General features: G+C 35.0%; 19 protein-coding genes, 2 long non-coding RNA genes and 1 pseudogene across 41 annotated transcripts; 9 read left to right on the top strand and 13 right to left on the bottom strand.

Annotated features, from left to right (window-relative positions):
* Positions 1-7325: 7325 nt before the first annotated feature.
* LOC140822882 (UV-B-induced protein At3g17800, chloroplastic-like) lies at positions 7326-10011 on the bottom strand. The gene is made up of 4 exons (XM_073183829.1): positions 9862-10011; positions 9583-9741; positions 8456-8748; positions 7326-8345 (listed from the first exon to the last, which is right to left on the bottom strand). Exons 2-4 carry the CDS (start codon positions 9721-9723, stop codon positions 7526-7528), a joined length of 1254 nt encoding a protein of 417 aa, XP_073039930.1. The 5' UTR covers positions 9724-9741; positions 9862-10011; the 3' UTR covers positions 7326-7525.
* A 12594-nt stretch (positions 10012-22605) lies between these two features.
* LOC140822881 (probable linoleate 9S-lipoxygenase 5) lies at positions 22606-28265 on the top strand. Its single transcript, XM_073183828.1, is given in 10 exon segments — positions 22606-22920; positions 24763-25061; positions 25257-25497; positions 25625-25960; positions 26041-26126; positions 26274-26381; positions 26479-26562; positions 26564-26784; positions 26885-27148; positions 27375-28265. Coding segments are annotated over 10 exon segments (2592 nt in total). The 5' UTR covers positions 22606-22724; the 3' UTR covers positions 28132-28265.
* Positions 28266-29598: 1333 nt separating this feature from the next.
* LOC140824556 (protein VACUOLELESS GAMETOPHYTES-like) lies at positions 29599-30693 on the top strand. The gene has a single exon (XM_073186133.1). It carries the CDS (start codon positions 29691-29693, stop codon positions 30609-30611), a length of 921 nt encoding a protein of 306 aa, XP_073042234.1. The 5' UTR covers positions 29599-29690; the 3' UTR covers positions 30612-30693.
* A 10854-nt stretch (positions 30694-41547) lies between these two features.
* LOC140822880 (mitochondrial phosphate carrier protein 3, mitochondrial-like) lies at positions 41548-48036 on the top strand. The gene is made up of 6 exons (XM_073183827.1): positions 41548-42030; positions 46374-46735; positions 47070-47113; positions 47222-47436; positions 47517-47641; positions 47798-48036. Exons 1-6 carry the CDS (start codon positions 41704-41706, stop codon positions 47838-47840), a joined length of 1116 nt encoding a protein of 371 aa, XP_073039928.1. The 5' UTR covers positions 41548-41703; the 3' UTR covers positions 47841-48036.
* Positions 48037-51199: 3163 nt separating this feature from the next.
* On the bottom strand, positions 51200-55452 carry LOC140822879 (long chain base biosynthesis protein 2a-like). Its single transcript, XM_073183826.1, has 12 exons — positions 55021-55452; positions 54852-54917; positions 54488-54576; positions 54099-54244; positions 53886-54010; positions 53714-53807; positions 53458-53621; positions 52968-53129; positions 52169-52295; positions 51891-52057; positions 51635-51742; positions 51200-51491 (listed from the first exon to the last, which is right to left on the bottom strand). Exons 1-12 carry the CDS (start codon positions 55144-55146, stop codon positions 51396-51398), a joined length of 1470 nt encoding a protein of 489 aa, XP_073039927.1. The 5' UTR covers positions 55147-55452; the 3' UTR covers positions 51200-51395.
* Positions 55453-68633: 13181 nt separating this feature from the next.
* On the bottom strand, positions 68634-69668 carry LOC140824555 (CASP-like protein 1F1). Its single transcript, XM_073186132.1, has 3 exons — positions 69347-69668; positions 69110-69233; positions 68634-69027 (listed from the first exon to the last, which is right to left on the bottom strand). The coding sequence occupies exons 1-3, from the start codon at positions 69529-69531 to the stop codon at positions 68806-68808; spliced, it is 531 nt and encodes a 176-aa protein (XP_073042233.1). The 5' UTR covers positions 69532-69668; the 3' UTR covers positions 68634-68805.
* Positions 69669-74826: 5158 nt separating this feature from the next.
* On the top strand, positions 74827-82388 carry LOC140822877 (uncharacterized). 13 transcript variants are annotated; one of them, XM_073183825.1, is made up of 6 exons: positions 74827-75047; positions 75146-75275; positions 80904-81422; positions 81505-81531; positions 81856-81954; positions 82032-82388. In XM_073183825.1, the coding sequence occupies exons 1-6, from the start codon at positions 74910-74912 to the stop codon at positions 82046-82048; spliced, it is 930 nt and encodes a 309-aa protein (XP_073039926.1). In that variant the 5' UTR covers positions 74827-74909; the 3' UTR covers positions 82049-82388. The 13 variants fall into 13 exon arrangements, with proteins under 13 accessions (XP_073039926.1, XP_073039917.1, XP_073039915.1 ...); XM_073183816.1 differs by having other exon boundaries at positions 74832-75047; positions 75149-75275; positions 80907-81422; positions 81505-81575; XM_073183814.1 differs by having other exon boundaries at positions 74832-75047; positions 75149-75275; positions 81505-81575.
* A 3261-nt stretch (positions 82389-85649) lies between these two features.
* Positions 85650-86246, bottom strand: LOC140824057 (uncharacterized). The gene has a single exon (XM_073185658.1). The coding sequence runs from the start codon at positions 86244-86246 to the stop codon at positions 85650-85652; it is 597 nt and encodes a 198-aa protein (XP_073041759.1).
* A 672-nt stretch (positions 86247-86918) lies between these two features.
* LOC140824554 (uncharacterized) lies at positions 86919-87833 on the bottom strand. The gene is made up of 2 exons (XM_073186131.1): positions 87309-87833; positions 86919-87210 (listed from the first exon to the last, which is right to left on the bottom strand). The coding sequence occupies exons 1-2, from the start codon at positions 87826-87828 to the stop codon at positions 87182-87184; spliced, it is 549 nt and encodes a 182-aa protein (XP_073042232.1). The 5' UTR covers positions 87829-87833; the 3' UTR covers positions 86919-87181.
* A 5784-nt stretch (positions 87834-93617) lies between these two features.
* LOC140822876 (ubiquitin-conjugating enzyme E2 27-like) lies at positions 93618-96724 on the top strand. The gene is made up of 5 exons (XM_073183811.1): positions 93618-93918; positions 95364-95412; positions 95931-96090; positions 96207-96296; positions 96487-96724. Exons 1-5 carry the CDS (start codon positions 93738-93740, stop codon positions 96592-96594), a joined length of 588 nt encoding a protein of 195 aa, XP_073039912.1. The 5' UTR covers positions 93618-93737; the 3' UTR covers positions 96595-96724.
* Positions 96725-96913: 189 nt separating this feature from the next.
* Positions 96914-99495, bottom strand: LOC140822875 (probable pectinesterase 8). Its single transcript, XM_073183810.1, has 5 exons — positions 99060-99495; positions 98793-98964; positions 98509-98715; positions 97358-97617; positions 96914-97218 (listed from the first exon to the last, which is right to left on the bottom strand). Exons 1-5 carry the CDS (start codon positions 99458-99460, stop codon positions 97065-97067), a joined length of 1194 nt encoding a protein of 397 aa, XP_073039911.1. The 5' UTR covers positions 99461-99495; the 3' UTR covers positions 96914-97064.
* A 4220-nt stretch (positions 99496-103715) lies between these two features.
* On the top strand, positions 103716-118471 carry LOC140822874 (uncharacterized). Of its 6 annotated transcripts, none has more exons than XM_073183803.1 (7): positions 103716-103912; positions 105730-105807; positions 106057-106213; positions 106538-106584; positions 107434-109118; positions 110053-110245; positions 117808-118471. In XM_073183803.1, the coding sequence occupies exons 5-7, from the start codon at positions 107518-107520 to the stop codon at positions 118018-118020; spliced, it is 2007 nt and encodes a 668-aa protein (XP_073039904.1). In that variant the 5' UTR covers positions 103716-103912; positions 105730-105807; positions 106057-106213; positions 106538-106584; positions 107434-107517; the 3' UTR covers positions 118021-118471. The 6 variants fall into 6 exon arrangements, with proteins under 6 accessions (XP_073039904.1, XP_073039907.1, XP_073039909.1 ...); XM_073183806.1 differs by lacking the exon at positions 105730-105807 and adding an exon at positions 104103-104209; XM_073183808.1 differs by lacking the exon at positions 105730-105807.
* A 370-nt stretch (positions 118472-118841) lies between these two features.
* LOC140822873 (ATP-dependent Clp protease ATP-binding subunit ClpA homolog CD4B, chloroplastic-like) lies at positions 118842-125456 on the bottom strand. Of its 2 annotated transcripts, none has more exons than XM_073183801.1 (10): positions 125220-125456; positions 123450-124035; positions 123112-123227; positions 122919-123041; positions 122651-122836; positions 121668-121883; positions 121049-121266; positions 120735-120810; positions 120573-120662; positions 118842-120449 (listed from the first exon to the last, which is right to left on the bottom strand). In XM_073183801.1, exons 2-10 carry the CDS (start codon positions 124015-124017, stop codon positions 119268-119270), a joined length of 2775 nt encoding a protein of 924 aa, XP_073039902.1. In that variant the 5' UTR covers positions 124018-124035; positions 125220-125456; the 3' UTR covers positions 118842-119267. The 2 variants fall into 2 exon arrangements, with proteins under 2 accessions (XP_073039902.1, XP_073039903.1); XM_073183802.1 differs by lacking the exon at positions 125220-125456 and adding an exon at positions 125073-125195.
* Positions 125457-129251: 3795 nt separating this feature from the next.
* LOC140824553 (uncharacterized) lies at positions 129252-129617 on the bottom strand. The gene is made up of 2 exons (XR_012116375.1): positions 129364-129617; positions 129252-129284 (listed from the first exon to the last, which is right to left on the bottom strand). It is a non-coding gene; the product is annotated as an uncharacterized lncRNA (long non-coding RNA).
* Positions 129618-141978: 12361 nt separating this feature from the next.
* Positions 141979-145145, top strand: LOC140822871 (transcription factor ICE1-like). The gene is made up of 4 exons (XM_073183800.1): positions 141979-143293; positions 144103-144339; positions 144538-144708; positions 144789-145145. The coding sequence occupies exons 1-4, from the start codon at positions 142139-142141 to the stop codon at positions 144870-144872; spliced, it is 1647 nt and encodes a 548-aa protein (XP_073039901.1). The 5' UTR covers positions 141979-142138; the 3' UTR covers positions 144873-145145.
* Positions 145146-171385: 26240 nt separating this feature from the next.
* Positions 171386-183769, bottom strand: LOC140822870 (probable alpha-mannosidase At5g13980). Of its 3 annotated transcripts, XM_073183797.1 has the most exons (29): positions 183455-183769; positions 183159-183242; positions 182990-183078; positions 182657-182831; positions 182339-182458; positions 182111-182197; positions 181957-182028; positions 181628-181741; positions 181267-181367; positions 181076-181169; positions 180811-180978; positions 180648-180734; positions 180321-180386; positions 180195-180251; positions 179732-179951; positions 179500-179639; positions 179272-179337; positions 179130-179189; positions 178971-179042; positions 178594-178641; positions 178383-178502; positions 178153-178218; positions 177443-177555; positions 177218-177302; positions 176921-177031; positions 172453-172545; positions 172280-172327; positions 172098-172166; positions 171386-172000 (listed from the first exon to the last, which is right to left on the bottom strand). In XM_073183797.1, the coding sequence occupies exons 1-29, from the start codon at positions 183659-183661 to the stop codon at positions 171785-171787; spliced, it is 3048 nt and encodes a 1015-aa protein (XP_073039898.1). In that variant the 5' UTR covers positions 183662-183769; the 3' UTR covers positions 171386-171784. The 3 variants fall into 3 exon arrangements, with proteins under 3 accessions (XP_073039898.1, XP_073039899.1, XP_073039900.1); XM_073183798.1 differs by lacking the exon at positions 183455-183769 and having other exon boundaries at positions 183022-183078; XM_073183799.1 differs by lacking the exons at positions 183159-183242; positions 183455-183769 and having other exon boundaries at positions 182982-183073.
* Positions 183770-184714: 945 nt separating this feature from the next.
* LOC140824055 (uncharacterized) lies at positions 184715-185489 on the bottom strand. The gene is made up of 2 exons (XM_073185657.1): positions 185159-185489; positions 184715-184890 (listed from the first exon to the last, which is right to left on the bottom strand). Exons 1-2 carry the CDS (start codon positions 185487-185489, stop codon positions 184715-184717), a joined length of 507 nt encoding a protein of 168 aa, XP_073041758.1.
* Positions 185490-204027: 18538 nt separating this feature from the next.
* Positions 204028-205757, top strand: LOC140824552 (ethylene-responsive transcription factor ERF114-like). Its single transcript, XM_073186129.1, has 2 exons — positions 204028-204418; positions 204895-205757. Exons 1-2 carry the CDS (start codon positions 204262-204264, stop codon positions 205536-205538), a joined length of 801 nt encoding a protein of 266 aa, XP_073042230.1. The 5' UTR covers positions 204028-204261; the 3' UTR covers positions 205539-205757.
* A 5920-nt stretch (positions 205758-211677) lies between these two features.
* LOC140822869 (E3 ubiquitin-protein ligase SPL2-like) lies at positions 211678-215191 on the bottom strand. Its single transcript, XM_073183796.1, has 6 exons — positions 214713-215191; positions 213882-213983; positions 213490-213654; positions 213271-213392; positions 212606-212725; positions 211678-212180 (listed from the first exon to the last, which is right to left on the bottom strand). The coding sequence occupies exons 1-6, from the start codon at positions 215112-215114 to the stop codon at positions 211892-211894; spliced, it is 1200 nt and encodes a 399-aa protein (XP_073039897.1). The 5' UTR covers positions 215115-215191; the 3' UTR covers positions 211678-211891.
* Positions 215192-216019: 828 nt separating this feature from the next.
* LOC140822868 (probable disease resistance protein At4g27220) lies at positions 216020-220850 on the bottom strand. The gene is made up of 4 exons (XM_073183795.1): positions 217161-220850; positions 216524-217021; positions 216283-216354; positions 216020-216183 (listed from the first exon to the last, which is right to left on the bottom strand). The coding sequence occupies exons 1-3, from the start codon at positions 220476-220478 to the stop codon at positions 216301-216303; spliced, it is 3870 nt and encodes a 1289-aa protein (XP_073039896.1). The 5' UTR covers positions 220479-220850; the 3' UTR covers positions 216020-216183; positions 216283-216300.
* A 5946-nt stretch (positions 220851-226796) lies between these two features.
* LOC140824551 (uncharacterized) lies at positions 226797-228638 on the top strand. The gene is made up of 6 exons (XR_012116374.1): positions 226797-226922; positions 227000-227081; positions 227179-227296; positions 227548-227905; positions 227961-228207; positions 228497-228638. It is a non-coding gene; the product is annotated as an uncharacterized lncRNA (long non-coding RNA).
* A 7254-nt stretch (positions 228639-235892) lies between these two features.
* LOC140822867 (NAP1-related protein 2-like) lies at positions 235893-240475 on the bottom strand (annotated as a pseudogene).
* Between the last annotated feature and the right edge of the window lie 6266 nt (positions 240476-246741).

Here is a 246741-nt window from a genome sequence, read left to right as displayed (position 1 = left end):
TCTACCACTTTATAGGGGCCCTCCCACTTTGGGTCAAGTTTTCGACTGAACGCAAAATATCAGCTTTTCTCATCACAAGGTCTCATACTTGGAAGGATCTTGGATTTACTCGGTCATTATAAACCTTAGCCATGCGTGCCCCCCTGTATCCTTTCTGCCCGGACGGATGTTTCTTCTCGCAATTTGTCGATTAAATCCAAGGAGGCTCGAAGGGCCTGATCGTTCTCAAGCTATTTGTACTGTTTCACCCTCAATGAAGTTTCTCCTATCTCAGCGGGGGCTACAGCTTCAACACCGTAAGCTAGATTGAAAGGTGATTCCCCTGTCGATGTGCGCGGTGTAGTTCGGTACACCCACAATGCGCTCGGAAATTCTTCCACCCAGTTTCCTTTAGCGTTGCCGAGACGGGTCTTCAGATGCTGCAAGATAGTTCGGTTAGTTACCTCTGTTTGCCCATCGGCTTGTGGTTTGCCGATCGACGTAAATAGTTGCTTGATAGAGAGACCCTGACACCACTCCTTTAGTCTTGCTCCAAAGAACTGAGTGCCGTTGTTCGAGATCAGAGCTCGGGGAATCCCACACCTGCACACTATGTTTTTCCACAGAAAACCTATGACGTCTTTCTCCGAAATTTTCGCCAATGGCTCTGCCTCGACCCACTTCGTGAAATAATCTACGGCAACTATGAGAAATTTTCTCTGCCCAATAGCTGGGGAGAAAGGTCCTACCAGGTCTATTCCCCCACTGGGCAAAGGGTAGGGGGCTTCCAAGTGGTTGTAACAACGTCGCGGGTTGGTGATGGAGATTGGCGTGCTCTTGGCAAGATCGACACCGCTTAACCAATTCCATGGCATCTTTCCTCATGGTTGGCCAAAAGTAACCTTGTCGTAAGGTTTTGGCAGCCAATGCTTTCCCTCCAAAGTAGTTTCCACATATTCCTTCGTGGATCTCACGAAGAACGTAGTTTGCCTTGCTAGAAGTGAGACACTTCAGGAATGGCTGAGAGTAACCTCGTTTATAAAGCTCTCCATCTATAATTGTGAATCGCGCAGCTCTTATCCTTAGCTTACGTGCAGCGGCGGGATCTTGAGGGAGATCGTCACGCATTAGATAGTTAACAATTTCTTCTTTCCAACTTGGTTCTTCCCTCTCTACACAAAATATGTTGCAGCCAGCCTTCTCAGCCTCCTCCTTACTGATTGACAGGAAAGTTATCGTTCTGTTGTCTATGTTAGTCCAGGAACTGGCTATCTTGGCCAGAAGGTCTGCCACTTCATTTTTTGCCCTGGGCAATTGTTTTATCCCGTAGCTCTCCAGTAGAGCGAGTGATTCGTTAACTCAAGTCACATATTGGTCCAGTTTTTCTTCTTTGGCTTCGTAAGTTCCATTGAGTTGGTTAACGACTAGCTGAGAATCACTGTGCACCACCAGACTTCTTGCTCCAGCCGACAGAGCCAACTTAATTCCTGCTATGAGGCCTCATACTCGGCCTCAATATTTGACGCGGAGAATTGAAATTTAATGGAATACATCAATTTATCACCTTGAGGGCTTTCTAGCAATACCCCTGCTCCGCTCCCGTTCGAAGTTGATGATCCATCAACATGGACCACCCAAGTTGGAATGGATCTTTCTGCCTCATTAGTTGTCATTTCAACAAGAAAATCTGTGAGAACTTGTGCTTTAATAGCTGGACGAGATTTAAACTCAAGTCCGAATTCGCTCAGCTCAACGGCCCACTTAACCATTTGGCCCGACGCCTCTGGACTAGATAACACTTGCTTTAGAGGGTGATTAGTGAGTGCCACCACTTGGTGACATAGTAAATATGGGCGTAGTTTTCTTGCTGCAATTACTAAGGCAAGCGCTAATTTCTCGATGTTGGTGTATCGGAGCTCGGATCCATGTAAGGTTCGATTGATGTAATACACATGTTTATGCTCTCTTTTTTCATTCAGCACGAGCACAACACTAACCGCTTCAGGTGAGACCACCAAATAAAGCATCAGTGTATCCCCAAAGCGGGGTTTTTCTAGGAGTGGCGGTGTAGCGCCCTTACCCGAGCCACTACTAAACAGACTAATAAACATGCAACATTAAACTTAATAACCACAATTAAACAGCGGAAACCAAATACTTAATCATCTTACAACCCAAACGAAAACAAAACAATAACAGCAGTCTTAAATATTAATACAACCATAACAAAAACAAAACATAACCCTGAACGAGAAAACGATAAACCACAGAAAACCTCCACTGGATCACCACCGAAAACCCAACTGCTCTAGCCACTGCTCTGGTCGTCCGAACCGTCCAACCTAAGACCTGCCCCGTGGAATGGGGTGCCCAAGATGAAAACAAGGACGTGAGCGAAAATCGCCCAATACGAGAATGTACGAGTATACAAACTGATATGATGCATGCGAAATGCAATTTGCTCGGATATCAAAGATCAAGTCAAGAATCTCATGCTCAGTCTAGAGACGCCTGAGTGTGTAGTCTCTGATCTGCCCTAGGCATGTTTTGGCTTCCACACTCATCATCAAGACGTGGACCTGCAATGTCCAGGTCATCAGAGCCCGCGGGTCCCGTCGGACACTGTAGCTCTCGATGCCCCATCGTCCACAAAACAGAATAGGGCTGAGAGGCCCCAACAAACGAGGTATATCATAAAAGATATCAGGCTCAACATGATATGTCATGCATAATATGCTAAAGCAGTAAAACATGTATCAATGCAACAGATAAATATACAGCATATAAGTGTGTATACTACGCTTGGATATCTCAGTCAGTACATCACGTACCTCACTAAAAAAATCTGACAGAAAGCTCTGAACCTAGACAATACTAACATAATGAAATCACTAACAAACCAGATCAAACATGCTACAAAGATCTCCCTAATGATCTTTAAATCACTGTCTAAGGATTTAGGATTATACCTGCGTCCGTCGTCAGCCCGCTGATGATGTCTCGATCTCAGTTCACCGACCCCTCCTCGAGTCGATACTAGCTCCGAAACTTCCCGACACCAAAGTGCCCTAGAAACTGGCTAGAAAACCTAAGGTACGACTAGAACTCTCTCTGAAGAATGCAGTGAAGGAAACAAAAGAATCGGCTTCTATTTATAGGCTGCATCCGGACTATTTCAAAAAATCCGAACCAATCTATCTACCACGTGTCAGAATCTCATTGGTCTAGTTGGATTTCTCGAGATAATGTAATCCGAAGTAGGTCGGGTTATCCATTTAAAATTCGGTGGATACCAACAGCTTAATCCCGAATTATCAATTACTTAATAATACTTAATTAACAACTCATTAATTATGTCTTAATTAATACTTCATTCAAAACAAATATTCGGGTCATTACAGGCGGTGTAGTCAAATATTTATTTAAGTCTTCGAATGCTTGCTGACATTCTTCTGTCAACTTGAATCGCTTTCCTTGCCTTAGAATTTTGAAGAAAGGCAAGCCTTTGTCTGTAGGTCTAGATATGAAACGGTTCAAAGCAGCCATCCTTCCAGTTAATTCTTGTACTCCTTTTACGCTCCGCGGGGGAGTCATGCTTAAGATCGTCCTTTATCTTTTCGGGGTTTGCCTCTACTCCTCTTTGCGAAACCATGAATCCAAGGAACTTGCCACCTCGTACACCAAAAGAACATTTTTCTGGATTTAGCTTAATGCAATATTTACGTAATATTTCAAAGCATTCTTCCAGGTCCTCCACATGCTAGATCGCTCGGACACTTTTTACAAGCATGTCGTCTATGTACACCTCCATGTTCTTCCCAATCAAATTTTCAAACATCTTGTTCACCATATGTTGCTCCCGCGTTCTTGAGTCCGAATGGCATTACCTCATAGCAATAGATCCTCGATCAGTGATGAAACTAGCTTTTTCTTGATTATCTGGAGCTAATTCTATCTGATTGTACCCTTGGTAGGCATCCAGGAAGCTGAGCAATTCGCAACCCGCAGTCGAGTCGACCGACAAATCGATCCGAGGCAATGAGAAAAGATCTTTAGGGCATGCCTTGTTTAAATCAGTGAAGTCTATGCAAAGACGCCATTTCCCTCCAGCTTTTGGCACCAACACAACATTTGCTAACCATTCTGGGTACGAAACAGGCCTGATGTACTTGGTCTTTATGAGCTTTCCCACCTCATCAATTATATGTTTATTTTTATCTGGGCCAAACTATCTCTTTTTCTGCTTAATCGGTTTTATCTGTGGATCCACATTAAGATGATGAAGTGCGTATTCCGGAGGTATCCCTGGTAATGGCTCGCCATCCCAAGCAAATGTATCGACGTTGTGCTGCAGAAAAGTTGTCAAAGTGTTCTCCACTTCTATCGGCAGATCTGACCCAATCCTGAGGGGTTTTCTTTGATCACCGGGAACTATTTCGACACATTTGAGAGATTCTGTTGCGGTCATCCTTTCTCTATCATTTGACTCTCCATCCACGAGATGTATTCCCTTTTCATTTGAAATTTGTTCAAGTTTTTGTTTCTTTCCCTTCAAAGAATCTATGTCGGGTCCCTGTCTTCTTCGAGTCTCCACTGCTATATCCGACCGCCTCTCATGTACCTTATAGAGTCGGGAATTTCAACTTCATGTGGTATGTGGATGCAATGACACGAAACAGATTGAGGCTTGGACGGCCAAGTATCACGTTGTAAGCCGAGGGGGCTTTCACTACTAAGAACTTCACCATTTTCGTGCTCCGCCTCGGGTAAGATCCCAAGGATATGGGTAGAGCGATTTCACCTAGTGCTTCAACTACTTCTCCGGCAAAACCGACGAGAGGAGTATTCACTCGCATTAATTGTGCATTACTCAGACCCAACTTTTGGAATGCCCCATGAAAATGATATCTGCAGAGCTTCCTGAAGTCCACCAATATTTTCTTTATCCAAAAGTTAGAAATCGTGGCGGAAATGATTAAGACGTCATTGTGTTCCCCCCGAGAGGCTTCCAAGTCCTCTTCTCCAAAAAATACTTCTTCATCTTTCTTCGATATCTCGTTAATCGACTGAGTTACGGTTAAACATGAGGAATTTTGATCACGTCTGGCTGCTCGTGAGAGATTTTTCCTTGCATTGTTGGAATCACCACAGGCGGGCCCCCCGGTGACAACAGAGACTATGCCTTTAGTGGGCATGTTCTCCTCTCTCTGCTCGGGTTTTTTGCCCCTCTCGATCCTCTCTCGCTGCTGCTCGCTTGGGCGGTTGTCATCAGGACGCTTGTTGCCTTTCTGATGACTGCGGAATCTATCCACATAGTCACCTAAATATCCTCGTTTGATCAACTTTTCTATCTCAGCCCGAAGGCTGAAACAATCTTCAGTGGAATGACCTTTATCTTTGTGGAACCGACAGTATTTGTCAGATCTTTGACGCTTAGGATTTTCTTTCATCGGGCGTGGGGGTTGCAGTAAACCCTGCTGCTCTGCTACTACCAGTATGTCTGACAGGTGTGCCTTTAAAGAGTGTACTGGAGTCTTGGACTTTGGGCCGTTCGTTTTTCCTCTCTCTTTGTCCCTTCCGTTCTCTCATCTTCCCTTCTTATTTTCCCTAAGTATCGTGGTTCGATGGCCTCTTCAATGCGTATATGTTTTTCGACTCTTTCTAACAATTCCTCCAGAGTGCTTGGGGGCTTTCCAACTATAGATTCCTTGAATTTTCGATAGCGGAGGTTCTGCTGCATTATTCCGCTAACAGGTCATGGTTAACATGGGGAACCTCATGCACAGCTTGCGTGAACCGTTGTACATATTCGCTCAGGCATTCCCCTTCCTTCTGAATTATCGTAAATAAATAAGCTGCTGTTTTTGGGTATTTCTTGTTGATAGAGAACTGATGGAGAAAACGCTGAGTTAGTTGCTCCAAGCTATCTATGGTTCCTGGAGGGATCTTGTTGAACCAAGTAAGCGCACGACCAGATAGCGTAGTTCGGAAGATTTTGCAATAAGCGGCTTCACTAATATCGTATAAATCTGCCTTCGCATAGAATTTGTCGAGATGATCTTGTGGGTCACCCATTCCCTCGTACTCTGGAAAGTTGGGCATTTTCACTCCCACTGGTACCGATTCGGCTAAGATGGCAGTGGTAAAAGGGACTGCGCCGAGCAAGGTAAAACGGCCAATCTGCTGTCTTGCTCATTCAAAGTGTGGGATCCTCGTGCGCAAGTGTGGAGCGAGATAGTTTCTCTTCGTGGAGGAGGGCGATGTGTACGGCCATCTGATTCATCTTCATTGCACGTTTCATCATTGCGCCTTGCCGTTTTTTTGGGGTCGTTGGGAGTTGTTTCGCCAGTATTAGTACGTGGATGATGTGCGAGTATCTGGGCCACTACTCCAGCTGCTGCGCGAGTGGCTGTCTCTTCGATCATGGCCTTCAGTGCTTCTTGGGTGATGAGCATCTCTGACTGCGAAGGAATAATAGGCGGGTGTCCCTCACCCTTGACGTTGCAAGAGGTGTGCGAGCGAGTGTGCATCCTCGAGTGACGAAGTGACTGTTTTCCCAACAACGGCGCCAAGCTGATGCAGCTAAAATAAATGAGTCACGTAGACTGGATGGTAAACGGATCTACGTAGACAATACACAGTTAATTTGCGGGGACGTCACCTGCATCACGAACACTCGTCAAATGGGCGTCGGGAGGGTTCCTGACGTAAACGCTCCGACGCTCAAGTCAGTTAGCTGTTCAAAGAAAATTCAGAGAACAAGAGAAATTTTATAAAAATGAGAGCATACCTTGAATTGTGTGGGAGTTCCTCAAATTATAGATTTTTAGGAGTGCTTAATATGCTTGGACTTTCGCAAGCACAATCCAAAATTTTGGGCCTAGATACTGTTAAATCTAAAAAAATAACTAATTGAACTAAGCTTATTAAATTGGGCTTATTCTTATTAATCCAACAAATAACTAATCGAGTTGGATTAAATAATTATATTGAGCCTTGTACCCATCAATTGTGAATATCGATAGAGTTGACACGTCTCAGAGATAAAAGTAAGACACTATTTAAAGGTGTATATAAAAGTGAACATTTTTCTTTACATACAAGATCTATATTTTACGTCCACTGAAAAAATACGAGCCTCGTATATATTTGATAACTGTAGGAACAATGTCCTAAGAATAACATCTTATTGACCACAATTTGATCAAAAACACCGTTCGATCATGGAGTATTAACTGTACTTAAGCTTGAGCAAGCTAGATTACACAAGATGAGCAGGAACTGCTAGTTTTCCTACAAACGAGATGGACGCGCAGCGTGGCGTAAATTATTGAGAGGAAACGTGATACATTAATTGCCATTCAGTTATATAGATAGTTCAAGTGAGTCTAACATGACATCAACACTAACATTATATAGAAATCAAAACACCCGTGTCACTCACTATATACAGATCACTTGGAGAAAGAGCACCCAATCACGGATTTTATTCGTCAATGACGTTTCCGTTGGAATGCTCATATTCCCAAGCAAAGAGAACACATGCCTAGTTTGCAACAAAATGGTACCTCATATCGACGTAGCTCTCAACGTCCCACATGAAGGAACCGAAGGTCACAGCCTCCAGAACGAGTCTTTTCAGACCACCGAAGCTAATCTTGATCTGTTCATCTTTGGAAGAATCAATGGTTCCTTCAGGAGTGATAACTATCTCAGGTCTACCAAACAATGCTTCGGTGTGTTTCTCTATTATGCTAATAGCTTCTTTAGATCTAATGGTTGCATATCTCTGAAGTGTATCCCCATCAAACGACATGACATAAGCTCTTAATCTTGATGGCTTTGCTCCATTGAAGTTTCCAGCGCCAATACCACCAGTCCATGATGAAACTTCCGGGTGGGATTGAGCATTTCCGAAAGCCTTTTCACTGCTTTCAGTACCAGGTCTCGTCTCGTCATCTATGACATGTTGGATATTGGTCCCTCCATCATCGATACCCTGTGGTAGGATTTTAATTGTTTTCTCCAGCTGAAATCTCTGGTCTATTCTTTTTAGAAAATATCCATACATAACCGATGCAGCATAAACCTGCCCAACTCTTAGTTTGCTTATTTGAGCCATTGAGTTGGAATCACCAGGTCGATTTCCAAGAATCAGAGCCAAATGATATTGAATCATCTCATAAGCTTCAGGGGAGTGGAGATGCTCAAACTTCTCCTCTTGGCTGGTCAAAGGGTTTGGTGGTGATGGTGCTATAGCAGGAACCAAATGCACATTAGCATCCATAAATTTCTGTACCATCAACGCATACAATATCTCTTCCAAGGCCTTTTTCCTTTCATTGGATTTGACCTCCGCAATTCTCCTGAAATTAGAATCATTTAAAATTTTCGACCCATCATAAGCTTTCAATAGAAGCAGACATAAAATTACAAGTTAAAGTAGTTTAATTACTGCATAAGCACAAATACTAACCTGTGCAAAACTAGTTCTGTACCAGATGCAGATGACCCTTCCTTCCCTTTCTCGGCATCACGGTCAGACTGAAGCTGTTCAAGCTGTTGTTCGACTGCAGCAGGGACAAGGTGCGGATGACTTATTAAAATCTGTGAAAGAAATTGACCAATTGGTGACTCAAGTTGAAGTGGAGCGATAGGAGACGCAGCGCTATCAGAATTTGATTTCATAGATGCCCTGACTGCACTGCGCTTCCTGCTAAAAACCAATTTTCTGATGCCAAAGTTCGAAATAGAAATCGACTTCCCTTGCTGCAACACACAAAGCAAATATGACTTAAATTATATAATAATGGAAAAAAATAAGAAAAAACCAACAGTAGAGGTGTGGCTAAAGCTTGAAAATATTTCAGATTGTATGTATATATACATAAAGCCAGAGGGTATGTCTTCTTCGTCCATGAAAATAAAACCAAACATTACACTCATTTTCATTTCTTTCATCCACGACAAATTTTCGTTCCCTTTTACGTCTCCGAAACATTATTGCCAATGTCAATTTAATTGTAACCACCATATTCATATCACGGCATAACATCTATCATAAAAACTTTCCAACAAATGATTTTAGAAACATCAATGACAAACCAAGTTACCCGAGCCTTTTAGGCTCAGAAAAGAGAGTTGCCCAAGTAAAATTATGACATGCCACAGGTCAAAGTCAAACTTCGATTTATAGACAATAAAATAAAATAAAAATCTGAACTCATTCTAAGCATGCCCCATCACGAGCAATCAAGGAATCCTAAACATCGTTGTCTGTCACTGGTTTTCCAAAAGTAACAAAACATGATAATTTTTAACATTAGTTTCAAGATATAATCTATGCTCTCGATAATAATAAATAAAAAGATGCAAAGTTCTAACAAAAACACGTATTTAACAATCCAAGCAATCAATTATGGCTAACTAAACAATACAAAAACCAGATTAAGAACACAAAGTAATTCCAAGACTCAATCTTTTAGTAAGAATACAAAACTCTATCAACTCACCATAGATTTCTCGAGATATTTTCTTAGGAAAAGGCCTAAAAAATTGGATTCAGAAGTAATACCGATAGAACCAACAAGACCAAAAAAATACCTGGATCGAAGCGTTGGAGAATGGAGCTCTGAACGCAACCCGCATAAAACCCGTGCTAGTATACCCAGATCGAGCAACCCAGTCAGGAGGCAAATGGGAAACATTAGCTAAAGAAGACTGAAAAGCCGCCACGGTTTCCATCAACACCGCCTCCCTCCACTGTTGCAAAAAAGGAAACAAATTAAACCCCTACAAAAGATGAACAAAGATCCGCAGAAAATAAACGAAAATTCAAAAAAACAAGAACATAATCAATTATTATCTGCTACAGTTTTTTACCTGACCGAAAAAAATCACGAATCGGGGAAGTCAGTGTTTGGATTCGCGAAGAAAAAAAACACAGTAAATTTGATGATTAATGGAATCAACGTTCGCTTCTAGTTTGTCGAAACAGAGTCGGCCATTGATATAAGATTTTATTATGTAGAAGTCTCCGAAGCAAAAGACCCTTTGTTTCACTTAATTTACGAAATGCCCAATTTAGTTTTTGATGATTGTTTTATAAAATAAATAGTACGTGAACAGCATGGATGTAAATAAACCAAACAGTTTGCGAGCTATTCGAAGCTCAGCTCGATAAAAAACTCGTTTGAGTTTGTTTGTTAATCATATCAAACCAAGCCCAAGCTCGATTTTGAGCTCTAAAATTTATCAAACCAAGCTCAAGCTTAAGGATATTCGGCTCGTGAGCTCGCAAACATGTTTGATAATAGGCTCGCGAGTTCGAGCTCGAGCTCGGCTCGTTTAGGTGGCTCGCAAACATGATTTTGGAATGTTCAATAATATACTTATTTATGTTTTTTTTTAGCTCTTAATTGTGCCGTTTTGGTTATTTATGAATGAATTTACATTTTTATGTCTGATTTAAAATTAGTTTATAGATATATTTAATTTTTAATAAGCTCGATTCAAACTCAAACTCGAGCTTAATTCTATGCTTATCGAGCTCGAAAACGAGACGAGCTCTAGTCAGGCTTGTTAAACATGTTAAACGAGCTATTAATTAATCAAACTCGAGTCTGGCTTGATTAACATGCTAAACGAGCTTTTAACGAGCCGAGCTCGAGCCTGGCTTGATTAACATTCTAAACGAGCTTTTAACGAGCCGTGCTCGAGCTTTTAACGAGTTAAAAGCTCAGTAATTTCAATACAAACCAAGCTCGAGCCTGATAATAGAAGCTCGAATCGAGCTCGAGCTCGAGCCTCAAACAGTTTTAAACAAACCAAGCTCCAGCCTGATACTGTTTGGTTTGGTTTGGTTTGGTTTGGTTTGGATCGTTTACATCCCTAGTGAACGGTCTAACAGATCAATTTTGTGAAACAGATATTTTATATGGTCATCCACGAAAAGATATTACTTTTTATGGTAAATATATTAATTTTTATTTTAAATATGAACAAAATTAATCTGTGTCACGAATAAAGATACGTGAGACCGTCTTATGAAAGACCTTTTCAATAAATAAATCGAATATGTACTCGAAATATTGACATCATACAATTAAATATTTTAATATATTGATAAAATTTATTATATTTATTATTCATAATTTTTCTCTCATTTTCTCTAATTTTCAACTTACCAACAAAATAATAAAAAAATACAAAAACTATTAATGTATAACATAATTATAAAAGATTTTATATCTACATTTTTAAATTTCATTCAAGTTAAAATTAATTATATATGATTAAAAATTAATAATATTTCAGTTAAAAATTGGGAGTTCTATTTTACATATTTTGATTTTAGGTTAGGTCAATTAACAGGACTAGATATATAAATTTAGTTTGATATAATAAAATCGGACCAAATTTATTTACTAAACAGACCGCAAGTTTCACTAATAAATAGTAAATATAGATAAGTCATCCCCACCTACATTTCGGGTGAATTAAATATGAGTAGGTAGATATTCTCACGAATATTTATCTATAAGACGGGTCAACCATACCGATATTCACAATAAAAAATAATACTCTTAGCATAAAAAATAATACTTCTTCATAGATGACCCAAATAAGAGATCTGTCTCACAAAATACGACCCGTGAAACCGTCTCACACAAGTTTTTGTCATTAAATATTTAGTTTTCAATTCTTATTTCATTTGGTTTATTATTTATTTAATTTATTGTTATATTTTAGTTTTTTAAAAATTATATGCTAAGCATAAACATGTGATAATAATTTTATCTAAATAAGTAATATATATACATATTCTTCCAACTATTATTTAATTATTATATTCTAATAGATATGATTATATTAACTCAGTTTTGATACGTTGAATAATCACCATGTATATTTTTATGTGTTTCATCACATGAAATTCTTATGTATTTCATCACATCAAATAAGAAAGTGTGTGTGGTGTGTGCGGTTAATACTGCAATATATCAAACCATATATGAACTTATCTTAAATCGTTATCATCAAAATAATAAACATAACATTAACCAATAAAATTACAAGACACACTAATATATTGACAAGTAAATTGAATATATATGTTTATAAAACGGTCTCACATATATATATTCGTAAAACGGGCTAACTCGATCCATATTTAGAGTAAAAAATAATATATTGACATATAAAATAATATTTTTATGAGTTTGATCGAGTAAGATATCAATATCACAAAATTTACCTTTCAGACAGTCTCATATAAATTTTTGTACAAATTTTATAATATACTCTAAAATAATCTGTATAAAATTAAAACTTTACACTAAATCTATAAACACTGAAAAATGCTGTCTTAATGAAGTTTAAAATATGGGGATTTTTCAAAAATATAAATGATAGATTGTTTAACTTAAAAATAGAAATTATTATATAATTAAGTTAAAAAGGTTTGAAATCTTTGTGTCTGGAGACCTTTCCTAGTTAGAGACAATGAACGAGGCTGCGTGTCTTGTTTTAGTTGGTAACTTGCTTGTGGCCCTTTCTCCTCCTTTGGCTCAAAGAAAATCTAGACCAAAAAAATGCCAATATTTCTTTTTGTATATTTATTACTTTGTTTTTGTTTGGCTAAAATTTAATTTATTTGCATAAATAAAAGAACAAAAAACATGTGTGGGCAATTGCTTCCGATTTAGATGACAATTGATAGAAGTAAACATTCAATATACATTTTTTTTAATTTATTGATTTGCTTGGATAAATAAGATTCAAGTTGAATTTAAATCTGTTTTATATCAAAGTTTAGCGTTTTTAATTGTTATTTGAGTGGATCTCATGTGAGACCGTCTCACGGATCATAATCTGTGAGACGGGTCAACCCTACCCATATTCACAATAAAAAGTAACTCTTAGCATACAAAATAATATTTTTTCATGGGTGACCCAAATAAGAGATCCGTCTCACAAATACGACCCGTGAGATCGTCTCACACAAATTTTTGCCTTGTTATTTTGATGGACTTCAAATACATCCAATATGAATATCATCTGAAATTTTATCTATATATATATATACACACACTAAAGAGGTGGGACTTCTCCCAAATTTGGGACATGTGATACCACACTTGACCAAGTAATCATATATTCATATCACAAGTAGATATGATTCATATATGAAGTTAAAAGTAATATTTTAAGTATAAAAAATAATATTTTTTCATAGTTCAAATCAATCTCATAAAATTAACTCGTGATATGATCTCATACAGAGGTGAGCATTCGAATGGTTCGGTCACTAATCGAACCGGACCTAAGTTTTTTTATAACTTAACGGGCCCATTTTTTTCCTAGAAGTAGATAAAAACGAACTAAATTAAAATCAGTTAACCTTTTTTTTTTTTAAATTAAACGTAGAACGACACACACGTGGAAGGAAAAAACAGAACGACACAACTCAATTTAAGCTGATTTTGAAAAAAATAAAGACTTTTTCTGTGCATGTCCAAAGGAAACTCTGTGCGTGCATATTGATATATTTAGATACAAAATCAAAAGTAATGAAGTGATTCGATTATCGAACTCGTGAAGAAATGATATTAGTTAGCCAACCTAGTCAGGGTCGAACTTTCTGAAAGTCCAAGCAAGTTATCGTCTCTGGGCCCAGCCCAAGAAGGGGCCCAATATTTTTTTGTATGATATATACTATAACTATATACTATATTATTAGGTTTGAGACATTCAGAGTAACTAATTTTTGGTGTTATGATCTGTTTTAAAAATTATATATATTAATAAAATGTTAAAAGTGAAATGCAGTCACATGTAGTTAAACGGACAGAGTTTTAGTTTCTTAGTATTAGTAATCAAGTTGTAGGTTTCATTCCTACTTAGGTATTTTTTTATTCATTTCTTTTATCTATTTATTTTTTTAATTTATATATCAAAATTGCAGTGTAGTCTTTTACTATTCTTATTATTATATTTTGATCTCATTTAAATATAAACCAAAAGAATTATAAAAAAATATTGTACAAACATGCAAGGTGTGCGTCGGTACACTAGTATGTGTTAAAAATGTATTCTAATATTAAGTAAAAAGACTCTCTGACTTATCTTCTCCAGTTCACTTTCTCTGCTAAGATAAATATTTTCATTATTTTTCTTACTCATTAAAAAAGAGTGATTTTTTTTTTTCTTGTTTTAATCACTATAATTTATGAATTTTGTTAAATTTTATTGTTTTGTATTTGTCGATTAAGAATGGTTGGTGTATTTTTAGGTTATTATTTTATTTTTAATACATAATTTATTTTGTTTTCGGTTGTTTGATTGAAAAATTTGAGAATTATTAATTTTTAATAACTTGCAAGTATAACAAAATGAAACTGAAAATGATTCGTAAATATCGATATGGTTATTAAAGAGAAAAATGAAACAAAGGAAAGTAATATTAACTCAAAGCCAAGCCGTTGATATTCACAAATATTTTAAATGAGGTAATTGTGTTTTGAGTGGGTCTCATGTGAGACCCACTCACGGATACTAATCTGTGAGACGGGTCAACATTGTCGATATTCACAATAAAAAGTAATACTCCTAGCATAAAAATTAATATTTTTTATAGATAATCCAAATAAGAGATCCGTCCGACAAATACGACTCGTGAGACCGTCTCACACAAGTTTTTGTCTTGTGTTGTTGACTGAGAAAGAAATGATGCGACAACTAAATTATATTATTTGATAAATATTTTCACATCTAAAAAACTAGACGAATAATGTTTGTGTAATTATCTCAAATACCTGTTAATTTGTTATTGAGTAATATATGTATTATTTTATATATTTATTATTTATGAACCTAACCTTTACTTTTATTTACGATAACAATGTTATATTTTACTTTCGTCACATGCATGGCACTTGTAGGCCATTACTTTGTGTACATATTTCATTTATTTGACTCAAATGGATAAACATGGATATGCACCCAACCCACGCCTAAACCCGGCCAACCTGAGCCTGTCATGGCGTACATATTATCATAATAATGTAACTCAAATATTTTAAAACGTACAATAAATTAAATTCTACATTTCGATTGTTCTACCCAGCAGAGACAATATTTGCAATTCAATAATGTCGATCTCAATAATTGTACTCCTTACAATCAATCAATGAGAATCAAATTCGTGATCTTGACTCCGATACCAATGTAGACCAATCGATTGTCGCATTACCAAAAACTATAGTTAATGATAACTATACAACTCAAATATTTTAAGTCATTACAACAACTCAAACGTCATATTTCGATCGCTTTATACCCAACAAAAACAATTATTACAATTTAGCACACGCGCACGTACAACACACGTAATGCAATGATCTACTCACAAGTCATGACATATAGCATGTATCGTGTGTGTCCAAACTATTATTTGCCACACGAACTACAAAAGAGATGTCTCTCATCTCTAAACTTTTTTCTTGCTCTCTTCGCCTCCCTATATTTTTATCTTATAACTCAATAAGGATATATCACCCTTATGATACAAGTAATAAATATATTTCAAATATCTAAAATATCATTTATAAATAATTAGGCTCCACGTATATATTAACCCCGACACGTAATGCGTACAAAATAGAGTGAGTCTCATGTGAGACCGTCTCACGGATCATAATCCGTGAGACGAGTCAACCCTACTCATATTCACAATAAAAGTAATACTTTTAGCATAAAAAGTAATACTTTTTCATGGGTGACCCAAATAAGAGATCCGTCTCAAAAATACTGTAGTAGCCCGAATTCCAAATTGGGTAATTAACGGAATATTGGTGATTAAGAAGGTTTAATGTGTAATTTTGACCGAGTCATGATCGGACGGACCGAAGATGGTTCGGAAGCACCGAAGAGTTCGTAAGGTCCGAAGTGAGTTCGGTGGATCCGATCATTAGGTGTCAAGAGTTGATCGACACGTGGGAGTTCGGAAGGTCCGAAGTGTAGGTTCGGTGGATCCGATCATGAGGTGTCAAGAGCAGCTGGACACGTGCATGTTCGGACGGTCCGAAGTGTATGATCGGAGGATCCGATCATGAGCTGTCAAGAGCCAATGGACACGTAGCGTTCGGACGTTCCGAAGTGGTGTTCGGAGGATCCGAACATGGCCTATAATAGTGGTCGGATTTCCTCATTTTGACTCGCCAATTCAGAGATTCCATAGCATTTCAGTCGTTTCTGACAGGTTCTAGTCGTGTTCCGAGATTTGGGCACTAGCGGGGAGCTGCTGGTCTTGTAGCAGAGCTGTGCTCTAGTTGGGAGCTAGCGGCATCAGCGGGCTAGCGACGGACGAAGGTAACCCTAAACCTTTGGTAGTACTAGGGAGTGCTGGTTTTGCTAGTCTAGCATGGTAATATTGTTCATTGGGTGCTTTTGATGCGTAGGCTTGTGCTAGACCTGATTAGCGGTATTGCGTAAGGCTAGGCTTGCTGTGATAGAGGTACGAAAGTACTATCCGAGATATCCTGGTTGAGTATACATTCTTATATGTGTTGCATGATTATGTGGTGCATTGATATATGTCATATGATGCATGCTATTATGTCACGTTTATTACTGCACGTTGCATTTCATGTTGAGCCGTATTCTCCTTCGAGATAGCCTTTGCTGTTGAGCTGTATCTCTTTCGAGATAAGCTATATCTTGGGGCCGCTCAGCCCTGTCTTGTGGACGCATGGACACCGAGAGTACACAGTGGCCGACGGGTCGGGAGGGCTTCGGTGGTCCGGGACATTTTAGGTCCACGTCTGTCTTGTAGTGGATGCAGTGACCCAGAGGTTGGACCGCGCGGCACTATCCACTTGGCGCCTCTAGACTGAGCATTGTTGAGATCCTTTTGTGATTCCTGTTTCTTGACTACCCTGGTATCATATCATAGCATGTGCATTTCATATAGGTTTGTATACTCATACTTTTGTACTGGGCGTTCTTATCGCTCACGTCCTCGGTTTTGTTTATTCTTGGACACCCCATTCCCTCGGGGCAGGCCTCAGGTTGGACAGCTCAGGAGGAGCAGGAGGAGGACGTGAGTATCTGGTTGGTTTAGTTTATCGGTATTGTTTTGATTCGATATGGTTGTATTGGATATTTTATTTTGAGTTGTTCTAGACTTCGATTGGGTTGTATATCTATCATTTGTGGTATTTTCCGCTGTTATCTCTGATTATTGTTAATTAAGTTAGTTGCATGCTTAGTTTTTTTGACTAGTAGGTGATTCTGGAACGGGTCACTACAAATACGACCCGTGAGACCGTTTCACACAAGTTTTTGCCTACAAAATATAATGGTACACAACTCAATATACCAACCGAATCAGTTTTTCAAATCTAGAAAATTAATCTCCATTTTCGATGTATGAATGGTCGTTTTTGAACTCACCATTAATATATATTTTGATTTTTGAAGCCACTTTGAAGAGACGTATGAGTCTCCTCTCCTTCATTAATGTATTTAAAGTAAAATAATTTTAATAAAATAATATAATCGCTTCATATCGTTGGATCATATATATATGTTAAAATGTTGAAAGAATATTATATCGAGTTCTCAGTGAGACGTCGCACGATCTCATCGTGAGAGGGCAACCCCGCCTATTCACATAAAAAGTAATAACTTAGCATATCAGTACTGGTTTCCAAATAAGATCGTCTCACAAATTGACCGTGAGACCGCCTCACACAGTTTTGTTATTATTTACTATGTCAGAATTTGGAATATAGTGAAACAAATGCAGAGTATTTTGATATAAAATTTGAACTAAAAATACAAAGTATATTTACTTATTTAGATTACTATTAATAGTAAATAAATAAAAATAAGGTTATCCCCCCTATCGATTACTTTAATTGTGGCATGTTATTTTGTACGTAACTATTATTTTCCAATCGAGATGGTTAATTCCTATCAACAAATATTCTAGTTTTTCAGGCTTCGTACAGTTTTTGAATAATATTATAGTCATGATATAATATCATGATTGATATTAACGACCCATCATATTTAGGCGAGCCTGTGCATTGAACCTTTACCCTTGTTCACGAAATAATATAAAAAGTGAAAATTTGTATGCTTCAATTTGAAAATGGCTGAATATATAATTTATACATGGCACCGTTTCGTACCAGATATATCATCGAAAATATATTTATTTTATTCGAGTTTAATAATATATATAGCTCTATTATCTGTATATTTCGATTTATTATCTCTTTAGACACCTTTTGTCTTGTGGAATGTGTCGATGAAATATATAAATTGAAAGATAAAAGACGTCGTAGTTCTTTTTAACTCAAATTATAGTAAAACTTGAGTCAAACACGAGATGATTGATGCGATGACGGAGTCATAATTTTATTTCTATCCAAGTTAGAATTTTCTAAATCATCTTTTTTTTTATGAGTTGAGTTGGAATCCTTTTTTAAAATAAATTGGCCATCGCTATTGACATAAAATTAAACTCAAAAACTACAATGAGATTGTGTGATCACATGTCAGTTTTGTTGGACGAAATTCATATCTAACTCAACCCACGAAAACATATTTATATTTTATGTCAAAATTATTACTTTTTCACTCTATGTACAGCTATTTACTATGCACACGCGATGCGTGTGTGTACAATCTTTTTTTTTTTATCATTATCGATGAACTAAAGTGAAATTTGACAAATTATGGAGGGACTAAATTGATATTTGAATTTTTGAAATTAAAAAAAAATAAAAATAAAAATAAAAATATGTGTTGAGTTTTTTTTATAAAAAAGAGTGCAATATTAATATCATATAAGGGTAAAGTTGGAAGAAAAAGTTGGTGTACTTCCTAAGTGGTTATTATCACGTCCTCAACTTTAATAAAATATTAGTTATTCTGCACACGCGATGCGTGTGTATACTGTCTTTTTTTTTTGTATCATTGTCAATGGACTAAAGTGAAATTTGACAAATTATAAAGGGATTAAATCGATATTTGAATTTTTGAAATAAAAAAAAATAAATTTGTGTCGAAATTAAAAAGAAAAAAGAAAAAAGAAAAGTGAATATTAGTATCATATAAAGGTGAATTGAAAAAAAATAAAATTGGTGTCCTTCTTAGGTAGTTACTATCATGTCCTCAACCTTAATAAAATGAAATAAATATATAATAGATATATAGGATAGACTAGTTAGAAATATAGATCCTTGAAACCGTGTCACATATTAAATCTCAAATTATATATAATTTTTTTTCTTTAATGTCCATCCCTTCAATTTGCATGCATTGTATTAGACTTGGCGTGCCGCGTACTCGAATGACCTGACTCTATTCCACGTCAAACCACGCATCTAAGTTGAAGATGAAGGTGCCCTTGACTTGACCATTTCATTATTATTATGGATAAATTTAATAATTTTCCAAATATATCATAAATAAAAGGTTTTTCCTAAATAAAATAAAATAAATATAATATAATATTAGAATAAACAAATAAAAAGGCTCTATGATCTGATATAATATTTATTTCGAATTTGTATTTTCTGATTACCTAATTGACCAACGAAATAATTATTTCTTTGCGATATCTTATCAAAATTGGACAATGTTAAATAAGATTAATTTTTCGGTTGCATAGAGATAATTAAATAAGCTTATATAAATCTCTACCACCAAATAAAATAATTTTTTTAGAATTTTATTTCTCTTGGATTTAGTAATATATATACAAAAAAATATGAAGTTGAAAAGATAATATATATCGAAGCATTACATTTGCACATTTTCTTCTTTGAATATCAACTAATTCTAAATATATAGATATTATAATCATTAATAATAAAACCAATAATATTGCAAATAACGTATCGATCAAAAGGAAAAAAAGATCATTATTTCACTTTGACTATATATATATAGTCATAAAAGATCTAATCATGTGTGCTATATAATATATACATATATATATATATATATATATATATATATATATATATAAATATATATATATAAATATATATATACATATATGTCAATAGATCTTTTATGAGACTGTTTCATGGATTTTTATCCGTGCGATGGGTCAATACAGTCCATATTTACAAACTTGAGTTGGTCTCATATGAGACTGTCTCACGGTTCTTAATATGTGAGACGAGTCAACCCTACTCATATTCACAATAAAAAGTAGTACTCTTAGCATAAAAAATAGAGTGGGTCTCATGTGAGACCGTCTCACGGATCTTAATCTATGAGACGGATCAACCCTACCCATATTCACGATAAAAGTAATACTCTTAGCATAAAAAGTAATATTTTCATGGATGATCCAAATAAGAGATCCGTCTCACAAATACGATCCGTGAGACCGTTTTACACAGTTTTAGCCTAAAAAATAATATTTTTTCATGATGACCCAAATAAGAGATCTGTCTCACAAATACGACCCGTTAGACCGTCTCACACAAATATTTGCCTACAAACTTATGACACCAAAAATAATATTTTTTAATGAATAACACAAATAGGAGACTTGTATCTCAAAATTAACTTGTGAGACCCTCTCAGAAAAGTTTTTGTGTATATAGTAAAAACTAATACTTTTGATAAAATGTATTATTTTTTCATATGACGAGTTGAATCGAAAATCGTATAAAAAAATTTACCGTGAAACAGACTCATAAGAATTTTTGTGACAAAATTTCTTGCATAAACAAGGAATCTTTTTACCTCTTGGTCTTTTGTTGTTAATCTTTTTTTCTCAAATTTAATCATTCTTATTTTTCTATATATTAATTGTTCATCGATCGTCTCCTTTCGAAAACAAAAAATCGATTAAAGTCGTACTTTCGATCGCAACAAGTTGCAAATTATTAGTGCGATACTGTGAAGATGATTGTCGAGGAGCAATATTGTTCTTGTCGATAGAGTGATCAAACCGCAACTATTAGATTAGTGAACGATATTTGGTTACAGTATTATGTCACAACTGTATTTTTTGAAATAATTATTTTTACGAAATTATTCCAGGATTATCTTTGTCCACGTATAGTTTTGCGCAGGTTTAAGTCAATTAATCCCAATCATAATCAAACTGCGTACTTTTCAATTGGACCATGTTTTACCAAAAAAATTATTAAAATAAACTTAACACGCTTAGTTTTAATATTGAACTTTTAATGACTAATTAATTTTCTAAGATGATTTATTCGTCGTGTTGACATAATTTCGCGAAAATCAAACATTTCATAAAATTTTATGATTTATTATCTTTCTTACATAATTATTAATACATTAAATATGATATACGTAATACGTCTTCTGGTAATTGTGAAAATCTAATTTTATTCAATAATCTAATCTCACTAACTTCACGTGTTAGAAATTAGGAGAGCGCCCGGACATATGATCTTGATTTCCATAATAATCATAGGATCGAACGTTGGTCATTATATTTTACATAAAAAAAATAATGGCGGATGATAATTCTGTAATTCAATTTTTTTTAAAATCATAAATAAATACGAACATTGTATATGTTTTGATTTAAAAAGATAATATTATTGAAGGGCACTTAAGAAAAAGTTATTAATATTTTGACATGAAAGTTTTGTCGCAGAAATAAGTATTGCTTTTTTTTTTTAAAAAATCGTGATAAAAACTTTAATTTATGATTTTTTTATTTAAATTATTTTGATCAATTTTTTATAACAGTGATTTTCGGTGAAATAATTATTTAACTAAGTCATATTCATACATGAAATGGATTCCAAACAAAATAAAATAAAACATTCATTTTTCCCATGTAGTAAGAACTATACTATATATAATATTTGAGATATAATAGAGACATAATAGTTTACTCTCCTTATTTCTATTTTTCCCAATGAAAAATTCTAAACGAATATTAAAAACAAAAAAAAAACAAAAAATAAATTCTATTTTAATTTTTTAATATCAAAATTTTGTAACAAGAGTAGCTACGTATAAAAGAAATCTAATGGAATGCAAACAACGTGTATTACATGAATGAGCTAATATATATAATTGAAAAAATATCTTGTTACAAGGCAACAACTTGTGTGAGACGGTCTTACGGATCGTATTTTGTGATACAGATCTCTTATTTGGGTCATCCATGAAAAAATATTACTTTTTATTGTGAATATCGGTATAGCTGACACGTCTCACAGATAAATATTCGTGAGACCGTCTCACAAGAGACCTACTCCTTATTACAATTAAATCTTGAACTCGATATTGATCGAAACCCGAAAGTCATCCCACGTGATCAACGAATAAACCATCGGTCCGCCAAGTGATATTCTTTTTTAAGTACAAATGAGAAGGAAAGATTGGAACCCTAATCTAGAAACCGAACAGTAAGAAACCCGGTCCCCTCCCCCGAGTAATGTTCAAGGCGAAAATAATTGACAAAACAAATACAGAACAGTGAAAATTTCTGGTACGCCAAATTTGAACAAGACCCAGTAAAATGCTGACACCTTCCATTTCCAAGCTCCCTACGCTTTTTTGGCGAGTGGATTAATGCATATAAATATAAGCACCCCGAGCTACTCCAATATCACATTCTTTTGCAAATTCTTGAATCATATATCTCTCAAGTTTATCGATAATATTCTCAAATTATTAGGTTTTGATATTTATTTTTTAAAAAATTATCCACTGATATATAAAAAATGGGTATTTTAAATTTGTTGATCGTGGAAAATGAACTAGAGAAACAACAGAAGAAGAAGAAGATACAAGGGAAAGTAGTGTTGATGAAAAAGAATGTGTTGGATTTCGTAGATTTCAGTGGTTCGATTGTTGATAGAGTTGATGAATTGCTTGGGAAAAAAGTATCTCTGCAGCTCATTAGTTCTACTCACTCAGGTATATTTATTCATTCATTCATTCGTTGTTTTATTGTCTTTTAGTACTAATAATACTTTTGGTTCTTCTTCCATTTTTTGGTCGGGAAGGGTTGTTAATTATATTTTACTCGATCTTGAACTCGAGATTTCGTTTCAAACTTTATCTTCTTGGTTTTTTATAATATATTACCTTGAATATGTATGTTAAAACCAAATTTAATTTCACAAAAACTCCATGTGAGATGACATAATGAGTCAATTTTGTGAAACATGTACTCTATATTAGTTACTCACGAAAAAATATTACTTTTTATATCAAATGTATTAATTTTATGGTAAATATAGACATGATTGATCCGTCTCACGAATAAAGATATGTGAGACCGTCTTATGAAAGACCTACTCATTTGATTTTGGTGCCAATAATATTGATATCCAAGCCAAAGGAGTAAATATATAATGTTACCTTAGATTTTTTAGATAATTGATTTTATATTTATTATTCTAAGTTAAATTCAAAATTTATAATAGATTCGAGACACATATAAGATGATATTACTTCAAATATATCATTCAACTCCTTTTCCTAATTAAATTCATTCGTTTCAAATCAAATTTTTTCCATCTAAATGCGACCCAGTTTTACCTTACTTGCACACATATTATACTTATCTTTGTAATTTATTTATTTATTTTTATTTTGGTGACATTAATTATAAATTTCCATCCTCCTTTGAAGTCTTTTTAATTTCCTACCAAACCCATAATAAATGACTTAAGAATAAGTCTTTCACAAGACGGTTGTGAGACGGGTCAATCATGTTTATATTTACAATAAAAATTAATATATTTGACATAAAAAATAATATTTTTTTCATGAGTGACTTATATAAAATATCTGTTTTAAAAAATTGATCCGTGAGACCGTCTCACTGGAGTTTTTACGATGACTTAAATGCTCATTGGCCGATTATAGCAAGTAAATAGTAAAATAACATCGAGTCTCGTACTAAAAGGAAGAATGACATATCTATTGTTTCATAACGAGATTGACGTACAAAGTTATAACAACTCTACTCATTAACCATTTTATATATTATTGTCTCGTCGAAATTTCGCGTGCTTGTATAATTTTTTTAAATTATTTATTTATTATTCAAATTTTTATCATTATTTTAATTTATATTCGGAAATCGATGATAATACTATAGTTATGAAATTTTAATGTGATAAAAATTATTTTATGATTTAGCGTATATCGTATATGTACGCGGTATATAATACGTCGGAAATTATAATACGTAGAAAAATTAAAAATATTGAGAAAGTTTCGGGGCTTTCACTATCAATGACGTTGGTGAAATGGAAAAAACTGGCATTTCCAGTAATATTATTAATTCACATACGTACTCTGCAATATTTTTACTACTTTTAATAAAATTATATGTTTTTTTTCTCTCTATTATATAATTTTTATCCTTGACCATTTCAGATAGGACCCGACCAAAGTTATAGAATTTTTTAAGAAATAAAACACTTGCTCCAAAAATCCACCTGAGTATTCAATAAAAGCCAATTTTTGAGTACTTTTTTTATATGTGAAACTAAAATTTAGAGAGTATATTAAATTCAGAACTTTAGATAGATTTTTTTTGGGTAAAAAATTCATGATTAAATAGAATAAAAATTTATCTAGGATGATTTTTTGGTTAATTTCATGATTATGGTTTTTCTATAAATATAAAAAAATTAGATTATTAGCGATATGGTTATTTTGTGGTCATTCCATAATAGCATGGACGATTATTCTTCATCTCTCATCTGTTATATATGAACTCATAAAACACTTGCCATATTGCAGATCATAATCATGAATTGAAAGGGAAGTTGGGTGCCGCGGCGCACTTGGAAAATTGGATCACGAATATCACGTCTCCGACGCCACAGGATTCGACATTCGACGTCAAGTTCGACTGGGACGGAGAAGAGTTTGGCAGGCCAGGGGCATTTATCATCAACAATTTTCATCACACTGAGTTTTACCTAAAGACACTTACTCTAGACCATGTCCCTGGACATGGAACTATCCACTTTGTTTGCAACTCTTGGGTTTACCCAGCTCACAAATACAAAACACCCCGTGTTTTCTTCTCCAATCAGGTATATATCCCATGATTACTTTTTTTGGGATCACATGCATGCAATATTGCATCAGTTTTGCATCATTTGTTAGTCGAAAATCGCAGTTTTTTTTAATGATCGAATTTCTCGAATTATATATATATATATACATACTTTTGTGTGTTGCTTGTATTTGGTAAATGCATGTTAATTAGTTTACATATTCTTGTTCAGAGCTATCTTCCTGGGGAAACACCAGCATCACTAGAACATTACAGGAAACAAGAGCTATTGACCTTGAGGGGAGATGGAAGTGGTGAACTCCAGGAATGGGACAGGGTATATGATTATGCCTACTACAATGACTTGGGTGATGCAGACAGGGGTCAAGATTACGCTAGACCGGTTCTCGGGGGATCCTCCGAATATCCGTACCCTCGGAGGGGAAGAACAGGCAGGCCTCCTGCAAACACAGGTTAATTACCCATCATTTAATTGATATTATAAAAATTTTACTTGACCTGTGACATAGTTTCTGATACAGCGACAATCACAATATTTCTTGAAGTTGGCATTAATTTAAGATCTTTTCTTGATGGCAGATCCTAGTTCCGAGAGCAGGATCCCATTGCTAGCTAGCTTGAGCATATACGTTCCGAGGGACGAGCGGTTCGGTCACTTGAAGATGTCTGATTTTCTTGCTCATGGGCTGAAATCCATTTCACAGGTGCTTCTACCCGAGTTGACAAATATACCCGACAGCGTGCATAACGAGTTCGATAGCTTCGAGGATGTTCTTGACCTGTACGAAGGTGGAATCAAGCTGCCAAAGGACCCTCTGCTAAATGATACTAACAACCACTTGGAGTTTCTCAAGGAGTTTCTGCCCACCGACGGCGAGGGACTCTTCAAATTTCCAATGCCGCAGGTGATCAAAGGTACGGTATTCAAATATTTACTCAGAAAATTGGTCACTAAGTTGTCATGTTTTTAATTTTCGTCACCTAACTTGTCACAGAGGATAAATGGGCATGGAGAACGGATGAAGAATTTGCAAGAGAAATGCTGGCAGGAGTCAATCCTGTCATAATCACTCGTCTCACGGTAATTTGTTACCTTAAACTAATCACTCCATTTCAATAAATTTTCGTATATATCAGTGTGTAATAATATTTTCTCCGTATGAAATTGATTAAAAAAAAATTAATCTTTGCTCTCTATATTTCAACGAAATTTTTTTTATGTTTGCAGGAGTTTCCTCCCACGAGCAAGCTGGACCCAAAAGTCTACGGGGATCAAACGAGTAAAATAACACCAGATCATATTCGTGATCAATTAGATGGGCTCAGTATCGATCAGGTAATATTCAAATAGATGGAAATTGAGTCTAGTGAATCTATTTGTTTGTATTCATGGAAAAAAAAGTATGATGAATTTTGTGTAATATCACAAACAGGCAGTCCAGGCAAACAGATTGTACATCCTGAATCACCACGACTCTCTCATGCCGTATATAAGGCGGATCAACATGACCACGACTGAAAACGTATGCCACGAGAACTCTACTTTTCTTACAAAGCGACGGGCGTTTGAGGCCGTTGGCGATTGAGCTGAGCTTACCACATCCTGATGGTGACCAGTTTGGTGCCATTAGCAAAGTATGCACTCCAGCTAAAGATGGTGTCCAAAGTTCCATTTGGCAATTGGCCAGAGCCTATGTCACAGTTAATGACTCCGGAGTCCATGAGCTCATCAGCCACTGGTAATATACAATCTTTGATGAAAAATTAACAAATGAAAAATATATTTTTTTAATATTTTTTGATGTGAAGTAATTTGTTCTCCTATATATTTATATACAGGTTACATACACATGCTGTGATCGAGCCATTTGTTATTGCTGCAAATAGGCAGCTAAGTGTGCTTCATCCCATCTACAAGCTTCTGCATCCTCACTTCCGTGACACCATGAACATCAACGCTTTCGCGAGACAAATCTTGATCAATGCCGGTGGAATCGTTGAAACCACTGTTTTCCCAGCCAAGTATGCTATGGAGATGTCTTCTGTGCTTTACAAGGATTGGGTTTTCCCCGATCAAGCCCTTCCAGTTGACCTAGTGAACAGGTGAGTGTAAAGTAATCGACAGCTTATTATTTTATTATACTACTCTAATCGAGCGTGAACATATATAGTTTTTAATACATTTTTGAGCCGTTTGAGAATTAAATTCGAGCTCAAAATAAATCTCTAAGCTTGACAAAATTTACGCTTAAAATCGTTTCATTTCGAGCTAGCTTCAAGACAGGTTTTCGATTCTTTACATGACATGAACACTTGCATTTACCTGCAGAGGAATGGCAGTGGAAGACACAGATTCACCACTCGGCATTCGTTTATTACTCGAAGACTATCCATATGCCGTGGATGGACTCAAAATCTGGTCAGCCATAGAATCATGGGTTGAGGAATACTGCAACTTGTACTACGAATCAGACGACGCTATTCGGAAAGACACCGAGTTACAATCATGGTGGAAGGAGGTGAGGGAAGAGGGACACGGCGACAAGAAAAGCGAGCCCTGGTGGCCTAAAATGGAGACTCGAAAGGAGCTTGTAGACTCATGCACCACCATCATATGGTTGGCATCCGCCCTTCACGCGGCCACAAATTTCGGTCAGTACCCGTATTCCGGTTACCTCCCTAACCGGCCTACCATAAGTCGACGTTTCATGCCCGAGCCGGGAAGCCCCGAATACGATGAACTGTGCTCCAACCCTGACAAGGTATTCTTGAGAACGGTCACGGCTCGGCTTGAGACATTGCTCGGTATCGCGATCATCGAAATTTTGTCGAGGCATTCCTCGGATGAGATCTATCTTGGACAGAGAGACAACCCCGAATGGACGGAAGATGCACGAGCTCTCGAAGCTTTCGCGAAATTCGGCAACAAGTTAACTCAAATAGAGAAGCAAATCATAGAAATGAATGAAGATGAGAGATGGAAGAATAGGGTTGGACCTGTGAACATGCCATACACTTTACTCTACCCTACAAGTAGTGAAACCGGAATTACTGGCAAAGGGATTCCCAATAGTGTGGCGATTTGAAAGTTAGTCTACTTTCAAATTTATTTGTAAGATTGTTGATAACTGCATTATTGTATTTATTTTTTTGTAACTTCATCACTTGTATCTATATCATTTAAACAATAAAATGAATGTAATAATATTCAATTTGATAATGTTATGATATGTTATTTAATATCGAAGGGTCGGGCATGATAGTAACTATCTAGGAAGAACACCAATTTTTTCTTTTAACTTTACCTTATATGATAATATTAATATTACACTTTTTTTGTTTCTTGTTTTTTTTTTTAAGTTCAACACACACTTTTATTTTATTTTTTTATTTAAAAAATTCAAATATCAATTTAATCCTTCCATAATTTGTCAAATTTCACTTTAGTCCATCGATAACAATAAAAAAGATTGTATCCACACGTATCGCATATACAGAATAACTAATATATGTGTGTGTGTGGATCAATGGATGCTCTCACAAAAGTTCTTACATATCTATATGTTGCCATTAGTTGTGTTACGAGTTGGACCTATAAGTAATTTTAATAGAATAATATGTATATTTGAATAAATTTTTCATTGATAATTTCTAAATATTGTGAAATTTCTTAATTTACTAAGGTCAAACGTTATGTAGCTCCACTTATTATTTCTCAGCTTTGTGAAATTTCTCAATGGTAATTTGATTAAGAAAAACTGCAACATTAGTCTCATATATTTATTTTTCGATTTTAGTCTTTTATATTAATAAATTTTCTCTTGATCCCCTGTCTTGGTTTTTTTTACCATCATGATCATTTTTCTTATGTGGAACTGATGTGACATCTATTATGATGCCTACCTATTTTGACATGACACTGATGTGTATAATATAATATTAATACTCCGATAAAAAATTACTGAAAATCCCAAAAATAAAAACCCAAAAATAAAAATACATGACTAAGAATCTGTCAAAGGGTTTGTTATTGGATAAGAAACCGGCCCATGTTTGCTTGCTTCATTTGTGCAAAACATATATGTTGGTCTCACTGATATAATTTGAGATAATAACTATAAAAATAAAAAATAAATTGGACATCAAGATTTACGTACGTAGAAAACTCTTAAAAATTATTAGGATAAACATTGCGAGATAGATGAAAAAATTTTTACTGTAATATTTTATGATATACAGCTCACTCACTGTATATGTGTTTATAAAGATAACACACACTCTTTTGGTACAGAAGAACATATAACTTAAAAATATTATAGAATTAAGCACTCAAATACTAATATATGAGAGAAAACTCGAAAAAAAGATGAATAATTGTGTCTCTATTTATAAGATGTTAAACAGCGTGCATTAATGGAATTGCGTGTGAAATTTCCCCGATCAACCGTCTGCTTCCAACTTTAAAATTTGACAGCATACACATTTTAGTGCATTTCATGGAAAACACGTTTTTTGCCTTACAAAATTTTTTTAAAAAAAATTAAAAAATACAAAGTGGTATAGTTGGATGTCATTCAGAAACATAATTGCTCGCGAGCTGAACATTCGTGTATAAAGTCAACCCTTTCTCTACCTCTTACTGGAAATGGGGAGAGTGACCCACCAAACCACGGCGGCGCCACCACCTTCTTTACCGATCAAACACTTCAGCCACCCCCATGACCTCCATCCACTCCCATCCAACTACCCACAAAATCTCGCCGGCCTTTGTTCAGCCTGCAAACTTCCATCCAGCGGGATGATGTACACATGCCCACCCTGCAACTTCATCCTCCACCAATCATGTGCTCAGCTCCCGAAGCTCATCACCCACCCCGCCCACGGCGGCTGCAACCTCTCCCTCATCACAAAGTCCTCCTATCCCGGAGGTTTATTCAGCTGCGACGCCTGTAGCCGCTTTGGAGACGGCTGGAGCTACCACTGCAGCCACTGCAGTTATGATCTCCATGTCCGCTGTTCTATCAAGCCACTCAAGATCAGACACCGAGCCCATCCCTGCGATCTCAATCTCACGTTTCAAACTCCTTACGCTAATTCCAAGGGATTCTCGTGCGATATTTGTCGCTTGATCGGGGAGAAGCAGTGGCTATACCGATGTGATTCATGCCAGTTTGATGTTCATATGGACTGTACGGCATCTCAGCTGCAGATTCTGCAGCACCACCACGCGCTACCAAGTTCAAATACTTCTCATTATCATAGTCAACTGATGCACAGCGCAAGTACCGGTGGGATCCCCAGTCACCATGGGTTTAACCAGTTCCAGGGCCCAGTAAATCCGGGTGGATTCAATGGACCTGTTCCGTCAAATCAACACTTGATGCAGAACAATCAGCAGCCGATTGGAGGTGGTTTTGGAAGCAATTTGTTGATGGCTGCGATGGGTGGAGTGGTGGAAGGGGTGATGCAGCAGGTGGCGGTGACTGCCGTTCAAGAAGTCATCGGTGCGGGTGATGTTGGAGGCGGCGATGCCGGAGCCTCGTCCGGTGATGTATCTTCATATTAATTTGGAATTCTTGTGTTGGTACTGTTTTCGTTATTCTTTATGTATGTTTTAAGGATTTTCGAGGCAAAATAATGATTTTTATTTTTAAAATTTTCAGTAAAAACTATGGTTTTGATCATAGAAAAAAAAAAAAAGAACTCTTTCGTTCATCAATATAAATGTTCATTTTTCAGCAAGTGTTCTATTATATACGTTCCAACTTTTCATGTACTCTCTTTTTTATTTAGGATTGGAAAAATGTTTTTTTTTCCCATTACCTTCTTTAATTTTGAGTTTCGGAAATTTTGGTTTTAGTGCCGTAGTTTTTAAATTTCGATTATTTTGATTTAATTATTAGTGTGACACTAAAAAATGTGAACATATTATAAAAAATACTGACATGATATTAAAAATTGTTGATTTATCATACATGAGATCATTAATTATATCAAAATAATAGACAATAGGTGTTATGACAACATTGGGCTGTGTGTGGTGACTCACGTACCTCTCTCATTTTTGCTTAGAGCATCCACAATTAGGGATGATAATGAGTCGGGGCAGGGACGGGTTTACCATTACCATCTCCATCCCGAATTTTATCCCCACCCCATCCCCGTCCTGATCCCCGTTTTTTCGGGTTCGGGGAATCCCCAAATCTGAAACTTCGGGGATCAACTTCCCATCCCCGTCCCCATCCCCGTTTCAAAAATATTAATATGTCAAGACGATGATGAATTCAGATATTTTCTCAAACCAAAAATTATTATTATATATTATTAGTAGAGATAATATTAATATTATCTCTACTAATAATGGCAAAAATTGAGAAAATTTTGGGAAAAATAAAATAAAAATTCTTCAACATTTCTGAAATTTCAATAATCAAACCTTTCCTTACCCAAAAAATATCTTTTGTTGGGAGATGTATTAAGATCTTGAGCCAACTTCCCCCAACAAAATCTAAACCGAGCTGAGGTGTTCAAGAAACCAACCCAAAAATTCATTTCCAATATGGAGCTCTATGCTTCGATTTCACCTGTTTCAGGATCGATTCGGATAACGGAAACCGAAGAAAATTTGTTCAAATTTTTTATTAGTTTATATATATTCTGGTTGATTGTTCGGAAAGTCGCCGTACGTATAGCTTTTTCGGCACAAAACTACCAAGTTTCTCATTTCATAAAATCAAAATCTGGTGTAAATCGACTTATTATTTGAAAAATTTTGTATTAAAGAATTTGAGCTCAGTAAGAGACAAATTCACGGTGAAGATTTCAGCCACGCGTGGCTATCGGAGCTACCACACGGGCCGACACACCGGTGCGTGAAGCTCACGCACTGCCTCGATTTGTCGTTCTCGACGGCCTTCATCAATTTTCAATTTGTTTTCAATAATATATATATATATATATATATATATATATATATATATATATATATATATATTGCATCATATATTCTGCATTTCGCATTTTATCGACAATATAATTCCGCATATTTGAATTTCTAGAATTATTGGCTCATGACTGTTACCGATCGACTATTGATTGAATGAATAAATAACTGAATGAATGACCGAAGCCCTGGACAACAATATATGTACTAGATTGCTATTCCACTAGACAACATAGTTTGTTCCTTTTATGTGAGTCCAACGAACAACATATTTAATCTAGGTACGTGGTTTATCTGAATAACATGAATTCGGTTTAGAAACGTGAGTTCACCTTGGTTTGTAAATGATCGATTGTATGGATACAACTTAAATTGAGGGGAAAAGTTCTATGCTAGATATTGGTGGGAACCACCTCTTTAGCCCACGATATGACTTAAGAGTCCTGAATAATCACGCAGTTCACTTGTCGTGACGTTTTGTTGCGTTACATGACTACTGATACATATAATTTCATATTGAATTATTGCACTAATAAATCAGTATTTGACTTTTATAAATATATAAGCAGTTTATTATCTAATTAAGTCTTTAATGATTTAAATTCTAATTTTTTCTATTTATTGTAATTTCCAAATATATGAATACGGGACTCCGAATAGAAAGAGAATCATGGAATGTGGAATGTAGGCCTAACAAGATTGTAATCGTATATTTTCCTATGAGTCAACATCATACAAATTATATTAGAATCTTGGTTATTGTAAAACTCAAATATTATATACGTTTCTGTTACTATAATTATAAAACAATAACGATATTTCAAGTCCGCGTCGTAAACGTATTTCTTGAGGAGTAGGTCTCTTGTGAGAGGGTTAACTCTACCGATATTCACAATAAAAAATAATACTCTTAGCATAAAAAATAATATTTTTTCATTGATGTCCTAAATAAGATATCCGTCTAAAAAATACAACTCATGAAACCGTCTCACATAAGTTTTTGTCATTCTTGAGTAAATGCTGGGAACTTGAATACTAAACTTTACATTGCTTTAATAAATAAACTAATTTTTTAATTTATTCTTCCAAATATAAATTAAATATTTTAAATATTTCATTGCCTCTTTGTTCTCATTTATACTACCAACATAAATTTTATTGACAGGACACACACATAAAAGGAATTATTATAAATGTAAAGATTATTATCATTATTATAAATGTAAAGATTATTATTATTATATTATATAATTGTTTGGAATGAACAACATATATGAATTTAGTTCTAACGTGACTCGAATACTCGATGTATTTATACAAATTGTTTTTTGTAAATTTGTTTTTTCACACACCAAATAAATTATGAATGCGACAATATGATTAATTGTTAATTTGTAGTATTAAATTACTCTTATTCCGATGAAGTATATCATAATCATCTACTCGTAAAATAAAAAGTCTTAAATAATATTTCAATATATAGTTGGATCATATTTTTCGACATTCTTTAGGAATTTATATAATTGCCTGCACGATCTTATAATAAGTCAACCCTTGCACTACCTTCTGGCGGAAATGGGGACAAACCACGGCGGTGCCACCACCTTCTTCACCGATCAAACCCTTGAGCCACCCCATGCACTCCATCCAGTCTCATCCAACTACCCACAAAATTATTAACACTCTTTATTTCTGTCAGAAGGACCAAAAGAAAGTTTCAGCAGTTGCATAATTTTCTTCTTGTCTCTCATCCTCTTCAAGTAATCAACGAACTTCTTAGTAATAAATGAGATCGACTCCTCAATGATATCAAATTCATTTGCTTCCTGAATTAGATTGTTGAAGGAGTCATCAATAGCTTACAATGCAATGACTTTCCCCTTATCTCTTCTTTGTAGATCTAAATTCATTTTAAATGTCCTGAGGGAGCTTATCAAACCTTCGAGATTCAATGTAAATATATCCTTTGACTCATCAATGGCACATATGTTTATGTTAAACAATTTCAGAAGGGATCTCAGTACCTTGCTGACAAGCCTTTTGTAACGTACCGTACTTTTTAACTACTTTAAATTTGCGGAAAAATAAAAATTTTCTTAAATAAGTAAAAATTATCAAACATATCGTTAATAAATATTTGCTAGTCTAAAATATTTTGAATAAAACAACTACAAGCAATTGCGACAAGTAAAGGTTTAAACATTGAAAACACCACTCCTGAAAATCATAGTGATTGAACATGCATAAATCATAGTGATTGAATATGAGTGTCGGCAGTACTTTCCGACAGCAGTTCGAGTGCAAAAGCTGTCAGAATTTGAAAGCTTGGTTCAAGAACCAAACATGAGTGTGGTGGAGTATTCATCTAAGTTTCACTCATTGGGAACTTACTCCCCAACCATCATGGGAGACGAGGCCTTGAAGATGCATCGCTTCAAGAAGGGATTGAACAGCCGTATTCAATCTGTCCTTGCCATTATCGAGCCCAATAGTTTTGATGAATTGATGGGAGCCGCCATCAGGGCTGAGAATGACATCAAGAGGCGTGAAGACGAGAACAAACTCAAACGTCCTCAGCCAAGCCAGTACCAATCGGGCCAGCAATTCAAGAGGCCTATGTTTTCAAGTAACCAATTCACCAGTGATCCAGCTAAAGGAACCACTTCTTCTCCAATAAGCAAAGAGGGAGTCAAGTGCCAAAATTGTCGATTCAATCATACTGGTGAATGCCGTAAGAATTCTGGATCTTGTTTCCGTTGTGGAAAGATGGGCCACCGCATTGCTCAATGTCCTTTTCCAGATCCAAGAGATGGTCCAGCGGGCGGAACAACTCCAAACAAGCCTAGGGAGAACAAACCAAATGCTCGAGTCTATGCTATCACTCAACAAGAGGCTGACATCTCGAATGATGTCGTAGCCGGTACCATTCTAATCGATAATATACCTGCTTATGTGTTATTTGATTGTGGTGCTACGCATTCATTCATGTCTAAGAGATTTGTCAAGAAGTTAGGAGCTAAGCCTGATAACTTAGAAGAACCATATAGAGTAGCCACTCCTGCAAATCGAATTTTAGAAACTCGCACTCTATATCGGGATATTAGTGTTCTCATAGAAGATCAGAATTTCAAGGCAAACCTGATTCAACTAAACATGGTGGAATTCAACGTAATTCTTGGAATGGATTGGTTAGCCAAGAATCATGCCTTAGTAGACTGTCATGGAAAGACGGTAACCATCCAAACTCCACACCAAGAGAAACTTTTATTCCATGGCAAGACCAAAGAACGAAAGACTCTTCTTTCTGCTTCTCAAACTTGGACAGCCATGAAAAGTGGAGAAGAAGTTTACCTAGCTATGTTAAGCGAGGTAAAGAAAGAAACCACACTTACGCTTGAAGAGATTCTAGTAGTACAAGAATTTCCGGATGTCTTTCCTGAAGAACTCCCTGGCGAACTTCCCGATCGCGAAGTGGAATTTGAGATTAACTTAATGCCCAATGCTACACCAATCTCAAAAGCACCATACCGTATGGCTCCAGCAGAGTTGAAAGAACTCAAAGAGCAACTTCAAGAGTTGTTGAACAAGAAGCAAATCCGACCAAGCGCATCTCCGTGGGGAGCTCCTGTCCTATTTGTAAAGAAGAAGGACGGAAGTATGAGGATGCGTATCGATTACAGAGAGCTGAACAAGATCAAAATTAAAAACATGTATCCGCTTCCAAGAATTGATGACTTGTTTGACCAACTCAAAGGAGCTTCAGTCTTTTCCAAGCTCGACTTAAGGTCAGGCTACCACCAATTGAAGGTCAAATCAGATGATATTCCAAAGACAGCCTTCAGAACAAGGTACGGACAATATGAGTTCACAGTGATGCCGTTCGGATTAACAAACGCTCCGGCAGTATTCATGGATATGATGAACAGAGTATTTAAACCATTTCTTGAAAAGTTTTTTGTAGTATTCATCGACGACATTCTAGTATATTCGTCAAGTGAAGAAGACCACAAAGAACATCTTCGTCTCACCATCCAGAAGCTGAGAGAAAAGGAACTATACGCCAAGTTCAAGAAATGCGAATTCTGGCTAGAGAGCGTCGCATTCTTGGGACACATAATATCAGCAGCAGGAGTCTCTGTGGACCCAAAGAAAGTAGAGGCAATCTCAGATTGGCCCAGACCAACGAATGCGACCGAAATTCGAAGTTTCTTGGGACTAGCAAGCTATTACCGAAAATTTGTTGAAGGATTTTCCTCAATAGCCATACCTCTCACCAAGCTCACACAGAAGAACTCTAAGTTTCAATGGAGTGAAAAATGTGAGCAAAGCTTCGAGACTTTGAAGAAGAAGCTTACATCTGCGCCAGTGTTGGTATTGCCGACTGAAGGTAAAGACTTCACCATCTACAGTGATGCATCTAAAGGAGGTTTAGGATGTGTACTCATGCAAGAGGGAAGCGTGATTGCATACGCATCAAGGCAGTTGAAGCCGTATGAACAAAATTACCCAACGCATGACCTCGAACTAGCTGCAGTAGTATTCGCACTAAAGATTTGGAGACATTATCTTTATGGAGCCAAGTGTGAGATTTTCACCGATCACCAAAGTCTTAAATATTTGTTCACTCAAAGGAACTAAATATGAGACAAAGACGGTGGATTGAACTCATAAAGGATAACGACTTGACGATAAGCTACCATCCAGACAAAGTCAACAAGATAGCAGATGCTTTAAGTCGAAAGAATATGAGTAAGGTAATCCTGACATCACTTTCAGCACAACCTTGTCTTCGAGAGACAATCAAGATAAGCCAAGATAGAGATTCCGCTTTGGTAAAACTGAAAGAGCAAGCCAAAGAAGGAAAATCACCAGATTTCGAGACGGACAACAAAGAATCTTGTGGATGAAAGGACGGTTATGTGTACCAGACATCGATAACCTCCGACAAGAAGTAATGTCTGAAGCACATAAGTCAAAATTTTCAGTTCATCCTGGCAGTACCAAAATGTACAGAGACTTGAAGAAAAATTTCTGGTGGAGTGGAATGAAGAGGGACGTGGCAACATTCGTTTCTAAATGTCACGTGTGCCAACAAGTCAAAGCAGAGCACCAGAAACCTGGTGGACTTCTTCAACCCTTAGAAATCCCGGAATGGAAATGGGAACATATTTCCATGGATTTTGTAGTTGGGTTACCCAAGTCTAGACAAAGTCATGATGGAATATGGGTAATCGTAGATAGACTCACAAAATCTGCGCATTTCTTACCCGTACGTACGAACTATAATCTGTACAAGCTAGCAACCTTGTACATGAAAGAGATCGTGCGATTATATTGAGTACCAGCTAGCATACTATCAGACAGAGATCCTAGATTTACATCTCGATTTTGGAAGAGCTTTCAACAAGCTATGGGAACTAAGGTTACTCTTAGTACGGCTTATCACCCTCAAACCGACGGCCAAACTAAGAGGACCATTCAAACTCTAGAAGATATGCTGAGAGCATGTGCTCTAGACTTCAGTGGTAATTGGAGCGAACATCTGTCCTTAATCGAATTTGCGTACAATAATAGTTACCACAGTAGTACTGGAATGACACCATACGAAGCTCTGTATGGACGAAAGTTTCGATCACCACTGTATTGGGATGAAGTAGGGGAAAAAGCCATCGTTGGACCCGAACTGATCCAAGAAACAGTGGATAAAGTTGCGATGATCAAAGAGAGACTAAAAGCTGCACAAGATCGACAGAAAAGCTGGGCGGACATGAAAAGAAGGCCCGTGGATTTTGAAGTTGGAGAGAAGGCATATGTGAAAGTGTCACCCATGAAGGGTGTAATTCGATTCAATAAGGCTGAGAAACTGAATCCCAGATACGTCGGACCATTTGAAATTCTTGAGAAAGTGGGAACACTTGCTTATGGACTAGCACTTCCACCTGACATGTCAAGATTTCACAATGTATTCCACGTCTCGCAGCTGAGGAGATATATTTCTGATCCAAGTCACATTTTGGAAGCTGGACCACTTCTGGTTGAGAGCAATCTAAATGAAGAGCTGAAATTTGAAGAAATTCCGATTCGAATTGTCGATCACAAAGACCAAGTACTGAGGCGACGAACTATTCCATATGTCAGGGTACAATGGTCCAACCACGTCGAAAGAGAAGCTACTTGGGAGTTGGAAGAACAGATGCGAAATATTCGCGTGAAATATAAACTCAAGAAAACATTTTAACGTGCATCAAATAAACATAAATAATTAAAATAATGCAATTTCATGATTCATGCATCTCTAAAATCATTTTAAACTTAAATAATTAATTTAAAAAATTAAATAAATGCACGGTTTTTACGCATACTGATTTTGGGCTCTACACCTTTCATTAGACAAAGTATCACTGTGAGAACCCGAATTTCCAGCAAAAGCATTTCAGTAAGCAATGCAAAATTTCCAGCCGAAGATATTATTCAGAAGCTGGTATTTTTCCAGCAGACATGTATTTCCCAGCAGCAGCAGCAGAAGAGTGAGAAAGCAGCAGCAGCAGAAGAGCGAGGAAGCAGCAGACTTTTACGAATTCAGCTTAGACTTGTAACTGAAGCATTTAACACGAAATAAAGATTGTTAATGTCAGATTATGACCCTTAATTGGGAGGCTAACAGTCAGAAGTTCACCTATAAATATCACCCTCAAACATCTGAATTGGTTTACCAAAATATTGAGTTATCACTTGAAATTGAAACCTGTTTAATGATTTCTGATTTAAAGCAAAATACTCTTGATTTCTGATATCTGATTTTGAAGCACTGAAACTTAGTGAACTAATGGTAGGAATATATATTCTGAAAATTACTGATTACTGATTACTGGCCTCACCCCTTAGAGGAGAGAACATATAGGGGACTGATATCAGTTTAGCCATGAAATTCACGAACGTGCTCAGTGCTGATTTGATAAACTTCTGATTTCCGATTACTGAATACTGAATACTGATTTCTGACCACTGAATACTGATTTCTGTTATGAAAACAAGAATTTCTGTATATTTTCGTATTACTGTTCTATATGAAAATGATTTCGAAAACTGAGAGTTATTCCCGCCCCCGCTTACTGAGTGACAACCATATCACTCACCCACCAAAACATCTCAGATAAGAACGATGAAGAAAGGCTAGAAGAAGAGGAGCAGATCCAGTTCTGGGGCTGGTGAAGAAGATTGTTAATTCTCAGTTTTATTTATGTTGTTTTCCGCTGCGTCTGTAAGACATTGTGATGTCTGGTTTGTTTTACATTTCCGCTGTAAAACATTAATTATTCGAGTTTGTATCAGACATTGAAATATTCAGTATTTATGAATAAAAGACTGGTTTCTGAATTTCGTACTTCTGAGACTTGTTGTTTTCGAATGTAAATTTGAGAGCAACGCCGGTGTCAACCAACCCCCGTCCCGGGGCGTGACAATCACCAAGACTAAAAGCTTCATTAGCTGTGTCCCAAAGTCTTCGATCATATTGAAAAATGGTCTCATTTTCTTCCATCCTAAGGCTCTCAAATTTGGAGGTCAGCATCCTCAGTTTAGTTCTACGAACACTTTCTGATTCTTCACAGTGTCTTTGGAAAATGTCCCAAGCATCTTTGACAGATATGCAGTTGGTAATAAAGCTGAACATGTTGACATCAACAGATGTGAAGATGGCATTGAGTGGCTTTTTGAGTTGAAATTTGATGTCTGAACCTCATAATTAGACCATGCACTCTCAGTCCTCAGATATTAACTCGGCTGTCACCATCAGCATCAACAATTCTAGGTGGTGACCAACAGTCTAGAACACGATAACATGATCTTTCCTCGATGGATTTTATGTACATCCTCATTTTGATTTTACAAAATGCATAATTCGATCCATCCAAGACCAATGATCTAAAGGAAACACTTGAAGCAAATGCTTTCATTGAGCTATCATTATATTTCATGTAAAAACAACAGTAAACCATAATCAATCACTTAATATATCAAGAGTTATCTCTGATACCACTTCAAAGGAAGTTGTTGATCATAAACGAACAGGAAATAAATTAAATTGTGTATATCAGAAGTTAGTTTTGTACTCGGGTGTTGTCAAAACCAGCACACAACATGTAGCAGAAATTAATTATTGACACACAAGTATAAATTTAATAAATAGATATCAGATTTAACTTATGCACAAGTACAAATACTTGTGCAAAGGCTCATAGCAAAAAATTAATAGAAAAATATATAAATCGTTTACATCAAAATAATACTAGTGAGAATAACAAAACTAAATTCCTTGACACTCTAAGGAATTAAAAATGTATCAAAAACTCAATGTAAATACTAGATGCATTAAACCAAAATAATCGTATTGCTTAAATCAGACGAAGCCACTCTTCACGCAACCTTTCACACAGTGTTGTTCTTGAGCGTCATCAACACCAATCAGCAACACGGTATATGTGAATCAATCACACAAATTCTTCAACATAAAAATCTTTAACTCTGAACTTTGTGTAGGTTCAGAGAAAAACTCCAGCAGCTCTCGTGTCTGCAAAAGTGATCGTCTTTCTTCTCCCAATATTATATATATATAGATCTCCATATATTGACCTCATTATCTTTCCATAAAAATAAATCCTACAAACATGGAAACAATAGTTTATTAGAAGTAAGACTCTATTCAAATCTAAGATTATATATCTTATGGATAAATAACAAAAACAAATCACGTATGATAAATACAAAGAATAAATTGATTTTGAGGGTTCAGCCGTTGTAACTCTTGGGAATGGACAGCAAAGAGACCGAAGAGGAAGCAATCAAAGATCAACATGATGTGATGTGTGCAAGAAACCAAACCACACTCGAGAAACATGTTGAAAAATCAATGGGAAGAAAATTGCATGAATATTATAATAATAATAATAATAATAATAATAATAATAATAATAATAATAATTTAATTAAAGTTAACTCGAATAAATATGAAATATGTAGAATTATTCAATTCAAACCCGTGTCGAAAAAGAAAGCATATGAAATTAAATAAGAGATTAACAAAATGGCTTTGTCGAACATACAATTCAGCAAAACCAATGTTCAATTAATCTGAAAGCAATCTTCTAGATTTTATAAAATCTCCCTGGATACGAATATCGAGTCGATGTCGAGCTCAAAAATTAATACTCAAATCAAGTCGAGCTTGAATTCGAGTATTTCAATTTTTTTTCGAGCTGAGCTCGGGCTTGAGTATCTGATATTCATATCACGGATGAGTAAGTCTCATGCGAGATGATTCGAAAGATTTATATTCGTGAGACGGTTCGACCCGTTCTATATTTAGAGCGAAATGGAATATTTTTGGCACAAGAAGTGAGTACATATTTGTTTTATAAAATTGTTATGTAAGATAATTATATATAAGTTTTTTCTCATAAATATAAATATGTAAAATCGAATATATTTTTCATGAAAAGTCCAAATAAATGAGTTTATGTTAATAGAACAAGCGTAAGCGAGGGAAGGACCAACGAACAATTTTGTTTGAAACGCCGCCATTTCCGACCAATTCCAATTTCCTCGGACCTTTAAACGTCCTCTCATCAATTCTTGCCAAATTCATTTTCATCACACTAAAAATCCATTCTTTCCTTCTTCCAACTAAAGCAAATCGTTTCAAGAAAAGTTTCGAAAAATGGGCTTCTCTGAAAAATCACCAACGCAGTCTTTGATCCCAGGTTTCCTTTACTCTTCTTCGATTACATCGAAGAGATATGTGAATTTGGAGCAGAGTCTGGTGCCGGCCGGTGTCAGTTATACATCTGTGCAGTCTGATTCGGCGGCAGCGCCGCCATCAATGGCTGGGATCAAGCAGAACTTTGTGATCCCGGCGCCGACGGAGAGCAGGATAGAGATGTTCTCGCCGGCTTTCTACGCAGCTTGCACAGCCGGAGGAATCTTGAGCTGTGGCCTTACTCATACGGCTGTCACCCCTCTTGATCTTGTCAAGTGCAATATGCAGGTTATATAGACACACACTGACACACACATATAGATAATATTAGGGGTGAGAAATCATACCGAAATACCGATATACCGAAAAACCGTACCGAAAAAAATACCGAACTTATCGAAAAATCGGTATACCGAAAATTGATACCGTACCGAAATTTTCGATATCAGTATCGGTATGAAATATTTTTATTTTCGGTATTTCGGTATATACCGAAATATCGAAAATAATTTATTATTATTATTATTTTTTAAATTTAAGTTCGGTATACGGAAAAAATGTCAGTATACCGATAATATTTTCGGTATACCAACAAAATTTTCGGTGTCGGTACGGTACCGGTATGAACTTTTTCCATACCGAAAATTCGGTATTTTCGGTATACCGAATTTTCGGTATCGGTATCGGTATGGAAAAATTCCATACCGATATTTTCGGTACGGTATACGGTACCATAGTTCGGTACGGTATACCGTACCGTACCCACCCCTAGATAATATAGATATGTGTATTTATATGATTCAGGCGTTCTCGCATTATTATAATTTTTCTACAAAATTTAAATGTTCTTTTGTATTAAACTAGCGTAACGTACTTGTGTTGCATATAATATTAATTATATTACAAAAATTAAAAAATTAATTTTTTAAAAAATAATTTGAATCATTTTGTTATTTATCTGGTGTTAATTTCTTATCATATTAGACGATGTATAATAATTTATATAACTTACTTTTATAATTGTTTTCCAAATTAAAATTCAAGCAGTTGATTTTATATTATATAATAAATTGTAATTAACACAATATATAGAACAAAATAAACTTAAACAAATTTTTAAAAAAATTATATATTCAAACACCACGTATAAAGCATAATAACCTAAAAAATCAATCAAATTATGGATTTTATCAATGTATAAATTATAATCTACAAAAACGAAGCATACTAAAGACAAATAATTATCAATTTAAATTCACCGTGACTAACTCATAAAAACAATATTTAAACAAATGAAATAGTAATATTGATAGTAAAATATAACTCATAATATTTAATTTAGCATCTTAAAGAATTTTTTACTTTTTATTTTTACAATTCTATATCATAGATAATAATTCTATATATTGATCTTTCATAGACTAACATTGATGACTATTACTTTCTTATTAAATAAATTTTAAAATAACAAATAAATCAACACATGTAAAGAAATGCACATTCAAATAAGATTATATGGAAAATTTTAAATAAACTCATATAATAATTATTAAATATAGATTTTAAACTACTGATATGATTTTCATCATTAAAATTTGAAATATAACAAAAGAAATAAACTTTCATAAAAAAATGTTATTTTTGCCTATAACATATATATTCATTATAGATGATTTTTTCATATTTTTTTGAAATATATTATCTTTTAAAATAAAAAATAAACCTTTTACTTTCAGTTCAAAAAATTCATAAAATATGTTAGTTATTCTACTATTGCACATATAATTATGAATTTTTCATATATCTTTTTGTGATACTATAATTTATTACTTAATTAGAAATTGCACTAAAAATATAATTACAAAATTTAAATAAAATCATTGGGAAAAATGTAGAGAGAAATTAAAAGGATAAAACATTTAAATGTAGTATAAAGATGAGTTATTTGATAAAATTAATATAGGAGTTACATTCTATTCTTCAAGTGTGTATAGAAGGTTAATTTTGTCATTGCACAATTGGAAAACAATATTATATATATATATATATATATATATATATATATATATATATATATATATATATATATATATATATATATATATATATATATATATATATATACTAGGAATGATCACGTGCGATGCACGTGGGTGATTAATAATGAAAATTATAATAACGAGATTTAGATAATTTTTAAAATCGTTTGAATAAAATCTTGTTTACGAGTATTTATTAATCTAAATATATCAAAACACAATAAATAAAAATACACCATGACAATAAATCAAATATATTCACTTATTTATATAACAATTTTCAATTTGCATGATTATAATTTAATGACAGCTCTATCAAATTAACAAAGATATTTTTCATCCAAATATCATTCACAATGAAAAACAATAAAAATAAAATTAAGAGAATAATAAATTTTACTAAAACCAAAATTGTAATGTATTTAAATGGAGTGCATATAGTGATTGTCAAATAAAATTCTCTTAATTAACTAAATTATCATAACAATGTTAAAATAAAACCCCTAAACTTGTTATTAAGTTAAATATCAATTGTGTTTTTGCTAACTTTTAACTCCTTGCGAATTTTGTTTAACTTTTTTTTAGAAAAGATATTATACATCAACTCAAATATTTTAAACGGTATAATATCTCAATTGTCATGATCGATCAATGTATCTAATAAGGACAATTATTGCACTCCAACAATATCAATAAATACATTAACTGCAATATATGAGAATCGATCTCATGACTTTGACTCTGATATATACCAATTGTAAGATTATGCATTTGTCGTTTTACCATAAGTTATAACTGGGGTAACGATGCAACATTAACTAAAATCTTTTAAAATCGTAAAACAACTAAAACGTCACATTTGGATTGTTATACCTTACATAAACAATTATTGCACCTAACAAATATGATATAGTTTTATTTTACATTCTAGAAATCATTTTTCTAAATCAAATTTATTCTCAAATATCAAATAATTTCATCGAAAACAAAGTAGTTTTAATTACTAATGATATTTTAAACACAAATATTAATTGTTAGGGTGACCACTCTATGTCATCACATATGCTTCATTAAGTTGTAATCTTATTAATAATGCACAATGAATTGGTAAACATAACTTAGTTAATTTAATAAGTGAGTAATATTAAATAACAATTTTGTTATTTTGAAGCGTGAAAAATAATTTTTATATATATAAATTCATCATATATAATGATAAATTAATTAATATGTAGAAAGATAAAAAAATGTTTTTTATGTAAGTAATTTCATCATATATAATTAGAAATTAATTAATAGGTTGAAAAGAACAAACAAGATAACGAATCAATATATTATATATGATGATTTCGTAATAGAATAATGCTAATATAATCATACTTTGTATTATGTTTAGAGCGCAATTAAAAATTGATAAAAAAATATATAATAATAGAAACTTTCAATTGAAAAAAATTATTATCTAAAATATTATCATAATACATAATGAATCATAAATGAAATCACTAAATTATTTAGTAACTATTTATTTAATTATTACTTAAATAAATTTATAAAATAAAAGAAAAGATAAGATATAAATATTATATATTCATTAGCAACCATGAAGAAATACACTAATTTTAGTAACAAATTATAATTAACAACAAAGAAAAATTATGGATAAATTGATAAATTCAATATGTATTAATATCCAAAGGCATTTAAGATAGACAATAAATTATAAAAGAACCCATCAAAAAAATTATTGATTTAATTTGCTACATTAAATTAATAAGGGTATATTGAAAAATTCACAATTAGAAGTCATATATTTATATGTATGTATGTTAGATATAGATATATATATATTCGAGCTTCAGTTTCACCACTAAATGGAATTCCTGGCACCTCAGCAATTCTTTCATGTTTTAGTTCCGAAAATGAGTTGTTAATTTTTTTTTTTTTTTTAACTTTTATCGATACTACAATGTAGTAATCATTTGATATGATTGTGGCTCGAGTTAGAGATTTTTTCATGTTTAAATGCAATCTGAGCAGGATAGAATTAATTCTTTTTTTCCTTCTATTCATTTGCTGGAATTTTACATGTTACTTGGGAATCAATTGGGGAAAAGAGAAAAGAAAAGCATTATCATCATCAAATAGATTAAGAGGGTGTTTGTTTAAAAACTTCTTTAGATATTTAATGCAGCATCTGAGATTTTTCTATATCCTATAACTGCCTGTGATACATTTTAAATCAAAATGTGATATTTGGGTCGTACAATTTAAGGTTCTGGTTTTTCGGGTTTAAAATAAGATGATCCATTTCAATTTGAAGATTATATCTTTTTGCTATGTTCAAATATAATCCAATATTGTTAAATTTGGACAGCACAATGATCTAAATGACAGGGTTCTGATTCAGAATTCAAAAGATAATATTGTGATATATTATAGTGGGACGTGCATAGTTTTTTTGGTATGGGAACTTATAAGCTACTGCTATTTTTTTTTTTTGGGGAGCCTACTTTCATACATAGATTTCTAGTTTGTGATTCGAAAGATGATTCTTTCTTATATGTTCAAATGTCTTCTTTTGCTCCTTAGATTGATCCGGTCAAGTACAAAAGCATTTCCTCCGGTTTTGGAATTCTACTGAAGGAGCAAGGAATCAGAGGTATTTTCAAGGGTTGGGCACCAACCCTGCTCGGATACAGCGTTCAGGGAGCATGCAAGTTCGGTTTCTATGAATATTTCAAGAAGTATTACTCAGATATCGCTGGTCCTGAATATGCTGCCAAGTACAAGACATTGATCTACCTTGCAGGATCTGCATCTGCTGAAGTAATTGCTGGTGTTGCTCTCTGTCCCTTTGAGGCGGTAAAAGTTAGAGTTCAAACTCAACCCGGATTCGCTAGAGGTTTATCTGATGGATTCCCAAAATTTATCAAAGCTGAAGGAGCTTTAGGGTATGGATGAAACTCGATCTTTTTTCATACTATTTTTCCTCTATCATTGTTAGACGATTTTGAATGCATAAACAGTTGGCTAGAAAGTGTTCTATTAAACGGGGGATTTTCAACTATTATTTTAGTAAAAAGCAGAAGCAGCTTTGTGTTTAAATACAGGGAAAAGTAGCCGTAAAAACTACATTTAAAAGCTTCCTGATTTTAAATGTTTAATCGCAACCAAACATAAGTTTTTAAAGAAAATTCATTTTTTTTTATACAGTTTCTCCATCCAAAGATACTCTACTCGCTGATATTATGAGTCAATTATGATGAATGGTTCTCTTTTCTGCAGGCTCTACAAAGGGATTGTTCCACTCTGGGGACGACAGATTCCATGTAAGTTCAATGATCTCCACCATTTTAGAGTTTTTTTTTCATAAAACAAACACTTCTTAGGCTGAGTAATTTGATTGAATATTGATCATACTGGGATCAATATTGTAGATACAATGATGAAATTTTCGACATTTGAGAATATTGTGGAAGCTATTTACAAATATTCCATTCCGACTTCTAAGGATCAGTGCAGCAAAAGCCTGCAACTAGGTATTAGTTTCGCTGGTGGGTACCTGGCCGGAGTACTCTGTGCTGTTGTTTCGCACCCTGCTGATAATCTCGTCTCTTTCCTCAACAATGCCAAAGGAGCAACAGTGGGCGATGTAAGTATCGATGACAACTTAAAAATTGTGTGTTATTGACAGCTAAATTTCATCGTCAGTGTTTTTCTCTATCTCCACAGGCCGTGAATAAGCTCGGTTTATGGGGTCTATGCACTCGTGGTCTGCCTCTACGTATTGTCATGATCGGCACTCTCACGGGAGCGCAGTGGGTCATTTACGATGCATTCAAAGTTTTTGTTGGGCTGTAAGTTTATGCTACCGTTGATGTTACATCTTTTGTTGCACTAATTGGTGATTGACAGTCATGTCGAAAGGCGGAGTTACCCCTGGTGTAAGAGAAGATGAGCTCTGATATATATCTTGGCCAAAGTTTTCACCGTGGAATCTTTTCTTCTTGCAGGCCTACTACTGGTGGTGGAAGTCCGGCTCCTGCACACAAGTGAGATGAAAGCAACGAAATGTTTTCTCAACTGTAGAGCTACAGATGGGGTTTGATTAAGTACTATTTTTACGAAGTCGTATATGTTCGAATCTTCTAGGAAATTTTGCAGGCATTGTTGATTCATTTTGATTATTACAATAATTGTAACAAGCTAGCTCGACTCGAACTTCACCATTTTGAGATCGTGGAGATTATGAAATTGTTGATGGTGGTTAATAAAAACCTACCTCATCAGAGAAATCTTTGTCTGCTTGCAGGATAGGTTTTAAGACAAGTACAGACATATGTAACGTATTATACCTCCTAGAATAAAATTTGCATTTGCGTTAGGAAAAAAAGGGCTGTCTTGCATTAATGCAGCTGTATAAGCATTGCCTAGTTGGGGGGTAAAAAAAATTCACCACAAAAACTAAGCAATCAGACCTGCTGGAACCGATACCAAAACTGATTGGCTACTTGTGTTCAGCTGTGTAGTACCCCAAACTGCTTCCTCTCCAGGCTGCTCCGCGGCTGCTGATAATCCGACTTTGAGCGGGTGGCCCAAATTTTGGCTTAGTGGTGTTCTCTAGATGGTTTGAGAAAGGCTTTGCAGGTCCATTCATGGACGAACGACCATGTCAGGTCCTTTCAAGCTCAAATTACTTTTTTCATGTTTTAACCAATCAATTTTGAAGTCTATCCTCAATAGTATCAAAGATCACTCTAGCAAACACATGTCGTACTTCTTTCAAACTTCCCAATGCTAGTTCCTCATAATCGATCTTACTTACTACCAAGATTTTTGACGCATTCAAAAAATCTTGCAAACCCTTGGATACAATGCCAGAGAAAAGAACACCTGCACAGATAAAAGAAAATGGTAATGAGGAATTTCATCGAGTTGAACAAATGAAAGGTGCACAGACCTACGTGACCAACTAAATAGTTCAGCATCATGCGTTTGGTTTTCCAGGGCATAGCTTTTCAATCATATGTGAATGAGAAGTTGGAAACATGCCATGACTTAGTATTTTGATATATTTATTTTGATATCTAAAAGAATTAGTCTTTTCCACATGCAACACATCATTTCCACAATTAAATTTGAACTGAATAGCATGAACCCATAAAAAAGTTGTGAAAAGAAGAATTAGAGACTCCCGCGTGTGTTCAAACAAACAAACAAACAAACAAACAAAAATGCGCTGAGCTTATGAGGGGCCAAAGGCATAAAATCCTTACAAGATCCGAGAATGGAGCTTTGGGATATTTAGCCATAGCCTGGGAGACAAAACACTCATCAGTCTAACAGAAACCCCCAAGCTCATAACGTCATCTAGTAGTTCATCCGAAAGTTCCAGTAATTCATGAAAGTTAATATCACTATTAAGAACAGCAACAATGGCCATACATACTGAATCATATAATTAATCACAAAGAACAGTAACAATGGCCATACTGAATCATAGTTAATCATTAATCGAATACCAAACTCAATAAACAACTACGAATAAAATGATACTAGCAACAATTAAGGTCAATTTAACACCACCTTTTTCACTCTCTAGATCATCGAATGCTTCAATTATCGCCGCATATCTAAAGAAAGTAAAATTAAGCGTAGAAATTAATTTACAAGAACTCAAGACTGATTAAAGTGGCATCCCAATTTGGGGTTTATGATTTCATAAAATTTGAAATTAAAATTATTTCGGTTTTATCAAGTAAAGATAAATGCGACTCTAAAATCCTCTGGGTTTATGTACAATATTCGCATATTCAATATGCGTTTACTTAAATTTGAGAACTAAATTTTCAATGGGTTTATAATATATTATATATAACAACAACAATAATAATAACAATAAAAATTTAATGAATTTAGCGTGAAATACAAAATAATCCTTGGACTTGGAATATTCCTTTGATTTAAATTTTGCTTGGATTCTTTGAGTTTGGGTTAGACACCATTGCTAAAGATGAAGATATATGTCTAATTATTCTTATTGGCCATTTAAAATAATGCTTCGAAGTTTAAAACAAAAATTTTCTATAATTCAATAATTCCCATTTTATTTATAGTTCGAAATTAAATTTAAATTTATTTTCCATAAGAACAAATATTATTATTTGCTTTGAAAAGTACGAAATTAAATCCGACATTATGAATTTTTCAAAAGTCCAGTTGCTACATCCCTAAAAATATAGGCATTTTTGGCAAATTATGATGTCGGTAAAGTGATCTTTGTGTCATTAGACTTGAATACCCAAATTAAACTTATTGTGATATGATTGATAGGGATGTAAACGAACCAAACTGTTTGTGAGCTATTCGAAGCTCGATTCGATAAAAGCTCGTTTGAGCTCGTTTAATAAGGCTCGTTAAGATAAACAAACCAAACTCAAGCTTTACAACGGCTCGTTAGCTCGTGAACATGTTCGTTGATAAGTTCATAAGTAATCTTTTAGATGAAAAAATAATAGTTTTGATTTATTGATTATGCATATTATTTATGAAATATATAAAAAAATCTATTAAATTTATTTATTATAATAAATTTACAAATTTTAATAAAAATAATATATTTTTCTTTAAATATATAATTTACTTTTTAATTAATTTAATGAAAATTTAAATGTATAATTCATATTTATTAAGCTTGTTTAGACTCGATAAAGGTTTGAATAAGCTCGTGAGCCATGCATATATTCGTTAAATAAAGCTCGAGCTCGGCTCGATTATAAACGAACCAAGCTCAAACATTCAAGAGTTCGGCTTGACTCGACTCGATTACATCCCTACTGATTGATATATGGTCAAGTTTATCAATAGTTTACGTGTGTACTAGTTTACACAAATTAATATTACTTGTTGAATAGGTCTCTTGTGAGACGGATCAACACTACCGATATTCACAATAAAATATAATACTCTTAACATAAAAAGTAGTATTTTTTCATGAATGACCCAAATAAGATTTTTGTCTTACAAAATACGACCTGTGAGACCGTCTCACACAAGTTTTTGTCATACTTGTTTACACAAGCATCCTAATTTCTTGTCAATCAAATGACGATCACTGGTTCCAAAACAACTCAATAACCAGTAATTTGATCTCATCCACTTAGAGAATTAGGACATAAGTCACCTAAAATGTCTTTCAAAATTAACATTACCTGAAGAAACCAAGTCTTGTGAACCATATGGATCTCATGAACTACATCAGGAAACGAACGCTTGGGTTGCAAAAGTGAGAAATTCCAAAATATATTTTAGAACTAGTATTTGATTATCTTTTTAAGAAAAACTTAACAGAGTCAATAGTTATGAGTGATGGATCATATTCCAGGCATGCAACCTCTGTGTTGTGAAACAAAAAGTTACTTGTGGAAATGCAGGGTGATATTAGATTTTAAAAACAAAAACACATATTTATGGATTCAGATATAAATAATGTGTTGCAGTCACAAGAAATGCAGTATGCTACTCACTGTACAGAAAACAAACAAAATTTCAGAAGACAGTGCTGAATCTCCTTATGGAGACGAGACAACGATCTCCAAGAAGTCATAAATTTCACTCCAGCTTAATCCTGCCACCTTCCAATGGCTGTTTCGTAGGCTCGGTAGGAAAGTATTTTATGCCAACAAGGTCACCTACACTGCTGATAACCTGATACGAATTCAAAAAGAAAAGTGAGTTTTAACGGTGCTTCATGGGGAAAAAAGAATTATTTATATACTAGTCTTTCGTCAATGCTATTCTCGTTTTTAGTCCTCTGTTGCATGTTGACAATAATTTATTAAGATCCTGACCTCTAAAGCTTTAACAAGGTCTTCCTTTGAATGAGCAGCAGAGATGCAAATGCGTGCACGGGCCAACAATAAAGGAGTAGCAGGAAAAGCAACCGTGACCACAGCCACCTGCATAGCATAATCACACGTTCAAGCAATCTTAATGTGAAATAGTGTGAAACGACCAAACAAAACAAAATTAAGCTCGATGGACTGTTAGTCAACTGAAAATAAACAACACTGTGGGAGAGGAGGGGAGGGGGTTAGAAATGCTTACATTCCGTTTGAGGCACTCTCGTGAAAAAGCAGGAATTTTTGCTGGGTTATAGAGCATTATGGGCATTACGGGGGAATCATTATCTCCAAGAACTTCAAAACCCATTTTCTGCAACTCTGACCTGAAAAAGTTGCTGTTCTCACGTATTTTTGCCAGTTTCTGAGCCCCTGCCAGAAGAAAATGCACCAGGTGTAAGCAAAAAACACTTGAAAGAGCACGCTAGATGCCAATGACACAGCATGGTTTTACAAGTAACTTGGCAGCAAACAAAATTCCACCTCTGCTTGAACCATCTTCTCCAAGAATAACTTTAATGGAAGAAATAATTTGCTGTGCAGCTGGTGGTGATATTGATGTTGCATAAAGATGAGCAGGGCATGTGTATTTCAAGTAATCGATAAGTTCCTGAAGAAAGTGTTATCATATGTTATAGTGAAACATAGAGAAAAGGTGAAGCAAAATCATAGTTCTCTATGATATTAATCCAAACATGTGAGAAAGTATTGGTTTTTACTCCATCTTTATCAAGCTACTAAAATATTTATAAATTCACATGCACGTTATAGCAATACATGAATTTCTTTCTCTAGGGTGAACCCTACAAGGCAATTAATAGATCAATTCGAAATGAGATCTACCATTTGACTTTTCGCTTGCAAGCATAGTGATTTAAAAAAAAAAATTAGAAACTATGAGTAATTGCTAGCAACGATGGATCAATATGAGCAAAGTGTTCCCACATAGTTTAGGTGAAAGTTGTTTGTCTTAAAATAACCCTATTTGAAGAATACAGTCGGAGTAAATTCTGAGCCACATTCCATGTTGCCTTATTAGAGTCATAAACCAATTTTTTTCTTCCATGCACACTTACAAGGTAATCAATCACGTAAGTAAAAAATGTCATTTCAGCAAATTCAATATAAATCATGCATAATAATAGAAACTCAAAATAAAATGAATAAAAGTTGTTTCCCAATACTAATTCACACTGCAATTTATCACGGTGTAATATTCTTTTTGCTTGTAGATAAAGACATATTTATAACCACATACAAAAACAGTACTCATGAAACAAACCTTAGATCCCGCTATATAACCACCACATGACCCAAATGATTTTGTGAAAGTTCCCATCATAATGTCCACGTCTGCCGTGTCAACTCCCAATAGTTCACAGACACCCCTCCCGGTTTTTCCAACAGCACCAATGCTGTGAGCCTCATCCAGATAAACATATGCCTGTCGTGAAAGGGAAATTAGATGGCACAAGAGAGGAAATACTAAAAACCATAAAATTAAATTGCATAAATTGGCACTCTGCATCATAACTCATATTTCTTTCTTTTCGTTTCGCTTTTTTTTTTTGAAAAAAATAGGAACACCTGACGAGTTATACAAGGTCAGAATTTTCATAAATAGGCTAATTCAAAACAATATGCCAAACAACTATCAACCATCAAGACTAATGTAAGCAAAATGTATTAATCACTTCTATGCAAGTTACAAAATATACCAGAAGAATAAGATAAGAAAGAATATGAGAGAGGATATATAGCATGAAATCTACCTTGTACTTCTTACATATGGACACAATTTCGGGGAGCTTGCACAGTTCCCCTTCCATGCTGTAGATTCCCTCCACCACAACAATTATCTTCTTCCAAGGTCTGTGTGTTCTGGGCTGTCCATCTGCAATTTGTTCCCTCAAAACCTTCTCCAGATGAGATGGAGCTACAGAAAAGTAACATTTAACTGTTTAAGATTAACTATTTCATCATTTATCATGATATTTAGCTATACAAAAGAAGAAAAAATTAACTAACTGTTATGCTGAAAGACTCGAACAGTTGCCCCAGATCCCCGTGCGCCATTAACTATAGAGTTATGGTTCAATGAATCGCTGATAATCAAACCTCCCTGCAAACAACTGAAAGTTAGAACAATGCACAACTGAAAAGGATCAAAGTCAATATCAGTCCTGTTAACTGCTGATACCTTCCCAATTAGTACAGGAAGAATGGCAGAATTAGTCACATAACCCATGCCAAAAACTATGGCAGCTGGCTTTCCTATGAAATTTGCTACACGGTCCTCCAATTCAGTATGCAATCTGGTTGTACCTGGTTACAAAGTTTATCAAATCTATAGTCAAAATTTGCAGGACATGTCCGAGAATAGGGTATAGATATGACAAACAAACACATTTACCTCCATCAGCCCGGGAACTACAGGTGCTCGGGAAAAAATATTTCAGAGACTCAATTACCCGAGGTGTGCAGTATTCATCTGCTGCAGCAAATCCCAGATAGTTATATGACCCCAAGTTTAGGCACCTAGTAGATCTTGTAGTTCGCCTGCATTAAATGCCATTAAATGAGGATTTTATTTCCAATTACAGAGGCTCTAAAGATGAGAAACCTTGTTTCTGAAAAAAAAAATTGCATATGCTTTAGAATGATGCATGGTCACTCAAAACCAGAAGCTTAAGTTCTAGGATTCAAAGGAATTAATATTATGTTTCCCCACAATTAACACCGGCTAATCATGTCAAAATATCAGGAAGATGCAAATTCACAAAATATGTAGCGGACACTTACTGCAGAGTTTTATTATTGTCCCTGGAGACACGCTCCACCACATCAAACCAAGCATCAGGAGGGCTTGATATTGGTCTGTTAAAGCAATCCTGCACCAATTATCATGTGAACCACATGTTTCTTTATTGAAAAAGAAAAGGATGAGGAATTTCAGCAAGTCCCAAAATGATTAATCTTGGTGTTTAGTCACATTTAAGATACATGAAACTATTTTCTTGATTACTTTTGGTGTTTAGTCATATTTAAGAAAGTATAACTGACAATTCAGGAACCCCAAACACAGATCAGGCCAAAACTAATCGAAACATTCCAACAAAAAAGAAAAGCAGCTTCAGATAATAAAGCTGAAACTTTAAAAAAAAACCTGAATCCGTAAATACAGCCGCCGAATGTAGAAATCCTCAAGCCCCAAACAGATTGGCGCATAACCCTTCCACGACAATGAAACAAATGATCTCACAACACAACTCAACCACACACACACACACCATTCGTAAGAAAGTGGATACAACGCTTAGATAAGAAAAGGTCACCTGAAGGCTGCTTTGAGACAACCGATCCACAATCTTCCGGAAAAAATCGCGCAACTGGCCGAAAGCGAAAAGGAGGCCGTAGCTGAAATAGGTGGTCAAAGCGGTGACGTAGGGGATGGTGATCATCTTCGAATCGATGGCGGCGATCAGACGAGCACAGAATCGGAGCCTGAGATCCGCGGGGAGAGAGAGGAGTATGGAGAGTGGTCCGAGAAGGGGAATGGGTCTCAGATTGACCAATCACCTCAATGTTCCAATGGGGCACTCACCAGGATGGAATAATCTGCGCTGTACTGTAGGATATGAAAATTCCATACGCGGTGGATTATGATCCTTGGATCTATTGTCCCCGTTCGAAGGATGATGCAGCCGGGTCCGCCATCCTGCAGCCGATGGCTCATGCTAAGATCAAGCTCAAATTTTTATAGGAGCTCAGACGATATTCGCACGTGAAATGTAATTTTGACTATATATAAAATCACCGAATTAGGTTTGGATCTATGAATTAGGTGTCTTTATTTTATTATTATTATTACATTTCACACTACTTTAACCAACATCAACCAAACTAATCATTAAAATAATTTCATTTAATGTATATAACATGTGTTTTATCATTATATTATTATTATTATTATTCTCAAAATTTAAAACTTAAGATTTTATATTTAAAAATTACGTGAAATTTTTTTTTGATAGTAAAACTTTTACGTTTGAAGTTTGAGATTTTCATTTCTATTATTTTTATTTTTGTGGTAGAATCATATGAAATGTAAAAAATCAATATTTTAAAATTTAATTATTATAAGAAATTCTATGTTCTACCCATTTATAAACGCTAATAAAATTGGTGTAGCTATTTTTAAATGCTATACATGTATATATTATTTAGTGACAGGAAGTAAATCTCCCGGAGTAGGATAGAATTGTCCTGAAATGAGAATGTCTTATAGACTTCCTTGTGGGCTTGAAATTTGTGGGGGGCCGTTTTGGCCTTTATGAAGCTTTAATTGTAAACCCAACTCTAGATAATTTAAGATACATAACAACCAATCAACTATGTTGGAGTGATTTCTTCCCGATCTAATTTTGTGTCTAGGTTTTTATTTGTTTTTGGAAAGTATCACTAGAAGACTTCGGAATATATCAATAATTTTGTGTCTAGATCTTCTCGATCTTATTCTCTTTAGAATGTATCATTAGAAGAATTTGAATTATACAACATCTTTTACAAATCATTTTGACTTAGAACTAATTATTTTCTTAACTAAAACTCTTAGCACACTCTCGATTGTAGATTTCAATCTCACAATCTGCTTAATGGTTAACGGCTGTTATGTTAAGACTACAAACATAAATTACATAATCTTGGCAAAAACTTGTGTGAGACGGTCTCACGGGTCGTATTTTGTGAGACGGATCTTTATTTGGATAATCCATGAAAAAGTATTACTTTTTATGCTAAGAGTATTACTTTTTATTGTGAATATAGGTAGGGTTGACCCGTCTCACGGATTGTGATCCGTGAGACGGTCTCACATGAGACCTACTCCATAATCTTTCACGTCTTTGCACGAAGACTATCACTCAACTAACTTTTGAAATTCATATCTCTTTGTTTATGTGAGTGGTTATGTGTGTGAGAAAAGTGATCTATTACATTGTACATACTATCAAATTTATCCTTTCATATAAGGAGAAAAGCTCTTGCCAAGCTAATATATCTTATTAGAATCCTTTTTTTTGGGTTTGCTCTAATTTCAGCTATTTTTCCTTCATATAGGTTGCCTACACTTTGAAACTCCATCAAAAGCTTGTATTTGATCTTCAAAATGTTGTGTTTCTAAACTCCAAGATTGATATGAACGTTTGAAATAAGAATACGACTGTTTGGAAAATTTTTATCAGGTTATGACATTGAAATTATCATTTTTTTACTTTCGGGACACTTTTTGATATCAAGCCATTTTTTTTTGTTCATCGATTCGTCGTTATTGTTCATCAAGTCGTTCCATGTCTAGCAAGAAAAAGTCCAGCGACAAAGTCTAGCCACCGCTTTCTCTTGATAATAACTATTGATTCGTCGATTTTTGGAAAAATGATGAACATAAAAGTTGTAGTCTTTCTCTTAACTTTCAATATAATCAAGAGTCACTCAACTTTGAGTTTGCATGATAAAGATATACTTGAAATACAATAACTGTTCAAAAAAAAAATCCCGCTATAAAGCAATAAATTGTGTTGTCAGTCTCATGATTATAGAATCGATTTTGATTCGTTGATTTTTTGGCAAAGTGATAAACATGGAAATTGTAGTTCTTTCTCTAGATTTCCAGAAAATCGCTAAATTTCGAGTTCATATGAAAGCGATATGCTCGAAATACTGGCACTGCTCATGTATATTCGGCAGCTGTATCCGTGTTGCTGAACCAACTAATTTCTCGTGATTTATCAGCTTTTCATATTTGATTCAGACTTTGACAGTGATAGATGATTTGTAGATAATTGTATTAGCTTCTAACTCATGTTGACTCATAAAATTACAATAATCTGACTAAGAGATATGACCAAAATAACATCACTGCTCAAGTCTAGTAGTTTGCTAATCCGTGATTTTCTGCTTATATCAAAGCGAGTTTTATGTCAATCCATTTTTCCCATTGTTCATTTCGATCATTGAACTATGTTATACTCCAGCTCGCAAAAGTCTAGTTGTTTCCTAAATTCGAGTTTAAATTTAAATTGTAGGTAGCAACTTCACACTTGAGTAAATATGTTATAAACACAATAACAATTTTTGTTATCATCATAGTCAAGATTATTAGAGTTTCCACAACATAAACAATCCCAAATAATCATATGAAAACTAATTAAATATTTTACAAGTTTATTTAACATGAGTATGTATATTGTAAGACGGTGACACAGACACTCACACATATAAATATATATGTGAGACGAGACGACCCGACCCATGCCTACAGTAAAATTATTTTTTTTTTATAGAGGTGTTCATTCAAACTGAACCAAACCAAACCGAATTTCACCAAAAATCCGGAATGAATTTCATGGTTCGATTCGGTTAAAAACTAAAATATTTTCAATTTTTTGTTTTAACTTAATTTTTATTTTTTTAGTTTTTATTTATTTATTGATAACTACAAATAAAATATTATTTTAAAACTAAAAAAAATTTAAAAATAAAAAAAATGATTTTCAATTTTGTTTGGTTTTTGGGTCAAACCGAATTTTTAGTTAGGGCAGTTAAACGAACCGTGAACATCTATTCTCTATACAAACAATAATAATTTTTCATAAGTCGGGTCAAGTGGGATCAGATATCCGTCTGAAAAAATCATTTTGTGAGACAACTTCACTTTAAATTGTTATGTTCGACTGTCTCATAAGAGTTTATATGATTAACATATGCAATTTCAAGAGCATAAGTAGAAAAATGCAAATCACGAAGATAAATAGCAAAGAAAATGCAATTTTTTTTACTATAAATGGGAAATCTGATGCATTTGTAATTGCTATAAAACATTATTGTTGCCCATAAAACTGATGCCTTGGAGAATCTTAGAATTTTTTATTTGTTTGTTTAGAAAAGAATCCGTCGAAGTTTTTCTCGTAGAAAATAACAAAAATGGTGGCGTAAACAACTATTATTCCTTCCAACTGCCAACTCTTTTGAGCTTACCACAGACGAAATCGTCGAACCAACACCCCCACAATAATAATATCATTTATTACTACTTATTTGTATGCATCCTATAAAAAAATTTTTTGTTATAATATGATTAACAAATTTGATTTACATAAAAAAAAATAATTTGTTATAATATGATTAACCAATTTGATTTACAAATTGGACCGCTTATTTGCGGAAACACTCAACATCATTAACTGTTTACAACAACAAAAAAATAGCAATAATTGGATTAGGAATCCCATTTTAAGAAGACTGTTCTAGGTTGCCATGTCTCAAGCACGACTTGCCTATTTCTACAACAATTTAAGGCCTTTTTTAACTAATTTCTACAACAATTTAAGGCCTTTTTTAACTAATTTTCATTGGGTTTTAAGTCAATCTATTACAGGGGAAAAAACAAAAAGAACTAACATAAGAAAAACAAAAACACAAAAAAATAATAATAATTATATAGCCAACAAATATCATTCAACAAAAATATAGTAGAATTAACACTATAGCCAAAAATTATTTATATATATATGTGTTAATTTAATCGGATATTTGAGTCGGGTGTGATTAAGATTATATAAGATACGTCTTCATCCTCATACTCGATACAATTTATTAATCGGATAAAAAATATTATTCATACTCTTCTTCATTCAGGTCTGGAATCGGATTCTCCATTGGGTTCGAAAGAAACTCATCCCTAAATTCAATTGAATTTCAAATCCCCTAGTTAAACAATTTCGAAATAATTATTGTATATTTCAAATACATAAATATAAATATCATTACAAATTCATTAATCAAATATTAAACTAATCAAATATCTTCTTTCAAATAAGATAAATCAATTCACAGACAATGTAAAATTATTCAAGTATTCTATAAGGTAGATTTTATGTCACACCAATCAGGTGAACCCACACCAGATGAATTATGCAAATCCACCGCGTGTGATACATCCAGTGGATGATATAATCTCTTCACATAAATGTGTTAAATCAACTCTGCATATTAAAAATGTGAATCCAAAATCTTTTACATTTAAATTATGAATTTTATATTGTGGTTATCACAAAATTATTGTGAGACAGTCTCAAAAATCAGCTTTATGAAACAGACATTTAACTCGACCCGACTCATAAAAAATTATTATTTTTATATCAACTATGTTATTTTTTACTACGATTATATACTTAATCGAGTTATCGTCTCAAAGCCACCACCATCATATATCAAATAGTAAGAAATCTTATAGAATGAGTTCGATTAAAAAGATGTTATAAATTCATTTTATTTTGTTATTACTTAAATGGGAAATATGGTAAGGATTATTAAAATATTTGAATCCAAATATCATATATAAAAGTGTAGTACAGGCATACACAAGTAATTCCCGATTTGGTTAGTGATGTTTAAGCAACTCTCAATTTAGTGATTTTTTTTTCAATGTCTTTATTCAGTCTCTCTTGTTTATAAATTTTTTCATGTTCAGTCTTTATTCCAATTTTAACTTTGTTTTCTATTTTCAGTTACTATTTTTAGACCCGAGTAAGTGAAATTGTTATATTTATCGAGCTGTCCAAAAGCATAATGCTACACAAAATTTACAGCCTATATATCATAAATCTTTTATGGCACATCATTCTTCTGTATAATAAATTAAACATTTTACATCTTTGACTGGAGTGTCGTCGTGTCGTATCCATCGAGTTTTAGAGACTGCTCCTCACAGCCTAATCACGTAGTCACGACAAATGGTTCCTAAAGTAGGTCCCTTCAACAAGACTTAGCACAACCTTGTATAGTTTCCTACCTCATAGTGTGCGACAAATAAGTTTAATTTTGAAAATAATACATGAGAGAGACATTGCTTTGGTTCTTTTATTCTAACATACATAATATTATTACATAGGAATCTACTGTAAAGTATGGGAAACTTGTTTAGCTACCTATCGTAGATGGAAATACCGTACACCTAAACTAGAAAGAAAAACATTACAAATTTATTTGAAAGAAAATTAAAAAAATAGTCGATGACTTCAACTTCCTTATGCCTTGTTTTTATAGAAGTCTATCTGGATCTATAACTCATACTTTAAAACTTGTATATAACTTTTGAATTATTCTTTGCCAGTTGGAGCTGACATTGTCTTGTAGCGAGTGGTGGGGTGGTATATTCTTCCACTAGCTAATGTCCAATATTCTATTAATTAGTGGATATGTCTTATTGTGGTGGTGAGTCACATCTGGGAATCTTTTGCTTTGAAGTCCTCGGACAAATTGTTTTTTTTATCCCTCACCACTTGGTCATATCTCTGCAAGATACTTTCGGTCAGTTCTTGGTTGAAAGCCTTTACCAAATTCTAACACTTTTTTGTTTGGGCATTCTAGTCAGATCCACATGAGCCATGTTAAAGAATTTTCGACGGTTTTTTTTTTATCCCTGGCAACTTATTGTTCCACAAAAGATTTCTTTTCTTCTCAAATATATCTTCTACAAAAGTTGTATTTTTTCCTGTCATAGAATTTAATAAAAAAGATCCATTTACAAAATTTTGATAATTAAATAGAAATTTGACTTTGTCCATCTCTGTAATACAGACTCATAGACTACATGCTCTTCTAGTAGAGATGTCATCTTCAGTGAATAAAGCAACAAGAGGTGTTTCTTCTGTTGGAGGTCTTTGATAAATTTCTGAATATTTATATATGTCCTCCTTAGCTTGATAAAATGAAGATTTCATGTGAGCCTTTTACAGCTGGTTATGGTGTTATACTGAAAAGGTATAGCTCCAGAATATCTCTTTTGTACAAATAATCGTTGTTTGCTCAGTTTCACGAACAACTTCATGGATCCACTTTGGTATTGGTGATATTTATGAGAATTTGGCTAATGTAGTATAAACCGAGACTAGAGCCCCAAATTTATGTGATACCTTGACTTCATTGGGATATGAATTTGATTTTATCCATACCCTTAGAAAATTTCTTCCTATATCAACTCGGATTGTGGATCGGTTGAGACATATTTCTTATTTTCAATTTCTACACGTTCTGTTGATATACCTGAAATAAGAAATATAAGCTCGTTAGTACCCACCTTAGATTTACCCTGTCGATTTGAGGTATAAGGTTGATCTCTCCATCTTCAATCCCCGAGGTAAAGGTTGACTTGAAAGATCGAGATAAGAATCCAAAGCTTCGACTTGTCTCTTGGGTCGACTCATATAATAATGATCCTGACTTAGCACTTGTTCTAGGGATACTTGAATCTCATGCTCCAGCTATAGATATTTTTACTCGAAAACTCTTATTTTAAGAAGCTAGTGGTTTCTCAATTGCTTGAAGGATCGACTTTTGTAATATAGACTATAGCTGAGTATAAGCTTGTGAATAGCATGTGATTCGATCAGAAACAATGCTCTTATAAACTTGTTGTAGCCTATCCGCAACTTTTGCATTTAGGATAAGCTTTATGAAATCGGTTTGAAGTATTTCAAATTGTTCCCTAAAATAGCCTCTATATTTTCATGATGACAAAAACGATAGCATTGTACATCTCTTGTTAAGAAATCTTCAAAAATATTTTCATTAAATTTAATAATGACAATATCAAAAATTATAATTTTGACATAAAATATAACGTCTTAGTAATCTAGATTTCTTGTGTTTAGATTCGCCTAATGAATCGAAATATTCAAGTATGGTTTGGGAAGAGATTATGGAAGTTCTCAAATGAACGGAATTATAATCTACTTTCATTAAGTGATACTATTTTTCAAGAAAACTTTTAATGTGTAGTATCAACTTTTAAAGTAAATTTCTTTGCAAGTAAAAATAAGTGTCATTTTTCAAAATCTATTTTGCTGCATTAAATTCATTTTCGTTGATATGTCATCATATGACTTCTGCATCTAAGAATAGTCCACTGCAATACCTGCATGATTGTTCTTCTTCTTGTGGGAGCTTTGTAAGAAGCTCTGCCCTCGAATTATAACCGATATCTATATATAATACGAGATCATCCTCATCTTGAGTAAAATCCATTTTTGAATATTTTTTTAAATATCATTTAGATGACTAAGTCTCTTAGTGTGTTCTTCTATCCATATAAATCTTGAATTTTTTCAGTAATGGACTAAAACTTTCATTGTTTTGTTAGGTTCTTAATGAACATTTCAGAAAAGTTAACAACTCATAAGAAACTTTGAAGTTATTTATTCTCTTTTAGTTCATCTAAAAAATTCCGTACCTTTGCAATGATTGTCTTATTTACATATAGGACTAGTCATTTTTTACAAAACTTAGAGAAAACATTTAAATGTTTAATATATTCTTTATATTTTTAGATGTTATTAAAAAATCGTCAATATAAACAAATATAAAATTAAAATAATCTTTTAATAGATTATTCATTTTTCTTTGAAATATCTTGGGTGCATTAGCCAAACTCATCGGTAGTACATCTCAAATATTGTAATCTTGCGGTGTTGAGAAATCTGTGAATTTTTTGTTTTTTTCCTTCACCCGAATCTGATAAAATGAAAAATTTACGATCAAATTTAGATAAATTTTTGTATTACATAAAAAATTGATTAAATGATTCATATAAGGTATGAAATTCACATCAAACTTCAGAATTTAATCAACTCTTGATAACTAATAACTAATCTAGTTTGTTCCTTTTGATTTCATCGTAATTTCTTACCAGAAATCCTGAACTGTTGTATGTTATATTTTTGCTTTGATTAAACCAATGTTTAAATGTTCCTTGATAATAATATGCATATCATTCGATCATTTATGTTCAAGGGATAGGTTTACATATGACGAACTCATATTCATTGCCTTCCTTTATTTTAATGCTGACTTGGATTTGATTTCCGTTCTATCATGCCAAAGGATCTTCATTGTAATTTTCTTTGATAATTTTCTTAATATCTTCAAATGATACTTTTGTATCAAACTCTACATCCTTGTGGTTAGGGGTGTTCATCGGTTGATACGGTTCGGTTTTTAGTTTTTTATTTCGGTTTTCGTTTTATAAATATATACTCCGATATCCGAACCTTTTTTCTTTGGTTTGGTTCGTTTTCTACCGAAATGGTTCGGTTATTTCGGTCGGTAATTTCGATTTTAAAATTAATAAGATAAATATATTATAAAATATAATATGTTATCTTTTTATATGATTTCTTAGAAAACATTTAAATATAAAATCTAAATGAATTACATAAACAACAATCAACTAAATATTATTCAAAATAATTCATCATTAATATGATATCTTCTAAAAAATATATAATAAAAACAAAATTTCGGTTTTATCGGTTGGTTCGGTTTTGACATATATGGTTGTTTGACATATATAATCCGAAACCGAACCAAATAAATTTCGGTTTTAACATTTATATTCGAATTATAATTCGGTTTTCGGTTCGATTCAGTGTTCGATTTTTTCGATTTTATCCGAAATTTGAACACCCCTACTTGTGGTGTAAAGCTATCTTGAGAAATTTTCTTTCTTCTTATTGGAGGTTTTGATACGCTCTTAATTGGAGGATTGTTTTCCCAAACCATCTAGAATATTTCTTTTTTGGGTTTAGAAGTTTACATTTATCATCACGCTTGCTGCAAAAATAGACTAAAATTTTTTCTTAAAATTATTCTCTTAGTCTCTGGATTATTACTTTATGATCACATGTTGTTGTGAATACTAATCTTCTAGTATCATTTTCTTGTGTATAAGATTTAAACATTCGTAAGAAATTGTTTCCTAACAAAATTTCAGCTATTGTGTCCTGAAAATAAATCAGTGGTATTTTCATATTATACCTAGGTATCTGTCCAGAACCTCCGATTAATTTTTGTTTTTATTTTATCCATTTACAGAAGATCAAGATTAGTTTGGAAAAATTCTCGTCAAGCAAATTGAAGTAATTCTTCTTCCAATTTTTTTTGGAAAAATTAATCTTTTTGCTCTACATATTTACGCCCCTGAATAAATGTAAGCAACAAAATATTCCGCCTTATATTATTCATATAACATTGCTACTGGGATGCATATCGAGAATGGGCTCATGGTAGTTGGATTTTCCACATTCTATCATCTACCATGAATTCTATTGCATTCTCTAGATGTTTCTAAGGTTTGTATTCCTCGAAAAATTCTAGTCCAAGAACCAATTGATCTGGTCTTTTCTTGTAATTCTTTTGATATAAACTTCTAATTCACCGATGTTTATCAGTCCTTGGTAATTCTTTATCATATGTTGTTCCAAATAGTATATAGTATTATAAAGAAATTGATTTATTTGCCTTGTAATATCAAATATTATTTCTACGTCTCTCCATCCTTCTAGACATCTAAGATTCTTATTGTTGAAAAACTTTTGAGTACATGTTGGGCTTCCTGGACAAGTGTTTTTACCCATATGTGACTTGTGATTCTATCTCCTTGAAAAGATAGTCTTCTTGGTACCAGTCTAAGATTTTGATTTCTTTGCGGAATTGGTTTGTCTCGGATATGGATATTTGTTTCATGTATTAAAATGAACTCAATTATCGCTGGATAAATTGTCAGAGCAATTTTTCCAATTATTTCTAATATTTCAATAAAATCATTTTTAATGACAATTTTGAATTTTTGTACTAGACATAGCGTATAAAATTGATAGGTAATAAAATATGTTCTATTTCCTTATTTCATTAGCCATTTTTCTTTGAAGTTTTAATGCAACGTCAAAGCTCTGATACAAATCTCTATGTGTTAGGTTGTAGGTAATTTTTGGATAAATTACTCCTACAATTTAAAATGCCCATAGATTTTCTGAGATAGTTCCTGGTATTGAATCTTGAAGATTACATATTCTTTATCGCATATAGCAATGTCGATATGTGAATCTATCTCTTCTTTAAAAGTTGATTTTATTATAATTTGAATGGCACCAAAGTGAATCTAGGACATAGTTTGTGCTATTTCTACTCCGAGTTTTTGAATTCCTCGTTTGTTATTTAGAAGGAATTAATTACATCTCTATTTGGTTTTTTTTGTAAGTTCCATTAGGATTGTCATTTTCCTTATGAAACTTATATATTAAATGTATTTTCTGTTTTTAGGTCAATATTTCATAAGTACTTTTCTACTTTTCTTATAGAGAATCTTTGATATCTTTGAAGATAAGATTTTCTCTCACGATCTTGGATTATTTTATGAGGTGTAGTTGTCTTGAAAAAGAAACTAAACAAATCTTCATATGTTTCGTATCGAAACATTTCATCTTTAGTCAGATTCTGATTATGTTCCATCAGATTCTCCCTAACGCATGACTTTTTATTCTTCATATATACTTTCGTCCGAGCCAATATCCTCAAATTGTTATACTTGAACAAAATCTTCGAAATAAACTTATTCGTCAACATCCGGAGTTGGCTCAAAGCGTTTTATTCCCTTCCTAGCATTTTTTGGACAGTTTGACAAATGTGATATCTAGCTCCACATGTCCAAAAATTACAATTTTTAAAACTTTCATTAGCTCAGATGTGAGCTCTTCTGAAAGTTTTTTTTGTAGGTATATGTCTCGTGCTTCGAAATGAGTTCGATTCTTGGGATGACATCCTACTTCTTGATAATATACTTCTTTTCCTAGGTTTGTAAGATCTGGAATTTTTTATAGACCATAATGTTCTTGGTTTCCAAGAACCACCTCTACTTCTTTCAATTATGGCATAAGGATGATATCTAAATATCTTCTTTTTTTTCTTTGTGACTTACTTCCAATGATCATTAGAAGATAATTTTATTTACTACATAAATAAGTACGTTTATTAATTCTTTTTAATCTTTTATAATTTTTTTGTAATGTTATTATATGAAATTATTCTACCAATTTTCTTTTAAGAAAAAAGGCTAAACTAACTTGAGTATCTGAATTTCCATGGACGTATTCTCTTATTAGTATTTTTTGGCAGCGATTTGGAATTTTAGCAAAGAAAAATTGAATTGCTATATTTTTCCAACACCTGAATTACATATATATATTTAACGAATAACATAATGTATTCATCTACTAAACATATGTCATGTAATTCAAGACTATACAAAACTTAAATTTATATTTTTTTCTTCTACGTATCTTGATTGTTGAAACAATCTACCTCTATAAATTGTGTTTTAAATAGGGTAATCATTCATTCTGCTATCTCGCCAAGAAATTCTCCGGCTAGGATCAACTCTTTGGTTTCTACCGAAGTCAGGTTCCAACAAATTTTAACAAATCTCATAATACTCATTTCTAAAAATTTAATGAATCCTTCTATGTTGAGATTAAGTATTCCTTATGTGATTCTCAAAGCTGATGTCCAATCATCTACGAAATATACTTTGTTTTTTAAATTCAATACAACAAGGATAAGTACAACCCCATAAGGATGTGTTGATTCCAAAATAGATTTCCCATAGGGTATTTGGTGCAAAAGAATTTGACTTCTCATTGACCCGATTCCCGCTATGTGTGCTTTTCCACCAACCTGAAAATCATTTCGGGGTCCTCCCATATTTGTGTTATAGGATCTCACACTTTCTCTAAGTGGTTATTGTATTCTACTAACTAAGGGTTGTTCACCACTTAAGTTGTGTTCATTCTAATATTTACAAGCTTAAGATTTGCAAAAGACTCTGCGAGATCTTTTAGATCATCCAGATCAATCCTATATATAGTTGCCATCAGATTATTGTTTTTCTGAGATAATTTTGTTGAGATTGGTCGTTTTATCGCCGTCGGTTAAATGTTTTTGTATCACTTTGGTCTTCCCTCTTTGATGTTATAAAAGTTCAATACCAAAAGATGGTGGTAACCTTCTTTATGAGATTTTTTTAACTAAAACTGAGTTGTTATTCTAATATTTGAATTCTTATTTGAATATTCTTTAATGTTCCAAGAACTTTTTTCTTGTTTTTCAATGATTTATTCAATTTAACGTGGTACATAGTATAGTTGATTATATAATTTTGTTTTATCTTTTGGATTTCTCTAAAGTATTGGAATAAGTCTTGTAATATTCCAATGTATTGGAATAAATCTTGTAAATATTTAATCTCGAATCTAGGTTCAGATCTATAATTTTTGAGCAAATCTCCTCCTCAAATATTTAATTACACATTAATAATAATTTTGGATGTTTCGAGTAATTTTTGCCTAGGTTCTGATACAATTTTTTGGTCCAGTAAAATAAGTCCTTAATAAAATATAATCTAGGGTAATTTGGGTATATTTTGAAAATATTTATGCTTGAGGACCATTTTGAACAAATTTTTTGAAACATAAGAGACTAATGAACCATATACTGACTGTACGTCGGAGTGGTCATGTCTGAGACTTTTCCAACACTTTATTGACATTTTTTTCTTGTTGAGTGTGTGTAAATCATCTGACCCGAGCTCATCCCATCAGACTAGGCAAAGCCCATCCCACCAGACCAGGCCACTCGGGCTCGTCCCATCAGGCCAGGCCCATCCCACCATGCCAGACCAGGTCATCCACGCTCATCCCATCAGACCAGGCCAAGCCCATTCCATCAGACCAGATCATCCGGGCTCGTTCAATTAGGCCAGGCCCATGCCAGACCAGGTCACCCGCACTCATCCCATCAGGCCAGGCCAAGCCCATTCCACTAGACCAGGCCACCCGAGCTCATCTCATCTGACTAATCTAGAGTCACCCCGTCAGATCAAAAATCTTTATAAAGAAAGTACAATTCTGTGTTCAGTAGATTGCACACCAAGCTCATTTAATTACCCCAACAGTATATCAATATATTCTAAAATATGCGTAAATTTTTTTAAGTGTCTTATAACAACATATACATATAGGCGCCGATCCATATGTATAGTCGTCTCTTTCACACAGTATCATAAAACCATCAACTCTATTATACGACCTCGTGTGCACAACGAAGACACAACCAGACACACCACAAGAAGTTCAACTTCCACATCACAACATAAAAAATAAAAGGAAGAAAAAGGAAAAAAATATTCCCACATTTTGTGTTTTCATCTTCTTCTTCGTCTTCCTCGGCGATCAAACTTGTATCTGACGCGATTTGTTCGCAGAAATTATGGTAAGAACCATGTAGAATAAGACGCTAGCATAAGAAAGCATGGTTGCGGCCGAGCCTCTGTTGCAGAACGGAGGGAAATGATCACACAATGGCAACCAACCCGCCTGGCTGACTCCGTATTTCCCCACGAAACCGATCGCTGTGGCCGCCGCGCAGCCCGCCATCAATAAAAGAGTAATAATCTGTGGAAAAAAGTTCCACCAAATTTAATGTGGGGTTATCATTCTTATTCGCAAAATGATTTATAGTTGATTATATATTCACCAGATCGTGAATGAACATGGCGAAGTAACTCGTCGAATTTATCGCTGTGTAGCGGAAGATGGAAGCGAGAAAGAGAGACACGACGGAGAATGCGCAAGCTATGAGATTCGCGTACGCAAAGAACCTGAAAACAAAACAGTGGTGTACGTACGTAATCAAATCAAATTACCCATAAAAGTACAGAAGTTAATCGACCGAAACTCCTGTAAATAAAAAATGCCTTAAACAAGATCTCACTTGAAAGCGGAACAGTAGCTGTAACTGGCAGTAACCCAGATGCCGTAAACCAGAGCATTTTGCTTGTTTGTGAGCATCATCCATGCAGCGGCCAAGGACGCTGCAAAAGCCAGAACTCTGAGGGAAATCTGCGTCAAAAAGAAGAATTTGTGGGTTTTCAGAGGTGGGCTAACAGTTCCTGCCATTACTTACGAGGGTTTCTTGAATCTTTCGTGGCTTGAGAGCAGAAAATTGGAAATGGGCGATACAATAAGTGAAAATGGCGGAGGGTTTGGGGTTATTTATATCGGGAAGAGGGTTAAGTTCGTGAAGAATTGTTCAAGATCGAGAAAAAAAGGTGGTTTCGGAATTGAATAGGATTGATTAAGTGTCAGTGGCAAGCCCAGCAAGACGGTAGAGAGATTAATGCAGAGATTTACTCATAATTTAGAACAATTCCCATGTAATCTGATTCAATGTTGGATTCGCTTCCTCTTGTTTTTTTTTAATACAAAAAAAAAATTAGGATTTACTTCTGTTTGGTGAATAGAATTTGTCGCATGGAATTAAAAATTGGAGATATGATTTTTTTAAAAAATAAAAATAAAATGGAAATATGATGTTTTTTTAAAAATAAAATAAAATGGAAATATGGCTTTATTTGGTCGAAAACATGGAATGTCAAATAATGGGAATTTTATTTGAATAAATATTTATATGACGAGCAGGCCATAGGCATTATGTCAATTAATTTGTTTTAATTTCAACCTTTATGTTTTAAAATTAAACAAACTATTTACAATTAAATTGTATTTTATATATCGTTTAAAAGTCTAAGAGGCAATTATTAAATGATAACTTACTCAAAGTTCTTTTGAATTTAAATGAAATTATATACCATTTATTAAGTAAGTTTAAAAATACAAGTGAATTAGTATTAAACAAAAACTTATGTGAAACGATCTCACGCATCGTATTTTGTGAGACATATATCTTATTTGGGTCATCAATAAAAAATATATTATTTTTTATGCTAAGAGTATTACTTTTTATTGTGAATATCGGCATGGTTGACCTGTCTCACAAATAAAGATAGGTGAGTCGTCTCACAGATAAAGATAGGTGAGACCATCTCACAAGAGACCTACTCTGAGTATTATATAATATGTTCCTCAAAATTCTTTTGAATTTATAGGATTAGAGATGTTAAGAAAATGGATTTTGGAGAAAAATATATAACATATATTGAAAATTGTGATTTCTAAAATAAGAACAATATTAATATGTATGAAGATTTGAAAGTTGAATTAGAGAATATACATAGATTTGATAGTAGAATGAACAGTCGAGTTGGAAATTTATCATAATTAATTAGGAATATAAAGATATTTATAGAAAAAATAATAATATATGTCTGGATCCGATTTGAATAAAAAGGGTACCGGATCCAATTTTCAGAAATATAATTAAAGTACCATTTTTATTCTTAAATATCTGTATCGTTTAATATTAATTATCATATTTTTTTTGAAAATAATATTATTATATATCCTATAATTAACAACGGTACTTGGTACATCATAAATAATATATAGTTCTAATTTATTTTTGAATCCTCTGTTAATCTGCTTACATAATGATTTTTTCAATCTTTGTTTTGAAAATCTATTTAAATTTATTCAATGTCAACAATTTCGGGTTTCTAAGATCACTTTGCTTAGATGGAAAAAACATAGGACGAAGGTCGAGGGAACTGAAACTATATATTTCTTATACGAACATTGAATCCTAATTTATGTTTGGACTCGTTGACTGGATCATAATCGACCCTACAAATAATCCATCACGAGTGTGTGTATATGTGTATATGTGTGTGTGAAGTCGCCTCCACAAAGTTTGTTTCACCCTACTCGTGAGTGATCCGGGTCCACCTCCATGTAAAAAAAAAAAAATTGACTCGGAAAAATCCGAGCCGTTGGATCGACCCCTGCGGGCAATGCCCGCAGGGGTAGGGTCGACTGAACCCCTCCATAATGAGCATTTCTTGCTCTTGAAGGAGCGCCCTCTTCCTGTCTTCCTGACCACGAATTGTTAGAGTAGGTGTTCGGCAAACCAATTTGTGACTCGAGTTTTATTGATTCTATTGTAAAATAATCTCTATTTTAAATATTTTACGATTATATTCGACTATGACATTATATTTTATCTGTATACTCATGCAAGCTGGATAAAGCCCTTGAATATACAATAGGTATCATGAGGTCTGTCTCTCAACGTAAGACAATGAAACTCATTAGGAAGTGTACCGTATATTCCAAACAGGTTCCTAGTCGATTGAGCCACCTAAAATAAGGATAAAAGTCGCTCGAGCTCAAAACTAGCATCCATAGTGTAAACGTCATGTTTCATTGGCAATGGCATGTAGATACCCATTCACACAGATGAGTGATCATATGATGATGTACTGAACAACCATCTCTCAGACTATTCAAGTGGTTCTCACTTATCAAATGGAATAGTCCGCAGTTATGGTTGTACACCATTAGTCCTTTGACCTGAGACATTGTAAAGGACTATACGTACTAACATGCACTTTGATCCATTTACCGACTCTATCGAGGGTCATCAGGTGTCGAGTTTGGTGTAGTTTTGAAATACGTATAAGCAAATGCATTGTAGACGGGGATTCACCATTTGCCTATGAGTAAATATATCATATGTGATCTGATGAGTTGATAGTGCAAGGAATCTTTGGCCAAAGCAAGAAATGTGCTTTAGGGAAATATGTTTTCTTAGTTGCACATATCATGCCACTATTAGTACTCAAAGATAAATCGCATCGTTATCGAATTATATGCAACTCTCGATATATCAATGCTTGCATATTCGATCGGGATATATGTGTTGAATGGACCGTAATGTATGCTAACCATGACTAAAGGTTCTTGCAGGCACTATCAGTTAATGGGGCGATGCTACTAGACGCTCGTACCATGATCTGATGGGTACAATCAGAAATGAGTTCTGACATTCATGATCAAGATGTTGATAAAAAGAATGATGCTAACTAGGGTAAGCCCAAATAAGAATAAACGTTATTATGAATCACATGCAGATATGAACTCACGGCTAGCTATATCCTATGAACCATTGAGGATCACACAAGTATCGGATTCGGTGTTCTCGTTGCGATATACCAATGGTTGCATATTCGATCGAGATATATGTGTTGAATGGACCGTAATGTATGCTAACCATGACTAAGGGTTTTTGCAGGCACTATCAGTGATACCTAGGGGATAATAGGGCGATGCTACAGACGCTCTTACCATGATCTGATGGGTACAATCAGAAATGAGTTCTAAAATTCATGATCAATGTGTTGGTAAAAAGAATGATGCTAACTAGGGTAAACCCAAATAAGAATAAATGTTATTCTGAATCACATGCACATGTGAACTCACGGCTAGCTGTATCTATGAACCATTGAGGATCACACAAGTATCGGATTCGGTGTTCTCGTTGGGATAGTCAAATTTCAAGGAGTTGAAATTTGACGACTATAGTTTGATTGAGATCAAACAAGAAGCTTATAAAGGAGTTATGAGTTGATTCCATAAGATGGAAGAAATGAAAGTTAGCATGATTGCTAAATAAAGAAGGAGAGTGTAACTGTCTGTTTTGTAAAGGAGTTCACTAAAACGCGGCTGCCAAATATGATAACTGTCATATATAATAAGTTCCAAATTTTCTAAATGAAATTGATCTTTGAATTTTCTATTTTCATTATATGAACAAGATTTGTATCCTCGGTATATGGCGCTCTCGGATCATCGACCGAGGTTGTAATGAGTTCAGAATCATTTTTTATGTGAATTTGGAATTTACTGATTAAATGATAGTGCTAGTAGTGATGACTACTGACATACAAAAATTCTCATATATGTTCTAGAGGAGTCTAGAATTGAATTAACCAAGACGCTAATTTATAAATTAAATAATAGTTATTTAATTTAATTAATGTACATATTTATTTTATATGGTGATATAAAATATGTGTATATGATATTACTATATCATGTATTATTAAAAGTTAATAAATAAATTATATATATTAATTATATGAGAGTTTTAATGTAACGAAATTATTAGAGTCCTTGTGGAGAGAGACTTCTAATTGGATTAGGAGTCTCACTCTATATATACACCACTAGGACTCATAATAAAAAACCTAATTTTTGCACACAAAACAAAACAAAAATTCTCTCCAATTCCTCAAGTGAGTCACGACCACATAAAGTGTTTTTTAATAAAAATTCGGCCAAGTGCTTTCTTCCGCTTCGCGCCGACTCCGGATTTTGAAAATTTGGATGCTGCAATCTCAACGTACAAATCGCTTGCGATTTCTAGTGCAATCCAATCGAGTAACAAAACTTCTGATCGTGGACTCACTTATGCGATATCAAGAATATCTCGTTGTCTTGTACTTACAAAAGACACATATTTTATCAACAGTTTTGGAACACGATCTTATTTAAATATTGTATGTTGGGAAGCATTTACACAACCATGTTCTAACAAAACTATTTTTGTTGAGCAATGAAGACATGTGACACACACGTTTCATTTTAGATGTGATAGAACAATGTTCACATTACCAGATGTTTCAATTATTTGTGGTGATGGTTGATAGTGAATCAGTGACCAGAGTAAATGATTCACACACAGTTGAACAAAGACAACACCCTTGTTTGGAGATTTTGTGATTTACGTCATCAATATCACATTTTAAAGGTGGTCATTTATCTATGATTGATTTACACGATAATTGCATGTCTACACATATTGATGATGATAGTTTGTAGGTAAAGTAATAAAATATGTTCGTCGTGTAGCATTGATGATCATTGAAGTAATAATGTATCCTGATTATCAAGGAATGAATGCTAAACTCTTTTTGCAACTCATATGGGATATCAGTCGAGTGAAATTTTACTGCTGGAGGAATGCAGTTTTTATTGTACCTGTATCACAAGTTATGCAATCCAATGCGTATAGATAAGTTTATAATATTTGGACATTTATATATCTTACAAATATATATAATATATTTTGATTATTTAATACATAATGTGTTTTTTAACTTTATTTATTATACGAGATTAGTCCGGCAAAAACTTGTGTGAGACGGTCTCACGAGTCGTATTTTGTGAAATATATATCTTATTTAGGTTATCAATGAAAAAATATTATTTTTTATGTTAAAAATATTATTTTTATTGTGAATATTTGTATGGTTGACCCGTCTTACAATAAAGATTATTTTTTATTGTAAATATTGATAAGATTGACCCGTTTTACAATAAAGATTCGTGAGATCATATAACAAAAAACATACTCGATTAGTCCTTGAGTTGTCTATCTTAAACTTCAAGGATCCGATTTTTCGAATATTCGAGTTTTTTTATAATTATTTTTTCTTTTTCCTCGGTCGAAAAGTAGATATTTTGATGTAATCGGTAGTCTTATCTCCCCTTCACAGGGACACCTGAATGATCATTCATTACAGGTCGAGGAATAATTAATGGCTTCAACTTCAGCTGTTGGATTACCCTGCCAACATTTTCTGACCAGCTCCAGTGGCCGGAAACCTCCGTGGCCACTGATTTCTCCGTCCTCATGCGTGCGGACTGTCTGCCGAAGCTACCCATTGAAATTCCTGGTGAGAGTATTTCTTCAATCTTCTTCATCGTACTTCTGATTGCTTGTTACTTATTAGATCTTTCTTGGGAGTTTAATGTTTTGTTTACTTAATTGAAGAAGCTGGGATTTGGAATCCCGGTGCCGAGTTCGCTAAATGGACGGAGACAAATGATACCTTCAAATGGGTTCTCGCCGGTGACTATTCGTCGCAACCGAAGGGTTGGATATCCCGATGGTAATGGTAATGGTAATTTCCTTCCTCGTACTACCTCTTGTTGGTCCCACGTGCGGAATTTGAGATAATAAAAGCCGAAAATAAAGAATAAACTGGACACCGAGATTTACGTGGAAAACCCCTAAAAATTATTAGGGTAAAAACCACGGGCAAGATGAAAAGAATTTCCACTATAATATTTTGTGGTGTACAACTCACTCACTGTGTTTCCAAAGAGAACACAAAATCTCTTAATACAGGAGAACAAACATCTCACAAATATTATAGAACTAAGCACTCAATGCTTATAAGATGAGAGAAAACTCGAAGAAGGGATGATTTCAGAATGAAGGAGAGAGCTCTATTTATAGAGCCCTTAACCGTGTGAACATGCGTTAAAAACGCGTATTCCATCAATTCTGCGAAACTTCCTGAGTCAAAACAATGCCAACCACGTTTTCCTTTTGTCAAACTTGTCTGCTCCATTTATTGAGCCTGTCGACATTTCTCCCACTTGGAGATTTGATTGAGAATCAAACACATCTCCACACATCCTTTCAATCTTGTCATTCCCTGCTGCTTACGTTTTCACTAGGCCACTTGAGAATCTACACCACTCAAACTTATCAGTGTTCACTGACTTGGTCAGAAAATCAGCTATGTTATCCTTTGTATGTATCTTCTGCATATCCACACTTCCTTCTTCTACTACTTCCCGCACAAAGTGAAATTGTACTCCAATGTGTTTAGTCCTAGAATGAAAGGCTGGATTCCTTGCGATGTGCAAGGCACTCTGACTGTCACAAAACAAAGAAACATTCTCTTGTTTGTGTCCGATCTCCTCCAATAACCTTTTAATCCATATTGCCTCCTTGCAAGCTTGAGTAGCTGCCATATATTCTGCCTCCGTTGTAGATAACGCCACAACTGTCTGCAGTTTTGAAACCCAGCTTACTGCTCCTCCTACAAGTGTAAACACATAACCAGTAGTAGATTTTCTCTTATCAGGATCACCTGCATAATCTGAATCGACATAGCCCCTGAGTGTAAAATCCGATCCTCCATAACATAATGCAACATTCGAGGTACCCTTAATGTATCGAAGGATCCTCTTAACAGTGCTCCAATGCTCTCTTCCAGGATTCGCCATATACCGACTAACTGCTCCCACTGCTTTGAGCAATGTCCGGTCTTGTACATATCATGGCGAACATCAAACTTCCCACTGCTGATGCATATGGTACTCGAGACATCTCCATCCTCTCTGCTTCACTGCTAGGACACATCTCAGAGGATAACTTGAAGTTAACAGGAAGAGGGGTCGAAATTGGCTTACTATCTTGCATGTTGAAGCGTTGCAAGATTTTCTTCAAATAATTTTTCTGGGAAAGCCAAATCTTTCTGTTACTTCTGTCTCGGTGAACTTGCATCCCTAGAATCTTGTTTGCTGGTCCCAAGTCCTTCATATCAAATTCCCTAGCCAACTGTGCCTTCAATTCTTGGACATGATCTTTGTTGGGGCCTGCTACCAACATGTCGTCCACATACAACAGCAAAATGATATAATCATCACCAGACCTCTTGAAATACGTGCAAGGGTCTGCACTCAGTCTGTTGTATCCAAGGCTCATGATATAGGAATCAAATCTCTTGTACCAACACCTCGGCGCCTGTTTGAGACCGTACAGAGATTTCTTCAACCTGCAAACCAAGTTCTCTTTGCCTTTTTCCGCAAAACCTTCTGGCTGGAGCATATAGATTTCTTCTTCAAGATCTCCATGAAGAAATGCCGTTTTCACATCTAACTGTTCTAGATGTAGGTCAAACACCGCAGACAATGCCAGCACCACTCTGACTGTTGTAAGCCGAACCACAGGAGCAAATATCTCATTGAAGTCAATGCCTTCTTTCTGAGCATACCCTTTTACCACCAATCTAGCACGATACCGCTCCACTTGGTTATTGCCATCACGCTTGATCTTATAGACCCATCTGTTTCCAATGGCTTTCCTTCCTCGTGGTAGTGTAACAAGATCCCAAGTTTTATTCCTGTCTAAAGCCTCCAACTCTTCTTGCATTGCTATCATCCATAAGGATACATCCGAGCTTTGAGTAGCCTCGTGGAAACTCGATGGCTCACCATCCTCTGATAATAGACAATATGCAATGTTGCTTTTAGTGACATAATCTGAAAGCCAACCTGGTGGTCTTATGTCTCGAGTTGACCGCCTCACATTGGAAACCTCAGACTCAACTTGTTCTTGTTCTTCGTGCTCTGGTACTGCTTCACAAGAAACTTGACCTTCGTCTGTCTTATTTTCTACCTGAAAAATAGTAGTTTCTGAATTCTGTGTGCCTTTGTCTCCCTTTACTTTATCTTCCTCGAAGATAACATCCCTGCTGATGACAAGCTTGTGAACAGTAGGATCCCACAAGCGAAACCCCTCTACTCCATCAGCATAACCCAAGAAGATACATTTTCTGGATTTCGAATCCAACTTTGATCTTTCTTGCTCATTGTACAGAACGTACACCGGACTTCCAAATGTATGCAAATGAGAATAATCTGTCGGCTTCCCAGTCCACATCTCCATCGGAGTCTTCAGATCAATCGCCACTGAAGGAGAACGATTGATAATATAACAAGCGGTTTTGACTGCTTCCGCCCAAAATGATTTTTCTAGACCTGCAGTCCTCAACATAGCTCTTGTTCTGTCCAACAAGGTTCTATTCATCCGCTCCGCCACTCCATTCTGTTGAGGTGTGTAAGCCGTCGTGAACTGTCTCTTGATGCCCTCATATTGACAAAATGCATCAAACTCGTCACTGGTATATTCTCCTCCATTGTCAGTCCTCAAACACTTGATTTTCTTTTCAGAATCAAGTTCAACCCGCGCTTTGAAATCTTTGAAGACTTGGAAAACATCTGATTTCTTCTTGATTGGATACACCCAACATCTCCTAGAGAAATCATCAATGAACGAGACAAAATATCTCGCTCCTCCTAGGGATACAACCGGTGCTTGCCAAACATCCGAATGAATCAGCTCCAATATGCTTTTGCTCCTGGCAGTAGAAGTGCCAAACTTTAATCTGTGTTGTTTACTGGTAACACAATGCTCACAAAAGGGTAGTGACACTTTTGTAAGTCCCGGCAGCAGCTTCCGTTCTGAGAGAATTTTCAACCCTCGTTCTGACATATGCCCGAGCTTTCTATGCCATAACACTGTTAATTCTTCTCCTGAACCAATTGATGCAACAGCTAGTTCTGCCTCTTTGTGTGTTTCTCCCAAAAGTACATACAGATTTGCAGCAATCTTTTCCGCCTTCATAACCAGAAGCGCGCCTTTCACAATTTTCATGATCCCATTCTCGATACGAGTTTTGCACCCGATGTCATCCAATTGCCCCAAGGACAAAAGATTTTTCGTCAGTCCTTTCACATGTCGTACCTCCTGTATGGTGCGAATGGTGCCATCAAACATTTTAATTTTGATAGTACCGACCCCAGCGATTTCCAAGGTATGATCATTTCCCATGAATACAGATCCTCCTGAGATTGGTTCATAATGATCAAACCATTCTCTCCGAGACGTCATATGCCACGTCGCTCCTGAATCCATTATCCATGTGTCACAAAATTTGTGCCTGCCTTCCGCAACTGTTGCTGCTTCGCTGAATAATATTTCACCACTGCCTGAAGTACTGGCCACATTTCCTTGAGAACTTTTATCGATACTCGTACACTCTCTCTTGAAGTGCCCTTTACCGCCACATTTAAAGCAGTAAATATTTTTCTTCTTACTTCTCGACTTTGATCTACCTCGCCTTTGGCTCCCACTGGAGTCACGGTCCATGAATCTTCCTCTTATCATCGGCAAAGCCTCTGCCTGCTTCGAAGTTACCAACCTGTCTTCCTTATTCTTGCGCCGGCTTTCTTCTCCGAGAACCGCAGTTAAGACATCGTCGAATCTTAGAAAGCCCATAAGAATATTGTTGGTAATGTTGATGATAAGTTGATCGTATGAATCTGGTAGACTTTGAAGTAGAAGCTCCGCACGTTCATTTTCCCCTATTTTATGCCCCATGGAAGTGAGTTGGGCAAATAGAGTATTTAGTGTATTGATATGGTCGGTCATCGATGAGGATTCCGCCATCCGAAGAGTATAAAGCCTTCTCTTTAGGAAAATCATATTGTGTAGCGACTTGACCTCGTACATCTTTGTTAGAGTATCCCAGATAACTTTAGCTGTTTTTATCTCAGAGATACTTGACAAAACTTCGTCTGCTATAGCCAAGTGTAAATTGGCAACAGCGTTGTCATTCATCTCATTCCACTTTCCATCATCCGCAATCTCCACCGGTCTGTCTCCAATAGCCGCCAAGCAATTCTCCTTTCTTAAAACTGCTTGTATCTTTATTTTCCACAGCATAAAATTGCTTCCGTTGAACTTTGCTATCTCGTACCTTCCCGCCATTATGTCTACAACAATTTTAGTAGACCAGACAAAATAATCCCGCCTTAAATAAAAAATCTCAAAAAATCTTTTCTGATGTGGAGGATCAGTCTAAGCTGCAACCACAGAGCATACTCAGAATTTTAGGAAATTTTAAACCAAGGCTCTGATACCACTTGTTGGTCCCACGTGCGGAATTTGAGATAATAAAAGCCGAAAATAAAGAATAAACTGGACACCGAGATTTACGTGGAAAACCCCTAAAAATTAGTAGGGTAAAAACCACGGGCAAGATGAAAAGAAATTCCACTATAATATTTTGTGGTGTATAACTCACTCACTGTGTTTCCAAAGAGAACACAAACTCTCTTAATACAGGAGAACAAACATCTCACAAATATTATAGAACTAAGCACTCAATGCTTATAAGATGAGAGAAAACTCGAAGAAGGGATGATTTCAGAATGAAGGAGGGAGCTCTATTTATAGAGCCCCTAACCGTGTGAACATGCGTTAAAAACGCGTATTCCATCAATTCTGCGAAACTTCCTGAGTCAAACAATGCCAACCACGTTTTCCTTTTGTCAAACTTGTCTGCTCCATTTATTGAGCCTGTCGACACCCCTAAGGTTTTCATGTGGAATGTATATTTTATCGCTTTCTTGTTCAGAATGAATGAAATCCTTTCTGCTCTTTTAAACTTAGCCACTGTTTTGCTGCGAAGACATCCGACCTTCGACACGAATTCTTCGAAAGAATTAGATTTATAAATCATTATGTTATCCATATATTTGATAGTTTCATCATTTGAACCAAGCGGTGCCTAAATCGATCATTTTGTTTAGAACGTGTGTTATTATTTAAGCTAAAAGATTGGTACTTGTTAATGTATGTGCTGTTGTTTTGGAAAAGTAAGTGATGAAAGCACAATAGACTATAACTCGGTTTCCATTGCCAGACGGACTGCCTTATTTTGTGAAGTTAAATAAGCAATTTATGCAGTAATGACTTTTACCGGATCTGTTACTGAATCTTGCATTGCACGATGACCATGAGTTGAACAATGGAAATTAGATTATGAAAATATAGTCCACTGCTGAGAAACAATTAGTCGTAGCTAGGTGATTGGTGATTATAATCATGATAAACATCTCATTTTCGATTTCTTTTTCAAATCTCACGACCTTCCTCTGAAAAATTTCAGCAGTCCTCTGCCAAAATTCAGGTAGCAGGTCAAAGACAGAACTTGGCGCCGTGGGAGAGGGTGGGAGCTCATCCGAATCATCAGAGACACCGAGTAACATTTTGTATCAAGGTGCCTATGGACCATGGACAGTCGAGTCTACTGATATCCAAGAAGTGATTTTGTATAGGACGGGACTCGTGACAGCTGCCACTTCTTTTGTAATTGCATCTTCAACAGCTTTTTTCCACGATCCAGGAACCGTGCATGATTTGATTTCAAGAAATTTGGATTTGTTTTATTGTTTGGGAGGCTGTGGATTGGGGATATCTTTGTACTTGATTCACATATATGTCAAAGAGATTAAGCAGGCACTGCAAACCTTGTGGTTGATTGGTGCTTTGGGATCTGTGGCGACATATGCTCTTTTGGCACAGCCATCGGGTACGACTTTAGTACAGTATGTTGTGGAGAATCCAGCTGCTGTATGGTTTGTTGGCCCACTCTTTGCTGCGCTAACCGGTCTTGTGTTCAAAGAAGGTTATTTTCCTCAGTTTTTTTAAGATCTCAATCATTTTGTGTTGTGTTTCTTATCTTATCAACAAATCAATAACCTATGTAGGACTCTGCTATGGAAAGCTGGAAGCAGGTGTGCTCACTTTCGTTATTCCAGCGCTTCTGCTGGGGCACTTGGTACTGCATAATGCTACTTTTTTCTTTCTTGTTTTGGCCAATATGTAGGATCAAACGGTTGCCTCTATGTTAATAGTTATAGCTGGCAGTAACCGTAAATCTCATATCTTTTAAACTATTTAATGCGTCATGCATCACATTGCGATCATTGTGCAATACAAGCAACACACATAAATAGTTGTATGATCAAATGGGATCACCTGAGTCTTGATATTTGTATAGTTTTGGTTTCCCAACAATGTTTTATACCGCTTTCAATGGCGAACTGACATTTAATCAGAGTGGTTTGATGGACGATGGCACAAAATTGACCATTTTGGGCTTTTGGATGGCGCTCTTTGTGGTGTTTGCTGGCAGAAAGTTCACTCAGCCAATCAAGGTACATAGAGTGGACTGTTTTCCCTATAGAGCTACTAGCTTCATCGGATATGTAAATAAAGAAGTGTTCTTTCGCAGGACGACATTGGAGATAAATCTGTTTTCATTTTCAACGCGTTGACTGAACCAGAGAAGGCGGCTCTAGTCCAGAAACTTGAGGAGCAAAACTATTTTCAGAAGCGCAACTGATTTCTTCGCGGAAAATGCACTTAAATATGGCATATACAAGCTTGGAAAGCTACAACCAAATGTATTAGGCGGGACCGAAGATATGTTGACATACTTGGTTGAGTTTAGGAATTTTTCGTCGCTTGTAAATTACAGTATTAGTATGTGAGTATATATATGTATGCGTGTGAGGTAGGTGACCTCTCTCATATATCTGGATAATTTCCTACCTTCATTTTGTTGTTAAAATAAAATAGTTACTCAACTCATTTTATCCTTGCTTTGAGCTCTAACTCAAACAAGAATTTTTGTTTTAAAAATTTTATTACGATTCTTAACAACATAATTACATTAGATGTTCACCAATTTATTATGAATATTTCATCATATTCTTTGTCTAAATTCTTAGCTTTATGGCTTACTGAAAGAGTTAGAAATAAAAACCAAATCGGGATTCACGACGCCTGATTGTAAAAGTCGGATTATTTCATAATTTTAACACGATTTTGTTAGCCAAGATCGAGAAGATCTGATCACAAAAATTGATTTTTTGTGATCTCAATCATCTCTACTGCACAGGGTCGATTGTTCTACGTATTTAACACGAATTAATTAATTACAACACAGAGATTAGAGATTACCCTTGAAGCGTGTTTTCGATCTTCTTCTGCACTGGATCTACGCTCCAAACCTCCAAGCCTTCTCTGGTGTTCTCTCAAACTCTTTGTGTAGGATTGTGTTGTGTGTGGTCACAAGTTACAATATCACATATATATAAAATATATTTGTGATATCTTGTAACAAAAAGATAACTAGAATATCTTTTAAAATATAAATTTAAATGGACAAATATATTATACATATCTAGAAGATTTGATATCTCAATCTTCCATGAAATATAATAGTCCAGATAAATTTATCCCACATATACCATAAATTATAACTCATATAATTTATCCGAGTTTATATTAGAGCCACCAAAAGGACCTGGTCGGATTCAATTAATTTAAGCTCCAATAAATTAATTTGATCCAATCAACTCATGATTTATCAAAATAATTTATTAATCTTATTCTACTCCACTAAAAGGATAAGATTGCACTCTCAAATTAATTGATATTACTGAAGCACAAAATCAATAATAATATCCTCTGATTTATCGACCCAACATATCACCCCTGTCGATCAATTAGAACATCTAAAACAGGGTATCCAGACCATATAACCCACATTAGATATTCATAGCTTCTCAACCCTCATCTTCTCTTTGACAGTCCCATGTGATCACATCACATAATTAATTAAACAAGAATGTTGAACTACTGAGCTCAGATTTTACTGTCTTCTAGAAGAACTTGTGAGTTTATGATCATACCTATTGACTAGGTGACAGATTCCATATTACGAATATATGTTCTTTGTTATTTCACTTTGATTCCCAAAACATCGAGATATTGACCAATGGTTTGGTCTCACTCATTGATGTATCAAAGAACTTCAAGCTAGTAATCAAAGTTCATTATCCGCTCAGGATTAAGGTGTTATGTACGACAATCAAGTGATTTTGAATTATTATGGTCAAATCAAATTCAAATCTCACGTGGTCCAGTCCAATACAACAAAATGTATCCTTAATTTTATTACCAAACCAAAGATAGGCTTCAATAAAATTGAGACGATCTTATCAAAATAATTTGTCCTTATTTATTTACCGATCGTGGACAATAAAACTTTGGATTGAATTACAAATTGAATCTTTCCGTGTTTAACGACTTAAACACTCAATTTATAATAATACAACAATCCAATGGACATATGCATTGCTCAAAATAAATTTATTTAAACAAATAAATGAAGATTATTTTAATTTCAAAATGTCATCAACATATAAAAAAGTACTCAATGGGCATCATACTATCGAACATTTTCCTCCCACTTGCCCTAGAGTAAATGAGTCATGTCTAGTACACTCATATTTTGAATATGTTCCTCAAAAGCTCTAGCAGGTAAGCTTTTGGTGAAATGATCAGCAAGATTTTCAGCAGATGCTATCTTGCACACTGTCACGTCTCCTCGTTGAACAATATCCCTCACTAGGTGATATTTTCGTTCAATGTGTTTTCCACGCTGATGGTTTCTTGGTTCTTTTGCATTTGCCACTGCACCACTGTTATCACAATATAAAGTAATGGCATTTGATGCAGCAGGAATAACCTCAAGGCTTAGCAAAAACTTTTTCAGCCAAACGGCTTCTTTTGATGCTTCACGAGCCGCTATATACTCCGCTTCCATTGTGGAATCAGCAATACATGATTGCTTGATACTCCTCCAAACAACGGCACCACCACCCAATGTGAATACAGATCCCGATGTGGATTTACGAGAATCTCTATCAGCTTGAAAATCAGAATCAGTATAACCCACAGGTGCCAACTCTGAAGCCGAGTAAACCAACATATACCCTCTAGTTCTGCGAAGATACTTGAGAATATGCTTTACAGCAATCCAGTGCTCTGGTCCTGGGTTTGACTGATATCTACTAACAATCCCAACAGCATAACAAATATCTGGTCGAGTGCATAGCATAGCATACATAAGACTTCCTACAGCCGAAGCATAAGGAACTCTTTTCATGTATTCCACTTCACTTGGATTCTTGGGATTGTGGTCCTTTGACAAGTGAATTCCATGTCTGAAAGGTGTTTGACCCTTCTTGGAATTTTGCATTGCATACCTCACCAATATTTTATCAATATATGAAGATTGAGATAAAGCAATCCGTTTGTTCTTCCTATCCCGAAGGATCTGGATTCCTAGAACATAACTTGCTTCTCCCAAGTCTTTCATGTCAAACTGTTGAGACAACCAATTTTTGGCAGATGTCATCACCCCTACATTATTCCCAATAAGTAGAATGTCATCCACATATAGCACAAGAAAAATCACCTTGTCATCTAAAATTTTCTTATAGACACAAGGCTCATCAATATTTTGATCGAAACCATAATCTTTCACAGATTGATCAAAAACGATGTTCCAAGACCTTGACGCCTGCTTAAGTCCATAAATAGACTTTTTCAGTTTGCATACTTTATGCTCTTGACCGTTGTTGATAAAACCGTCTGATTGTACCATATAAATGGTTTCGTCAAGATTTCCATTAAGAAATGCTGTCTTGACATCCATTTGCCACACCTCATAATCAAAATGAGCTGCAATGGATAAGAGGATCCGAATAGACTTAATCATAGCCACAGGTGAGAAGGTTTCATCGTAATCGATTCCTTCTCGTTGGCTAAAACCTTTGGCTACCAATCTAGCCTTAAAGGTCTCTATTTTTCCGTCTATTCCTCTCTTTCTCTTGTAGACCCACTTACACCCTATAGGTCTCACACCTTCAGGAATGTCTACAAGAACCCAGACGGAGTTAGTGTACATGGATCTCATTTCTGATTCCATGGCACTCCTCCATTGGTCAGCGTCAACATCCTCCATAGCTTCTTTGTACGTGATGGGATCCTCCTCTTGTTAAATGGAAACCGCATCAAACGATTCTCCATAGAGCAAGTATCTAGAAGGTTGTCGAATGACCCTCCCACTACGTCTAAGCTGTGGAGGTTCTTGGTTGATTGGAATTGATTGTCGTTGTCTTAAGTTCTCTTCTTGATCATTTTCTTCATTCTCCATTTGGATATGATGGGGTGACCGATCATTGGAACCAATGTTTTCTACCACTTCATTTGTTTGGAAACCAGTGGTTAATGGTGGTAGAAATGTGAATTCAAACTGAGTAGGTTCAGTGCGGATCTCTGGAGTAGATGATTCAGTAATCTCTTCCAAAAGAACCTTACTCTGTGATTCACTCTCTTCTATGTGCTTGTCCTCTAAGAAGGTTGCATTTGTACTTACAAATACCTTCTTGTCTTGAGGACTATAGAAGTAATATCCTCTTGTTCCCTTAGGATATCCAACAAACATGCATAATTCTGATCTAGGTTCCATTTTATCCATCTTTCTCTTTAGCACATAAGCATGACATCCCCATATCCGAATATGTCTTAGATTAGGCACGCGCCCATTCCACAATTCAAGAGGTGTTTTAGAGACAGATTTAGAAGGAACCATGTTCAATAAGTATATTGCAGTTTGGATAGCATATCCCCAAAAGGATGTACTGAACTTAGAGAAACTTAGCATGGACCTAACCATGTCCAACAAAGTCCTATTTCTCCTTTCAGAGACACCATTCTGCTGAGGTGTAGCTGGTGCGCTCAATTGGGATATGATCCCATTTATCTGATAAGTATGTTCTAAAGTCATTGGACAGATACTCGCCACCTCTGTCTGATCGAAGTGTTTTTATGCTCTTATCTAATTGTTTTTCCACTTCATTTCTGAATTCCTTGAGCTTTTCAAAAGATTCAGATTTGTGGGACATTAGGTAAACATAACCGTATCTAGAGTAATCATCAGTGAAGGTGATGAAATACTCAAATCCTCCTCTAGCTTGTACACTAATTGGTCCACATACATCAGTGTGCACTAATTCCAAAACTTCATTGGCTCTATGTCCTTTAGAGTTAAAAGACCTCTTAGTCATCTTGCCTTCCAAACAGGATTCACATACAGGCAAGGATTCCACCTTTAAATTACTTAAAGGACCATCCTTTACCAACCGTTGAATTCTATTAAGGTTGATATGACCAAGTCTCAAGTGCCACAAATAAGTTTCATTAGTGGGAGACAATTTAATTCGTTTGTTTGATTCAATGTGATGCAAAGAGCTTGCATCTTGTTTTAAGACATATAAATCGTTATTCAAATGTCCCTTGCAAATAAGGGCTTTATTCAAGGTAATATCAACCACCATTTGTGAAAAATGGACATAATATCCTTGTCTAAACAATAAAGCAACAGAAATCAAATTTCTAGTAATCTCCGGAACATAATAACAATGTCTTAAAACCAAATGTTTATTATTCGAAAAATAAAGATAAACAATTCCAGCAGCTTTTGCAGACACCACAGCCCCTGTGCCAACTCTTAGAGTATGTTCCCCTTCATTGAGGCTTCTGGTTACTTGGAACCCCTGCAAAGTATTGCATATATGATTAGTGGCTCCAGAATCTATAATCCAAGTATCAGTAGAATCAACCACTAAACAAGACTCAATAAAAGATAACTCACCACTACCCTGCTTCTTGGAAGCTAGATATCCTTGGCAGTTTCTCTTCCAATGACCCTTCTCTCCACAATGGAAACATTTTCCCTTAGACTTGCCATCTACCTTGACTTTCTTCTCATTTTGTTGTGGACCCTTCTTGTTGGGCTTCTTCCTTTTATTCCCATTTTTACCTTTCGGCTTGGAATAAGACGGCCCAACAGAAGCAACAACAAATGCATCACCAGTTTTAGTCTTAAGAACACTTTCAGCATTTTGGAGTTCCTTCATCAACTCAGTCAAGGATATGTTTAGCTTATTCATGTTATAGCTAACCTTAAACTGTGAGAACATCTCAGGGAGAGTCTCAAGTGCCATGTCAACCTGAGTCTCTGATTTGATTTTAGCCCCTAACACCTCAGCCACGTTAAACTGAGCGATCAATGCAAGCATATGATCTCTCACGGGCGTCCCAGGTTTCATGCGCATGTTCATAATGGTTCGAATGGCTGCTTGTCTTGCCTGACGTCCTTGATGCTCAAACATTTCTTGGAGGCTATCCATGATTTTTATAGCAGTGTCCATGTTCTGATGTTTCTGTTGCAGCACATTTGAGATGGATCTTAAAATGTAGCAACGGGCCATCTCATCAGAACTGATCCACTTATCATAAGCCTGCCTTTGAGCTGTCGTGGACTCCGTCGTAGGCACCAATGGACAGGGTTCATTGAGCACAAACTTGTGTTTCTCCGCAGTTAAGACAATCAATAAATTACGTTTCCAATCAATGTAATTTTCTCCGACTAGTTGGTTGTTGGTTTAAATCATAGACAATGAATTTCCAGTCATTTTTCTGAAATTAAAATAAATTTAAATGATCAATGCAATAAATAAAATTATGTGTTATGCATGAAATGCATTTGTAGATCCCAAAAACTACTACAACACAGCAATTTACCTAAAACTCCAAAATACATAATTTTTTCTTTACGAAAAAACATGTTATTTATAGCTAGGCTGGGACCCTCCCACTAAATTCAATATATCTAGCAACTCATGCAATATTAATTTAGTATTGCTTGATTTTGGTCATCAAAAGATATTGTAAAAATATTCTATAAGAAATTCTCACAATATCATTGACTTAAGTGTATACCCTTAAATTAATTATTTATCAAGTATCAAATTAATTATGTCACCTATAGGGTGGTCACAATTAATTTTACTATAAAATAATTATAATAATGGGTCCAATCAAGTAACCGAAACAATGTAGCCTTCCTATAGGGAGACCAATAAAATTGGCACGAGGCATACATAATTCTTACTAATGGACTAATAAGGGAGACCGTGGGCTTATTAAAAAATATACCATCTCACACTTAATATTTAAACTTTATTTTGGGTTTTATCCGATTAATAAAATCATGACTATTTTAACTCTTAAAATAGTTCAATTATTAATCAAAATATTTATTCTCTAAAAATAGAATAAATAAAATTTTATGCATGACAATATGGTACCTAAAGCGGTGTTTATGCAATCTACATGGCATGATACATGAATGACAAATATAAGCAATAATTAAACAAGAACAAATTTATGGCCCATCCTAGACACAATAAAATTAAAGATCTAATTGAGCCCAAAAATGGCCCAATACTATAATTTTAAAATTCCAGCCCAAGTAGTAAATCCAGCATTCTGGTTGGCCCACGACCCGAAAGCCCATGACCCGAAACCCGAACTCGTGACCCATAACCTGCGAACCATCTTCAAACCCAAACAAATTGCCCGGATCCGACCCGAAACCATGACCCGAACCCACGACCCGGAACCCGCGATTCTCTTCTGCAACCCTAAAAATTGCCGCCGCCGCGCCGCCGCTGGAGTCGCCGGAAACGTGCGAAATTGAAAGATCTCCACCGCGCCGGTCACTGGGAAATCACCGAGACACCATATCCATTTCGAAACCGAAAATAGATGCCCAATTTTCCAGATCCAGCGCAAAGAAAATGGCGATTTTCGCATCTCAATCGCGCCCCCTCCACCGTGAAGAACGACGCATGAGATGGACCGTAAACCACTTTCGCATACACTCCTCATCCTCGCGGCCGCGTGATTCCGATCGTGCGACCCAGATTCGCATTCCATGGTGGATTTCGGAAATTGCAAACAGGTCCCTGACGTTGTGAAGAAGACACACTCTGGTCCCTGGAAACTTTGGACGAAATTTCAGTCTGGTCCCTTGAGTTTTAATTGAAATTGCATCCGGCCCTCCAGTTCTTCAAATAGATGCAGAAAAGCCCAAATCCGAAAAATACAATAAAAATTGCACGAAAATAACAAGGGGAAACATGGAGTCGTAATCCACCCCCTTGGTTACAGACTCGAAAATACGAAATACAATTTCACCAAAAACTAGGGCCATAAACCGTTCAGAAATTAAATAAATCATTCATTCAAACCATAATCACATAAAACTAACACCGCTTTAAACTAAAACATGCATAAATAATTAATTAATTCGCAATACGCAAAAACAATATCAAAACCCGTGGCTCTGATACCATATGTTAGCCAAGATCGAGAAGATCTGATCACAAAAATTGATTTCTTGTGATTTCAATTTTCTCTTCTTCACATGATCGATTGTTCTACGTATTTAACACGAATTAATTAATTATAACACACAGATTAGAGATTACCCTTGAAGCGTGTTTTCGATCTTCTTCTGCACTGGATCTACGCTCCAAACCTCCAAGCCTTCTCTGGTGTTCTCTCAAACTCTTTGTGTAGGATTGTGTTGTGTGTGGTCACAAGTTACAATATCACATATATATAAAATATATTTGTGATATCTTGTAACAAAAAGATAACTAGAATATCTTTTAAAATATAAATTTAAATGGACAAATATATTATACATATCTAGAAGATTTGATATCTCAATCTTCCATGAAATATAATAGTCCAGATAAATTTATCCCACATATACCATAAATTATAACTCATATAATTTATCCGAGTTTATATTAGAGCCACCAAAGGGACCTGGTCGGATTCAATTAATTTAAGCTCCAATAAATTAATTTGATCCAATCAACTCATGATTTATCAAAATAATTTATTAATCTTATTCTACTCCACTAAAAGGATAAGATTGCACTCTCAAATTAATTGATATTACTGAAGCACAAAATCAATAATAATATCCTCTGATTTATCGACCCAACAGATTTTGTGTCTGACACGTATCACAATTTTTGAATTCAAACTGTTTCAGTTTTGAAATTAAATTTCATAAAAGCTTAAAATGTAAAATAAATTTAATAATTATATTTTATTTCTGGTTGGGAGAACTTTATTTGTCTACAGATTTCTAAACTCGGTTCTTAAAACAATATTTTATGAGGAAAATCTACACGATCATATTATTTGATACTCCCAACAAGATAAATAAATAAATTCCCACATCCTTTGATGGAAGCCATTCAAAGATACCTACCTGAAAGTTGTAGAATTTCTCCCCTAAATGGATGTTGTCGTTACACCGCAGTTTTGAGATGAAATCTTGGTTCGAAACTCAATTATAATAGAGTATCATATCTTAATAAAAAAGAACTACATGTTATATGTCGTCACTCGTCAAAAAATAATACAAACTAAATTTTGGACAGACAATACCTTATATTTTTTAGTAGGTCTCTTTAAAACGATCTTACGAACCTTTTATATATGAGATGAGTCAACCCTACCGATATTCACAATAAAAAATAATATTCTTAGCATAAAAAGTAATATTTTTTTATGGATAACCCAAATAAAAGATCTGTCTCATGAAATACGACTTTCGTGAGATCCTCTCGCACAAATTTTTGTTTTTGCTAACACGTTTCAAATAGTTCCGAAACTAGGGATCAAAAGACACGACACACACATGCAAAATAAATAATTGTGTGTTTGTAAGAACTTGAAGCGTAAGCTAAGCCAAAAAGTGTAGAGATAGTCGGGGAAAAAATATTAAAAAATCTTTTTAAATATTGATGTGACAAAGAATTATACAAATTATTAGGCTACGTTTGGTTGGAAGGATAGGATAAATTAATGATTAGTATGTTAATGATAAAAAAAATGATTGTGATAGAAATGTAATATATGATATAAAATAGTAGTATGTTTGGTATGATTTTTAAGTATGAGATAATTTTGAATTTTTTGATGAAATGACGCAATTGCCCTTTTCTTTATTTTGTTTTTCTTTACTCCGGCGACGGCCGGCGGTGGTCCGGCGACGGGGGACGGAATCGTGGTGGCGGCGACGACGGCGGTTGGCCGGAATCGCGGCGGCGGCGGTTGGCCGGAAACGCGGCGGCGGTCGGCCGGAAGTGGCGGCGGCGGTCGGCGGTTGCTGGCGGCGGCGGTCGGCGGTCGGTGGAGGGAAGTGATGGTGAGTTTGGATATAGGAGAAGGGTAAAATTAGAAAAATATGATGGATTAAGAGTAGGATAAATAATCCTAGGGGGTGAGGAGGTATTATTTTAACCTACCTAACATAACCTAATCATTCATAGGAAGGATTGACTTGGTTAAATAATCACGCGTACCAAACGAGTGATAAGGTGGGTTAAAAAAAATAAACCCACCTTATCACCCAAACCAAACACCCCCTAACAATACAAACTAACAAGGTGACACATGTGTTGTGTGTGTATAATATATAGATTTTATTTGTTTTTTATTTATTTTATTCTCTAATAATTGTTTTAAATATAAGTTTTATATTTTAGTGATGGGTAAATACATTGAAAATGATTTTACTAAATATTCAGAAATTAGTTGAGAGAAAGGTAGAGAAATAATATTGGTTAGATGTGTTTAACTTAAAATTATATAAAATGAGTATGTATTTATATAGAATGTCGGGACAAAATTAGAAAGATTTTTGTGTGGTACTTTTATCATGTAGCATATATATATATATATATATATATATATATATATATATATATATATATATATATATATATATTAGAAATCAACACAATTGTTCAATGTTACTAAGAATTATACAAATTAGAAAATTCTTGGTTATGCTAGATTTTCTTTAGGTTCTTAATCAAGCTAAGATTTTATTCCAGATTGATTTAAAAGTCGCATATATAAATGTACATCTTAAATCGATCCATGATATTACCTTAATCTTATAATTATTTCAAAGCAATTTGTAAGCGGAGAGAACATATATCTTCCGCCAACGAAATTGACACATGTCGAAATCTGAATCCGTACAGACAGTGCACGAGTAACAATGAACACACTATTTTCTTTGTCGACTTCGACCTAAGAGAGACAAATGTCCTCGACTGGTAGGACACACACACGCATATATTAAAAGTGATCCGTTTAAATTAACAATCAATCTCATGCAACTCAAGTAGATCAACACAAAAAATGTTATCCCTATATCCCAAACTGGTACAGACCTACACAAAACGTCAACGACACAAATACCTCAAGCCATTAAAATTCTGAGGGGGTTGAAGTGTTTCAACGACAACATTTTATGATCCTATCAACCAACGTTTTGCCCGTTTAAACCGTGTACATTTCTAAACGAACGTATTAAACCATTGTTTCTCACAATAACAAGAGTTTTAACGAGAAAACATTATCGACACCCTCTTGTCTTTGTTCGTGTTTTTGGTCTCTCGTTGATGAAAAATCAAACCATTGCGATAACAAGTCCTAATACACAGAGTTAATGAGATGCTAGTTTTAAAGTAGAGCTCAAATCACGTATTCAACGACTATATCTCAAAACATGATATAATTAATTTAACGTGACAAAACATGAATCATTGAATATACGATCTAGTTTGAACCCTACCAACATATAATACGTATTAGTGCACCGATCACGTGTTGTGTGCTTGTATAATATTTTTTATAATTCAGTTGATTAATATTTAAATGAGGATCAAAATATAATTATAAGAAATAATGAGGGACTACAATATAATTTGATATATAAATTATAAAATAAATTGAAAAATGAAGGAATAAAAAAATAACCTCAGTGAGAATTGAACCAATAACCTAAACTTTAAGAAACGACAACTCTATTCGCTGAAGAACTACATATAACTCATATTAAAATTTTAACATTTTATTAATATATATAATTATTAAAACAAATCATGACACCAAAGTTAGTTAATCTAAATGTCACAAATTTAATAAAATATAAAATATAAAATAAATAATAATATAGAATAGTATAGAATTATATACAAATATATAACTGCTAGTGTGTATATAATACACACACGCACCGAACGCTTCATTAACCTTTACGAAAAGATTTTGAGTAAAGGAAACAGTTCTACGCCTCTGCCTGGGTGAGAGAGACCCGACTCCTGAACGAAGTATTCCACTTTCTCTCTGCCTAAATATGGTGGATTTTGCTAGAGTGCAGAAGGAATTGCAAGAGTGCAATCGAGATTTTGAGGTGTCTGGGATTAAGGTGGTTCCAAAGAGTGAAGCTAATCTTGCCCACTTGCTTGGCACAATCCCTGGTCCTATTGGCACTCCTTACGAAGGTGGAACTTTCAAGATCGATATCATTTTGGCAGGTAATCTTTGGTTTGCATTCATATTATCTTCAAATGGGCTTAGATGCTTGAGGGTTTCGCGTAGATTGGGTTTCCGAAGATGATTTTCTCGTGCTTTTCTTTTTTAGCTTAATTTTGATACTTTTTTTTATTTTAAAAAGAAAGTTTTCTTGCTCTTGGGTCTTGTCGCTAATTATTTCTTGAAAAAGAAAGTTAACAAGGTTATTTCGTCAATATTCGTTTATGTATTCATAATTTCTGTGACCTCGTTAAATTCTGGAAGGTTTTACTGGCGGGCTATTTTGCCTTTCTTGTTCTTGGGTACAAAATAAAAAATTCTTCTATTCTTTTTGAGTAACAGAACGAGTTACTTCTGGTTTTGTGTATCGTATAAGTTGGATCTTTTTGGATTAGAATGTATTCTTGATACCTTGCATCAAGCTCTTCAAGTTGGATTCTATTTGCTGTGATAAAATCTTGCGCTTACATTACTAGCGAGGTCCAATCAGCTTAGTCGACACCCAAACTCATCACCTGGCGTTAATACATCCATCAAGTGACAAGATTATGAGACTCACCTCTCTCTCATCACTTATGTTTCAGAAATAAGATATATAATGTCATTTTGTAAGGCGAGGTTTGGTGTAGTTGTGCATTCTCCTTTTGACAAATAATACGACGAGATTTCTTTTGTTTGTTTTTATGACTATTGTGGTTTCTGTGCCATGTGCCTCTTAGTTGCTCAGTATCAGGATACAGCTAATATGTTCCCCAGTTGGTTGAAGATTATTAGAGATTTTAAATTAGGGAGTTGATTTACGTTAATGCATGATGATCTCTCCTGGAGACTCAAGTTACAATCTGCGTGAATTAAAATCTATGACTGCAAGTTACAAATCAGATATCTGAATGAAATCGTTATTACTTTGCATGAGTTGATGGATATTGAGGAATAGATGGGTTCTTATATATATATATATATATTTAAGCATTAATTATACTGATGTTTAGTTATGCAAACTTTTCTAACACTTAATTGGTTCTTTATTACTACTTGCTGATCCCTCTATGCTTTTCTGAAAGAGCGAAGTAAGCCGGTTCTGATCCCAGAAAAGAGGCTTCCTTATGATTGCGTACACAGTTAATATTTGGGTTTAAAAAGTTGTCTTAAGGAGCATTGAAGGAACCGGCCTGCCAACAAAAACCAATGATTTTATAAGGTCTTTCGGAATTATGAAAAAAGATGGAACTGCGTAAATTTATACAAGCCTAAGAGCTCATTATGTTTTTGATGCCTTATTTTCTGTCAGTGAGTACTGAGTAGCAATGAAGTTTTGATACTAATTTTTTCTTTCTTTTCAACGAAGGGATTTGATCTTTATTACAGGTGGGCATATATTTAGTAACATATAGTATCAATAGCTGTTTATCTTGGATGGCATTTACTCACATTTTCGTCCTTGCAGATGGATACCCATTCGAGCCTCCCAAGATGAAGTTCGTCACAAAAGTATGGTACGTTGATAAAATGTGTCCCGTTGATTTTGCCGCCTCTTCACGATTCATATGTAACTTCTGTAGTTTTCCTTCATTTCGTGCTGATATAACGCTGTTAAGGCACTGGCGAATTTTATGTGGAAAGATGGAAGCTAAGCTTTTGGATTTTATGGGCCGTTTGCGAAACTGCTAAAAAAATTGTCATCGTACTTGGAACTTACACGTTGCTGGGGAAGGGATTATCATCTTGACAGCCTCATTTCTTTTTGTTATTTTCATATTTTTCACAGTTTCCTTTTACAACAATATTTTACAAATTAGCCTTTTCATTTTAAATTAGCGGGAGACAGAAAATAGGGCATCCTATCTTACAAGCTAATGTCTCATCTTTTTTCTTATGTTGCTCTTAATATATTGGTCTGTTGTCTGTGGGTATTGACTTTTCTTTCTTCGTTGCTGTAACAAACTTTCTTTTTCGTAAGCTTCAATAAATTATTTATATTTCTAGTATTTCTCTGTCTTCTTTCCAATCAAAGGCATCCTAATATAAGCAGTCAAAGTGGTGCAATATGCCTGGATATCCTGAAAGATCAATGGAGCCCAGCCCTGACTTTAAAAACAGCTCTTCTTTCTATACAAGCATTACTCTCTGCTCCTGAACCTGATGACCCTCAAGATGCTGTGGTAGCACGACAGGTGTTTTTCTCTGCATGGATTTTTCTTACCCTCCCCGTTCTAAACTTTTTTCTCAGGATTTGTTGTCTTACTGCTATCAACCAGTCGTTGATTAGTTATTTTTATATATTCTTCAGTATCTTAAAGAACATCACACTTTTTTGGGTACCGCTCGTTACTGGACTGAAGCATTTGCCATGACATCATCTCTTGATGTCGAGGAGAAGGTTAGCTGCATTCAACGAATTTGGACGTCCACCCTTTTCTTTATCACACCTAAAAATGTTCAAGAAGCATGAAGAAAAATGAACGTGTAACGGAAGACAGGCCTAATTTCTCTGGCAATTATCCCAGATTATTATTTTCATTACTTGACACCTTTTGAAGCTACAAATCCCTATCTCTTAATTTCTACAGGTGAAAAAACTTGTGGAGATGGGGTTCCCTGAAACATTGGTACGGAGTGCTTTGGAGAGCGTCGGTGGTGACGAAAATTTGGCACTTGAGAAGCTTTGTTCTGGTTAGTTTGGACAATGTTTTGATATGATTAGTTTGGACAATGAAAACTGATGTTCCGGTATATGATATAAACGAGACTTAAACTTTATGCAATACACCGCATATAGCTATTATCTTATCAAATTTCACCGCTTAACATGGTTTCATGGTCTTGAACCGTTGTAACACGAGTTCTAGCATCTCGATTTTGAAGTTTAGATGGACTACTAAGTACCACCGATCTAGGCTCATCAGTTTTTCTAAATTCAACGTACCCTATGCACCGTTGGATGTGCCAAAAAGCATCCTGATGCACTATTTATTGACCATCAACTTATCTAGTGTCGGAGTTTTCCATCAAAATTCTTTGATTTTTATTTTAAGAAGCTTTATTGATGATGAATAATTTATAAGGATAAAACAACGTGATGGTTAAATTTGGGCAAGGGGATAAAAAAGAATACAGTTTCTACAATCTGAATCTTGTATAGACTTGTTCAGGCATAAGGTTGTAACCACTGATCAGCATCAATGAAGGAAAGATTTAGAAATGGTGAAGCTTGTGTGTCGTTCAGTCTTTGGACATAAGGAGCCCTCAGTGTTGTATTTGCTCCATCGCCCGTGTTATTGTATTCCGCATAAAACAGAGTCCTGTAAATTATGTCCAAAAAAAACGTCGTGATCGTCGTTTTTTCTTTTCTTGTTATTGAGTCTCGAACATAAGATCTCAATCATCATTCTATACTTTTATCATAAAGAAGATACGAGGTACACATTATAGGAAACTTACTGGTCTCTGGCTGGGTCATTGAAATCATTCCACCCCTCGGGAGCAATAATATCAGACATATTTGTTAATGAAAACACAACAGTGGAGAAAGGCCTCCAAGCTCGGCCGAGCCATATTCTTCCGGTCCCCCCTATGCTGCAGTTTACGAATGCGAAGCCACTGTTTTCTTCCTTCGAGGCCCGGCCATGTGCCGTCACCGCCCCGTTTATGTTCCTCGCACCGGCTGGTACTGGGGTGGCTATGGATGTTATATGGCAATTCTATACATAAAACATGTATAGTTTTATTAATTATATATACTCATGCATCAGCCATATAATATAAGAATAAAACTAATTCTTGATCTGTTTTTTTATTTTTTTTAAATGTAAACATGAACGATATATATTTTTATGACACCAATTATATATTTTCGTAAAACATTAAATTTAAATAAAATTGGGAATAGAAGTTATATCTCACGTAATTACGGTCAATTAGTTTTTTTTATGTACTCTAATGATTTTTTTCTATTTCTTTAAAGTAGTTAATAGCTGATGATAAATACCATTATTAATGCTACGAACTAAAGTCAATGTTGGATTGTCTCTGTTTGGTAGAGCGATCGAACTGTGGTGCTTGAGCTGCTGTGCGGTTTAAAAGACTTTAGTTGCATCATTACCACTAGCTATAGCTTTTGGTAAAGTGACAAGCGATTGATCCTACAGTCAACCTTCACCATACTTCATTAGGATCAAATTAGTAATTGACCCTCTCATGGCGGCGAAAATTATGTAAATTGGAGTGAAAAGATAAAGTTATTCTGGATAGGCCGGGAATGCTGGATAATCGCCGAAGGTAACCGGGAGGATGTGACGAGTAAGAAACCATTTTCATATTTTTTCGGTCTGGTGGTAGCCATGCAATGTGCATGAAAAATATATAACATATAAGTACGTAAATGGTTGCGCCTTAAATACATATATATGCTAATTAATTAGACACCTTTTTTTTTGTAATCTTATATAATTTTAGACATAGATTTGGATATTAATTATAATTCTTAATTAGAAGTTGTGACTCTCTTCATATACTAATTCTCTTTTCCATACTGAAAGTAAATAAATAGGGAAGCTAGCTAGTTGATGCATTGAAATAGTAACTAATAATACCTCATAGAATGACTTAGCATTTCCAAAGATGAAGTCGATTGAACCTTGAATATAGCATTCCTTGAAGTAATGGCGACCCCTGTCGTCGTGTAAAGTATCCTGAGCTCCGAAAAAACCGCAGCCCCAGAAAGCCGACTTGTCTCCGGAGACCCTAATGGCCACGGCTTGCGCTCCGACGGCTCCTGGTCCTGGAATCGGAGCCACATTCTGATCCATTCAAAATCATGAATTTTTTTATGGGCTACATATAATTATTACATAATTCTTGATAGGGGTTGGCATACCATGAAACTTATGTTTTTGGCAATAAAATTGGCTGCAAAGACTTGAACTGATCCACTGTAGAAGGTTCCATGAGAAGAATTGGCTGTGTCATTCCATACAATTGCGGTTGATGTATAACCTTGCCCTTGGAATGTGATGTTAGGTTTGGTTCTTGGAACTATGATTTTCTCACTGCATTTTGATCAGACAAGAAATTGCTTCACACATGCATCCATAAAATAAATATACAAGCAGAAAAAATGTTTTTGTTACTTAATTAGGATTACAAGTAAATTCCATTGTTGATCCAAATTATAGTCCTTCTTAGGCTCGAAACGTTAACTGCGTCGACCGCTGCTTGGACCGTGGTGAAGTTGCAACAACCATTGTGATCGACACAGAAAACCGAACTCGTGTTGGTGTCCGGAGGGGGGAAATCGGGCGGAAAATCGTCGCAAACCACCTTCGTGTTATTGTTTTGGTCGGTATGTTTGCGATGTCGTCGATGATGCGAACGGTGATGAGAACGGTGAAGTAGAACCGAAATCAAGGGCATGTAGGAGAATGTTTTAGAAGGGAAATGGACAAGGTCATTGATGGATAGTATGTTTTGTTCCAAGAAATTTGTGGATGCCAAGAATGCAATAAAGGCAAAGAAAATAGAGACACAAAAGGCTCTAGGACTCATTTTTCAATATTGGAATCCAATGGAAGCAAAAGTGAAAGAGATAATTTGATTCAATGGGAGCAATGTATAGTGGAAAGACAATAGCACTTAAAGTATAAGGCTAAAATTACATTTCTTGGAAGTCACTTTTCCTTGTGAAAATACGTAAACAACCTAACATTGCTTCATAACTTGGCTAGACAACATTCTTCCCACAATAGTCGCATGATACCCACTACTTAATTATTACACTATTACATAATTCGTGTCATAGGATGATAGGACATGTTTTGGAGTTAATTGCATAAGCGTCTTATCTGAATATTGACAACATTTCTGAGGTACTTGTCAACCTATCAAATATGTAATACCATATATTTCGATATTTTTTTAGTTTGAAGTAGCGAAATAAATGATATTACTCGATTTAAAAAGGTCTGAGCACGTACGTTGAAACCAGTGAACAGATGACGACTATGGCAAATCCGGAGAGCTAACTTCAAGAGTTGTTACCTGCGTCACGAATCAAAGGTAGAACGAAAAAGTTTGGAAGTGAACATCCCAAAGAGAGGAATGCTTGAACATCAAAATGAGTGTTTATGAGAGCATGTCTTATAAATGTGATGTCGTGAACTATTCATGCTTTCATAGAGAGTTTTGAGGATTAATGGGCTTGGTCCCATTTGTGCTAGTTAATTAAATATCCAATCTCAAGTAAATATTTATCCAAATATTGAATAATATATAACCAAATGCATCAACATATATAATTAAAGTTCATTTTCTTATATAAGTTCAGTCAAGATGACGTAACTCAGAATAACTTCTTCAAAATCACTGCGATGGATTACCCTCATTGAATAAATGAATATGCCCTATTTATACTAGAGAAAATATACTTTTTTTTTTCACTTTAAAGTTGTAGAAATTGAGTTTTAGGAAAATAAGATTATTTCCTAAACTTTCTAATTTCTCACGATGATTTCTCAGAAGGAACACGAACCAACCAAGGACCATACACTTTCCATGGTCTCCAATTCTTAGTTCCATCGTGGGTTTTCTCTTTCTTTTTTTTTTAAAGAAATTAGTTTTTAAAAAATAAAATAGATTGTGTGGTTTTGTAAATTTAAGGCAAAACGCCACAATCAATCAGTGTCCACCACTAATAGCAGAGAACACTGTAAAACTATAGCGTCCCAGCCACACATGTTGTCACGCCCCGAGCCCGAGCCCGCGCCTGCGTGATTGCACAATAGGTCCCTACAGCAACTACTTCGTATTCGTCCTCGCTTACGAAAATGATTATCCCAAGTTGATATAGAAGTCGATTTTAAGCCATTATAAACTCATTTTAAATCTTTCATTTTTAAGATGTGGGACAAGGGTATCACAATCACCTCTCCTTCAGAACGCGACGTCCTCGTTGCGGCCTGACCTCTCGATCCACCAGCACCGAGAATCTAGAGGTGTCTCCTACAAGTTCAAGAGGTGGCTCCCGTCATGTAGCACTTTGCCCCGCAGGTTCAAGAGATGGCTCCCATGCACGTAGCACTTTGCCCTGCATAGCACTTATTTTCCGGTGTTTCATACCCGTGTCCGGCTCTGATACCATTCTGTCACGCCACGAGCCCGCGCCTGCGTGATTGCATAATGGGCCCCTATAGAAACTACTTCATATTCGTCATCGCTTTACGAAAATGATTAACCCAAGTTGCTATAGAAGTTCATTGTAAGATATTATAAACTCATTTTAAATCTTTCATTTTTAAGATGTGGACAAGGGTATCACACATGTGCAGCTGCCAACACGACAGTGAATGTTTTTTTTTAAATATTATTTTATTTTTTTCGTTATTATTATTATTTTTTATTGATTTTGGACAAATATCTTATTAGTAAAATAAGATGACTAAATGCAAAAATAGAGTTGAAAATTTTGGAAAATAGATCATTTTAAATGGTGGGTTAATCAACCAATTTTTTTTTTAAAATAAAATATTAATTAATTTATCTTTTTGAAAAATGGAACTTATTTTTTTTAAAAAAAAATAGTTAAAAATGAGTTGGTTTATTTTCGAAAAAATGTATATGCATATCCATTCACTTATTTTTTATTTTATTATTACTAGTATTATGATTATTTAAAAAAATTGAAATATGAAATTATTGAATTTTCATAAGCAAAATTTTTGAATTTGTGCTCTTTTTATTTTTTAAACAAAATATTTTATTTATTTAAATATACTTTGATTTAGTTTTCAAAAAAAAAAGTTGTGTGTGTCTTGATCCACTTATTTTTTTAAAAAAAAAAAAATTAATGAATTTGAGCTCTAAGTTTATTTTTGTAAATGAACTAATTTGAAAGATTAAAAGTAAAAAGTGATTTATCTTTCAAATTAATCTACATACAAAAAATAGAAATTGAAGCTCAAATTCATTAATTTTTAAAAATAAAAAATAAGTTGGTCGACATACATACAATTTCTTTTTTTTTTTTTTTTTTGAAATCTAAATCAATGTATATTTTAAAAAAGTAAAATATTTTTTTAAAAAAATAAAAAGTACAAATTCAAAAATTTTGTGTACAAAAAATTCAAGAATTTTCATATTTCAACTATTTTTTTTATTACTCATATTACTTGTAATAATAAAATAAAAAATAAGTGGATGAATGCATATATACATTGTTTCCCAACCTAAAGAAACACATATTTAAATAAATAATTTTTTAAAAGATAAATTAATTAATATTTTTCAAATAAATAATTTTTTTAAAAAAATTGGTTGATTAACTCACCGTTTAAATTATCTATTTTTCAAATATTAAACTTAAGTTCCAACTCTCATTTTTTTACATATTGTCTTCATATTTTACTAATAAGATATATGTTAAATTAAATAAAAAAATAATAATAATGAATAATAAAAAAAAGTATTTGGCAACAGACGTTTTTGTCATGTGTAACTGCACATGATAGCTTGGACGCTGTAATTTTAGTAGATACATATGCTATAAAATATATTACAACGTCGGTCATTGATAGTTGTGTTTTACTTTGATTTTGCAAAACTCCACTATCGACTTTATTTTGAAATTAAAATTTTAATTTTTTTTTTTAAAAAAACCCTCCATTGGAGGTGGGATATGTAGGCTCTTATTAACCTCCAAATACACCTACCAATTTACTTTTTCTTCCTAATGCTCATTATCCATTTTAGGTTCCTAGTCAACCAACACATGCAATGGAAGAAATATCGATATGATAAACAAAATCAATATATATATATATATATATATATATATATATATATATATATATATATATATATTTTGAATGTGTCTTGCTAATAGCGGTTAAACACGTTACATATATATTACGTTAACATGACATGTAATACTTTTTATAAATGTTACGTGTGTAATATTGATAAGTGCAATATATATATCTATATATATATATATATATATATATATCTATATATATATATATATATATATATATATAAAATATATATAGTGAATGTGTCTTGCTAACAGCGGTTAAACACGTTACATATATATTACGTTAGCATGACATGTAATACTTTTTATAAATATTACGTGTGTAATATTGATAAGTGCAATATATTATATATATATTACGTTAGCATGACATGTAATACTTTTTATAAATATTACGTATGTAATATTGATAAGTGCAATATAATGTAATATATATGTAACATGTTTAACCACGGTTAGCAAGACACATTCACTATACATATATTTTACCTATCAATGTTATGCACATGTACATATAAAGATATACAACATGTTATTCTAACAAAACATATGTGTCTAATGGCTGGTTTAGCCAGTTATATTTATTTATATATATTATACTTGTTGTACACACTTATGCAGATATCACATATTATGATAACATAATATATGAATCTAACGACTAGTTCAACGAATTATATCCACATATATATGTATTACAACTATCAAAATTTTGTACGTACATGCATAATAAAAGTTATGAGACAATTTCATGGATTAATTTTGTGATATATATTTTTTATTTGAATCACTCATGAAAAATATGATTTTTTATTTTAAAATTATTAGTTTTTATTGTGAATATATACAAGATTAATTCAATAAATATCTACACGATCGTCTCACAAAAACTATATTCATGGAGTAAATGTTTGCTTTTTTTGACTTTGGGTTAAATTACAAAATTCGATAAATGTAATCTATCATAATATGATTTTATTTAATCCCCAAAATTTGCCACTCCAATCCATTTGCCTTTTTTCGAAACTGCCAGCTTCCATCAAACACAGATCTATGCATTTAACTACGCTTTCACTTCCATCAAAATTCGTCAATTCCGCAGTTCAATCTGCTTAGCCACACGCTGAACAATCTTCAGATGAAGGCGTAGAAGATTTTTATTCCTGCTTTGTCATCCATATAATAAATGGGTAGGAATTTTCATAAACGAATTTTGGATTTTTAGTGTTTTGCGTTGTGAACTAATCACTAGTATGAAGACAAATCTAAAAATTACAAATCTTTGCGTTTCCTTCTTCTTTATTCAAATTTTTTCCCCTGGGTTTTGGATTCATGTAAATGTTACGATTTCCGGACATGGTTTGTTGTCACTTCTTGTAGTTCGTGAAGGTTCTTATGTGAAGATTGTGGATGAGATCGACATATGTTGGGAAGTTTAGGAACCTAGTGTGGCAAAGCTCAGAACCACAATTCACGCATCTAAATCTGTATAATTTCTCGATATTTTAGCTTTATCCGTTTTACTCATATTTGTTCCCGTGGGAAATAGAAAAGGTGAAATGGGTTTCTGATTCGCACATCAGTTTTTTTGAGAATACCGCGGTTAATTATTTCTATGTGCTAATGGCTTCGATCAACTAAAGTATCGTCTTTTTGTTGATACACGCATGTTTATGGTAACTTTGAGTGTTTCATGCCAATAAATATCATTTTGGAAATTTTTTATACAAACGAATTGAGGTCGGCGAATTAATAATAACTTTAAATGTACAATGTTGTTGAACATGGCACATTCAGTATTTCTTATACACTTTGAAGCGAGTATATTTTTGTAGTTTGTCATAACCTATTTGTTTTAACCTTTAACTGTTATTATGCTACCACCAGAAAATAAGGTTGAGAGAGGTTAACTGTTTTTTGGTTCGTAAGCAGGATAATTTATTTTTTTTGCGCATGAGAGAAAGGTGTTCTTTTGGTGGCTACAAATATAAGGAATGTTGAGGGAATTTTAAGATCTGAAAGTCCAAGTTGATCAAAATTTTCTGTGAAATGGGTAAGATTGAAAGAACCATATTGGTTAATTTTGTCCTTCAAAAATGAAAATAAATAAAGGGTGAGGTTTCCTTACCAGTTGAAGTTGTCATGATATACCTTTTAAGTAGGTATGATCCTTGAAGGTTTCCTTACCAGTTGAAGTTGTCGTTATATACCTTTTAAGTAGGTAGGATCCTTGAAGTTAGAAGTCACCCTGCATTTAGTTCAAATGTCAAAACTATTATCTGGTCCTGCATGGGGTACAGAATGGTTGGCCAATCTGAAACATTTACATTTAATTCCTCTTTCCTTAGTATTTTGCTGAAACTTTCTAAATCTATTGATGACTTTGAACTTTTTATGCATTTCATCTTGTTGAATTTTAATTTGCTCCACTTTTGCAACCATATTATAACTTTTCTCTTTTATTTTCTCACCAGCAGAAAATTGACAATATATCTGTCCAATTCTTTCTAATGAAATCATTTATAGGTTTTAAGCCTCTTCTTTTTCCCATATGACAAATAGGAGGTTCGTCACAAAATGCCATTAGGATGCATTATGATTGAAATGGTAATACCAAGAATCTGCTTCAATTTTATGCTGCTTCCTAATTTGGATTCACTGAAACATCAAATTTTTTTACGCTGCTTGTATTATGAGGGATCCAGAAATATTACATCTGTCAGCACAATGGGGTAGATCTTATGTGGAAATACTCTATGCCTTTTAGTAAGAAAACTTTTTAGATAGATTACAAAAGATATTAATTTTTTTTACGTTGTCTATGATAAAGTGACTTTTGACAGAGAGGCCATATATGCTGAACTGTATCACTGTTTATTTATTATTGAAACGGCAAGAGTTGGAATAAAAAATTTTACAAGTAGGAGAGTTGGTCCATTAATCATTTGTCACCTCTTCTATGGACTATGCTTTTACTGATTTAGCAAATTTTTTCTCCACCTGACAGCATTCATTGGATTTTGAACTCCTGCATAGAGCGTTTGGATGCCAAGTGGGCTGATGTGCCATGTTCATCAACTCAAATGTAACCTTGCCTAGTTAGTAGTGATATTTATAGCTTATTTTCTTTTTCGATTTTAGCTTATTTGGATAAAAAAAAAGTAGTATTTGTTTGATTCAGTTAGTATTCAATGGGCACCATTATCCTATTTGCTTAAGTTCCTTAGTTTGATTCTTTGTAATGTGGTGCATTACAAATGCGATCAGCAGTTTTGCCATTGTTTTTGAAGCTATATAATAATCATTTAATACATTGTAATTTTTTTTCTTTCAGAATGATTTGTTTGTTTTGTAAACCGAAGCTGATACAGAGGCGACCATAGCATGAAAAGAGCCTGATGATTGGTGGGATTTCAGTTACTTTTTCACCAAGGACTCACCAATGATCTAAACTATTCCGAATGGTAAACATGTCAAAATATTAATTTCAGGTAAACACGATTTGTCTCATATTGGAGGTAAAATGAACCTAAGTTAATTTATTATGTCTTATTGTAATCTCTTTAGTTTTGAAAACTATTAAATTAGAAATCAGAATTGACACAAGAAAAAAGTAAAAAAAGACACACTGATAAGATGGCTGTGTATAAAATGAAAAATTGAATGATATAATAAATCATTGAAATAATGTTAACGTGTTTACCATGATACCTAAAATTGATTTCTGTGTCTTGAACAGTTATTTGTAACTAGATAATTCTACATTTTTATCTTCCCATGGCCTGTCAATATTTAATTGTTTGCCAATTTTGCAGATCCAAGCTGCTTCTAGAAATTCTAGTTTTTGGATTTCGGAGTCCAGGTAATTAAATTAGTCACAATGACCTTCCTTACAAATATATATTTATAAAAAAATTTTGACAAATAATTTTCAGGTAAATATAGCTTTTATTTTGACAATTTTTTTTGAAGTTTTTCCCTTCACGCTTGCCTTATTCTTCATCAATCGTCTCCTGTTTAAGAGTAATTTAGGGGAGAGATTGATTTGTAACATTGCTTTGAGAAATTTTGACATGAATCTGTTTTGTTTAATAATCACTTATACTTTTATTAATATAATGGTTCCCCACACGGGATTGGAGAAAACAGTGATTTCTAAGTCTAAGATCAGATTCAGAATACTTCAAAATGTTCATGTTTTACTGTTTAGATCACTGGGGCAGGCATTTTGATGTTTGATCGGCATAGGATTCCCAACTGTGGACCATTATTCTATTGAAAGTTCAGAGCTGGCAAGTACCATTTATCATGAAACTACTGTACTGGATCTTGCCACTGTATTCGCGGAGTTCATTCCAATACATATGTGGTTGCATAGTTGGGATTCAAATTAACTATACAAGGAAGTGTCATCTGTTTTCCTTATTTCCTTCTTCTGAAAAGATATGGAATTTAATTACTTATATTTACTGTTGAATGTTTATTATTATTGTCGTCGTTATTATTTTCTGCAGTCCACATTTGTAATGGAAAATATACTATTGATTCTTATTTGTTTCTTCGTTATCATGGATGGATATTCATTTATGAAGTATGGGGTATATGTGAAGCTAATGGATTTTTCCTTGTGAATATCTACTTCATTTTTGTAGATACAATGTAGTTTTATTGGTTAATTGGTTGATGCGAAAACCTTTCTACATGTTTTCAGGATGGCCACTTCCTTCAATTTTCTCAGTGCTGGTGGTCGATGTAGAGTTAATTTCATTGATGAGTGATTGTCAAGTATCTGGAAATGAGCCGGTCGCCGTCATTTTCTGTGAAGTCAGAACTTGCATCAGAAGTTGACGAAAAAGCTTTGCATCAATGGGTAGTTGCTTTTTGTATCATTAGGTTTGATCTCGAGCAGGGGCAGCTCATTGAGGAGTGTTATCCACCTGGCTGTCTTACCCAAAATGAGGAGCTTCAAGTTGCTTTTAGTTCGTTCCCAGATTCAGTTTCACAGAACCTTAACCGATCAAGTATTCATGATTGTATCTTCTTCTTCCGCATAAGGAGGCATGAAAAACCTCCACTTTCAAACATTGGTCCATCAAAGACTAATGAAGTAGATAATAACTTAATATTTCAAGGGCCATTGTATGCGGATTCGCAAAAGGGTAAAAATCACTATAACTCAAGATACCTGTATGGTTTTGTGTTTAATAGGCAGAGACATGATGAGAGGCTAAAGCGGGGAGGTGAACAAAAATCTGTTGTTATTCTTTCTCACAGTCCATACTCTTGTGTGTTTAGGCCTTTGCTACAAATTATGGGCCCTTTGTACTTTGATATTGGAAAGAAAGCACTGGCTCACATTGCTAGTTGTGTATCGATGTGGCCTACTCCTGTACCTGGTAATCTTATGGTGCTTCCTATTGGGAATGCGTTACTGAAAGTGAACCTTCCTCCTTCTCACAGTTTGCCATCAGATAGCGGGATTTTTGAAGACTCTGCGTCCTCACTGGCCCCCCTTCTCCCTTCAAATCTATCAGTGCCACAGGGTTTATTTCATGACTCCGATCTTTTTGGAACATTCCGGGGACTCTTGATGCATCTTTGGAAGCTCTGGGAAGTGTTACTCATTGGGGAACCCATTTTAATCATAGCACCGACCCCTCCCCAGTGCTGTGAAGCAGTTGCTGGTCTAGTTAGTTTGGTTGCCCCATTACTTTTCAGTGTTGATTTCAGGCCTTACTTTACAATACACGACTCTGAATTTTCCATTTTGAACTCTCTCCCAGAGGGGGCCGCTTTTCCTCCAATGGTTTTAGGTGTCACAAACCTCTTTTTCTTAAAAGCACTGCGTAATGTGCCTCACATAGTTTCAGTTGGAACTCCTGTTTCACATTCTAGTCGTCTTAACATTGATTCAAGGGCTTCAAACGGGGGAATCTCTGCTCAAGAAGAACGATTGAACTTCCGACATCTTTCGGTAAGGAAGTTTACTGCTGCAAACTTCTTGAATGCAGTAAAGTTGAAAAGAGATGGTCCTTTGTGTCTAATGACAGAACACAAAGAAGCTGTATGGTCGAATTATGCTTCAGTGACAAAGCCAGATACCTCTATCTTGAATAGACTTGTTGATGCTGGATTATCTCCAAGGGTTGAGGAGTCGATGTCAGTTGTTAACAATGATATATTACGCCGCCATTTTTTGGAGCTGACCACGAACTTTTTGGCCCCTTTTGGTCCATATTTCAGAGCAAATACTCCTTCTGAAGGTTCATCTCCATATGCTGATCCACCTTCTCTACCGTCTTTCAGTACTGAGGAATTCTTATCAACTTTGTCAGAAAGAGGTCCTGGAAAGTTTCTACTGAAGAGAATGAGGTCAAATTGGCTAGATCTCTACAGGTACTGAATAATGGATAGATTTACACCTCCTGCTATGAGAAGGGTTTCCCTTGATAGATAATTTTGCAATTTTCGTTTAAAATATCCATGAAGAGAACACCCTGCCTTGTGGCAATATCTACTCATCCACAATGAAGTTCACTATAACTTCTTCAAATTGCCATTTTTTTCCTTCTGAGAAAATAGTTTTATGCAACCTAATTGTCCAAAATTAGCACGTTTCCTTTATAGTTTCTCTCTCTAGTCTTTAGTCTATTCCAATTTTTTAAAATTTGAATATACTCTTTCCAGCCAGGACAACTTATCATCAACTCATCTGAAGCAAATGGATATCTGACACTGATCACCTTCTTCAAAGATAATCCCCTTAAACAATATTTTCCGAAGTTGCTCTCTGCACAAGAAATGCAGACATCCACTATCTTTTGTGCCGCTCATATGAACCCTATGGAAAAATTATTACGTTTTTGCCCATGTGCCCTTTTTACCTAAGTTTTGTGAAGTTTCTGATACTGCGGAGACTCATCCCCCACAACTAGACCTGAAACATTGTTGAACGGTTTTGGAACCAGTCTTCTTTCCATCAAAATTATTTTTACATCGAAAAGAAATGTTTATCACACAAAGTGTTTCTCCTCATGTTACATCTTTCAGAAATGAATTATTTTTCATGTTTGGCAATCATGCAATCGCTTTGGTTTATCTATTTCCTGCTAGTCCACTTCTTTGTGTACTCGTCATACATCTTTAAAATGAAGGGTTTCAAAATGTATATGGCTTCTGGTGATGCCTTGTCCTCATTCTTAACTGCCCAGTCCTAAATTGTCAGTTTTGCTCTTGATATCCTTCATTTATATGTACTTAGATAAATGATTTGTTTAGTCGATATGTTTTATTACTTTCTAAAATGGATATTTATTTTACATTAATGCAGGCGTTTCTTGAAAGGACACAACTTTCTGCCATGGTTCCGTAGAAAACGTGCTGTTGCTGAGCAAGAACAGTATAAAATGTGGAGACAAGCTAGAATTAAGAGCAACATAAACCAGTTGATAGCTCGGATGTCAGAATTGGAAATTGTTGATTTCTTCAATGCGATTGAGAGAAACCTCCAAGGAGAAATGCTGGTATGTTTCTTTGATTCTTTCTGTAATTTCTAAAAAAAATATTAACTTGGGAATATATTGATTTGCAGAGGATTTATCTCGTGCATATATTTTCCTGAGTCCCTTCTCTTGTTTCAAAATACTGTGCTGCCTTGTGTCCTTTTGCTTTTCCTTCTATGATTTTTTCATTAGAAGATAGTATTCAAGCAATCTTTATTTTTTTCCCTTTGTTCTCATCTCCCATTTCTCTTGTTTGATTTTTCACAAATAGTGGGATGTACTCGATAGTATTCTGGAATGGGTTTGAATGGTTCAGATGTTTGAAATGCAATTGAACGTGCCCTACTAGACGAGTAAATAAATGCATAAAAAAAGTAGAATGTGAAAAAAAATACACAAAATTTATAGGGATCAAAATCTAAATTCTCATGTTCTCTCTACCTCCTATATATATATATTGTAACGTCTATATGCAAAGACATCACCATCTATTCATCTCATCTGTATGATATGTGAGTGGTTGGCTATTCAATTAATGGAAATTGAAATTCTAAGATAGTTCAAAATCTTTTGGTTTGTTAATCTTCTCATTAATGCAACCCATCGTATATATAGTCTAACATCATGTCTGTGTGAACTCTTTTGCAACTTATTGTAATTTATACAAATCAGTCATTCAGTTTACCATTAGATTTGTCTTTATCAGTAAACACTAACTTGTAACGTAGATGTGGGATTTGTTCAAAAAGGTCCAAAGCCCCATGTCCTTCGAGATACATTTCATCATCCATTGCCTCCTTGTTACGAGCCCAAATCAGAATGTTGGAAACTTGGGTCCATTGGGCCCAGACACAGCAAAGGGCCCAATACCCATTGAGAAACCCAAAATAGTAAATGTGTATATGAGGAGAAACAAAGGGGAAAAACGTGTATGGGAAGGGGGGGATTTAAATACTAGTTAGAGGAGAGGAGAGAGTATTCAGTTATATATTCTGTTGAGGGATCACTAGCACTTGCTAGGGGGAAAGTCTTGTACAGAGTGTTTAACTCTGGGATCTCATTTCTTTATTGAATAGAATATTTCATTTCAGTATTTGTTCTTCATTTCTGGAATTACCTTCTTGAGTAATCTAAGATCATAACATTGGTCCGACCTGCCGGATTCGAAGGGGCGATAGAAGACGATGGCCAGCACCAGGAACGGCGCAAAGTTTGAAACGATGGAACGGTCGGTGAACGGTCTGCAAGAGAGTATGCTGCACGTGCAAGACAGGCTAGAAAAGCTGGATCAAACCCTCGGAAGCCTCAGCGAACTGGGAATATTGATGGAACAGTTGATAAAAAAACAGGGAGAAGGAAGTGCTCACGGTCAGTATGACAAGTCGGAAAAGGAGCAGAGTGCGGAGGTTCCCGATGAAGGACGACGTGAAGTAGTCACAGAAGAGATGAGGATGGCCTTAAGGAGGATTGAATTACCTGTGTTCGAAGGAGAAGACCCGATGGGCTGGCTGGGGAAAATTGAGCAATACTTTGATGTTCATGACACCCCGATGGGGTGTAGGCTCAAATTGGCTTACATTTGTATGCAAGGATCCTCAATCCATTGGTTCCGCTGGATGAAGTTGAGGGTCCCCAATATGAACTGGGATCGGTTTGCCGAAGAACTAATCAAGAGATACGGTGGATACGAGGCCAACCCATTTGAACTCATGGCCTCGTTGAAGCAAGGACAGCAACCAATCGACACCTATATTGAACGCTTTGAGGTGTTGGTTGCCCAGATTGGTGACGTTCAAGAAGACCAATGTCTGGGTTACTTTATGAGTGGATTGCGGGAGGAGATTAGGAGGAAGATGATCGTTCACAGCCCACGAACGGTGGACAGAGCGATGCTCTTGGCAAGAGGGTTAGAAGTCGAGTTGTTCGGGAAGGTGATGGATCGTGGCAGAAGCCAATCTGGGCTTGGCTCAGGTGTGGAACAGAAAGGGCCCTTTAAGGTGACTAGGGCTAATCCGGCCCAATCCACTGAAAAGGATAGCCCATCTACTAACCCATCATCGCGAATTATCGCGAGAACGACGGGCCCAGGAGAAGGGTACTCACACAGACCTTTCTCTCAGACCTCTCACGGGGGAGGGACGCGATCAAGCCCAGGTGGGAGTGGTGGGGGAATGGCGAGATCGCCAGTACCAAAGAATCGTGAGGGTAGAATTATATCACACCAAGAATATCTGCATAGGAGGGAGAAGGGGTTCTGCTTTAAATGTGGAGAGCCATACCACCCTCTACACAAGTGTGCGAACAAAAGTTTGAGGGTGACTGTACTAGCTGAGGAGGATGAGGGAGAAGGAGAGGAGGGGCATGGGGCAGTGGGAGGAGAGTTTGACAATCAGGAAGGTGAGGTTGAAGCATGGACAAGTGCCCAATCACTGAGTACAATACGTTGGAGCTGCCTTTATACTCGATCAGCGGAATTAACCAGCCACAAACATTAAAAATGAAAGCCAAGATAGCAGGAAGGGGAGTGGTACTGATGATCGACAGTGGTGCGAGCCACAACTTCATATCAAGACAACTGATTCATGATGTGGGAATTAAAGTGGATGAGGAGGTGAGATTCTGTGTTTGTTTGGGAGATGGGGGTCGTGTTGCTTGTCAGGGATTGTGCAAAGAGGTGGAAGTGGATTTGGGGCTCTGCCAAATACAGATCCAGGGATATTTGTTTGAATTGGGTGAGCTTGATCTCATCCTAGGAGTTGACTGGCTCCGAACACTGGGAGATGTCACGCTCAATTGGGCCAACATGGAGATGAGGTTTACGTGGCAAGGGCAGCCCGTGGTTCTAAGGGGAGACCCGACTCTTAGCCGATCTGTGGTATCACTGAAGTCGATTGCAAAGGTACGAGAAGTAGAATTCAGTGGAGCGGTGCTACTTAAATGGAAGGACAGTGAACTGAGCAAGCTGAGGGTTGAGCAAGGAGACTCCAATGGGGCATTTGACCAACTCCTCTCGGGATACGGTGGTGTGTTTCAGGAGCCCAGCGAGTTGCCTCCTCACCGACTCCAAGATCATGTCATTAACATCAAGGAGGGGTACGGTCCAGTTTCAGTACGCCCATATAGATATGCCCATCACCAAAAAGACGAGATAGAAAGGATGGTGCGAGATATGCTCAAGTCGGGTATCATACAGCCGAGTGGTAGCCCATACTCCAGCCCTGTAATTCTAGTAAAAAAGAAAGATGGCAGTTGGAGATTCTGTGTGGATTATAGAGCATTGAATGAGATCACCATCTCCGACAAGTACCCCATTCCAGTAGTCGAGGAGTTATTCGATGAGTTGCACGGTGCTAAATACTTTTCGAAGTTGGATCTCAGGTCGGGGTATCATCAAATTCGAGTGCAACCGGAGGACATTCCAAAAACGGCGTTTCGAACACACGACGGGCATTACGAATTTGTGGTAATGCCCTTTGGGTTAAAGAACGCTCCAGCTACGTTCCAAGCCACAATGAATGAGGTATTCCGCCTTTATTTGAGGAAGTTTGTTTTAGTTTTTTTCGATGATATCTTAATTTACAGTGAGGGGTGGAAAGAACATTTGAAGCACGTGGAAACAATACTCAATGTGCTGCTAAGCAACAGCTTGGTTTTGAATCAAAAGAAGTGCCAATTTGGGTTGAGTCAAGTTAGTTATTTGGGACACATTATCACTGGTCAAGGGGTGATGGTGGATCCAGATAAAATAGACAGTGTTAGCAACTGGCCAAGACCTAAGAATACCAAAGGCTTGAGGGGATTTCTCGGGTTAACAGGCTATTACAGAAGGTTCATCAAAGATTATGGGAAGATTGTTAAACCACTCACGGACCAGTTAAAGAAAAATAATTTTTCTTGGAATGACATGGCAGAAAAAGCCTTCCTCGAGCTTAAAGGAGCTCTAAGCACGGCCCCTGTTCTGAAGATGCCCAATTTCGACAAGGAATTTATAGTGGAATGTGATGCATCGGGAGGGGGGCTCGGGGCTGTATTGGCTCAAGCAGGCAGGCCCATAGCTTACTACAGCAAGGCATTGGCTGACAAGGCATTAACCAAATCCACTTATGAACGTGAATTGATGGCATTGGTGTCAGCAGTACAACATTGGCGCCACTACCTTTTGGGACGCAAATTTACTATAATAACAGATCATAAACCGCTGAGGAATCTCCTACAGCAGTGGATCACCACCCCTGACCAACAATATTGGTTGGCAAAACTACTTGGGTATGAGTTTGAGATTAAGCATAAGGCGGGGGCAGATAATGGGGCAGCGGATGCTCTGTCGAGAAGGGAAGGCAGGGGTGACTTGATGGCTATCACAAGAGCAGAATGGATAGAGATAGATGAGCTAAATAAATCAGTTGGGGAGGACCAGGGACTGAGGAAGGTTATAAATGACATACGAGAAGGAAGCTTGAACAACAGCCATTACACAATAGTAAATGGGTGTTTGTTGCACAAAGGCAGATTAGTAGTTCCACAAGCCTCCAAATGGGTTCCCCTATTGTTAAATGAATTCCATACGACACCAGTGGGGGGTCATGCCGGGGCAGTTCGCACTTATAAAAGGGTGGCAAGCGACTTTTATTGGAAGGGAATGAAGAAAGCCGTAAGCAAATTTGTGGCTCAATGTACCGTATGTCAAAAGCAAAAGTATGAGGCCACCAAACCTGCTGGATTACTACAGCCATTGGGTCTACCCGAGGCAATTTGGGAGGACTTAGCCATGGATTTCATCACGGGACTTCCAAAGTCAAAAGGGTATGATGTGATACTGGTTGTCATTGATAGGCTATCCAAATACGGACATTTTTTGCTATTAAAACATCCCTACACAGCAAGTACAGTGGCGGAGGTATTTATCCAACAAGTTGTGAAATTACACGGGGTCCCAAAAACAATTGTAAGTGACAGGGACGCTGTGTTTATGAGTTTTTTTTGGTCAGAAATCTTTAGACTTCAGGGAACGCTACTGAAAATGAGCACAGCCTATCATCCGGAGACCGATGGGCAGAGTGAAGCGCTGAATAAATGTGTTGAGACCTACTTGCGTTGCTTCTGCTCGGAACAACCCAAGGTTTGGGCTCAATGGCTACATTGGGCAGAATATTGGTACAATACTTCCTATCATACTTCTGCAGGGATGACTCCCTTTGAAGTTGTCTATGGACGAAAGCCACCGAGCATTATGAGGTTTACTTCGGGAGAGACGCAGGTGGCAGCGGTGGCACAAGCATTGAGTGACAGGGATGAGCTCTTACGGCAGCTCAAGTTTAATCTTGAGAGAGCTCAGCAACACATGACAAAGCACGCTAACAAGAAAAGAAGAGAGGTTCACTTTCAAGAAGGGGACATGGTTTACTTGAAGTTGCGTCCGCATCGACAGAATTCAGTTTGTTCACGAGTGGCGCCAAAGTTATCCAACAGATTCTATGGGCCGTTTAAGATCAAGAAGAAGGTGGGATCAGTGGCTTATAGGTTGCAATTACCAGAGGGCTCAAGGGTGCATCCGGTATTTCATGTTTCATGTTTAAAAAGAGCTGTGGGTAACTCTGATGTTGAGATCAAACTACCTAAGGAGCTAGACACTGATTTACTTCTGACTTTTGAGCCCAGCATGATTTTGGCAGGGAGAATTAAAGTTGTATCAGGCCAACCCTGTGAACAGGTGTTAGTGGGATGGAAGGGACGGTCGGAAGAAGAGGCTACATGGGAGAATTTCGAAGACTTCAAAGAGCAATTTCCAGATTTTCGCCTTGAGGACAAGGCGATTTTTGAGGAGGCCGGTATTGTTACGAGCCCAAATCAGAATGTTGGAAACTTGGGTCCATTGGGCCCAGACACAGCAAAGGGCCCAATACCCATTGAGAAACCCAAAATAGTAAATGTGTATACGAGGAGAAACAAAGGGGAAAAACGTGTATGGGAAGGGGGGGATTTAAATACTAGTTAGAGGAGAGGAGAGAGTATTCAGTTACATATTCTGTTGAGGGATCACTAGCACTTGCTAGGGGGAAAGTCTTGTACAGAGTGTTTAACTCTGGGTTCTCATTTCTTTATTGAATAGAATATTTCATTTCAGTATTTGTTCTTCATTTCTGGAATTATCCTCTTGAGTAATCTAAGATAAAGAAATGAGAACCCAGAGTTAAACACTCTGTACAAGACTTTCCCCCTAGCAAGTGCTAGTGATCCCTCAACAGAATATGTAACTGAATACTCTCTCCTCTCCTCTAACTAGTATTTAAATCCCCCCCTTCCCATACACGTTTTTCCCCTTTGTTTCTCCTCGTATACACATTTACTATTTTGGGTTTCTCAATGGGTATTGGGCCCTTCGCTGTGTCTGGGCCCAATGGACCCAAGTTTCCAACATTCTGATTTGGGCTCGTAACACTCCTCCTGTACCGATGGGCCATATTCTCTTGATAGACTTAGAAATAGACAATGAGAAAGCGAACTCATGGAAACTGATCGGCGGAAACAAAATTCAATAAAGGATGAGCAGTGTTGGAGCCCTTGCCCTTGCCCTTACCCTTACCCTTACCCTTACCCTTGTGAGTAATGTTAGGTATGTCCAAATAAGAAGAATGTGGTTGGTAGTCGAGATATATGTTAGGACTCAACATTGGTCAGGATTGCAGGAGGAACACGACATATATTCCTTTATTGATGATGCACTTGCAAGTGGGCCAAGATAGAGACATTCTCGGCGTAGGATCAATAGGTTGGGGAAGTGGAATAGAGAGACTGGAAGCATCCATTTCACTTTCAGAGAATTGAAAATATGAAATACGGAGGAGACTCGAAGACAAGTACATCTCTGGATGTAAAGTATTGATAAGACTTCGAATCATTATGATATCCCTCTTGGGTATGAGAATATCCATAAAATGCATACTTGATAGATTGAGGAGATAACTTATCAAGACTAGTCGAAGATCTTGAACAAAGTATACGTATCCATAGACTCTAGAAATCGAGGAAAATTTTACCGTAATAAGATACAAACATGAAAAAGTAATATATCCAAGAAGGGATGGTTTGTTTATTCAATTTTACAGTTGTGCCAGTAAGGGATTTGGTGAAAATCAAACATCAAGTAGTAGAAAACCAAAAAGAAACATCATAGGGGAAAAAATGAAAAATTATTACTGTTTGCGGATGAACACTTCCAATTTCACATGAACAGTTGTTAACTAATTTACTATTCACGTGAACCAATGCGCAATTGTTTTTTTTTTATATATAAAATGGGGGTGTACATATTTGGAAGAATGCAAGAGAAAACCTTGAAAAGAAGTGAAAATGATATAATTGAAGCTTATAGTTATAGGTTATCTCCTATATAAGGAGAGAGAGGATTAATGAGTATACAGAGGTGTTTACCTAATTACCCATAACCAACAACACTTTAAAATTATTTTTTTGAAATAATGTACTTTTTCTCTGACATTACATTGCTAGTGGCTGTTATCATTTGTGTATATCATATTTCCTTGTATGTATTTCCTAATTAATTTCATTATCTCCCAATGTAGCATGGAAAAACAAATGAAGATACTGAAGATGTTTGCATGAAATTGAAGAAAGATCTGCAAATTGTATTTAAAGTTCTTCCAAAGGACTTGCAGCAACTTCTTATTATGAACCCCTGCAGGGCATCTCTTTTACGAGAAAGCCTCGACTGCTCAGATCTTCCCGGGCATCCTGTTCCAACAGGTGTTGATGTATGTTCTGCTGAATTTCAATGACACGCAGAGATATTTGCAAATACTTGTGTATCAGCATGTATGTACAAGACCATTGTCATGCGTCAAGCAGGACGTGGAAGAAGTTATAAGTCTACATCACACTGTTGGTATTGCGGGAACTCTTGATACCCCTTTAGGTCAGTTTTCATCTTGAACTGCTCTGACAATTTTCGCCGAGCACCATATTTAATTTAGCCAGTCGAGAACGAAACAAATGAATTATACGAATTTAGGAGCTCATATAGTTCCAGGGGTGCTGATGAAAGAAGGAACCTTTAGTCATTCAAGAGAAGTTTCTGTTGTCTTGCCTTTTGAGTCCCAATAATGTCATTTGTTGTTTTGTAGCATCTGGCTTTGATTATAGTGGAACGCTTGTTTGAGGTGGATGTTGATTATACGTATAAGGAAATTACTTATCGGAGTTATTTAATACCAAGGGGATTGTTAAGTACATTCTTTGTAAAATTACGTAAAAATTTAAATTATTATTTATTATTTATCATTCAAGAGGAAACATTTATGGCATTCACCTTACATTCTTAGAAAAATTTATATAATATGTATATATTTTTCAATCGATGGGGAATCTATGGTATTTCCACCTGTCCTAGGATCGACTTTGCCATATTTCCATATGGTATTTCCACCTGTCCTAGAATCTATATAACATGTTTCGTTTTTTCTTTTCAATTTTATGCACCAACTAACATAAAATATATGTAACAGTTATTTTCATTAGTTTATCTTTAGTTTTGATTCGTTTCCATATTGATTTTTAACTGAACGATATAATAATTATGTATATTTCCTTTCACCGGATGTATCCTGCAAACTAAAAAAACTGAGCTTAAATTCCATCGTCATGTCCATAACAAGTGCTAAACAAATAAAAAGAGCTTGACATGAGATTATTGACTCATGTAATTCAGAAATAACCATGTCTACATATCTATCTAGCATTCAACTATGGAACCAACAGCTTCACGAACAAACTAATCCAAATGTTTGAATGCGTCCCCGCCAGATGCAATGGACGAGACGTGGCTTTCACCATCAATCATGAATAATGTTAATGCAAATTTAAAGAATGCTTCTAAGGCTAGACCGTAAAGTGTAATAACTAGAATCTAGTAGAGAGTTGAAAAAATGTAACCACAACCTCGTGTATCCATGGAGGGTGGCTTTGGCTTGGCATAAGGAAGATCCGGGGGGAGTAGGAGAATGGCGTAGTTGAACAGGAGCAAAATCTACAAGGCAAGCTGTTCGGGGGACATTTCTGGAAAAGCACCGCTGCTGCCATTCAGAACTATAACATTGCCATCTGAATCAACATCAACAATGACCGAGTCGCCTTCTTTAATTTCATGGGCGAGCATTTTCTCAGCCATGCTATCTTCCAAAAGTCTCATAATAGCTCGTCTAAGAGGCCTGGCTCCGTAGCTCGGGTTGTATCCTTCTTCAACTACCCTATCTCTGAACCTATCAGTTACCTGAAGTTCTATGCCTTTGGATTTAAGCCTCTCGAAGACTTCCTTTAACATGATATCAGCTATCTCCTTCACCTCCAGCTTTGTAAGCTGCCGGAATACGATCATTTCATCCAACCTGTTCAAAAATTCAGGTCTGAAGTATTGTTTCAGTTCCTCCATCACCAAGCTCTTGATCCGGTTGTAACTACTATCCTTCTCATCATAATCTAGATCGAAACCTATACGACGTCCACCTTTCTCGATTACATTACTTCCGACGTTTGATGTCATGATTAAGAGCGTGTTCTTGAAGTCTACTGTTCTACCTTTGCTGTCGGTCAACCGCCCATCCTCAAGAATTTGAAGCATCATGTTGAAGACATCGGGGTGAGCCTTTTCTATTTCGTCAAAGAGCACAACTGTGTAAGGACGGCGCCGAACGGCCTCAGTAAGCTGTCCACCTTCCGTGTAACCAACATAACCAGGGGGTGACCCGATGAGCTTTGAGACAGTGTGTCTCTCCATAAACTCACTCATATCAAGCCGAATCATAGCTTCTTCAGATCCAAAGTAGTAGGCAGCCAGGGCCTTTGCTAGCTCTGATTTTCCTACACCAGTGGGGCCAGAGAAGATGAAACTAGCTATGGGACGGTTGGGATTTTTTAGCCCAACACGGGCACGACGGATAGCACGGCTGATGGCTTTAACAGCTTCATCCTGCCCAATGACCCGTTTATGGAGAGTCTCCTCCATCTTGAGAAGGCGATCAGATTCATCAGTTGAGACTTTTTCGACAGGGATGCCTGTCCAAGAAGAGACAATGTGCTGAATGTCAACTTCTGTCACGAGAGGACCAGTGTCCCCCGCCTCATTTTCTGCCTTGGTAAATTCCTTGTTTTTGTCAATAAGAATGGATATCTGTGCCTTGAGATCCATTTCTCGGTCACGTAGCTCCCCAGCCTAAAAAATTGAACAAATGGAACATGGTCAGGATATGAAGACTAACTGTGACATAATATTGGGATCTTTATCTCAACTACCCCAACATCAAATTCAAGTAGGGATCAGAAAATTGTCATTTACCTTTTCGAAATCTTGACTCCTAACAGCTTCATTTTTCTCCTTTGTTATTTGCCTGAGCTCTTTCTCAAGCTCTCTGGCTTCCTCTGGGAGCTGCAGAAGATTAATGCGTCAACATAGTATACATGGGAAATGGACCATGGCACTGCTAAGAGATGGTCCTACCTGTGCATGACGAAGTCGAACCCTGGAACCAGCTTCATCAATCAAGTCAATGGCTTTATCAGGTAAAAATCTGTCACTGAAATATGCAAAGATAGCATTAGAGATGAGCAGGTAGCTCAGAGCTTTGGAGCTTTGTATCTTTCTCGGGATCAAAAGTCAACAGGCCTGGATGCAAAGAATCAGCAAACTCGACTTTACATATGATGTATGTATAAAATATGGATCATTTTCCTTGGACGTGATTAATCATTTCAGTCTTATATCGGTCATTGAGTAAATTAGTAATTAATAACATATGGTGCAGCCCTATATACCTGATGTATTGGTGCGAAAGCTGTGCAGCAGAAACTAAAGCTTCATCAGTGTAACGAAGCTTGTGATGAATTTCGTAGCGTTCTCGAAGCCCTTTAAGAATCTGTATGGTTTCGTCTACAGTGGGCTCTGGTACTCTAACAGGTTGGAAACGTCTTTCTAGAGCTGGATCCTTCTCAATGTGCTTACGGTATTCATCTAGTGTTGTAGCCCCAATACACTGCAATGCATTAGTAATTGGCATTACACAACATGATAGAATTCATCCAACCAAACGTGACCCATGTCTAAAACGATGAGAAATAAATCACTGATGAGCATATTTTTCGAGCTCGGAGAAAGTAAAAAAAGGATTCTTATATTAAGAACGTAGATAATTTTTCAGAAGGACCAACAAAAACCTTCATGTTCAATACATCTTCCATCAGTGTAATGTAAAAATCAGATCTCAGTAAAAATTGCCTCAAAAATTTATATAAACATCAGTAAATAGATCAAAATTCAAAAACAACTAATAATAGATACGATTTTCAAGATTTTAAAAGTGTGGCAACATCACAGTCACGAGCATCTTCATGCCATATCTTCTCATTTTTAACTTATTTCATAAATGCAACTAACCTGTAATTCACCCCGAGCTAAAGCAGGCTTCAAGATATTTGCGGCATCAATTGCCCCTTCAGCAGCTCCTGCTCCAATCAATGTGTGAACCTCATCAATGAAAAGTATAATTTCATCGCTCTGCTTAATCTCCTCCATAAGCTTCTTTAGCCTTTCTTCAAATTCACCACGATACTTTGTACCAGCAACAAGAAGACCCATATCCAGGGTTATAACCTGAAATGATCCAAAAACAACACTCACTCAAAAATATAGGGAAAATTTGAATAGCTACCCAATTTTTAAAAGTGCAATACCAGAGCAAATAGTTGCATTCAACCAATAAATAACAATGAAGAGCATAAAAACTACAAGCACAATACCAAACAGGTCTGTGCCAATCATCATCCATGCATACAACTTCTACTTCCAAAATATTCAATGACCTCTCAAATATTAGACTGAAAAAATATATAAAATTTGGTTGCTTTTGGTAATATTTTTATGTTTTGGGAAATCATTTAAGGGAAATTATCTTGTGGTGTGATTTTGTGAGATAAAAAGGTACAGTTAGAATGTTTTCTAAGTAGACAATATTACTTAAAACTTTAGATCGTGAAACTATAGTCCCGTGAATATTATAAAATTATATCTGATTTGATCTTTATGTAAATGATTATTATGAGAAATGTATTTTGAATTTTTAACATTGCGTGCTGCGTTAAAAAATAATACAATTATGAGGCGGTTTTTGGAAGGAGTGCAGTAATGAGCAGAAAAATATTTTATAGGGAGAGAGTGAAATTGCAGATAATGTTTGGTTTTACTTTAGAAAGAAGCAAATTGGTTTCTCAAATCAAAACCAAACAAAGTGTTTGATTCAAGCTCTTTCAGCAAGGTTGAAACCCAACTGACTTTCAGCACTCTTATTTCCCATGTGTAGTAAAAAAATGAAGATCACCAACAAGAAGAGTTTCTTTTCTAAGTCGCCATTGGTAGCTTACCTTTTTACCTTCAATAGTCTCTGGAACATCCCCGTTGGCTATTCTTTGAGCAAGACCCTCTGCAATAGCTGTTTTCCCAACACCAGGTTCTCCAATGAGGCAAGGGTTATTTTTTGTTCGACGCCCCAAGATTTGAATGACACGTTCGATTTGACTTTGCCTTCCAACAACAGGGTCTAGTTTACCCTAAAAAGGAAAACAACCACAAATCCTGTCAGATGCCTCCAAAAAAATAAAAAATTAATAGTGAAAATGGGAAAAAAAATACCTCCTCAGCTAACTTGGTCAAATTGGTACCATACTCCTCCAGTGTAGGCATCTTGTTGCCCGAGCTTCCACCTCCAACACCAGCACCAACTGCTTCTGCACTCTCACCAACCATTCTTATAACCTATAATCATTCCCTCAGATTCTGCAAAATCATAAAATAACAAGAAGGAAGAAAAAGTAGGACTGCTTGCCTGAGTTCGAATATTACTTGGATCAGCACCTAAATTTTGAAGGACACTTGCTGCCACGCCTTCTCCTTCTCTAAGCAATCCCAGCAACAAGTGCTCTGATCCGATGTAATTGTGGCCTGAATCCAAAACCAAAGCAAAACATCTAACTAAACCAACCTCAATGAAAAATAGCATTACAAAATCATAGAAAATTACAAATTAATATAGCTGAAAGGGTCCCTAAGCATCAACGAATAAGAATAAGCACATGTAACAATGGGCACATGGGCACTACAGCAGTTCAATGACAATCTGACAAAAACTCAAAAAGCACACACAGGAGACCAAAAACAATTTACCGAGCTGGCGAGCTTCCTCTAGTGAGCGTTCTAACACGCTCTTTGCACGAGAAGTAAAAGGTATCTCAACAGCAACATTACCACCGCCTCGTCCAATTAATTTCTCGACCTCTACACGAGAATCTTTCAAATTTATCCCCATGGACTTGAGAACTTTGGCAGCAATTCCAGTACCCTCACCAATAAGCCCCAACAAAATCTGCTCAGTTCCAACATAATTGTGGCCAAGACGCCTAGCCTCCTCTTGTGCAAGCATAATGACCTTTATCGCTTTTTCCGTAAACCGCTCGAACATGGCTCGTGGTGCAACTCGTATTTTTCGTCCTTGCTTCCTAGAGGTGAATGGAATTACCTTTGATTGGAGTGTCTCGGAATTTTTCTGCACCAGCAGGTCTATGGAATTTACTCCCCGCAACCCGGAGAAACTCCTAATCGTCAGAGGTGCAGTTCGTAAACTGCACAACATTATAGCTGACCGTTTTGTATTACCAGAGCTCTTTAACTTCACATTATTTACTAAGGCCACTGAAGAAGGTAAGTTGGTCAATTGAACCAAAGCATGTGCCATTGTTTGCCTCTAAGAGATCTGCGAACACGTTATTGGCCATTACAAAGATAGAACCAGAATTTAAAGATTCAGAGTGCAGTTATAACATCAATGATCAAACAGCCAAACTTCATAGGTGAAAAACACAGAGATTAATCGACACACAATATGCTCATGTTAGATTCTACCAGCATGGAAAATTTATCACAGATAACACACACAGCAAAGAAAGTCCATATACAACAGAAAGGGGACATTTTTTGGTTTCAATTTCCGTTGGTCAAACATAGTAATGTCCAACGGTTCGACTTCATAACCAACAAGATAATGTCAGGGAGGGGGAGACAGAGTAATTATAACATGGCATATAATTCAAGTGCTTTTTCGTTTTCTATGTGGCAACCACATAATTAGCTCCACAGCGTATTAACAAATTCAAAGAGAGGCATGCAAATTCAATAGACCTTTTAATGTGGAAGTGCGATTGAAACTTGATGAAATTGCGAATTTAATTCAAAACTATCATTTCCAACACGAAGGCTAAAAAATCATATCAAAATAAAAGTAAGAGCATATCTGAACAAATCACAATCTTTACCATTAGCAATAGAGCTATAGAGCATTTCAAACTAGAAAACAAGTATTATCTGTGAAGTTCAAAAATAAGACAAACTGACAGACTCATTCCAAATAGAAACGAAAATCTAAGAGATTGAACAAGTAGAACCATGATTACATCCCCAACATTAATGTCATAAAATGTCTCATGCCAAACTAACAAAACACCAACTAAACTATTAATCTTAATGATGACACGATTGACATAAGAGCCACCTGAACTCTTCACTGAACTCGCTATGGGTATCAAGCATATTAAAGTGTTCTTATATTAAAAAGTTCCAAAGTAACTAAACAAACACCACGAAACAAATATTACGCGAGATAGTTAAAAAGCTTCACAAATTTATTCCAATAAGAGTAACCTAGATATCGGGTAAAATTCAAACGCTGTTAACAACTATTCAGAAAATGATTTCAAAAGTCCAACCAACAATCGATCAAACTAACAAAACTACCTTCAAATCACAAGCATTCGCTCACAAACAAAAACCCAAAAATCAAGCAGCCCAAAGAGCAGCAACACCGATACAGCCAAACAAATTAAACTTCAATCATCCCACGTAAAAAAAAAAAAAACAGCGTCAAAATTCGAAGCACCTCACCTGAACAAATGTAAGCAAGCTAACTCACAAATTGAATCGGAGAGGGAAAACGGTAAAAAGGATAAATTACAACGAATTTAGCTACCGAAGACCAACGATGAACCGTGGACGCCAGAAATTCCCGGCGAAACAGCAGAATTTATAGAAAAAAATACAAATTTGGAAAGAGAATATTGTGTATGAAAATCGCCGCAACACAACGGTGCACCGTCTTGCACATCTAGTGAATCTTTCGCTGAAAGAAACCATCGAGTTCCGTACGATCAAAATTGTGGGGTAAGGGCAAATTTGTCCAATTTGTACAACTATCGGTGCAGAGCAACACTAGTTCTTGTTACACATACAATTAAAAAAAAAATGAATTTTATATATATATATATACAGTTTTGATATCCTGCACACTTATCGTGCACACTTTTGTGAGCACCGATGAGGTGTCACTCATCCATTAGATGCGGAATTTTTCTATATTTCATCACATCCAATAGGTGAGTGATACATCGTCGGTGCTCACAAAAGTATGCACGATAGGTGTGCAGGATATCAAAACTAATATATATATATATATAAAATTCATTTTTTTTTTAATTGTATGTGTAACAAGAACTAGTATTGCTCTTATATATATATATATATGGGCAACTTTTGGCCATTCATCCTATCATAAGTGTAATGTCCACGTGGATAGGATGAAATAAATCGTGGAATTGTTATTTTGTAATATATGTTGCCCATTTTACCCCTGTGTTGTCGATTTGCATTGGCTGCTACTATTCAACGATGAGGTGCTACAAGTCCTCGTTCGCTTGTAAGAGTAAAATTCTCAAATTTGGTTTTATTTTAAAAAGAATTCTCAAATTTGGGGTCTTTCAAAATAACGAAAAACTTAATTTTTTTCTTTAAAATGTGTGAAAAAAGATACGAGAGAGTTTAATTTGTTTTCACGTTCGTTGTGGATTCCGTGGACAACACACGACATGATTTGTGATAAATTTTCGACAGACGTGTAATCAATATAAATATGATAAAAATTATAGAATATAAACACGAGATCTAAATTTTCAGTCTCATTCTAATTTCTAATTGCATCCGCTTTCAAAAAAATCGACACTACGAACGATCATAGACATTTTCCTCATGGGTATTAAAAGTTTCAATTACGTATGGGTTAATATAACCAAAAATATATAGAATATAAAGTTTCAATCATTGTCATATTGTTGTTAGATATTTCTCGCGTGGGTATTAAAAATTTATGTAATCCGTGAGTTGATGTAGTAAAGTTGAGTGGGTCTTTTGTGAGATGTCTCACATATCTTTATTTATGAAACAGATCAAAGATCGTATTTACAATAAAAATTATCCATATTCACAATAAAAAGTAATACTTTTAGCATAAAAAGTAATACTTTTGCATGGCTGACCCAAATAAGAGATCTGTCTCACAGATACGACCCGTGCGACTGTCTCACACAAGTTTTTGCCATCATAGTTATAGAAGATATTGATATTGTAATATTTTCTTATTAAGATAATTATAGAAAATTATATAAGAATAGAAAAAATATTATTTTTTTGGATATATTTTGAGAATGAGTGGGTCTCATGTGAGACCGACTCACGGATCTTAATCTGTGAGACGAGTCAACCCTACCTATATTTACAATAAAAATTAATACTCTTAACATAAAAAATAATATTTTTTCGTGGATGATCTAAATAAGAGATCCGTTTCACAAATACGACCCGTGAGACCGTCTCACACAAATTTTTGTGTTTGAGAATTGGGACACAATAGTCGTTAAATTATAGTAAAATATATAAGGAATATAATATAACAAAAATGGTTGAAGTACCAAAATATGGTTGCTTCCGAGTTTGGACTTCAATACAAAAATCGTATTTTTATTCTTGAATTTGATCTCCCTACCATGTAATAATATTGGGCCAAACTAAATACGGGCTGGCCCTTTTCCTCACCACCAAGGGCTTCAGCCCAAATTCCAAATTTAATAATTTCCTTTTAATCCAATCCTTAATTGCTACTTTCAATTATTAATTCGATTACTTAATTTTGAGTTCTTTTCACTTTAAATTACTTTATCTTCCTTTAATTTGATGTTTTTTTTTTAAATTTGAAATTGATATTTTTGGAATTTAAAAAATAAGATCTTGTTATAAGATAATATAAATACATAGGTTCGTGTCCTTAGATATTTTTGTAATTTGACATTGATAATTTTTGGTCATATTTTTTTATACACAAAAACTCATGTGAGACGGTCTCACATATAAATTTTGTGAAACGGGTATTCTATATGGGTCATCCACGAAAAAATATTATTTTTTATGTCAAATATATTAATTTTTATTGTAAATATTGACAGAATTGATGTGTCTCACGAAAAAAATTCGTGAGACCGTCTTATGAAAGGCCTATTATTCTTTTTGTCCTTAGATCATTATGCTGAAATATAATTTAGAGATCATCATTTAAAAAAAAATGGCTTGTGTTGATGTTCCGATTAAATATTTTTAAAAATATATTTTTTACATTCAAGATTTAATATAATTTTATTATCTAATCTAACTACCATACATTTCTGTTTTTATGTGTATATATACGTGTTATATAAATATAAAAATGATAAAATAAATAAAAGATTCGTGGTGAACTTTATAAAATGTTTTCAAAATATATATCAACAATATTATTGCGAGGAAAATATTTAGCGTAGGTCTTTCATAATACGGTCACACTGATCTTAATTCGTGAGACAGATCAATCATGTCCATATTTACAATAAAAATTAATATATAGTAATACTTTTTCATTGACGACTCATATAGAATATATGTTTCACATAAATGATCCGTGAGACCGTCTCACATGAGTTTTTATGAAATATTTATGTATCAAGAATTTATTATTAAAAAATTTCTATGTACACACGAGACGCGTGCTTGTGCCTTGATGCTAAATCGAAGATTAAATTTAGATATTCTATATTATAAAGGTATCTTTAATAAGATTTCTTGAAAATTAATTAGAATAATTATTTATTAGGATATTTTTTATTCAAAAAATTAAAGGGTATTTATTTATGGCCATACCTAATAAGTAAAAACATATATATTTGAGTGAGGCGTTCAATATGATGTTGCCTTCCAGCAGCAGGGTCTATTTTGGTACCGCACGCCTCCGATGTAGTTGCTTGTTGCCTGAGTTCGGATATTGTTAGGATCAGCAGTGCAACACCTAAAGTATCGAGGACGAGTGCTGCCACGCCTCCACCTTCTCTTAGTAATCGCAGCAACAAGTGCTCTGAGCTAAAGAGAAGAACAACAATCCATCAACAGAAAAGAACAGCAACACATCAATAGAACAAGCCCACAAAGTGCATAATCCAAGTCAATGAACTAGAAAGCCTAAAGTACTAAAAGTCCATGAAGAAGCCCATCACAATACATAACAGAATACTGTTTTATTTGTTGTAACAAACAGGGGTTAGGTGTCATTATTTTATTGGTTGTTTCAATGATAAATGTATACGAGAATATGAGAAACAATTATGGAATGAAATTCAGTTCTTAGTTTCCCTTTTTCGTTTCTCTATTTTGGTATCAGAGTCATCAAGAAATGGCTGACGCCTCTCTTGATCCTGGCTCCATATCATAACCGAATATTGTCTCTACCAATCCTAATCTTCTACTCGCAAATCCTGCCAATCAGATCAACTCTGTTAAATTAACAAATGAAAATTATCTCCTATGGAATTTATAAGTTTTAGCTGGGCTAAGAGGACTTGGCCTTGAAAGTTTCATTTCAACCCACCCTCCTATTCCTTCTCGTGTCATATTCAGTGATGGAGCTTCGGAAATTGTCAATCCAGCATTCATTGCTTGGTGCCGTCAGGATCAACTCCTGTTTTCTTTCCTTTTGGCATCCATGAGTGAAAGTGTCCAAACCCAAATGATTGGATGTGATACTTCTGTCCAGCTATGGTCTCGGGTGTCCACTCTTTTTGCTACACGCTCTCAAAGGCTCGAGTGATGCACTACAAGCTGCAACTGCAAACATTCAAAAAAAGGGATTTAAGAATGAAAGATTATATTATTAAGATGAAAGGTTTCATGGACTTACTTGCTGCTTGTGGTTATCCCATTTCAGATGAGGACCAAATTTTACATATCCTTGGTGGTGTGGGAATTGAGTATGATTCGGTTGTAGTGCATATTACCTCCAAAACTGATTCTCTCAATTTCTCGAAAGCTAGTGCCCTTCTTGTGTCCCATGAAGGGAGACTTGATTCTCACAACCTCAATGTTGCATCCCCACCTACAACAAACACTGTTGTATCTCCTCAACAACGAAAAATAGACAATCAAATTCCAGAACGTCAGTCCTTTCCTTCATCCTACAGAAGCCGAGGTAGAGGAAGATTTAGGAATCTTATTAGAGTTCCTATGATAACAAAAAATCTTATTAGTGTGAGCAAATTTGCTCAAGATAATCATGTTTTCTTTGAGTTTCATCCTCTTTTTTGTCTTGTGAAGGATCTAGCAACACAAGCAATCATACTCCATGGGACTTTGCATGAAGGTCTTTATAAGTTTGATCTCGGAAAGCCTGCCTCAATTTCCTCCTCACGAGCACTCTGTTTCAACTCCGCCCTTCCTTTAGCCAAAAATTCAGATCAAGAGTTACTCACTGATCGTCGATCCTCTCCAGTATTAGCACAATGGCATCTTAGGCTAGGACATCCCACTTTCTATGTAGTCAAGAAAATTTTACGTACTTGTAATGTTCCTTTTTCCAGAAATGAGATTGTTAATTTTTGCAATGCTTGCGAACTTGTTGCAATGCTTGCGAACTTGAAAAAGTCATCAATTGCCTTTTTCCTCTTCAAACACTACTGTCTCTATTCCTCTTCAACTAATCTGCTGTGATGTATGGAACATGCTCATACCACTTCCAGAAATGGCTCTCGCTATTACCTAAGTTTTGTTGATGCTCATAGCCGTTACACTTGGATATACTTTCTTAAACTAAAATCTGAAGTTGCCCAAATATTCATGCGTTTTAAAAAACATGTTGAACTTCAGTTTGATAAGAAAATCAAGTGCATTCAATCTGACTCAGGTGGAGAGTTAAAATGTTTGACTCCTTTTCTTCAAAATTGTGGTATCATTCACAATTTTCTTGCCCTTACACCTCTAAACAAAATGACCTTGTTGAACGAAAACATCTGTCACATTGTAGAAACTGGACTTTCACTCATTGCTCATGCATCAATGCCTCTTTCTTACTGGGAAGATGCATTCTCCACTGTTGTTTACCTTATCAACAGACTTCCCACTTCAGGTCTCCATGGAGTAATTCCACTCCAGAAACTGTACAACAAAGCTCCGAATTATTCTCTTCTTCGTACTTTTGGTTGCCTTTTTTTTCCCTGCCTTCATCCATATAATGCGTACAAACTTAAGTTTAGATCATCTCCATGTTGTTTCCTTGGGTATAGTGATCTTCATAAATGCTATAAATGCATCAACAACTTCAAAAGAGTTTATATTTCAAGACATGTAAAGTTTGATGAACTCACTTTTCCTTTTGCTCCTTCAAAATTTAATAGCTCAACCTCTACTAATACCAATTCAGATTCTTCTTGTTTATACTTACCGCATATTCAATCACATTCATCTCTTCCCATTTCTTCTGAGTCTATTGTCTCATCCTTTTCTACCACAAACTCCCAATCACCCTTACTGCCCACTGATACTTCTTATGTTCCCTGTTCTCCAGTGGCACTCGCTTCTCCTTCCCATGTGAATCACCATCCCATGATCACTCGTGCTAAAGATTGTATCTACAAACCCAAGGTCCTTGTAACTACCTACTCAGCAGATTCTGAACCCCTAAACTTCAAAGATGCTCAATCCCGTCTCGAATGTGCGATGCTATGCAATCTGAATATGCTGCCTTAATGCAAAACCACACATGGTCTCTAGTTGAGGTTCCCTTGAGTACACCTCTCATCGGCTGTAAATGGGTGTTCAAAACTAAAATCAATCTCGATGGCTCTGTTGCTCGGCACAAGGCTCGTCTAGTTGCTAAGGGTTACTCTCAAACTTCGGGGCTAAATTTCTCTGAAACTTTTAGTCCAGTGTTTAAGCCAACCACCATCAGAATTGTGTTAACCATTGCCATCTCCCAAGGATGTAATGTGACGCAAGTTGATGTCAATAACGTTTTTCTAAATGGTATGTTATCTGAAACAGTGTTCATGACACAACCTCCAGGGTTTGAGATCATTCATCCAAACAAGCATCTGGTGTGTAAACTGCACAGGGCTCTTTATGGGCTCAAACAAGCTCCGCGAGCCTGGTTTTATAGACTTCGTCACTCTCTTCTATCCATGGTATTTGTTGAGTCCAAAGCTGATGCATATTTGTTTATTAAAATTACTGCTACTTCAGTTCTCTATGTCTTTGTCTATGTCGATGATATCTTAATCACATGTAATAACAAGACGCAACTTGATGCCATCATCCAACAATTGAACTGTCAATTTTCTCTCAAAGACCTTGGTGAATTATCTTATTTTTTGGGAAATGAAGTTATCAAGTCCTCGTCCGGTTCTCTTTTTCTAACACAATCTAAATATACCCGAGACTTTCTACTTCGTACAAAGATGAAAGATGCAAAACCCTTTCCTACTCCAATGGCTACTCGTATTAAATTATCTTCAGTTGATGATGATCATTTCTCTGATGCTACTCTTTGTCGGAGTACGGTGGGGGCGCTTCAATATTTGACGATTACTCGCCCTGACATAGCTTACAATGTAAACAAAGTTTGTCAGTTCATGCAATATCCATCTCTTTCTCATTGGAAGACTGTAAAACGCATTCTTCAATATTTGAATGGCACACTTCAGTTTGGAATTTCTCTCACTGCATCCTCTGATCTTTCCCTGCAAGGCTATTGTGATGTTGATTGGGGCAGTGATTCTGATGATCGCCATTCCATGTCTGGATTTTGTTGGTTCCTTGGTAAATCCCCGATCTCATGGAGTTCTAAGAAGCAATCTGTTGTTTCCTGCTCAAGCACAGAAGCTGAATATCGTAGTCTTGCCAATGCCACCGCCGAGTTACTTTGGATTAAATCTCTCTTATCTGAACTACATATTCCTTTAAAGCGCACACCAGTCCTGTGGTGTGACAATATCAGCACAATTGCACTTAGTTCCAATCCGGTACTACATGCTAGAACTCAACATTTGGAGCTTGATATTCACTTTGTCCGAGAAAAAGTGTTGCTCAAAGATCTCTCGGTTCAGTATGTTCCATCTTCTGCTCAGATTGCTGATGTGTTACTAAGCCATTATTTGCTCTCACGTTTAATCTTCTTAGAGTCAAGCTCAGAGTGGAAGATCATCCCCTGCTGAGCTTGCGGGGGAAAGTTAAAGAGAAGAACAACAATCCATCAACAGAAAAGAACAGCATCCCATCAATAGAACAAGCCCACAAAGTGCATAATACAAATCAAGGAAATAGAAAGCCTAAAGTACTAAAAGCCCATGAAGAAGCCCATCACAATACATAACATAATATTGTTTTATTTGTTGTAACAAACAGGGGTTATGTGTCATTATTTTATTGGTTGTTTCAAGGATAAATGTATACGAGAATCTGAGAAACAATTATGGATTGAAATTCAATTCTTAGTTTCCCTTTTTCGTTCTCTATTTCTCCGATCCAATGTAATTGTGGCCTGAATCCAAAACCAAAGTACACATGTAAAACCCACAAATTCAAACTCGATGTATTTTTTTTGTAATCAAAATTCGTATTAAGTAATCAAGTTTTTTTTTATTTAAGGTTATCAAGATTATATAAAATGGTATGATATAATTAAATCTTTGTGCACAATTATTCAAGTAGTTCAAAATTTAAGATGATATGTAACGTCCGAAAATAGTCCACATAAACAGTATGCACGAAAATTATTTAAATTGCTTATTTGTTTATTTAATAAATTTCAAATGATTAAATGATATATTATTTTACGATTAAATGTATAATTGCCTAAATTTGTATGATTTCATGAAATTAAGGATTTTGTCCAGATATTCGATATTAGGCCGAGAAAAGGAAGCCTGGGACAACTAAGATGAAAATATTTTTCGATAAATATTTTTAAGGCTCGATAATATTATTAAAAAGATTAAAATTTTATAAAAATGTTGGAGTCCAAATTATTTCACGAGTCGAGCCTTATTTTATCCGAGAAAAGTCTATTTTAGTCAAACAAATGACTTTTATGGACCCGAAAGCGATTGTTTTAGAAACGTTTTTACTCAGCTTTTATTTTATAATTAAATGGACTTTAATGGGCCCAAATTAATTAGAATTAATGAGTTTGAATCTTTTTAAACAAGGAGTTCTAAAAACCCTAAACTCCTATAAACACTTGTTAAAAAAACAGAAACAAAAATAAGCAAAAAATACCTAAAATTTTCTACCACCATCAGCAGTACTCTCTACACAAAAGCACACACACAATTTCGAAAATCTCAAGCCAAAAAAGAAGAAGCTAGACACTCCCTGATCGCTCTTCTTCGTAACCTACGTCAACAATTGAATATTCGAGCGTTCTAAACACAAAGTCACGTTTTTAAATTTTTTTGCCTCATTCGAATCATAATATGTGTGTTTTATGTTTTCAAGCATGAAAATTATATTAATCAAATTATTTGACGGTTGAATAAATATTTTTCAAAGTTTTGTCGTTTTCAGGCTTGTTTGAGACGCTTTATGATTCCAAATGACATGTTGCTAGTAAGATACTAAAAAGATTTGTTTAATGGAGGAACGTAGGATGGAAACGTACATGGCTAAGGAAATAGGAACCTAGGGTTTTCTAGAATCTTCCATGGAGTTTTTAGGCACATGACGGTCTCGGCTAAGGGGAGGCAGCACCAAGGCTTGGACCAGGCTCTGTGTAGCTACGACTGGGGGGGTTAGGAAGGGTTCAAGACTGGTTGGAAGGTGGCTAGATGAAGGAGGACAACAACCGCGAGCCCTAGGAACCATGATGGTGCGTGTAGTTGGATGAGGGATCAAGGGCGGTCATGGGCGGCCTGGGACTAGTCCAGGGGAGTCGGGAAGGGTCCCAAGTGGTTCCTCGGATGGATGGTCGCAGCAGGTTGCACTAGGGAAGGAGCCATGAGTGACGGGAAAGGGCTAGGCGTGCGCGGCTTGTGCAAAAACGAGGGAAGGATCATACGCATAGCTGGGGTTGGATACGATAAGGCTAGGCGGGTCGGTGATGGTCTAGGACAGTAGGCTAGGGTCTGGCTCAGTCGAGATCCGGGCTGGCTTGAGGGTGGTTCGAAAGCTTTGGGAACACGGCTTGGTTTGTGAGAAAGAGGTTCGAAAATGGCTAGGAAAAATAAGGGGCTCGAACCATGGTCCACGGGGGTTGGATCGTGGTTCACGGGGATAGTTTAGGGATGAAAAGTCTAAGTTTAAAATTTGAGAAGAAAATAATAAGTTCTGAAATTATTTGGGTTTAAAACGATCGACAGTTTAGTTAATAAGTGAATAAATCGAGAGGCTCATCTTTACATCTAAGAAAAATATTAGAAGTCAAATTTAAGCTTATATGATGGTACGGGATAGGCTCGAGTCAAGAAAAGTAAGAAAAAGTCAACAACAACAACAAGGGTCCAGGGATCAAATAGTCATTTTACGTCCCGGTAGTTAGAAAGGTCTGACAGTGTCCCGAAGAATCACAATACATGCTAAATGATATTTTAAAATATTTATGATGAAAATATGATATTGTTATAATATATGCAAGGCAATACGATTTTCCCCAAATGATATTTTACTATTTTTGAAGGACACAATATTTTATAATAAAAGGAAAAAATAAATATTTTGAAGGAAGTGAATTGACTGTGACATGAATAATGTGTGGAGGATCCGTTTTAAGAAGGAATGATAAACTTACAAATTTAGTGGGAATATCGTGAGGGAAAAGGTCCAAGAGAGAGCCTATTTATGGTAGAGGACCCTAGAGGGAGCTTGACGATCGTATTTTCATATTTGGTCATGGCCCAGTTACGAGAGTTGCTGACGTCCCGCCCTCAGGTACTTGGTGTATATAGACTGATCAGTTGACCACATGATGACATGATAACAGATAGTCATTTTCAAGGATCAAACTTCATCCAAAAAGATACACGATGATGAAAGACTTTATGATTTAAGGCTTTATGATTTATTTATTATTACAATTTTTATGGCAGCTTATTTTAAATAAATGTATGATTTTAAATGTATGCGTCTGTATATGTATTATTCGTTACGTATGGTTAGAACGTGCCGGGCCATTAGACCAATTAGGTTCGGATGGTGGTAGGTGAGGATGATATTGATTGAGGCACTGACATTTGAGTAGATCGGGTCCGATAGTACACACCCGATGGACTTTTATTTTCCGCACTACTAGATTTAAATTTAAAGTTTTTAAATAAAGTTGAGGATTTATTTTATAAAGATTTGATGCTTTGTTTTGAAGATTGTAGGTTGAGTTTTCTTTAAAATTGATGTACGATTTTGTGGTTGACGATTTATGGATTTTTATGCATTGAGATTTTTGAATAGTAGTTGTTATGTTGGATGGTTTTGATGTTTAGAAGATAGGTTTATAAAATAAAAAAAAAATTTGTATTATTTTAAACTCAAAAAGTAAGGGGCGTTTCATGATAATATACCAATATTTTGATTTTTGGAATACATAAATAAGTCATGATCTAAGAATTTAAATTAGGAGATATCAAATATATACAATTATGTATATCGGCATTTAGAAATTCCCGTGTATAATTTCGAAATTTGAGAAATAAAATACAAGATAAAGATATATGATAAGAGATAATGAATATATATATGTGTGTGTATTTGGATAAGGATAATGATATAAATAAAAGATGATAATTTATCCTAAATTCAAATTTTAACTCAAAGATTTAAACATGAAGATAATATGCGATCTGGATAGCAGTTACCCCTCTATAAATAGGAAAAGCCCCCATTTAAAATTTACACCTCATATTACACTCAAATTTTCGAGTTTTCACTCCATATTTTCGAAAATCCTTTCCCAAATTTTGTTGCAGTCATATGATGAAAAATGTGGAGAAATGTATATATTATTATTTTTTAACATGTGATAAAATTTTTAAATCTCATTCAATAAATTTAATGAGAAATATTTTTTAAAAAATTCAGTAATTTCGTCTAAATCCATATTCACAAACAATTTTGTGACATGACACGTGTTTGACATATTTGAATGATAACAATAATTGTTTCATCAATATCTTTATCCAAATGGGTTGTGATTTTATTTACAAAATCTCTTTATAATATGCACAACAGCCTATTATTCTGAAAGAAAAATGAAACATGTGATCATAAGTAAATTATGTATAAATAAAAAAAGTTATTTTATTAACATTTAATATGTGTATTACAAAACAATGTCAATAAATTTTATATGATTTCTTCTAATAATATGCTTACTTTCTTTAGAATTGATTTAATCATTTCTATTACGGGACATTTTATACTATCATGTATCCGTGAACTTTGACATATAAAAGAAAATTATCACATTAGTAATACGTAATAATTAAAATTTTGTACAAATAGAAAATTAATAGTTTTTACTTCTCGATCATGAAAGACATATTTCAAACTTATTATCTCTCGTTGTTTCCATATGTAGATAGTTCATAACAACGAATAAATCTAAATTTAAATGAACATTACATCTTGGAAGGATTTAACTCATATATGGCGCTGAAAAGATGAGTCATTTCAGAATTCAATTTTGGTGTATATAAATTTAGTGAGATAAATAGAATAAAATTGGTTTCTAATATAATGTGCAATATTGCATTATTTATAATTTAAAATTCAAATAAAATATCTCAATGGACAAAAATTATACATCGGATGTTTTTGACAAAATTATACCATACATTAACTCTTTCAAATTATGGAAATCTCGAATTGTATGCATTGGGTGTCAAACATTTCTGATTATTGCGGGTAATGTACATGTTTATTGAGAGTAATTTAATGTTAATGTGAAACTCTTTTGAATATATCTCTTTAAATTTTTTTTCGCTCTCTTATTTGAATTTTTAAGAAGACAATTCAAGATATATAATATACATATGATTTGGAAGAAAACTACAATGCATTAATTCTTTCAAATTAAGATAATTTCGAAATAATATGTATTTGGGATAAAAAAAATTATGATTATTAAATTATAAATTAATGTTCATTGGAAAACCTTGTTGTACATAGTGATAACTTTTAACACTCAACCAATTTTATTTTTAGAAAAATTAAATAAAATAATTAAATATTGTATTTCTTTTTTTAGTAAGTAATTTGGATAGGAAATTATTTAAAACAGCAAAATTTATTTTTAAATGATTTACCTCATGAATCATACTGAACATTGCAATCATTTGTATTTTAAATTTATTTATACAGCTTTTTAATTAAACTGATTGATATAATCAATGCAAAAATTTTAATATAGTTTACGTTTTCAATAGAGTTTAGTTTTAATTTGAGTAAAAAAATAAAAAAAAATATACTACATATATTACTGAATTAATATAAAAATTAATTAAATTTAAAATTGAATTAAATGAATTGATATAATCAATACAAAACAATAATTGAAGTGATCATTTATTGCAGTACACGTATGTCAATATTCATGATAAATCTTTCCTTTTTTAGAAATGACATTTTGGCGGAAAATTGCTATTTTTGGCAAAAACTATGCTTTATATATATATATATATATATATATATATATATATATATATATATATATATATATATATATAACTTGTTATTGTGTTTTAAATATATTTACTTAAATGTGAAGTTGCCAACTCAAGATTAAAATTGAAACTCGTAATTATCCAAACTGAAAATCTTGCAAGTTTCAGTGTTTCAATGATATCTTCCAATTCAGGGATGCAAATGACTAGCCGTCAAAACCACTGGACAGAAAACTCAATTTGGGACAAATTGTACTTCACGTTAGTTGGGCTAAATCGGATGTTATCTAAAAAAAACTGAGGGTTCAAGGACCAAACTGATTTCACGAAAACAACAATTCATTGGGCATGAGCAGTCGTGGTATTTGGTTAGCTTAATCAGCTCAGTTCACCAACGAAACGATTCAAATTACGAATCTAAGACGATGATCTACAATCCATATTCACAAGTCAAAGTCTGAATCAGAGCGTAAGATGCTAATAAATAACGATGAAGATATGAGTATTGCACGGACTAAATTTAACAAGGCTGATTTCAGGAAACCTTATCAGTTTGGTTCAATTGAACAGGTTCAGTGGAGCATGTTCAGTTGAGCAAAACTTAATGACCAATTGAGAAGGTTCACTTGAGTAGTTGAGCAAAACTGAATGACCAGTTAGCAGGGGAGCAAAACTGAATGACCAGTTGAGCAGACGAGCAAAAATGAAAAAAACGTCAAAATCATTTGGGCTCGAGAAACGTGGTCAGAAAGGTGGAAATGATCGTTTCAATATAAAAAACAGTACAAAAAATTTTCAATCGATCATATTATTGTGTCTAACGTATATATCATTTTTGGAGCATATAACTACAACATCTTGAAGATTAAGTACAAGCTTTGGAAGGAAATTCAAAGTATGGATAGTTTACATGAAGAAATTCGCTAGAATGAGAGCAAATCCAAGGTGTGAGGTTACATTTAAGAGATACATACACTGTAGTGAATTAAATTATCATACACAATCACTTACCCACATACATTAGAGTTGAGCTTCAAAGTTAAGTTGAGTGAGTCTTCAAACAAAGACACTAAAGATTGTGTTTGTAGTTTTGACATAAAAGACGTTAAACATTATACAGATTGTGACGTTGTAGCTTACAATCAAGAGTGTGCTATGTGTTTCAATTAGGCAAAAGATAAGTCTTAAGTTGAAATGAGTTTGTACAAAGAGTTGTATAAATTAAAGACTTTTAGTGAATCTTTCCCAAGGGGAAGAAGGGATGAAGTGAGTTGTTAATCTCCGTATATCCATAAACAAATTCGTGCCTATTTATTTATTGCATTTAATTATTGCTACTATTTTAAGATGTATTATTGAAGCATTTTATGTGCTCTTCAATACCTAAATATTTCATACAAAGTGTTTGATAACATATTTCAACCAAAATGTTTTTTTTTTTTACTAATTTAACTTGCATATCTTTTAAATAATTTAAAAAATATTTAATCAGTTTCTATATCGGATTATTTTAAGTGTCTTATGTTTGGTTTGAAAACCAAATTCAGTTCAATTCATCGGTATTGAACGTATTGAACCGAGTTATTATAGCTCAACGATTATCACTCAATCGATCATATCATCTATACTCTCTAAAACATTAAATAAATTATAAAAAAATTTATATAATATTACTGTTTTTCAACTTTTTAGTTAATAATGTCATCGTGAATTTTTGTTATGTTGATTGTTCATACATCGATATTATTATTATTTTTTAATTAGAACTTTAATCTAAATATTTTTAAAAGTGTTCAAAAAAGTAATTAAATTTTTTAATCAAAATTTTTACTAATAAATGATTTTTTTTTTACTTTTTTGAAAATATCTATTTATTATTTAAAATTTTGATAGACAAATAAAATATGATTTTTTTAATATTTTTCTATTATTTTATTAGTATTAGTTTCACTCAGTCAATATACCGAATGCAATGAAAAATAATTCAATTTGACGGTAGGATTGTGAATATGATATCAAATGATATAAAAAATTTTATATATTAATTAAATATATTTATTATGTCAATAATTTTAAGTAATTATTTAATATGGCATACTTATTGATTTTGATACTATGTACATCACCTGGGTAAAATACTAGCGTTCTATAACAATAAAGTTTGGGGAAAATTGAAAAATATCCCCAAATTCTTATTTTGAATTCTTTGATCTAATAATAATCGACCTAGTTAAGAAAGAGTGGACCACACAACATCATCTTTTATGTTGAATTTGAAGAGATAAATTTCAAATCTACGGATTTTGATTATAGTTTCAGTGTTAACAATGAAATAATAGATCAAATTTTAAATACATATCTTACTTATTTAGACATTAATTACACAAAGTGTAATGAATTTCAAATGATATCATTATTGGATGAATTTCAAATTCATCACAATTTGCATGAAACACTATATAAACATGCATGATGTTGATTTAAAGTTCAATGGTCTTGGTTATCTAAAACAACAAAAATATATTCGAATACAATTGAAATCCATGGATTTGAAATCTATCAATCCAAATACAACTTAAAGTTTTCTTTACGTGATTTCAAATTAATCAGGTAAATAATATAAAATATATTTCAACTAATGTGTCAGTCGTTCACGTTAATATAATGTTAAATCACGAGTTTTTCAATTAACCAAAACTCACCGACGAAAGCGAATCACGTTTTAACTAAAAAACGACACAAATAGGAAGTTACAACAACGACAAATTTAAAAACGATAAAATACATGAAACGTTTGTTGTGAACTATGTAAATTTTTTCCTCCCAAAATATATGTCAAAAATATTATTTCCAACCATTTTCAAGGGTTCGAGATGCGTGATTATACAATAATCTTTGAAAGAAGAAGTTGAATGAAAATTTTAAAGAAAACGAGTTAACGAATATTTAATACGAAAAATTCTCAAAAATGGCAAAGTATTCACTTTTATGACTAATATTTTGGATCCTATTATGTCCTATTTTAGTATAAAAACATTAAAAAAATTAAAATGTTGAATTAGTAGCAAAATCCACTCAATTTTTGGTGAGGTAAGTATATGATGTACCCAGAGTTATTCCCGATGTGTTTGTATAAGATAATTAGTAAATCATTTCACTGCAATATAAAAAATATTAATGAATATCATATTTTTTGTTTTAAAATAAGATAATCGACTAATCATCATATAAAAAACAAAAATTATTTCGGTATAATAATTTTTTTTAATTTTATTGTATAGGACCGGGCTCATTCACATTTATACTCACTTCAAGCATTTTTTCTGCTGCTTCGAAGCCCCAAAAATATAAACCTTTGTCATCTTTATTAGAGAATTGTAATCATTAGCTTTACATACTTACAAAAGCAAAACCAAAAATCGCCTCAACAACCTATGTCACACTTAGCCCCATAAAAAGCAATAAACTTTTATATGAATATTTAACTATTAATTTCATTCTATAATATTTTTATAATCCAATTTATTTTTTAAATAAATTAAAAATATTTTTGAAAAAACAAATATTACAGATAAATTTTATAATACTCTATGATATTAGGAAAATAATAGAATATAGTCCTACACATTATATAGAAATAGACAAAAACTCTTGTGAGATGGTCTCACAGGTCGTATTTTGTGAGATATGTCTCTCGTTTGAGTCATTCATGAAAAAATATTACTTTTTATGCTAAGAGTATTACTTTTTATTGTGAATATCGGTAGGGTTGACCCGTCTCACAGATAAAGATTCGTGAGATCGTCTCACAAAAGACATACTCATATAAATATATTAAGTAACTAAAAAAATTCACCCTTTTTTTACTGATAAAAGCCAGTATACTTTTCATTTCTGCTACCACCATCATTCCTTTTTCTTTAACGTTCACCCTTTGGCTATAAATTCCTCTCCCCTAGTCTCTGTTTCCGTGTTTGCTTTCTATTTCTTTACTCACTGGCAGATTTCTCTTACACAAACAACAGAAAACAAACTATGTTGTCTAGAGTTAACAGCATGGTTTGGGTTGAAGCTGACAAAGAGGAGAAACAAACAACTTCATGGGCTCAAAACAACAATGGCGGATTTGAAAATAAGCCAGATATGGAAATGGGTTCGCTTTCTACATTCAAATCCATACTTGAAGTGGAGAATGATGAATGGTACACTACAAACGCCGCCGCCGCCGCATCTTCCGGTGGCGTCGGCCACCATGCCACCATGCATGACATTTCATATCCGGCGGCTTTCCTCGAAGCTGCTGATAACAATCAGCTACTTTTGAATGCAGTTAATTCTTCTGCGTCATGTTCGCCAACGTCAGCTTCTGTTTTCAACAATCTTGACCCATCCCATAACCCCTTGAACTACTATTTGCACCCGAAATCTTTGATACCCAACAACCCTTTAGAGGGAAGCTTTGATTCAGGTTGTGAGGGTGTGTATCTTGAACATGCTTTGAATAGAAGCTGTGGAATTATGGGAGGCGGGTTCGGTAATTTGGGGGCTCAATCTCAAATGGGTACTCTCAATTTGAGCTCTAATGTTCAATTTGCAGCTAATAATTTACTTCATTTACAGCAAGGGAGCAGTGGTGTTGGGATTGGATTTGGGGAGGGTTCAATGCAGGGGAATACTTTGTTACTTAACAGGTCCAAGATTCTTGGACCCCTCGGTAATTTTGCCCCGAGTAGAGCACAGCCAACACTCTTTCAAAAGAGGGCTGCCCTTAGGAATAATCTTGGCGATAACAGTGGATGCAATTTAGGTTCCTTGAACTTGGGTGGTAGTATAAATCAATTTCGAACTAGTGCAATTAATGTGGAGGAATATGATAAGAAGTGGGATTTTAGTGAAAAGAAAAGGAAAAGTAGTAGTGGGGATGATGTTGAGGATGTTAGCATTGGTGGTTCTAATTTGAACTATGATTCTGATGATCAATTGTGGGAGAACACACTTACGAATAAGCTCGAAGATGGTACCAAAAATGGCGGAAATAGCTCGCATGCGAATAGCACAGTCACGGGTGGGGATCAAAAGGGCAAGAAAAAAGGGATGCCTGCAAAGAATTTGATGGCCGAAAGGCGCCGTCGGAAGAAGCTTAATGATAGGCTTTACATGTTGAGGTCTGTTGTGCCAAAGATAAGCAAGGTATGAGAATTCTTCCCTGCCGATTTCTCGTGAATTACAACATAGTTTGAGTTCTTGATATCATTTTTCTTTCTCCATGTTTCTTGATTTTGTTTGTGTTTCATTTCCTCTTAATTTAGTATCTTGCAGTTGTTTGATCATTAATGAGGAGTAGCCATCTTTCATTGGCACTTCCTTACTTGAGAGGCATGCATATTAAAGTTGTATGATAGCATTTAATTCAGTCACATGTAATCTATGAGCTCATTTCAAATTGCATCTTTCAATTTGGACCACAGATAGTAAACGAGATGTCGTTGTTTGAGTGCTACAAATTGAAAGAGTTAAGGATCAGTATTTATTTCTTGACTGACATATTGATTAAGATATTTGATTTGAAGTAAATTTTGTTATACATCTTCCTCTATATTTTTTGGACATTTTTCCTACAAACCAACATGAGGTCCCCCGTGTCCATTATATTATTTCTCCCCATCCTTTCTGTTCTATTTCAAAATTCTCTTGTTCTGGTGCTCGTGCTTTCATTAATATTGAGAAGCCTTTAAAATCAGTGTATTCTCCTATTCATTGAAAGAATGAGATTCGTTATAGTATTTTTTTAACTAACGAGTACTTGAAGAAAAAAAAACAAAAGACAGTTGAATGGAGGTTTATGCATAACACTGTTTCTAATGACATTCTTTGAGAAAGTTCTTGATTGAAATACATGAACGTTTTTACATCTCGAGGTCACCGAATATCTTGATAACATAAATTTCCCTTCACCAGCTTAATTGCTATGACATACTTTTGATACTCTTGGTTGGTAGATGGACAGGGCTTCGATACTTGGGGATGCAATTGAATACTTGAAGGAACTTTTGCAAAAGATAAATGATCTCCATAATGAACTTGAGTCCATCCCTGGTAGCTCTTCAATGGCACCATCAACTAGCTTCTACCCTTTGACGCCTACGACTCCCGTCCTTCCCACCCATATTAAGGAGGAACTTTGCCCGAGTGCATTTGCTAGTCCGCTTTCCAGCCCAACGGGACAAACAGCAAGGGTACGTATGAAGAGTATGCTTTGTTACGTTGATTCCAAAGCATTTCAATTTTTTCCTTTTTTTAGCTCTTGGGTGATTTAGATCTTATTCATGGAGTAGCATTAAGAAATGAGAAAATTAGTTGCTCTATGCATGCATGTAACATAATTTAATTATGAAGCACCAGCATACTGACGCACAATTCTTAAATTACGGCAGGTTGAGGTTAGGCTAAGAGAAGGGAGAGCTGTGAACATCCATATGTTCTGTGGCCGCAGGCCCGGCCTTCTTCTCTCAACTATGAGGGCCATGGACAATCTTGGGCTCGACATTCAGCAAGCTGTTATTAGCTGCTTCAATGGGTTTGCGTTGGATGTTTTTCGAGCTGAGGTAGCCATATTTTCGTTAAAGGCTTTAACTTATTTCGTTTGTCACTCATTCCATTTTGTTGTCGATCGCAAATTTGTCAGCAATGCAAAGAAGGCCAAGACCTGCATCCGGATCAAATCAAGGCCGTACTTTTGGAGTCGGCTGGCTTTCATGGGGTGGTGTGAGCCTGTTTGATGTCTTGATCGTTCAGAAGTGGTTCGGATTTTGAGCCATGTTCCCTTTTTTGAGTGACGATCATCTGCAGAACCAAGATTTGCATGAATCAGCCATTTTCCATAAGCAGCTCGTTAATGTTGTGACCCATCGTTTAGTTTATGTTTCTTCTTTTTCCCCCTATTTTCTGGTTTTTGTTGATGTAGTCCGAAGAATTGTGCCGCGAAGCACTAGAACTTTTATGATTTTCATTCCAGTTAGAAAATCCTTTTGTTTATCTTTAACTTTGGGAGTTTAAATCGGTAAAACGATAAAATTTCAATATTATAATTGATATCAGAATTAAGAATATATACATATTAGATATGTACCTATAAAAGTGAGGATGATAGATAAATTTTTTAATTATGATTGTACTATATTGTCTAAAAACTATGTATTGTTTGTATTAATTTCATGGACATTAGTGGAAAAAGTAATATAAAATTTAGAGTTAAATTTGAGATATTCAATTTTTATAAGTTAATTAATTGCTTATTCATTTAATTTGTGTATTTATTTTTTAAAACTTATTAAAAATATGAGAATCATAATAGTGTTTTTATTCTTTTTATAGAAAATTACAAGATAAGAAACTTTGAAAATATATTATGTAAAAATTGAATAGATATTTGATAATAAAAATACATTAGAGAAATAATTTTTTTTGATATTTAATTCTTAGAAAAAATATTAAAAGAATAGATTTTAAATAAAAATATATATTTTCTGTTAAAAATAATAAATTTAAAAACATGTAAAATATATATTTATCAATTATACTTAAAAAAAGGTATAAAGAATGACATTTTTCATTGTAAGTTTTTTACCATCCCTTTAAATTGTGTATTGTTAGATTAATTGAATGAAAAATTTTTACACAATTTTCGAGAAATCTAATAACAATTTTACGTTAAAAATGAATATATATTTTATAATAAAAATACATTTGTTTATATATATATATATATATATATATATATATGTATATATATATGTATATATAAAAGTGTAGATCATAAGTTCTGTTTTCCAATTGTCAAAAGATGAAAATGATCTCCTTATTAATATAAATCCAAACACTCAATATATATATATATATATATATATATATATATATATGTGTGTGTGTGTGTGTGTGTGTGTGTGTGTGTGTAAAATTATAGTTGTTGTAAAGACAAAAACGAAATATCAAAATTTATATTTATTCAACATAATATATAATTAATTAGTAGTCTAATTATACCACCTAATATATAATTAATAGTCTAACAAATGCTAATGAATTATCTTTATGATATACATTGTTCTAATAATATATATCACTTCAAAAATAAAATATAATTTACACTACCTTTAAATGTTTTCTCTCTATATGTTATTTTATGATTTTAATATAATTTTATAATTATATTTTTAGTGTAATTTCTAATTAAATAATAAATTGTAGTATTACAAGAAGTTATATGAAAAAAAATAATTATATATGTAATAGTAGAATAAGATAGTAACGCCCCGTTTGGTTTGATGGATTAGCAGGGATAGACTAATTTATCCAGCCCAATCAAGCGTTTGGTTCATTTTTAAATAAACCTACCTTATCCCTCCTAGGTATGATTAAGTTATATTACGTAGGTTAAAATAATACCTCCTTACCCTCTAGGATTATTTATCGCACTCTTAATACATCCTATTTTTCCAATTTTACCCTTCTCCTAAATTCAAACTCACCACCACTTCCCGCAACCACCGCCGCCTCCACGACCGCCGCCGGCCGACCACCGACGGACCGCGCGGTTGTCGCCTATTAGCGACGGTTTGTAAAAAACCGTCGCTACTAGCGACGGTTTTAGATAAACCGTCGCCGATCTAAACAAGATCGGCGACTGTTTTTCAAAAACCGTCGCTATTAGCGACGGTTTTTCGTAATCCGTCGGTAATTTTCCGGCAATCGTTTCCGGCCATCTCGCCCGCCGACCTTTTCCGGCATACCATTTCCGTCCGGCTGCCGGCCGCCGCCACCACTGTTGCCGTCGCGAAGAGGAAGGGCAATTTCGTCTTTTCATCAATAAATTCAAAATTATCCTACACTTAAAAATCTTACCAAACATAATATTATTTTACACCATATATTACAATTCTACCACAATCATTTTCTTTATCATTTACGTACTAATCATTAGTTTATCCTATCCTTCCAACCAAACGCAGCCTAACTGTATAATGATATAATAATATGAATTAACAAACTTTATGGTTTTAACTAAGAATTTAAATTTAAAAGTTTAATAAATTATTTAGGAGAATTTTTATCAACAATTATAAATGTTCATATATTAATAATATCATAAAATATGAATATCTTAAAAGAATTTGGAGAGTTTAGCTATAATAAGAAATTTAAATATTTTAGTAGCACTTTTATAAAAAAATTATATATCAAACAAAATTATAAATTCAATAAACAAAATTTGGTAGTATTTGAAACATCTACTAAGAATGTTTAAGATTTAGGCATTAAGTGTTTAAAAGTAAATTCGACCATTGTTTTCAAGAATAATGAAACCAAAATCAGAACTAAAATCTTTTATTTACTTTAGTTCCAAAAGCAGCTCTTATAATATACAAATTCAAAGTATAACTGTTAAATAATTAGTTTCACAGTCTCACATATTGTATGACTATTTTATTTGATATTTAAAAATCGATAATAAGCAATTTAAAAAAAAAATATTATACCAGACAAATTTATAAATTCAATACACAAAATTTGGTAGTACAATATCTTTTGATTTATAAATTTTAATTTCTATTTATATATTTTAATTATTTATGAAATTTTAAGAAATGATACCCCATGGAAGACAGGCCCATCTTAGGGCCCCATTATGGAAGACAGGCCCATCAAAGGCCCTATTATCCCTGGCTCATCCCTAACCCAAGTGGAAAATAAGCCCATCAAGGACCCAGGTATTCTCCTATAAATACCAGGTTTGAGCGTATGATTATTCATTCATTATATTGTTTTCAGCAGCACCCTTAGCTGCTCCCCTTTATATCCTCAGTCACTGACTTGAGCGTCAGAGGGGAATGCCAGGACACCCTCCTGGCCCCCTCTTAACGATCTTATTTGTGATTTCAGGCTCAGGATCATTTCAAAACCACGCATCTGTACTAGTGACACTTGCTGGGAGCGGACCCTAAATTTCCCGTGAGTATCAAGAAAATAAAAAAATCTAATCTCATAAGTGACAGAAATATCGCATATAATTTGATTATGATACAACTCTAAAATTTTAAAAACAAATGATTTTAAATGTTCAATATACGTCCTATTTGACTATGATATAATTGTGTTAATATAATCTATGATATAAAATTTTAAAAATAAAAGGTAAATAGTTCTGTAGGAGGTTAAATATTATTTAAATTGAATATTATGAGTTATATTTTACTATCAATATTATTATTTCATTAGTTTTGATATTGTTTTAATGAGACACATAAGTTATGTTCTTCTGTAAAAAAAATATGTGACATAATATTTATAATAAATAGAAATTATAATGATCATTGATTAACATTTGTCAAGTATTAGAACTTTACATATGATATTTTAATATCTTTATTTAATTATCTGAAATCAAAATGTTGAGGATCGAACTTGAGTTTAGAGGGGGGGTGAATAAACTCAACTCGTTTTTCGTTCTGATGAGGTACTAAAATCCTGTTAAGGATAGTAGTTGATCTTGTGCGAATACTTTCACCTGATTACAGTAGAACGTGCGGAAACAATATGATGAAGTAGTTGAAACAACAATAAAGCAGTAGACAGCAGTTGTTTATGGAAGTTCGAAGATAAACTCTTCTACGTCTCCCCTTCTTCTGTTTCCAGAAGGTATAACTAACAGACTTTGGATATTACAGTACAACACTTGTACACACCCACTTCAGAAGGACTTACATCTCAGCCTACTGAAACTCTTAGTTTCTCAACTCACAAATATGCGAAACACAAAGTTCTGAAAAGACTATTTTCAGATTACAGACTCTTCTGATAAAATATTAGTGCAGTAAAGATCGTGAAGAGTGTAAGAACTAGTAGCACAAGATGATCTACAAAAGATCAGATATAAGCTATGAAGCGTGTGCTACTTTTCTTTGTGTTGAACTTTTAAAATGCTCAAGGAAAACTGATATTCGTTTGATAAGAGAGTAGCTTTGTTCCTTGAAAATGATATTATGCGAAGTGTCTTTTTAACAAGGATTTGATCCAAGTATATATAATCGACTGAGTTCAACGTTCACAATCAGAGAAGTCTTCAGATAACTGATACAATCAGCTTTATTACCGAAATGGGTTTCTGCAGAAAAGCTATAAAACAATCAGTCTTGTTTTATACTTAATTGGGTAATATGCATTAAATGACTCCGTATAGTATTTAATGCTGCAATTAATACTAGTACTAGGAACTCTTTAACGGTAACAATTAAGATAGCAACGTTAGAAGACATTCTCTACTGGTTTGTATTGTTATCCTTTTTCTACTGGTTTAGTTTTACTAGAGCAGCAGCTACTGATAATCTATTCTGTTGTTCTGGTCTGCTGGTCTACTGGTTTTAGTTATCATCGCCACAATAAAATTCATATCTAACAATTTCCCCCTTTGTGGTGATGCCAAAACCTAAACAGTAGAAAATCGTTAAGTAAAACAGATAATCATTTAATGAAACGGATAATGTTAATAACGCATTAAAGTAAACAAATCAATCGGTTCCAATGACCCTGTAAAAGATTTCTTCATTTTGAGGTTCTTGGTCTCTTCTGTTAGAAGGTTCAGCCTCATCTTTTGTTTGCCTAACTCCCGCTTGATCTCCTCTATCTTCCCCCTTTTTGGCATCAACGGCCACTACATGGGTAAAGAGATCATTCAGTCTGCCGGAAATATTTTGAATGCCATCGGTTAGCATCTCCAGATATAGGGTCTGAGAAAAGATGCGATTATCTAAGGCAGTGATAGATTGATTTTGAGAGTCAATCTTGGCATCCAAAAGTTCCACAAAAGTAGACAGGGATCGAAAGATATCATCATGCTCAGTAATTCGAGTGAGTATATCATTTTGAGCAAGCATGATGGCGTTGTGAGTTCTTGAGATAACTGTTCTGAAAACAGAGGCTTCAGCATACATCTTGTCCGATGTCTCCTTAGTGAGATAGATGTATTTCCCCATTCGCTCTCGGAAAGATTGAGCACCACTGAATTCCGCAAGGTTTTCACAAGACATGCGTTTTGTTAGAGTAGGTGCCCGTCGAGCCAAGTGTTGGCCGAGTGTTCACAATGAAACTCTATGTATAAGCAATCTTTATTTTAATAATGTTTGAGATTATTATTATGGCACATCTTTATCTGTATACCCATGCTAGTTGCATAGATAAAGCCCTTGAATATACAAATAGTAGAAAGAATATGAGATGCTCATATGATGAGTATCATGAAACTCATATTTGTAATACTGTATATTCTAAACGGTTCCTAGTCGATTCAGCCGCCACTAAGAAGGATATAGGCCGCTAGAGTTCGAGACTAGTATCTGCGATGTGAGTACCATGTTTCATTGCTAGGGGCCATTGTGATATCCGAACATGCAGATAGGTGCTCCTTGTAAAGTGCACTGAACAACCCTCCATAAAAGGACTTTCCAAGTGGTTCTCACTTATCGAGTGGAAATGTCCTAGTTTATGGTTGTACAGAATTAGTCTTTATGACCCGGGACAACATTGAGACTCTATGTGCTAGAATTACACTTTGACTTGTTTACCGACTCTTATGGGGTCATCAGGTGGCAAGGTTGGGTGTTCTGTCGAAACACATAGGAGTCGATGCATTGTAGTCGGGGATTCACCGCTTACCTTCGGGTATGGATATCCTATGTGTTATCATGTGTATGTAGATCGAAATCTCTGGCCAGAGTATGGTGGTAATTATGAAAGGGTTTCATAGATTACACCATCGATGCAACTACGACATGACACATAGTATTGATTCATTGACAACTCTCGATAAACCAATGGTTGTCGAATCGATCAGGATATATGAGTTGAAGGAACCGTACTGTACGCTAACCATAATTGAATGGTTCTTGCAGGCACTATCATGTGATACCTAGGGAATCACGTAAGCGATGCTGCTAGGCGTTTAACGTGATTGGTTGGGTACTATCAGACTTGAGTTCTGATGTTCTTATTATCAAGGTGTTGATAAATAAGAATGGAGCAATTGGGGTATGCTCATATAAGGACATGTTTAGTCCAAATCACATAGAGATGTGAACCCACGACTAGTTGTATCAATGAACCATTGAGGGCCACACAAGTACTAGCTTTCTAGATCCCGTTGAGAAGTAAAAATAGTTCAATGTGTTGAACGGCTTATAAAGGAGTTTATAAGCGTGAGGAAAATTAGAAGTATGACTTCTATAAAGGAGAAATTAGTTCAATGTGTTGAACGACTTATAAATGAGTTTATAAGTGTAAAGAAAAATAGAAGTATGACTTCTATGAGAGAAATGTAAATTTTAATTTAAGGAAGTGTTCCTAAATTAAAATTGGCCAAGTGAATAATGTAATTGAAAATTGTGATTTTCATAAACATTATTATGGACTAAATTAAATTAATTCAAGTGTTGAATTAATTAAACACTAGTGGGCCTAGTAGAGTCCAAATAATTAAATTAATTCAAATGTTGAATTAATTAAATTATATTGAGTCTTGAAGAGCTCAATTAAAATAATTATTTAACTAGTGGGACTTGGGTAAATTCAAGTAATGTTTAATTAGTCTCAAATATGTTTGAGATAATTAAAATTTAGTCCAATGTTTTAATTTGATTAAAAACCATATAATATGCATGCATGGGAGGTGAAAGGTTGGGAGACTACTTTTTGTGTTTTCAAGGCATGGCATGCAACCTTTTGGAACAACTTTTCCCACAACAAAAAAAATGTCTCTCCTTCTCTCCTAGCATGAATAGTGGCCGAGTTACTATTCACATTTTTCTCCAAGTTTTTCTCTCAATTTTCTTCTTCAATTGTTGAGGAAAGAAATCACTTCTCTTTGAATAATCTTCTTATTTTTCTAGTGCAAAATAAGAAGGGTTCTAGCTAGTTAGTGGTGGGCTTGATTGGAAGAAAGGAGTCCAAAAGAAAGGTGAAGCTTGTAGATTGTCTACCTTCAAGAGCTAAGGTGTTTACACCTTAGTTGGAGCCACAATCAATCTTTGAGATTGATAGGTAATTTTCTCAACACCCTATGCTTGAAAGTTGAGATTTTTGTATATGTTTGCACAACTAGTACATGGTGTTCAATTTTGAAAAATTGTATACCAAAATTTCGGTTTTATGAATCAAAAGAAATTTTGTGCTTCCGTTGCGATTTTGAACACCGTAAAACGATCCCCTTTCAAGTGGTATCATGAGCTAAGGGTACTAGTTTTTGGATAGCATATACAAGATATTATATTGAGGGCGATTTCTAACCGATTGAGATGAAAATTTGCAACGATTCAAGGGCGGATTGGGGCGATTTTTGGGCAGCATGTTGCTGCCCATTTCGGGCAGCTTGGGCTGCCCGAGGGGCTGCCCGAAACGGGCTGCAAGGGCAGCCCTTACCCGAACCGCCCCCCCTATTATATTTTAAAAAAAAAAATTTTTTTGTTGGCCGGAATCCGGCGACGGAGCTCCGACGACGGCGATGACGACTAGGGTTTTCAAAAGGTGTTTTGGAATATCAAAGTGTCATGGGCCTTGAGTTGTTGGGCCATTGGATGGCCAACACATTTGTGATTTTAAATGGGCCAAAATGTTTTTGGTGAAAAATGAGTTTTTGGGCCCTTAAGTTTAAAATTACAAAAGTTGCAAATTTTTCTCATGAAATAAATAATTTAAGTTGGACTTTAATTATTTATAGTAAATGGTGATTTACAAGAAATTCGGTTATAAATAAATTAATTTGAAAGTAGACAAAGGTGTTTGTATACTTTGTTAATTTACTTTATAATCGTGGCGGTTAGTGATTGGATCAAGATATATAATATTGGATCAATTAATTATTGTGATAATTAATTGATGGTGTATGATATGTGATATTATGCATGAAGGATGATCAAAAGCCCAAGCCCAATTTGCTAGGTGTATGCTAGGATATTTTGTGTTGAATGATTGTAATAATTATCAATTTAAAGTGGGCTTGGTTTATGGCCCGTTCCCACCCCCCATGAGATGTATCCCTATGTGCCATGGATGTTTAATTGTAAATATTAGTATAGTGGATGATCAAGATTGGAAGATGGTGGCCATGATGATCATGAAGATCGAAGACATGTAAATATTGGAAGCTTATGTAAATGTTGCATTTGCATCCCATGCATTTCCCTAGGATTGGACCTAGGCCCGTGTTTAGCTCACACGGGCCATTAGTATTGGGGCGATTGATCATCCTTGTTTGTTTACTGTTTATAATATATGCATGATATGTTATAAATAATGAGTATGTGCGTTATTATTATGATAATAACAAAGTTGCATGAATCCGGCAAACATACGATCAAACATGACGAGCTTTTAAAATAAAATTAATGATGAGACCTTTCAAAATTAAAAACCCTCATTTTGAATAAGATTCAAAATTAATATCAAGCCCGAAAAGGAGAATTATAAATTTGTTTATAATTTCCTTGTCTTCCATCGACAATGGGTGCATGATGAACGCTACCCGTATTCGGAGCTCGGCTCATATTATTGGGGGGGCTCTGGGTGCCGGAAAGCTGTGACATCCATTGACATGGTGATGTGAACTACGTGGAACTCCCATGATTTCGGCTCATATTATTGAGGGAACTCATGGCGACCGTCCATTAAGGTTCAATATCGATGGGTTAGGCTTGACACGTAAAGATGAACGACGTCATATTATTGGGTCCTAATCAAACGTGAGACAAAAGTTTACGTTAAGGGTTGCATTGTGATGCAATTGGAAACTACCTTTTAGGAATTGTGATTGGCTGATATTATTCGGGATCATAATTCGCTAATTGGACCTTACGTACCTACTGAGGAAAGGAGTTTCCCGCTTTCACTAGAGGGTAGTGAAAGATGTCAAAACAGTGGGAGCCAATATTTATGAAGTAAAAGTCCAAACTTCATATCTTACTAAATATTTTAAAATAGTCATCAACATTTATCTGTTTTTACTTTTCAGCACAAATTGACAATGTCATCGCTTCGCAATCCAATATCTGTAATACTCGACAAAAACATATTAACTGGACCTAATTACCTCACTTGGCTAAGAAACCTAAAAATCGTCTTGAATTCGGAAAGGGTAGCATATACACTGACTGAGTCGCCCCCTGTTGAGGCTCTGACTCACTGCAATCCTGAGGAATTGCAGGCTTACAAGAAATGGTGTGACCATGACTTGATAGCCAGGTGTTATATGCTGACTTCTATGAATGATGAGCTGCAGAGGCGTTTTGAGGGTGCAAAGAGTGCTGCTGACATTCATTTGCACCTCAAGGAGCTCTTTGGAGAGCAAACACGTCCTCTTAGGCATGCTACCGTCAAGGAGCTGATCACTTTACGCATGCAAGATGGGGCCTCGGTCCATGAGCATGGCCTAAAGGTGATCGGGCTCGTGGACAAGCTCGTTGGCATGGATCTGATCTTGCCTTCGGAGTTGACCACCGACGTGTTGCTCTTATCGCTGCCTAGCTCATTTGATCCTTTTGTGGTGAACTTCAACATGAACAAGATTGAACCGACCCTTGAGGAGTTGGTGAATATGCTTGTTACGTTTGAATCCACCATCAAGAAAGAGAAGTTGGTTCTTTATGTGGGTTCTTCATCTGGTATGAAGATTGATCCACATGGGAATGGAAAGAAGCGTTCTTTCCAACGTCCCAAGAAGAACGTGCCCTTGTTGAGGCAATCTCCGAATCCCGTTGTGGCAGCCACACCAGTTAAGGCTGACAAGACTGCTGATGAATGTCATCACTGCAAGAAGCCTGGACATTGGAGGCGAAATTGCAAGGAATATCTGGTCCAGAAGTGTTCTGGAAACGGTATGTTCTAAATTTAAGTAAACGTTTCAATTAACTCTACTTCTTGGGTATTAGATACCGGATGTGACTCACATCTCTATAATGAGTTATAGGTGATGGGAAGAAGTAGAATGCTTAAGGAAGGTGTGACCTTCTAGAGGATGGGCAATGAAGCAAGAGTTGCTGCCAAGGCTATTGAAGATGTTTACTTATTATTGAACAATAGTTTAAGTTAATTTTATGAGATGTTTTGTTTGTACCTAATTTTGTAAAAACATTGTTTCCATTTCTATGGTGATAAAACTGGATATTCTTGTTTATTTTGCAAAGGTGTTTGCAACATTTACATGAATGAATGTTTGATTGGTACTGGTAAACTTGAAAACGATCTCTATAACTTAAAATTAAAAGATATTCCACTAAATGTCCATTCAAAGGCATACACCATATGAGATATGGATGGGTAAGCCTCCTAAGTATTCTTATCTTAGAATATGGGGTGCCCTGCTTATGAAGCAGGTAGTGGGAGATAAATTGGATAGTCGATCCATTTTATGCTAATTTGTGGGATATCCAATGAATTCGATTGGATACTACTTCTATCATCCCCAAGAAACAAAAGTGTTTGTTTCTAGGAATGCGACCCTTTTGAAAGGGAATTTCTATTGGATAGAAATAGGGAGATGATAGAACTCGAAGAGGTTCGAGAGACACCCACAATTGAAGAACCCACACCCGAAGAGCCAAGAGAGGAGATACAAGCTCTTAGAAGATACGAGAAAGTCTCGAGACCACCTATGAGGTATGGTCAGCTTCTTGAAGAGGGCCATGATGAGCCTAACCATGGATGTGATCCAAGGACCTTCAAGGAAGCGTTATCTGATGCCGATTCATCCAAATGGCTTGAAGCGATGGAATCTGAGATGAATTCCATGCATCCGAACCAATTGTGGGATCTTATAGATCCACCTGAGGGAAAGGTTCCCATAGGGACTTGGGACAGATGGGAAGGTATTGACTTTCAAGGTGCGATTGGTGGAAAAAGGATATACTCAAAGACAAGGAGTTGACTTTGAGGAAACCTTTTTCCCCAGTCGCAATGTTCAAGTCCATAAGGATTTTGCTAGCCATAGCTGCATGGTATGACTATGAGATATGGCAGATGGATGTCAAGACAGAGTTTCTTAATGGGGATTTTAAGAAAGTTATTTACATGTCTTAACCTTAAGGGTTAACATCTATCGGAAGTGAGCATATGGTATGCAAACTTCAGAGATCTATTTATGATCTAAAGCAGGCATCTAGGAGTTGGAACCTCAGATTCGACAGTACAATCAAATAGTTTGATTTACTAAGAGTCCTGAGGAACCCTATGTGTATAAGAAGGTCAGTGGGAGTGTTGTGACATTCCTGGTGTTATATGTTGATGACATTCAACTCATTGGGAATGATATAGGAATGTTGCAATCAACTAAGATATGGTTAGCGAGTAAGTTCTCGATGCAGGACTTGGGTGAAGCATCTTTTGTATTGGGAATAGAGATCTATAGAGATAGATCGAGAAGATTGCTTGGTCTCACCCAGTCCACATACATTGATACCATCGTGAAGCCGTTCTCGATGGATGAGTCCAAGGGAGGACATCTACCAATGTGTCATGGCGTGTCCCTATCCAAGTCTGTCTCCCAAGACTGATGCAGAGATAGTGGCGATGACACGCATTCCGTATGCTTCGGCAATTGGTAGCATCATGTATGGGATGATATCTACACGTCTTGACGTGGCTTTCGCACTAAGTGTAGTGAGTAGATATCAATCGAACCCTGGTCTTCCACACTGGAAAGCTGTGAAAGACATCCTCAAGTAGTTGAGAAGGACCAATAAATTGTTCTTGGTCTATGGGGTGGAGAACTAAAATTGGAAGGCTATACCGACTCTAGCTTCCAAAGCGATATCGATGACTCGAAGTCAACCTCTGGTTTTGTATTCATGCTCTATGGTGCTGCTGTCTCTTGGAAGAGTTCCAAACGAGACAATACTACGGATTCCAGCACAGAGGCCGAATACATTGCTGCATCAGATGCAGCAAGGGAGGCTGTTTGGATAAGGAATTTCGTCAAAGAGTTGGGCGTCATTCCTAATGGAGTTGCTCCTGTCCCGGTGTTGTGTGACAACACGGGAGCTATAGCTCAAGCAAAGGAGCCTAGGTCTCATCAGAAATCCAAACTAGTATTGAGAAAGTACCACTTCCTCGGAGAGATTGTGGAAAGAGGAGAAGTGTCTTTTGACAAAGTCGGCTCCGCCGATAATGTTGTTGATCCACTAGCTACGCCTTTACCTGGACCATTATTCGACAAGCATCGCGAATCAATGGGTTTAAAGCATATGGGTAGTTGGCTCTAGTGCAAGTGGGAGATTGTTAGAGTAGGTGTCCGTCGAGCCAAGTGTTGGCCGAGTGTTCACAATGAAACTCTATGTATAAGCAATATTTATTTTAATAATGTTTGAGATTATTATTATGGCACATCTTTATCTGTATACCCATGCTAGTTGCATAGATAAAGCCCTTGAATATACAAATAGTAGAAAGAATATGAGATGCTCATATGATGAGTATCATGAAACTCATATTTGTAATACTGTATATTCTAAACGGTTCCTAGTCGATTCAGCCGCCACTAAGAAGGATATAGGCCGCTAGAGTTCGAGACTAGTATCTGCGATGTGAGTACCATGTTTCATTGGTAGGGGACATTGTGATGTCCGAACATGCAGATAGGTGCTCCTTGTAGAGTGCACTGAACAACCTTCCATAAAAGGACTTTCCAAGTGGTTCTCACTTATCGAGTGGAAATGTCCTAGTTTATGGTTGTACAGAATTAGTCCTTATGACCCGGGACAACATTGAGACTCTATGTGCTAGAATTACACTTTGACTTGTTTACCGACTCTTATGGGGTCATCAGGTGGCAAGGTTGGGTGTTCTGTCGAAACACATAGGAGTCGATGCATTGTAGTCGGGGATTCACCGCTTACCTTCGGGTATGGATATCCTATGTGTTATCATGTGTATGTAGATCGAAATCTCTGGCCAGAGTATGGTGGTAATTATGAAAGGGTTTCATAGATTACACCATCGATGCAACTACGACATGACACATAGTATCGATTCATTGACAACTCTCGATAAACCAATGGTTGTCGAATCGATCGGGATATATGAGTTGAAGGGACCGTACTGTACGCTAACCATAATTGAATGGTTCTTGCAGGCACTATCATGTGATACCTAGGGAATCACGTAAGCGATGCTGCTAGGCGTTTAACGTGATTGGTTGGGTACTATCAGACTTGAGTTCTGACGTTCTTATTATCAAGGTGTTGATAAATAAGAATGGAGCAATTGGGGTATGCTCATATAAGGACATGTTTAGTCCGAATCACATAGAGATGTGAACCCACGGCTAGTTGTATCAATGAACCATTGAGGGCCACACAAGTACTAGCTTTCTAGATCCCGTTGAGAAGTAAAAATAGTTCAATGTGTTGAACGGCTTATAAAGGAGTTTATAAGCGTGAGGAAAATTAGAAGTATGACTTCTATAAAGGAGAAATTAGTTTAATGTGTTGAACGACTTATAAATGAGTTTATAAGTGTAAAGAAAAATAGAAGTATGACTTCTATGAGAGAAATGTAAATTTTAATTTAAGGAAGTGTTCCTAAATTAAAATTGGCCAAGTGAATAATGTAATTGAAAATTGTGATTTTTATAAACATTATTATGGACTAAATTAAATTAATTCAAGTGTTGAATTAATTAAACACTAGTGAGCCTAGTAGAATCCAAATAATTAAATTAATTCAAGTGTTGAATTAATTAAATTATATTGAGTCTTGAAGAGCTCAATTAAAATAATTATTTAACTAGTGGGACTTGGGTAAATTCAAGTAATGTTTAATTAGTCTCAAATATGTTTGAGATAATTAAAATTTAGTCCAAGGTTTTAATTTGATTAAAAACCATATAATATGCATGCATGGGAGGTGAAAGGTTGGGAGACTACTTTTTGTGTTTTCAAGGCATGGCATGCAACTTTTTGGAACAACTTTTCCCACAACCAAAAAAATGTCTCTCCTTCTCTCCTAGCATGAATAGTGGCCGAGTTACTATTCACATTTTTCTCCAAGTTTTTCTCTCAATTTTCTTCTTCAATTGTTGAGGAAAGAAATCACTTCTCTTTGAATAATCTTCTTATATTTCTAGTGCAAAATAAGAAGGGTTCTAGCTAGTTAGTGGTGGGCTTGATTGGAAGAAAGGAGTCCAAAAAAAGAAAGGTGAAGCTTGTAGATTGTCTACCTTCAAGAGCTAAGGTGTTTACACCTTAGTTGGAGCCACAATCAATCTTTGAGATTGATAGGTAATTTTCTCAACACCCTATGCTTGAAAGTTGAGATTTTTGTATATGTTTGCACAACTAGTACATGGTGTTCAATTTTGAAAAATTTATACCAAAATTTCGGTTTTATGAATCAAAAGAAATTTTGTGCTTCCGTTGCGATTTTGAACACCGTAAAACGATCCCCTTTCACGTTTTACTAAATCAGAAATGTTGTTGAGGTCGGTTTGTAGACATTGAATCTGATGTTCGAGGTTGAATGCATCTGATTCCCGGGAAGGGGTTCGTTCAAGAATGCGTTGTTTGATCTCAGAAAGACGAGAAGTTGTCGCAGTCAAAACAGGGAGGGACACAGTCAACGCAGTAGAAACATGAGGAGCATCTATTAAAGTAGTAGAAGGAACAGGGTCTGCTCTGCTGTCTGCTGGAAGTGTAGAAACAGTAGGCTCAACAGCAACCAGAGGAAGAGTAGTATCTTCAGTAGGAATAGCCAAGTCAGAGGCCAAAACTTCTTCCATAGGTACAGTAGCAGCCTGTGCAACTGAAGATGCTTCAATAGAAGGTGCAGAGGGCTGTTCCAGAAGAACGGTCATTTCTGCTTGATGTGCAGCAGAAAACAACTCTAAGTTCGGCAGTAAAGAAGTAGTATCTGGTTCTGCTGCTTGTTGCCCTGGGGTAGGAGATCCAGAAGCCGGCAATTCTAAAGTGGTAGAGATAGTAGGGACAATTGATTCAATGACTTCCTCAACTGAAGCCAGTTCATGTACAGAAAATAGTGATGAGGACTGAATGGGCCTAGTCGGAGATGCAGGAGTACTAAGAGCAGCAGCCTTTGGGGAGGCGGTAGTCCTTTCCTCAACTGTCTAATTCTGCTGAAAGATCGGGACAAGGCCAACATGATAAGCAGTAGGCTCTCCAAAGCATTGTTCTTGAGCAAGAAGTTGCTCATTCATCTGTTTTAATCTGTCAGATAGAATTAAAATAACATTTTGATCCTGAACAGCAGTAGGAACGGCAGGATCAAAATTCGATTGAAGAAATTTCAAAACTGATTCTAATTTCTGACATTTTAGTTGATCGAGGATGAAGTTCCGTCTGCGCAAGGCCTCGATGACATTCTCTGTTTTTGCCAGCCGAAAAGTCTTCCTTTCTGCATTCATCAACTTGCTGTAATTCCCTCTTGTTTTGAAGTAGTCAAAAGAGTGGAACAGTCGGAAAGTATGCCATTCATCAAAGAATTTTATGTCCTCGTTTACAGAGGTCTCAATCTCTGCTAGATGAAGGTCAACGCCGATAATGACAGTGGTCTGGTGACCAAAAGTAGGTGGTTCTTCAATCATTTTCCCTTTCCCTTTGTCAGTAGATGAAATGGGCGCAATAGGTCGGAAAGCAGAAGACCCGCTTGCCTGTTCCCGAATAACGATTCCAGATGATGGCTTAAAAGCAGTAGCAGAAGAAGGTGCTGAGATGGACGCAGTAGCGAGTGCAGTTGAGGAAACAGTCGATCGAACAGAAGGAACCGCTTCTGGAAATACCTGTCGAATAGGTACTTTCTCAATCTCAGACAGTGCTGCTGTCTTTTTCATCTTGAGAATGGTGCGCGGTTTCTTCTTGGCTGGGGTCGGTACTGTTGGTCGAACAGCAGCAGCAGATTCTTCTGATGCTGTTTTATCGGAATCCGTCGAAATAATCAATCGTTTCTTCGAAATAATCAGATATTCTGCTTCTGCAGTAGATGTGGCTATGGAAGTCTGTTTCTTGCTAAACCAGGATATCAGCCTATCACCAAGAAATTGACAAAAACCACTTGTCCTTTTTCGGTCTAGTTTGCAACCTGCATAATCAGCATCTGAATATCCAATAAGATTTAACGATGAATCATTGGGATACCATAAGCCGACGTTTTGAGTTCCTTTCAAGTACTTCAAAATACGCTTAGCAGCAATATAATGAGATTGTTTGGGGTTAGATTGAAATCGAGCACAAATGCAAACAGCAAACATGATATCTGGTCTACTGGCAGTTAAATATAATAAAGAACCAATAAGACCTCGATACTGAGTTACCTCTACTGAAATACCACTTTCATCTTTATCAAGCTTAATAGATGAGCTCATTGGAGTAGAAGCAGCAGAGCATGCTTCCATTCCAAACTTTTTCAGAAGCTCCTTGGTGTACTTGGCTTGATTTATAAAGATTCCAGTCTCTGATTACTTAATCTGTAATCCTAGGAAGAATTTTAATTCTCCCATCATACTCATTTCAAATTTATCCTGCATCAATTTTCCAAACTTTGCACATAATGTGGGGTTAGTTGACCCAAAAATAATATCATCAACATAGATCTGTACTAAAAGAATGTGCTTATTCTTGACTAAAGTAAATAAAGTTTTATCTACTGCTCCGATGGTGAAATCATGATCAATAAGAAATTGTGATAAAGTGTCATACCAAGCTCTAGGTGCCTGTTTTAGACCATATAATGCTTTGTGTAATTTAAATACATGATGCGGAGAGAAATGATCGATAAAACCTGGAGGTTGTTCGACGTATACTTCTTCTTGTAAAAGACCATTTAGAAAAGCACTTTTCACATCCATTTGATATACTTTGAAATTCTTGAAAGCATCAAAGGCTAAGAATATTCTGATTGCTTCGAGCCTTGCTACTGGTGCATAAGTCTCATCAAAGTCTATGCCTTCTTCTTGTCTGAAGCCTTGAGCTACCAATCTAGCTTTATTTCTCACCACTGTGCCTTCTTCATTGAGTTTGTTTCTGAATACCCACCGAGTTCCAATGACAGCTTGATGAGATGGTCTAGGTACTAGAAACCACACTTCATTACGTTTGAATTGATTCAGCTCCTCTTGCATGGCTTCAATCCAACTAGGATCCAGAAGAGCTTCTTCAATCTTCTTTGGTTCATCCTGAGATATAAAAGCAGCATGCATGTATTCATTAAGCATTTGCCTTCTGGTTCTCAACGGCGCTGCTGGATTACCAATAACCAATGATGGAGGATGAGATTTTCTCCAGATAAACGGATTTGAGTGGACATCTTCCTGATTTGATATGTTAAGATTGTCTTCTACAGAACCAGTAGTAGGTTCTTGAGCATCTTCTGCTGGTATTGGTAGATCCAGAGTCTGTGCTTCTGGTTCCACTATAGGAATGTCTGGTTCTGGATTTTGAAGATCCTTGGTATTTGCTTCTACATCATCTTCACTGTCGATTTCCAAGTGAATCCTGTCTAACCTGTTACTTAAATCAGATATGTTAGAAATTTCAGCACTGCTGTCTTCATCGAAGACAACATGAATTGATTCTTCAACATTAAGAGTTCTATTGTTGAAGATTCTAAAGGCTCTGCTTACAGCAGAGTAACCAAGAAATATTCCAGCATCTGATTTTGAGTCAAATGCCGTCAAATGATTTTTGCCATTATTTAGTACAAAACATTTGCAACCAAACACATGAAAATAAGATACATTGGGCTTCTTCCCTTTCCATATTTCATACGGAGTCTGGTTGTGTCTTTTGTTGACCATAGATCTGTTTTGCGTGTAACAAGTAGTATTGATAGCTTCAGCCCAGAAGCGCTGAGAAATGTCTGCATCTGCTAGCATTGTTCTAGCTGCTTCTTTTAGAGTTCTATTTCTTCTCTCAGCCACTCCGTTTTGTTGAGGAGTTCTGGCAGCTGAATATTCATGATGAATTCCCTGCTTATTCAAATATAACTCAAGATACTTGTTAGTGAATTCAGTACCCCGATCACTTCTGATTTTAATGATGGTAGAAGATTTTTCATTTTGAATCCTTTTCAGAAGCTTGATCAAGAGACTACTGGTTTGATCTTTTCCTGTGTGAAAGATTACCCACGTGAATCTAGAAAAATCATCAATAACAACAAGAGTATATTTCATTCCCCTTAAGCTCATGATGGGGATAGGACCAAATAGATCCATATGCAGTAGTTCCAGACATCTTGAAGTTGATTTGCTATCTTTGGTCTTGAAGCTGGATCTTATCTGTTTCCCAAGCTGACAAGCAGAACAAACGTGATTTTTAACGAAATTAATGTCATGTAATCCATCGACTATATTCTGCTTCTTGAGATAATTGATTGACTTGAAATTCAGATGATTCAGTTTCTTGTGCCATAGCCAATGTTTATTGCTAAGAGAAGTAACTAAGCATGTAGGAGTATAAACATGATTTGAGTTCCGAGAGACTCTGTAAGTATTGCCTTCTCTTTTTTCTGTTAACACAGTAGTTCCAGCAGAATCTATAACTATACATGAATGCTTTTGAAAAGCCACAGAATACCCATTATCACATAGTTGGCTAATGCTGATAAGATTGTAACAAAGATTGTCAACTAATAACACATCACTAATAGTTATATTACCATGGATAATCTTACTCTTACCCATGGTTTTACCTTTTGAGTTGTCTCCAAAAGTTATCTTTGGTCCAGTACAGCTCACTATCTCGGAAAGTAGGTTTCTTTGTCCAGTCATGTGTCTGGAACAACCACTGTCCAGATACATGTAGAGTTACTGATTTCTGCTTCCTTTTGCTGTTCCTGCAAACAAAAATTTTAGTAACTGGTACCCAAATCTATTTGGGTCCAAGCTTTATCAGTCCTTTGGGAACCCACATTTGTACAATTCTTGGTGACCTTGTACTTCGGGTATCCAAAGATGTGTGTGCAACAGAAGGTCTGTTATTTCTAACAGTATGCATACCAAAATGTTGTTCTTCCCTTCTGTTTCTGTTTTCCAGTCTGTATCTCTTCTGAACAGGTTTAGAGTTGTAGTACTGGTAGTTTTTAACCTTCATAGAATGTTGTCTTCCAGAGTTGAATTCTTTTCTGAATCTAGAACTCTGGTCAGCTTTTTCCTTAGGTTTAACGTAACCCAGACCATAGTGCATTCTTCTGTTCGTCAGATTTACATTCCTTTCAACTGAAGCAGTAGGTACTTCTGGTTCCTGTATCACACTGGATTTCACAAAGTGAATGTATTTCCCTTTGCACATATTCAATGTTGGCTTAGTATTCGTTTCAGAAGTGCCTTCATTATTACAAAAACCGAGACCACTCCTATCTCCTGACTGTTTTTGTAATTCTTGCATATTTTCCAATGAAACAGAAGACTTGTTCCAAGCATTTACCAGTAGCGACAACTTCTGGTTTTCAGAAAGCACTTTCTGGTAATCTGCTTTGGCTCTTTCATTCTCAGTTATTAATTTACTCATCTTAACTTGTAAATCATTGCAGCTGTCTACTTGCAAGCAAGTTAACTTACTGTTCTGATTTTTTAAGTTCTGATTTTCAATCTTAACTTCTTCAAATGATTGAGAAAGTCTGGAATACTCTTTTATCATTTCATGCAGTGCATCAATCAAGTCATTTCGTGTAAATTCACTAGAGTCAAAATCAAATACCTCTCCAGATGTCGAGGTTGAGTCATTGTCTGCCATTAGACATTTGACTTCTTCTGCATCACTGTCACTGGAATGACTTTCTGAGTCAGATGACTCAGAACTAGAGTCCGCCCACTTAGATTTGCTTTCTTCGGCAATCATCGCTTTTCGATCTCTTCTGGACCTTTTGTCATTCCTTTCGTCATCATTTCTCTTTTGATCATCCTTCTTTGGTTTAGGACAATCAGCAATGAAGTGACCTATCTTTCCACAGTTGAAGCATCCCATATCACCAGATGGTGAATCTTTCTTGAAGTTGCGATTGGGACCTTGATAGGTTCGATGGTTTTTCTTCATAAACCTGGAGAATTTCTTTACAAATAAGGACATAGCATCACTACTGATTTGTTCAGCAGTCTTCTCCATTGTATTTTCAATGATCACGGCAGGTGATGCCTGAGGTACAACTGCAGCAGCAGTAGAGGAGGTCGAGGCAGTAGCAGTAAAAGCAGTAGCAGTAGCAGCAAGAGCCTTGGTGGGTAAGCTTGAAGGCTCTTCTCTACTTCTCACTTCCAATTCGAACTCGTAGGCCTTTAGATCTGCAAATAAGTCGTGCAGTTCCAATTTGTTCAAATCTTTGGATACTCTCATAGCCATTGTTTTAACATCCCATTCTCTGGGTAAGGCTCTCATCACCTTGAGGGCTATTTCTCTGTTGCTATGCTCTTTACCCAGAGCAGCTAGCTCATTGACCAAGCTACTGAATCTTTCATCAAACTCATTTAGAGTTTCACCAGCTCTCATTTTCAGATTTTCAAACTTCTGCATTGCTACAGACAGTTTATTTTCTTTTGTTTGCTCATTTCCTTCACATATCTGGATGAGCTTTTCCCAAATATCCTTTGCAGTAGAGCACATTTTTATCTTGCTGAAAGTGTTCTTGTCAAGAGTTTTATACAGTATATCCTTCGCCACATTATCAAGATTGGCCTTCTTCTTATCTTCACTGGTCCATTCACTTCTTGCCTTTTCGACCATATGTGGTGCACCGTCAGTAACATCAATAGCTGTGTTAGGCTTTAAGATTTTCAATGGACCATCTGTGATGACATACCACATGTCATCATCTTGTGCTGCAAGATGAGCTTGCATTCTTATCTTCCAGTCGTCAAAATCTTCCTTAGAGAACATAGAGATCTTGCTGAAGTGTGCCATTTGTTGTAGTTTTTCACAAACAAGAATAACCTGCTCTGATACCAATTGTTGAGGATCGAACTTGAGTTTAGAGGGGGGGTGAATAAACTCTACTCGTTTTTCGTTCTGATGAGGTACTAAAATCCTGTTAAGGATAGTAGTTGATCTTGTGCGAATACTTTCACCTGATTACAGTAGAACGTGCGGAAACAATCTGATAAAGTAGTTGAAACAACAATAAAGCAGTAGACATCAGTTGTTTATGGAAGTTCGAAGATAAACTCTTCTACGTCTCCCCTTCTTCTGTTTCCAGAAGGTATAACTAAAAGACTTTGGATATTACAGTACAACACTTGTACACACCCACTTCAGAAGGACTTACACCTCAGCCTACTGAAACTCTTAGTTTCTCAACTCACAAATATGCGAAACACAAAGTTCTGAAAAGACTCTTTTCAGATTACAGACTCTTCTGATAAAATATTAGTGCAGTAAAGATCGTGAAGAGTGTAAGAATTAGTAGCACAAGATGATCTACAAAAGATCAGATATAAGCTATGAAGTGTGTGCTACTTTTCTTTGTGTTGAACTTTTAAAATGCTCAAGGAAAACTGATATTCGTTTGATAAGAGAGTAGCTTTGTTCCTTGAAAATGATATTATGCGAAGTGTCTTTTTAATAAGGATTTGATCCAAGTATATATAATCGACTGAGTTCAACGTTCACAATCAGAGAAGTCTTCAGATAACTGATACAATCAGCTTTATTACCGAAATGGGTTCCTGCAGAAAAGCTATAAAACAATCAGTCTTGTTTTATACTTAATTGGGTAATATGCATTAAATGACTCCGTATAGTATTTAATGCTGCAATTAATACTAGTACTAGGAACTCTTTAACGGTAACAATTAAGATAGCAACGTTAGAAGACATTCTCTACTGGTTTGTATTGTTATCCTTTTTCTACTGGTTTAGTTTTACTAGAGCAGCAGCTACTGATAATCTATTCTGTTGTTCTGGTCTGCTGGTCTACTGGTTTTAGTTTTCATCGCCACAATAAAATTCATATCTAACACAAATAACTAATTCAACAAATAAAAAATACCTTTTTTTATTTATCTATATTTAAAATTTGTTTCAGTTTATTTTGTCATATATCATGCTCATTATAATCTATTTTATAATATAAAATCAACGGTTCGAATTTTAATTTCAGAAAAAGTTTTGAAATTAAGTTATATAAGTTTTTAATTAATTTATTCGTCTAATAAAATAAGATATTAAACCCAAATAAATAATAAAATGATTCAATATTTTTTCAGAAATTCAAAATTTTAATTGTTATTATATAATTTATTTATGTGCATAGCACATGCTTCATGTTAAGTTTATGTAAATATTCATGTAATCATCCAAAGCGGAACTGTTGTGAAACGAACTACTATTAAAATGTGACGTTTATGGTAGATGTAAATTTAAGTATTATAATTATTTATAATTTTTGGTGAATCCATAAATATTCAGATTAATAACAAGGTCATGAATTGGATATTTCTAACAATTTGGATCGAGGATATTTTGTCGAACGAGGATTAACACATTGCTTAGCAGTTATTAACAAAAGCTATTACGTAGATGTGGAATTGAATTTTCAGTTGCATAAGGGACAGATCCAAAAATTAAAGTTGATTATAATATATTATATCAAATATGAGATATTAATATGAAAATAGTTAGCAAAATGACTTTGATATATATTTAAAAAAAAACCTATTGTTCCTAGCGTATTCGAAATAGGAGAGTTAATTTTCAAAAAAGAAGTTTAATCAATATCTTTTTTCAAAATTTATATATTATTTAAATTAATATATAATCGGTGTAATATAAGACAAGTTTCACTTAGATTCAAAATTTACATTTTAAAACTATTTTTAATATATTTTAAATGTACTTTCAAAATTAAATTATATTAAATAAAAGAATTGATAAAATAAATCTATCATTTTTATGAGTTATTTGCACCAAACCCCCTTTGAAATATCGAAAATCAACATTTATTCACAGTGAAAGTTAAATAAGTATTCTAGATATTAACTTTTATGAGTTATTTACACCGTGATATCTTTTAAAAAAATTAGACTGTGCTTAAATCTCTATATATATTTACCAAAAAAAAAAAAAATAGAATTGAATCAAATCTCTGTAACTCCTTGTAAAAGAAAATTGGGTTGGGCTACAGCCAAGGACGGGCCAAGCATAGGTCCGTCCCAGAGTTGCATGTTTCTTCATCGAGGCTTATCCATTGATCCTTTCTTGTTCTTCTGCTCATTTTTACAGTTATGCTTTTTTTTTTTTTACAATTTTTTTTAAATTGTAATTTTACATTTTCAGTTATCAGATTAAAAAATTGTATATTTACATTTTCGGCTATATAAAAAATCAATAATCATCGAACGATAAATTCATGCATCTCATTTATTGTGAATATGATAGGTTTGGCAGCATTGTTGTCGCACCCCGAAACCGGGGATGGTCGACACTAACTTGTTTAACAATCACAAAATTGTAAAACAACAAGCCTCTAGTAATCAAAATAACCAGTCTATTTCATAAATAAATAAATAATCGTCTTTACAATGCGATTAAAACGAAATGCGGAAGCATAAAATATGATAATATATATAACTAAAAGATAGAATAACCAGACTGGTCTTGAATTGGATTGGCTTCATCACCATCCTCACAAATATTTTTGTTCTTTTTATCTTCGATTTTTTCCTCGTTCTTATTTGGGGTGAGAATGTAAGGGATGTGTATTTGAGGAAATACTCAGTAAATATGAGGTCGATCATGCATAACAAATATCAATATCAATCAATGTTATAAATATACAAATACATCATTATAATTTCAATAATAAGCATGTTGAATCGAATATGAACAAAATACAAAATAACACTGAAAATCATCACATTTTCATGGTTTACTGATCAGTCTCTTATATGTTACTCCTCTAAAAGGTGAGGCCAAATGAACGATTATTATATCATAGGGCATCAGAGCCTAAACAAAACATACCAAATATAAAATTTCCTTGTCATTTCTAATTCGAATCATTACAGTGCATTTCAAATGTTTCAAACATGCTTTCAAATATTATAACTAATATCAAATAACAAACTGTTCAATGATTTTCATAATAATAGAAACAAATACATTATATCGATCGAATTTTCAAAGACATATGTAAATTATCATTATTTTTTTAAAAAAAGTTACTAAGCCCACTTAAAAGAATTATAAGTGTGCAATTTATATTTAATAGATTTATAAAGAACACACTTAAAAGAATTATAAGTGTGTAAATTATATATAAGCATTATTCATAAAAAAAAAACACTTGAAAAGAAATATAAGTGTGCCAAATTTTTATATATTCAAAAGCCCACTTACATAGATTAAGTGTGCAAATTTAATAGAAATGATATTAAAAAAAACCCCACTTACTTTTCTCTTTCTTGGATTAAAACATGAGGAACTTGCAGAGGAACTCCGCTCGAACTCGTACAAAACTTGGTTCAAAATCTGCTCGCGACTTACTTCGAAAACAAACAATACAAAGCAGAGCCTTACTCAAATTGCTTGCTGAAAATTGAAGATAGTTAGCACTCTTTCCAGTTTGAAATCGGAAAGAATCTTGGCAGCAACTTGTAGTTGGAATTTCGAGTAAATGAACAAGGTATCTAGATAGCAATCTGGTTCGAAAATAATTCTGGAAAATCGAACAAAGGTTTCTCCAAAGAATCGAACAAACGGCTAAAGTTTCTGGACAAAGTTTGACTTGTTTGATTACTGCAAATCCAAAGCATGTTGCTGGGATTTCGAACAAGCTGAAGGGATTTCGGATAATGGCAGTACTTGAGCGGCAACTTCTGCTCAAAATTTGGGACAAAATGTGGGTAAGATGGAGGTAAACCGAGGCTTGAGAATAGTAGCTGGAGAGCTCGAAAATGGACAGCTTTGTGCTTTGTTTTGGTGTGGTTTCCTTCAACTCTTGGGGGGTATTTATAGGTTAGAACAAGAGAGGATTACACACAGTTTTCAGTCATGTTTATGACCTCTTCAATGACCTTAAACACCATTAAAAAGAATGTTACAGGTTGACCACATGCTGTTCAAATTCGGCTTTGACAAGACACTAATATGACTTGACAGTTTAGAGATTCATGGTTTTTTGAATGAGATTTCAATGCTTGGTTGAATCTGCATGTTTTTAAATTTTCAAATTTCATGGCTTGACATGATAAGCCCTTCATGGCTTTGCATAGGTGAGTTTGGGTCTTCACAATTGCTTTGGTATCTATAAAGTATGAACCAAAAAATATCTAGAGTGAATTAAAGATCGTGTTTCACTAGTAAATTCCACGTTTTTTTTGCGTATTTTTTTTTTGTTGATAGGTTTTTCCATTTGTAACTCCTACAATAATTATTAAATAAAATAATACACATAATATAAAATGCATGTAAATAAACTCCTATAATAATTATCAAATAAATTTATAACATTCTCAAAAATCAATATTTAAGTATATCAAGAAAAATCAATCTTTTGTGATAACCAACGAAGCCATAGATGAAGTTATAAAAATCTTATTGTTCTTATTTATTCTTTAATATTTTGTACTTTTTTTGTTTTACATAATGTGGCTGACTATCGATTTCAAACAAAATATCACTACAATAAATTTATTTATTACTATTTTTAAAGACTATTTACTTGCTGTTAGCCAATTTCATACAATAACTATGGAATAATTATTTTAATACTAATGGTATGATTCTCATAATTAATATTCAAGTATATAAACAATGAAAAATCGCATGATTAAAAAATGAAATAATTGGTGTAAGACCCGTGAGACTCCGAAACCATTAAAAATCCCGAAATGAAAATGAGAACACATCATTTTCAGATTGCAAGAACTCATTGGAGTAGAGTATTAATCCTTCAAGGTGTAGGATGTGACCCATGATAGTTTTTTTTGAAATAATGTTGGGTTCTGCAATTATGTAGGTTTGATCAATTCGATTGGGCAGTTGGGGAATTATGGTCTTTTTCATGTCTTGCCATATAAATACAAAGTTATCTTGTGTGTCAAGATCTTTCACCATGGGATCTACAGAGAAACATTTTATCACACAGATGATGTCAAACACAACATTTTTAGGATAGCAAATCCATCCTTGAAATCCCCGAGTGTTATATTTGTATAAATCATAAAACAACAGATAGGGAATTTCTGTTTTTTCGTCGCCAACGGGTTCCAGTTTTGCGTGGACTACGAACAGCCGACCAAGACAATTGGCATACTCATCAAAATCAAAGTATTCCCATTAATATAAAATCTTGACCTGATTTTATTATCATTCACAAGCCCATTGATTTTTAAGTTTCGGTTCGTCGAAGAGAACATCAAGGAAAACACTGAAATTGACTATAGACAGTAACATTACCGAAAAAAGACCCCATTTTACGCCGACGAGCAGCAGCAACAACAGTAGCTAGCAGCCTTCAATATTCACGTTTAGATGCTCGAACAGGTGACCCCATTATCCAAGCCCTTCTTATTGAACAACCTTGGTGATCAGAAACTGAGAGTGTTTCCTTAAATATGAGCTCAGTTAGAAGAAAACATGGTAATAATCAAATCGATTCACGAGTTCAAAATTTGCCAAACACTTTAGCAATAGCAACTTACCTTATCTCTCAACTTTCAGATAGATTTAAGTTGAATTCAATTATGAATGTTCGAATTTCCATTGGGCTAAGTTCTACCACTAACTTCACAGGATCCACAGGACCCCCTCTCAATACTGTGCCTTGGTTTATATTGGAGCCTTCCACTTTCCAGGATAACCTCTTTTTCTCCATTTCTTCTCTTTCTTGGTTGGCTGAGAGACTCATTTCCTTGACTTTGTTTATCTGATAAGGTCATAAGACTCAATACAATCTGCTAAATGTTTGTATGGGGTTGAATACAATAATTGACATGAGTTAAAGTTTATGTTGTTTGTCTCACCTTCTTGTTAGCAAAAACTCTCTTCAAGTCCACGGTTGCCATCACCGAAAAGTCCTTGTCCTCTCCAACCTATGACAAGATAACAAAAATAAGGAAGAAAAACTAAGACGACCGTAGAAAATAGTTTCTAGAGTCGAGTTGAGAGAATGACAAAGATTCTTGAATGATTTAAGAATGACAACCTCGTACAAGTGCGCCAACCGAAAGAGAACATTTCCATTTTCAAGCTCCTGAGCACCAGAAGAGTTTAACAACGGTAAATATTGCATAGTACCCATCGTGGGGTCCAATGGGCCCCCCGGCATATATACACAAACAAAAAATCTTTAGTCATCATATTTGTGAGAAGAACTACCTGGAGAGTTATTATAGCAACATTATTAGGAAGACTGTAAGAAGGATCCACTGCTGAAAAGGTAGGTGTTAGGAAATTCGTCCACTCGTCATCCTGCGATATGTTAAAAGGAAATATTGTTAGAGTAGATGTCCTGCAAGCCAACGGTTGACTGTGGAATTTATTGACTCAAGTGTAATAAACAATCTTTATTTTAATATAATTTAACTTTTTATGATTTAATTTTACTTTATCTGTATACGCATGCAATCAATATAGATAAAATCTTTGATAATACTTTAATACAAATGAATCATAATTCGATCTTGAAACTCATTTGTAAACATTGAATATTCTAAATTTGTTACTAGTCGGTTCAGCAACCTAAAAATAAAGATCAAGGACCGCTTGAGTTTGAGACTGACAAATGTGATGTTGTGTACCGTGTTTCATGGTAAGAGCATAGAGATGTTCAATCATGCAGATGGATAATCATACGATGATTGTACGGAACAACCCTCCCTCGAACTTTCCAAGTGGTTATCATTTATCGAGAGGAAAAATCTGTGGTTATATTGTACATGATTAGCCTTTACGACCCGGGACAACACTGAAGCTCTACATACTAGGATTGTGCTTTGACTCGTTTACCGATTCCGCGAGAGTGGCGAGGTTGGGTGCAATTGCGACATATGTAGGAGCCCGTGCATTGTAGTCGGGAATTCACCGCTCCCCTACGGGTGATGACATCCTATGTGATCTAACGAAATAATAATGCATGAAATCTCTGGCCAGAGTGTGGGATGTACATTAGGGAAAGAGTTCTCTAGTTGTACATGCGATGACACTATTAATGTTTCATGATTGTATCACATAGCTATCGAATCTAATATGCAACCTTCGATGAATCAATGGTTGCAGATTCGATCAGTATATATGAAATGAAAGGACCGTACTGTACGTTAATCATAACCGACTGATTCTTGCAGGCACTATCAGTGATACCTAGGGAATCATGGGGCCATGCTACTAGACGCTCTTACCATGATTCGATGAGTTTAATCAGAAAATGGTTTCTGATATTCTCATGATCAAATGTTGGTGCATCCGAATATAGGAAATTATCTTGAATCACAAAGAGTTGTGAATCCACAGCTAGCTGTATCCCTGAACCATTGAGGGTTACACAAGCACTGGTTTACTTGTTCTCGTTGAGATAATAAATTCAATTAGTTGGATTTATAAGAAATAAGTTTGATATGATCATGTTGGATCCCGATTTTCTACACGCCAAACGCAGCGGAAGTTTTAAATTTTTTATTTATTTTGACAATCAAAATATGTTTTGTTTTGGGCGCTCGTATGATTTTAATAAATAAACATACATAGGATGTTTAGTAATATACCTTTAGTGAATTAAATCACTTGGCTCCAACTAATCCGGTATAAACGGATTAGCTCTTGATGAATCCTTACGAACTTTCTTCATGAGACTCCTTTCTTTCTTTCTAATTAGGTCCACGACTGGATGATCTATTCCTCTTCCAATTTGCACTAGAAAATATGGAAGAAGTTTTTACGTTGGAGATTGAGAACGAGAGACGGCTCAAAGTTTTCCTTCAAAAGAAGTGGCCGAAATATTGAGGGAGAGAAGAGAGTGATTTTCGAAAATCACCATGGAGAGGGAGGCTAGGGTTTTTCAAAAATTGTAAATGAATAATAATTAACCTTAAGCTTAAGACACATATATATATAAGCTTAGAGCCCATTAATAAATTAAAAACTTAATGAGCTTAATCAATTAATTATTCTAACCCAACTAGTTAATTAATTAATTAATATTTTAAAGTTCAATTAAGAACCTTAATAATATGTATGTTGGTCTTGTACTACTACAAGTCCATTATACATATACCCATTACATTTAATTTAAATCCCTTATAAATTCAACATTTGAATTTAATATTTAAATTATAAATTCAACTCCTTGAATTTATCACCTCCAAAGTATAATATTCAATAAACTCAACTTTTGAGTTTAATAAATTAAATCATTATAAATTCAACATTTGAATTTATTATTTAATTTATAAATTCAACTCCTTGAATTTATGTCACCTCCAAAATTTAATATCTAATAAACCCAACATTTGAGTTTAATAAATTAAATTATCAAATTTTATAAATTCAACTCCTTGAATTTATTCTCTCCAAATTTCATAAATTCAACTTCTTGAATTTACTAACTCATAAATTCAACTCTTTGAATTTATTTTCTCAAAATTTAATTATCATAAATTCAACTCCTTGAATTTACTATATCATAATATAAATTCAACTCCTTGAATTTATATTCTCAACGGGAACAAACGATTCAGTGCTTGTGTGACCCTCAATGGTTCAGGGATACAGCTAGCCATGAGTTCACAACTCTTTGTGATTCGGGACATAATTCTTTATTCGGGCTTACCCCGTTAGCTCCATTCTTTGCATCAACACCTTGATCAAGAATGTCAGAACTCATTTCTGATTGCACCCATCGGATCATGGTAAGAGCGTCTAGTAGCATCGCCCCATGATCCCCTAAGTATCACTGATAGTGCCTGCAAGAACCAGTCGATTATAATTAACGTACAGTATGGTCCCTTCATCTCATATATCCCGATCGAATCTGCAACCATTGGTTCATCGAGGGTTGCATATTAATTCGATAACTATGTGATAACTATAATAGTGGCATCGTGTGTACTATTTGAGAACTCCTTCTCTAACGTACATCTCATACTCTGACCAGAGATTCCATGCACTATTATTTCATCAGATCACACAGGATATCCACACCCGTAGGTGAGCGGTGAATCCCCGACTACAATGCACTAGCTCCTATATGTGTCGCAACTGTACCCAACCTCGCCACTTAATGACTCTCCTGGAGCCGGTAAACGAGTTAAAGCACAACCCTAGCATATAGAGCCTCAGTGTTGTCTCGGGTCATAAGGACTAATGGTGTACAATCATAACCACAGACTTATCCTCTCGATGAATGATAACCACTTGAAAAGTCCGAGGGAGGGTTGTTCGGTATAATCATCATATGACTACCCATCTGCATGTTTGGACATCTCTATGCCCTTACCAAGAAACGCAGTACACAACATCACAGATGCTAGTCTCGAGCTCAAGCGACCTTTATCTATGTTTTAGGCGGCTGAATCGACTAGGAACGAATTTAGAATATGTTGTGTTTACAAATGAGTTTCAACATCGAATTAGGATTCATTTCTATTAAAACATAATCAAGGACTTTATCTATGCTGATTGCATGGGTATACAGATAAAATATAACGAAACCATTAAAAGTTAAATTATATTAAAATAAAGATTGTTTATTTCATCAATAAATTCTCTAGCCAACCGTTGGCTTGCAGGGCATACTCTAACAGATCAATCGATAAACTTATAAATAAAGTTTATAAAAGATTATAGAAATTTCTGAAAGTATGACTGCTAAAACAGTCAAAAGGAGCGCAACTGCCTTATTTAGACATTGATGATCTTGAAATTAAAGTGTGCATCATAATAACAAACAAGTTGAAATTGTCACATCGATAATATTTGATCATCGATCGAGATTATGATGAGATTAATATAATAGGAGCATGGATCGTGGGCTTGTAAGAGTATATGCTCATCATGTTAATTTGTTAAAGTTCAAATGGACTTTAGTAATTGAATTGTATTTTAATAGAATTAAAATATAGCCATTAAGTTTTTATAAAATATGGTATTGATTTATGTAATAGAAATATTCATGATACCATAACTTAAAAACTTGCACACAAAGAAAATAATATTGGATAATTAGTGGTGTGCCATTCTCATGAGTCAAGGATTTTATTGAAATTCATTAAATTAATTAATATGATTAATTAAAGAAATTACAATCAATAAATTAAATTAATAAAATATATGTATTATTTTCAGAAGGCACCACCGAAGCTTTAAAAAAAAAACAAAAGGAGAGGGCCGAAGCTTTTGTAGGGAAAAAGAAAAGGAGAAAGTCTCCATTGTCCTTTTTTGCTCTCAAAAGTTTTTGAACCAATTTTGGTCTTCTTGATCTCAAATACAAAATATCTTCTAGACTTTCTAGTGTAAGTTAGAAGAGAACAAGTAATCCAATCGAAGACCTAATTCGAAGATTAAAGAAAGAGACTTGAAGAACATAAGTAGGGAATTACAACAAGAGCTACATCCACTAATACCGGAGTAGTTGGTGTCAAGTGAAAAATTCACTAAAGATATATTCTTTAACATCTTCTAAATGTTTATTTAATTTAAACCATATGAGTGTCCAAAAAAAATTTTGAACGTCAAAATAAAATTTTAAAACTTTCGCAGCATTTTGGACACGAGAAAAACGATAAACCCAACAAATATAGTCATAAATATTGACTCAACAGAAACAAGAACAGAATGATTCCGAGGTTACCTGCTCAGAGAAAGCTAAAATAAAAGGTGAATATATCTCCTGTCCAAATGATCGGCGCCACTTGGATCCCTCTCCAAGTGGATCAATCCTGACGTAGTACTTTCCTTGGATCTGCAAGAAGTTTAGAATTTGATCTGGTTTAGTAGGTACTCTCGATTGAAGTGAAACCAGAAAACTACCTTAAATTTTTAAGAATGATATTCATTAATTGGTTAAACTTCATATTAGCTAGTTAATATTTACAACCAAAATTCTACTATACACTTCAGCTTTTTTCAACATCATGACAGTGCTTACAGTTAAACCCAAGCACTTCTCCTCGACGCAGACTGTTTCATTTAGAGCCTCAGCAACACCTCTACTATCGTCATATAGCAATCTCCTATAAAACAAGATCTCAAGTTACAATAGTAAAGATAAGCATACAGGTAAGAGTAACACCTTGATTCATTCCGGTGACTATCTCAATATTATGTGAAGGTCAAAAATCACAGCACGGGAGTCTGATAAAATGAGTAGAACCTGTGGAGCATTATCTCCAATTCACCATCAGCAATACTAGATCCTCCTACTGATCTATCCACCAAAACTGAGAGCTCCGAGTTCTCGTCTTTGATGTAAGCTCCGAGATTGATCTGAAAGAAAGTCGGATGTAATATGAAGCTAAACAAGATAATTGGTCCTCTCCTAAGTTGCAATATTTCATTAACTTCTTGGCATTTTGTTTCCTTGACTTCTCTGATAGGAACAAAATTATAGTCCAAGCACTGAGTGGATCTAGCTAGTTAAAAAAATATTTCAACTATTCTTTCAAGAATAGAATCTAATTAGCGAAGACAGAAAGGGAAGTAACTCAACCTAATAAATAAATAATTCTTCGGTGTTCAATGAAAGCAATGAACTCCAAAAAATTTATCAATCGTGCATCAAAGTGTGGACCTGTTAGATTCCTCCGGGAATTATCTCCGTTAGGATCTCCGAAACAAAATAACTCAAAGGAAAATTTATACCACATAAATTTCATTTCGTGATAAAAATTTTCAGGTTAAATACCCTGGTATTATCGTTATATGCATATTGTAAGATTAAAGGGGAGACAAAACGTTGCGCATGATAACCACCTAATATGTTGTTGGCAGCAAGAATATGATAGCATAATTCTTTCACATAAATTTTTCCCCGAACGAAAATAAAAGGAAAACTGTATAAAGGGTTATTCAGGCTAAACATACTGGATAGTAGTTTCCTGCAATAGGTTGGTTCACTTGAAGGTCCCAATCAGTTCTGTGGTCTCGAATCTAAACAGAAACAGCGAATGGTAATCGATCAAAGCATTGATAATGTCACAGTCAACGAAAACCAATGTATTTTTTTTCTGTAACAATAATGATATATATTCTGAACAGTATTTAGGTTTAGAAAAGAAAAATCAGCGACTGAGAGATTAGTGGATGGAACATACCCTTTCAAGATAATCACGCCCGTTGGAGTCTGTATAAAATATTTTGTTGTTTCCTATTTTGGATTTTATGCGAGTTACAATCTCCTTACCAAAACCATCATCAATGGGAATAGGACCAATCTGTAAATAAAGAATAACTAGGTAGGTTTCCAACCACTAAGGATGGATAACTTTCACGAAATAAAGAGATAAACGAAGAGGACCGAATTACCACAAATTCAAACTCAGCATGTTCCTTCTCCTTGTACACTCTTGTAATCTATGCATAGACAGATTAAAAGTTCACATAACATAGAAAAAAAATCACAATACGCCTGTATCTTTCTTGCAAATCTCTAGTTTTTTCAATGTGCAGATTCACATTTGATTTTCTAAATTTCCAACTGTTTTTGTCATAGATTCTTGAAACTTAGTCATGAGAAACTGAGTTAGGATTGCTAGTAGCTAATTTCAAAATCAGTACGTGTAAAAAGAGGTATCAATATTTTCGTTTAAATGTGTTCGTCAAGGCATTTTAGAAATAGAAGTCCCAAGTGAAATGAAAAATAAATGTCATCTGATGTATAAACTAATGAATCCACTGCGAACCTGATATATCCAGGAATTAATCAGCTGATGAACTTCGTCAAAGAGTGGACCTCGAAAAACTGTAAGTGGAACCTGAAAAATATATCAGTTAATTTATTTTTTGGTATCAAGCAATTGTTACTCAAACCGGAGGCTAAAATTAGAAAGGAATGTATATACCTTCTCTTCAGAAAGCACTGGAAATGAGCCATTTGGCCGGAAAACGTACGCCCCTGAAGCCTTCAATAAGTAAATGAAATTATTGAATAAAGTCCACAAGCAACAATTTGGGAGATAAATCTAAATAACATGGGGATGTTACCTGAAAATCAACACTCCTGTCATATCCAGTGAAATAACTGTATGATTGCTCTACAGAAATGTTTACCTTCATTACAAAATACAAGTGCTATCATGTATGTTCGCTATTTTGCAGCACCAAAACGGAAGTTTACAGACCAGTTACTGATGATAAGACTACTACAGCATATGAAAAATAAAAAAGGCGTCGCTAAATGGGTGAAAAATGAGTAAATTTCTGAGGACATACCAAACTCCTGCTATTAATATATTGCATCAGCTTTCTATTAGTTCCAGAGTGCACAAGCTTCAAGCTGCCTGAACCTATTTCTATAGGACTGGTTTGACCCCGTTCAAATGTGTACAACAATTGTTTTGACAAAACAGAAGCTGCATGAGTTAACAAGTGACAGAATGTTAAAAAACATCGAGTACGAATGCTCAACTCAATTACTACTTTCAAAAAAGATCAGTGTAACAACCTCCCGGTTTATCACTTGAGATCACATAGCTGCTAAAACCCAAAGGTGGAACAACTGCTCTAAATGCAAGCCAATACTTGGGACTGACATTTGAAGATTTGCCCAAGTATGCACTGGCATATAATTTTGTGTTGGCTATTGAAGCATTAACTATAGGGATAAGCTGTGACAAAATCAATTGTCCTGCAGCATCTCTAACACTGACATTCTCATTGACTACCTGCATCAAGGGTATAAAATAACATTATTCAATTATTTGCTGACTTAATTTCTTGACTTTTTTATTCTCGATTTAGTCGAACAAGTATGTCAATTCATATATCAAAACCAGTCCTTTTTCCTATTAAATCAGGGACCAGGACAAAGCCTGATGTACTGAGCAGAATAGACAAAGAAAACCTGCTAATTTGATATCGTTGTCATAGCAAAAACTAAATAAAAATGATCAAATGAAAATACTCACAGGAATTCTAACAATCTCCGTTCTTTTCCACCCCATAGGGTTATAGACAAGTACCGCCTGTGAAAAGCAAGGGAACGATTTATCTATTGTTTCAATACTTTTTTTCAATAAAAAATTGTTACTTACTATTTTTTTCCCAAGAGAGAGATCAATTTCTGTTGGCGGACAATAGCTTATGTTCAGAAGGGGGCACTGGTGAAAGCAGAAAGTATTCAAACTTTGATGCATCTAATTAACTTCAAAATATAAATAGAACATCAGTCTCCCAGTATCTAGAAATAGAAGTTAAATCATCTAGGTGAAAGAGCATATGCCAATTCAATTTGATAAAAATGGATTGAACAGAAGTTCAAAACAGTTTATTGAAGACACTGAACAACTGTTCAAGTTAACATTTGCTTTTAAAGAAAAGATAGCAGAAATACAAGAGAACTGGAAGTTCACGGGCATTGCCTGCTTGAAGTTTGTAACATGACTCTTGCATTCTGACCTCGATGCTTGTGTCATACAACCAAGTGCAGTTGCCACAACTTCCTCGGACTGCGGAAATAAAAACTCAAGATGTTAATGCATTACCATCTGGTGGCAAAGAAAAACTGCTGGGAAAATATTGTACCTCCTTGTAACCAATTGAAAGCCGTTTTGCATAGTCATTAGCCACATGTTGCTGCTCAGTACCAGTAACTGCATCATGATGTTGCACAATGGCCAACGCATCGGCCAGTGAGTCAGTTGTCGGTCCTGATTCATTTCTCCCTTTGAAAAATTCTAGCTGTCTTGCTGCCTAATTAAGACCGGAGACCAGTGGGATTTTGGATTGAAAGCATTTGAAAGAGAGTTACCTTAACGATCAGAAATATTTAAAGGGTTTCATGACCTACCAAATAGTAGCCACTCATCATCCTGACATAGCCTTTTAACGCGGGCCTACTTGTAAAATATCCTGTCCAATAAGAATTTTCACGATCCGCATATCTGATACACAATATGATTCAATTATCAGCCAACAACTTTAGCAGAATAACGTGCATTTTTTGAATATGTTTACGAAAAATTTAAAACTTTAACCAACGGGAAGTAGTCTTCAGTTTTAAGAGGCCATGACTCAAATAAGTCATATTTTGCATCAGTGTACATAGATGGAGTTGAATAAAATGCATTGACTCTGCCATCCTGCGATCAGGTTGAAAATCATTAGTTTACAAATAGGAACAGGATCAAGATTTTACAATATTTTTAATACAAAAAATGTTTTCAAGAAGAAGTTTTTGAGCAAATTTACTTCATTTCCACATATTCGAAACAAAGTTATCATAAATTAATACTTAAACCATTAAAAGTACAATGATTGTCAACAAAGTATTTAAAATAATTAAGTCTCTCTTAAGAATGATTCGACAAAAATGTGAATTATACATTCAGAAAATACTGACTTGATTTACATAATGTATGAGTTTGTCCATATTCCGAAACCACGTATGCGCATATTGATAGTTGAAGTCAGTTCCCATAGTCCACATCATATGATTTGAACGTGTAACATTGGCCTGTCATTGTGAAGGGAGTAATAACTAATGAGATCAGTATGACAAAGGAAAAGGCAGAAAACTAGAAACACAAACAGAGGGAAAACAAGAAAATTTTAAAATAAATTTGCCAGTAATTAATTACCTGTGAGATGGCAGCAGCAACAAAATCATTGACACGCACAAACAGAGGGAAAACAAGAAATTTTAAAATAAATTTGCCAGTAATTAATTACCTGTGAGATGGCAGCAGCAACAAAATCATTGACACGCTCTTGAACATTGTAATCAAAAAGTTCCATGTCATCCTTTCGTCATAAACCATATACTTTATCACAATCTTCACAGGTAAAATGTCAAGATTCAAGACTTTTTTTCCTAAATAAATACCTGGACAACAGGGGAATCAGATTCGAATTCAAAGTAAAAACCAGTTGGTGGCTCATAATTCCCCGCGTAGAATGCACCAGTAAATATCTAAATAATTCAGAACGAAATGTGAAGCGAAACACTCAACTTTCATTGATAAAAGGCTTAAATGACAACTAATTATGAGAATCAAAACAAAGCCTAATGCAATCACAAGTAGGACCTCAAAATTTGAGTCCATAAAATAACCTGAGAGGATGAACCACGACTTTTGGAACCCTGCCAGATAACCTCGAGGGCCTTGTCAGAACTCCTTTTGGCTCTATCTTGGTAGTCAATGCGAGCAAAGAAAAGAGAGTCAAACCCAACCTATACCCAAGAGTGCCATGATTTTCAGTTAAAAGAAGTGTGCAATTAAAAATTACATTGTTCTCAATCAATAAGAATCCCTGATACTACAATAAACATCATTCATTATATTAGTGGATGGATTAAGTAAAAGACTTGGTCATGAATGAAAAGGCAGGATCACGACCATAATCTATGTGTACAAACTCATAATGATACCTCTGCCCCCAAAAGGTATGCTTGAACAGCAGAATGTCCGAATGGGTCTATTTGCCAACCGATTCTTGGTGTGACATTGAAATCTTCTTTGAGAAATCGGTGTCCTAGTGTTGTTTGATCTATCATATCAATGTAATGTGTAGTTGCCTCGTCATGCATGCACACGCCACCATTTCTGCATAGACAAAATTATTTTGGAACAAAGAAGAAAAACACCATCACATACCATACACTGGTCAAAGAAGAGCAGCTACTGAAATATTGTTTTTCGCATTCATAGGAACAACTGAATAAATCGCTTGCTCGTAAATATCATGAAAAGTACATTAGTACATGAATTCAAGTTGACCGGAGTTGACAAGAACCTTGACCGTATTCTTCATTGCTTCACTCTGGTCTCTCCACCACCGCTGGAAAAAAGCCTGACACAAATATTGAAATTGTTGACACAAACTGAAAACTAAATACGTAAATGAATGAAATCAAATATGATTTATCTCACCTGCTCAGCAAAGATAAATTTCCGATTTTCATCAGCCAACAATGCTGGAATCAACGAATCCAGCACATTCTTCACACACGCTCCCTACACAGACAGTATTTTCACGCCAAACAATCAAATCCGTGACAGAAAAAAATCTAACTAAAACTGAAGTCGACCACAAGTCATCTGAAAGTCAACATCACACTATAAGAAACATGCAGGAATGGCATATCACACTATTTCGTCCCGGGCATCCATAATTAAACAAGCTAGAAACGCAATTCAATATGGAAAAAGAGATGAAAATGCCGTACCTGAATAGAATTATTGGACCCAACGTAATATTGATCAATTGTCTTCAACCACCCAACATCATCGTGTGAGTGAGGGACCAAATGAACATTCAGCTTTCCAGGAACAATACCTCCGGAAGTATTGTAGACCATGTACTTCGCCTCCACCGCCAAAACACAAACAACACACGCAGTAAAAGCCAACTGGATACCTCGAAGCCTCGCCATTGCCGGAACCAGTAGAAATTTCAGCTTCCTTAGGATTTTTGCATAATAATGGAGTTGAGAGCTGTGGAATTAAATGATAGATATGATGTCTCAGTCTGACAGCCAGTGAGCGAGAAGATATTTCTCCATTTCTGCACATCCAGAAAGTTTTACGGTTGATTGCAACCGTTGATCCCCAACCACAAGAGGCGTAAATCGACGGTGGAGACGGTTCGGACCAATAGTCCAAATACATCGGAGATCAGACTCAAATATCCGTTGAGATTTTCGCGCGGTTGACTTTTATCTTTTTTTGTAACTAAGGTGTAATTGCTACTATCTAACCCCCGTGGTGGGTTAGATCACCGGGTAAAATTAATTACTATGTTAAATTATATAGATTTTTAAAATACAAAAAAAAAATGATTATAAATCATACAACTAAGAAATTCTTTTAAGATTTGTAACTCTGGATACGACGACGTACATTTGTCGTTGAATTTTTTTTGTTACTATCACCATCACATATCAAAATGTTTTAGATTTTAGGATTTGTAACTCTGGATACAACGATATACAACTGACCATGACTTAAAACTGGTTTTTTCAAAACAATTCCTACTTGAGATAAAGATTGTCCATGACTTTTGTTGATTGTCATTGCATATGACCAATCAAAGGAAATTGTCTTCGTTGAAATTTGAAAGGAAGTCTTGTATCAGAAGGAGTCAATGACAATCTTGAAATAATAATCTTATGACCCGCATTAGTTCCAGTTAAAATATTTCCTTCCAAAACATGATTTCCAGTCTTGTCGAAATCAACCTAGTTCGATTACATAGTCCAAGAGAATGATATATGCTCCGCAACAACATAACCGAAGTTCTCACCTTCAAGTTTAACTCGTGATTTGGTACTCCAGAACACCTGATTGCGTTTAAGAACTTAGGAGTATGCACATCATTTAATAAATCAATAATTTTATCTGAATGACACGTTGTATCAGAACTCAGATACAATTTTCCCTCTGAATAGTTCATAGAAATCATGCATTCATTTACTGATTGAACGACATCAAAATTCGGGGCCAATATAGCTCTTTGCTGGAAATATGTTGCATAACTGCCCAAACAACGGATATGTGCTCTCAACAATTGTTGCAATAGGATCATTGTAATCTTTCAGCAAAAGTTCGTTAGGAATATATATTGTTGCATAACCATCATTTTCTTCTCCAATTTTTCCATCCCCTAAATTAGCAATCCAATCCGATTTTTTTTTTTCATTTCAGCATATTCTTGATCAGTACCCAGATTCCGCAATCTCATGTTTTTCGTCAATCTCAAAGATTTGCAATGTCTCCAAAGGTACGATGAATTAATAGTGGCAAAAACAATATCCTGTCTACTACCTTTTGGAATAACATGCAATATTTGTCGAAAATCACCGCCGAAAATAACTGTTTTTCCTCCAAAAGAAGGCTTGAAGGATTGACGAATCTCATTATATCTTTCATACTTTTATCCAGAGCTTCAAAACAAAACTTGTGCGTTGAAGCCTCATCCCAAATGATAAGTTTCGATTTTACTATAAGTTCTGCAAGAGGACTTCCTTGCTTGATATTGGATGTTGATTCCTCGGTAGGATTAAATGGAATTGAAAAGCGAGAATGAGCGGTTCTTCCACCAAGGAGCAGAAGAGATGCTATACCACTTGATGTCACGTTCAAAAAAATTTCTCCATTTGATCTCAAGCATGCAGACATAGTTTTCCAAATAAATGTTTTTCCAGTACCTCCATATCTATATACAAAGAAAATCCCTTCCGTATTCGAATCAACAGCAGTCATAATCATATTATATACTTAGCGTTGTTGATCGTTCAAATTATTTAGGAGATTGCGATGTTTTCTGAACAAAGCTCTTCTATCAAACATCATTTCATCATGTATTAGGCTATTTGGCGAAGATTGAAAATATTGATCACTTGGAAATGGCATTGATTGAAATCAACGTAAACTCTTTCCATAACTTCGCAATAGTTTCTCAATTTCCACCAATGCCTGACTTTTAATTTGATCCTCATCCAATTCAAATTCTACAAAAGAAATTAAATTAAAATATATAAATTCATATAGCTTGCAAAAATTTAATAAATCATAAAACTACAATAATATATTGGTGCATACCTTGATGCTGTAGCAAGTTATGTTGTTTGTATAAAATATCATCTGATAAATATGTGCAACATGACTTCAAAATTACTTCAGGTTGACTGATACTGTCCGATGACAATAGAGTAGCAAATAAGTCTCTCAAGAATTGTGCTGAAGCCCAATGACTTGCCTCAATGATGCCATCAATATACTCCTTGTCATCATTCAACAGCCCTAATGCATAGCAAGCATCAAGAATGAATGGTATTGAACATCGTTGACAATAGATATATCATCAAAGCACATGGCATCACGAATTACATTGAGTAAACATCTTAAATAATACATATCATCACAACCCGGAGGAACATAAAAAATACATCCAATTGAAAGTCTTTGTTTTCTAGGAACAAATTCTCGTGTATCTCTTTCCAAACAAACTTCATTGAAAATTCATCATATATTAATTCTCTTGCCTCTGGATATTTCTTATTAGCTTCCATCCATGCAAGAAACATGCTTTGATTAACAGTAGGTCGTTCAAGAACAATATTGATTTCATCCATATCAGAAAAAATAATATTTTGTTCATTGGAAGATGAAAGCTCAAACGCTCAACATGTGGGTCTCTGTATTGAATCTCAAATCCAAAAATTCTCCACACCGCCTCACACGGAGAAATGTATCTGCAGTCGTAGTGCATATTGACTTCATCAACAATTTTTCCAAAATTCTCATTATCTGTGCTTTGATAAAATGATGCAGTCACACGATCATGTCCTTTATTTGTATACTTGAACAAATATTTGATCGCTCGAGATTGATTACACCATTCGACATTAATATGAGCTCTGTACCAAATCAACAAATAATGATTATGAGGAATAACAAGCTTGTTATCTAGATTAACACAATTCTATAGAATTGTTCGTGCATTATCTCTGCGCCTATAGACTGGGTATCCATCCTCATCAATTGATGTCACTTCAACAAACTTTTTTTGGAAAAATCTTTGTGCAACGACCATTAGACATGCATGGGGATTTCTTTTTTGCCTCTCCACATGGACCATGCATCATGAGATCAAGTACTGCACTGTAATAAACTTGATCATCTTTTTCGTCAGGTATTTCAGTAGAAATGATACCATTGATTGCCTTTGATGTTGGATATTTGTCTTCTTTACAAAGGAAAAGCTAAATGTGGGCGTGCGGTAATCCTCGCTTTTGAAATTCCACGGTATATATAACTGCAACAATTTAAGATGAATAATTAGTTATATTTAGTAAAATATTTAAAATTTCCAATATTCATAATAATAAAAAATAATATATAGTTGCCGAAACTTAAAATTTTTACTTGCCTTAACATTTCTAAAAATTTTATTTTTTCGGAGATCTTTAATCAAGGCATCTAACTTTATTTTGGTTTTCAGGCTTCAACCCACGTTCCTCGAGAAATCTAACAATTTCTGGCCATTTTGGGTTGCATGTAAATGTTATAAAAAAATCTAGATAACAGGCCCACTTTCATATAGTCGTCGCATCTTGATAGTTCTGAATCATACATATTGCCCCTCCAGTAAATGTATAAGGCAATATAATACGTTTTCCTTGAGTGGATGGATTTGTTTCACCGCGCAGAAGTGCATCATGAAGAACTTTGTACATCTCAAATCTCCACTGTTTTTTATTCATCCGGATATATGTCAGCCTTGAAGATTCAACCATTGTGTATGCATCAACAACAAATTGCTGAAAAAGCCTTCTTGAAGATAAAATATTTGAAGATTCGCAATCCCTATCTTGAAGTCGATATGCAAAAAATTCTCTTATACTCACTTTTTTTCTCCCTACAGAACTTGATTTAGATTCTGAGAATGAGATATCTTCTCTATAACCATCCTCACCATAGGGAAAAATTAGTGGATATTGGAGAGCAAGATATGCAGGATTTAGTTCATTGATACGTTTAAGTTTTCCCGTTTGTGTTTCGACTAAAATATCTCTATCACCTGGAGACTCGTCGAAATCTTCCACAATCAATGCTGCAACTTCAGAAGCAGAAGGAAGATTAATATATCTTCTTCCCACCAAATCTTCTACCCATCAGATTTAATTTAACATCAGATTGTCTTTCAATTCTTCCGTCATTCTTTCTTTGGTCATCCTAAAAGACTTGACCAAAACATTGTTTTCATTAACATGACCTTCAAATCTGAAATTATCTGGAGATGAAGATTATTTGTCTCGCTATTTTGTCTGAAAAATATATTGATGAGGCTTAATTTAATTTTGTTTTTATGAACTAATTCATAAATATTAAAAAGTAATATAAATATAGATTCTAGATATACCTGACAGCAGAAATCCGATTTGAAATTTCATTTTCTGTGTCGTAAATGTATAGCTAAGAAAACTTGGGGGATACACACTTGACATGGAAGTAAGCTTCCGATTATATGATAATTTTGACCATGAAGTTTAAAACTGGAGGAGAGCCGCCTTGAATTAAGACTTAAATATATCCTTCATCCCATCGACGTGAAGCAAAACATGTTATCGGATGTTTTCACAAAAGTGTTTGCTATTGTCGCTTGTTCCATACAATAAATCATGCAATATTTGAGGTGGTTTCTTCAAAAATGGAAGTTGTATTTTTCCTTGGTTGCAACATAAAGAGTACTTAGGACTCCGATATTATTTGGACACAACCTCTCTTCATACCAGAATATCGCACCACAAAACTCATATTTGTACGATGTATCACCTATATCCCAATAATCTACGAATGCAGTGTAGGAATCAAATATATATTCGTAAAAGAAAAAAAATTATATTTGAAAAACAAAACGAAAAAAAATTTAAAAAATTCCTTTATAAATAGATAAAAACATAAAAATATAATCTTACTGATTGATGACAATGAAATATTTTTTAATTGATTATGGCGATGTCGTCGATTCTCCAAAATGCTTGTTAAGTTTATATGTATTGGAGCAGATATGTCAGCTGCAAAAAATAGTATAATTATTGGTATAACAAAATAAATATGCATAAAATTTAACTCATGCAATGCTAAATTAATTACTATGCTAAATTTTATAGATATTTAATTAGCAAAAAATTAATTACTATGCTAAATTATATAGAATTTCATAATGTGTGACATGACTCTCGATGGAATCAAAGATATCATATCATTCGTGATATCACATAAAGGAGATCTTGATGTTGTAAAAACCATCTTCTTAACATGATCATCTAAACTACATCGAAATCCAAATTTTATGTTCACAATAAAACAAAATAAATTTGTCAGAATAATTGTTGTGAAGTTTATTCTTCAAAAAAAAAAAAACAACTAAAATAATACATCCATTTTGTGTTTATCAATACCGACTAAACTTATCAACTTGTTTTTAATAAATCTTAATTTATAAAATTCAAATAAATTATTTTTCAAAGTGTGTATCAATAATTTGAGGCAACGCCTTACTTTATAAATTTCAAATATAGTAGAATTATTTGATGTGTCAACTTAATTTATGAATTTTTTGGGTCAAATGGGTCACCATGATCCCTACCCTACCTGAAATTTTTTTCCAAGACATATTTATAGTCTAACCTGAACCTGAAACCCCAATATGACCTCAAATTTTTCCTTTGGATTATGATTGTGTTCGTTTTTTACAACTCTTAACATAATTTATGATTATATGAATTAAAATAAAATTTAAGGCCCAACCCAAGTTGAATTTAACACAAATTTCATATAAATGAAAACCCAATATAACATTTAATATTTTCACATATGCATATTGTGTGTTTAGGCCCAAAGAAATAGTTTAACCTAATTATTGGAATATATAAACAATACATGTCGGCTAAAGTTTTCATTTTTCAGTTCACTTCTCTCCACTTTTCATTTTCCTGTATCTCACAATACAAACTCACAAGTTTGTTTGAAGTTTGTAAATTTTTATGGTTTCTGTGCTCTTGAGAATCAACATTTTTTGACAACATGATTAGTAGTTGGATCGATTTCGAAGGTTCTCAAGAGACATGTTGCACACATTTTTCAGATCGGAATTTCAATAGCTATCCGAATAGCTATGTTATACATTTTTCATTTAGAAAGCTTTATTTAAAGCTATTCCACACTTCAGATCTGAAAAATCAAATGATTTCTTTTATGTTGTTAGATCGATTTCGGTTTTATTTTGAATTTTGACTTTCTGTTTTATTTATTTAAATTTTCATTTGAGGAAATAATAAAAACATGGATATAAAAATTATTGTTCGGATATACTGAAAATGAAATTTATATTGATGATTAACACTTGTTCTACATTTTTTCAGGAAGATGTTTATGATATTTTACTATAGATCTATGAAGGATGTTTTATTTTTTTTCCGGGTAGATGTACGAAGGAGAAATATTTCTCATTTAGTTTTTTTAAATCTTTTGGATTAAAAACACTCTTATCAATCAAATACTTGGTTTTATTTTAATTTTTAATTTATTTTTCTACCTATTCTAAGATCTTCCCTAGAGAAAGATCACATATTTTTTCAGTTTTACTTCGACTTTTTGTGTTTATGTTTTGTTTCTTTAAATTTTCATTGAGTAAATGATAAATTTGTGGATGTCCAAATTCTTCTCGGATAATCTTATGAGAAAATTTTTCTCTAAATTTTTAAGGTCTTTATATATACAATAAGCATTTTTATGTATTTTAGCACATATCTATGAAAGAGAAATATTTATTTGGAGGTTTTTTCACATTTTCTTTTTACCTATTTTACAGATCACCCTTTGAGAAAGATCACTAAATCTATTCACTCGGAATGCTATTTATATTCTAAATAGACATTTGTTTATTCTCTTGTACAAAAGATAAAATTTTCTCTAAAAGCAGCAAAGAAAACAAAAAAATAACAATGAAAGAAATGAGAATCTTCATCTCCCAAAAGTCACATAATACGATGTCTTGCTGCTAGAAAAAACGGAGACGCAAATAGACTAAGATTATCTAAGGCCTTTCCCACTAAATCTACTCCAGTCTATGTTTTGCAAGAAATTGAGCTAGTTCACTTATGTTATCCCTTTATACACAAGTCTCATGAAATTTACCCGTATGCTTTATGTTTGAAAGCAGTTTGCTCAAAGGAATCTTTTATTTGCTGCTTGTGCTCTCGCAAATCTTTATCAATCTTTGCGATGAAACAAAATTCCCTTGGCTCGTGAGGAGTTTGAAGTCTTATTTCCTCATTCAAACATAATAGCATATTTAGCCGACATTTTGTAAAGTTTTTTATTCAGATTCATACATATTCAATCTTGTCGACAAAGAAGTTAATAGGTGGGGCCAAAGTTGGCAAATTTGAATTTCATACTTTGAGAAGAAGAAAAAAAAGTGATGTAGGAAATTTCGTGGGAATATGAATACGCTTTTTTAACGCGTATTCACATTGACAGAGGTTCTATAAATAGAGCTTCCCCATTCATTCTGAAATCATCCATTCTTCGAGTTTTCTCCCATCTTATTAGTTTTATAATATTTGTGAGGTGTGTGTTCTCTTGTATTAAGAGAGTGTGTTCTCTTTGGAAGCATAGTGAGCGAGTTGTACACCACAAAATATTATAGTGGAATTCTTTTCATCTTGCCCGTGGTTTTTACCCTAATAATTTTTAGAGGTTTTCCACGTAAATCTCGGTGTCCAGTTTCTTCTTTATTTTCGAGTTTTATTATCTTAAATTTCGCACGTGGGACAAACAAGTGGTATCAAAGCCTTGGTTTAAAATTTCTTAAAATTCTGAGTATGCTCTGTGGTTGCAGCCTATACAGATCTTCCACCTCAAAAAAGAATTTTTGAGATTTTTTATTTAATGCGGGATTATTTTTTCCAGTCTACTAAAATTGTTGTAGACATAATGGCGGGAAGGTACGAGATAGTAAAGTTCAACGGAAGTAATTTTATGTTGTGGAAAATAAAGATACAAGCAGGTTTAAGAAAGGAAAATTGTTTGGCGGCTATTGAAGATAGGCTGATGGAGATTACGGATGATGGAAAGTGAAATGATAATGTTGTTGCCAATTTACACTTGGCTATAGCAGACGAAGTTTTGTCAAGTATCTCTGAGATAAAAACAACAAAAGTTATCCGGGATACTCTGACAAAGATATACGAGGTCAAGTCGTTACACAACATGATTTTCCTAAAGAGAAGGCTTTATACTCTTCGGATGGCGGAATCTTCATCAATGTCCGACCATATCAACACACTAAATACTCTATTTGCCCAACTCACTTCCATGGGGTATAAAATAAGGGAAAATGAACGTGCAGAGTTTCTATTTCAAAGTCTACCAGATTCATATTATCAACATAGCATCAACATTACCAACAATATTATTATGGGCTTTCTAAGATTCGACGATGTATTAACCACGGTTCTCGGAGAAGAAAGCCGACGCAAGAATAAGGAAGATAGGTTGGTAACTTCAAAGCGGGCAGAGGCTTTGCCGATGATAAGAGGAAGATTTATGGACCGTGACTCCAGTGGGAGCTATCAAAGTTAAGAAGTAAGAAGCAAAATATTTATTGCTTTAAATGTGGCGGTAAAGGGGACTTCGAGAAAGAGTGTACGAGTATCGATAAAAGTTCTCGAGGAAACGTGGCCAGTACTTCAGGCAGTGGTGAAATATTATTCAGCGAAGCAACAACTGTTGCAGAAGGCAAACACAAATTTTGTGACACATGGATTATGGATTCAGGAGCGACGTGGCACATAACGTCTCGAAGAGAATGGTTTGATCATTATGAACCAGTCTCAGGAGGATTTGTATTTATGGGAAATGATTATGCCTTAGAAATCGCTGGAGTTGGTACTATCAAAATTAAAATATTTGATGGCACCGTTCGCACCATACAGGAGGTACGACATGTGAAGGGACTGACGAAATTTTTTTTGTCCTTGGGGCAATTGGATGACATCGGGTGCAAAACTCGTATCGAGAATGTGATCATGAAAATTGTGAAGGGTGTGCTTGTGGTTATGAAGGCAGAAAAAGTTGCTGTAAATCTGTTTGTACTTTTGGGAGAAACACACAAAGAAGCGGAACTAGCTGTTGCATCAATTGGTTCAGGAGAAGAATTAATAGTGTTATGGCATAAAAAGCTCGGGCATATGTCAGAACCGGGGTTGAAAATTCTCTCAGAACGAAAGCTGATGCCGGGACTTACAAAAGTGTCACTACCATTTTTTGAGCATTGTGTTACCAGTAAACAACGCAGATTAAAGTTTGACACTTTTACTGCCAGAAGCAAAAGTATATTGGAGCTGATTCATTCGGATGTTTGGCAAACACAGGTTGTATCCCTAGGAGGAGCGAGATACTTTGTCTCGTTCATTGACGATTTCTCTAGGAGATGTTGGGTGTATCTAATCAAGAAGAAATAAGATGTTTTTCAGATCTTGAAAGATTTCAAAGCGCGGGTTGAACTTGATTCTGAAAATAAAATCAAGTGTCTGAGGACTGACAATGGAGGAGAATATACCAGTGACGAGTTTGATGCATTTTGTCAACATGAGGGCATCAAAAGACAGTTCACGACGGCTTACACAACTCAACAGAATGGAGTGGTGGAGGGGATGAACAGAACCTTGTTAGACAGAACAAGAGCTATGTTGAGGACTGCGGGTCTAGACAAGTCATTTTGGGCGGAGACAGTCAAAACCGCTTGTTATATTATCAATCGTTCTCTTTCAGTGGCAATTGATCTGAAGACTCCGATGGAGATGTGGACTGGGAAGCCGACATATTATTCTCATTTGCATACATTTGGAAGTCATGTGTATATTCTGTACAATGAGCAAAAAAGATCAAAGTTGGATTCGAAATCCAGAAAATGTATCTTCTTGGGTTATGCTGATGGAGTAAAAGGGTTTCGCTTGTGGGATCCTACTGTTCACAAGCTTTTCATCAGCAGAGATGTTATCTTCGAGGAAGATAAAGTAAAGGGAGAAAAATGCACACCGAAATCAGAAACCACTATTTTTCAGGTGGAAAATAAGACGGACGAAGGTCAAGTTACTTGTGAAGCAGTACCAGAGCACGAAGAACAAGAACATGTTGAGTCTGAGGTTTCCAATGTGAGGCAGTCAACTCGAGACAGAAGACCACCAGGTTGGCTTTCAGATTATGTCACTGAAAGCAATATTGCATATTGTCTATTATCAGAGGACGGTGAGCCATCGAGTTTCCACGAGGCTACTCAAAGCTTGGATGTATCCTTGTGGATGATATCAATGCAAGAAGAATTGAAGGCATTAGACATGAATAAGACTTGGGATCTTGTTACACTACCACAAGGGAGGAAAGCCATTGGAAACGTACGGGTCTATAAGATTAAGCGTGATGGCAATAACCAAGTGGAGCGGTATCGTGCTAGGTTGGTGGTAAAAAGCTATGCTCAGAAATAAGGCATTGACTTCAATGAGATATTTTATCATGTGGTTCGGCTTACAACAGTCAGAGTAGTGCTAGCATTGTGTGCAGAGTGGTGCTAGCATTGTGTGCATTGCTAGCATTGGTAAGGCATTTACACTTGCGAGGGGAGCAGTAAGCTGGGTTTCAAAAATGCAGACAGTTGTGGCGTTATCTACAACAGAGGCAGAATACATGGCAGCTACTCAAGCTTGCAAGAAGGAAATATGGATTAAAAGGTTATTGGAGGAGATCGGACAGAAACAAGAGAATGTTCCTTTGTTTTGTGACAGTCAGAGTGCCTTGCACATATCAAGAAATCCAGCCTTTCATTCCAAGACGAAACACATTGGAGTACAATTTCACTTTGTGCGGGAAGTAGTAGAAGAAGGAAGCGTAGATATGCATAAGATCCATACAAAGGACAACATAGCTAATTTTCTGACCAAGCCAGTAAACATTGAAAAGTTTGTGTTAGATATGAATTTTATTGTGGCGATGATAACTAAAACCAGTAGACCAGCAGACCAGAACAACAGAATAGATTATCAGTAGCTGCTGCTCTAGTAAAACTAAACCAGTAAAAAAAGGATAACAATACAAACCAGTAGAGAATGTCGTCTAACGTTACTATCTTAATTGTTACCGTTAAAGAGTTCCTAGTACTAGTATTAATTGCAGCATTAAATACTATACGGAGTCATTTAATGCATATTACCCAATTAAGTATAAAACAAGACTGATTGTTTTATAGCTTTTCTGCAGGAACTCATTTCGGTAATAAAGCTGATTGTATCAGTTATCTGAAGACTTCTCTGATTGTGAACGTTGAACTCAGTCGATTATATATACTTGGATCAAATCCTTGTTAAAGACACTTCGCATAATATCATTTTCAAGGAACAAAGCTACTCTCTTATCAAACGAATATCAGTTTTCCTTGAGCATTTTAAAAGTTCAACACAAAGAAAAGTAGCACACGCTTCATAGCTTATATCTGATCTTTTGTAGATCATCTTGTGCTACTAATTCTTACACTCTTCACGATCTTTACTGCACTAATATTTTATCAGAAGAGTCTGTAATCTGAAAAGAGTCTTTTCAGAACTTTGTGTTTCGCATATTTGTGAGTTGAGAAACTAAGAGTTTCAGTAGGCTGAGGTGTAAGTCCTTCTGAAGTGGGTGTGTACAAGTGTTGTACTGTAATATCCAAAGTCTTTTAGTTATACCTTCTGGAAACAGAAGAAGGGGAGACGTAGAAGAGTTTATCTTCGAACTTCCATAAACAACTGCTGTCTACTGCTTTATTGTTGTTTCAACTACTTCATCAGATTGTTTCCGCACGTTCTACTGTAATCAGGTGAAAGTATTCGCACAAGATCAACTACTATCCTTAACAGGATTTTAGTACCTCATCAGAACGAAAAACAAGTAGAGTTTATTCACCCCCCTCTAAACTCAAGTTCGATCCTCAACAATTGGTATCAGAGCAGGTTATTCTTGTTTGTGAAAAACTACAACAAATGGCATACTTCAGCAAGATCCCTATGTTCTCTAAGGAAGATTTTGACGACTGGAAGATAAGAACGCAAGCTCATCTTGCAGCACAAGATGATGACATGTGGTATGTCATCACAGATGGTCCACTGAAAATCTTAAAGCCTAACACAGCTGTTGCTGTTACTGACGGTGCACCACAGATGGTCGAAAAGGCAAGAAGTGAATGGATCAGTGAAGATAAGAAGAAGGCCAATCTTGATAATGTGGTGAAGGATATACTGTATAAAACTCTTGACAAGAACACTTTCAGCAAGATAAAAATGTGCTCTACTGCAAAGGATATTTGGGAAAAGCTCATCCAGATATGTGAAGGAAATGAGCAAACAAAAGAAAATAAACTGTCTGTAGCAATGCAGAAGTTTGAAAATCTGAAAATGAGAGCTGGTGAAACTCTAAATGAGTTTGATGAAAGATTCAGTAGCTTGGTCAATGAGCTAGCTGCTCTGGGTAAAGAGCATAGCAACAGAGAAATAGCCCTCAAGGTGATGAGAGCCTTACCCAGAGAATGGGATGTTAAAATAATGGCTATGAGAGTATCCAAAGATTTGAACAAATTGGAACTGCACGACTTATTTGCAGATCTAAAGGCCTACGAGTTCGAATTGGAAGTGAGAAGTGGAGAAGAGCCTTCAAGCTTACCCACCAAGGCTCTTGCTGCTACTGCTACTGCTTTTATTGCTACTGCCTCGACCTCCTCTACTGCTGCTGCAGTTGTACCTCAGGCATCACCTGCCGTGATCATTGACAATACAATGGAGAAGACTGCTGAACAAATCAGTAGTGATGATATGTCCTTATTTGTAAAGAAATTCTCCAGGTTTATGAAGAAAAACCATCGAACCTATCAAGGTCTCAATCGCAACTTCAAGAAAGATTCACCATCTGGTGATATGGGATGCTTCAACTGTGGAAAGATATGTCACTTCATTGTTGATTGTCCTAAACCAAAGAAAGATGATCAAAAGAGAAAGGATTACAAGAGGAATGACAAAAAGTCCAGAAGAGATCGAAAAGCGATGATTGCCGAAGAAAGCAAATCTAAGTAGGCGGACTCTAGTTCTGAGTCATCTGACTCAGAAAGTCATTCTAGTGACAGTGATGCAGAAAAAGTCAAATGTCTAATGGCAGACAATGACTCAACCTCGACATCTGGAGAGGTATTTGATTTTGACTCTAGTGAATTTACACGAAATGACTTGATTGATGCACTGCATGAAATGGTAAAAGAGTATTCCAAACTTTCTCAATCATTTGAAGAAGTTAAGATTGAAAATCAGAACTTAAAAAATCAGAACAGTAAGTTAACTTGCTTGCAAGTAGACAGCTGCAATGATTTACAAGTTAAGATGAGTAAATTAATAACTGAGAATGAAAGAGCCAAAGCAGATTACCAGAAAGTGCTTTCTGAAAACCAGAAGTTGTCGCTACTGGTAAATGCTTGGAACAAGTCTTCTGTTTCATTGGAAAAGATGCAAGAATTACAAAAACAGTCAGGAGATAGGAGTGGTCTCGGTTTTTGTAATAATGAAGGCACTTCTGAAACGAATACTAAGCCAACACTGAATATGTGCAAAGGGAAATACATTCACTTTGTGAAATCCAGTGTGGTACAGGAACCAGAAGTACCTACTGCTTCAGTTGAAAGGAATATAAATCTGACGAACAGAAGAATGCACTATGGTCTGGGTTACGATAAACCTAAGGAAAAAGTTGACCAGAGTTCTAGATTCAGAAAAGAATTCAACTCTGGAAGACAACATCCTATGAAAGTTAAAAACTACCAGTACTACAACTCTAAACCTGTTCAGAAGAGATACAGACTGGAAAACAGAAATAGAAGGGAAGAACAACATTTTGGTATGCATACTGTTAGAAATAACAGACCTTCTGTTGCACACACATCTTTGGATACCCGAAGTACAAGGTCACCAAGAATTGTACAAATGTGGGTTCCCAAAGGACTGATAAGGCTTGGACCCAAATAGATTTGGGTACCAGTTACTAAAATTTGTGTTTGCAGGAACAGCAGAAGGAAGCAGAAATCAGTAACTCTACATGGTATCTGGACAGTGGTTGTTCCAGACACATGACTGGACAAAGAAACCTACTTTCCGAGATAGTGAGCTGTACTGGACCAAAGATAAATTTTGGAGACAACTCAAAAGGTAAAACCATGGGTAAGGGTAAGATTATCCGTGGTAATATAACTATTAGTGATGTGTTATTAGTTGACAATCTTTGTTACAATCTTATTGCATTAGCATGCTTCTGGAAGAAATCGATGCTATATTTTAAACTCAATCGAAGCAAAAGATCTGCATAACTGTGGAAACTACAACTCAAGGAGTGTATTTCAAGGATCATTACGGCATTTTTGATACCCTCAAACTTCTCTCTGAACAATTTTGCTTCATCTCCTGAATCTAACTCTAACTCTCCTTTTACTTGAGTTGTCATTGTTCTTGCTTACCTTCGTTCAAGCTTTGCAGGTATTTATAGAGGGAACAAAGACTCTTGTGAATCACACGATTGCGACTGTTCATTTTCAACGACTCAGATTGAGAGATAGCCACGAGTCACTTGTCGCAATTATGACTACTTATTAATTGCATTTACCGAGGGAGAACAGTATCTTAGTCAGACTAAGAATTTGACACCTTTTCAGAAAACAGATAGGATATTTGTCTTTTCGATAAATCTACAAGTCTGCTGGTTTTGACAAAGTGCTCGCATATTTCAGCACTCTGAAACTTCCAGCAGACGTTATCATAAAATGACAAATCCTTTTCTGATTTATTTTAGTAACCGTCTGGACAGCCCGCGCTTTTTCAAAATTTTCAAAATCATTCGTCTTTCTGACAGTTTCTGCAAAACTTTTCAAACACTCAACCAAGAACATACTGACATGTGTCTTTATGTTTATTTGCGGCTGTATATCTATTTAATATTTCACATTTTCACCGTCACTGTTTCATAACTATCATTATTCAGCTACTGCTTTCTCTATATCATAACTAACTACTGCAAATTTTTCTGATCTCATCTGCATACAGAAATGGCTGGCGCAGATACTCTCAACGCTTATCAGGTTAACTTTGCTTCCGTTCTCACCATCAAGGAAGAGAATCTCTTGAAAATAGTTCAGGATATTGAGAAATCAGGACTCCGGAAATTCCTGGAAGCACCAGCAATTATCTACAAAAATGCTCTCCTGGAATTTTACGCCAAAGCAACAGTGCATGAAGGAAGAATTGTTCATACCCAAGAAGATGCTTCTATTTCCATTGATGCTGCACACCTAGGAGCAACCTTCCTCCTTCCACTTTCGGGTATTTCTGAACTTTCTGATATTTCCAAGACAGATATGTTTGTTGCTCTAAGCTCTTTCTCCGCATCTGGAGAAGAAGTGTCTCCTTCCTGCCACAAGAAATTGCTCAAAATAGAGTATCAGATTCTGGCCGATATTGTGGCCAAAGCTATTTGGATCAAGGCTGGCACCTTCAATAAATTGACGAAGGAGAAAGTTCAGGTCATGACTGCCATCACCAAGGGGATTAAGGTGGATTTGAGTCATTTTATTTTCAGAATCATGAAGGATATGGTTATTCGGAAGAGTTCTGGTTTCGCGGTTCAGATCAGTGTTTTGCTCAAAGATGCTGGTTTCGCATCTACCAGTGATCTCGATGCTACCTCTGTTACCATGATTGATGCAGCCAATGTTTTGGCTCTAAGGCCTAAGCCAACAGTGGCGGAGTTTGTTGCGATGAAAAAGAAATTAGGGAAACTGCTTCTGAGGCTCCCAAACCTCAGAAGAAAATTTCGAAGAAACGATTGATTATTTCGACGGATTCCGATAAAACAGCATCAGAAGAATCTGCTGCTGCTGTTCGACCAACAGTACCGACCCCAGCCAAGAAGAAACAGCGAACCATTCTCAAGATGAAAAAGACAGCAGCACTGTCTGAGATTGAGAAAGTACCTATTCGACAGGTATTTCCAGAAGCGGTTCCTTCTGTTCGATCGACTGTTTCCTCAACTGCACTCGCTACTGCGTCCATCTCAGCACCTTCTTCTGCTACTGCTTTTAAGCCATCATCTGGAATCGTTATTCGGGAACAGGCAAGCGGGTCTTCTGCTTTCCGACCTATTGCGCCCATTTCATCTACTGACAAAGGGAAAGGGAAAATGATTGAAGAACCACGGTCACCAGACCACTGTCATTACCGGCGTTGACCTTCATCTAGCAGAGATTGAGACCTCTGTAAACGAGGACATAAAATTCTTTGATGAATGGCATACTGTCCGACTGTTCCATTCTTTGACTACTTCAAAACAAGAGGGAATTACAGCAAGTTGATGAATGCAGAAAGGAAGACTTTTCAGCTGGCAAAAACAGAGAATGTCATCGAGGCCTTGCGCAGACGGAACTTCATCCTCGATCAACTAAAATGTCAGAAATTAGAATCAGTTTTGAAAGTTCTTCAATCGAATTTTGATCCTGCCGTTCCTACTGCTGTTCAGGATCAAAATGTTATTTTAATTCTATCTGACAGATTAAAACAGATGAATGAGCAACTTCTCGCTCAAGAACAAGGCTTTGGAGAGCCTACTGCTTATCATGTTGGCCTTGTCCCGATCTTTCAGCAGAATCAGACAGTTGAGGAAAGAACTACCGCCTCCCCAAAGGCTGCTGCTCTTGGTACTCCTGCATCTCCGACTAGGCCCATTCAGTCTTCATCACTATTGTCTGTACATGAACTGGCTTCAGTTGAGGAAGTCATTGAATCAATTGTCCCTACTGTCTCTACCACTTTAGAATTGTCGGCTTCTGGATCTCCTACCCCAGGGCAACAAGCAGCAGAACTAGATACTACTTCTTTACTGCCGAACTTAGAGTTGTTTTCTGCTGCACATCAAGCAGAAATGACCGTTCTTCTGGAACAGGCCTCTGCACCTTCTATTGAAGCATCTTCAGTTGCACAGGCTGCTACTGTACCTATGGAAGAAGTTTTGGCCTCTGACTTGGCCATTCCTACTGAAGATACTACTCTTCCTCTGGTTGCTGTTGAGCCTACTGTTTCTACACTTCCAGCAGACAGCAGAGCAGACCCTGTTCCTTCTACTACTTTAATAGATGCTCCTCATGTTTCTACTGTGTTGACTGTCTCCCTCCCTGTTTTGACTGCGACAACTTCTCGTCTTTCTGAGATCAAACAACGCATTCTTGAACGAACCCCTTCCCCGGAATCAGATGCATTCAACCTCGAACATTAGATTCAATGTCTACAAACCGACCTCAACAACATTTCTGATTTAGTAAAACACATGTCTTGTGAAAACCTTGCGGAATTCAGTGGTGCTCAATCTTTCCGAGAGCGAATGGGGAAATACATCTATCTCACTAAGGAGACCTCGGACAAGATGTATGCTGAAGCCTCTGTTTTCAGAACAGCTATCTCAAGAACTCACAATGCCATCATGCTTGCTCAAAATGATATACTCACTCGAATTACTGAGCATGATGATATCTTTCGATCCCTGTCTACTTCTGTGGAACTTTTGGATGCCAAGATTGACTCTCAAAATCAATCTATCACTGCCTTAGATAATCGCATCTCTTCTCAGACCCCGTATCTGGAGATGCTAACCGATGGCATTCAAAATATTTCCGGCAGACTGAATGATCTCTTTACCCATGTAGTGGCCGCTGATGCCAAAAAGGGGGAAGATAGAGGAGATCAAGCGGGAGTTAGGCAAACAAAAGATGAGGCTGAACCTTCTAACAGAAGAGACCAAGAACCTCAAAATGAAGAAATCTTTTACAGGGACATTGGAACCGATTGATTTGTTTACTTTAATGCGTTATTAACATTATCCGTTTGATTAAATGATTATCTGTTTTACTTAACGATTTTCTACTGTTTAGGTTTTGGCATCACCACAAAGGGGGAAATTGTTAGATATGAATTTTATTGTGGTGATGATAACTAAAACCAGTAGACCAGCAGACCAGAACAACAGAATAGATTATCAGTAGCTGCTGCTCTAGTAAAACTAAACCAGTATAAAAAGGATAACAATACAAACCAGTAGAGAATGTCTTCTAACGTTGCTATCTTAATTGTTACCGTTAAAGAGTTCCTAGTACTAGTATTAATTGCAGCATTAAATACTATACGGAGTCATTTAATGCATATTACCCAATTAAGTATAAAACAAGACTGATTGTTTTATAGCTTTTCTGCAGGAACCTATTTCGGTAATAAAGCTGATTGTATCAGTTATCTGAAGACTTCTCTGATTGTGAACGTTGAACTCAGTCGATTATATATACTTGGATCAAATCCTTGTTAAAGACACTTCGCATAATATCATTTTCAAGGAACAAAGCTACTCTCTTATCAAACGAATATCAGTTTTCCTTGAGCATTTTAAAAGTTCAACACAAAGAAAAGTAGCACACGCTTCATAGCTTATATCTGATCTTTTGTAGATCATCTTGTGCTACTAATTCTTACACTCTTCACGATCTTTACTGCACTAATATTTTATCAGAAGAGTCTGTAATCTGAAAAGAGTCTTTTCAGAACTTTGTGTTTCGCATATTTGTGAGTTGAGAAACTAAGAGTTTCAGTAGGCTGAGGTGTAAGTCCTTCTGAAGTGGTTGTGTACAAGTGTTGTACTGTAATATCCAAAGTCTTTTAGTTATACCTTCTGGAAACAGAAGAAGGGGAGACGTAGAAGAGTTTATCTTCGAACTTCCATAAACAACTGCTGTCTACTGCTTTATTGTTGTTTCAACTACTTCATCAGATTGTTTCCGCACGTTCTACTGTAATCAGGTGAAAGTATTCGCACAAGATCAACTACTATCCTTAACAGGATTTTAGTACCTCATCAGAACGAAAAACGAGTAGAGTTTATTCACCCCCCTTCTAAACTCAAGTTCGATCCTCAACAGTTTGAGTAGTGTAGATCCTCAAGTAGCCTAGCAGAAACGTAAGCAGAAGGTAATGGCAAGATTGAAAGGATGTGTGGAGATGTGTTTGATTCTCAATCAAAACTCCAAGTGGGAGAAATGTCGACAAAGAAGTTAATAGGTGGGGCCAAAGTTGACAAATTTGAATTGCATATTTTGAGAAGAAGAAGAAAAACGTGCTGTAGGAAATTTCGTGGAAATATGAATACGCTTTTTTAACGCGTATTCACACCGACAGAGGCTCTATAAATAGAGCTTCCCCCTTCATTCTATAAAGTTCTATGAAATATGACTAAAATTACAAAAAAATCATAATCATGTGTTTGGTTGGACTTCTAAATCAATCCGATTTTAAATCATCGATAATTTTTAATAGTATTTTTTATGTCTTTCAGAATTCGAAATAAATTTGGAAAGTTGACGCATGATAAAAAAAGTGAAAAAAAAAACATAAGATAATGTTTTCTCTAATAAAGTAGAGAGAAAAATTTGTGCGTGTTGATATTAGTGTCTGAATTAATAACCAGTTTGAAGTTTGAACCAACTGTTTGAGCTACGTTTTCAAAAGTTGACAATACATTAGTTGATTTTCACGCAACAAAAATCTTAAAATAATGAGCTTGTTCGCTAGCTTTTGTTCTTGGAAATGATTTCGGGTGGAATATTTTGGTCAAACAAAATTGTATGTTTGAAGAAATATATTGTTAGGTAAAGTTGCAGTTTTGGTCACGATCACTTTACGATTTTGGTTTTTTATATCACTAAATTTCAGTCTTAATCTCTTATAATTTTTTTTTTGCTACAATTTTATTCATTTTTCTAACGTAGTCTCGACATGTCGGAGCATCCACACCATATGAATGGAAAATAAGCAAGCGACTTTACCAACTTATGAGCAACGACATTAGCCTGTCGCTGCACCACCTTGAGGCAAATTAATCCTTGCTCCACATGCACTGGCTGTACGTGCTGCCAGTTATTAGCCATTTTATTTCAAATATAATATATAAACTTTATTAATTAAACTATATAATATATTTTATTACACTTTATTATAATATTGCGCCGGCTTGCCATTTTTTCAATATGTATCGATCCATGTAAATCCTCGTTCAAAAAAAAGTAAACCCTAGAAATTAAAATAATAGTTTCAAGAAAATAAAAACCCTAGATGAAATATTTTCTCATTTGTCTTTCCGACTTTGTGGAGCTCCTCTTTTCCTCCTTATAAAACCTCAGCTTCATCCCCATCTATACAATCAATCACTCTCACTTCTTTTGATCATTCCACTTCAAGTCGAAGAACAGAAGACAGTCACGGTGGATCCAAGAAATGGGAAGAGGCCCTTTTCATCCAATGAATCGGAGGAGAAAGCGGATGTTAATGGTCATGACCCATTATTCCCTGTATACTCAGCTCGATCCCAATACGACATGTCGGCTATGGTATCTGTTCTATCCCAAGTCATCGGCTGCACCAGAGAAAATCGAGCATCGCCCGATTCTGTCGATGTATTAAACTCATCGGCGGGGCTACCCCATCATCATCATCATTCAACCGTCGCACCTGCATCGCTTGTTCAAGAAGAAGGTATTAATATATATCCATGCATGTAGGATTACTAAATCCTCAAATCTTTTTTGTACGATGGTGTATAGTACATTAATTGGTTTGTTATTTAAAATCATTTCATTAAATAAATTAAAAATAACTATTCGAAAAAAACGAAGAACCATCAATATACTGATGCGCATAGAACACGCGTGCTTCGATTGCTAGTATATGTATGCGTGTGGGTGCGTGTGCACGAGTTGTGTGGTAAAAATTAGACTGTTTTGTGACGTCTTTCACGATGATACATTTGTACGTAGCTGTGCTAGTTCTTGGCTCTAGTGTTGTATGAGAGTGACTTTTTTTGTTAATTTTCAGTAGATCACCACCAACTATATACTTTTTGTAAAAGGTTAAAAAATGAGATTGCCTTGTACAAAAAAATGCATCTTCCATTAATTAAAAATTGCTATTTTCACATATCATGACTAGTTTTTATCATATGAAATGAAAAGGGAGTAGTCCAAACCAAAAGAGAAGACACTACAGAGGAGTGCGGCAGCGGCCGTGGGGGAAATGGGCGGCGGAGATACGCGATCCCAAGAAAGCAGCAAGAGTTTGGCTCGGAACTTTTGATTCCGCCGAGGCTGCAGCTCTTGCATACGATGAAGCAGCACTCAAATTCAAAGGAAGCAAAGCAAAACTAAACTTTCCAGAAAGGCTTCAAGCCGAAAAATCCGAGTTTAGTTGCATCACACATCCTTTTGGAAATATAAGTGGTGCTCAGTTTCCAGCTCCATATCAACAAAATAGTAATCATCTGAATTTTCATCAATATAACTCGCAGCTGGCGCCGTCCGGGGTAATTGATCATGGTTATAATAATTCAACCGGTTACCAAAAATTTTCGACTTCTCTTAGTGGATCAGGACCTTATTTTTATGATGAGGGTTCGTTACATAATGCAGTACCAAGTATATCCTCTTCTTCTCAGCAGCTGCAAGAGCAAGATTTCTTCAGGTTTCAGCTACAATTCGGAACTTCATCGACATCTTCGTCTTCTTCGAATAATTCTAATTATTCTATTCGAAATTGGGAAGAATTTGAGAGACAGAAAAGTGATCGAGAAGGTCATTGGAATGTGGATCAAGATTCATGAGGCAGTATGGAAAAGTCATCGAATGGACGTTTCTTTTATTTATTTTATTTCAGTTTTAATTTTTTTGTATTTTTTTGGAGTTTTGATGTCTTTGAAAGAATGTAAGCAACCAAAACATTGGTTCATTTTCATAATTATTTTGTCGTAATGGATTTGTTTAAGGTTTCGGGCATGACACGCAGGCTTTGTGTGTGTAGTGCTTATTTCAAGCATGATTTTTGTACTTTTACTTATAATATTCTCTCTAAAATAATATATCTTTAATCACACATTTAACTGTAATTATAACTTATAATTATATGTCAAACAAATTCAATTAATTAGTATAGTAAATTGTTTTTTTATAAAATAATAAATTTTGTCGTTATATATTAATATTTTATCTTAAAATCAATTTAAACTATGATAAAGAAAAATAATAATTCATAAATTTTTAATATTTTTTAATTGTTATTGACTGTATATTTGATAATAAATACTCTAAGTTGATTCTTATTACTGATAGTTGATGGATTTATGTGTGTGTGTGTGTGTTTATATATATTAAAATTTGCCCCAATAAAATATAAAGTACAGAGCTAGAAAAAAGGGTATATAGTATAAAATATTATAATGGAACCCTCTTGAACATGGTGACCTTAGGGTTGAAGATTTTAAAAGAATAAATGATATACAATAAGATTGATATTTGATATGAATGAGGAGAAAGTCTACAAGAATTTTGATAAAATTAATAACACGAAAACTATGTTAGGCGGACTCACGGGTCAGTTTTGTGAAGCAGATATTTTTTTTGAGTCACTCATAAAAAAAATATTACTTTTTTTTTGTTTTTTTTATAGAAAAAGACAACCAGTGACAAAATATAGGGTTCGGCAAACTCGTACCAATTATCCAAATCCGGGGATTAAACCAAAACATTCAATAGCATGTACAAATTAATGATGTGCAAGATGGTTAAGTTAATAGCTTAACAAATTAGAATGTCAAAAGATACAAGTTTTTCTTCCTCCTAAGTTATAACACATTTGATTGTGATATGTGTCGAAACAAGGAAATTAACCATGTAAAATTTATGTCAACGTGCTGATTTAATTAGGTAGATCTATGTCGGAACAAAAAATATAAAATTTTATGTATAAATATTTCTCTCAACCATTATTCTTTCCTATGCAAAAAATATATCCTTATTAATGCAACAAAACCCATAGCCTGAAATTCTAAAACAAAGTTATATGATTATGGTAATTAATCGATTCGCAATATATATATCGCATGCATCCACATAGAAACCCTAGCTAGTATTCAGATCGTATTGAATTGAGTTGCTCATATTAGATCCTAAGAATATATATATATATAATCGATCTCACATCAACGTCGTCGTGTGTGTGTATATATATATATATATATATGTGGGTCGTCTTTAGGAAGACAAAAAGGGTTAAGGATCGTTAAGCAGAGACGAAGCAAAGTATATTTACATCATATTTGGTCTGAAAACTAAATAAGGAAAGAAGAAAAGAAAAGTTAAAGAAAGATGAAAAGGTCACAAAGAGCATAATATACTTGCCTGAGAAGCTAATTCAGATGCTCTATCTATATATCTTTTTAGTTTGGCATTTCCAAAGTTTGAAAACTGGACCACCTTCCTTATTATAAAGTGTATCCATATATCCATCCATCTCTATACATTTTATATTAGAAAAATATTTATTTTATTAATTTAACTACTTATAATAAATATATTATATAATATAGAATCACACCAAATGTGAAATCTGGAAAATGGAACTATAGTAAGCTAGTCTTTGTATTATATATATATATATATATATATATATATATATATATATATAGTAGCAATTAGCCAACTCGAAGTGAAAATGAAATTAGTAGCCATTATTATTGATTTTGTATATGATCTTTCGCATATTAGATTTTTCTTAGTGTGCAATTGTTTGATTTTTATGTATTTTAGGTTTGACTTGGGATCGTTTTTTTCAGGCATAAAAAATCATTTGAAATTATTTAAATAATATATATTATTATATTTTTTTGGTGTGGGAACTCTAACAAATTATAATTAATTAAATTCTATAATTTCTCGTTCATAGGTGAATAAATGATAAAAGCTTGTTGTGACGATTGATTTCATTCCCATCCTCCTAAATATATATTAAAATATCAATATTAATTTCATAGACGATAGAGAACATTAATTAATGAGCTCAAACTCAGATAGTTAAACTCGTTATATGAGTTTGCAAAATATGTATTAATATATTTCGTACACACATTAATATTCTAAGCTAACGAGCAGAGATCGAGATACTCGAGCTCGAGCTCAAACTCGCCACTCGATAGATGCATTGAGATTTCAAAGAAAGGCTGAGATAGGAAAATTAAGGAGATAGAGCTGGATCGATTGCGATATACAAAATTTCGAAAGATAAAGTTGGCTTTTATTATAAAATTATGTATTGAATTTTATGATTCGTATATTTAAGGGATACCATCCTTATCGATCCTAGAGTGAATGATTGTGTATTAATATTTTAAAAAAATAAATATGAAACGGTCTCACATGTCAATTTTGTGAGACGTATATTATATTTGGATCACTCATGAAAAGTATTATTTTTTAATGTCAAAAATATTACTTTTTATTGTAAATATTGACATGTTTGACTCGATTCACGAATAAAAATATATGAAACCATATTAGAAGAGATTTGTTATAATAATTTTCCATCTTTTTCTTGGCTTACAAGAATGAAAGGCACCTAATTAAAGCTTTGATTTTTCTTTGGTTCCGTGCAAGAAAATATTTGATATGTCCACAAGCTTTTCGGCGCCGTCCCACAATATTCTTCTCTCCACACGTGCATCTCATTTACCAAACCTTTTGAACTGATCAAGCTTATTTTGAAGAATAATAAGAGAAAATTGTATTTTTGATATTTTATATAGTTAAATTTTATAGTATATTTTATTATATTAATTTTTTTTTTGTAATTTAATAATTTTTTAGACTTCGTTTTGTTGACTGTTCTGACATTAATGAAGTTCGATAAAAAAAAAAAATATTAAAATTTAAAAAAAATAAAAATTGACGATATAAATGGCCAAAATCGTAACAAGACAAAATTAAAATACCAAAAATGTAAATTTTCCTAATAATAAAAAAATATAGTAGTATTTGATTTTGATAAAACATAACATTTATATGATATTCCAAATTTTGGAAGTGTAATTTTTAAATATAGACATGTATAAGAATTTATTTTTGAATTATAGTATTATTGTAAAAATAATAAATTATTGTAAAAAAATAAATTCGAAATATTAAATAATACATGATATTCAAAATAAATTACAAGCAAAAAATACATGAAATTCAAAATCTAGTGCAAATCATGTATTAATTTCGAAATAAGGCTGGATATCAATCAAATTTGGAAGGAAATATTGCATACAATGCAGCTTTCTCAATAAGGGAGCTAAAAAATTTCAATAGAGTTCATATACATTATGAATCTGTACGAAAAGACAGTCTACATTCAACCATCCAATTTCAGAATTTGGTAATGTAACATGAATGGAAGGAGCACCTCGATAATTATGGAATAATTATCTCGAAAATTTGGAAGGAATATCAACCGAATTATGGTAAGATTTTCACTCTACCCCTATAAATACCATCATATACCATTAGAAATTTACATCATTCATACCTACTGTTTTTTGCATAAACAAGTTAAAACGAATTCCAATCCCGATCTACACCTTCATAATTTATTTGACGTACTTGTTAACGTAATTTCCAAGTTTGAGCCCGATCCAACTGTGCAATAAGTCGTAAATAATTCTGCAAGATGATTGGTTTTTGATTGAAGTGCTGCTGCGTTTTGGAAGTGCTGTTTGCATTATTTTTCTTCTATTTTCGAATTTCTCCCAGCAATCATGAGGCAAGTGGCTTGTTTTAAAATATTTTGTGTATGAATTATTTCGTTTTTGAAAGGTCTGGTCGAGCACCGTTATTCTGTTTCTACCCTTTCTTGATATGATTATCGTATGCTCCATGTTTTGGGCACTGTGAGGATTCATTTGGATATGGGTGGGAATCCTAGTATGCATGATATGTTTATGGCCCTTACACAGTGGGATTGTAACCGTTATATGACATCGTCCCCTTACAGGAGTAAAAATTAGGATATGATATCAGTAAACTATGGAAAGTAAAGGAATCTCAGTGTCTTGGCCAAAATTATGCTTATGGTGATGATGATGACATGTTATGAGAATCATGTTATGCATGATATGATATGTGATTTTTGAAATTCACGTGTTATTTGTTATGTATGTGCTCGAATGGCCCCTGCTTACTGGGTGACGATCATATCACTCACCCTTTAATCTACCCTCCCCATATAAATCAAAAGAGAAAATCGAGGAAGATGAACAAGACCAATTTTGGGGCTGATAACAAGAAGAATCAAAAAGTTTATTTTATTTTTCGCTTAGTAAGTTGTAAACGCTTCCGCATATTTTTATCGTATTAAGAATCTATGTTGTAAAAACAATCTTATGATTGATTATGTGTAATAAACTGATTATCGGTTTATACTTTTTTACGAGGCTTTTCGTTTTCAATTGTGTGGTTATAAAACAATGTTTGTGTCGACTAACATCGTTCTCGGTGTGTGACAATATAAATTTTAGAAAGTTAAATAAAATAATGTGAATCAACTCCTATAGTCCCGATCCTTTAATGAAAAGATATTAAAAATAATCTTAGTAGGTAGTCAAATTATTCCATTCCCAAGATTTTTTTGTTTTGCAATTGGAATTTGAAAAAAAAGAATGTTTTTTCTAAAATAAAAGTGAAAAACTCGAAGAAAGTTTAGGAAGCATGGTCCCTTTACCACACGTATTTGGTCAAAACAAGACTTGTTTTAATGGCGTGACACTTTATACGTTATTTTATAATGATTCGTATCATTTTTCTCCTAAATTAATTATTATATTTTTATAAGTTTCCAAGTCCGCTTCGTTTGTCGGCTTTGGTCAAACCTTTCGGTGTCTCATCACAAATTCGTTTAAATTTGAAAGTAGAGAATTATTAGGTAAGGACTTGAGATTATAGTTTGTCACGATCATCTTTGCTTCAATAACCACCCAGTATGAACAAATAGCTTCCAAATGAGTGTCGGAATTGATCAAATATGTGAACGTTTGGTCAATAGTCATGATTTCGATTCTTCTACCAATATCTTCTTCTTTCGAGAGAATCTATCAGATATTACTCTTGCACAACGTGATTTATTTGGAAGTTGGCTAGCGTCATTTAGAAGCTACTGTGTTTCAAAGGATTTATTAAGTATTGGGTCCATCAACCTTATTAAGGATACCATGTCTTTGGTAATGATCAGTGAAAATGTACAGATTTTGAAACTAAAATCCAATCAGCGAGTGTGTCATGCATATATGTGAGAACAAGAATTGTTAAACTAGGGGATAAAATTTTATTATTTGATACAAACATCGTCTTATTCTAAATTTGAGATTTTGATATCAGTTTTCGACAGTTAAACAAGATTTCATGAGCATATAGGTTTATAGTTCTTAGATTAGTTGTTTCATCTCTTTAATAAACGGCTTAAACTTTTTTGCTTGCACAATTATTTTAGAGTTATTAAAAAAATAAGTTATTTTTAATTTGAACATGTTTCATTCCATTAACTAGTTAACTTTATTTGGGTTTTAATAATCCTTGTTCATTAGTTAGTTCATAACTGTAAATCAGATCATGGAAGGTAGATAAGAGAGATTATCATCAAATAACAAATTGATAATTATCAGTCTCAGTCATCAGATAATATTAAAAAATTATTTCTCGTTTAAATAAATATTGGTGGATAATAAATAAATCATTCCACGTCTTAAAATTTCATGGTTCACCAAAAAGAAGAAAGAAAGAACTATGGTAAAAAATAAACAAAATTGCCAACACCTTTCAAGCAAATCATGTTCGGATATAAAGAATAATATATGAAATTATAATATCCAAGGATCGATTTTCTTTTCAAAAATCCTAAATTTCCAATAATGGTTCAGTTGAGTTTGCAAAAAGATATTTATTTTGCTCAATATTTGAATTTTTTCAATATAATGTTTAAGCAACAGGGAATGCTCTGCTGCCATATAATGTGTTTTACAAAATGCGGTTGCAGCATAGCTTGCTACATAATATATATCAATGGTCCCACAATACACAACAGAAAATGTAGATCCCTTGCCTAATAACTAAGTCCTTGGTATTCGACTTTCATGAATATATATGATCTCTTTCAAGAATCGTATATCCTTACTGAACTCCGGATTGATTGCCTGCATACCGGACACTTGGGTGATACTTCACGCTCGACTGATAGAGCACAACGTTGACAACATACAAGATGACCGCATGGGATAAAAGCAGAGCGACGCCTTCTAGTCAGGCAAATCACACATAGCTCTCCGTCTGGGACATCTGCGGACTCTTCTTCTGCAGCAGCCACTGGAGATGGAACATCTATATCATCGCGTTGCCGTCGAGCTTCTCTCTGTTGTCTCCATGCTTTCCACTTTATCCAGTTTCTGAACAGTGTAATAAACAATGATGACGTGAAAAAAAGTGCTATTTCGTAACCTTCAGGTTTATGAATGTGTCCATCTCCCATCTTAAACTATCAATTGTCCCTCCAAAACTGTGAAGGTGTGCACACATTCCCATATTCATTAAAATTAACGTAAATATCAAAGCAATCAGTCTTAAGCAAGCTAAATAAAGGAAAAAAAGATGATACAAATGTTGTCTTTGGTGCCAGCATAACACCGATTATTTGAAGCACACTGCATAACGATGAAGGTAAGTATCAAGGAATCAGTTCAAGGGAGGGTAAAGTGAAGGATGAACTTTTTCCTTTTATGCCAACATCTGACAAAGGATATCAAGCATATCATGAGGTTTTCTAGGAAAGTATTGAATTCTAACAAGGAATGGTTAGGTTAATTAATTTTACCTTGCAACAGAGTAGGCAAGGACGCATATTCCGAGGGAACCAAATATAAATCCGCTCCACATTAGCACTTTAGTTTTGAAGGAAAGATCTGATATCATCTGATCCTTGGTCATTTCAGATCTACATAAATCTTTGCAACAGTCAGCTCACTATATTAGATTTAGTGAAACAAAAAAAACATAGAAAAGATTGATGCAGCTGCAGTTCCATAAACACACAGAAGCATTATCAAAAATAACCAATACATAAGGTATCACAAATGAACATTTCCTTGGTTTAACTAAACAAATTCACTACGATTTCCAAGCATGAAATAGCCAGAATGCAGCAATATAGAATCTCTGGCAGCATGAGTGGACCAACTAATGAAATGGATTCGCACATTTTCCTTTATAAAATGCATTAGAATTTATAATGTTCCCGCATAATTTATTGCCGAACAACCTTTTTTCAGAAAAAAGGTCGATAAAATAGGATATCCATATTCTCAGTATACACAGTTATTGTAACAATAACCCAAGAATAAATGCAAATGTATGTGATTTAAAATATCTCATGAGAACCACAAAAAATATTACTCGAATCCTACCACAAAATTCTTAACAAAGATAATCTTGAAGTGTATTATCTTAACTATCAAATGAATTTTATGAAAATTTCCTTACATAAAATAAGGAAGGTCTTTGCATGATTTGATCTCAGGAATCCCATCTCTAAAACTGCAACTACCAACAACTGTTACATCCTTTCCAAGAGGAAGTATTTTCTCTTCGTCTAGCAGACCAACCTGCAAGATACATAAATAAATTTTAGGGAAGAATAAGAAAAAAGCAGCTCAAGAAACTTTTTAGCATGGGACATTCATATATTCAGAATGAACGCACAGGATACTTATGCCCGAAAAGCGCCTGCAAAAAAGTACTAGGAAAAGCATTGATAGGATGCACATGGCGATAGACTGTGATGAGCGGTAATGGATGTCTTGAACCTTCCATATTGACATAAACACAATCAGATCTTTTTCCTGCTTCAACAAGAACAAAGGGAACCTGATGGGAAAATGTCAGTCATTCATCAGATCAACATCAACATTAACATTAACGATGCTGAATTGTGTCAGAAAATACTGAAATACAGATATAGCGAAACCATGAGTTTAAAAATTTCACATAAAAAAGCGAGAAAATAAAACATCAATAACTGCAAAATTTCACATTAAATCATATCATCACCCAAAATCAAGTGCAAATAAATGTATAAAACCTTAACAAGTTACCATTCTGATTGAGGAAGACCCTTTCTCTTTCCAGGATCTAGGAAGCAAAGAGCGTAGATCTGAAGTCCATCCAAGTATTCCACTCCATTCATTGTATATATACTTCTCAAATAAAATATGAGGGAAGTAAGTCAATTAATAATAGAAAGTGAAAAATTGAAAAAGTTTGGTTCAATGCTACAGAGGGTATAAACTTAAGTAGACTGTCATTCCTAAGCAATGCTCATATAGAAGTTGGCATCATGGTATAATACGTTCCAACCGTGAGTTTTTCATGGAGTCATAATTACCCAAAAAGGCAACTTATTAATGTGCTTCATGCAGCTGTCAGAAATAATATCTCGTTCAAGATTATGACAAAATCCAAAATGAAGCCAGCACTCCACATATAACCTTCAGTATATTTCTATAATCACTCGGAAAATAGAAACTCTTGAATTATAACCCAATTATCTCAGTATCGCCAATACCAATGCTCCAAAGCTTCCGCACCATCAAATCCATCTAAACTTGCAAAAGCTCAAAATTATCATTTTCTCTTCATCCAAATCAACTTTCAATTCAACTTCCAACACATCATTCTAGTAGTTCAAATATAATTCCACCGAAATAATTCATCAACATAAAATCACCAAATACAAATATTGGCGAAGTTCAAAACCTTTTTCTTCCTCCCATTCTCCAAAATTTCAGATTCATTTTAACTTTCAGGAAACCTATAAATTGAAGAAATTCAAGCTGAAACAACTTTTAAAGAGCCAACAGCAACATCAGGTCATATAGAAATTAAACCAAAGATGTAAAACACACACAAAAAGAAAAAGAGCATACAGTTTGAGTTTGTTCTAATATAACTCCTTTTTCTCCTGACTCCTCGGAAACAATCACATCATTCGCGTAACCCCTAAGATTCGTCCATTGCCCTTTCACTGCAGATTGCGCCTCAACAATACCCCTAACTATCACTATATTTCCGCCCTCCTCACTGTTCGAATGATTTTCGCTATTTTCAGAAGAATTTGCTGAAATTTTATCGTCTGAACAGAGTGACCGGAGATCCGAAATCTGCGAGTAAGGCAATTGGCGAATTTTCCGGATTGCCGATGATGTGACCAAAAACTTCCGGACGCAGCGGAACGCGACGTAAGCAAGACCAAATCCGAGGAACGCACCGTCAGCCGTGAGCGACAGCTGCACCAGAACCGTAGCTACCGCGCGATCGTGTGCGGACATCGAGCTTCCGAAGCTGAGTTTCTCGATTGATTTCGCGCGTTGTGAGTTTGCCTCCTCCTCTTGGAAAATGGATAATTGGATTGTATTTGGTTTATATTTGTGGGCCATTCATTAGAAACAAAGTGGGATTGGACTAATGCCAATGGTTATTTTGTGGGCTGGCCCATTTAGCTATAACAAGTAGGATTTGAAATATTTAAAAAAACATTGGTTTCAAATTTCTTGAGTTGTTCGGATAAAAAAAAAAAATTTGAAGTGAATTTTAAATTCATTATATATCAAATTATATAATTTCAATAAAAATTATAACCAAATCAGAATAAATCAAGATGAATGTTAATTAAAATCATCCTTCATATCATTTTTTGAAATCAAATAACTCAACGCAAATCAAATTCATCGATCAATATACAATCTGATTGAAATTTAAAAAAAAATTAAAGTTTCATAACAATTTTTCATAATAAATATAGTATTGATTAAGTGTGAAGTGATAATTAGTTATTTTAGAGGTCTTGTGCTAACTACTATTTATATATTATAATAGATTTACTTGTAGATTCTGGATTTTATTCACTAAATAATTAAATTTCTCTTGAAATCTCTTCACTCAAAATCGACCTGAATTAATTCATAATATGACAGCAATCAAAATCAGAAGAGCTAGCTGATTTAAGTGCTTTACCGGTCTATGAATGATATTTTCAAATTAATATATATAATATCGTAATCATTTATCATGCTTGAGACACAATTTATCGTCGAATCGAATGTTTTATCAATGTTTAATTGCATTTTGTTCATATATGGTGTTTAATTTTTAATAATGTGTGCAAACGAGACTTGTTGAGCAAAGTGTAGCATGACATCAAATGTATATTATCATAACTTGGTCTAGAGTTGCAATGCAAAAAACATATAATTCTGCATTTGCAAGTGCTGATCACGCAGTATCACTGGCAAGCCAGTCGAGAATATGAACATGTCACTTGGGCGTTACAAAGTCATTGCATGAATAAAAGAGTTTACGAGTGGACTCCACTTTTAGTAGTTGTGGAAGTTGGCTTAACTGCAAATGAAGTGAGGAGAGTACAACCGTCAAATTTAACGAAAGAGTTAACAAAATATAATCCATACAGTTGATGTGTGATTGAGGGCACAATTTTACCAAGAAGCCGATTATCTTTCAGTTCCTCTTTCTTTTCAAACCAACACTCCGATTCCCCATCCCTTCCTGGCTCTGTTAAATTAGTGCATCACACAAAAAATGGCTCAACTAAGACAAGTGATGGTGTAGCCGTCACAAAACAATATTGTCATACAATAAATCCAAAGTCGACAGTACTTGAAGGGGAAATATATTTATTTTGGTAATGAGACAGTATAGGATATTCATAAAAAAAACATACCTTGCTCATAAAATGATCGTGTATGCCATTGTCCAAAACTTTCATTTCAACTACTTCCTTGTCTATCCGAAACCAAAATAAATTTGGTGTACTTAACAATCCCGAAGTGAAAGTTTCCATCCGAGGGCAATCATCAATTTCGACGTATATAAGTGATGGAAACTCAAAAGCATGTTCCCAACGGCAAAAGCTTGTCAACTTATGTAGGCTTCTGAGATGGAGAGCCGCCAACTTCGGAAATAGTGATGTAGCATCTACTTCTTTCCCATCTTCGATCACTTCAGCCATCTCTTGGCATCTTTCTATCCTTAGTTCATCGAGATTCAGAAGATTTTTAGCTATAGAAGATTTCATCAAGTTCCTGATGCCATTGACACAAAATATATGCAAGCAACCAAGATTCTGGAAAAAGCTGATTGGGATATTGCGGCACCATATGTTGCTGATAGAACCCTGCAAGTCGATGAGGTGCAGTGTCTTCAAGGCAGGAATCTCAACCTGCAAAGAATATATGTATTGAATGTGGCACACATTCGTTACCAAAATATTCTTTTTAATCCCGAAAATGATTGAAAACGAAGTAAATATATGGGTTTGTTTTGGGAGATTAAAAAATAATAATATTGAAAAGGGATACCTTTTGACTGCAAAAGAAATGAAGAGAATGATGGTCATGAGTGGATTCTGAATCCATTGGTGTGAAACTATTGAGCCTCGGCAAATATCCAATCTTCATCCATTTTAGTTTTGGAAACTTAATAATTTGAACACCTCTGTAGAATGTTGTGAGGCATGGCAAATCACTTAGGTGCAGTGCAGTTAATTCCGGGAATATGACATGATGTTTTCCTTCATCTTCGATTTCGTCCCAAAATATTTCTTGTATGGCGTCATAATTATCAATTTCAAGCCTCTGAAATTGTGTATTCCATTTTCTCATGCAGCATGAAGAGAGGAGCTGGTTTAGGCCATCGAAAGAACAAAGTTCCATTGTTTTGAGGTCTGGGCACCCGTCAAATTTGGTTACGAGTTTTGGGCAGTACCTGATTTCTAGTATTGCTAACTGAGGACATTCTATGATTGCAACTCCCCGAGAGAAAGCTGTGATGTTTGGCAGATGGGAAAATCTCAGCTCCTTCAACTCTGGTAACTCAATAATAGAAGCATTTTCGTTGCTTTCGGTTTCATTCCAAAACACTTGTTCAATCATGTCACAATCAAGAACTTTGAGGCATTGAAGTTGTACAAGACTCCTGACTGTTTCCACTGAGAAGAGATACTGTAGATTTGGGCAACATTCGATGTGTATGGATTTGAGGTTGCAGAGGGAAACATTCTGGTTTAGGCTCTTCCAAAAATGTGCCAACTTAGGCAGCTTTACAGCAGTTAATGATTCTAGGTTCTGGAAAGAATTAGATATATCAGAAATTGCACCATCGATTATCTCTTCTAACTCTTCAAGACATCTCAACTCCAGGTTCTCTAAAACAGGGAATTTGCAATCCACTGTATTCACCAATTTCTTTACCCTCGAACACTTGACAAATATGAGCTTCCTTAGGCTTTTGGTCTCAGCTAGATTAAAAATGTTTGAACCATCTCCGTCTAAGAACAGCGACTGAGTGCTCCTTACTAGTCGGTGAATCCAATTTGCTACTGGAATGTCTCCAGGTAAAGTCAGTGAGACATTCCTCTCATATTTCAAGTCATCAAAAACCCACCCAATGCCACAAGAAGATATACGATATCTTACTAACTGTGGCGAAAGTCGTATCTCTTGGGGGAAATTGCACTCAGATATATCAATCTCCAAGCAAGCCAAATTGGGAAGAGACTCGAGCTCTGATAGAAATGCATTCCTTTCATCACTTTGATTTCCCTCTGTCTCCCATTTATCAAAGCATTTAATAATCTTCAATTCCTCCAATCCAACCAGACTTGATATGACACCTACATCTATTCTTTCCAGGTTTTTGCAACTCTCCAGTTCTAATACTCTTAGCTGATTCAATCTCCCAATATGTGCGGGTAATTCTTTGATATTATCACAGTGCTGGACACTCAGAATTTCCAAACATGTTAACTCACCAACAACAGAGATGTCTTCCACCTTACAATACTCCAAGTGCAACGTCCTAAGTTGTAGTAGCAAATCCAGAGTTTGTGGTAAGGATACAATATTTATGCTTGAAAAATACAAGACATTCAGCTTCTCCATTCCTTTAAAACATATGACATTGGCTTCAAATCCTTCAGAAGATTCACTATCAGCAGAATTCATTATCATCAAGAGACGAAGATTCGGAAAATCTGTCCCAATTGGAAGCTTGGCATTTTTAATTGAAATGTCTACTGACATTCGATTGCAGTTAGGAGATGAATCTTTGCTTGAGGAATCCATTGGAGATGCTTCTAGACTTTTCAACGAACCGTGCTTTTCTTTTGAACCGATGAAGATGGCCACATCACGAACAACATCATGCATTTTTACATGATAATCCTGACTACCATTGATCAACAAAAAACGACTTTTAAGCTTTTCTACAAAGCCATAGATTCTGTTTCTTCCTTCTTCAATACTCCTGATTCGTTCAAGCATGCCTAACCCGATGGTAAACCAAGTCAGCTGTTCAATAGGAATGTCATAATCCTCAGGGAACAAGCAACAAAGCTGGAAAAGGGATTTCACACTTGCATTTTCCAAGAAATCATAACTCAGTTTCAGGGGCTTATATACATCTTTTATGACTTCTAGAAAATCTGTTGGGATTGATCTACTCAATTGAGAAAGAGAATCTCTCCATACATGTATGTTTTGATCTTTTAGTGCTTTACCAACAGTTACAAGGGAAACCGGCAAACCTTTGCATTCTTCTACAACCTTTTTTGCTATAGGGCGCAAATCCGAACCTTCCACATAACTGCCAGCTTTCTCTTTGAAAAGTGCCCATGCTTCTTCTCTAGTTAAGATATCCATCTGAATAATCTTCTGCACATTCATTCTTATGCAAGCATCTCTAACTCGAGATGTCAAAATTACTTTGCACGTAGTAGGACAATCTCCAAATGGAACTCCTATTGCCCCCAGCTTGAAACTTTCCCAAACATCGTCAAATATTATGAGTTTTCTCTTCGAATCCAGTAACCTGGTGCATAGTTTACCTGCTCTCCCGCCCAAAGTATCCTCATTCAAATCCAAACGTAATAATTCAGCAACTTCTTTCTGAAGTTTCAGAACTTCAATCTTTTGACTGACAACTACCATCACAACCTCGTCAAACAGCTTATCTTTTCTCACCCTATCCACAATTCTTTGTACGATGGTTGTCTTCCCAACACCTCCTGCACCGCAAATCGCTATCACGCGGACAAGGTCGTCATTCAGACAATCCATGATGCCTTCCTCAATGGGTCTTCTCGATTCAAACTCCATACACGGTTCCTCAGAGATAGACACCGTTGATGGTGGAGGGGTGGGATAGGCAATCTTGATCGTACTCCCATCTTTTCGGATTTTCTCAAGGCCTTCTAACGTCTTCTTGGCATTCTTTCCCTCCGCGTACCGCGAGATTATATTCCAAACCTTGAGATCAACGTCGCCTTGCAAAATCATCTTCGCCTCCTCGATCTTCTGAGCGCCTTCTCTTGACCAATTCTCGACCTCAGTGGTCGCACTCTCCACACGAAGCCGAGCCTCTTCAATGCTTTGCTCCATATTGCGCCTCTCCGTTTCCAAATAAACAATCTCATCTCTCAGGCCTTGAATATTTTCTTCCAAGAACCACCAATAGTCAACATGGCGCTTGACGGGAAGCCAGAGGCCCTCAGCACTAATGCACTTGCCGACTTCTGTGAGCAGACTTATCCAATGCTCTGCTATTACCTTTAATCTCTCCAGAAAGATTATCAAAATGAGAAACTTCAACGGAACAAGTAAACGTGAAAGTAACTGCATTGAATACAGGGAAAAGCAAGCTTGACACAAAGCTAGGAACTTGAAAGATTACAATCCTTTGCTTTTTCGCTTTTCTCCGGAATATGAAACAGAGAATCAATTCAAAAATAGAAACAGGGTTTCTGAAAATGCTTCCTTTAATTTGTTCAATCCCCAGACGAGGATCCATGTATTAAGCAGACAGACTCAAATGTCGGATGATTTGCATTAATAAACATGCACAAACATTTTTTAAAAAAAAAAACAATGGACCTCTGACGAACCCAAAAACAAGAGTTGTGCAATAATTTGTATGATTTGTGATGGTGAAATCAGGTCTCTTTTTTTTTTCTTTTTTCCTGTATAGACTTCTTTTGCAAGAGACTCATCAAATGTGAACCCCCCAGATTCTCAATTATTGATCATGTGCATTATTTAGCAGCCATTGTCCAGCTTTTTCTTTTTTATTATTAAGAAAACAATGCAAAATGAATTATTTAGCAACAACCAGCAATCTTAAATTAAGATGATGTTTTTTTGTGAGACGACCTATCTCCGTCAGATGGGTGACTCGATTCATATTTACAATATTTTTTCATATGTTGGCTCAGGTTGGATATATGTCTCGCAAAATCAACACATAATACTGCTTCATAGGAGTTTTTGCTTTATAATTGTTTATTTACTACGCTCTTCGATATTTTTAAGTAAAGATAATGGAATTTAGTATTAAACTGAATATTTTTTTAGAAAAAAATTGTAAAAATAGTTATTTTCAGATGATCATTTTTGGTAGAAATGAGAGTATAGGGCATTGGTCAATCCCTATGTTTTTCTAATCATTAAAGTAATATTAATTTATATAAAATGCCACTAATGCCGGCTAATGTTGTAAGCAAAGCGCATGTGGTTGATTTATGAATTTGTGAAAGTTGACTTGATTTTAAATAACTATGTGTTCGTTAGTTGTCTCCGTCAATTTTTATTATTTTCATTTGAAATTAACTAGGAGTAGGTGTTATATGAGTTAGAGATGAAAATTGTTTTCCGCAGGTCGGGTACCACATGAGAAAAACCCGAAACAAGAATGATTTGGAGAGACTAATTTTTGGGTTTGGATTTGGGAAATCTCGGAATCGGACTCATTACTATTTTTGAAGTGGGGACTAGGATGAGATTTGATCTCCGTGGGTTCAAGTAGGATATAATTCGGAGGCGGGGATGAGGATGGTAAACATGCTTCTGTCTCATGGTCATATTTATTTATGAGACGGGTTCACGGATCAAAATCTGTGAGACGAGTCAATCCGATTCATATCTATCGTAAAAAAATAATATTTTTGGCATAAAAAATAATGGAAAAACTTGTGCGAGACAGTCTCACGGGTCGTATTTTGTGATACAGATCTCTTATTTGGGTCATCTATGAACAAGAATTACTTTTTATGCTAAGAGTATTACTTTTTATTGTAAATATCGATAGGGTTGACTCGTCTCACAGATAAAGATTCGTGAGACCGTCTCACAAGAGCATTACTCAAAAATAATAATTTTTCATGAGTCGGGTCAGGTTGAATATTCGTTTATCAAAATTAACATGTGAGATGGTCTCGTGAAAATTTAGTGATTAATTTTTATTTATATAAAATATGTAATTTTTAATTATTGTGAAAAGGCATAGTTGTCCTTCATTTTTTTTCCTCAATTGTAAAATGACAAAAATGTCGAGTCATACATACTTCATTGTGGTCTTTCAAATGTTCTCCTCCAATTTAATTTACATTAATGCCATCGATCGATTCATTTCATTTCTTCTATGTAATTTAATGGCTGACGACACATTATAATATATATAATCTTATTATTATTACTCGCCTATTTTTCCATGGGAAATTTGATAAGACGTGATGTCATCAATAATTAAACTCTCAAAATGTTAAAATTCACTTGCCTACGACCCAAGTCTTATATTTCAAACAAATATTCGATTCGAAATTCAATTATAATAAATATCATCTCTAGTAAAAATAATAATAAATTTAAAGTCCAAGTTTTTTCCCTCTCCTTTTTAAAAGTCTGATTGTATCAAAACATCTCCCATACTTAAAAAAAAAAAAAAGTTGAAATCTTTTATAAAAACTAGTGCTCATTCGCACACATCAAATTTTTTTATGTTAAATAATTTATTTTGGTGAATTTCAAGAAATTATATTAAAATTTAAAATGTTTTATATAATTATTTTTTTATGTTAGGAGTGATATGATTATTTTATATAAAAATTCAAAAGTATAGACAAGGATAAAGAATTTTTTTTATTAAGAAATGATAGGTATAGGATGTAAATTTATTAAATAGATTTAACGACATTTTTTATTAAATAAAAACATGTTTTTGTAATTTGATAAAAAGGATCTTTATTTATCAAAAAACATATCATGACACTAAAGTTAGTTACTTTAAAGAGTGTGTATTCAATCTTAGAAATTTAGTTATTTTTATTGACTTTTGTAGAGTTTAAAACTCTAGAGGTATTGAATGGTTAATGAGATCCTATCTATGTGGGTACTACCATCACTTTATTTCAACGGGTAAGATCTTGCCACACATACAATTTCAAAAAAAAGTGGGTCCTATATATGCATGGACAAATCTTGACCATCCATCCTATCATGGAGGCAATGCCCACATGAGTAGGATGAAATAAACCGTATTGAACATAGACTTTTATAAACTCTATAAAATTTTAATGGTATCCAAATTATATTTTTTTTCAAATGACTATAAGAAAAATCTTAAAATATAAATATATGGTGAAAACGAATTCAAATTTTCTTAAAATAGCTTCGAACATTAGCAAGTGTAATTCTAAAAAATGAGGGGATAATGATTATGATGATACATGACACTGAAGATTAATTTAGAGTGATGATATTTTTTTCCTTTTTTCTGAGATAGAATAGTAATATTTCAATTATTAATTTAAGGAAATTGATGATTATTATTATTATTATTATTATTTATTATAAAAGAATCAATATTGAACATTGTGAATTGTCATTTATGCCCTTTGGTTTCTAGTTATTATTATCTTTGGTCAAATAGAGTGTGTATATATAAGCGTGCGTATATATTTTCAGAATGTGAACCATCATTAAATTTAATGTGGATAATGTGTGGACTCCATAATAAGGGATTTTGGTCAAGACTTCATATATATTTTGAGAATGTGGACCATCATTAAATTTAATGAAGGATAATATGTGCACTCCATATTAGGGGTTTTTGGTCAAAACTTCGTAAATTAGTTATTGATTATAATATTAGTATTTTTTTTAAATGTGAACTATTAGTCAAATTTTCATCGTCTGTCTTTATTAAGAATGTGAATCGAGTATATAGTTTCATGTGTCGTCATTTACTTTCTGTCTATTTAAGGATGCATCTTGAAGCATTTGATTTACCACGAATTTCTCTGCAAATGAATGATTGTAATGATAATATTCCAAGAGAAATGCAGGAAGAAATGTCTCTGTCCATTTCCCTGGATGATTTAGAAGCAAATAAGAATTTGAATGTTGAGGGAAAAAAACATTTTCAGCAATTACTGAATGCTTAAATCATGGCATAGGTGGTTTATTTTTTTGTAAATTGTCCACCTGGAACTGGGAAGACTTTTTTGTATAGAGCACTTATTGCAAAGGTACGAAGCAAAAAGGTTGATTGCACTCGCAACGGCAACCTCAGGAGTGGCAGCTTCAATTTTAGCTGGAGGTCGAACAGCACATTCAAGGTTCAAGATTCGAATTAATTTACATGAAGAGAGTTACTGTACGATCTCAAAACAAAGCGGTCTTGCAGATTTATTAAGGCAAGCAACATTATTATATAGGATGAAGCACCAATGGCAAAAAAAAAAAACAGCAATTGAAGCTGTTAACAGAACACTTCAAGACTTGACAGCAATCCAAAAGCTGTTTGCTGGCAAAGTGGTTGTGCTTGGAGGAGATTTTATGCAAGTATTACCCATGATCCAGAGAGCAACAATGCAGGAAACAATAAATGGCAGTTTGGTGAAATCGTATTTGTATCCCCACATGCAGCAACTATCATTGACTGAAAACATGATGGCGAAAACAGATCCTGAATTTTGTGAATTCTTAGTTCGAATTGGAAAGGGCACTGAGCATATTGACCACGATGGAAATGTCCACATTCCAGAGAATATGGTCATAAGATATGATATTGATGACGAAGAATGCTCTGAACAAAAATAGATTGACAGAATTTTTCCACATCTTGAAAATAATTGTCATTCGTCGATGTACATAACAACTCGAGCTATTCTTGCATGTAAGAATGAACATGTTGATAGACTGGATGAGAAAATGATTAAAGTGTTCCCCGGAGAAACACATATATTACAAGCTGTTGATTATGCTCAAAATTTTTACCCCCGAGATTTTTTAAATTTGCTGACACCAAATGGAATGACTCCCCATCGATTGATACTTAAGAGAAACTGCATTGTCATGTTGTTGAGAAATTTAGATCCATCAAATGGTTTGTGCAATTGGAACAAGAATGATATGCAAAGCATTTGAAATCAACGTGATCCACGCAGAAATCAGCATAGGGCAACATTCAGGAAAGCAAGTTTTAATCCCTTGGATTCCACTCTCTCCAGCTGAGAAGAAGGATATCATTTTCAATTCAAAAGGAAACCATTCCCAATTCGACTGCTTTGCAATGACAATCAATAAAGCTCAAGGACAAACAAACAATTCAAGCAGTTGGAGTATATTTACCGCAACTAGTGTTTTCACATGGACAATTGTACGTTGCATTATCTAGAGGCAATTCAATGGCAACAACGACAATTTTGATACGACCTGATACCGTTCTTAAGACAGATTATACTCAACAAAAAATGTGGTCTATAAAGAAATAATAGAGCAAGTTGGGTAATGGTTGTTTACTTCAGTAGAATGTAATTTTTGTTTATTTTTTTATAATCATTGTATTCCACATTTTCTTATTGTTCGTTGTGCAGGGAAAAAACACTCTTATCATTTTGATACTGATGATTTTGGCCATCCTTCTTCATTGATGTGGCCAAGGTAGAATTTTTTGTTCAACGTTTGAATCCTACCTATATATGTAATTTTCTGTTCTTTATTCTATGTCCTGCCATTTTGATTTTCTTGGATTTTGGATCCATTTTGGATTCAAAAGAAATTATTTTATTATTTTATTTTTGTTGATTTACTTTTGAATCATCTACTAAAATGGGTAATTTTATGTTCTTATACTACGTGCTGCGATTTTATTTCTTTTGATTTTGGATCAAGAGTAGGTCTCTTGTGAGACGATCTCACAAATCTTTATCTGTGAGACGGGTATATTCACGATAGAAAGTAATACTCTTAGCATAAAAAGTAATATGGTTTCATGGATGATCCAAATAAGAGACTCGTCTAACAAAATACGACCCATTAGACTGTCTCACATAAGTTTTTGCCTTGGATCAATTATGGAGTCAAAGGAAATCATTTTATTATTTTAGAATAACTTCAAAATATCAACTCCTGTGAATAATTATAAAGTTGTATCTATCAATTCTTTGAAAGAGAACCAAAAAGACGCAACAATCAGAGTAATTGTTGCTCGCCAAGATAGTCAGATGGAGACGCAATTGAACTCAAAATCCATTCCAAAACTAATTTTCATGGATGAAAAAGGTTAGTGATGTACTAAATACAAATTTTTAATATAATATCAAGTATTTGCTTCAAATTCGTATCATACTTTCATCTATTATTGTATATGTTGATTTAACATCATTATAATAACTATTATGTATTCAACTCAACGGAGATATGATTCATAGGCTTCTATTCACAAGTACAATACAACAATTCCAAGACTAGATACACATCAATAATAGTTGCCTTATCTTCGACACTATTGTTAAACACATTAATAAATCTTTTCCAAATGTCAACCCAACACATGAATTGATTTTCCAAGTAAATACAAGAATTTAATTTCAGCCAGACATATCACACGCACTCAATTTCAGTTTCAAGCAATTTGCTGATATCAAGAGTAATTCATGGAAAGATGAATATCATGGTAATAATAATTTTTTATACATTTTTATGTTCATATCAAAATACTATTTGTTGATCAAAATTTGTATGCCCTCACAGATGTTATAGGAATTGTAAAAAGAGTTAAGCATTTGGTCTGTTTCAAAACGTCAAAAAAGCCTATTGTATATAGAAGGGAGATCATATTGATCAATCCAATATTAATTTGCAATGTCGATTTCTATGTAGGTTGGATACAATTACATTAACTTTATGGGACAACCTAGCATTCAATGAAGGTATTTTTTTGGAGGATATGGAAACTGAACATCCAGTGATAGTGTTTTTTTAACATGAAAGTACAATCCTACCAAGGTCAGAAAACTTAACTACTCATGCATTAGATAAACTTCTGATAACATATGTTTCTCATTCTTGGCAAAATGATTCAGGAGTAAATCAATTGCTATTGTTTTCAACAATGAGAATGCTGCAGAATCCAATTTGCATCGAAGCTAAGAACTTGATCTCATGGTATAATCTATAGTAAATTTTAATCTACACCTTATTTATATTATCGTGAAATAATATTCACGCCTTTAGAATGTCATTATTTTGTACACATGAACAGGTTGGAAACTGATCAAAACAACAGCAACTTGGATATGATGTATATGGAAAAGATGGTATCAAGTTCGAAGACTGTCACTATTGCACATTTGCAAAAAGAAATATATACTTTAACAAAGGTATACATGATTTGATCTTGTCCTTATCAACATCATTAGCATATAAATGCATGATTAGATATTGTTCTTATCTACATCATTAGCATATAAATGCTTAACGAACAATAGGTTGTAGTATTTAACACATACAGTCCATATATACTCTTGATAAAATCAATAGAACATTTTGGTCAACTTTCCCAAACAAACACACTGTAGTAGTCAATCCAATATCAATTATTGTTTGCCCATGTTATTATCTATGTCTACAGAATCACTATTATTGTCTCGAAGGAATTATTTCAGATATTGAGAACAAATCGACCCCATGGTATGACGCATGCCAGAACTGTCCGAAAACAATCACAAAAACAACTGAAGGAAACAATTGCATCCACTGCATCAACTTCAACAGTAAGATCATTCCAAGGTAAGAAAATAATCACCAGCACCATGTAATTACAAATAAGATAATTAAATATTTAAAACATACAATGAAATATAAACATGTATCGTTTATCATTAATTGTACAAGAAAATGATTTGGTGGCAATGATTACTTTGTTTGAGGATGTTGCTGCGATTTTGATAGGCTTCCAAGTACAAGAGTTCATTGACAAGACATTGAATGTAACATATTTCGTAATATTCACATTGAAAAAAAAATAACATTTCTTAATGTCAGGATGAAATATCTAAACAATATCTCCAACAACTTGAGGAGCAAAATAATGTCAAACAAAAATTCTTGTTTAAGTTAGACAACAATGTAAAAAATAATAATGGGACGGTGTCCATCATAGCGGAAAGATTAATGACAGATAATAAAATACAAGCCAACTCCGAAGAGGTTAAGAAAAGGAAGAGTACTTCAGCTTCAAGTTCAAAGGAAAAAAATAGTTCACCACATACCAGAAAAGCAAGGAAAAAATGTGTAATGCCTGAAGTTTTATTAATATAATATAATATAATATAATATAAAATATTTAAGATTTCCAACGTCGATATATCCATTTGGACCAGTCAAACGATCAAATTTCCAAAACTCAAAATACGAGACATCTATATCTTTGAGTTTTCTACGTTATATCAAAATTTCAAATCATTTGGACTTCATATGAGCAAAATATCATATTTCATTCTTTAAAAATCGTTAATTATTTCTTAATCTCACATTACTAAATCAACAAATTCTGATATTTACTTCAGGCATTATAAAAGGTCAACACAACAAGAGCACAGAGAAACTGAAAATCCAATCAAGTGACATAGAAGATGAAGAGAAGCTATCAACATTCACTCGCAGAAGCCGAAAACAAGCTAAAATCCCAGAGACACCAGAAAAGCAAGATATTAAGATAAAAAAAAATACTATGAAGGGCTGTAATATTGATAAACTTTGAAAATAATCTATTTTACAATAAAATATTATTATCTTTATTATTGTTCTTATTGTTTGTATTATCGATAATATACGCTTACAACCTTACTTACTATCCCCACGTGTCAACCATTTAATCGATGTAGATTAATAAACTTGAAGCAATTTGGTTGGCAGAATCTACGAAAACCAGGAAAGAGCCCAAGAACCCAATGAGGATGGGGGATATTTTGAAATCTAACATGCGCACAAAAATTCGTTTTAAAAAAATTATTGAAGAGTTAATCTCCAAATTTTTCCAATGTTGAGATATCTTAGTCGGGAAATTAAAGAAATAAATATCGCATAAATATATGCTAATATATAAATAATTTACTTAGTATCTTCGTATGACCATTTCTAAAGGACAATATCACTTTATCTCACTAAACAAAATATTTTTCAGATTACACTACTATGCTTACCCATTAAAAAAAATACATCATCATCAGTTTTTTTATTAAAAAAAATATCACACATTATTCATAAATTAATTTTAAAATTTATAACAAATATTTTCAATACAAATTGTTCGTAATATAAATATTAATTCAGCTTCAAAAATAATTATTTATATAAAAAATACTAAACTGTACAATCACAGATTTCCGGGAAATATAGTGGAATTGATCTACTCGACTGAGAAATAGAATCTCACCACATGTGTATGTTTTGATCTTTTAGAGTTTTTCCAATAGTTACAACAGAAACAGACAAACATTTGCATTCTTCTTCAATATGTTTTGCATTTTGCTACATGGAGTAAATCCGAACCTTCCACATTGTCGGCAAAATAATGTGAGTGGCAGATAATATTTATGAAAATTGGTGACAAAACGCGTTGATAATTTATAGATGCTAGAAGAAGACATGACGAAACGCGTTGAGAGAGCTCTATTTTAGAGTTCTTCTCTCCTCGTTCTTTATCTCATATTATTACATTTGAGTGCTTAGTTTTATAATATTTATGAAATGTTTGTTCTTCTGTATTAAGAGAGCGTGTGTTCTCTTTGAAAATATAGTGATAGTGAAATTCTTTTCATCTTCCCCGTGGTTTTTACCCAAATAATTTTTAGGGATTTTTCACGTAAATATCAATGTCCAGTTTTATACTTTATTTTCATATTATTATATCAAATTACAACGTGCGATCAACACACATAACTGTCGGCTTTCTGTTTATAAATTTTCCCCGCTTCTTCTTCAGATAAGATCTCCAATAGAATAATCTTTTGTGCGTTCGTTCTTAGGCAAAAGATGTCAAATGTAATCGCTATCTTTTGTGCGTTTGTCCATTAGCGATTTCACCTTGACACGTAGCGATTCGAATTTTTCCAAAATCCAGTTCGGCTCTTCCGAACCCAAGTGTCCAAAAACGTGTCAAATCGCTGAGACAAGTGGTAGAACATGATAAGAAATCCTCACATAAAGAAAGAAATTCCTTGGTTGCCATAATTTCTTTTAATTAAACTTTCCCTTGCATGGTAAGCAATCCTCACACAAAGAAAGAAATCCCCTCATTGTCTTGCATAGGATGTCCGATTTTTAGACTAACTTGCACTTTAGGACTGAATTTGTTAGGCCATATAGGACTTGTTGATGGGTTGCATGGATGATTTCTTGGGCTTTACAATGGCACAATAGATTCAAGTCAAGAAATGAAAAAGAGAAAAACATTTTTGAAAATAATTTGAAATGTTGGAGTAGTAGTGAGATTGGTCACTTGAAAAAGAACTACAAATCAACAAAAAAAAATATTAATGTTGTTATTGAGGATGTACATGATGCTTTATTATATCCATGCAAATTCTGGTTGATTCTTGGGTTATGGACTTAGGAACTTTGTTCCATCCCACTAGTAATCATGATATATTTCATAATTACATTGATGGCCATTACAGAAAAGTTTACATGCGGATGGAAAATCTTTGGAAATAGCTAGTATGGGTGATGTCCATATGAAAATGTCAAACCGATCTTTCTGGAAAATAATAAAATATAAAAAATTAAGGCATGTACCAAATTGACACACAATCTAGTCTCATTGGGACAGCTCGATGACGAAGGCCATGATGTGACCTTTACTGATTGCTCCTAGAAAGTAAACAAAAGAGTAATGATTGTTGCTCGAGAAAAGAAAACTTGAACACTTTATATGACTTCGTGTTGCAGATATACAATAGAAGTTATGGATGCTAGAGCTAATTCAAGTCTATAACATTTAGACTTGGGCACTTGAATGAAAAGGGATGAAGATGTCGGTATCAATTGTTAAGCTATTGGAATTAAATATCGTTGAACACAAGCTATGTGAGTTGAATTTTTGGAAAGTAGAAAAAGTTGAACTTTTCAAAAGGTAGTAGAGAACCAAAAACAACAAAGTTAGAGATGGTTAATACAGATATATGGGGATCATCTCCTGTGATATCCCTTGAAGATTCAAGATATTATGTCACATTTATCGACGATTTGAGCAGGAATGTTTAATTTTATTTTATAAAAAAATAAATTTGATGTTTATGAGGCCTTTAAAAGTTGGAAAGTCATGGCTGGGTTGAAGTGTCATTGATAGATATTCATGTGAATGAACTGAAAAGCAGTAAACAGTAAGATGAAAATAATTGAACAAGATAATGACCCACAAACTCCAGTGGTTGAACTCATGACATCTTCTAGAACAATTACACCACCTCGGAGAAAGTCCACTGCACTTCATTAGATTTTGTTTACATATAAAGGTAAACCAAAGACCCATGAAGATGCAATGAAAAATGATGATTCAACCAAGTGGGAGTTAGTCATGGAAGATAAGATGGATTCATTGTCATCCAATCAGACATGGGAGTTGACAAAACTTTCGCAAGGCAAAAAAGATTTAAATAACAAGTGGATGTACCAGTTAAAGTAAGAACATGGTGGTAACAAACGGTACAAGGCAAGTCTTCTTGTAAAAGGTTTTCAACAAAAGAAAGGCCTTGATTACATTGAGAGTTTTTATCTAATGATGAAGTTAACCACTATTTGAACTGTACTTTGACTAGTGGCGAAAGAAGAGTTGCATCTGGAGTAGTTAGCTGTAAAGATAGTGTTTCTTCATGGTGAGTTTAATGAAGAAATTTATATGAAACAACCACAAGTATTTGAAGTAAGAGGGAAAGAAAAAATTGTGTGTAAACTTCAAAAGAGCTTGTATGGCCTCAAATAAGTTTCAAGACAGTTGTACAAGAATTTTGATGGATCCATGCGTAATAATTGTTTCTCGAGATGTCAAGGTTGTTATGTGCAAAAGTTTGATGATTCTTATATCATTATACTATTACACGTGTCTGAAGGAGATTGATAAACTCAAGAGAGAGTTATCATAGGAATTTTTTATGAAATATTTGGGTGTTGCGAAGCAAATCCTTAGAATGATGATCTTAAGAGATTGGTTGAATGAAATCTTAAAGTTATCTCAAGAAGACTACGTTAAAAAAATGGTCAACAAATTTAATATGAATGAAGTTAAACTCGTAAGTAGCCCTTTGGCTAGTCGTTTTAAACTAAATAAAGCACAATCACCATCGACGTAGCATGAGCAAGCTTATATGAACTAGGTTCCTCATGTTGTTATTGTCGGAAGCCTCGTGTATGCAATGGTGTGTTCAAGACCAGTCATAACACATGCAGTGAGAGTTGTAAGCATGTTTATGACTTATGAGTAATCCGGGAAAACAACATTGGGAAGCAATTGAATAGATTCTCATATACTTGAAAGGCACTGCTACTTTATCTTTATACTTCAGGAGGTCAAATTTGAACTTACAAGGTTTTGTCGATGTCGATATGGGTGGTGCCCTGGATGGCATAAAAAGTACTACTGAGTATGTCTTCACATGATGCGTTACATTAGTAAGCTAGTTGTCTAAGATGCAAAAGATAGTTTCACTTTTGACTACTGTGACAGAGTACGTTGTAATTACAAAAACTAACAATGAGATGATATGGTTGAAATCCTTTCTGAAAGAATTTGGTCAGAAGCTTGAGGATAGCACATTATACTGTGACATAGTGTTATTCATTTAACAAAAAATCATGTTTATCATATTATGATGAAGCATATACGAGTTCGGTACCATTTCATCATATCGTTCTAGAAGAAGGAATATTGAAGCTTACAAAGATTCTTTGAATAAAGAATCCAGTTGATATGCTCACGTAGATAGTAGCCACTCAAAAACCTAAGTTGTGTTCGACTTCAGTTGGACTTCATCAGTAGCAAATATATATGAGTTGTTGCATTGATTGTGTGAAGAATTATTGAAATCGAGTCTTCACTATCGAGACTTTGAACTATCCGGACAGATACTTCGTGAAATAGTTCATGCATGTTTGTTTCCAGGAGCAACAAGATCAAGTTGGTAAGGATTATCATAAAGGGCGGCATCTTTACCATTCTGTATAAATGGACTATTCTATTTGTAAATATATGGGAGAAATGTTAGGTAAGATGTGCCAACATGATTTGAAAATTGCAAATGAAACAACTATTATCAATAATGATTGGTAGTGACAATTTTCAATTATGGTTGGTGGCAACGCAAATTTTTGAATCAAATGAAGCTACATATTACATTAGTCATGTTCAGACGAGAATTTGCATCTATAAATAGATGTAATATATTACTGTCATTATCTCAATCGCTTTGGTGTATTCCCTAAGAGCGCTAAAGGTCATGCATATACGTGATCTCTTTAACTAGTCTTTTATTCATTACCAGTTATCACAGCACAAGAGATCCCGGAAAACGTTGATTTACTTGGCCTTTGTATCCTCTTTCCAGTTATAATTTGTCGGTCTGGTGCCAAAGACTCTGACCAAGTTCTTCATGGTCTGGAAACCAACCCTTTGATGTATGTCCTCCGTTCAACATATCAACCATTGATCTTATCAATATGGTGACATCCCTCTTGATGCAACCCGGGTCAAACGATGGAGTCGGGTCGGGGACTCGACCGGGCCGGCTATCAAAAAGTATGGAAGGGAATATAAGCTGGACGTTGAAGCAGGAAGAAGGCTCTCGAACGCTTAGAAAGATCTGCAGACAAGAAAAACAACCACGTGAATGGGCGCCGGAAGGGTATCCGGCGTGGCCACTCCGATGCTTAAGTCAGCAGGATACTCAAGCAAGAAAACCAATGTAGCCAAGTGATGGCTGTGATGATTGGTGTGTAATAAATGAGAGCATTAAGTGTTCATTAATATTGGGATGAATGAATAAATGCAAAACCTGGTATTTATAGTGGAGGAGATAATGATGACCTCGCTCTTTTTGGGGTGTACGAGCCTTAAATGCAGTAGGGTGGCTGATTATACCCTATTGTTCTGACATGTCAAATCACACATTAATTGTATCCCATCTGTCCATTCACTCATTAATGTTAACCAAAAAGGAACAGGTCGGCCGCATGCATTCTATTAAGTCAACGTCATTAATTGCTCTCTTGCTTCGAGGTGTCAGAAGAGATAACAGTGCTTAGAACTCGGGTGCCACGTCCTATCTCAACAACTCGGGGGATAGGCTCTTAATCACCGTACTTACTGTTCTGACTCGGGCATCATTCATGGGCCTGACCCATGACCCGAAAATCCCCGGGACCCGTTGATGACCCGGGACATACCGGGGCATCACCTCCATTTCCCGTGACAGCACGTGATCGCTAGAATTGCTATGATCCCAACCCCTGAGGCTTTTTCTTCTTCGACCTTGCAAAATTTAACATTGAGATGCAAGCCCACCGATTATCAGATAACAGCATCCGACTGCAATCGATTTGTGAATCACAAAATCATTCGTCAGTGCATATCTTTTTCCAACCAAATTAAATAGCAAGACCATCGCAGCAAAATTTGGGAGTTGGCCAAGCAAGGCCAACTTTCTCAGTAAAACCACGTATTATAGCAGAAAGGAGCAAGTTAGAATCCATTTTTCATGATCCAAGAATAGTGTATTATATTCCAATGAATATTAATTATGCCATCTCCTCCCTCACTGGCTCGAACTCCTCCATCTTTTTGCACACATATCGCATAGTATTTTTTGTTAAAAAAAGCCGAAATTGGCGCAAAACGATTTATTAATGTTTCTTCGTCTGACTGTTTTGATTAATTTTAGATTCGATTTTCATTTGTTTAACTATCACAAAAATAAATTTTTAGCTATTTTCGTATGTGCATTATACAATGTGTTAGAGTAGGTCTCTCTTATGAGACGGTATCACGAATCTTTATCTGTGAGACGGATCAACCCTACCGATATTCAGCATAAAAAGTAATACTCTTAGAATAAAATTAATATTTTTCATGGATGACCTAAATAAGAGATCTGTCACACAAAATACGATCCATGAGACCGTCTCATACAAGTTTTTTCTTATTGCTAATTCAATTAATTTTTTTTATCCAAGACATTTATTTATTTTTAACATAAATAAGTTCTTTACTGATTGTGTCATTAATTTTATGCGACCTGTAGTTTTACTTTATATTTATTGTCTTCTCTTTTTATTTTAGCTTTTTAGAATATTTTGACCTCATAAAAATCTTATAAGATGAATTTAGAAACTATACGTAAGCATGACAAAGATGACGCCACTAGGTATTTGAAACAGTCGATCGAAGGTTAAAGTTTACATAATTGTATTTGAACAAAAGTTTTTTGTCCCCTTTATTTAATTGAAAATACACGTTGGATGTAAAATTATAATTATAATTTATATAAGATTTTTTAAAATTTATTAAATGCTTAATTTCATATTTAATTTAATAATAATTTATATAAATTAGTAAAAGATTATAGCGTAACTTGATATGGATAATACTGAAAGTAAGTTACACTTTACAAAATTTAAGAAATTTAATTTAGCTTCTAGCCAATTAGATTGAATCAATATCAAATTCCTGTATATAAATTTGTTTGGCCAGAATAATTTGTAACAATTGGATGTCAAGTTGTCACTCACAATTGGATCTCGAACCCCAGATTTCGTCTCAAACTTACATCTTACCGTCAAATGAGCTAGCATTTCATTGACAACACTATTCTAACCATGCACGCCTCAGCTGACATAATATGCATATCAGAACAGAGTGTCAAATTAAAACAGCACGGGAAGATAGATCTACACGGCTCTTTGAACAAGGATAACACACAAAAATCAAGAAGTATGCAAGATACAAAATCAGCTCCACTGAACAAGACACAGGCAGTATTTACACAGCTAGAAGCAAAAGCGACTAAAATTCCCGGGTTCGTACCCGTTCCTGTTTCTACAGGACCATGAAAAACAAGGAAATAACATTGGACTTTATAGAAGGGACGGTCAATACAAAAGTGCATAGAGACACGGGCTCAAACGAAGTAGATTATCATATATCCCTCTTAACCTCAAGGCCAGTATGCAAACGCTAACGTTTGAAAAGCGAAAACCATGATAACAAACTACCTAAAATATTCGGGTTGCCTTTGTCTCAATCTTCAGCTTAGTCATCGTCAACATCATCTTGTTCGCCATCATCGTCATCTTCTTCAGGTCCGTCACTACCCTTTTCCTGCAAAGACATGGTATATTGGGATAAGTGTGGAGTCATCTAATATAAATATCTTTCTAAAAATGTTCGCAGCCCATTGTAATCTATATAACAGCGGGAGAAAAAGGTAATTACGGCAATTTTCCACACTTACCTCGTCGTCATCGTCGTCCATCTCAAATTCGTCGTCCCTCTCAAATTCCTCTTCATCAGCATCCTATAGGCAGGAGTTAAAAACGGTAAAAAAAACAAATAAATAAATAAATAAAAAGCAAGTAGAATATATAAAGTTGAGCATATGCAATAAAGTTGCATTTGCTAGTATAAAACAAGATTGAAAAAGGAGTAAAAAATCAACCGTACATTATTAAAATATGTGAGAGGATTTGGCCACAAATCATCCTTGATGATTTCAGCAACCTGCTAAAAACAGAGGTTTCAAAATATAAGAAACAGAAACACGGTTGGAAGTGCTGATTAAAGTTACTTGAGCTCCTAAAAAATTTGAAAAAAAAAATCCGATTGAGACCCAGTGTACCTCATCGTGAATTTCAACCATATCCCCCTTATGTTGGGTGTCATTGAACCATGCAAAGAAGCTGCATTGCCCAACGTGATTGGTATAAGTGACTAAAATTAACACAATTATAGTTAACTGAAAAGGGAATCTATCTCTGTTAAAATGGATCTGAGAATCAGTAAACTGCATCTTATTCACAAAAACCCAATCTTAGTAGAAGCACTGTGCTTTAAACAGCAGCATCCACTAATAACCAAAGAATGCTGTCAATCTCAATGTTAATGAAGAATCTGTGAATATCTTCGCAATAAAGCAAATTACAAATCACAATTTATTTTTTTTAAGGATGGCATCATGCCATTTATTTTATTGCAAATAAAAACCTATGGTGGACCTGATGTAGCCCAAGCCCTAGTAAAGATAAGGTGCACACCTAAATTCTAAATTACAAGGAAGATCCCAGATAATCTACAAATTTATAGGCAAGAATTACAATTTAATTCCTATATTTTCTAGGCCTTAAACTGTATTTTGGTGTCTCTCCAACTAGCCCCTTCGAGTTTCCCTCCACCATCTCGCCCATGAGTGCACCTGCGCCCGAACCAACTGAGCTCGAGCTCTACTCCGTCCTCGTCTCCACCTTTTTGTGACAAATATCTTCCTTACCACTTTTTAAAGGTTCTATCAATTTATCATTGATAAATTTTTAGATATATAGTATCTTACTTCTTTATGATATTATAACTAAGAATTCCAAATTAGTAAGTTATTTTGTAATAATGACAATTGATAAGGAACATTGATTATCACCAGTTCCATAAGTCCATAACACCCTCCTTCAGAAAATATTATATATCAACAGAGCATTGATGGGAAAAAAATCATACAATGATACAAAAATATGATAAGCCCTGATATGCAAAACTCTTTTTTTAGCAGGGTACCAATGATTTTCATATAAGTGAAAAGACATGATGTGAACTTGAAAAACAGTTATTTATAGATGACTAACTCTGTCCATGAAAATTTAGGCCGGCAGATTGTTAAGGAACCTCATCGTCTCCTACCACATCAAGGACGAAAAAAATTAAAGCAATAGAGAAGGATCGACCTTTCCTCAGAATGAGATCGTTTGTTTCCTTTCTTATCTTCAGCAACGCCGTTAGGAATTCCCTACAAAAGCAAAGCATGCACAATGAATCAAAATTCAGTAAAATTTTCATTATCTTTAAATCCAAAACTCAAAAGCTTACCATGCCTTCTTTCCATTTTATTGATGTGGCAGTTATAGTTGTTGTTCCCTCCTCGAGGAAGGTAACAGTCTTTGTGAGCTTAGTATCTTGAAATATGGATTGGGTTTGAAATTCTGCAGGGAACACCAAATAATTATTGCGAACCATCAACAACAAAAAATTAACTAAACAAAAATTTAAAATTTTGGTGATCTAAGAACTGCTACAGGGAAGAAAAAAAGTGGAGACTCACAAATGTAATCGAGTATCCAGATTTAACATCTTTGAAATCTTCCACTTCAAGGTTATTCAAGTACTTGAATATCTAACAGGAACAAAGGAAGCCATTTGATCACATTAGGGAAAAAAGATCATCTGGTTAAATAAAGCAAATATTCATGCTTTGTAGAACCTTTTGTAAGAGCAACAACGGCTTAAAAGTGAGAAGAAAAGGGAGAAAACTTTAACCTTCTGGTCTTCTTCAGTCAAAAGTTCACTGAGGACGGGGTGACTTAGAAACTGTAAAAAGAGGCAATTGTCAATCACAGAGAAACAGACATTTAAAGTGGTGAAAGGTCTTGCCAATATGAAGTTTCTTTTTCTTGAAGACTAACCGCCGTCAACCAAAAATCAGGAATGGATTTTATGAGGTCATTTCTCTTATCATAGACTGGCTTACGTATCTCATTGTACTTCTGTTCCACTTCTAAGACTTTTTCACTTGCTTCTTCATTGATCTGAAAGCACCAAAGAAACATAATTGTGTCACTGTAGTTCATCGGAGATTTTAATTGTGTATTTCTGATCACTTCAGAATAAATATGCATTCAAAAATGAAAAGAGATGAACCTCTGTGCCATGAAATCAATCTACTGCCGCTAACAAAATGTACACACCATCCATGAAACTCCTTAGGACAATTTATGGCACTATCAACGCCACACATTAACACAGACCAATATCACCAGAAACAGGATGAAAAATATAGACAACAATGCAGTACATATGTTAAAATGCATGATTGATTGCTTATAGAAACCAAATCTAAATGTTAAAAAAAATCACTGCTTATCTGTGACGATTAGCAAATCTTTAGAAATTTTTAATCACTTTAACGACGCTGATACTATATCAATATTTCAGATTAGTGTCTGCAAGATCCTGAGTGCTAATCAGAAGGTTAGACATTAAAAAATTAACTTACAAAGAAAAAAGTGAAATCGCGACACAGTTTTGAGCACGTATTATGCAGCAAGGAAAAAGAATTATAGCAACGATAAAAGCATTACAAGCTTCTTTTAAGCAAGCAAAGACATTTTCTTTGCTGATATAAATCAGTAAAATCTAGCACACACATGAAGCTAAGAGATTTAGATGTCTGGCACAAATTTAAGATACAAAATCTTGGAATTAGAATGCAAAAGAATATATTATTTTTATACTAATCTCCTAACAATCTTTCATCAATTGAGGCAAAACTCTATAATTGGTAATTAGTAAGTAAGAAAATGTAAAAGTCTGAATGAGATTACGAGAAGCTAAGTACTCCACAGATAAAGTAATTTAGAAGAATTATCCATTACACATCTTAATATAAGACATACAACTCTCCCCTTATGATTTATGATCTTCCGTATCTTTGATTCTGTGAAATGCATGCATATACCCAAACAAATTCAAAATATCCTATCAATGTGAAAATGTGAGGATTTTTTAGGATTTATTTGGCACACAGCGTTTGGATGAACAGGCACAAAGAACTAGAAATTTCTGAAGCTCGTGTAAGATGGACATATTTTGACAAAAAAAAAAAACCACCTCTTAATACAACATAATCCCATTTAACTCAGTTTAGAACAATGCGTCCTTTTCAAAAATTCTTCAGAGCCATAGTATAACACAAGAAAGCGAGAAAATTCGTGTTTCAAAAACCCCCCAGACAAAAACGAAAACCTTCCAAAAAAAAATTCTTGAATCTTTCTTGCAGAGGCAGCTGAAACATTAACATAACCAAGAAAAACTCATTCCAGGACAACTGAATAAAATTATAATATACTTTTTCAAGCTCCTCTTGAATTTCCTGAAGTTTCTCAATAGAAATAACCAGGTCTCCGTCAACGTGCTCCGCGCCGTCGTTCTCCTCCTCTGCTTGCCCCGATTTCCGCTTCTTCCCCTTGTCTGCCCCCATGCTTCTTCGAAACCCTACAAATGGGAGGAAGAAAAGGAAATTGTGACTGGGTTCCGTTGTTTCGACAAGGGTTTTTCTTAAACCCTACCCTTTCATATTGAATAGCTATATATAGTGAGTGCTGCCAACGAACATGGTTCTAAAATTGGCGCTAGAATTTCCAATTATAAAGGTGAAATGAGAATGAAACCATCAATTATGTTTGGGCTTTCCTTGTGAAATCGATTCTATTTGAATTATGATTTACACTAACAAGAAAAATAATAGTGTGAGTGGAGAGTTTCTGCGTGTGAATGAGATTCAAGATCAGTTATTTTAAGAAAGCTAATTTATATCATGTTTTTTTATTCAATTTTTGATTGATTAAAATTAATTAAATGTGGTAGGCATGCATGTTTATATGTTTAAAAAATATTTTTCTATTAGAATACATAAAACTATGCTTTTAAGAGTTACTCGAGATGCGATCGAGGAACACAGATGTGATAGAATGTAAACGGAAAATATTTTTATTAAATTATTATATTTAATTATTTAATATATAGTTATTTAATATGTTATTCTCGGAAATGGTATCTTTTTGAGGTTTTTTTACGTGTCCAGTCGTATTTTAAACTAATAATCGATTTTTGATGAAAATAAGGACTTTTTCGAGACTCGGCTAATGTTTTCAAAAACTTTCCTAAACAAAATAAGTTTCTTACTATCTAATGGACCTAATGGGCTTATTATACCTAGGTTGTTGGGCCTAAACCCCAACCCAATTATTTATATCAACTTGAAAGGCTTCCAAGCCCTAAACTCAATCAAAACTCACGCGTCCTTCACCAATAGTCCTAGGGTTCTTTTCCCTAGCAACCACAGCACACACACACACCATGTTTGGGAGCACTTTACGTGAATTTGAAGGGGAAAAACGCAGCAAGTGTTCGTGTCTTTTCGCCAACATTCTTCGCATCTCAAATTGTTTTCATGTGTGTACGCAAATGCACGCCTTAATCTTCTTCCACTCATCGTTCATATAATATTATATGTATTTATACATGATTGTATAAAAAACATGATACTCTTCCTTTTATTTTCGTTTTTATGGCATAAACATGATAAAACTTGATTTTTCTTGCTTTTAAATTCATGTTATGCACTGAGAGGCTGCCATGGTAGGGCCATAAAAGGGGACTTTTTTCGGTATGTATAAGAGTCCATAGAAGCACAGTTCAAGGTTGGACGAGGCTAGGAAAGTGATGCATGTTTTTGGGGTTTCAAAAACAAGCTAGGGTTTCGATTTGGGTTTCCTAGAAGGGTGCGGCCCGGGCTGCGTTTGGGTCATGTCCGAGGGTCTTAAGAGGGATGAGTCATGGTCCTAGATGACTGGTGTTGTACCTGGTGCGAGAACGAGGGCTGTAGGCATGAGTTGGGGTTGCGCGGGTCTTGTAGTGACGGGTTGAGGGCTCTAACGTTCATGGACTGAAGGGCTGGTCTAGAAAGGGTCTAAGAAGTTCGGTTAGGGTCTGGTTGGGTCAGTAAAGGGCTAGGATCGAAGGATATTAGGATTTGCTAAGGCTAGGGTTTGGTTGAATTAGGGCAGAAAATTCAGAAGCTTGCTAGGTGGTTTCTATGGGTTTTAAATAGCTTTATTTGGGTTGCGTAGGGTATGGTTATGTGTTAATAAGCTGTGGTTCAAATTTGGCAAAGTTTCGAGTCTATTCGGGTTAAAATCGGGACGTAGGTTCAATTTTTAAAATGAATTGAAAAATTAGTCGAGGGACTTAAGTCTACATCTAAGAAATGTTTATATGTGTATTTTAAGGTGTTATGATAAGTTTTGGATGGATTCGCGTCGTCGTTTTAAGGTCCAAGGATAAATTGGGAATGTTAGGATTTCAGGGGCAAAACGGTCATTTTACACATGAAAAATGTTAGATGTCCTGGCAGTGCCCTGAATGCTGTAATGAGTGTTAAAATGATTATTTTGAAAGATTATAGGATTTTATGATGTAAAACGTTAAATGCTAAAAGACGTGTTACATGCTTGGTTTAAAAGAAAAATGTTATATGCATGAATTTTTATAAATGATGGATGTGATAGACGGATTGAAAGAGGTGACTTGATTGTGACTAATATGAATACAAATACAAATACGAATACGAATACGAATAAATATGATGATATGTAAGGCCAAGGTTCAGTTGACGGGTGAGAGTGTCGTTGGTGTCCTCGTCACCTGGTACCATGGTTATACGTAAGATTGATCAATCGACCAACAGCTGAAACAAAAATCATAATTAATTATCTGAATCCAATAAAAAGGAAACATATGCGTATATGATGAAAGGGAAAATGATTAAAGTTTATGCATGTTCATACCTATTTTATTAAAAGTATTTTCACTATTTCATGTGAACGCATACGTACTACTTATTATTACGGTTAATGTTTGCTGAGTCAATAGGTTTACTAGGTGTGAATGATGCAGATGTGGATGTTTATGATGATATAGGAGGAATCGATGGTTGAACTTGCTGAACAGATGGTGCACATAACCGAAGACCATTGCTAGCTTTTACGCACTTTTATGATTTAAGAGTATTTTATATATTTTTATGATTTTTATTCTTTTGAGTGGTTTTGAGAGGATTTAAGAGTTTTTACTATTTTGAAAAATGCTAGTTTTAGGTTTGGTTTGACGATTTATGATTTTATGTTTGCATTATAAATTGAAAGTTGGGTAAAATAGTTGATGAGTTATTTTAAATGGTGCAAAATATTTATATATGTATATAAGTATATTCGGCCGAAAGTATTTTAAAAATAAATAAAGAAAATTCTAATATATTTTAAAGAAAAACGAGTATAAGACATTACATATATCTTAAAAAACAAAAAAGAAAAGGAAAAAGTACCACACATTCCAATTTATCAAGATTTTATTATCTTCACCCCAAATTACCCATAACTTGATTTCATATAAATAATAAAATAATTTGTGGATGTCATATTTTTTTAAGAATTACATACACCACAAAATTCTTCAAACAAATTATATATAGTAGGTGAGTAAGTTTCATGTGAGATGATGTCGATCTGATTTATACATAAAGTGAGAAGTAATATTTTTTTACAAAAAATAATATTTTTCATGGGGCAAAAACTTGTGTGAGACGGCTTCACGAGCCGTATTTTTTGAGGCAGATATCTTATTTGAGTCATCCATGAAAAAAAAATTTTTTTATGTTAAAAGTATTACTTTTTATTGTAATATCGGTAGGGTTCACTCGTCTCATAGATAAAGATTCGTGAGATAGTCTCACAAGAGACCTACTCTTTTCATAAGTTAAATTGGACGATAGATCCGTCTCACGGATAATACAAAATTATCTTTGAGACGATCTGGTAAGAGTTTTTGTAAAAGCAATATAACTTATTTTACACACAATTTGTATGTATAACACCATGTTATATCTTAGTACTAATTTTGGGGAAAAAATTAATTTTTTTATAAAATTAAATTATTTTATATTAATTTGTAATATTTTTATAATTATTTTATGTTATATCAAATAAATAATCACTTCAAATATTTACTCAAAATACAATATATCTATATATATACACATTAAAAATGCCAAAATATATTTAATTTAGACGGTTAGTGGTTTATTAGACTTTGACAAATAAACAAAATAATTTTAAATGGAAACTAAATTGGAATTTTTTTTTGAAATTTTTTAAGTTTTTTGAGACTCAATCGGAATTTGAAAAAATTGCATGAACACAACTGCGATGTTATGTTATAATCGATTGAGGTGTTTGATGAAATTACTGAGCCATTATCTGAAAGATTTTTGATACGATCCGGGTGAAATGGATGAGCAAGGTTCGGTGCTCCACCGGATCAAATCAAAAATTTATAATGTTGTTTAGGAAAATGAACAAGGTAGATGGCTTCCACTGTGACCTGCAAACAATGAAAGGAACTCATGAATGGGCGCCGGAGGGGTGTCCGGCGTGACCACTCCGATGCTTAAGTCAGCAGGGTTATCAAGGAAGAGAACTTGAATGATATGTATGAATGCTTGAGAATGAAGAGATTCTAGCCCCCTTAAATGACAACCATACCTGCTATTTGTAGGAGGGAAGGCTAAGGTTACCTTGATACGCGTGCTCACCTACTACTTGTACCCTCGAACGTTGACTGCCTGTCTGGTCCCTTTCTTCCCGATAGCTTCGTGGGTACTCCAAGAATAAGGGATGTTGACTGCATGTCCATTCCCTTTCTTCTCAATATTTTCGGGGATACGTTCAGACTAAAGGACGTTGACTTCCCGCCCAGTCCCTTTCTTCCCTATAATCTATAAGATCCTCTAAGGAAGTTATGGTATTGAGCCCTCGGCTTTGACATGAGAACCCGGGTCCTAGTTAATCATCTCGCGTCTTGTAGGAAATATCCGGCCCCTTGGTTCTCACAATGACCCGGGCCTTTCAAGGGTATCACCACCCATCCCTAAAATAGTCGGGCTAGAGTCTCACTCGCTGTCCCGATTAGTCTAAAATAATCTGCGGCGAATAACAGCATCGAAGCCTTCAAATATCCCAGAGATGGGACGAGGTGCCGAGGCCTCATGTCTCTCGGGCTTACCGGAATAATTTATTATCCCGCTTACCTGGATGTCACGATCCTTATGATGAAAGGTGTCAGCATTAATTCCTGTCTGAAAATGCTCAGTATTTCAGGAAATGAATAAGTCTGACATTTCGATAATTGCGCACGTCTTTTCATCTTCCAGCACAATTTCCGAGTATGCATCCTAACCCTTTACACGTTCGTAGATCAACGGTGGTTTTTATCCCCTTGCCTCTATAAATAATCATCCGCTTTCCTTGCAATCATTCCAACAACAACTATCTTCCAAAAAGAAAAGTAATGGCCGATGCAAGCAGTTCAAGAGTTCCAGATATGTCCGAGGAATTCATGGACATGGCTGCGGAAAAGCACAAGGCCGCAATAGAAGATGAGGTCTTCGAAAAGATCCTTGTCTTCTGGGAGGCATTGCAAGGATTACAACTGCTCTACAACTGGGGCGAATCTACCACTCCCGAGCTGTCGGCGAAGTTGGAGAAATACCGGGAATACCTAAACATTCTCGAGACATCGGATCCTTTAGAAGAGGATCGTATCTACAAATTGATGCTTCGCAAGGAGAGGAGCATTTTGAATAACATCACGAACACCGAGAGTTACGCGAGGGGGGCTACCAGAGAAGTAAGACGCTGTATGCATCTGTGGAAAGCCCGTGTAGAGGAGGGGTATCTTGCTGTAATGCGCAATAATTCTTTCAAATAAAATCTTATTTGAATTTACCATCTCTGTATTACTTGATTTAACGCATATTCCCCGAGCTGCATAACTCAACTAACAAGATTAATTAATAATACGTAACAACCGGGGGCGTAAGGGTTTCGTATCACCAACAAAAAGGATGCTCGAGCCTTGCATCTCCCGGGTTTTGGATGGAAGGCCGGGGCACCATCCTTTCAAGTCTTATGAAAAAAAGACCGGGGGGTGCGATATCCCGGGCGTAAAAAACGTTGCTTCATACTAATTGATGCGTTAATGACACGCGTCTCTCTCACCTAACTGTCACCACCGTTCAGCGTTATGAGAATGGTTATTTATGATACCTTAATAGGTTCGACTCAAGTATATCCGCTGGACTTAAAAACAACATGCCGGGGCGCTGAACTTCCCGGGTTTAAAATAATTTGCCAGGGTCTTAAACCGCCCGGGTTGCCAACCAGCATGCCCGAGTCCCGAACTTGTAATCCTAGAAAAGGAATAAGCCGGGACTGAAAATCTTTCGGTTTGTTGACGTGGTGTTGTGATGACATGCATTTTACTAAACTCCTGTCAGGCGCTAAACGTTCCGTATTCCAAGATACATCAGATTTGACGTTTGGATAACCGCTCAGACCCTCCACCTGCCCCGCACAATTTACGAAGGGCATCCTGATCGTACACATGTCTAGATTCGACGGTTTTAATCAACTCTTACCTTTGAATCATAGAGGGGACGATTCGGCTGGCTGAGACTCTTGTACTTCCTCCGCTCACCTATAAATAAGAGGGGATAGATGCAAAGTGACCCTCAATTCAAAATGTCGAGTTCAAGCTGTTCCAGTGCCTGCAGCAGTACACATGTCCTGGTGACCCCGGAGATGCGTCCTCATGTGGAGGAACTGAAGAGGGAAATTGAGGAACACATATGGGCGAAGGTCATGGCCGTGCGGGACAAGGCTCGTGACTTGGATTATACCTACCGCAATCGTTTGGCCACTACTCGAGCGCAAAGAGCCAGAGAGAGGAAGTATATCCGAGAATTCGTAGTAGACCGGGTGACAGATCTGGTTGATGATGAAGTTCTGCTGCATATGATGCTGTGGAAAGAGTGGCATGCCCTGAACAAGATAATGAAGAATGAATCCTTCATCAACCTCCGCATTCATGAATTAACTAATTGGATAACGGAGTGGCAGG

Source organism: Primulina eburnea, chromosome 2, assembly GCF_022965805.1.
Source record: "Primulina eburnea isolate SZY01 chromosome 2, ASM2296580v1, whole genome shotgun sequence".
NCBI classification, from domain to species: domain Eukaryota; kingdom Viridiplantae; phylum Streptophyta; class Magnoliopsida; order Lamiales; family Gesneriaceae; genus Primulina; species Primulina eburnea.
Note: the sequence above shows the minus strand (reverse complement) of the source record. Positions and strands in the feature narration are given on the sequence as shown.

What these genes read in the sequence shown, in the direction of transcription:
- LOC140822868 (XM_073183795.1), bottom strand. Translation starts at nt 220,478, where the DNA reads ATGCAGTTACTTTCACGTTTACTTGTTCCGTTGAAGTTTCTCATTTTG. An exon ending in ATTTCTTTTGCAGTCAAAAG is followed by an intron (nt 217,022 to 217,160) that starts GTATCCCTTTTC and finishes TATTCTTTGCAG; the next exon opens with GTTGAGATTCCTGCCTTGAA. An exon ending in ACGATCATTTTATGAGCAAG is followed by an intron (nt 216,355 to 216,523) that starts GTATGTTTTTTT and finishes CTAATTTAACAG; the next exon opens with AGCCAGGAAGGGATGGGGAA.
- LOC140822880 (XM_073183827.1), top strand. Translation starts at nt 41,704, where the DNA reads ATGGGCTTCTCTGAAAAATCACCAACGCAGTCTTTGATCCCAGGTTTC. An exon ending in AAAGCTGAAGGAGCTTTAGG is followed by an intron (nt 46,736 to 47,069) that starts GTATGGATGAAA and finishes TCTTTTCTGCAG; the next exon opens with GCTCTACAAAGGGATTGTTC. An exon ending in TTCAAAGTTTTTGTTGGGCT is followed by an intron (nt 47,642 to 47,797) that starts GTAAGTTTATGC and finishes TTCTTCTTGCAG; the next exon opens with GCCTACTACTGGTGGTGGAA.
- LOC140824057 (XM_073185658.1), bottom strand. Translation starts at nt 86,246, where the DNA reads ATGGTTCCTTCTAAATCTGTCTCTAAAACACCTCTTGAATTGTGGAAT.
- LOC140822876 (XM_073183811.1), top strand. Translation starts at nt 93,738, where the DNA reads ATGGTGGATTTTGCTAGAGTGCAGAAGGAATTGCAAGAGTGCAATCGA. An exon ending in ATGCTGTGGTAGCACGACAG is followed by an intron (nt 96,091 to 96,206) that starts GTGTTTTTCTCT and finishes TATATTCTTCAG; the next exon opens with TATCTTAAAGAACATCACAC. An exon ending in CTCTTGATGTCGAGGAGAAG is followed by an intron (nt 96,297 to 96,486) that starts GTTAGCTGCATT and finishes TAATTTCTACAG; the next exon opens with GTGAAAAAACTTGTGGAGAT.
- LOC140822870 (XM_073183797.1), bottom strand. Translation starts at nt 183,661, where the DNA reads ATGGCGAGGCTTCGAGGTATCCAGTTGGCTTTTACTGCGTGTGTTGTT. An exon ending in GGTCCAATAATTCTATTCAG is followed by an intron (nt 183,243 to 183,454) that starts GTACGGCATTTT and finishes CTGTCTGTGTAG; the next exon opens with GGAGCGTGTGTGAAGAATGT. An exon ending in GAGTTTTTGCTAACAAGAAG is followed by an intron (nt 172,001 to 172,097) that starts GTGAGACAAACA and finishes TGACCTTATCAG; the next exon opens with ATAAACAAAGTCAAGGAAAT.
- LOC140822874 (XM_073183808.1), top strand. Translation starts at nt 107,518, where the DNA reads ATGAGCCGGTCGCCGTCATTTTCTGTGAAGTCAGAACTTGCATCAGAA. An exon ending in AATTGGCTAGATCTCTACAG is followed by an intron (nt 109,119 to 110,052) that starts GTACTGAATAAT and finishes ACATTAATGCAG; the next exon opens with GCGTTTCTTGAAAGGACACA. An exon ending in ACCTCCAAGGAGAAATGCTG is followed by an intron (nt 110,246 to 117,807) that starts GTATGTTTCTTT and finishes CTCCCAATGTAG; the next exon opens with CATGGAAAAACAAATGAAGA.
- LOC140822879 (XM_073183826.1), bottom strand. Translation starts at nt 55,146, where the DNA reads ATGATCACCATCCCCTACGTCACCGCTTTGACCACCTATTTCAGCTAC. An exon ending in TTCCTGTACTAATTGGGAAG is followed by an intron (nt 53,808 to 53,885) that starts GTATCAGCAGTT and finishes AGTTGTTTGCAG; the next exon opens with GGAGGTTTGATTATCAGCGA. An exon ending in TCGAGTCTTTCAGCATAACA is followed by an intron (nt 53,622 to 53,713) that starts GTTAGTTAATTT and finishes ACTTTTCTGTAG; the next exon opens with CTCCATCTCATCTGGAGAAG.
- LOC140822877 (XM_073183812.1), top strand. Translation starts at nt 74,910, where the DNA reads ATGGCTTCAACTTCAGCTGTTGGATTACCCTGCCAACATTTTCTGACC. An exon ending in GCTACCCATTGAAATTCCTG is followed by an intron (nt 75,048 to 75,145) that starts GTGAGAGTATTT and finishes ACTTAATTGAAG; the next exon opens with AAGCTGGGATTTGGAATCCC. An exon ending in AGTTCACTCAGCCAATCAAG is followed by an intron (nt 81,955 to 82,031) that starts GTACATAGAGTG and finishes GTTCTTTCGCAG; the next exon opens with GACGACATTGGAGATAAATC.
- LOC140824552 (XM_073186129.1), top strand. Translation starts at nt 204,262, where the DNA reads ATGTCGGCTATGGTATCTGTTCTATCCCAAGTCATCGGCTGCACCAGA. An exon ending in ATCGCTTGTTCAAGAAGAAG is followed by an intron (nt 204,419 to 204,894) that starts GTATTAATATAT and finishes TGAAATGAAAAG; the next exon opens with GGAGTAGTCCAAACCAAAAG.
- LOC140822882 (XM_073183829.1), bottom strand. Translation starts at nt 9,723, where the DNA reads ATGGAAACCGTGGCGGCTTTTCAGTCTTCTTTAGCTAATGTTTCCCAT. An exon ending in TCTCCAACGCTTCGATCCAG is followed by an intron (nt 8,749 to 9,582) that starts GTATTTTTTTGG and finishes TGTGTGTTGCAG; the next exon opens with CAAGGGAAGTCGATTTCTAT. An exon ending in ACAGAACTAGTTTTGCACAG is followed by an intron (nt 8,346 to 8,455) that starts GTTAGTATTTGT and finishes TTCTAATTTCAG; the next exon opens with GAGAATTGCGGAGGTCAAAT.
- LOC140822869 (XM_073183796.1), bottom strand. Translation starts at nt 215,114, where the DNA reads ATGTCCGCACACGATCGCGCGGTAGCTACGGTTCTGGTGCAGCTGTCG. An exon ending in TATTAGAACAAACTCAAACT is followed by an intron (nt 213,984 to 214,712) that starts GTATGCTCTTTT and finishes TTATTTGAGAAG; the next exon opens with TATATATACAATGAATGGAG. An exon ending in AAAGACCTTCCTTATTTTAT is followed by an intron (nt 212,726 to 213,270) that starts GTAAGGAAATTT and finishes AGATTTATGTAG; the next exon opens with ATCTGAAATGACCAAGGATC.
- LOC140824554 (XM_073186131.1), bottom strand. Translation starts at nt 87,828, where the DNA reads ATGTTTGAGCATCAAGGACGTCAGGCAAGACAAGCAGCCATTCGAACC. An exon ending in TTCCAAGAAGCAGGGTAGTG is followed by an intron (nt 87,211 to 87,308) that starts GTGAGTTATCTT and finishes AATACTTTGCAG; the next exon opens with GGGTTCCAAGTAACCAGAAG.
- LOC140822875 (XM_073183810.1), bottom strand. Translation starts at nt 99,460, where the DNA reads ATGAGTCCTAGAGCCTTTTGTGTCTCTATTTTCTTTGCCTTTATTGCA. An exon ending in ATCAACAATGGAATTTACTT is followed by an intron (nt 98,965 to 99,059) that starts GTAATCCTAATT and finishes ATCAAAATGCAG; the next exon opens with TGAGAAAATCATAGTTCCAA. An exon ending in CCAAAAACATAAGTTTCATG is followed by an intron (nt 98,716 to 98,792) that starts GTATGCCAACCC and finishes TGAATGGATCAG; the next exon opens with AATGTGGCTCCGATTCCAGG.
- LOC140822873 (XM_073183801.1), bottom strand. Translation starts at nt 124,017, where the DNA reads ATGGCACATGCTTTGGTTCAATTGACCAACTTACCTTCTTCAGTGGCC. An exon ending in AGACTATTGAAGGTAAAAAG is followed by an intron (nt 121,884 to 122,650) that starts GTAAGCTACCAA and finishes GGATCATTTCAG; the next exon opens with GTTATAACCCTGGATATGGG. An exon ending in TTCGACTTCGTCATGCACAG is followed by an intron (nt 120,663 to 120,734) that starts GTAGGACCATCT and finishes AATCTTCTGCAG; the next exon opens with CTCCCAGAGGAAGCCAGAGA.
- LOC140824055 (XM_073185657.1), bottom strand. Translation starts at nt 185,489, where the DNA reads ATGACTGCTGTTGATTCGAATACGGAAGGGATTTTCTTTGTATATAGA. An exon ending in TTTTGAAGCTCTGGATAAAA is followed by an intron (nt 184,891 to 185,158) that starts GTATGAAAGATA and finishes TTGCTAATTTAG; the next exon opens with GGGATGGAAAAATTGGAGAA.
- LOC140824556 (XM_073186133.1), top strand. Translation starts at nt 29,691, where the DNA reads ATGGGGAGAGTGACCCACCAAACCACGGCGGCGCCACCACCTTCTTTA.
- LOC140824555 (XM_073186132.1), bottom strand. Translation starts at nt 69,531, where the DNA reads ATGGCAGGAACTGTTAGCCCACCTCTGAAAACCCACAAATTCTTCTTT. An exon ending in AGCTACTGTTCCGCTTTCAA is followed by an intron (nt 69,234 to 69,346) that starts GTGAGATCTTGT and finishes TTTTGTTTTCAG; the next exon opens with GTTCTTTGCGTACGCGAATC. An exon ending in CCATGTTCATTCACGATCTG is followed by an intron (nt 69,028 to 69,109) that starts GTGAATATATAA and finishes TTTTTTCCACAG; the next exon opens with ATTATTACTCTTTTATTGAT.
- LOC140822871 (XM_073183800.1), top strand. Translation starts at nt 142,139, where the DNA reads ATGTTGTCTAGAGTTAACAGCATGGTTTGGGTTGAAGCTGACAAAGAG. An exon ending in TTGTGCCAAAGATAAGCAAG is followed by an intron (nt 143,294 to 144,102) that starts GTATGAGAATTC and finishes CTTGGTTGGTAG; the next exon opens with ATGGACAGGGCTTCGATACT. An exon ending in TGGATGTTTTTCGAGCTGAG is followed by an intron (nt 144,709 to 144,788) that starts GTAGCCATATTT and finishes CAAATTTGTCAG; the next exon opens with CAATGCAAAGAAGGCCAAGA.